Source organism: Salmo salar, chromosome 12 (assembly GCF_965601325.2).
Source record: "Salmo salar chromosome 12, fSalSal1, whole genome shotgun sequence".
Classification (NCBI taxonomy): Eukaryota; Metazoa; Chordata; class Actinopteri; order Salmoniformes; family Salmonidae; genus Salmo; species Salmo salar.
The window spans coordinates 79,859,353-80,147,710 of NC_138302.1; the positions used below are offsets into that span (position 1 = coordinate 79,859,353).

The 288,358-nt window shown below is 44.8% G+C and overlaps 1 protein-coding gene and 1 pseudogene across 15 annotated transcripts; one reads left to right on the forward strand and one right to left on the reverse strand.

Moving 5' to 3' along the window:
• Nucleotides 1–29,235: 29,235 nt before the first annotated feature.
• Nucleotides 29,236–30,688, forward strand: LOC106565932 (rhodopsin-like; annotated as a pseudogene).
• An 8,670-nt stretch (nt 30,689–39,358) lies between these two features.
• LOC106565841 (membrane-associated guanylate kinase, WW and PDZ domain-containing protein 1) lies at nt 39,359–221,759 on the reverse strand. Of its 15 annotated transcripts, XM_082959330.1 has the most exons (25): nt 220,948–221,759; nt 136,264–136,380; nt 92,189–92,308; nt 91,327–91,533; nt 90,764–90,805; nt 89,396–89,606; nt 89,026–89,108; nt 87,392–87,427; nt 83,839–83,896; nt 82,833–82,936; nt 81,859–81,978; nt 81,139–81,324; nt 80,210–80,842; nt 67,905–67,936; nt 66,609–66,846; nt 64,260–64,351; nt 60,933–61,125; nt 57,840–58,154; nt 51,565–51,768; nt 45,547–45,640; nt 45,354–45,447; nt 44,796–44,939; nt 43,883–44,021; nt 42,387–42,472; nt 41,031–41,275 (listed from the first exon to the last, which is right to left on the reverse strand). In XM_082959330.1, exons 1-25 carry the CDS (start codon nt 221,243–221,245, stop codon nt 41,219–41,221), a joined length of 3,903 nt encoding a protein of 1,300 aa, XP_082815456.1. In that variant the 5' UTR covers nt 221,246–221,759; the 3' UTR covers nt 41,031–41,218. The 15 variants fall into 15 exon arrangements, with proteins under 15 accessions (XP_082815448.1, XP_082815446.1, XP_082815447.1 ...); XM_082959322.1 differs by lacking the exon at nt 42,387–42,472 and having other exon boundaries at nt 39,359–41,275; nt 82,851–82,936; nt 220,948–221,758; XM_082959320.1 differs by lacking the exon at nt 42,387–42,472 and having other exon boundaries at nt 39,359–41,275; nt 66,609–66,843; nt 220,948–221,758.
• Between the last annotated feature and the right edge of the window lie 66,599 nt (nt 221,760–288,358).

Below are 288,358 nucleotides of genomic sequence, written 5' to 3' on the forward strand. Positions count from 1 at the left end.
TCAGGGTTTCATGTGTTTACAAGCCACAATTACTGTGGGGATCCATTCCACTGCCATCAAAGCCTTCCCTACATGCCAACGCTCAGATGTTAATTAATGAAGGATGCCACCACACAAATATATCTATAGACATTTGGGATGGTTTCTCAAAAAATGTCAATGCAAAGAATAATTTTCTCCAATATTCGCTTGGTGAGGAGATGTGTTCAAAGGCAAACTAAATGGTATGGGTACGGGTAACCAATTCATCATCAGACTGAAATGACATTTAAGAGGAAGCAGAGCCGTTAAATCAAACCAAAATGTCAACGGAAAACAAGTTATCTAACAATATATTTCCTGGATTGGTCGTTGCTGCCAACAATGGTTGTCACGGGAACAGTTGGAAGTCAGGGAAAACCTCAGCAAAGAACCCAGCCATGTTTCACCACTTTGGGACGAATGCATTTAAAAAATATATATAATTATTTCACCTTTATTTAACCAGGTAGGCCAGTTAAGAACAAGTTCTCATTTACAACTACGACCTGGACAAGATAAACAAAAGAAGTGTGAAAAAAACAACAGAGTTACACATGGGATAAACAAACGTACAGTCAAACACAATAGAAAAATCTGTATACAGTGGGTGCAAATGAAGTAAGGAGGTAAGGCAATAAATAGGCCAATAGAGAAATGCTTATTGAAATTCGCGATTATCATAGATTTATCAGTGGTGACAGTGTTTCCTATTCTCAGTGCAGTGGGCAGCTGGGAGGAGGTACTCTTATTCTCCATGGATTTGGAATTAATGCTGCAGGGTGCACATTTATGTTTGAAAAAGCTAGCCTTTGCTTTCCTAACTGACTGTGTGTATTGGTTCCTGACTTCCCTGAAAAGTTGCATATCGCAGGGACTATTCGAAGCTAGTGCAGTACGCCACTGGATGTTTTTGTGCTGGTCAAGGGCAGTCAAGTCTGGATTGAACCAAGCCAAATCTGTTCTTTGTTCTACATTTTTTGAAAGGGGCATGCTTATTTAAGATGGTGAGGAAAGCACTTTTAAATAACAACCAGGCATCCTCTATTGACGGGATGAGGTCAATATCCTTCCAGGATACCCAGGCCAGGTTGATTAGAAAGGCCTGCTCGCAGAAGTGTTTTAGGGATCGCATCAAATCAAAGTTTATTTGTCACGTGAGCTGAATACAACAGGTGTAGACCTTAGTGAAATGCTTACTTACAGGCTCTAACCAATAGTGCAAAAAAAGGTATCAGGTGAACAATAGGTAAGTAAAGAAATAAAACAACAGTAAAAAGACAGGCTATATACAGTAGCGAGGCTATAAAAGTAACGAGGCTAAATACAGACATCGGTTAGTCAGGCTGATTGAGGTAGTAAGTACATGTAGATATGGTTAAAGTGACTATGCATATATGATGAACAGAGAGTAGCAGCAGCGTAAAAGAGGGGTTGGCGGGTGGTGGGTGGCAGGACACAATGCAGATAGTCCAGGTAGCCAATGTGCGGGAGCACTGGTTGGTCGGCCCAATTGAGGTAGTATGTACATGAATGTATAGTTAAAGTGACTATGCATATATGATAAACAGAGAGTATCAGCAGCGTAAAAAGAGGGGTTGGGGGGCACACAATGCAAATAGTCCGGGTAGCCATTTGATTACCTGTTCAGGAGTCTTATGGCTTGGGTGTAAAAAACTGTTGAGAAGCCTTTTTGTCCTAGACTTGGCACTCCGGTACCCCTTGCCATGCGATAGTAGAGAGAACAGTCTATGACTGGGGTGGCTGGGGTCTTTGACAATTTTTAGGGCCTTCCTCTGACACCGCCTGGTGTAGAGGTCCTGGATGGCAAGCAGCTTAGCCCCAGTGATGTACTGGGCCTTCTGTAGTGCCTTGCGGTCAGAGGCCGAGCAATTGCCGTACCAGGCAGTGATGCAAACAGTCAGGATGCTCTCGATGTTGCAGCTGTTGAACCTTTTGAGGATCTCAGGACCCATGCCAAATCTTTTCAGTCTCCTGAGGGGGAATAGGCTTTGTCATTCGCTCTTCACAACTGTCTTGGTGTGTTTGGACCATTCTAGTTTGTTGTTAATGTGGACACCAAGGAACTTGATGCTCTCAACCTGCTCCACTACTGCCCCGTCGATGAGAATGGGGGCATGCCTGATCCTCCTTTTCCTATAGTCCACAATCATCTCCTTAGTCTTGGTTACGTTGAGGGATAGGTTGTTATTCTGGTACCACCCGGCCAGGTCTCTGACCTCCTTCCTATAGGCTGTCTTGTCGTTGTCGGTGATCAGGCCTACCTCTGTTGTCGTCTGCAAACTTAATGATGGTGTTGGAGTCGTGCCTGGTCATGCAGTCGTGGGTGAACAGGGAGTACAGGAGAGAGCTGAGCACGCACCCCTGGGGAGCTCCAGTGTTGAGGATCATTGTGCAGATGTGTTGCTACCTACCCTCACAACCTGGGGGCGGCTCGTCAGGAAGTCCAGGATCCAGTTGCAGAGGGAAGTGTTTAGTCCCAGGATCCTTCGCTTAGTGATTAGCTTTGAGGGCACTATGGTGTTGAACGCTGAGCTGTAGTCAATGAATAACATTCTCACATAAGGGTTCCTTTTGTCCAGGTGGGAAAGGGCAGTGTGGAGTGCAATAGAGATTGCATCATCTGTGGATCTGTTTGGGCGGTATGCAAATTGGAGTGGGTCTAATGTTTCTGGGATAATGGTGTTGATGTGAGCCCTTACCAACCTTTCAAAGCACTTCATGGCTACGGACGTGAGTGCTACGGGTCGGTAGTCATTTAGGCAGGTTGCCTTTGTGTTCTTGGGCATAGGGACTATGGTGGTCTGCTTGAAACAATGTGGTATTACAGACTCAATCAGGGACATGTTGAAAATGTCAGTGAAGACACCTGCCAGTTGGTCAGCACATTCCCAGAGCACACGTCCTGGTAATCCGTCTGGCCCCGCAGCCTTGTGTATCGTGACCTGTTTAAAGGTCTTACTCACGTCGGCTACGGAGAGCGTGATCACACAGTTGTCCGGAACAGCTGATACTCTCATGCATGCCTCAGTGTTGCTTGCCTCGAAGCGAGCATAGAAGTGATTTAGCTCATCTGGTAGGCTCATGTCACTGGGCAGCTTGCGGATGTGCATCCCTTTGTAGTCTGTAATAGTTTGCAAGCCCTGCCACATAAGACGAGCGTCGGAGCCGGTGTAGTATGATTCAATCTTAGCCCTGTATTGACGCTTTGCCTGTTTGATGGTTCGTCGCATGTCATAGCAGGATTTCTTGTAAGCTTCCGAGTTAGTTCCGCACCTTGAAAGCGGCAGCTCTACCCTTTAGCTCAGTGCGGATGTTGCCTGTGATTCATGGCTTCTGGTTGGGATATGTACATACAGTCACTGTGGGGACAACGTCCTCGATGCACATATTGATAAAGCCTGTGACTGATGTGGTGTACTCCTCAATGCCATCGGAAGATTCCCGGAACATGTTCCAGTCTGTGATAGCGAAACAGTCCTGTTGTTTAGCATCTGCTTCATCTGACCACTTATTTATAGACCAAGTCACTGGTGCTGCTTGCTTTAATTTTTGCTTGTAAGCAGGAATCAGGAGGATAGAGTTATGGTCGGATTTATCAAATGGAGGGCGAGGGAGAGCTTTGTATGCGTCTCTGTGTGTGGTGTACAGGTGATCTAGAATTTCTTTCCCTCTGGTTGCACATTTAACATGTTGATTGAAATTTTGTAGAACTGATTTCAGTTTCCCTGCATTATAGTCTCTGGCCACTAGGAGTGCCACCTCTGGGTGAGTGGTTTCCTGTTTGCTTATTTCCTTATTCAGCTGACTGAGTGCGGTCTTAGTGCCAGCATCTGTCTGTGGTGATAAATAAACAGCCATGAAAAGTATAGCTGAAAACTCTCTAGGCAAGTAGTGTGGCCTGCAATTTATGATAATATACTCTACTTTAGGCGAGCAAAATCTAGAGACTTCCTTAGATTTCATGCACCAGTTGTTGTTTACAAATATGCACAGACCACCCCCCCTCGTCTTACCAGAGTGTGCTGTTCTATCTTGCCGGTGCAGCGTATATCCCACTAGCTGAATAACCATGTCGTTATTCAGCCACGATTCTGTGAAACAGAGGATACTACAGTTTTTGATGTCCCATTGGTAGGATATTCATATTCGTACGTCATATAATTTATTGTCCAATGATTGCACGTTGGCGAGTAGAATTGACTGTAACGGCAGCTTCCCCCCTCGCCTTTTATGGGTCCTGACAAGGCATCCGGCTCTTTGTCCTCTGTACCTGCGTCGCTTCCTCTTGCAAATAACGGGGATGTCGGCCCTGTGTGGGTGTTCGGAGAATGTCCTCTGCGTCCTCCTTGTTGTAGAAAAAATCTTTGTCTAATCCGAGTTGAGTGATCGCTGTCCTGATATCCAGAAGCTCTTTTTTGCTGTAAGATACGGTTGCAGAAACATTATGTACAAAATAAGTTACAAATAATGCGAGAAAACCCACAGAATAGCACAATTGGTTGGGCGCCTGAAAAACTGCTGCCATTTCTTCCGGCGCCATTGACAGTGATGAGGGGTGGTCGCTTGACCACGGACCCATAACGGACGCAGGCAGTGATCGCTGAGATCCTGGTTGAAAACAGCAGAGGTGTATTTAGAGGGCAAGTTGGTCAGGATGATATCTATGAGGGTGCCCATGTTTACGGTTTTGGGGTTGTACCTGGTAGATTCCTTGATAATTTGTGTGAGATTGAGGACATCTAGCTTAGATTGTAGGATGGCTAGTGTGTTAAACATATCCCAGGACGAACTCTGACGATAGATGGGGGGGGGGGGGGGGGGGGGGGGGGGCAATCAATTCACATATGGTGTCCAGGGCACAGCTGGGAGCTGAGGGGGTCTATAACAAGGGGCAACAGTGAGGGACTTCTTTCTGGAGAGATGGATCTTTAAAAGTAGAAGCTCGAACTGTTTGGGCATAGACCTGGATAGTATGACAGAGCTCTGCAGGCTTTCTCTACAGTAGATTGCAATTCCGCCCCCTAAAGCAGTTCGGTCTTGATGGAAAATGTTGTAATTGGGAATGGAAATTTCTGAATTTTTGGTGGCCTTCTTAAACCAGGATTCAGACACGGCTAGGACATCAGTGCTGGCGGAGTGTGCTAAAGCAGTGAATAAAGCAAACTTAGAGAGGAGGCTTCTGATGTTAACATGCATGAACCCAAGGCTTTTATGGTTGCGGAAGTCAACAAATGAGAGCGCCTGGGGGGACACAGGGCCTGGGTTAACCTCTACATCACCAGAGGATCAGAGGAGGAGTAGGATGAGGGTACAGCTAAAGGCTATAAGAACTGGTTGTCTAGTGCTTTGGGAACATAGAATAAAAGGAGCAGATTTCTGGGCGTGGTAGAATAAATTCAGAGCATAGTGTACAGATAAGTGTATGGTAGGGTTCGAGTACAGTGGGGGTAAACCTAGGCATTGAGTGACGATGAGAGAGGTTTATCTCTGGAGACACCAGTTAAGCTAGGTGCGGTCTCCGCATTTTTATTTATTTTATTTATTTCACCTTTATTTAACCAGGTAGGCAAGTTGAGAACAAATTCTCATTTACAATTGCGACCTGGCCAAGATAAAGCAAAGCAGTTCGACAACATACAACGACACAGAGTTACACATGGAGTAAAACAAACATAGTCAATAATACAGTAGAAAAATACATCTATATACAATGTGAGCAAATGAGGTGAGATAAGGGGGGTAAAGGCAAAAAAAGGCCATGGTGGCAAAGTAAATACAATATAGCAAGTAAAACACTGGAATGGTAGATTTGTAGTAGAAGAAAGTGCAAAGTAGAAATAGAAATAATGGGGTGCAAAGGAGCAAAATAAATCAAATAAATAAATACAGTAGGGGAAGAGGTAGTTGTTTGGCCTATATTATAGATGGGCTATGTACAGGTGCAGTGATCTGTGAGCTGCTCTGACAGCTGGTGCTTAAAGCTAGTGAGGGAGATAAGTGTTTCCAGTTTCAGATATTTTTGTAAAATTGGAGTGTAAAATTGCATGTGTGGGGGGTGGGACAAGGGGGCTATCTGAGGCATGTTGAGCAGGACTAGGGGCTCCGCAGTAAAATAAAACAATGAGAGCTGCCCTAAACAACTGTATACAAGGCATATTGACATTAGAGAAAGACATAAAGCAATCACAGGTGTTGATTGGGAGAGCTAAGACAACAACCGGTAAGACAACAATGGGTGAGACAACAATGGGTAAGCAGCTTAGGACAACAACAATGGGTAAATGGCGATGAATGGGCAGAGAGGGTCAGTTAGCTACACACAGGGCCTGAGTTTGAGGCTGGGGTAGACAGATGAACAAAATTAAGTACCGTGTTAATGAACAGTCCAGCAGGCATCAGCTGTGTAGCTGAGTGATCACAGGGTCCAATGAGCAGCAAAGATGAAACAGGGAGCCGTTCGGTAGTCAATTACTACACAAGGCGAGCGGGAGACACGGCATTCAGGAAGCTAGCAGGCCGGGGCTAGCAGATGGATCAACACCAACATCCACGACGCAGAGGCCGGTTGAGAGCACATCGGCCGAATTACGTCAGCAGACCAGTCGTGATGGATCGGCAGGGCTCCATGTCGACAAAGGGTCCAGGGAGGTATTGCAGTTGGTGTACTTCGTTTGCTAGCCGGGAAATGGGCCTAGCTCGAGGCTAGCTGGTGCATGCTTCTGGACAAGGGCGTTAGCCACAATAGCCACTCGGTAGCAACTAGCTAGCTGTGAAGATCCGGTGTAATGGTCCAGAGCTTGTGGCAAGAATCCGGTAATGTAGTGGGAAAGAAAACAGTCCGATATGCTCAAGGCTAATATCGTGCTGTGCAGACTGGCAGGTATTATCCGGGCTATCTGGGCTTAAACGGCTGGAGTCCAAGCTAAAGGTAAAGACCGCTAGCAGTGGCTAACAGTGACTAAAAAGCTAGTAGCTAATTAGCTGCCGAGCTCTGATGGAGGTTCCAGTTAAGAATAGTAGATCCGTACCACATTGGGTGAGGCGGGTTGCCGGAAGGTATATTTAATTCGAAAATGGAAAAAAGAGATTGAAATATAATGAAATGTATACAAAAAAAATGAAAAAGACAATATTTACATGGGACGAAAATAAACACGTCTTACTGCTCCGCCATCTTGGTATGAGGGAATGTTGTTTTGTAATTAAGATGTTTAATTATGATCATCCTTTTATGTTAGGCAGCGTAACCACAGCTGTGCCCCTCTGTGAGAGCGAGGAGAAACAGGACTCCAGGAATGCCAAGACAGTCCCAGCATGTCAGCCACAGACCATCTCTGTGTTTTTATATGTCTGCCACTCTCAACAAGAACATCCTCAATGGCAGAACAACATCCAAACCGGACCGTTTGTGCGTCTGTTAGTTTTCAGTGACACAGAGAATATCGTTGGATTTCCAAATGTTTTCAGGCCCACCACTACCATTACTGTGTTGGTGGGCCATGTGAATAAACATTCCTCACTCTGGATGAGGGAGGGGAGAAAAGCATAGACATTCTGACACTGGCAATGATGAAATCTTTAATTGAAAAAAGCTTTAATTGAATAAACAGATGTCTATATGCATAAACCTGCCCTGCGTTGGTGTTTGCTACTTCTGATGCATTACATTCCTTCCTTCCTGGCCCTACTCCAGACTGGCTATAGCTCATGTTCATTGTGTTCAATAATCTCTGATCTCTTTTTACCACAGGTTAGAAAACACGTTTTCAACAAGTCCACGTATACTTTCTGAGCCCTCCTTATACACTTAGTGTACATATGCAACCTGCCATTAAAAATATTATATCCACCTCGTTTTCGACCGCTTTTAAAACACTGAAACCAAACGCAGAAACTATGGCTACTTCCTCCGCGCTCACACATTATCATCGTCTGTATGCGCGTTGCGTGCCACTAGAAATACTTGCATTAGCATGTTTCTGTTAGCTGATACATCATGACAAAACACATCATATTACTTCCCTGTTAATGTGCCTGGACTTTGTATGCTGAACTGTCGAGAAAACCCCCATAACTGATCCAAATGGGTGCCCAATTAGGATGCGGTTATTTCGAAATAAATATGCATAAAAAACGCCAGGCTTTTGGGTGCTTAATCAATTGACATAGGCTATTCACTGCAGTTTACAGCCTTGACTAGAGTTTTGTACTCACTTGAAAACAATAATAACACTCTTCAATACATTGTGTTGTTATAGCCTAGGTAGGATACATTTCTTGTCCCTAAAAAACGTTAACAATAGGGCAGCTTTTCGAGCTTCATACCCGGGGACTGGGAGGGAGCGCACTCAGCGCAGCCTCTGGAGCGTTGATAGTGTGATTTTGTTATCTGATAACACTTTTTTTCTTTCGCTGTGTAAATTTACTAGATATATTCACTGCACTATTAAGCTCAATTCTGTCACAATTGTGTGGAGAGACGGACCAAGGCGCAGCGTGCTCTGAGTTCCACATATTTTATTAAATGAAACTTTGAACAAAACAAATAAAGAAACAAAGAACTGTCAGAGGTGCTACATGCACTAACTCAAAATAAGATCCCACAAAAACCAGTGGGGAAATGACTGCCTAAACAACCTAGATAGGAACACCCCCCCCCAGTCACACCCCGACCTAACCAGAACAGAGAATAAAAAGGCTCTCTATGGTCAGTGCATGACAGTACCCCCCCCCCCCCCCCCCCCGGGTTGGACGCTGCACCCGGACTGGGCACCGGCACCGAGGAAGGCTCCGGTCATGGAGCTGAGTTGGCCGCCGTGCCTGGACTGGGCATCAGTGCAGAGGAAGGCTCCGGCCTTGGAGCTGGACTGGACACCGTGCCCGGACTGGGCCCCGACACAGAGGAAGGCTCCGGCCTTGGAGCGCAACTGGATGCCGTGCCTGGACTGAGCGCCGGCGCAGAGGGAGGCTCCGGCCTCGGAGCGGGACTAGACGCCATGCCTGGACATCGGCACAGAGGAACACTCCTGCCATGAAGCGGGACTGGATGCCATGCCTGGACTGGGCACCGGCGCAGAGGGAGGCTCCAGCCTAGGAGCGGGACTGGACTCCATGCCTGGACTGGACATCGGCACAGAGGAAGGCTCCTGCCATGGGGCGAGACTGGACGCCGTGCCTGGACTGGACATCGGCGCAGAGGAAGGCTCCAGCCTCTGGACCGTCGCAGGAGGTTCCGGACTGTTGACCGTCGCAGGAGGTTCCGGACTGTGGACCGTCGCAGGAGGTTCCGGACTGTGGACCGCCGCCGGAGGCTACGGACTGTGGACCGCCGCCGGAGGCTCCGGACTGGGGACCGCCGCCGGAGGCTCCGGACTGGGGACCACCGCCGGAGGCTCTGGACTGGGGAGGCGCACTGGAGGCCTGATGTGTGGGGCCGGTACAGGTTGCACCGGACTGGTGACACGCTCTTCAGGGCGAGTGAGAGGAGCAGGCACAGGACGTACCGGGCTGTGGAGGAGTACTGGAGGTCTGGTGCGTAGAGCCGGCACAACTTGTTCTGGACAGAAGACACACTCCGCATGGCGAGTGCGGGGAGCTGGCACAGGACATACTGGGCTGTGGAGGCGCACTGGAGACCTGGTGCATAGAACCGGCACAAATTGTACCGGAACGATGACACACTTCGCACGGTGAGTGCGGGGAGCTGGCACAGACTGTACTGGGCTGTGGAGGCGTACTGGAGACCTGGTGCGTAGAACCGGCACAACTTGTACCGGAACAATGACACACTTCAAATGGTGAGTACGGGTAGCTGGCGCAGGACGTACTGGGCTGTGGAAGCGCACTGGAGACCTGGTGCATAGAACCGGCACGAATTGTACCGGAACGGTGACACACACCTTAGGGCGTGTGCGTGGAGGAGACACAGGACGTATCGGACTGGGGAGGCACTCTGGAGGCCAGACGCGTGAAACCGGTGCAGATGACACCGGACTGGTGTCACGCTCCTCAGCACGCCCATGCTGCAGCACTCTCATCGCCACCACCTCTCTCCAGAATCTTTCATCGAGTTCCTCCTTCGACTCCCCGACGGTCTCTGGCTCATTCCTCGACTCCGCCGACCACCCCGTGTGCCCCAGTCTTTTGGGCTGTCTTTGTGGCCGCGAACCCCGGCGTCATCGCTGTCCTCCCTTCTCTCCCTGCGTCTGCCGCCAAGGAAGGCGATCAGGATTTCCTCCCAAGTCCACGATCCCTTCCCATCCAAGATCTCCTCCCAAGTCCAGGATACCTTCTACTCCTGGACACGCTGCTTGGTCCTGTTGTGGTGGGATCTTCTGTCACGATTGTGTGGAGAGACGGACCAAGGCGCAGCATGCTCTGAGTTCCACATATTTTATTAAATGAAACTTTGAACAAAACAAATAAAAAAACAACGAACCGTGACTTCAGAGGTGCTACATGCACTTACTCAAAATAAGATCCCACAAAAAACTGTGGGGAAATGGCTGCCTAAATATGATCCCCAATCAGAGACAACGATAAACAGCTGCCTCTGATTGGGAACCATACCAGGCCAACATAGACCTAGACAACCTAGATAGGAACACCCCCCTAGTCACACCCCAACCTGACCAAAATAGAGAATAAAAAAGGCTCTCTATGGTCAGGGTGTGACATATTCCTTATAAATCTTGTGGAGGGCAAGAAAAAGCCAGACTACAAAACCTTGTTGGACACTTATTTCAAATTATTTTCTGTGGCCTACTATTAGCCTGTTGGAGGAGAGATGCACACTTGCTCTTGCTTGCAGAATGTAAAATAGGCTACAGCATTAACGGTCGGGGAGTTGAAAAAGAGGAGGCCATATTTTCCTATAGTTGGCCTATCTTAATTTTTCATTAGGCCTACATGTACATTTAAGTATTATTTGCAGTTGTCACTATACCAATGAACACACCCTGAAAGCACTGAATGGTCTGAACCAGTATCTGTGTGTTAGAGTCCTCATGAATGGTCTTGTGCTACCATCTTATTACTAGTGTACAGTAAGATGAGTGGATCCGTTTGATTGACAGGTGTAGGACTGTGTCACGCCCTGACCTTAAGAGATCCTTTTATGTCTCTATTTTGGTTGGTCAGGGCGTGAGTTGGGGTGGGCATTCTATGTCATTTTTTCTATGCTTTGTGTTTCTTTGTTTTGGCCTGGTGTGGCTCTCAATCAGGGACAGCTGTACTTTGTTGTCGCTGATTGGGAGTCATACTTAGGCAGCCTGTTTTCCTTTGGGGTTTGTGGGTAGATAATTTCTGTTTAGTGTTTTGCACCTGACGGGACTGTTTGGTTGTTCTTTTGTTTTGCTTGTCGGATTTAGTGTTCCGTTTTATCATAAAAAATTACGAACACTTACCACGCTGCATTTTGGTCTGATTTCTCTTCCCCTTCATCTGAGGACGACGAAGACCGTTACAGACTGTAGAATGATACACTTTCCTCTAGTGTGGATGCTCACCAACGTTTTATAGTTATGTAACTTTATAGTTTCTCATTATAGTTAACATTATAGTTATTGGCCTTAACTCTGACACGTAATTATTATCACAACAGAACTAGCTGACTACTAGGTCTAGCTAACGTTAGCAAACTTGAATAAAATAAATATAAAATTACACTTATACACATACAATTATTTACTTTACTTTTATACTATATACATTTACTCTTTCAAATAATTTAATCTGGAAGTAAAGCGGAAGTCCTTTCCATTGTTTGTTTGTGCCCATAGCAACACTCAAAAATGAGGTGGATAGGCCTTGGTTGTTGCTGAGCACTTTACTTGGTGTTTTGACATTGTTTTTAGCTAGGGTCATTGAGACTTGGTACTCTACACTCTTAGAAAAAAGGGTTCCAAAACAGCTGTCCCAATAGGATAACCCATGTTTGGTTCTTCAAAGGGTTCTCCTATGGGGACAGGCGAAGAACCCTTTAGGATCTAGATAGCACCATTCTTTTCTAAGAGTCTAACAACAGTTGATCCCCCTCAGATGACTCCTTATTTTATTACTGTAAACAATTTTGCTCGCTCTCCAACACCTTCTTTCTGCCTCTCGATCCCTCTCCCTCTCTCTCTCTCTCCTTCTCTACCACGTGCACTTTTACCCTGCACCCTTAAGCCTTCTAAATCACATTAACTGCAAGCTTCCAGGCCACCTCAGCGGCTAACATTTAATTGCATCAGTACTGCGGTTGTTTGGAAGGTGCATGTTAACCTGTTATGGATAGGGGGCAGTATTTTCACGGGCGGATAAAAAACGTACCCGATTTAATCTGATTATTACTCCTGCCCAGAAACAAGAATATGCATATAATTATTAGCTTTGGATAGAAAACACTCCAAAGTTTCTAAAACTGTTTGAATGGTGTCTGTGAGTATAACAGAACTCATTTGGCAGGCCAAAACCTGAGAAGATTCTGTACAGGAAGTACCCTGTCTGACCATTTCTTGGCCTTCTTGATTATCTCTATCCAAAACAGGGGATCTCTGCTGTTACGTGACACTTCCTACGGCTCCCATGGGCTCTCAGAAGGCGGCAAAAAGCTGAATCGTGGCTTTGCAGGCCCTGGCTGAAAAACATTAGCGCGTTTGGATAGTGGCCGGTCAGAGTACTATGAGACTGAGGCTCGTGCACGAGTCGACTCCATGTTTACTTTCTCTCTCTTTGAACGAAAACCACCACTCCCGGTCGGAATATTATCGCTTTTTTACGAGAAAAATGGCATAAAAATTTATTTTAAACAGTGTTTGACATGCTTCGAAGTACGGTAATGGAATATTTCGAATTTTTTTGTCACGAAACGCGTCGGCGCGTAACCCTTCGTCACCCTTGGATAGTGTCTTGAACGCACGAACAAAACGCCGCTATTTGGATATAACTATGGATTATTTTGAACCAAACCAACATTTGTTATTGAAGTAGCAGTCCTGGGAGTGCATTCTGACGAAGAACACCAAAGGTAATCAAACTTTTCTAATAGTAAATCGGAGTTTGGTCAGGGCTAAACTTGGTGGGTGTCAAAATAGCTAGCCGTGATGGCTGGGCTATCTACTGAGAATATTGCAAAATGTGCTTTCACCGAAAAGCTATTTTAAAATCGGACACCTCGATTGCACAAAGGAGTTCTGTATCTATAATTCTTAAAATAACTTATGTATTTTGTCAACGTTTATCATGAGTCATTTAGTAAATTCACCGGAAGTTTGTGGGGGGTATGCTAGTTCTGAACGTCACATGCTAATGTAAAAAGCTGGTTTTTGGATATAAATATGAACTTGATTGAACAAAACATGCATGTATTGTATAACATAATGTCCTAAGATTGTCATCTGATGAAGATCATCAAAGGTTAGTGCTGCATTTAGCTGTGATTTGGGTTTATGTGACATTCTATGCTAGCTTGAAAAATGGGTGTCTGATTATTTCTGGCTGGGTACTCTGCTGACATAATCTAATGTTTTGCTTTCGCTGTAAAGCCTTTTTGAAATTGGACAGTGTGGTTAGATAAAGGAGAGTCTTGTCTTTAAAATGGTGTAAAATAGTCATATGTTTGAAAAATGGAAGTTTGGGTTTTTTTGAGGAATTTGTAATTCGCGCCACGCCCATCATTGGATATTGGAGCAGGTGTTCCGCTAGCGGAACGTCTAGATGTAAGAGGTTAATCAAAGAGTGCTGTTGTTGGGTGCCTTACATAAGGGGTGTGACCTCAGTGACCCTGACATATGAAGCATTATCACAATTACACACTCCCTGCAACCTCTCGCTTCAGCCCTGTACCCCTTTGGCTCAGCACTGAGCGACAGTGGGACAGTTACACTGAAACTCCACACACACACACTCTATACTGTAACCATGCAGGGAAATGTGCAGTCAATACACACAATATTTGAAGGCAGGACACAAATACATACTCTATCTGAATGGAAGAAGCATAGTTAGTGTGTTAATCAGTGGAGGCTGCTGAGGGGAGGATGGCTCACAATAATGGCTGGAACGGAGCAAATGGAATGGCATCAAACACATGGAAACCATTCCACTATTCTGCTCCGGTCATTACCACGAGCCCGTCCTCCCCAATTATGGTTCTACCAACCTCATGTGGTGTAAAGAGATACCACTATCCTATTGTTTACAAGTTGCCTATGAGAAATATGTGTTCCTAGAGGAAGAGCTGGATTGATAAGAGAGAGGGGGATACGGAGGAAGGGAAACAGAGTGTGAGGGGCAAGAGGGTAGTGCAGTGTACCTTTATTTACAACCTTCACAGAAGAATGAGCTCAGAGCACAGCTGCATCTCCAGGCAAAGATTAGAGGGAGAAAAAAGACAGAGTCAAACCAGAGATCATCCCTGTTCCCCAGACTCAGCATCAAAGTCCTGTAAACTCAGCAGGGAGGTAAACCACAAGCATGGCTAAAGACTCAGAGACACACACACGCACATACACAGGCCGCGTACGAAATCTGACTTACTTAAACCCCATAGTCTACATATCATTTAGCATGTACTGTTTAGTAAAAATGAATGCAGCAAGCAACAAATATCAGCATACTAGGCTCATGCTACTGAGAATGTGTCATCTAATGCACAATTGCGTTGATTCCAGCCATATGTTTATTTTGGTACAGCGTGTCCCCTCAACTGATTATCAGCTTTTGTCACACACACATGGGTCCCGAAAGACGATTCTCTTCATCAATAGTGTGCAGTGAATTCTACTAGATGGAAAGCTGAAATGAGTATGACATCCTGGCATTTAAAGCATACTACATTTTAGAAATGTCACATACTATAAAACTTTATTTTTTCGGATAACCAAAATGCCTACCATTTAGAACGCAAGTACGGGTATTGGGACATGACCACACACACATAAACAGAACAGAAGCTACGGCCAAGGTACAGATACGCAAACAAACAGGAAGATTCTGTGCTGAGTCTGTGCAAAGAGCAGCCTTGGTTAGGAGGTGAGGTGACAAAGTCCCTCAGCATGAGATTGTTAGTGTAAGAAAGTGGTACACATCCAAGCAAACAGTCATTTTCCAGCTTTTCTCAAGCTGTGAGAGAGTAGTGATGACAGGGGCTGGCATGTAAAGTAATACTCAGGTAATAACACAGTTTGTGTTTTCAGTAGCAGTGTGAAGTGGACGTTAAGGTAATAGTTGACAGTAGTGATTATGGTATCAGGGGAGAGTGGTGACAGGGACAGCCTGAAGTAGTGCTAGTTAGTGGTTGGACTCAGTGCTAGCCTTGTCCCATTAGCTACATCTCTACTACCTTTCCCCTGACTGAGGTGAGAACAGGAGCAGTCTGGAACTTAAACACACACACACTAACACACAGGGGAAAAGGATACGAGTTTGGCTAATAAATCCAAGCTCTCTCATAACGGGACCATATTTTCCTTAAAACCTAAAGGTTAATCACAGCATACTTTCAAAATGAGCAGGAAATAAAAAGAAAAGCATTCATTTCTAATGATCATTCTCCTCATGTTCCCACTGTATTATTATGATTTCCCATTGGGGATTTGTATTGTTCCGTACTACTGAGGTATGTATTTGTGGGGGGTATCCCTGGGAGTGGTGAAATGAGCTGGGGTTGACAGAGCCAACCAGGCCCCAGCCCGCAACCCAAGCCGCTCCCCCTCAGGTGGTGCGTATACTGGGGTCCCAGGCCAGGCTTCCCCATAGGGCTGGCTGACCCAGGACCCTCAACACATCCCAATGCGGCCCAGGCTGCAGTGGTAGCAGAGCAGTGCTTAGACCATGCTAACCTCAACTCCCAGAGCTGCTCAACATTAGCAAGACAAAGGAGCTGATTGTGGAGTACAGGAAACAGAGGGGTGAGCACGTCCTTAACCACATCGTTGGGGCTGTAGTGGAGCGGGTCGAGAGCTTCAAGTTCCTGGGTGTCGACATCACTAAGGAATTAGCATGGACAACACAACTCACACACTTGTGAAGAGGGCACAACAATGCCTCTTCCACCTCAGGAGGCTGAATATATTTAGCATGGGCCCTCAGATCCTCAAAAAGGTATACAGCTGCATCATTGAGAGCATCTTGACTGGCTGCATCACTGCAGGACGCTACAGAACGTGGTGAGTACGGCCCAGTACATCACTAGGGCCGAGCTCCCTGCCATCCAGGATCTCTATACCAGGTGGTGTCAGAGGAAGGCACCAACAATGGTCAAAGACTCCAGCCACCCAAGCCATAGACTGTTCTCTCTGCTACCACACGGCAAGCAGTACCAGTGGACAAAGTCGGTAACCGAAAGGACCCTTAACAGCTTCTACCCCCAAGCCATAAGTCTCCCAGTCCCTGCCGCTGAAAAACATCCCCACAGTATGATGCTCCCATCACCATGTTTCACGGTAGAGATGGTGCCAGGTTTCCTTCAGAAGTGACACTTGGCATTCAGACCAAAGAGTTCAATCTTGGTTTCATCAGACCAGAGAATCTTGTTTCTCATGGTCTGAGAGTCCTTTAGGTGCCTTTTGGCAAACTCCAAGCGGGCTGTCATGTGCCTTTTACTGAGGAGTGGCATCCGTCTGGTCACTCTACCATAAAGGTCTGATTGGTGGAGTGCTGCAGAGATGGTTGTCCTTCTGGAAGGTTCTCCCATCACCACAGAGTAACTCTGGAGCTCTTTCTGGTTCTTGGTCACCTCCCTGACCAAGGCCCTTCTCTCCCGATTGATCAGTTTGGCTGGGCGGCCAGCTCTAGGAAGAGTCTTGGTGGTTCCAAACTTCTTCCATTTAAGAATGATGGAGGCCACTATGTTCTTGGGGACCTTCAATGCTGCAGAAATGCTTTGGTACCCTTCCCCAGATCTGTGCTTTGACACAATCCTATCTCAGAGCTCTACGGACAATTCCTTCGACCTCATGGCTTGGTTTTTGCTCTGACATGCACGGTCCACTGTGGGACCTTATATAGACAGGTGTGTGCCTTTCCAAATAATATCCAATCAATTGAATTTACCACAGGTAAAGATATAGAAACATCTCAAGGATGATCAATGGAAAAAGGATGCACCTGAGCTAAATCTTTGAGTCACATAGCAAAGGGTCTGAATACTTATTTAAAAATGTTATAAAAAATTGTTTTCAATAAATGTTCAAAATGTCTAAAAACGTGTTTTCACTTTGTCATTATGCGGCATTGTGTGTAGATTGATGAGGAAAAACATTTATTGAATCCATTTTAGAATAAGGCTGTAATGTAACAATATGTGGGAAAAGTCTGGTGTCTGAATACTTTCTGAATGCGCTGTATATACATCATTGACCTTGTGCCCCTACATACCGACTCTGTACTGGTGCTCCCTGTATATAGACTTGTTATTCACTGTGTATTCATTCCTTGTGTCACTATTTCTATATTCTTTTTTTTATCTTTAACTCTACATTGTTGGTTAATGACTTGTAAGCAAGCATTTCACACCTGTTGTTTACAAAGCATGAGAGAAATAACATTTTGTTAATTTGCTTGGATTTGCTACTGCTGGTACAAACACACTGCTTCCAAATACACACCTCCTGGGAACAAGTCTCTGACTCTAAAATATAGTCTCAGTAGCACTCGTCCTGATGGTTCTCAGGTCGCCAGCCTCTAGTCCCCAGAGCCCCTCTGAAAGATAATTCCCCAAACAGCTTCATTAGAAGGGGGAAGAAAGAGAGAACCTGGTGGTATGGCTGAGGAAAGAGCTGCTAATGGACACAGCTATGTGGCTGATAAAGCCTCCGGACACCGTGCCGGTCTGTTTTACAGGATCACTGTTTATAGCTAAACACTACATGCAACGGTCCACAGCCAGGCCTGCTTGATGTGACTGGGGATACACACGAGAGAGACAGAGAGAGAGAGAGAGAGAGAGAGAGAGAGAGAGAGAGAGAGAGAGAGAGAGACTTCTTGGATCAGCCGAAGGGAATACCTGAGATGAATGGATGACCGATAGAACGCTACACGCAAACGGAGGGGAAAACATACACAAATAGGTTCTCAGCTTTATTGACAGCCTGTGACCAGACTGAGTGGAACTCATTGCTTGTGTAAACTACCTTGTTCACCTTTGGAGCAGTGGCCAGACCCTGCTGATGTAAAGTAGGGATGTGTGTATAGACTGTGAAACATAGAGAGGCAGAGACAGGAGACAGACATCTTCATCACTGTTGCTGATGCACCCAAATCTCTCAAAACACCTCAGACTCCATCTCACCCTGACTCAAATTGCTGTGTGTGTGTGTGTGTAGTGTATCTGAATGTGGGTTTTGTGTGAGTCAGTGTAGTGTGTGTGAGTGAGTGTATATATAGTTGTGAGTGCACAAAACATTATGAACAACTGCTCTTTCCAAAACATAGACTGACCAGGTAAATCCAGGGGAAAGCTATGATCCCTTATTGATGTCTCTTGTTAAATCCACTTCAATCAGTGTAGATGAAGGGGAAGAGACTGGTTAAAGAAGGATTTTTAAACCTTGAGACAATTGAGACATTGTCCGCTCCTGATATTCTAAGAATATTCTAAAAATGAATTTGTGTTGGGCTTATGATTTGCGCAACGTTATATTGTTTAAGACCAACGCATGGCTGTTGCTGTCGTGATAGAGAAGTGTTAGTGAGAGAGAGAGAGGGAGAGAGAGAAGCGTGCCTGTACCTCTCTCAGAACTAGAATTAGATTAACTTTCTATGATCTTCTCCCTCTCTCTGCTTGACATGAGCCTGCAACTCTCATCTCTCCAGCGTTGCACTTCATCATTTATTTCCTTATAGAATAATAGCCGCAGGCACGGTGCTGGAAGAGCTGAACAGAATGCAGCCAGAACAAGCTTTTCGCAATATTTCAAATACAATTGGAGGAAAACACAAGTTGGAAAGCAAATATATCCTGCTTAAAAGATAAGACTCTAATCTGACTGTAGGCAAAAAAATATTTTATTCGCTTCCAAATAGGCCTATTGAGCGAACATTGTTTTACAAAGTAAAACAAGAGAGATAGGCTTTTGGTACGAGAGTATCGGCCTTCTCTGCCGAGTGACTTGCACATCATTGGGTGAGTCAGTGAAACTGGAAAGCTTTTTAGGACTATCCTTTCCTCTTCATATTGTACAATACGTGTCTCCTCCACACACCTACAGTAGGTCTAGGTTATTAATGGCTTCAAGGTCATTTTTATTTATCTCAGATTCTCAGTTCTCAGTGTAGCAAAGTAGCCTGTCATTTCGATAATTTGTGCGATATTAAAAAAGATTTTGCTAAAGTCTCCAGTCATATAAAATTATGTAGAATTGCATGAAATGTGTTTATAAAAGGCCAAATTCTTCCCGGACCTACAGTGAGGGAAAAAAGTATTTGATCCCCTGCTGATTTTGTACGTTTGCCCACTGATAAAGAAATGATCAGTCTATAATTTTAATGGTAGGTTTATTTGAACAGTGAGAGACAGAATAACAACAACAAAAAATCCAGAAAAACGCATGTCAAAAATGTTATAAATTGATTTGCATTTTAATGAGGGAAATAAGTATTTGACCCCTCTCAATCAGAAAGATTTCTGGCTCCCAGTTGTCTTTTATACAGGTAACGAGCTGTGATTAGGAGCACACTCTTAAAGGGAGTGCTCCTAATCTCAATTTGTTACCTGTATAAAAAACACCTGTCCACAGAAGCAATCAATCAATCAGATTCCAAACTCTCCACCATGACCAAGACCAAAGAGCTCTCCAAGGATGTCAGGGACAAGATTGTAGACCTACACAAGGCTGGAATAGGTTAAAAGACCATCGCCAAGCAACTTGGTGAGAAGGTGACAACAGTTGGTGCGATTATTCGCAAATGGAAGAAACATAAAAGAACTGTCAATCTCCCTCGGCCTGGGGCTCCATGCAAGATCTCACCTCGTGGAGTTGCAATGATCATGAGAACGGTGAGGAATCAGCCCAGAACTACACGGGAGGATCTTGTCAATGATCTCAAGGCAGCTGGGACCATTGTCACCAAGAAAACAATTGGTAACACACTACGCCGTGAAGGACTGAAATCCTGCAGCGCCCGCAAGGTCCCCCTGCTCAAAAAAGCACATATACATGCCCATCTGAAGTTTGCCAATGAACATCTGAATGATTCAGAGGACAACTGGGTGAAAGTGTTGTGGTCAGATGAGACCAAAATGGAGCTCTTTGGCATCAACTCAACTCACCGTGTTTGGAGGAGGAGGAATGCTGCCTATGACCCCAAGAACACCATCTCCACCGTCAAACATGGAGGTGGAAACATTATGCTTTGGGCGAGTTTTTCTGCTAAGGGGACAGGACAACTTCACCGCATCAAAGGGAAGATGGACGGGGCCATGTACCGTCAAATCTTGGGTGAGAACCTCCTTCCCTCAGCCAGGGCATTGAAAATGGGTCGTGGATGGGTTTTCCAGCATGACAATGACCCAAAACACACGGCCAAGGCAACAAAGGAGTGACTCAAGAATAAGCACATTAAGGTCCTGGAGTGGCCTAGCCAGTCTCCAGAACTTAATCCCATAGAAAATCTGTGGAGGGAGCTGAAGGTTCGAGTTGCCAAATGTCAGCCTCGAAACCTTAATGACTTGGAGAAGATCTGCAAAGAGGAGTGGGACAAAATCCCTCCTGAGATGTGTGCAAACCTGGTGGCCAACTACAAGAAACGTCTGACCTCTGTGATAGCCAACAAGGGTTTTGCCACCAAGTACTAAGTCATGTTTTGCAGAGGGGTCAAATACGTATTTCCCTCATTAAAATGCAAATCAATTTATAACATTTTTGAAATGCGTTTTTTTTCTGGATTTCTTTGTTGTTATTCTGTCTCTCACTGTCCAAATAAACCTACCATTAAAATTATAGACTGAACATTTCTTTGTCAGTGGGCAAAAGTACAAAATCAGCAGGGGATCAAATACTTTTTTCCCTCACTGTAAGTACAAAAAACAATCCCATGTGTGAAAGTTCTGCAAGTGCCTCTACCTACTCTACTGCTCTATGCCACTACACAAATATGATGATATGCATGCAATGTTTTATTATAAAGGTGATTTTGAATGTGTTCTGGTACCTCAGGTCACCCTCCTCTCGTGCTCACTTTTTGTTCCGGCACTTCCCAATTTACAAATTAACCACTGGTTAAGTCCTTAGTGATGTGGACGCCAAGGAACTAGAAGCTCTCTATCAGCTCAACTACAGTCCCGTCAATATTGATGGGGGCGTGCTCTCCCCTCTTTCTCCTATAGTCCACGATCAACTCCTTGGTCTTACTGACATTGAGGGAGGTTTTTTTCCTGGCACCACACTGCTAAGTCTCTGACCTCCTCCCTGTAGGCTCTCTCATCACCGTCGGTGATCAAGCCTACAACCGTCGTGTCGTCAGCAACCTTGATGATAGTGTTGGAGTCGTGCGTGGCCACGTCGTCCTGGGTGAACACACACACCATCCCACTCGCCCCCGTGGTTTGTGCTCAACACTCCTTTGTAAAGAGCTGATAGCTGGAGCATCCTGGGAATGTGCCTTAATAAAAACATTCTCCCCTCTAATTAATGGCATGGCAACCAGATATAAGAAAGGGATGGGACGAGATGGGTTATGCAAGCTTTCTCTCCTCTCTTTCTTCCTCTCCTCTGGGGTGAATTACATGTTTTCAGCCAACTTAATGGGCCTAAACAGAGAGCAGGATGGGTGTGCGTCCGTCTACAGGGGTGTAGAGAGGTATGGAGGGAGCAGGATGGGTGTGTGTCCGTCTACAGGGGTGTAGAGAGGGATGGAGGGAGCAGGATGGGTGTGCGTCCGTCTACAGGGGTGTAGAGACGGATGGAGGGAGCAGGATGGGTGTGCGTCCGTCTACAGGGGTGTAGCGAAGGATGGAGGGAGCAGGATGGGTGTGCGTCCGTCTACAAGGGTGTAGAGAAGGATGGAGGGAGCAGGATGGGTGTGCGTCCATCTACAAGGGTGTAGAGAAGGATGGAGGGAGCAGGATGGGTGTGCGTCCGTCTACAAGGGTGTAGAGAGGGATGGGGGGTCAGTGGGAAGATGGAGTGGGTTGCAGGGGTAGAGGGAGGGACATAGAGGAGCAGAGGGATAGAGAGAAGGGTGAAGGGGACAGAGAGTGTGATGGAGTGGGCTTATGAACAGCAGAGCTAGCTGACTTTACACAACAGACCCTCTACAACCTACAGGCAATGACCTCTATTCTCTCTAACCACTCTACTGAGAACATACCCATCTGGCCCTGGTCTCTCCAGATGATGGCTGGCTGTAGCACAGCCCTCTGCATTAAAGCATTACTACAGCATAGAGCCCTGGAGAGCCAATTCCACCCCAGGCCCTGGTTGGGTTAAGCTCCTACCTCATTCTACCACATCCTCACAGCATATGTGGGTTTATCATGGGAGATGCTAATGGACTACATCTGAGGGCTCTTTGCACACATCCTTAATCATGTCTAGAATGCCTTCTCTAGAAGGTCCACAGAGTGTGGCACAGAGGTCAGAGGTCAAAGTGATAGCATTGGAGGGGTTTAGGATGGTAGTCTGGTAGTTTAAACTGCTATCCTGATGCTGAATTGCAGCCAGGCACTCAGTCCCCACATGAACTGATAGTAGGATGTGATAACCCTAGTTGACCTCCTTCAGACAGCCTCTGGTAGAAAGGGTCAACGAAAAGGTCAGAAGTGGATGGCCTACATACCCAGACAGTAACTCACAGCATACAGGGCTAACAGCAGGGCTAACAGCAGGGCTAACATCAGGGCTAACATCAGGGCTAACAGCAGGGCTAACAGCAGGGCTAACAGCAGAGCTAACAGCAGGGCTAACAGCAGGGCTAACAGCAGTACAACCCCAGTCTTGAGCACTGATCTGTGGGTAAGAGAGAGAGGTTAGGGAGGGGATCAGGGATCACGATGAGGTCATCACAGCCACCCAATTACAGATAAGTGTGTGTTTATTGTGTGTGTGTGTGTGTGGGTGTTGTTTATTGTGTGTATCTGTTTGTAATGTCCTCTACTGATCTGATGTTTTGTTATGTTTGCACATAATACAGAAAAAAATCTTTAATTTCTTGAATTATTTCAAGTATCAAAGGTTATCTATTTCCAATTTTTCTCAGTATTTATTACACAATGTTTTGGGAAACCCTCAAGTAACAGAGTCTATAAATACACAGTGAGACAGCTGAACAAAGTAGCTGAACAGTGGAACATTGACTAATAACAATATTAGCACAGGCAAGAACAATAACAAGGATAGTGACATCACAGTGATGCGGTTATTGTGCTGTGCATCTATCCTCTCTGAGTGGGGTGACACAGGCAGCTCTCCATAGCCCACTTGAACAGCCTTGAAATCTCCCAGGGTATGCAGACGTCACAGTATTTACAGTATGTACGCAGAGTCCTCACTGCCCTGCTACGTCAGTCCAGCCTCAGACGAGCGGGAAAACCATGCCGGAGATGGGTATGCAAGCATGCTGCAGTAAAACTAGAGGATTCACTGAGCAAAGCCCCCTGAGTCTGTGTGGTGTCACTACAGCGTGCTGACAGAAAGGTCAGCTTGAACTTTCCAGTACACAAAACAAAATTATTTTTGTGTGAGCAAATCTCAGAGACAGAGAGAGAGAGAGAGAGAGAGAGAGAGAGGTTGAGAGATGGGGAGGGGGGGAGAGATCTGTCTGTGTGTGAGAGATTCTATTTTCTCTCCCCATCAGGCGACTTCATTGTCCTATGAGGTCATTCCCTAGAGCAGTGGTATTCAAAGTCGGGGTTAAACTGCAGTGGGATCGGCAAAATAAAAATAATAATACAAAAATTGTATGGGACAATATACAAACGTTTTTGAGAAAGATCAGTTGAAAGACAACATTTTATTGAGTAAATGTTCTTATTGGTTTCTTTTCATTTTGATAAGAGATAAAAATGCAATGAATTGAAGAAAATATACAGATTTTAAGGTTGTGTCATTAGATTTGGGGTGGGGTGGGGTCGCAAGAAATTCATGGGGAAAAAATGGGGTTCCCTAGAAATTCTGGCAGAAAGAAATGGGGTCCCCGCTGAAAAGGTTTGAATACCAGTGCCCTAGAAGACGTCACTGGCCTGTGCTCAGACTGTCCAGAGGAATCATGGAGCATGCTCTGTGCTGTTTTCCCACTGAACTAGAGTCTCATCAGAGACACTGTGTGACTGTGACACACTCTTACTACCAGCTGCTGTGTCAGACCAGATAGAGAACGGTCACTTCCCTGTCACTTCCCGTCTACCATCCCTCCCTCAAGCCCAATCAGAACACCAGGTCAAGGAGGGGCGTGGTTCCACCCAGAAAGTCTGTCCCGTCCCTCCATGAGGAAGGCCACATCCAGACCCTTAGGGGTTTCACAACTCATCCCGGTGTGAGGTATGTCGTATGTCTCTGTGGTTCAGTCTCAGCCCCTGCCCCATTGTGAATTCCCCCTCAGCGGTACAGCCCTGAATTCTCAGAGGATGTAACACCTCCCAGAGTAGTTGTGTTACAGAGGCGACACACACCCCTCATTCACCTACTTACCGTAAGATCTGAGATCTGGTCATGGGCCATGCACATGTACTTCCTCGCTGGATGAGAGGTGGTGTGCCACAAATAATTAAAGGAAGGGACCAGTCCTTCTCTCCAGCCAAGAGGCAAAACTCTTGTCTCAAAGGGGTTATACTCACTACACGGTGTACCAAACAGTGTGCCGAATTGTGTGCCAAACAGTAAGTTATATGGTAACATCTTAGTCCACCATTCCAGCTCATGGAACTACAGAATGGAAGGAAGGTGGAAGCTTGCTCAGTTCCTCGCTTGTTCTTTCTTATCTTTAACAAAACCTTTCTTTCCACATCCTCTTTCCTGTCACCTTCCTGCAGGAGTTTCCAGTTATATCCCCTCCCTGCATCAATCAATCAACCCCCCCCCCCCCCAACCTGCTCCCTTCAGCAGCCCCTCCCATCATCAGCCACACCCCTTCACACTATATGGTCTATTACCGTGCAGAAAGTCCAGCAGGGTGGTTTTCATCTCAGAGCATAATCATATCATATTGATTCCACAGTACCAATCCCTGCCACTTCCACCACCTTCTTTTCTCACACATTCTTCACCCAGAGTACACATGATTTACCCTAACTCCACTTGGCCAGGCACCATTAATCCCCCATTTCCGGTAACCTCTCTTCCTGGGTGCTGTATAGCTGTGCCAATAGATTTACCACTCTATATAAGCATACAGACTGAATGCTGTACTCCAGGGAAATAAAGAAGGGCAATAATAACGTCCACACACATAATGACATCACTGGCAGACATACTGAGAGGTTTTCATTTGTTCTTGATTCACTATGGCAGGATTCCTGATGACAGTTTTATTTAGTGATGATTACAATCACATTTCTCCATTTTCCCCTCTCCTCTGCCATAGATGTCTAAAGATAATGTTTTTCAGTTGTTTTTCATTATCGTAAGACTTCATGGTAGAGTTGCTTGAAAAACATTGTCAAATGTTGTCAAACATTTTCAAAAGTCAGTGATTATAGTCCTCGACTGAGCGGAGGTCGTAGAGAATGCTGAAAGAACAGGATAGGGGAAAGCAATATCGCACTGGGCACACACTGGTTGAACCAACATACCAATGGGATGGCAGATACTGTTCACTATTTAGCTTTCACCAGTCCAGATGGATAGCGACAAACGTTATTGTCTGTATCCACACACAACCACCCAAAGGAAATTAACCTCCATGGAATCCCCCTTTTTTAACAGAGAGGCCACCGGTCAATATGGAGTCTGGACAATTACTGACCATTCTCAAAGCCCGCTCCACAGTGAAGGGTCCCCTGCAGGCTCCAGGCCCCAGAGAGCAGGAAGTTTATGGCCGATATGGTCAGCCTGAAGCCTGATGCGTGTTTGTCTTTGTTCCAGAGAGCAAAGGGGCTTTGTTCTGCAATAACAAAAATAATCCCTAAAACAGGAGAGAGGGGGAAAGTCTCAGTATTGTTTGGTAGTTGGTGATGGCTGAGGACCCTGAAGAAAACAAAGCCCTGGAGTCCATTACAGCACGGCCAGTATGCTGACAATATCAGGTCGCACAAAAAGCCATTGTCAATGTTTATTACAAATAAAGTATTTATAATTTCTATTTTGTCTACTCAGTCAGGTCAACCATCATGTGTGTTGTTCTTTGCAAACTGCAGGTTCATTTACTTACAGTGTATCTCCTGTGTAAGCCCCTCTTTTGGTCGAAAACCCCCTCACTGGATAAGACCTCGGTTCAACTGGACAATTTAGAACAGGAAAAACTACCAAATTGCGACAATATGAGAAGGTACTGTACATACACAATGTCCAGAGGCGATGAAGCTACCTTCTCATTGGGGGAGGCTACAGATCATCATTAGACTACACATTTTTCTATGTGGCTAACTTTACTGAAGCCTGTGTAATATCTAGAATATTCTGACATTAGATAAAGAGCAAAGATAAACTGCCATGAGAAAATGACAGACATAGTTAAGTTTCTCTGAAAATCAAATTGTAGCCCAAGATTCATCAGACACGTCCTGTACAGCTCATCTTCATCTCTAACACACTACTGATAAATAGGGCATTTCATCTAGTGATTTATGCGCTGGGTCTGTAACTCCCTGACACAGGAGACAGTGCCAGAGTGAGAGAGCCTTGATTTGTTCATTCAGACAGACAGAGAGAGCGGGAAAAGGGTTTTTACTGTTCCTTTGATATTGTTCACCAGTCATTTATCCGTCACCCAGGCCTCCCCAAACACCAACAACTTACATCTTCTGTCATGTGAGAGAATGTGTGGGGTTCACTTCAAAGAGGAAGTTGAGTGTAGTTTAAGACCTTCTCTCTGATAACAATCACTGGGTAACATTGAGAGAAAAATGCCTTTGCTTTTCTGTTTTCCCAGAGTGTATCTAGACTGTAGAGTGTAAACAGGTATCAAGTGAAGTAATGTGTAGCCTCAGTGAACACTCACAACTCTCATATCCTTTGGAAGCCCTCAGCATGGAGTGGCAGGAACATCTGAGGTGTAAAGTCATTTTTTTAACATTGGAAATGTTAGACGTTGTATATTATGCATGTATATTCAAGATATGTATATTAAAGGCCGAATACCTGTGGCACCATATCGCCCATTAATATTTATCAACAGCAGAGGGCGCATCATCTCCATCTCGGAGCCGTGTCCCAGGGCTGGGAAATCATGCTGGGTAAATAATACTTGTGTAGCTCTGCAGACCACAACATCAGCCTTGTCTTCTCCCAGGCAGTAAAATAACTACTCCAGATTATATTGATCTGTGTATCTATGGACACCACTCCTCCTGACAGAGACAGATGGGTCATTCCCTACCAATGGCCAAAGTTCAGCCAAACACTCTCCCACATTCTAAGGAACTACAGGGAAAACATTTAGTGTCCTCGTCTCATGTGACATATTGTTCAGTGGAGAGACATATTACAGTAATTCAATCAGCACAGCGCAAGTCCAGGCAAAATACTGGAATGGTGACGTCATGTGCAGGGTGGATGTGATTTCACATGTTGACCATAAGATGGCACTCTCTAACACCCACTTGAACATAACCAAGAAACACAGGTTTCTTGGTTTTCCTTCTGTATCATTCAGGGTACCAAAGCAACCTGAACATTTCTGTCTTGCCATTGAAACACTTTAATATCTAATTGTTATTAAGTGGGCTTATTCTGAGTGGGAAAAGACCATGACAAATGTAGTTTTTTCAAGCATGCCAGTTCAATCTTAATTATCTTGAATATAAAGGAATGGTATTTTTATTTGACACAATTAGGTAAATTGATTTCCTGTTAATCGTCCAACAAGCTCACACAGTCTCATGTCAGAATTAGACATTCATCCATGTTTCTCAAACGTCAAATTTCAAAGTGTTGAAGGTTAAGTTTAGGCATTAACTTTGAAATCTTAAGGTTAGGCATTAATTCCAAATTCTTAAGGTAAGGGTTAAGGTTTGGTATAGGCTTAAAACCAAAATCTCAAAAACAACTTTCATCCACTGGATTTAAACATGCAATCTTCTGCACCAGAGGCAGATTTTTACAGTCATCCACAACACCCTAGTCCACGACACCCTAGTCCACGACACCCTAGTCCACGACACCCTAGTCCACAACACCCTAGTCCACAACACCCTAGTCCACAACACCCTAGTCCACAATACCCTAGTCCACAACACCCTAGTCCACAATACCCTAGTCCACAACACCCTAGTCCACAATACCCTAAAAAAACGAAACCTACTTGAAGGTAACATCGCTCACTGTTGCCCCTAGTTTCTGTTTTCGACTTCATCTCCCGACGTCCACAGACATGGATGGACGTCTAATCCTGACTTGTATCACGGGTGACCTTGCTGTAATTGTCATGCTACAAAGACTGGCTGAGCTTTATTCCCTACCATGAGAAATTAGGTGCATTGTACTGTAATTAAACCTAATATTCAAACTCCCTATGGGGATTCTTAATTGATGTCGCTAACCCAGAATGTGTGGACAACAGGTGCTATTTAATTTCTCAAAATATACCATCACAAAATAAAGATTTTAGCCAGTATCCTATTCCATTACAAGCAAATGCTGTTCAACTGTTGACAATAAACATTGACAATAAAAAAAAAGCACAGTTGTGAAAAAAGTGAGTGGGATAAAGCAACATGCAGGCTTCTACTGTGTATTTGTTTGATTAACTCTCAGTGAATATTCCAAACCACACAGTAGAGATTAAGATCCACCACCCAGCTCCAGATTACGACTTCTCAATTTGGACTGATGATACTAAGGATGATTGATAGGTAGCAACTCCTAGCCATAATAATATCCCTAATGGCCATAATAATGTGAATAACCCGATGAGTAGCTAGTTCAGAGCACATTTGGATTAATGATGATGGACATTATTACCCTAATATCCTGATGAGTTGCTTGTCTCTGAATAGCAGCATTGGAATATTTATCAATTTATACATTTCTGCTGTCACATCAGTCCTGGCAATCAGGTGAGCTCCTTTATAAGGGTTACTCACATACATACACAGACTGTACACACACAGCAGCTATGGAAGGCACAGAGGGACCCAAATTCTACATCCCCATGTCCAACGCTTACAGGAGTGGTGCGGAGGCCTTATGAGTACCCTCAGAGTCATATACCTGTATATAGAGAGTTGGGCCAATGCGGTTTCGTTCTGAACATTCCGAGAGCACCACTTTCTCCTCCATAGCCATTGCTAAGTGATAATTGACACTTCTGCTTTGTGCTGTTTATTTCTGACAGTTTTCAGAACACAACCATAGAATTAGGAATTAGAATACTAATTTAACTTAATAGGATGTCTATGACCACAACACAGTACTGACTTGGATACAAATGATCCCAGTTCTAATCAATAAAAATGTCTTAAATTCACGGTTCAGATTTGCTTATTTAGAGTGGATCATTTCGTATGGAATTGTATTGTTACATCACCTACATTTAGAGTAAAAAGGCACTAACATGGCATCTGTTCTAAAACCTGGCCAAACTCTCAATATATGGCTCAGAGTACCCTCAGTACTAGCTGGCTGATCTCTGAGCCTACGCATTTATGTCCGCATACATGTTCTTCCTCATCATCACCTGCCTTACCATCAACTTCCTCACATTCTAAGTCACCATCGAGCACAAGAAGCAGCGGACGGCCCTCCACTAAATCCTGCTCAACCTGAATGTGGCTGATCTCGTCACGGCGTTCAGCGGCTTCACCACCACACTCTACACCTCCATGAACGGCTACTTCGTCTTTGGCCTCACCAGCTACATCATTGAGGGCTTCTGCGCTACCCACGGCGGTCAGACCGCCCTCTGGTTCCTGGTGGTGTTGTGTATCGAAAGGAGGTTGGTTGTCTGCAAAGCCTATTGTAAACTTGTGCTTCAGGGAGAGCCATGCCATAATGGTGGTGGCATTCACCTGGGTGATCGCTGCTGCTTGTTCCGTGCACCCTCTGTTCGGCTGGTCACGTTACATTCCAGAGGGCATGCAATGCTCATGCAGTTTTGACTATTACACTCAGACCTCAGGGATCAATAAAAATTCCTATGTCATCAACATGTTCTTCTGCCACTTCACCATTCCCCTGGTCATCTCCTTCTGCTATGGCAACCTGTTCTGCTCCATCGAAGAGGCTGCTGAAACCACCCAGAGGGCTGAGAGAGAGGTCACCAACATGGTCATCATGATGGTCAACTCCTTCCTGTTGTGCTGGGTACCCTACTCCAGTATTGCCGTGTACGCCTTCACCCATCAGGGACTCACCTTCGGACCCTTGTTCATGACAGTTCCGGCTTTTTTTGCCAAAAACTCAGCCCTGTCCAACCCCCATATCTATATTTTGATGAACAAGCAGTTCTGCCACTGCATGATCACTTCCTGTTCTGCAGAAACCTCTTTGATGAGGAGGAGGGAGCGTCCACCGCCTCCTCCAAGACAGAAGCCTCCTCTGTGTCCTCCAGCTCAGTGTTTTCTGCATAAGATGGCTGCTGCGGCCCTTCTGTCTCCTCAGGTTATGGAAAAGTTTGACCTGCATAAGACACTTTATACATTCTAGTTAGTTTCAACATATGTCTGTAGATGCACATCTCAGTATACTGTAATTTCTGTGTTTACTTCAGTGCCGTAAACATTTTTTATCTTACAAAACCAAATATTAGTTACAGTACAAGAAGCCAGTTGATACAACTTAACTTTTAAGTCAGAGGAGTAACTCATCTTTTTAAATTAAAATACTTAGGATTTTTTATTAAGTCTTTACACTATAAGAACTCTTCAGTGCTTCAATTTTAAAAGATTGGTGACCCCAATCACTTGTATCTTATCATGTAAGAGTTGATGTAGCTAACAATTGCAAGTCAGTGGTGTAAGTTATCTTTTCAAGTTGAAACAACAATTTACAGTGTACTGAAGGGATCTTACAAGTTGAAAGAGTAGAACTGTTCATTAAAACATTTATAAAAATGGCCTATATTTTACTGAAACACGCACTTACTGAAATAACAGAACAAGGATCGTTGGCTTTCAGAGAACATGTTAACATCTACATTGTTTCTACCTGTTTTTGGTGGAAGTATGTACAGTACCTTCGGAAAGTATACAGACCCCTAGACTTTTCCAGGTTTTTCGATTTTTCTTGCTAATATATTAAAAAGAAAAAACTGAAATATCACATTTACATAAGTATTCAGACCCTTTACTCAGTACTTTGTTGAAGCACCTTTGGCATCGATTACAGCCTCGAGTCTTCTTGGGTATGACGCTACAAGCTTGGCACACCAGTATTTGGGGAGATTCTCCCATTCTTCTCTGCAGATCCTCTCAAGCTCTGTCAGGTTGGATGGGGAGTGTTGCTACACAGCTATTTTCAGGTTTCTCCAGAGATGTTTGATAGGGTTCAAGCCCGGGCTCTGAATGGGCCACTCAAGGACATTCAGAGACTTGTCCTTTAGCCACTCCTGCTTTGTCTTGGCTGTGTGCTTACGGTCGTTCTCCTGTTGGAAGGCGAACCTTCGCCCCAGTCTGAGGTCCTGCGAGCTCCGGAGCAGGTTTCCATAAAGAAACTCTCTGTACTTTGCTCCGTTCATCTTTGCCTCGATCCTGACTAGTCTCCCAGTACCTGCTGCTGAAAAACATCCCCATAGTATGATGCTACCACCACCATGCTTAACCATAGGGATTGTGCCAGGTTTCCTCCAGACGTGACGCTTGGCATTCAGGCAAAATAGTTCAATCTTGGTTTCATCAGACCAGAGAATCTTGTTTTTCATGATCTGAGAGTCTTTAGGTGCCTTTTGGCAAACTCCAAGCGGGCTGTCATGTACCTTTTACTGAGGAGTGGCTTCATAAAAGTCTGATTGGTGGAGTGCTGCAGAGATGGTTGTCCTTCTGGAGGGTTCTCCCATCTCCACAGGGGAACTCTAGAGCTCTGTCAGAGTAACCATTGGGTTCTTGATCACCTCCCTGACCAAGACCCTTCTCCCCCGATTGCTAAATTTGGCTGTGCGTCCAGCTCTAGGAAGAGTCTTGTTGGTCTCAAACTTCTTCCATTTAAGAATGATGGAGGCCATTGTGTTCTTGTGGACCTTTAATTCTGCAGAAATGTTTTGGTACCCTTCCCCAGATCTGTGCCTCAACACAATCCTGTCTCAGAGCCCTATGGACAATTCCTTCGACCTCATGGCTTGGTTTTTGTTCTGACATGCACTGTGGACCTTATGTAGACAGGTGCGTGCCTTTCCAAATCATGTCCAATCAATTGAATTTACCACAGGTGGACTCCAATCAAGTTGTATTAACATCTCAAGGATGATCAATGGAAACAGGATGCACCCAAGCTCATAGCAAAGGGTCTGAATACTTATCTTAATAAGGTATTTCTGTTTATTATTATTTATACATTTGCAAAAATGTATAAAAACCTGTTTTTGCTTTGTCATTATGGGGTATTGTGTGTATATTGCTGAGGATTTTTTTTATTTATTTAATCCATTTTAGAATGAGGCTGTAATGTAACAAAATGTGGAAAAATTTAAGGGGTCTGAATACTTTTTGAAGGCAATGTACTTATATCTTATAGAATAAAAGTATTCTGCATTAAGTCCCGTCTGGCACTGTATGTATTTTGTCTGGAGAGAGTGGTAACAATAATAGTAATATTAATATAAAGCATTCTGCATTCAGTCCCGTCTAGTATGTTTTTCTCTGGACAGACTGGTGGTGAGATTACCACAGGTAAAGGATGAGGGATTTACAGAGATTGATGGAGATTTCGGTAGTTGAGTCAAGACTTTCATCTGAGGTCGCCTTGTAGGCTATCAAGTGCAAAGGTATCAGATCTGAAGAAAAATTTACACATGAAGACATGAAAGTAATGTAAACGTTAAGGTACGCAAGATATTAACCTGATAAGGCAACATTATCCCTTTTACATTTCCCCTTGCCTGCAGACTTACCTGTGCAACATGTTACAAATTACAATTGGCATGAAAATACACACACGCACGCACAGATTCTGTCAAATCTAATCAAAATAAATATAAATAAATAAATATAAATATAAACCCACACACAGGCCTACAATTGTCCAAAAATCTAGTGTATCATTTTGTCAAAACGTATATTACGTGCCGTCTTTCTTGCATGCATGTCTGCCACATACAGAACATGTCTGTCATCTTAGCTCCAGTCAGGTTTGACTCAACAGGACGGAACCGTCCGTGTGTTTCCATGGTGACGGGAGAGGCTCCAAGGTCACAGAGCCCCTCAACTGGAGCCCAGACTTTGGGCTGCTGCTGTGATAACATTATTACAGATTTCATTACCATGTCTTCCTCAGCGCACACACACAGCCATGATGAATTGTCAACAGTCATTGGTTCTCCATACTGGGTAGCAGCAGCAATACAAGACACTGGTTCAATATTTGATGAAGGCTCAGGGAGAGATAGAGGGAGGGGAGATGAGGAGAGGGGAGTGTATTGCTTCTGGAGACTTGATTGGATTCATTATTTCAACCTGGTCTTAGAGCATTTTGTATTACTCTGTATGTAAATCCAAGAAACTCCATTTAGAATGATATGTTATGTTTCGTATGGTACCGTGCCTTCGGAAAGTATTCAGACCACTTGACTTTTTCCACATTTTGTTACGTTACAGCCTTATTCTAAAATTGATTTAAAAAAATGTCCTGATGAACCTACTCTACCAATCAGGCCTTTATGGAAAAATCACATTTACATAAGTATTCAGATCCTTTACTCAGTACTTTGTTGAAGCACCTTTGGCAGCGATTACAGCCTCGAGTCCTCTTTGGTATGACGCTACAAGCTTGGCACACCTGTGTTTGCGGAGTTTCTCCCATTCTTCTCCTCGAGATCCAATCAAACTCTGTCAGGTTGAATGGGGAGAGTTGCTGCATGACCTCAAAAATAAAATTCCCTGGATGAATTGTCCTCGGGGTTACGCCTGCCAAATCAGTTCTGTTATACAGACATTATTTTAACAGTTTTCGAAACTTTAGAGTGTTTTCTATCCATTACTACCATGCATATGCATATCCTAGCTTCTGGGCCTGAGTCACAGGCAGTTTACTTTGGGCACCGCAGTCATCCAAACTTCGGAATACTGCCCCCTAGCCTTAAGACGTTTTAACCAACAATGCAGTTTTAAGAAAAATAAGTGTTAAGTAATTATTTTCATAAAAATACTAATAATTAAAGAGCAGCAGTAAAATAACAGAGTTGGTTAGTTGGGGTAATTGAGGTAATATGTCCATGTAGGTAGAGTTAAAGTGACTATGCATAGATAATAACAGAGAGTAGCAGCAGCATAAAAGAGGAGGTGGAGGGGACAATGCAAATAGTCTGGGTAGCCATTTGATTAGCTGTTCAGGAGTCTTATGGCTTTGGGGTAGAAGCTGTTAAGAAGCCTTTTGGACCTAGACTTGGCGCTCCAGTTACGCAGAGAGAACAGACTATGACTAGGGTGGCTGGAGTCTTTAACAATTTTTAGGGCCTTTCTCTGACACCGCCTAGTATAGAGGTCCTGGATGGCAGGAAGCTTGGCCCCAGTGATGTACTGGGCCGTACGCACTATCATCTGCAGTGCGTTGTGGTCGGAGGCCAAGCAGTTGCCGTACTAGGCAGTGATGCAATCAGTCAGGATGCTCTCGATGATGCAGCTGTAAAACCTTTTGAGAATCTGAAGACCAATGCCAAATCTTTTCAGTCTCCTGAGGGGGAATAGGCTTTGTCGTGCCCTCTTCACGACTGTCTTGGTGTGGTTGGACCATGACAGTTTGTTGGTGATGTGGACACCAAGGAACTTGAAACTCTCGACCTGCTCAACTACAGCCCTGTCGATGTTAATGGGGGCCTTTTTGGCCCACCTTTTCCTGTAATCCACGATCAGCTCCTTTGACTTGCTCACATTAAGGGAGAGGTTGTTGTCCTGGCATCACACTGTCAGTTCTCTGACCTCCTCCCTGTTGGCCATCTGATCATTGTCGGTGATCAGGCCTACCACTGTTGTGTCGTCGGCAAACTTAATGACGGTGTTGGAGTCGTGTTTAGCCACGCAGTCGTGGCTGAACAGGGAACACAGGAGGGGACTAAATGGGGCGCCAGATAGCCTAGTGGTTAGAGCATTGGACTTGTAATCGAAAGGTTGCAAGATTGAATCCCCGAGCTGACAAGGTAAAAATCTGTCATTCTGCCCTTGAACAAGGCAGTTAACGTTTTAAGGTATAGGGGGCAGTATTTTCATTTTCGGATGAAAAGCGTGCCCAGAGTAAACTGCCTAATACTCGGGCCCAGAGTCAAATATTTGCATATTATTAGTAGATTTGGATAGAAAACACTCTGAAGTTTCTACAACTGTTTGAATGATGTCTGTGAGTATAACAGAACTCATATGCCAGGCAAAAACCTGAGAAAAATCCAACCAGGAAGTGGGAAATCTGAGATTTGTAGTTCTTCTTTTGAATCCCTATCGAAACTACAGTGTCTGTGGGGTCACGTTGCACTTCCTAAGGCTTCCATTGGCTGTCAACAGCCTTTAGAAATGTGTTTCATCCTGCTCCTGTTACTGGGTAGAAAATAGGAGCTCAGTCAATGAGTGGACTGCCTGAGGACAAAGGACTTGGTGATGCGCGAGCCCGCACAGCCCCTCTTTCTTTTTCTTCTTGAATGAATACGCTATTGTCCGGTTGGAATATTATCGAAGTTTTATGTTAAAAAGACCCTAAGGATTGATTGTAAACAACGTTTGACATGTTTCTACGAACGGTAATGGAACTATTTGACTTTTCGTCTCTGGTACTGCGCTCGCCTTTGGATAGTGATCTGAACGCAGGAACAAAACTGAGGTATTTGGACATAAATATGGAGTATTTTAAACAAAAATAACATTTATTGTAGAAGTAGGAGTCCTGGCAGTGCATTCTGATGAAGATCAGCAAAGGTAAGAGTATATTTATACTACTAATTCTGAGTTTAGTTGACCCCAGAACTTGGCGGGAATCTGTATAGCTTGCTTTGATGGTTGAGCTATGTACTCAGAATATTGAAAAATGTGCTTTCTCCGTAAAGCTATTTTAAAATCTGACACGGCGGTTGCATTAAGGAGAAGTATATCTATAATTCTTTCAATAACTGTTGTAAATTTTATCAACGTTTATGATGAGTATTTTTGTAAATTGATGTGCACATTCACCGAAGGTTTTGGTGGGAATACATTTTCTGAACATCACACACCAATGTAAAATGTTTTTTTTTTATATAAATATGAACTTTATCGAGCAAAACATACATGTATTGTGTAACATCAAGTCCTATGAGTGTCATCTGATGAAGATCATCAAAGGTTAGTGAATATTTTAGCTGTATTTTTGGTTTTTGTGATGCATGTCCTTGCTTGGAAAATGGCTGTGTGGTTTTTCTTGTGAAGTTTATGTCCTAACATAATGTAATTTTATGCTTTCGCCGTAAAGCCTTTTTGAACGCGGACAATATGGTTAGATTAACGAGAAGTTTATTTTAAAATGGTGTAAAATAGTTGATTGTTTGAGAAAATGAAATGAGATTTTTGCTGTTTTCTATTTCCCGCCATGCTATTTCATTGGCTGTTGAATAGTGTGTCACGTCCCACCTAGCCCATAGAAGTTAACCCACTGTTCCTAGGCCATCATTGAAAATAAGAATTTGTTCTTAACTGACTTGCCTAGTTAAATAAAGGTTAATAAAATACACACCCCTGAGAGTCCCCAGTGTCAGGGATCAGTATGGCAGATGTGTTGTTACCTACGCTTACCACCTGGGGGCAGCCCATCAGGAAGTCCAGGATCCAGTTGCAGAGGGAGGTGTTTAGTCCCAGAGTCCTTAGCTTAGTGATGAGCTTTGTGGGCACTATGGTGTTGAACGCTGAGCTGTAGTCAATGACCAGCATTCGCACATAGGTGTTCCTTTTGGAGTGCGATTGCGTCATCTGTTTGGGCGGTATGCGAATTGGAGTGTGTCTACAGGAGGATGCTGTTGATGTGAGACATGACCAGCCTTTCAAAGATTTCTTGTAAGTGTCCTGATTAGTCTCCTGCTCCTTGAAAGCAGCAGCTCTAGCCTTTAGCTTGATGCAGTTGTGGCATGTAATCCATATCTTTTGGTTGGGATATGTACGTACAGTCACTGTTGGGACAACATCGTCGATGCACTTATTGATGAAGCCGATGACTGAGGTGGTGTACTCCTCAATGCCATTGGATGAATCTCGGAACATTTTCCAGTCTGTGCTAGCAAAACAGTCTTGTAGTGTAGCATCCGCGTCATCTGACCACTTCCATACCGAGCGAGTCACTGGTACTTCCTGCTTTAGTTTTTGCTTGTAAGCAGGAATCAGGAGGATAGAATTATGGTCAGGTTTGCCAAATGGAGGGCAGGGGAGAGCTTTGTATGCATCTCTGTGTGTGGAGTAAGGGTGGTCTAGGAGTTTTTTATCTCTGGTTGCACATGTGACATGCTGGTAAAAATTTGGTCAAACTGATTTAAGTTTGCCTGTATTAAAGTTCCTGGCCACTAGGAGCGCCGCTTCTGGGTGAGCATTTTCTTCTTTGCTTATGGCCTTATAGAGTTGGTTGAGAGTGGTCTTAGTGCCAGCTTTGTTCTGTGGTGGTAAATAGACTGCTATGAATAATATAGATGAGAACTCTCTTGGTAGATAGTGTGGTCTACAGCTTATCATAAGGTACTCTACCTCAGGCGAACAATACCTTGAGACTTCATTAATATTAGACATTGCGCACCAGCTGTTATTGACAAATAGGCACACATGCCCACCCCTCGTCTTACCAGAGGTAGTGTCTCTGTTCTACCGGTGCATGGAAAATCCCGCTGGCTCTATATTGTACGTATGTTAGTTCAGCCACGTCTCGGTGAAACATAAGATGTTAAAGTTTTTAGTGTCCCGTTGGTAGGATCATCTTAATTGCAGGTCATTAATTTTATTTTCCAATGATAGCAAGAAGCAATATTAGCAATGATAGCAATGTTAGCAAGAAGAACGGGTGGCAGTGGGAGTTTACTCGCTCGCCTACATATTTTCAGAAGGCTGCCCGATCTGTGGCCCCTTTTCTTGCGTCTTTTTTTCACGCAAAATGTGGGGATCTGGGCCTGTTCCAGTGAAAGCAGGATATCCTTCTCGTTGGACTCGTTAAAGGAAAAACTTTCTTCCAGTTCGTGGTGAGTTATCGCTGTTCTAATGTCCAGACGTTTTTTTTGGTCATAAGAGATGGTAGCAACAACATTATGTACACAATAAGTTAAAAAAAAAGTTACACAAAAATACTAACCAAATAGCACAATTGGTTGGGAGAACGTAAAACGTCAGCCATATTCTTTGGCGCCATCTTTATCATATATATTATGGCACCTACAGAAAATATTTTAAAAAACAACCATCAAAGTGGTACTTTCTTTTAGGAGAAAAATATTCTTAAAAGAAACTGTCATGTTCCTAAAATGTATTATAGTTAAACAGACCCATAGTTATTCAAAAGTAAGAGAATAATACTGGAAATTATTTTCAATTCAGACAATATTTTAAGGCTTATTATCCAAGCACATCTTCAAACTGTCTAGCTTCATTATGAGACAACATTATTGATCAGTCCACGACCAGATATTTAATCTGGTATGTCTAACAATTTCTTTGTCAATCTGTCCGGTCAGACGCTGACAGCTGATAGGTTTATTAGAGGAAAACCTCTTCTGAGTGGCCTCCACAGGTCACCTGACTGACTGGCCTCTGTCTGCATCTACCATCTGTCGTTCTGTCTGTCTGTGGTCTGGGAAGAAGAGAACATGACCTTGGTGTCTCCATCCACTGGCTCCTGTCATCGTCTTGACTGAGGACACAGCTTTCTTCCTCTCTCATTTGAAGAATAAAGGGAAAAGGACCACACGCGTTTATAAACAGACAGATCCAAGTAAACCATACTTTACTTTGTTTGAAATATTATTAATCTACCATTCTGCCCTATCTTCAATATTATATCTTATGAATCTCATGAGGTAGTAAGACAGACTCACATCAAAAAATGTTCACATTCCCACACTGACCAATTACAATACAAAAATACCAAAATAGGGACACTGAAGATATGTTTAATATATTATTTTTATTTTAACATTATCATCACCATCGTAGTTGAACTTTATTTTCCCTTAATTTGTTTTGATCCCATCAATGTACACATACTGCAGTCAAAAATATACAAACAAATGCAGGCTTGTGCTATAGTCTGGTCAAATGTCTAAAAAACAGTGGCACTGGGGGAGAGAAAGAAAAAAGACATGCACAGCATCTGTGTGGGTGGCACCAGTCACTGGAACTGTGTGCTGCCTGCCTCCTTGGGCTCAGTGGAAAAATACATACCAGCCATCAGACAGATGGCTGAGAAAACGGCCGTCTCATATCAAACAAAAACAAAACAAAAATACGCTCATTAATGGAACTGTTAGGCACATCATTGTTTTTTGTGGTTTTACATTTTCTGTAAAATTCTGAGACACATCTCGATGCTTAACCAAATGACAAAAAACGACCCCAAAAAAACTAAAAGGAACAAAATAAGATATCGTACTTCTGCCATTAAAAGTTTGTAGGTTTTGGAATCACTGTCTAGTAGGAACGCAGGAATGTAATATAATCAATAATTTAGGTTCATCCAGGGTCCAGGTGTGTTCTGTTGTGTGAAGAGTAGAGCTGAGTGGTGAGAAGGAACCATGGTGCCGTGGGGCGGTGAGAGGGGGGGGCTGGTTGTGTTACAGCAGACGTCCCATCAGATGCTCAGATCTTTGGGGCTGTCTTTGTAAGCCTTCCGCTTGGGCTCCGGGGGCGCTTTGGAAGCACGGCTGATGTCAGACTTGAGTGTGCTGTAAGACTCCTTCAGCCTAGGTGCTGTTGCTCCCTCCTCCTCCTCCAGCTCTATGAAGCTCCTGACAGGTGAGATGTCTCGGCCCAGACTCCGGACTCTGTAGCGGGGGTCTGGGGACTCCTCTCTGGGGGCGTAGCGTGCCTCTCTCTCCATCCTCTCAGGCGAGCGGCCCCTCAGCAGTGAGCTGTACCTCTTGTAGGCGCTGTCGGACTCGGGGGTACGGACCCTGGGCATGGTCTCTCCTCTCTGGCCACGGGCAGCAGCAGATAACAGGCCATCTCCTCTGTAGTCACGCTCCAGGGTGGAGGCCCTCAGCAGAAGGCTATCCTCCTCAAACAGGCGCTCCTCCCTGGACTCCCTCAGCAGCGTGGCCTCCCTGTTGAGCCGGTCCAGGGCTGGAGGCTCCCGCAGCACACTCTCCTCACGATAGGGGCTGGGCACAGGGCCAGGAGGCTTCCTCAGCACTGGTGCTACCCCCACGTTGGGCCTCTCTGGCTCCTGGCCCCTCAGTCTGTATGGGGAGGGCTGCCGGTAGGGGTCTGATGACTGGGTGCGGTGGTAGCGGGTGGGGGAGTGGTGGCGTGAGCGGTAGGGTGACCGGTGACCATAGGGTGACCGGTGAGCGTAGGGGGAGCGGTGGCCATAGGGTGACCGATTGCGCCGAGGGGACCTGTAGGGAGAGCGCTGGCGGTGGGTGTGGTGCCGGTCAGGGGAGCGGCCTTCCCTCTCTCTGTGCCCTTGGCTTTGTCTACTGTCCAGGGTTTTCTCTGCGCTGCGGGCCCGGCTACGACCCTTATCAGGGGAGCGGTGTCTCCGGTGGCGGTGGCCGCTACTGTTGCTGTGGTGTTGGTGAGTGCCGTGGTTATCCCCACCAGACCTCTTGCTCTTGTCGCCCTTTCTCTTGGACTGATTGGAGGAGGCCCCTGTCTCCCCAGACAACCCTCCCTTGCTCTTGCTCTTCTTGTCCGGGGAGCGGTGTCTGTGTTTGGAATGGTGGTGGCCCTTCTTGTCCTTGCTCCGTGATGGTTTGTGAGGGTCTGGTGTGTTGGTGTCCGATGGTGTGTTGTTGTGGGGCAGGGTGCTCACTTCCGAAGCGTTTTGTACCCCTGCGGCTGGGCCGGCACCGTCGATGCTGGGGTCTGGAATAGAACACGACATACAACACAGGGTGCTGGATGAAACACAATGCTCTCACAGACTCCCTGACCAATAACCAGGCATCTAACATTATTAGTAATTCTGCCAATTGTAATGTTAATGTCAGCAAACAAACACGGCTAAATTCTTCATTTGGATGCACAGCCACATCCGATGGTTAGATATTAGTATTGCTATGTATGAGCCAAAAGCAGCAATGTACTGTGCGAGGACTGGTGGAACAGCCAAAGCCCGAAGACGTTCTCCACAACAAACCTGTCCCCAGGCAAGGAGCCTAGGGTGGCGTCTGGCTTTATGGAGCTGAATGGGGCTCAGCTGATGGTTGGACCAATGGTTTGATTACGATGCTGCGTGGTGTTGATGCTGATTTCGATTGTTTGACATGACTAATTCATGCTCATTCATGCTCTCACTCATGCTCTGCCTTTGATGTGATATCAATATTTAATGCAACTAATAAAACCAAGATGAGTTTCTGAATTGAGTAATGATGTAAATAATGAATGAGCATGTTTGGTTTCAGGAAGAATGTGGTTGCTCATTATTTTCACAGATTGCCCTCTATAAAGACTGCAGGGAGTGGGCTCAACACCATGGACAGAGGGAGCACGGAATTGTTTTAGGGACTAATCAAGGAGACTACTGATCCTAATTAAAATGACTGCAGTTCTATTGGTTCTTACCTGACTAACCATCTCACCAGATCAGTGAATAAACCACATGGATGGTAATCAAAGTGTCACAAGGCAGCTTCTAAAAGTCATAGTAACTCTACTTGATTGATTGGCTGAGAAAATGTCTAGGAGAGAAAAACTTTTACCATTGTCCCACAATCACAAAACTAACGTGGCATGAATCGAACGAAAGCGTCGGCATGTCAGCAGTGAACACGCCATTCCCAGAGGTTAAATGCAAGATGTGGTATGTATGAATCCATTCCAACTAGTCAACATGACAACAGAGGCGGCGGTATTGGAAATGCATTCTGGGTGAATGGATTCTTATGCATGGAGCAGAGGCACGGCAAGAGAGAGAGACCGGAGAGAGAGAGAGAGAGAGAGAGAGAGAGAGAGAGAGAGGACAGCTACAAACCATGGTCGGATTTTGGTAGGAACTAGGATCTCCCAGCTTGTCATTAGATGATCTCATACATGCGGTGAGATGGGGAGCAACCATCGCTGAAGGAAGAAAGAGCCCAGTGAAACAAAAGGAAAGGTAGATAAAACAGAGAGAAGAGAAAGGCATAGGGTTTAGATCCTACAACAATAGGCAGAAGAATAATTATTGTCCAATGGAAAAGGTGTTTATTTGATCATTTAATCATTCGGAGAAAGAGACAGTCCAGAAAATAACACAACCCTTGAGGAGAAAATAATCAGTTACAGAGAAAGTCCTGGAACCCAGCACACACTCAGAGACCCCAACCCCATAGAGACAGCGACACGCACACACAACACCGTATGAAGTAGTTTACATTGCTAACAGAACTGAAATGTCAAATGGTGGAAACTAAAAGTACGAAAAATAGTAAAAAATATACAACCTCACAGAGATGTCATATTGGTGCAGGAAAGATATAAGATATTCTCAGCTCAAAAAATCACATGAATAGAAATCAAGAATGCATTAAGATGAATTGTGACTATCAATCAACAGATCAATACAATTAAAATGAAATATTCCATAAATATTATGGAAAATCAACAAAAAAATCTGAAAAAAACTTTTGGATTTACACTGACAACTTCATGCAGCCATATACTTTCTAGATGAATATGTGGGTTGATCATGACCATGGCTCTGTACATTTACAAACATTTCTGTAGAAGTGGAGCTGAATGGAATTGAATGGTCAGGAATGAGTGCAGTCTCCAGAATCACAGTTACAGTAGATGAGAAAAAATCTGTGGAGGATTTTTGAATATGTCAAACAAAGTATTGTGAATTTCCCATTGAAATGGTAGAAAGTATTAGAACGCTCTAATTTCTCAACTGAAGTCCTAAACTCAGAAGCTTACATTCACCATCAATAAATATTATAAATATGTTGATAATGCCATATCAAAGCATGGAGATGCAATACAACCAGAGAGCATTTCCCAGTTTTTATTTTTCTTCAACCCTAAAAATATCATTCAGCAAGGACTCTGAGAATCAATAAACATATCCACATTTAGAAACACTAAATCTTTAAGATAAGATTTTTATCCCTCTCCTCACAGATCTTTCATTGTTTTTATTTTGTCAATGGGTCCATAGACCCCTTTCATTCTTGGGGAATCCCAGAATGCCCTGCTCCCCAAGCCACGCCCCACTCAGTGACACACAGCACAAGGTTAAAAGGTGACAGCAGGTGACAGCAGTTGACCCAGACCCGAAGAGAGCACCCAGAGTAGAACCAGACGCACCCAGTGGACAGTGGCAGTCAGTGGAAGGTCCCGAGCCCGGAGCGCAGGACAGGACAGAGCAGGACAGGACAGAGCAGGACAGGAGACAGTGTTCCTCTCGCACCCCACCCTGTCCCTCTCCCCATTGTGCTCAGGGGGTGAAGACAGGGGAAAAGGGAATGTTTTCGTAGATTGACCCACCATATTCAGGCACCGAGCCGTCACCCCTCTTGAGGACCAGGTGGGCGTGGCGGCCACCATCTTTTATCAGTTCAATGGCACGGGCATGCTTCATGCCCTTGGTGCTCTCGCCGTTGATCTCCAGGATCTCATCTCCCACCTGAGGGAGAGAGGAGTGAGGGAGAGAGGAGAGGGGGAGACATTGGAGGAGGGGGAGGTGGAGACATTGTGGGGAGAGGGGGTGTCAGTGGAAGTATTGGGTAAGACACAGAAGGGGGGAGTGTGTCAGGGACGAAGAGGGAGAGGGGAGGATAAAGGAAAGAGGGTGAGGCAGAGAGAGAAAGATATTGGGTGAGGATAGGTAGGAAAGGGACAAGGAGGAGAAGAGAGGGCAGAGGGGATGCAGAGGGGAGGGGAAAAAGCAGGACAAAGGGGACAGAAGGGAACATAAGAGGTGCCAGAGAGGGAAGGTTAGATTATAGTTAAAACTGCTCTGACTGCTGTAAAGGAAACATTTCTATAAATCCACAATGTTACAAGAGGGGAAGAGGTTTTCCTCTGCGCCTTAAGTTATCTGTCAGTGTTCTCTCTGTCGAGGGAATTCCACTTCACATATTCACAAATAATAAAGGATAATCAATTAACCCTTTCATTCTGTCTACAGGACCCAGGGGAATGAGATGTTCTTAGGCTTTTAGACAATTCATCAAATTAAAGGTTAAATGACAGTTTGACAGCTACAAGAGAGCACATAGGACATCATATTTACATAATACAGACTTTAAAGAATAACAACTCACGCTTATGGGGCATTGCATACATAACAGCACTGCACATTTTGTATTAGGCATTAAGCATAATGTAACCACATCAATGAGTAGATGATGAATCAACTTGAGATTTCAAAACGCTCCTATATGGGGCTCATACATACGCTCATGTTGCCGTTGCGTACGGCCGCTCCGTCCTCGGCTAGCCTCAGCACGTACAGGTCCATGTTGTACTCGTGACCTCCTCGCAGGCTGAACCCAAAACCTTTGTTCTCCCTCTCCAAGTCCACTGAGTAGAACGCAGCATCCTGAGAAAAAAAAACACACACACACACGCAAACACCGACATGACAAGGTCAGACTGGTGATTCACCGGTGGCTGGACTTGATAATGTTTGTGTCTGGGGACGGCTCGTATTTCACTGTGGGGATGAATGCCACCTTGGGGACAGTCACACCTATTAGATCGGAGCTCCAGAGTGGTGGTGAGTGAGATGAATCATAGATGGTTTGGACTCTGGGGGCGGTTTGAGGCGGGCCGAGAGGGCACGCAGAGCCACAGACACCGACTAACACCCTCCCTCCCTGCTCTGTTCAGGATCTTATCAACATGGTATCAGAATAAAGCATCTCTCTAGCGTGACAACCACTTAAAGGAAACACATTGCTGTAGGGTGTGTAGTGGGCTGGACGGGGCTGGACGGGGCAGGTCCTGTCCTTACCTGGGCTGGAGGTTGTGTTGTTGGGGCGGGGGGAGGAGGGGCCTGGGGGGATTTGAACTCAAAAGAGGACTCCTGTTTTGGTTTGGTGTTGTTTCTGGAATGAGAGAGATGTCAAAATATAGGTTAAAAATCACTGCTCATAGATACATGTTCTTAGTCAATTAGGTACTATAAATCTCAGAATCCCTCTGACCTGGGTTCAGGTGCAGCTTGTTGCTGGGGCGTGTGAGTGGTTGTTATAGTGGCGATCTTCTCAGCGTTGGTCAGTAGTGATGCATTAGAGGAGTCTGATAGGAGAGAAAGAGAGAGCGGGGGAGTCAGGGGACTGGAGACTGAAGCATGCAGAAGACAAAGGGAGAAAAACAAGAGCAGTTTCACAAAACCTTTCGTAAGCCATTATTACACTGGTAAGATATAATTTACTCAAACAGGGACATATGGAAGCCTGGACCGAATGGAGTGGCACACTCCTGACTCATCTCATCACAGCACTCTATCTCAATGACATCATTCCCTCCGTGGCCTACTCCTAGCCCCTGTTCTCAGCCCAACTACCAACCCTAGCCTGATCCTAGCCCCTGCTCTCAGTCCAACTACCACCCCTAGCCTGATCCTAGCCCCTGCTCTCAGCCCAACTACCAACCCTAGCCTGATCCTAGCCCCTGCTCTCAGCCCAACTACCAACCCTAGCCTGATCCTAGCCCCTGCTCTCAGCCCAACTACCAACCCTAGCCTGATCCTAGCCCCTGCTCTCAGCCCAACTACCAACCCTAGCCTGATCCTAGCCCCTGCTCTCAGCCCAACTACCAACCCTAGCCTGATCCTAGCCCCTGCTCTCAGCCCAACTACCAACCCTAGCCTGATCCTAGCCCCTGCTCTCAGTCCAACTACCACCCCTAGCCTGATCCTAGCCCCTGCTCTCAGTCCAACTACCACCCCTAGCCTGATCCTAGCCCCTGCTCTCTATTCCACTCACAACCCCACAAACTGTGCTCAATTCCACTCTCATCTATCCATCACTCCCCCACTAGTCCCCTTGGATTTCATTGGCTTAACTCTCCATTCAGACCACAGCCCATGAGACGCTGGGCCGTCCAATCAAGTTGGAGGCCGAGCCGAGGACGGGCCGAGTGGGTTTAATTCCACCCTGCTGGGTAGTCATTGCTGGGGAGACCCGGGTTTGATGAGTCGTCTCTCTGCACATGAATCCCAATGTCTTAAAATAGACCTCTCTCCACACCGGTGTCAACTGCCTGCAGACCAGGCTCCATCCTTCTCTTTTCCTCCGTCAATTTCTGCTTCGCTCATCCCATCCTTCTTCTCTCCCACTGTCCTCTTTCCAATACTCTATCCCTTCTTCCCTCCCAGTCTTTCCACTTTAATGCAGTTTGCAACCTTTTCTTTTTTTGCCCCTCTTGAAACATTCAGGACACAGGATGCAGAATGCACTGAACTGTATCACTGATCAGTCTCTCCCACTGTGAGAATGGAAGGGGAAAAGGACAATCTTAACGAAGAATTGATGGGAGGAAGAATTCAGCCCTGTCTGCCTACCCAGGGGGCTGAGTAAGGGTCACCCCATCTCTCCCTTGTTGCTTTTACAATACAACACAATGCAGACTATATTAGGTGAGAGAGAAAGGCAGAGAGAGAGAAAGGGGGCGAGAGAGAGGAAGGGGAGGGAGAGAGAGTGAGAGGCAGGGGGAGAGAGAGGCAGAGAAAAAGAGAGAGAGAGAGAGAGAGAGAGAGAGAAAGGTGGACAAGAGAGCGAGAGAGGAAGGAAGGGGAGGGAGAGAGAGAGGAAGGGGAAGAGAGAGAGAGAGGAAGGGGAGAGAGAGAGGAAGGAGAGAGAGCGAGAGAGAGTGCAAGAGAGGGGAAGGGGAGAGAGAGCAAGAGTGAAAGCGAAAGGAGAGAGAGAGAAAGGGGGCAAGAGAGAGGAAGGGGAGGGACAGAGAGTGAAAGGAAGGGGAAGAGAGAGAGACAGAGAGACAGACAGACAGACAGAGAGATAGGCCAGGAGTGAGAGAAAGAAAGGGAGAGAGGCAGAGAGAGAAAAAGGCAGAGAGAGCGAGGACGGGGGTCAAGAGAGAATGGGGGAGAGAGAGGCAGAGAAACAGAGAGAGGAAGGGGGAGAGAGAGAAGAAGGGGGAGAGAGAGAGAGAGACAGAGAGAGAGAGAGAGAGAGAGAGAGAGAAAGAAAGAAAGGGGAGAGAGAAGGGGGAAGAGAGAGAGAAAGGTAGACGAGGGAGGGAGGAGAAAGAGAGCGAGACAGAGGAAGGAAGGGGAGGGAGAGAGAGAGAATGGACAGCGAGCGAGAGAACGAGAGAAAGCAAGAGAGGAAGGAAGGGGTGGGACAGAGAGAGGAAGGGGGCAGAGAGAGGGATGGGGAGAGAGAGGGAGGGGGGAGAGAGGGAGGAAAGCGAGAGAGGAAGGGGGGAGAGCGAGGAAGAGAGAGAAAGAGAGAGGAAGGGGGAGAAAGAGAGAAAGGAAGGGGAGAGAGGTAAAGAGAGCGAGAGTAAGGAGAGAGAGCGAGAGAGGGAGGGAGAGAGCGAGAGAAAGAGGGAGGGAGGGAGAGAGCAAAAGAAAGGGGTAAGAGAGCTAGAGAACTGGGGAGAGAGAGTGAGAGAAAGGGGGAGAGCAAGGCAGAGAGAGAAAGGAAAAGAGAGTGAAAGGGAAGGAGAGAAAGGGGGAAGAGGGAGAAAGGGGAGAGAGAGAGAGGAAGGGGGGAGAGAGAGGAAGGGGGGAGCGAGAGAAAGGGGGGGAGCGAGAGAAAGGGGGGAGCGCGAGAGGAAGGAGAGAGAGCGAGAGGAAGGAGAGAGTGCAAGAGAGAGAGAGGGGAAGGGGGGAGGGAGAGAAAGAGCAAGAGTGAAAGCGAAAGGAGAGAGAGAGGGCGCTGATTCTCCCTGCAGTGATTTTGGAATCAGCTTCCTTATTAAATCTCCTTCCATAACAGCCCTGTGTTTAACAGCAGGAGATAACCCTGCCCTGGATAAATCTACATATCTCACTAATACACAGGGATTCTCAATCTCTCTCACATACACACACACAACCTCTCAGCCCAAAATACAGACATCTCCCTCTCCCTCACAAACCCAAACTATGCTTTTATAAAACATCCGCCCTCTATCTGTTTTCTTGGCAGAACAATTTTGCCTAAGTGTAATCATCTATGGCTCTACAGAAAAAGGCTTTCATCCATAAAAACAGCCTAAAAAACATGGACAAATAGTTTGAAATTCTCCAACGTGCAGGTTGACACAGACTAGTGGTTACAATGACGTTCTCCCTGATTCTCCCTCACTTAATGAAACAGCATTCCAGGGTGATGTGTTAGTGCAGTGTAGCGAGAGCTTTTAGCCCTAACACACAGACAAACATACACACATTGTGACAGCCTCTGACAGTTGAATTACTCTTGCATGTTTCAGAAGTATGTGAAAGGCACGACTGCACTAGAAAGTTCCCTCACATCCCAGAGAAGCAGCTCTGTCAACATTGTGGGGGTGTTCAGACTGACTAGAGCACTTGAAATGTAAAAACAGTGTGATGGTGATGTACTGAGATAGGCTTTCCTTTAGCAAAAGGTATATATACACTGAGGGTAGAAAACATTAGGAACACCTGCTCTTTCCATGACAGACTGACCAGGTGAATCCAGGTGAAAACTATGATCCCTTATTGATGTCACTTGTTAAATCCACTTCAATCAGTGTGTAGATTAAGTTTAAAGAAGGATTTCTAAGCCTTGAGACAATTGAGGTTTTGTATGTGTACCATGCAGATGGTTAATAGGTAAGACAAAAGATTTAAGTGCCTTTGAACGGGGTATGGTAGCAGGTACCAGGTGCATCGGTTTGAGTGTGTCAAGAACACTGCTGGGTTTTTCACGCTCAACAGTTTCCTGTGTGTATCAAGAATGGTCCACCACCCAAAGGACATCCAACCAACTTGACAACTGACGGAAGCATTAGAATCAACATGGGCCAGCATCCCTGTGGAACGGTTTCGACACCTTGTAGATTCCATGTGCCAAAGAATGAATTCAGAGCGAAAGGGTGTTCCTAATGTTTTGTACACTCAGTGTATATACAGTACCAGTAAAAAGTTTGGACACACCTACTCATTCCAGTATTTTTCTTTATTTTTTACTATTTTCAACATAGAATAATACTGAAGACATCAAAACTATGAAATAACACATACGGAACCATGTAGTAACCAAAAAAGTGTTCAAATCAAAATATATTTTCGATTTTAGATTCTTCAAAGTAGCCACCCTTTGCCTTGATGACAGCTTTGCACACTCTTGGCATTCTCTCAACCAGCATCACCTGGAATGCTTTTCCAACAGTCTTCAAGGAGTTCCCATATATGCTGAGCATTGTTGGCTGCTTTTCCTTCACTATGCGGTCCAACTCATCCCAAACCATCTCAATTGGGTTGAGGTTGGGTGATTGTGGAGGCCAGGTCATCGGATGCAGCACTCCATCACTCTCCTTCTTGGTCAAATAGCCCTTGCACAGCCTGGAGGTGTGTTGAGTCATTGTCCTGTTGAAAAACAAATGATAGTCCTACTAAGTGTAAACCAGATAGGATGGCGTAATGCTGCAGAATGCTGTGGTAGCCATGCTGGTTAAGTGTGCCTTGAATTGTAAATAAATCACAGACAGTGTCACCAGCAAAGCACCCCCACAACATCACACCTCATCCTCCATGCTTCACGGTGGGAACCACACATGTGGAGATCATCCATTCACCAACTCTGCGTTGGTTGGAACCAAAAATCTCAAATTTGGCCATAGGACAGATTTCCACCGGTCTAATGTCCATTGATCATGTTTCTTGGCCCAAGCAAGTCTCTTCTTCTTTTTGGTGTCCTATAGTAGTGGTTTCTTTGCAGCAATTCGACCATGAAGGCCTGATTCAGGCAGTCTCCTCTGAACAGTTGATGTTGAGATGTGTCTGTTACTTGACCTCTGTGAAGCATTTATTTGGGCTGCAATCTGAGGTGCAGTTAACTCTACTGAACTTATCCTCTGCAGCAGAGGTAACTCTGGGTCTTCCTTTCCTGTGGAGGTCCTCATGAGAGCCAGTTTCATCATAACGCTTGATGGTTTCTGCCTCTGCACTTGAAGAAACTTCCGGATTGACTGACCTTCATGTCAGAAAGTAATGATAGACTGTCGTTTCTCTTTGCTTATTTGATGTGTTCTTGCTGTAATATGGACTTGGTATTTTACCAAATAGGGCTATCTTCTGTGTACCACCCCTACCTTGTCACAACACAACTGATTGGCTCAAACACATTAAAAAGGAAAGAAATTCCACAAATTACTTTCTAACAAGTTACACCTGTTAATTGAAATTCATTCCAGGTGACCACCTCATGACACTGGTTGAGAGAATGCCAAGAGTGTTTAAAGCTGTCATCAAGACAAAGGGTGGCTACTTTGAAAAATCTCAAATATAAAATATATTTTGATTTGTTTAACACTTTTTTGGTTACTACATTAGGTAGCCTAGTGGTTAGAGCATTGGGCCAGTAACCAAAAGGTTGCTGGATCAAATCCCTGAGCTGACAATTAAAAATCTGTCGTTCTGCCCCTGAGCAAGGCAGTTAACCCACAGTTCCCCGGGCGCCAAAGCCGTGGATGTTGATTATGGCAGCCCCCCGCACCTCTCTGATTCAGGGGGGTTGGGTTAAATGCGGAAGACACCATTCAGTTGAATGCATTCCGTTTTACAACTGACTAGGTATCCCCCATGTGTTATTTCATAGTTTTGATGTCTTCACTATTATTCTATGTAGAAAATAGTAAAAATAAATAAAAACCCTTGAATGAGTAGGTGTGTCCAAACCTTTGACTGGTACTGTATATTCCAATACAATACATGTTTGCATATCTGATGTAATGCACAAATATTCCTGACACAGGTTGATCGTAGCGGCTGAGACAGTCTTCGGTCTAGATCAGGTCAACCCTGTTCCTGGAGAGATACCCTCCTGTAGGTTTTCACTCCAACCCCAGTTCTAACTAACCTGATTCATATTATCAACCAGCTAATTATTACAATCAGGTTTGCTAGATTAGGGTTGGAGCAAAAACCTAAGGAGAGAAGCTCTCCAGGAAAAGGGTCATGCAGCCCTGGTCTAGATGGTAAATATGAGTGGAACATTAGAGATGGGAGACAGAAGAGGTCCTCTCACCGTCTCCGGGAATGATCCTTAGCGTGACAGTGTTCCCGGCCTCCTTGATCAGGTTGACGATGTCCGAATGGGACTTGTTGGTGATAGAGCAGCCATTGACAGCCAGGATACGGTCTCCCACCTTCAGCTTCCCACAGCGGTCTGCAGGGCTCCCCTCGATAATACGCCCTATTTTGTGGGGCATGGCCACACATGCATTTCCAGCTTTTTGCGTTTGTGTGATTCAGAAAGTGTGTGATGTGACATTTTGTGGTAAGGGGTGTTGTTTAAAGAGAGAGAGAGGTGAAAAGGGGCAGAGGAAGAAGAGGAAGAGAAGAGAGAGAAAGGAAGGAAGGCAGAAGGTTAAGGGTTTATTCACCAAACCCACCAAGCCAAGTGCCAACAGAGTGTGCCCGGAAATCTGCTATGAGAAATGGAAAGCGTTGGCCAAGTGAGAGAGAATGTTAAAAGAAAAATGACTTTACATACTCTAGATGTAGTACATTCAAATGAATTAGGACTAAATACTCAATGTGTCACTGACCATCTCTCTGTGGCAACATCCTGCACTAACTTCTTATATTTGCATTTGTGAATCTCTCCTAACATCCTTGTACTGCTGAAACCTAATAATGAGGAAACTATGTCAACGTTCAGCACTGATAAGACAGACACATGCAGCCTAGATTACAAATGTACAGACATAACAGCCAAATTCTCTGCTAGTGCCGGCAGGTCCTCTCCTACAGACAATCCTCAGACCACAAAAGCTTCTACCCTACTAGAGACTGCCCCTCAATAAGTGCTGTCCCTGACTAATAAAAATCTTGGTCAACCAAAAGTCGTCTGTTCTTTCAAACAATCGATTGGACTAAATTTTAAACTTGTATTCTTCCATAAATAAAATCAACTATATGCTAGTCTGAGTCTGTTTGTTGAAATAAGACACAAATGACTCAAGAGAGAGCCAGAGATCAAGATACACAGAAGAGAGGGACCTTAACCTGACCATCCTCCTCCCGCACTTCACATGTTGCGTTTGTATTTCTGTTCAGTGTATATTAACGTCTTCAAATCTCAAAATCATTGTCTTGTGGTTAATAAAAATTCTATCCAAATCTACATGAAAACGATACAAACCTACAAAATAACTTCTATTGCCAACTATGTAAAAATAGCCTACATAAAGCCAACAAATAAAAACATCAGCCTGGAGGTAGAAAATATCCCGATTAAAATAAATATCCTATGAATCACATTGACCTGTCTGCAAAAAACGTGAAACGTCGTATGGGGCTGGACTTGGGTCCAGCCCCAAACTCATGCTAGCAAACTTGCAACATTGAATAAAATATTCTGTGCCCTCAAGAGTTTCCCATGCCAGAGAGCTTGGGACAGACACAGCTGGATGCTATTTTGGGTAAGGGATAAGAGCTCATCAGGTACACGTTTCCACTGGATCAGAGCATGACATTTAGCTTCACGATGAGTGGTTGTCGAAAGGGAGAGTGCTGGAATTCTTTTTCAAATACATTGAGGAACTATTGTCATTCTCAATGGATGTAAAAACAGACTTTGTTTGCTTGTTGTTTGAGGTGAAGAAAACATTACTTTGAGAAGCTCCACAGCTCTTTAGTGGTGGTGCGTTACGCCAATCAGAAATACTATCAGATCCCCAAATGGGCACATTTATAGCCTAGGTAGCCGACAGTCCTACTTCTATGCGTAATCAGTTGCGTGTCCTTTGTCAACATTGAAAGTAGCGCTCAAAAAAAAATATATATATATAAAATGGAATAAACCAAAACTTGTTTCTCACAAGTGTAGCATAGGTTGTGTGCTCTGCAAACAACGTGTCCACTCCTACGATGAGAACGGTAAAAGACTGGAATAAAAATATATTGTATGAATTAACAGAAATTACCATAACCAAACAAATGTTGTAGATTAGAAAGGATAGGTATTAACGGTAAAAGTAGGCTACTACTGGTGATATGCCGTATGTAATGGGGAATTGATAGACTAACAATCAAGGCAAACAATCCACACAATTATGTTTTGAAACAATGAATGTGCACAAATTTGCGGGAGAGCGCGCATTGGAGAGAGAATTTTTGCCACACCTCTTCTTGGACTGTGTCATCCACGCAGCGTCCGCAATGAATTAGTTCACCGAGATGGGCAGGTGTCTCGTGTGCCATACATTTTTTTAATATATATTTGCTACTGCTCGACAAAATAAAGGTTGGTCGACAAACAGCCTAACAATCGACCAGTCGACTAATTGGGGTCAGCCCTAATCTCAATTATTACAGTGAACTATTGCACATATCATTCCCTCTCTGTCTCTATTCCTCTTCTTGATTTAACTACAAACAATAATCAAATCGAATTGTATTTGTCACATGCGCTGAATACAACAGGTGTAGACCTTACAGTGAATTGCTGTATAGTTAAGAAAATATTTACAAAATAAACTAAAGTAAAAAAAATGTTATCAAAAAGTAACAATAAAAGTAATTGGCAATAACGAGGCTATATACAGAGGGTACCGGTACCGAGTCAATGTGCGGGGTTACAGGTTAGTCGAGGTAATTTGTAAAGTGACTATTACTGCTACTCGCTGTTTATAAGTGACTACTAATAAACAGCGTGTAGCAGCAGTATAAATCCAAAACGGGGGGGGGGGGGGTCAGTCAATGTAAATAGTCCAGGTGGCCATTTGATTAATTGTTCAGCAGTTTAATGGTTTGGGGGTATAATCCCTCTCTCCACTGGGATTCTCTGCCTCTAACCCTATTACAGGGGCTGAGTCACTGGCTTACTGGTGCTCTTCCATGCCGTCCCTAGGAGGGGTGCATCACTTGAGTGGGTTGAGTCACTGACGTGATCTTCCTGTCTGGGATGGCGCCCCCCCCTTGGGTTGTGCCGTGGCGGAGATCTTTGTGGGCTATACTCGTCCTCGTCTCAGGATGGTAAGTTGGTGGATGAAGGTTTCCCTCTAGTGGTGGGGGGGCTGTGCTCTGGCAAAGTGGGTGGGGTTATATCCTGCCTGTTTGGCCCTGTCCGGGGGTATCGTTGGATCGGTCCACAGTGTCTCCCGACTCCTCCTGTCTCAGCCTCCAGTATTTATGCTGCAGTAGTTTGTGTTGGGGGCTAGGGTCAGTCTGTTATATCTGGAGTATTTCTCCTGTCTTATCCGGTGTCCTGGGTGAATTTAAGTATGCTCTCTAATTCTCTCTTTCTCTCTCTTGGAGGACTTGAGCCCTAGGACCATGCCTCAGGACTACCTGGCCTGATGACTCCTTGCTGTCTCCAGTCCACCTGGCCGTGCTGCTGCTCCAGTTTCAAATGTTCTGCCTGCGGCTATGGAACCGTGACATGTTCACCGAACGTGCTACCTGTCCCAGACCTGCTGTTTTCAACTCTCTAGAGACAGCAGGAGTGGTAGAGATACTCTGAATGATTGGCTATGAAAAGCCAACTGACATTTACTCCTGAGGTGCTGACATGTTGCACCCTGGACAACCACTGTGATTATTATTATTTGACCCTGCTGGTCATCTATGAACATTTGAACATCTTGGCCATGTTCCGTTATAATCTCCACCCGGCACAGCCAGAAGAGGACTGGCCACCCCTCACAGCCTGGTTCCTCTCTAGGTTTCTTCCTAGGTTCTGGCCTTTCTAGGGAGTTTTTCCTTGCCACCGTGCTTCTACACCTGCATTGCTTGCTGTTTGGGGTTTTAGGCTGGGTTTCTGTACAGCACTTTGTAACATCAGCTGATGTAAGAAGGGCTTTATAAATACATTTGATTGAAATTTAATTATTAAGGAGCCTTTTGGACCTAGACTTTGCGCTCCGGTAGCGCTTGCCGTGCGGTGCGGAAGCAGAGAGAACAGTCTATGACTAGGGTGACTGGAGTCTTTGACAATGTTCTGGGCCTTCCTCTGACACCGCCTGGTATTGAGGTCCTGGATGGCAGGGAGCTTGGCCCTGGTGATCAGTCTGTCTCTTTCTTCTGCGGTCAGTCACAACAGTCTAGAAGAGATCTGTGGAGCTCAAGTCATTGAGTTCTGTACTAACTAGAAGCTTTGATGGTTTCACAGCAGAAGGATGCGTTTGACTAATACACAGAGAGAGGGGATGGATGGGTCTCTGTGTCAGAGTAACTGGGATCCATGCAGATCAAAGGTAATTTCTCTACACTATTGATCAACAACCAATGTTTTTCACTTTGATATGATTAACAAATTGGCACAAACTTGCCAACTCTTTCCATTTGTGTATAGTACATGAAGCTGTGCTTTACTAGATCGTTAACCACCATAGTGGTTAAGCAGTGTAAGCCTGATCAGCACCCCTGTGCCCAGGGAGACTCCCAGAGCTGTGGTCAGGCAGGGAGAGTGGCAGCAATATCTCTAGGTAGCAATTGTAGGCAGACAACAGGGCAGACAACAGGGCACGCAGAGGGACAAAAAGAGCTGTAGGACAGTGGGAGAGGGTCTATCCATCTGCAAATATTACATTCATCTCCCCCTTAATAACTAATCCAAGTCAACCCCGTTTTCATGATTTCTGGTAGATCATGAAAATAAAACAGGAAATATTGTTAACATCACTCGATAGAGGATAACCTGCTGATTACAACCACCTAGATGGTAGTCTAACCAGTGATGTAAACAATATTTCCAGTTTCTGTGTTTTTGGAGTTACAACAAATCAATTGCAACTTGTCACAAGAACATGGCTTTTAGTGCAAATGCAGTTTATAAGGTGCTCGTTTAAAAGAAACACTATTCTGGCATGTTTCATATGGGGGTCGCCAAAACGGAAAGAGAAACGCAACACTTATTTGTCAGTCACTCATATTGATATCACGCTGAAACCAACAGAATGAGAGAGGGGAGTTGAGTTACACATCCTGTAAAAAAAAACACAGAATCTGAGAATAATATGTATATCACTGGTTAGAGGACAATTTGTACAAGACAGCAAGCTACATTTTGTATTGTTGCATTTTGTTTCAAGTAGGTCACCAACACGGAAAGATAAACGCAAAACTATTTTGTTAAAGCACTCATCGATATAAATTTGAAATCAATAGAGCAGGGGCAAACGTGTGGGGTGTATACACTATTTAAACTAACACTATTCAAAGGCCACACTGAATCTGAGAATACTTTTTATATCACTGGTTAGAAGAGAATTTGCTGAAGACGGTCATCTAAATTCTAGAATGTCGGATGGAAGTTTTGTCAGGCTGTCAAAATGGGGAAGGAAACAAATCAGATGCTTTGCTATTTAACTTCAACGAATCACGACCCACCATATATCAACAGTGACAAGGGTTGGCTGTTATTTGAGTGATAGTTGTGAGGCCAGCAACTTTTGTACAGAGAGATGAATTTTCCCTGCCATTTGAGTTTGAAAATGATAGTAGAAAACTGCCAGCGCATATGACAAAATCAGTGGTACAAAACGAATTATATTGATCTGTTTAAAGCCATCTTTTTTTGTCATTGCGATTATTATTAACGTTTATACTAACATCACTTATTTGAGGTAAAAAAGCCGTGCAATTCCACTCCATTCGAGGTGGTCAAAACGTGAGGTAATGTAGTAACACATACTGTCCACGTACAGGAAATTAGTGCAATGTAAAATAATCGAATATGTAAACATAAATCAACATTTAAATTTGGGCTTACATTTTACACATATACTTCGATAGTTTAACCATTTACAGAGAATTAAAAAAATATCTTATGCACAATTTAAGCGGGCGCTCTAGAAAGAACTCCCCGTCTCCCTGCCTACTTATTATAACCTGTCAAGCCATAGTATTGATATTATTCTATCCATTGTTATTTCAGACCACATCTGAATTATACAACATGCTTTCACTTGTGATCAATTATGAAAGACAGTATAAATATTACAGCTCTTTGGGCTGGGTTACAGTGTCTCTGCTTGACAGAATGAAAGAAAATAGAAGAGGATCACCACTCACTAGAAAATAGAATAATGAGGATGAAAGCTATTCACCAAGTAAGTGCCAGAAATATGCACTATTCAGAAACTCATTTGCATAGAAGGACAGGACCCAATAGTCAAACAGCGATTAGTTACTAAGAAAAATATGTTCTACTGTATACTGAGAGAAAGGTTGAGTGTGTGTGTGTGTGTGGGTGTGTGTGTGTGTGTGTGTGTGTGTATATATATATATATAGTGCACGCCTGTGTGTTACCTATATTTAAGTATAGTAAGGTAGAGATGACATGGGGGTCTTACCAAAGGTGGTGCCAGACTCGGGTCGGGACACGGAGGAGACGATGACGAATCCAAAGCCCTCGTTCTCCCCGCGGTGGATCTCCACGTCATAGGGCTGCAGGGCGGTGTTGACCACAGCACTCCCTGAGCCTCCGCCGCCCCCGCTGCCGATGCCGCTGGTGGAGCCGCTGCCGGAGCCGCTGCCAGAGCTGACCGTGTTGAGGGAGTTCTGACTGCCCTGGGGGGTCCGCTTCCCCTCAGTCAAGGAGGGGGCCTGGGTGCTGCTGTGGTGTGATGAGGCTGGGGATGGGGGCACCTCGCCCTCCCCTTTAGACACTGTGTAAGAAGAGGAGAGAAAAGATATTAACGCTGTCAGACTGACAAGAAGCAAACTATTACCAACACTCCACAGCAACAGCACACAGCTCATAACACCAAATGAAACACAAAATGAAAGGTTTTCCTAATCAACATGGACAACGCTGCTCCTCTCTACCCACTAATGATCACACCGATAGAAGGAAGAAGGTCAACATGGAGCATACTGCTCTAACGGTCACGCTTTGATCTATTCCTCCCCAAAACATCTATAGATATGGCTTCCGGATTGCATCACAACAGAAGGTTCCCATCTTATTTCCTGGCATTGAAGCAGTGCTTCATACTGGGCATCGCCCCTCTGACAGACCATCGTGCCCTCTGTCTGGGCACTCTCATCAATGGCTTGTAGACAGGCTAGTGTGTGGAGGGCGCGGGGAAAGGTTGGAACCCTCTTCATCACGTTTATGGACCTTTATTCATCCTGCTGAAGGGCAGGCTGGGAGCGATGTGCGCCTCTGACAAACAATTTCCCACACACCCATGGACTGTTGAAGAGCAGCGGGGATGAACCTCCAAATATTAGCCCTGTCCTCGGGCCCTTCCCTGCTCTGATGAAGACAAATGGAGCCAGGAGCAGTGAATGGCCTCAATGTTACAGCACAGACTGCTGTTGATGGTACTACTGCACAGACTGCTGTTATTGGTACTACTGCACAGACTGCTGCTGATCATTTGATGTACACAACATGCCTACCACTTTTTACTGTGAAACAAAAAAGAAATAAGAAAACTTGAACGTGCATAACTATTCACCACCCCCCCCACCCCCAAAAGTCAATACTCTGTAGAGCCACCTTTTGCAGAAATTACAGATTCAAGTCTCTTGGGGTATGTCTCTATAAGCTTGGCACATCTAGACACTGGGGTTTTGCCCATTCTTCAAGGAAAAACTGCTCCAGCTGGTGTACAGCAGTCTTTAAGTCATACCACAGATTCTCAATTGGATTGAGGTCTGGGCTTTGACTTGGCCATTCCAAGACATTTAAATGTTCCCCTTAAACCACTCGAGTGTTGCTTTAGCAGTAAGCTTAGGGTCATTGTCCTGTTGGAAGGTGAACCTCCGTCCCAGTCTCAAATCTCTGGAAGACTGAAACAGGTTTCCCTCAAGAATGTCCCTGTATTTAGCACCATCCATCATTCCTTCAATTCTGACAATGCTGCCACCACCATACTTCACTGTGGGGATGTTGTTCTCGGGGTGATGAGAGGGTGATGAGAGGTGTTGGGTTTGCGCCAGACATAGCGTTTTCCTTGATGGCCAAAAAGCTACATTTTAGTCTCATCTGACCAGAGTACCTTCTCCCACATGCTTTTTGGCGAACTCCAAGCGTGTTTACTTCTTTTTTTCTATAAGCAATGGCTTTTTTCTGTCCACTATTCCATAAAGCCCAGCTCTGTGGAGTGTTCGGCTTAAAGTGGTTCAATGGACAGATACTCCAATCTCCGCTGTGGAGCTTTGCAGCTCCTTCAGGGTTATCTTTGGTCTCTTTGTTGCCTCTGATTAATGACCTCCTTGCTGGGCCGTGAGTTTTGGTGGGCGGCGCTCTCTTGGCAGGTTTGTTGTGGTGCAATATTCTTTCAATTTTTTAATAATGGATTTAATGGTGCTCCGTGGGATGTTCAAAGTTTCTGATATTTTTTTATAACCCAACCCTGATCTGTACTTCTCCACAACTTTGTCCCTGACCTGTTTGGAGAGCTCCTTGGTCTTCATGGTGCCGCTTGTTTGGTGGTGCCCCACTGCTTAGGGGTGTTGCAGACTCTGGGGCCTTTCAGAATGGGTGCATGCATACTGAGATCATGTGACAGATCATGTGACACCTGTTGTGGATAGGGGGCAGTATTTTCACGGCCAGATAAAAAACGTACCCGATTTAATCTGGTTACTACTCTTGCCCAGAAAGTAGAATATGCATATAATTAGTAGATTTGGATAGAAAATACTCTAAAATTTTCTAAAACTGTTTGAATGGTGTCTGTGAGTATAACAGAACTCATATGGCAGGCAAAAACCTGAAGATTCCAAGCAGGAAGTGGCCTGTCTGACAATTTGTAGTCCTTCTGTTGCATCTCTATCGAAATTACAGCATCTGAGCTGTTACGTGACACTTTAAGGCTTCCATTGGCTCTCTAAAGCCTTCAGAAAGCGGATTGACGCGTCTCCTGTCTCTGGGCAGATAACAGCAGCACAGTTTGTGAGTGGTCTGCCTGGGGACAGAGAGACTGGAGATGCGCGTTCACGAGACCTCACCATTTTTTTCTTTCCCTCTTTGAATGAATACAACATTGTCCGGTTGGAATATTATCGCTATTTTACGAGAAAAATAGCATAAAAATAGATTTTAAACAGCGTTTGACATGCTTCGAAGTACGGTAATGGAACATTTTGAAAAAAAATGTCACGAATGCGCTCGCGCATTACCCTTTGGATAGTGACCTGAACGCACGAACAAAATGGAGGTATTTGGATATAACTATGGATTATTTGGAACCAAAACAACACTTGTTGTTGAAGTAGAAGTCCTGGGAGTGCATTCTGACGAAGAACAGCAGAACACAGAATTACTAGCAAAATTACTGCCAGAAAAAGTATCAAATTACGCTGAGCCAACACTTACCACAGAAGTTCACACAATCCACTCCTGATACTCATATAATTTAGCTGTTCTTTAAGGTGTTCATTGCAAATCACTCTGGAAAACATAGTGTCCATGTCTAACTAGCTGTGTTTACCTCCGTAGCCGGTCTTGCGTCGCACGGTGAGGTTGACGTGACCCTGCTTGGCGGCCTGTTGCATCAGCTGTACCACCAGCTGGTGAGACTTGCCCATCACTGCCGTGCCGTCCACACAGATGAGCTCATCCCCTGAGCGCAGGCGTCCATCCTCATCCGCCGCCCCATATTTCACTATGTGCCCTATGTAGATCTGGGGAGAGAAGAAGATGGGAGGATGGGGGAGAAAAGGAGAGAAAATAAGAGAAAAGGCAAGGACAGAAGAGGGGGATGATCGGAGAGGTTGTTGGTCAATCAACAGTAGACGGTAAAAGAACATCAAGGTGAGATATTGACAGGTGAGATCATTTTTTTCCAGCAGCACTAACATAACTCAGACTACTCCTGGCCCAGCTAGAAAGCTAGCTAGTAAGTCTTCCTCCTCTTTCTCCGCTTGGCTGTGATGGGGTCAACTTGGAGTCATGATAGGGGCTGCACCAAATGTTTGATATATTATAATAATTGATTATGCTTATGTTGTATTAATAGAAGGGGAAGGGCTATAAGACCCCTCCCCCACTACATATATAGGGTCCCAGACTACAGATTAACAGTATATAAGTATATATATTCATTATAAGGTTTAATATTGTTCCACTATTCCTTTGAAGTCTTTGCCTCTTATAAAGAAACGGTCTGAGAGATGTGCGTTATTGCAGTCAAAACAGGGGTCTGTGAGAAAGCGCCTCAAGGCTAAAAGAGATTCATAGACACAAAACCCTGCAGGGGAGTGAAAGAGATAAGAGACTAGTCAGACATACCACTATAAAGCAACTTGGGGAGTGGAAAATTACTGCTGAGCCCTTAGAAAACACTGGAACTATTGTATCTCTCTTGCAAGTTTGTAAAACTGTGTATGCATGGGCTTGGTCTCATGACTAGAAGGTAGTGACGTAGGCAGTTACATCACTAGGGGTTGACTGCAAGCATATTAAAAGCACCTTGGACTTTCCCTATTTTGCAGAACTCAGGAGAGACTTCGGTTGTATGTGTGATGTTTGATCTTTGACTTCTGTCTACAGCTGTATTTTGATTAAAATTGTTATGATTCATAAGTGCACATTTTGAGTGTTCCGTATTTGTCAAGTAAATAACGGAGCCCAGAAAAGTGGAACCAACAGCTGCACAACCGGTCTAAATCTCTTGTGTCATTATTTTCCTTCTCCAAAAGAGGTAAAGACCAGCTTACGAGAACCAACAATTTGGCCTCTTTAAAAGAAAAGAAAATTGGTCTGAGATATATTTTTCTCTCTGATTGAGGCTGCAGCAAGGAGATGAAAAACAGAGGAGCTAAGACCACCACCACTACCACACTCAGTCCAACACTGCTGCTGAAGTTGATTCAGCTGGCTCCAACAGAGGAGCTAAGACCACCGCCACACACAGACCAACACTGCTGCTGAAGTTGATTCAGCTAGCTCCAACAGAGGCGTTTATAACCATCAAATTGGAATGTAAAATATGGCATTTAAAGATGGTAAATATATAAAAACATATGCTAAATATATGTGCTAATAAACAGAGAACTCACATAATAAGTGTTCAATCCAAGATGAATAACTTACACTTAAAATAAAACCTATAGACACTGTGTATAGACACAGTTGAAGTCAGAAGTTTACATACACCGAAGCAAAATACCTTTAAACTCAGTTTTTCACAATTCCTGACATTTAATACTTGTTAAAATATCCTGTCTTAGGTCAGTTAGGATCACCACTTTATTTTAAGAACGTGAAATGTCAGAATAATAGTAGAGAGAATGATTTGTTTCAGCTTTTATTTCTTTCATTACATTCCCAGTGGGTCAGAAGTTTACATACACTCAATTAGTATTTGGTAGCATTACCTTTAAATTGTTTAACTGGGATCAAACATTTCGGGTAGCCTTCCACAAGCTTCCTAGAATAAGTTGGGTGAATTTTGGCCCATTCGTCCTGACAGGGCTGGTGTAACTGAGTCAGGTTTGTAGGCCTCCTTGCTCGCACATTCTTTTTCAGTTCTGCCCACACATTTTCTATAGGATTGAGGTCAGTGCTTTGCGATGGCCACTCCAATACCTTGACTTTGTTGTCTTTAAGCCATTTTGCCACAACTTTGGAAGTATGCTTGGGGTCATTGTCCATTTGGAAGACCCATTTGCGACCGAGCTTTAACTTCCTGACTGATGTCTTGAAATGTTGCTTCAATATATCCACATCATTTTCCTCCTCAAGATGCCATCTATTTTGTGAAGTGTACCAGTCCCTACTGCAGCAAAGCACCCCCACAACTTGATGCTGTCACCCCCGTGCTTCACGGTTGGGATGGTGTTCTTCGGTTTGCAAGCCTCCCCCTTTTTCCTCCAAACATAACGATGGTCATTATGGCCAAACAGTATTATTTTTGTTTCATCAGACCAGAGAACATTTCTCCAAAAAGTACGATCTTTGTCCCCATGTGCAGTTGCAAATCGTAGTCTGGCTTTTTTATGACGGTTTTGTAGCAGTGGCTTCTTCCTTGCTGAGCGGCCTTTCAGGTTATGTCGATATAGGACTCGTTTTACTGTGGACATAGATACTTTTGTACCTGTTTCCTCCAGCATCTTCACAAGGACTTTGCTGTTGTTCTGGGATCGATTTACATTTTTTGCACCAAAGTACATTCATCTCCAGGAGACAGAACGCGTCTCCTTCCTGAGCGGTATGACGGCTGCGTGGTCCCATGGTGTTTATACTTGCATACTATTGTTTGTACAGATGAACGTGGTACCTTCAGGTGTTTGGAAATTGCTCCAAGGATGAACCAGACTTGTGGAGGTCTACAATTCTTTTCTGATGTCTTGGCTGATTTATTTTGATTTTCCCATGATGTCAAGCAAAGAGGCACTGAGTTTGAAGGTAGGCCTTGAAATACATCCACAGGTACACCTCCAATTGACTCAAATTATGTCAATTAGCCTATCAGAAGCTTCTAAAGCCATGACATCATTTTCTGAAATTTTCCAAGCTGTTTAAAGGCACAGTCAACTTAGTGTATGTAAACTTCTGACCCACTGGAATTGTGATACAGTGAATTATAAGTGAAATAATCTGTCTGCAAACAATTGTTTGAAAAATGACTTGTGTCATGCACAAAGTAGATGTCCTAACCGACTTACCAAAACTATAGTTTGTTAACAAGAAATTTGTGAAGTGGTTGAAAAACAAGTTTTAATGACTCCAACCTAAGTGTATGTAAACTTCCGACTTCAACTGTAGATGTATACTGAGCAGTGATGTTGGTGTATGGTTGTATCCTCCATCTCACCGGTTCTCCTGGCTCGTTCCCTCCCAGGATCCTGAACCCGTAGCCCGTGTCCTTTCTCCACAGGAAGATGTCCTGCTCCTGGAAGTCAGGCACTGCAACCAGAGAACCATCCATCAGCATCGATCACTACATCCTGGATCATTAGACCAGAACCCACAGTGTAATCCCTCTCCCTGTTCCTCTCAGAGGAGAGTGGAGGCAGAGGGCTGGAGGAGATGGAGGTGAGAGCTGAAGATATCATGTCCTTAATGAGCACACAGCACACCTACGGCTCCTTGTGAATCAGGTCAGTGGTCCATGCCTCTCTCAGCCTCTTACTGTAGCCTCTACACCACTGCCTCATTCTGTCTCTTCCTCTATAGCCAGCTAATACTGAGTAAAAACATTACCCTGCGGAATGTGTAAATATCTAAAAACTTTCTATCAAAAGAAAATAGATATCTTCCAAGATACTCCCAAAATAATTTTAAACACCATTCAAAGCAAGAGTGGAGAGGGCCAAGAGAATCCCCTAAGTACCTACTTTATCAAAGATTCATAATTAGTATTTCTTTGAATACTCTCTTTTCAGATGTCTTTGAAGACAAAATCCTTCTGTACTTTGTCTCGTCAACCTAGGTAGGTAGCTAGGTGACAGGGAACTGGACTGGGAGCAACCCTCACCAGTCTCTCCATAGCAGTGCTGCTCCTCAGGCTCATACAGGAACCCCTGGCTGGCTGGAGGAGATCTGAGCAGGAGGAAAGGGGGTGCCTGGTACTGGAGCTGTCAGAGGCACCATGCTGCTATGTAGTGGTGCACTGCAGCGACTGACAGCTTATTGTTCATGTAGCACTCGAGGTGGGCAGACCACCCGGGAACAGGGTTCAAGCGACAGCCTGGAGCTGTGTGTGTGTCTGTGTATGTGTGTGTCTGTGTATGTGTGTGTCTGTGTGTGTGTGTGTGTGTGTGTCTGTGTGTGTGTGTGTGTGTGTGTCCATGCATTCAGCCCCCCAAGGGATACCCCATGTTACGGTACAGACCTCAACAGCTAAAGCCACTAAGAGCCAGCAGGGGGAGGGAGGAGGGAAAGAGACCAGCTTGGCTACAATCTGTTCCTGAGTCAACAGACGAGCTCACAGTCTTAAGCTAGCTAGCTCTCTTCCTACCCACTGGGACTCTGAGTAGGGCTGAGATGGGCAGGTCACAGGCTAACTGTCTCAATCTTGTTCATAAGGGCAGGCAGTGGGCAGCTTAACAGGTCAATACAGCAGCTCAACTTCGAAACAACTGTATAGAAACAGATCCATACTAAAGGTTAGTCATTCTACCCTAGCTCAGACTGACCATGGTGAACAAGCAGATTAACTTCAGATCAGGAAGAGGAGATGGCGGGGGGAGGTCTACTAACTGAGCAAATACTCTATCCAGAGCAGTGTATTTACACCTGGTAATACAACTCTGTCTCTCTATACTGCCTACAAATCTCCCCCTGTGCTTAATAAAGCTGATCGTTTGTTCCTTGTTCCTTTAGAATTCTACACCCATCCTCTCTCACCTGAGGATGGAGCCAACTCTGGCAGTACCGATACCCAGCTCCTCTCCCTTTAAGGCCTCTAAATAATGAAAGACCTTGATGAAAGTAGGAGCACCAGAGAAATGATTAGGCGTGGAAACCTCTGGACCCTGGAAGCCTCCACTCCTCGGAGGGCGACTGACAGGGGCTGAGTAATATTCCTGTTAATTGAGGAGGCTGGCACCCGTTAGCCTCACCAGATTACCAGGAAATATGAGAGCCACTGTCCTCTACAACCAACGCCAATTCTATGCACATTTGTCTGGAGCTGTGTTCTAAAGAGCACTGTAGCATGGAAGCGTGATAATGTAGTGGCTATAGGGAGTGTAATTGAGCCGAGGTGCCAAGCAGGCAGCATGGACAGAGAGACTGTGTCAGTGTGTAGGAAGACTTCTCTCTTCAGTGTTCCAGGGAGAGAAACACACTCTATAGTCAAGGTTTAGTAGATCAGGAGAGTGGGTAGCACCAACTCTCCTTAGACTGTTGTTATTGCTCTCACTACCATGTTTCTACCCAACTGCCACAATGCTCTGCAAACAGTCCACATCCCTAACTCACCAAGTTAACACCCACTTTAGATTAAAACACTGAAAGACAACAGGAAACCTTCAGACAATATGTTTTGGACAATGAGTATGTTGAGTTTAGGGGACTGATGCTTCTCAAAGGCTAAATGACTTCTGTGCATGCAGGTTATCTCCCGACACCAGCCCTAGATTGCAGTACCAACCCAACAGGACAGGGGGAGCCCCCAAGCAAACACCCATGCACCCTCGCACCAAAAATAAATACTTACGCCTACTTTCATACATGCTCCTGGACTGGGCCCAGATCTTGAAGGGGTCCGGTTTCCTGTGAACGGTCCCGTCTGCCTGGGGGTCCTGGGTAGGCAAGCCGGGCAGGGGCTGGGAAGGGGGTGGGGGGGCGCTACTCTTGCTGAGAGGGGGGGCCAGGGACGTGTGCACAGGGGAGTCAGTGTGGGTACTCCGGTGGCTGGACACAGAACTGTTCTGACTGTCCTTCCTCGCTAACTGCTGTATGAAGGAGAGTGAGAGAGGGGGAGAAGGAGGGCGATGGGGACAGAAAGGTAGAGAGGGAAAAGAAGGATGGTCAGAAAGAGAGATATTGAGTAAGAAGGAGAGGGATAGAAGGAGTAGGAAAGAGTGGTGAAGAGAAAGGGAAATCATTAACAACATATTACGAAGTGAGACAAAATACCACATCTTTAATCAAGGCCAACACATTCTCTAACAATACCGAAAGCATAATCAAGCAGATTTGTTCATGAGATGTATTTCTGAGAAAGCGAAAAATTCACTGTAGTTTCACATAGAGAAATAAAGTCACACTCCTAACAGAAAAAAAACTGAGCTTGGCTGACAAAGTACATAGTTTATTCCTTTTGTTCAACACAGAGCTGAATATTTTAATGGCAAGCCCTATTGCCCGATGCATGAGGAGACATTCAGAGCACATAGCAGTGAGGAGGGTGTTTCAATGAAGGAAGAATACATCATGCAGCACCCATTGCTCTACCATACAACACAGAGCGAGCACACAGGAAGCTTCCTCCCAAGAGATACATGCAGAGAGTAACACAGACTGACAGTGGTCTCTACATGGGGCACAGAAATACTAAGAAGAGCTGGGCCGTTCTCAAACATCAACCCTTCACAAGCTTGGAACATTTCTCCAATCATGGTAGGCCAAAGATTAAACAATATTTCTATTTAATTTGTGTCAATTAGGCAGGTCTAAAATGTCTACAAGAATCACCCTGCTCCAAGGCTGGCCTAATGCACTAGTCTATTTCCCTAGAATGCATTAAGCCAAGAGAACACGAGAACATGGTGTAGAGAATGAAAACAAATCCAGGAGCAGCCTTGCTCTGCCTACCAATGGATCAACATTACGAAGCATCAAAGCTCCCATCAGGACCAAAACACAGTGAGAGTCCTGACAGAGAAAATCCCTCCACCGCGCCACACCAGCCAACATTAGCACTCCACACAGGAGAGTGGCGAGAGGGACGGATGGAGGAGAATGGAAGGGATGGGTGGATGGAGGAGGTATAGATGATGTCGGTACTCACCAGCCTTGGACTCTTCTTTGCAGGTGCCACCCCTGGGAAGTAATATCCAGTTGGAGATGGAGAGAGAAAAGTGAAAGAGAAAAAATGATTAACGACACAAAAATATTTCACCTTCCCCACAGGTTAAAAATAAGAAAAAAACTGAGTTGATAAGATGGGGAACTCCAAACAGGGACTCCATTGGTGCAGCAGCGCAAGCCCGCTCGTCTACGCACAAGTTATCTTCTCCCTCTCTTTCTCTGCCTCGCTCCCTCACATCCACCCGCTGTGTTAAAAGGGGCAGCGCGATCTATCTGCATTAGCAAGCAGCTGACTGCTGCAGCGGAAGAGGGGACAACCCCAAGGGCTAACCAAGCGCTCCGCTCACTAGAACCTGCCTAACCCACTGTCAGAGAGAACGAAAGAGTGTGTGTTTATGTGTGCGTGTGAGAGAGAGAGAGACAGACAAAGGAGTAGAAAGAGAGTGAGAGAGGCAGCTCTGAGCTAACTCCACTGTCATACCCACGGAGAAGGAGTCCAAGATACTGAACATTAAATTATAGGCAACCGTCAGTTCCCCTCTTACTGAGACCATCTTCCTGAGTCCGTTCAGTACGCTGCTCTGCTGATGAAGGCTCCAGCATCTAGTTACAGTCACACAGCTCTCTCCCTCTCCCTCTCTGCTGTGCATCACTACTTCCCGCGATCTTGATTCCCCCCTCACCATCCCTCCCCTTCTCTCCCCTCCACCCACACGCTAGTAAACATGCGTGCACACACACAAACACACGCATGCGCACACACTCCGCTCTTTCCATTCCTCTCTCATCAATCCGGGTCAGGCTCTGACAGGCAGGGCCAGCATAAATGATATGCTCATATATTAATAGACACCCACACTGGCAGGAATACAATCAGGAATACCAATATCAACATGAACACAAACAGAGAGTAATGGGAGACTAAAATGGAAACAAGCCTAGATCCTCGGATCCCCCTTCTGCACAGGGTGAAAAATAGCTGCACAATGTCACAGCAACAGGGTGTGTGTGTGTGTACATGTACATAATAGTATTCAGCAGAATAAAGATGACAGTGAATAAAATAACATGTTTTCAGTGAGTAAGAGCCAGGAATGGATTGGAGGGAGCATGTAACTCTGATCCTGACAGTATTGTGTGTCAATCCTTTAAGGATATCTGGGAGATTGGGGTGGAGTAGGCAGTTCCTTATGGCTCTTATCCCCTCAACATTTGCATTCAACAGCCACTGAAATGTGGTCCACAGTCCAGCCACCTCTACAGCATGTTCCCCGATATCTCCTCTCCCATCACTAATCATATAAACAAATCCCGCTCTTCTCTTATCCCTTACCTGCTCCCCTCCCCTATACCCCTCTTCTGCCAGCGTATCACAGCCACCCCCGACTCCAATCCATGAACCCAGGAGTCAGACAGAGACAGGTTAAGGGAGTCTTATCGATGCAGCGTACAGCATAATCCCTATCCATCCTCTTAAATACACACAGGGGGACACGCATGGCTGGTTCTCACACTGATGGACTGAGCAGGAGAGAGGAAACACTGTTTATCATAAGGATTTAGGTTAATGATCATCTGAAAACAGCCTAATGCCACTTCAGTTGAAGCCCTCAGACCTCATGAAGGTTGTAGTGGTCACTATGTTTATACCCCCACAGATAGAGGCTGCTCAGTTCAGTCAGAGGACGCTGGCCACAGCAGCTACTAAACAGAGACCATCACTGAGGAGATAATTATGTCCAGAGGGTGGTGGGGTACACTGGACCCACGTCCATGCCCCCCTCCTCCATCTGAGCTCAGAGGGATGGATTCCGACAGCCCAGCCCATCCGTCAGCACATCGACAGCAACAGGCGCACAGGGGACTGACAGACGGTCTCTTGGCAACGGTTGCCTCGGAAGGCCAGCCCAGGCTGTTCCATTATGTACAGTGGAGACGGAGCCACATGTCATTCATGTACAAATAGGCTGTCATAGACCTGACTGCAATGACCAATGCAGGGATTTATTTACTCAGCAGCACCAATGTATAGGAGATGGGATTGAAAGTGACATAGGTGCAACCCCAGTCTTGTGACATGGCAAAGGTGACCAGGAAAAGGTGCAGATGTCAGCAAGGTGGTGTTTAATCACACACCCAGAGCAAAGAAAAAGCATCCTGTGCTGCAGTAATACAATGTTTCCATGTTTTGTCTGTCAGAGGCTTATGCAGTAGCTTACGATGCTGAGCAGAAATGACAATTTTGTCCTTTTGTCAGTCATGTCCCTCCTGGCATTTAGAGAGAATAGGATGAGGGGTGACCCACTCCCTACCCATCCCCCCCCCCCCCCCACACACACACACACACACACACACACCACCCACCGGTAGAGGAGCCCCACTGCACAGTGCTGCACAGTATTGTCATGGAAACAAAGGAAGGCAAGATGGCTGAGATTTACGACTCCCCCTTCAGGCATGAGGGTGTGAAGAGACAGGGAGGAGGGGGAGAAGGAGGGGGGACTCACCTTGTCCTTATTATGCCAGTATCTCTGACTCGCCCACAAACAAAGCCAGGCGCCCAAAAGCGCAATGCGTTGCCAAGCTGCTGGCATGCTATTCCTTGATCATTGCATTTCTGTAGAATTTCTCTGCAATGCTGTACGTTATCAGCGCCAAACGTGAAGTCAGCAAATTTTTATGCAAAGCGTGCAAAAAGGTGCTGCATCCAGCCCTTACATTAAATCAATTCCTTTTGTCTGTGTGACCCCATCGTTGCCATTCATCTCAGGTTGGGTGTGTTTGTGTCTTGTCAGAAGACACTGATCTGTGTTACTGTGACAGGAGCAGCGTTTACAAAGCCTGCGTTCCACTCTAAGCAGCAGAACATCTACAGCAGGGTGGAGATAAGAGATGTCTCCTTCCTAGCAGCACTCTGGCTGCTCTTCTACAACGGCCCAATGCTGAGAAGAAACAACCATCTTACACTCTGCTCTGTCGGAGAGGAACAGTCCGTCAACTCTCCACGGCGCAGGGAGAAGACACAGAGGAAAGAGTATTGGCTAGAATATTAGCCTTGTCAGACATTGGCTTATAGACCTTCGAACCCTCTTAATGAGACACAAAACATCCCACAAACAGAGACAAAGTAAAAACAGCATCTGCAGACCTGCAGGTGTGGACTACATAGGTCATTTTGCTTCAGCCCACTAGCATGAAGCAACAGCGTAGTAGTGGATATTTGGGTAATCAGGGTTCTTCTTCTTCTCTGGGATTTGGTTGGCGAATCGCCAACCGGATCGCCAAAAGTTTTCGGTGCATACACCGCCACCTACTGTACTGGTGTGTGAGGCCATTAACGTCCTACCTACAGTACATTCAATTCTTTGATACGGTAATACAACATTGGGGAAAAGGAAAATTGCCCTGCCAACTATTAGCCCTCTCTACAAAACCCACCACCCCCCCTATTCAACCCTATCTAGTCCTACTCGGTCTGAGAGGACAGAACACTGCCACTTCAACACCCCCTGCCAGCTGTTCTGCAGTAAATCCTCGCAATCCCAAGTACGTCTCTGCCGCTGCCACCACAATTTTCAAACCATTTCTGCAGTACAACTGACAACCATGGCTATAAATGCTGAAAAGCCCACCTTACTGAAGCACATATTCTTCCCATCACTCTCTCTTGATCTCCGCCTACTCACAGGAATCCTCTCAGGATCCCTCACCCTGTACCCATCATCCTCTACCATTCTCTTCACTGCTACACTTTCTGTACAACTCTAACCCTGGCGACCTCAATCTGCCTTTCTCTCACCGGACACCTCCGATCTCCAGGCCCATGGGAACCCCCACATCTAACACACATAACTTGTTCCACCGATACCACACATTCCTTCATCTCATGCCTTCCTGCACACTTCTCACATCTAGGCATTTCTCTCCTACACACTGCTGCAACATGGTAATCAGGTTTTTTTTCTGGATCACAATGCTGCTTAGGTGGGCGTGACAGTGGGTGTGGCCAATGGCTCAGTCACCAACTGATGATTTTACTCTGGGACACAGAGACAAAATATTGCTGATTTAAAGCTAATTTCCTGCAATTTTGCCATGAGGTAGACAAAAAATATCCTGTAATTCTACACATTTTGCCATGTCCTAAGGCCATCTGAGTGACTCAAACATTATAACAAAATCAATGGGGTCCACACCATGACAAAAATACGCATCCCCTTCGGAATTTTAGATTCTCCCTGACTGTCTAGTTTTTATTTTGGTGATTTTTAGTTCTCAAAGACGATCATATTTCAAAATATACACTCACCGGCCAAGTGTATTAGGTACACCACCACATTCACCAAAATGGATGGCTCCTACAGACAGCGAGTCACATGGCCGTGGCTTGCTATATAAAGCAGGCAGACAGGCATCATGACATTCAGTTACTGTTTGATTGTGCGTTACAATGGGCAAAACAAGTGACCTAAGCGACTTTAAAGTTGGTGATCGTCGGTGCCAGGTGCGCCGGATCCAGTATCTCAGAAACAGCCGCCATCCTGGGCTTTTCACACACGACAGTGTCTAGGGTTTACCAAGAATGGTGCGATAAACAACAACGTCCAGTCAGCGGCAGTCCTGTGGACGAAAACAGCTCGTTGACAAGAGGTGGAATGAGAATGACAAGAATCATGCAAGCTAACAGGCAGAACACAAACAGACAGATATCGGCGCAGTACAACAGTGATGTGCAGAAAGGAATCTTGGAACGCACAACTCCTCGATCCTTGTCATGGATGGCCTATTTCGGCTGACAACCACACCAGTTTCCACACCTTTCAGCTAAAAACAAGAAGATCATGGGCATTAATGAGAAGTTGGTCCTCCGTTTGCTGCTATAACAGCCTTCACTAGTTGTTGGAACATTGCCGTGGGAACTTGATTCCATTCAGCAAAAGAGCACTAGTGAGGTCGGGCACTGATGTTGGGCAATTAGGCCTGTCTCGCAGTCAGCGTTCTAATTCATCCCAAGGGTGTTCGATGGGGTTGAGGTCAGGGCTCTGTGCAGGCCAGTCAAGTTCTTCCATACCGATCTCGACAAACATTTCTGTATGGACCTTGCTTTGCGCACGGGGACATTGTCATGCTAAAACAGGAAAGGGCCCTCCCCCTACTGTTGCCACAAAGTTGGAAGCACAGAATGGTCTAGAATGCCATTGTATGCTGAAGCATTAAGATTTCCCTTCACTGGAACTAAGGGGCCTAGCCCAAACCATGAAAAACAGCCTCAGACCATTATTTCTCCTCCACTAAACTTTACAGTTGGCACTAAGCATTGGGGGAGGTAGCGTTCTCCTGGCATCGGAATGGTGAAGCGTTATTCATCACACCAGAGAACGCATTTCCACTGCTCTAGAGTAAAATGGTGGCGAGCTTTACACCACTCCAGCCGACGCTTGGCATTGCGCATGGTAAGCTTAGGCTTGTGTGCGGCCGCTCTGCCATGGAAACCCATTTCATGAAGCTCCCGATGAACAGTTCCTGTGCTTACGTTGCTTCCAGAGGCAGTTTGGAACTCAGTAGTGAGTGTTGCAGCCGAGGACAGATTATTTTTACACGCTGCGCACTTCAGCACCTGGCGGACCTGTTCTGTGAGCTTGTGTGGCCTACCACTTTGCGGCTGAGCCGTTGTTGCTCCTAGACCTTTCCACTTCACAATAACAGCACTGACAGTTGACTGGGGCAGCTCTAGCAGGGCAGAAATTTGACAAACTGACTTGTTGGAAAGGTACCATCCTATAACGGTGCCACGTTGAAAGTCACTGATCTCTTCAGTAAGGCCATTCTACTGCCAATGTTTATCTATGAATATTGCATGGCTGTGTGCTCAATGTTATACACCTTACAGCAACGGGTGGGGCTGAAATAGCTGAATCCACTGATTTGAAGGGGTGTCCACATAACCACATACTTTTGTATATGTTGTGCACTTTATATCTGGTTTTAGTTGTTTAAGTTTATACTGAAACTATTTCATATTCATTTTGACAAAATAAACACTTAGGCAGCCCACCCAAGACTTTTTATGCAGAAAAAAACCTGGATATTATCAGACTGGCACACATCTGCTGTACGTAGTCTTAATCCCTGCTGGTCATGTCAGTCTCTGACCCAGTCCGTCCTCCCCCTCTGATCCTCTGACATCCCTACATCCTTTATCCCCATCTGTTTTCTCCTCCTCTGATCCTCTGACATCCCTACATCCTTTATCCCCTCTCTTTCCTCTCATCTGTTTTCTCCTCCTCTGATCCTCTGACATCCCTACATCCTTTATCCCCTCTCTTTCCTCTCATCTGTTTTCTCCTCCTCTGATCCTCTGACATCCCTACATCCTTTATCCCCTCCCTTTCCTCTCATCTGTTTTCTCCTCCTCTGATCCTCTGACATCCCTACATCCTTTATCCCCTCTCTTTCCTCTCATCTGTTTTCTCCTCCTCTGATCCTCTGACATCCCTACATCCTTTCTCCCCTCTCTTTCCTCTCATCTGTTTTCTCCACCTCTGTGGTAGTTGAGATGCTAAGCCATAACAACAGCAGCAGCTTGCCTGTGGTGGTGTATTGTCCAATATTCCCAGCCTAACAAACAGGTGAATGAATGCCTTTAAAGCACCGGAATGGGACTCTGACAAGTCGACATCAATAGGTTAAATTATCTGGGCGAATAATGAGTGAGGCTATAGAGGGCTAGAGCTAGCCTAGCTCTCAGCTATTCTCCCCACAGTGGCTCTGCATGGCCTGCAAATTAATACAACAGATGCTGTCTGCACCACCTCTCCCATCCCTGCAGACTACTGACTGGTACACCCATTCACAGACTAGCTTCAAGTAAATTACCGGGAAGCGTTAGTCTTTTGGGGCTAGAATGAATTATGTCAGCAAATCAGAATGTCTCAAAAGATAGGTGAGAGAAATGAGCACATTAGACTAATGGAGGGATTGACATCATAATGGCTACTTTGATGAAAGCTAGAAATCACATTGCCTGGCCTCAAGAAGACAAAAGAAGAATCCAGTGAGAATCTAGTGTTGTGTTGCGGAGCCAGTGAGCTAACCTGCAGTGTTGAGGGACTCACTCCCAGAGATGGGAGAGGAGGTGAGCAGTGTTGCTTGCACAGGTCTTAATGTCCTGAGATCCCCGGGATTGGACCGTATACTGTACGTGTGGGCAGGGATATGTACACATTGGCAGGGGGTGTGGTGGGAAATGAGAAGGGGCCAGATTTCTGCCAATTAGAGGTTCCCTCTGGCAAAAGGTTGTAATTGGATGTTTGGCCTGGACTGGTGACAGTCTCACGCACACAGACAGACAGACATAGTGAGCAGAGGAGCACAGAGCAGAGTAATTAAGACAGACCTGCTCGATCCTGCTTTCTGCGGAAGGGGCAGCCGATGTCTAAGCTGTCTGATCCACACACACACAAACACAACCCCGGAGCAGATCTCAGAATGAGGGGTCTGTCTGGAGAGCCAGGATCACTGAGAGAGCAGTGCTCTATGACATGTCATATAGCCATAGATAATGAAAATGTCATATTTGTACTACACATACATGACAATCATATAGGTTCACCACATGTTTCGAAGCAATCCTCTGCTGAGCAGTCCTCTCCTTTCCAGAGTAGTGGCACACTGCTCTTTGTTAAAGAAACTGACAACAGCAGTAAAATGTGCCTTAATAATATCAGTCTTCCATCCATCACACAGTGAGGAATGATCCTCTCTAAACGTCCCACCCGCGCTGCTCTCCGCTTTCTGGTTCAGGGAGCCCCGGTTAAATGAACAAACATTTTGTTTTATTAACCATCCATAAAAAGCAGAGCATTAGGGCTGTAGCGCTGTATAATGGTGGTCATTATTAAAGCAACATAGGAAGAGGGGAGCAGTTTGTGAGAGCAGAATGCTCAGCCAATGTCCTGTTCCGTTTCTGAACACTTAGCTTTACACGGCTGATGTTCAGGTCTTTCAGTTCCACAAATTCAGCTGTGGAAATACTCCAATTACATGTCTCTCTCAGTGTGAGTCAGGGCTCTTTGTGAAGGTGGGTTTCTTGGTAGTGGGTACTGCCTGGAGATTGGAGTGAGAGACCAAAGTTCAATCATCCCCCTCATGCACTGCATCTTCTATTCAGATCTTTGTGAGACAGTTTTTCTAATCATACAATCTGTGTCAAAAGCCCGGCCCTAAGTTCTCATTAGAACGTTTAACTGACACACAGACAGTCTCATCCACGCATGCATGCATGAACTATGTGGGTGCCACAGGGTTCAATTCTCGGGATGACTCTTTTCTCTGTATATATCAATGATGTCGCTCTCGCCGCTGGTGATTCTCTGATCCACCTCTTCGCAGACTACAACATTCTGTACACAGTTGAAGTCGAAAGTTTACATACACCTGAGCCAAATTCATTTAAACTCAGTTTTTCAAAACTCCTGACATTTAATCTTTGTTAAAATTCCCTGTCTTAGGTCAGTTAGGATCACCACTTTATTTTAAGAACGTGAAATGTCAGAATAATAGTCGAGAGAATGATTTATTTGAGCTTTTATTTCTTTCATCACATTCCCAGTGGGTCAGAAGTTTACATACACTCAATTAGTATTTGGTAGCATTGCCTTTAAATTGTTTAACTTAGGTCAAACGTTTCAGGTAGCCTTCCACAAGCTTCCCACAATAAATTGGGTAAATGTTGGCCCATTCGTCCTGACAGAGCTGGAGTAACTGAGTCAGGTTTGTAGGCCTCCTTGCTCGCACACGCTTTTTCAGTTCTGCCCACACATTTTCTATAGGATTGAGGTCAGGGCTTTGTGATGGCCACTCCAATACCTTGACTTTGTTGTCCTTAAGCCATTTTGCCACAACTTTGGAAGTATGCTTGGGGTCATTGTCCATTTGGAAGGCCCATTTGCGACCAAGCTTTAACTTCCTGACTGATGTCTTGAGATGTTGCTTCAATATATCCACATAATTTTCCTGCCTCATGATGCCATTTATTTTGTGAAGTGCACCAGTCCCTCCTGCAGCAAAGCACCCCCACAACATGATGCTGCCACCCCCATGCTTCACGGTTGGGATGGTGTTCTTTGGCTTGCAAGCCTCCCCCTTTTTCCTCCAAACATAACGATGGTCATTATGGCCAAAGAGTTCTATTTGTGTTTCATCAGACCAGAGGACATTTCTCCAAAAAGTCAATCTTTGTCCCCATGTGCAATTGCAAACCGTAATCTGGCTTTTTTATGACGGTTTTGTAGCAGTGGCTTCTTCCTTGCTGAGCAGTCTTTCAGGTTATGTCGATATAGGACTCGTTTTACTGTGGATATAGATACTTTTGTACCTGTTTCCTCCAGCATCTTCACAAGGTCCTTTTCTGTTGTTCTGGGATTGATTTGCACTTGTCGCACTAAAGTATGTTCATCTCTAGGAGACAGAACACATTCCTGAGCGGTATGATGGCTGCGTGGTCCCATAGTGTTTATACTTGTGTACTATTGTTTGTACAGATGAACATGGTACCTTCAGGCATTTGGAAATTGCCCCCAAGGATGAACCAGACTTGTGGAGGTCTACAATTTCTTTATGAGGTCTTGGCTGATTTATTTTGATTTTTCCATGATGTCAAGCAAAGAGGCACTGAGTTTGAAGGTAGGCCTTGAAATACATCCACAGGTACACCTCCAATTGACTCAAATTATGTCAATTAGCCTATCTGAAGCTTCTAAAGCCAAGACATAATTTTCTGGAATTTTCCGAGCTTTTTAAAGGCACAGTCAACTTAGTGTATGTAAACTTCTGACCCACTGGAATTTTGATGCAGTGAATTATAAGTGAAATAATCTGTCTGTAAACAATTGTTGGAAAAATTACTTGTGTCATGTACAAAGTAGATGTCCTAACTGACTTGCCAAAACTATAGCTTGTTAACAAGAAATTTGTGGAGTGGTTGAAAAACGAGTTTCAATGACTCCAACCTAAGTGTATGTAAACTTCCGACTTCATCTGGCCCTTCTTTGGACACCATGTGTTAACAAACCTCCAAACGAGCTTCAATGCCATACAACACTCCTTCCGTGGCCTCTAACTGCTTTTAAGTGCTAGTAAAACTAAATGCATGCTCTTCAACAACTAGCATCACTACTCTGGACGGTTCTGACTTATGTGGACAACTACAAATACCTAGGTGTCTGGTTAGACTGTAAACTCTCCTTCCAGACTCACATTAAGCATCTTCAACCTGGACCTCCTGGGTGGCGCAGTGGTCTAAGGCACTGCATCGCAGTGCTAGCTGTGCCACCAGAGACTCTGGGTTCGAGCCGAGGCTCTGTTGCAGCCGGCCGCGACCGGGAGGCCCAAGGGGCGGCGAAAAATTGGCCTAGCGTCGTCCGGGCTAGGGAGGGTTTGTCTCATCGCGCACTAGCGACTCCTGTGGCGGGCCAGGCGCAGTGCACCCTGACCAGGTCGCTAGGTGTACAGTGATTCCTCTGAAACATTGGTGCGGCTAGCTTCCGGGTTGGATGCGCACTGTGTTAAGAAGCAGTGCGGCTTGGTCGGGTTTTGTTTCGGAGGACGCTTGGCTCTCGACCTTCGCCTCTCCCGAGTCCATGCGGGAGTTGTAGCGATGAGACAAGACAGTAACTACTAACAATTGGATACCACAAAATTGGGGAGAAAAAGGGGGTAAAAAAAAAAGCATCTTCACTCTAAAATGTTATCTAGAATCAGCTTCCATACGAGGGTATGCCAAACATACCCTCGTAAAACTGACTATCCTACCGATCTTTGACTTTGGCGATGTCATTTACAAAATAGCCTCCAACACTCTACTCAACAAACTGGATGTAGTCTATCACAGTGGCATCCGTTCTGTCACCAAAGCCCCATATACTACCCACCACTGCAACCTGTATGGTCTCTTTGGCTGGCCCTCGCTATATAGTCGTCGCCAAACCCACTGGCTCCAGGTCATCTATAAGTCTTTGCTGGGTAAAGCCCTGTCTTATCTCAGCTCACTGATCACCATAGCAACACTCACACGTAGCACGCGCTCCAGCAGGTATATTTCACTGGTAATCCCCAAAGCACACCGAACTACCATATCCCCATATCGTTATTATAATGTTTTTGCTCCTTTGCACCTCACTCCAGTGTTTAATTGCTAAATTGTAATTATTTTGCCACTATGGCCTATTTATTGCCTTACCTCCCTAATCTTCTACATTTGCACACACTGTACATAGATTTTTCTATTGTGTTATTGACTGTAAGTCTGTGTTGTTGTTTTTGTCGCACTGCTTTGCTTTATCTTGGCCAGGTCACAGTTGTAAATGAGAACTTGTTTTCAACTAGCTTACCTGGTTAAATAAAGGTGAAATAAAAATTAAATAAAATGAACACACGCACGCGCACACACACATACATCACATCTAGGATGGAAGAAATTTTGACACCACAATTGGATCTCAACGCAACTTTGTGTGATACCTATAAAGTAACAGACACAGACTATAGTGTAGACAGTGTATGTCAGAGAGAGAGAGAAAAATAAAGAGAGAAAGACAGAGAGAAAGAGAGAGAGACACAGATATAAAAAAGGCACAGAGAGCGAGAGAGTGAGAGAGAAAGAGAGAGACAGTGTGACAGAAATGAGACAGTAACACAGAAAGACCCACAGGAGGAACTGAGGAACCCAGCTACATATTTATGAGACTTTCTGACCTGGAACAAGATCTACGCTTTCTCTCTTTACTGCTCTGGATTTTCTCTCACTCTCCAAATGTCTCTTCCACTAACAATCTCTGCAACCATCTCTCACATTCTTTCGGTATTCATATTATCTCCATTCTCTCACTAACTTCCCTGTGTTCCTTCTATCTAGCTCTTTAGTATCTCTAGGTTTTCCACATAAACTAGATTCCCATCTCCCCCTCAACTTTCCATGCCTAGTTAAACAACGGTTAAATGCAAAAAATATATATAATAAAAATAACACAGGCCTTGTTTTAGGGCTAACCTTAACCCTACCCATTTTTTGTGTGTGAATTTTTTGCATGTTTTAGCAACTTCTGGATTCATGACAATGGTGATGGAGAGAAGAGGCGGGAGTAAGAGGCAGGCTTGCCAATTAGAACTCAGATCTCAGCATGTCGTGGGTCTATGTCTTACCTCCACCTATCAGATCTTAGCATGTTGTGGGTCTATGTCTTACCTCCACCTATCAAATCTCAGCATGTTGTGAGGCTGTCTTACCTCCGCCTCTCTGCACCAGCATGCTGACCTCACTTCCTTTGGGGCACTTGCTGAGCAGGTCCACCACTTGGTTGTGGCTCATGCTCTGGACATTCCTCTTGTTCACCTCCACGATAATGTCCCCCTCCTTCAGGCCCCTGCAGCGGGGGTAGTCCACTATCTGTTTGACCCTCTGTCCTCCCCCTGCAGGGCTGTCTGCAATGGTGAATCCAAAGCCTTTGTCTCCCTTCTCCATGTGCACTGTGATCAGCTCCGGCTGCGTCGCTATGGATGACGCCAGCGTCACAGAGTCGCTGAGGTAACCGTGCGAGCTGTTGGACGCCACCTCGGCGGAGGAGGGGCTGTGTGGTCTCGACTCCCTCATGCCATTAACGGGGCCTCCAGTATGGCTGCCATGGCTGGACGGGGAGTCGTAGCTATCCTGGCCATTGACGATGATGGGCTCCTTGTCCACGATGGCCACGGAGGTCACCATGCTGGTGTTGGGGTCGTCGGGGTCAAAAGGAAGGGGGTAGCCGCGGCACAGCTCCAGGTTGACCATGGAGCCAATATGGATGGACTGGAAGACCTTCACCACCTGGGCATGGGTGTAGCCTAGCACGCACGTGTCATTGACACTCACGATCACGTCACCTGGGGGAAGAGAAGAAGAAATGAATGTTGAATAATTAGCTCCATGTCAAAAACTAAAATCTTGGAAGTAACACAAACTGTAGAACACCTACAGTACACTATAAAACCTACACCAGTAAAGTGTCACCAATCCGGATTCTGGAGAGCACCAGATTCAGCTAATAAACCAATCAATCAACCTTGATTAGTCAATTGTTTTAGTGCGGGTTGGAACAAAAGCCGGCACACTCTGTAGCTCTTAAGGAGTTGGAGAACACCTCTTAATAATGACAGGGAACGATAGAGCGGCGGCCCACCTGTCTCCATCTTGCCGTCGAGGGCAGCAGGCCCGTCCAAAACCAGACTCTTGATCTGAAGGAACTCATCAGGCTCATCGCCTCCGACTACGGTGAAGCCGAACCCCCGGTGGCTCTTCCTCAGTTTGGTGTTGATGAAGGTTCCCTTTAGCTCTGCTGGGTTCCGCGTGAAGAAGGGCTTCCCTCCTGAGGAACACACACAAGCCTTACACACCTTTCATAAGAACACATTGATCTCATGTGCTGTGCTAGCCAAAGAAGGAGGGGCTATCCTACACAGTCTTGGCTCGGGATCAGTGAGGGCTCTGTGAGAGATATGTTGGTGTGACAAGCTCCATGAATCGTAAAGAGACTGATTATGATTGATAGATTAATTAGGCTAAGAGGGATTCAAAGAGCTAGGGGGTACCAGCCTGTCTATGCCTGAGAATGGGGGTAATCCTATGGTAAATCCCCCAGACTGTGCCCCAGCCTCAGTCTATGAGGCTGCTATCCCCTATGGAGAGCTACACTTTTGGGTAGAGAGGGAGAGGGGGAGGGGCAGAGAGAGAGGACGGGTTAGAGAGAGTGTGAGAGGCAGAGAGAGAGAAAGATAGAGAGAGAGGAGATAGGGGTTGAGGGAGTAAATTGATGAGGAACAGGAAACACATCCACGATGTTGCAGAGAGAAATGGACCAATACCCTCATAAAACTAGGATATTAACCTGGCCAGGACTTACGTTTGGGCCCGATGAGGGGTGGCAGTGGGGGTCCAGCCTGGGGATCCCTGTAGGTTTCCTGGTGGTTGGCAGTATAGCTGGCTAGCGGGGCACCAGCCAGGGTGGCGTCCTCTATCCATTCTGGAACAGCAAAGGGCATACTTCCTGTCTCTGGTGCCTGTACAGTTACACCGAGTCCTTATGGTTCCCCACAATGGGTGGCTAGGAAACTACTCTACTGCAATGAGCCACAATGGCTGCCAATGAAAGTAATACCACGTAATCCAATCTCTGACAGATCTAAATGACAGCCTCACTGTGTAATGTATCAGAGGCTTAAGTCTTCATTAATATTCTCAGTATCAAGATTCAATCAATGAAAGAGTAAAAGTCTTCACAGATATTGAGCGTAAAGAGATATTGAGCTTAAAGGAGGAAAAGGCAGCAAGTAATCAAGTCAGAAGCGTATTTAGCTGAGCCTGCAGAAAGGGGATCAATAGCCTGGTCCCTAGTGGTGTGACCTGCATGTCTAGGGAAAATCTGAGTGACATTGTACATCTAATATAGAGAGAGGTAAACAGGGCACACTCGGACTTAAACCACTTGTCCTGAAAAACCTTTCACTGGGAGAGCAAGACCCAGAAAGAATTCAAATATAGGGATACATTTACATTGCTGTAAAACACTCTTCAATGTTTAATTGTCAAACCCAAACTTACCTAGAACTGCACACTTCCAAAATTATTCACATAAGCACAAATCCTTCGGAGAGAGAATCAGTGACACTTAAAACATTGCCAAATTAAACCAAAAAGACCTCTCTTCAAGGCCATTAAAATAAATCATAGGTATGCCTTTATGGTTTCTCGACAGCAAATCATAAAGCGCCAGAAGCAGAGTAGAGCAGAGCAGAGCAGCAGGACAAAGAGACAGACAGGCACGATCACAGACATGAAGAAAGAAAAGAATGACGCCCGGCAGGGCTGGAAACGAACCTTGGATGTAGCGCTCACCTTCTGGTGGCTGCTGTTGCTCGAGCTGCTTCAGCCGCTTAGCCTCCAGTATAGGGTTCTCATACTGGGTCTTCCTGTTAATGTGACTGAGAGAGGGAGTAAGAGAGGGAGGGAAAAGCAGAGAATGAGACAGGAAGGGAGAAAGAGATAGAGAAAGATAATTGAGTCAGTGAAAAGTAGAGAGTAAGTAAGAACAAGGGGGATAATAACAGGAAAGAAATGAGACCAAAAAGAGAAAGAAAAAAGAACAGAAGAAAGCCAATGGGATCAGGCAAGGGATGGAGAAGGGATAAAGAAAGAGAAAGATTGAGTTACAGAGAGGCAGTGATGAAAGAGTGAACACAACACACAGATAGACAAAGTCTCTGGTGGCCTATGCTCCAGGAGCCAAGGGCTTAAGTCACAGAAGTCAAGTCTGGTACAGACAATGCTCTGGTGGATCAGAGGAGACAAGTCTGGTACAGACGATGCTCTGGTGGATCAGAGGAGACAGAGACGACAAGGCCTGAATATCAACAGCATCACACAATCACTGAGGAGCACTGCTTCAGGAGGTTAACACCACCACCTCATACCACAACCCGAGAAGGAATTAAAGGAGCAGTACACCGTAAGGAAATTACACTTCAAACAGTATGGAAACATTATGCAATTATGCATTAAACAGGAAACAATAGGAATAATGTATATTGAAAAATCTCAGACAACAAAACTGGGCATCTGCCTCTAAGGTATTGCTTTGAACAACATCAAAACATATGCATGTATTGCTATTAATGCACAGCTCCAAGGGTCTCGCACTAGATGAGAAACCCTGTGTCTAAATCATCATGACGGCAACAAAATGGCCTATAATCCCCAAAACAGCCTGCATTTGATGTTGTTTTGCAATGTTCCGGGGCACTGCTCAGTGTTAAATGCATTGTAAATGTACAGTACAGTGAGGCCATTTTAAATGCGACAGATGTGTGTGTGTGTCACCACTTACTCCACATAGTAAACACCATAGACTGGGTCATCTATTTTCTCCCAGCCTGTTGGCAGCTCTGGAAGAGAGGTAGAGAGAGGAGGAAACGGTACGTTGTTAGAGATGGTCATTGTTAAGACAGAAGGTCACTGAATACCTTTTCCTACCACACACAGCCTGTCAGTCACCGGGGAGTGAACAGCACTCCAGAGGCTGTCTGGACCTGGCTCTTGGCTCCTGGCAGGACACGGCTGACATTTAACACATCAGATAGACACTACGGGGGGATTTGACCGGTCATGATCAACACCAGACGCTCAGATGGAGAAGAGGAGCTGGCGGTATGTGTGTGTGGTGGTCTAAATGTCAATTTTGGTTTAAAAATGTGTGGTTTAAATACATCACGTGAAGATATATTTTCTTATTGTTCATGGCAGTAAGGGAATCTGATGTACAATGTTGACCGACGTTGTTGATGTAGACGTGGTGTGTATATAATGGTATTCAATGTTGTCCTTGATTGTTTTATCACAGTCTGTCGCATGGCATTGTAGAACTTCACGAACTCGATCATGTATTTATTCACCGCGGTCGTAAGAGGATGTTTTTATTTTTGGGTGTAACCAGGGACACTCACATGTATATCTTCCATGACATCGATGCTGAGAATGAATGCCATAAATGGCCTGACCACAATGCCATAAAAAGAGACCAAATAAATCAGGACTGATTAGATAGAGACATGCATTAGTCATCTGTGAAGCTGCTGTAAAGGCTGCTACATTGATACAGTCTCAGTATGTCTCAGTACGGCAGAGCAACTCATTATCTCTCCATACAGAGTAGTGTGATTAAAACAGCAGAGATGGAGTTAGCTAGCTACTGTACCAATGGCTATAGGGAAATGTCAGAGTGCTGTAATTGGTTACAAACAGATGTGTATAACTGAGTCCTCCGCTGTACAGTATCAGTCCTGCATCTCATTAGCCTCAGCCTATTACCTCAGCCTATATTCTGACGAGTGGTGTACACATTCCCTCCGCCAGCTTTAGAGGATTTGGAGTCAAGGTGTTAAGCCGGGAGAGTGACGGCAAGGAATTAGGGGGTTGTGTTATGGTTGGAACATCCACAATACAAGGACAAGGCTTTAATATTGTCAGATGTTCTGAAGGGGAACATTATACTTTGAGCCAGCAGCACATCACTCACTGTAAATTAGAATCACTCTGTATTTCACACCAGAGTGTCTGTATTTCTTTTTTTAATGTACTTTATTTATAGATTTTCAGATTTGAGAACAAAAAGAAAAACAGAGAACAAACCCAACCCCTCATTCACCCACCCAGCCATACAGCCATCCTACCCATCCCCCTAACCCAACCCATCCCTTCCTCCCATCCCCCCAACCCATCCCTTCCTCCCATCCCCCCAACCCATCCCTTCCTCCCATCCCCCCAACCCAACCCATCCCCCCAACCCATCCCTTCCTCCCATCCCCCCAACCCAACCCATCCCTTCCTCCAATCCCCCCAACACAACCCATCCATTCCTCCCATCCCCCCCAACCCATCCCTTCCTCCCATCCCCCCAACCCAACCCATCCCTTCCTCCCAACCCATCCCTTCCTCCCATCCCATCCCTTCCTCCCATCCCCCCAACCCAACCCATCCATTCCTCCCATCCCCCAACCCAACCCATCCCTTCCTCCCATCCCCCCAACCCAACCCATCCCTTCCTCCCATCCCATCCCTTCCTCCCATCCCATCCCTTCCTCCCATCCCCCCCAACCCAACCCATCCCTTCCTCCCATCCCCCCAACCCAACCCATCCCTTCCTCCCATCCCCCCAACCCAACCCATCCCTTCCTCCCATCCCATCCTCCCATCCCATCCCTTCCTCCCATCCCCCAACCCAACCCATCCCTTCCTCCCATCCCCCCAACCCAACCCATCCCTTCCTCCCATCCCCCCAACCCAACCCATCCCTTCCTCCCATCCCCCCAACCCAACCCATCCCTTCCTCCCATCCCCCCAACCCAACCCATCCCTTCCTCCCATCCCATCCCTTCCTCCCATCCCATCCCTACCTCCCATCCCCCCAACCCAACCCATCCCTACCTCCCATCCCCCCAACCCAACCCATCCATTCCTCCCATCCCCCAACCCAACCCATCCCTTCCTCCCATCCCCCAACCCAACCCATCCCTTCCTCCCATCCCCCCAACCCAACCCATCCCTACCTCCCATCCCCCCAACCCAACCCATCCCTTCCTCCCATCCCCCAACCCCAACCCATCCATTCCTCCCAAGACACATCCCTCCCTCCCGCTCTCACCCATCCTCCGATCCCACCCATCCATCCACCCACCCACCAGTGGCTGTATTTCTAAAGGAGATCCTGCCTGTGTGTTATTATTGCTGGGTGCCAGAGCCATCACTGCTGGCCTTGCTGATACTGAGTGGGTATAGTGGGATGAATCTGACACTTCAAAAAGAGCTCCCCCTCTCCACGGTCCCCCGACGACCCCCACGCACACTCCAGCTCAAGGGTGACTAAGGTGACAAATTGTCGATTAAACATTTTGCATCTCATTCTGTCTTCCTGACTATTTGATTTCTCCTGAGCGAGGAGCTGCACTACAGGGGCCATACGTCTGCAGTCCTATACACAACTGGTGTAATTGCCTTTCATAATCAATACGTATTGACTGTGTTCATCCAATCTGAGCTATGGTATTAACAATGGCTGCTCCTACCTTGGCTGCTGTTCACAACATGGAGGAGGCCAAACACTGGTCTAGGATCAGTTCACCCTCACTTACCTCAGACCTAACCTTAAACCAGGGGTGTTTTCATGTCTCCCTAGCAATTAATTGATATCACTGATTGACCTGGTATTGCACACTCCTGGTTTCTCAGGTCTAAATCAATCTCTGATTAATAGAAAATAACAAACATTCTCAAATACCGATGACAATGGAGGATTGTGACTATTCACCCAAGTATTCCCCTAATAGAATAGTGGGTAGTAGTTTTCTGAGCCCATCTCAGAGCCATGGCTGTTAAAAGCCCCCATCTGGCTCCAGAGACTGATGCACCAGCAGACAGTGGTGGGTAAAGTGCTCTTTGCTACCCCAGTTTGCTAGCCCAGTTATAATATGAGCTCCAGTGGATGGAATGATGGGCTTGAGAGTGAGAGGTCCATTTGACGAGAGGCCCATTAGGAAATGATCATCAGGTCAATGTGCCTCTCGTCAATGGTTCTCTCTTTAAGAGGGCATGCTGGCTCGCCGGGCGTGTGGGTTAACCCTGCAAGAACTGCCCACTCAACAGACACAAGCCCGCAAGCTCGCACACACACACGCAAGCACACACAGACAATATATTACAATATATTATTAACCATTTGATTATAATGTTTACATCCTCTAGGCAGAAAGGGAGAGATGTTATAAGCTGTAAGAAGTGACATTGTGACATTGTTGTCACTGAAGCAGTACAGGAAACATGTTATACAGTAGCCAGGTTTCCCAGAGGACACAGCATGGGGGAGGGGAGAAAAGAAAGAGGCCTACCTAGCTCACTGTCCAGCTCTTCTGTGTGTACCCCTTCTTCTCCAGGAGAAAGCCAGCAGACCAGGAGAGAGAGTGGAGGACCAAGTGTGGGGGGGGTGAAGAGACAGGGGGGAAAAGGAGAGAGAGCAGGGAAGAGAAAGAGCACCAGAGGGTTAGAGATTGATTTTGATTCCAAGCCTCAAGCAAGCTAAGAGAGCAGCAAAATTTGTCTCCATACATTGTAAAAACATAATGTGTCTGGAATGGTTTGTAAGGTCTCTGGAATGGTTTTCTCCCGAGTTGCGCAGCAGTCTAAGGAACTGCATCTCAGTGCTAGAGGTGTCACTACAGACACTGGTTAGATTCCAGGCTGTATCACAACCGGCCGTGATTGGGAGTCCCATCGGGCGGCGCACAATTGGCCCAGCGTCGTCCGGGTTAGGGTTTGGCCGGGGTAGGCCATCATTGTAAATAAGAATTTGTTCTTAACTGACTTGCCTAGTTAAATAAAAGGATAAATAAAAATCAAATAAATAAAAAGGTGTGAACCCAAGCTAAATCTATACTAAAATCACTTCATGCATCTTGCCAATATCTGTCATATTTTTATATAAGCCACGGTCTGTAACATAACGTTAAACACACTTCCTACTTTGCCATTGGGTGACACTGTTTCATATTTACTAAAGCCCTCGAAAAATCAGCTCCAGAAATCAATAGGTGCATTAAAGTGAAATAAATGTGTCATACCAGAGAAACAGACATTATAATACTGAACATTTTAGGTTGGGGCGGGTGAAAACAGCTGCCACTAAATATGAATCATAGTTCATGCACTATATGCTTGAAAATATGAATAATCTCTCCATCTATCCTGTGTCCTCATGCAGCGGCTTGAGAGGACAGAACTAATAGGAGCTATCTCATCAACACAAGTACCTCAGAACACATGTAGAGGACACATGGTGGGGGAGAGGAGGGGAGAGAAAGACAGGAGGGAGAGAGAGGAGGGAACAGAGAGGAGGGGAGATAGAGATGGGGAGATAGCGGTGGAGATATAGAGGTGGGGAGAGGAGAGGAGGGGAGGGGAGGGGAGAGAGAGGAAGGAGGAGGGGAGAGAGAGGAGGGAGTGGAGGAAGGAGAGGAGGGAGTGGAGGAAGGAGAGGAGGGAGTGGAGGGGAGAGAGAGGAGGGAGTGGAGGAAGGAGAGGAGGGAGTGGAGGAAGGAGAGGAGGGAGTAGAGGGGAGAGAGAGGAGGGAGTGGAGGAAGGAGAGGAGGGAGTGGAGGAAGGAGAGGAGGGGAGAGAGAGGAATGAGAGGAGGGAGTGGAGGAACGAGAGGAGGAAGGAGAGAGATGCAGATGAAGTGCTAGTGTTTTGAGTGGGTGGGAGGGCTTGTGTTTGCTCCTCTACAGTTCAAGGTACATATTTTATTGATGCTAGATGATTCAAATAACCCAGTCAGTCCTTCAGGCTGCTGGGGCGTCTTGCTCAGACGTTAGCGCAGGCAGGCAGTACACGAGAGATCAGAATATTACTCTGTCTCATTTCATACTATGGTGGCTCAAGTGTGCCATCTGCAGGCCACTCATGGAATCACAGATCTGACAGACAAGCATCCGATTTCACACACACACAAAGCCTGTGGTGGACGTACCATCATCTTCACATTCTTCCAGAGGTTTGGGAGGCTTGTCCAGGCAGCGTGGGTCGATCCAGGAAGTGGTTTTTGTGTTGTGGCTATAGATAGACACACATGACAGAGTCACAGACAGACACATTGTTCTGACTGGGAAGACATCAAACACTCACTGTCTGAAAAACATCCTCACTTCCATGGCTAAATATGATACACACTGTGAAGTAATCAGACTCAATGTTAAAGGCAAGTGTCAAAGGTAGAAAGTGGCACAATATTTTCTGGAGAAGATTGTAATTGAAATACTATTATGGATGTTGGGTATAGAGCCATGTAGCCTATGTTATATAGTGTGTTATGGGGCGTAACATGTACATAGGGTACGTACTCTATAAAGTAGAGCTCTCCGTTCTCAGTGTAGGCCATCTCCCAGTTGTCAGTTAGAGGTCCCAGGGGGTCCTCTTCTGTGGGAGGATGGCTGAGGTGTATGTGTGTCTGCTGAGAGTCCTCCGTGGTGGATGACAATGTGTTGTTCACACCGTAGGACGGGGCGTTCTCACGCGGGGCGTAGGGGTGTTCGTCAGGTTCACTCGAGTCTCCTGTCGGGGGAGGGTGGCGGGGAGAGGAAAACATGTGTAAACAAAATGCACAACGCACACACACATTCTGAGGCAATGACACTATAGTTTGGTGGCCTCATATCTGTCCAAACTCAGCCTGATACCTGGGGTGGCAGGTAGCCTAGTGGTTAGAGCGTTGGACTTGTAACCGAAAGGTTTCAAGAACGAATCCTCGAGCTGACAAGGTAAAAATCTGTCGTTCTGCCCCTGGACAAGGCAGTTAACCCACAGTTCCTAGGCCGTCATTGAAAATAAGAAGTTGTTCTTAACTGACTAGCCTAGTTAAATAAAGGAATAAAAAAAATTATATAATAAAACATTTAAAATACTGTCTAGTAGTTTAGAGGTAAAGGAATCTCTCCCTTTCACAAACACACACACTTGGCGAACACTTGACTACTGTTGTGGCTGACTGAGCGAGGCCCCTGATCCGACCTCTTGGGGAGAGTGATGATTAGATTAGTGCCCCCCCCCCACCCTTCCTGTTCTCTCTGAGGTCCTCAAATCTTATTCACACCCCTGGCATCTGGCTAGGCTGCCTTTACAAATACTGGTAACAAATTAACTACTCTTGGTCCAATCTGAAATCAAACCCACATCACCACAAATATGCTCAGACCTGAGTCATGCTACATTGCTGAAGAGTAAGGGTCAGTTAATATGACCCAATTACAAATAAAATACCAGTAGGTTACACCAGGAGAGTGGAGGGGAATAGATTTTTTTTTAAAGCACTGATATTCCAATACATAAGAGAAAAAAATTACAAAACTAACAACGTAGTGAAGTACTCGCATAATACTCTCATATGAAAAATATGGAACATTACCAAACACAACAGTCACCAAACAGCAATCACAACATGTAAAAAACAGCAATCACAACATGTAAAAAACAGCAATCACAACATGTAAAAAACAGCAATCACAACATGTAAAAAAACAGCAATCACAACATGTAAAAAAACAGCAATCACAACATGTAAAAAACAGCAATCACAACATGTAAAAAACAGCAATCACAACATGTAAAAAACAGCAATCACAACATGTAAAAAACAGCAATCACAACATGTAAAAAACAGCAATCACAACATGTAAAAAACAGCAATCCGTGGCTCATACATGTAGACCAACCTGTGTTCACGAGCCTAGTATTTCTAGAAAAATATTTATTATCTATTACAAATACAAAAACAAGAGAAAACAGTGAGATGTTAGATGAAAACTGATATCAAGAACACACACACACACACACACACACACACACACACAAAGAACAAAAACACTTCTACAAGTAAGAAAATGATCATGCTCCTGTTCACAAGTACATTGAGCGGATACATATTCATTCTCTCAAACAGCACATGTCAAATCATGTTGTATTAGTGACCATTAACAACTTAATTCAGACAGAAACAGACAGAAAATCACCATACTGGTTTCAAACATGAAAGGTACACATTCTGCTTCCTGCTATCGCAGCCAGGTGGCACAAAATGTTCTACTCTCAGATAGAGTGGCGGATGTAGACTGAACAACCAACTAACCACTCACCACACAAAGGACCACTTGTATCCTGCACTCTTTCTCATAGCCCAGCAGTCTCTCCCTCCCTCCCCCACCCCCTGTCTTCCTCCTACTCTCCTTTTTCCTCACCCACTCTCTAAGTCTTTCCCTCTCCCGCCTCTCTCTCTTACCTGTTAAACTACTGTTCATCTCCGGGAGTTCCTCGTCCTCCTCCAGGTCTACAGGCACTATTCCAGCATTTTGCATCTCATTGTAGGACTTGGTGCGTCGGGGAGTGGAGTGCTGGGAGCCCGGGAGGCTGTCTTGCAAAGCATCTCTGGTAATCACTTTCCCACTAGGGGGCTGCCTTGGCGGCTTGGGTGTTCCATAATAGTTACCTAGGCAACAGGAGGACATTAGCATGTTTAGAAAAAAGAAGGGAGGGGATAAAGGGGAAGGCGGGAGAAGAGGGGGGTATAATCACAGAGTCTTTGTATGTAGATGAGGGGACTAAGAAGGCATGACCACAGAGTTTCTTTTGGGATTTGTAGTCTAGTTCATTCTATTTGAGGAAGTGAGGAGGCTGTTTGTTTCCTCTGGGAGAGTGGAGCATTGTCTAGGCCCACTGACCAAGCTACAGTGACAGAACAGCCACTTCATTAAATGTGCATGTGAATGAATGGTATTTATGCATGACATGTGTAATGCTCCACAGGTGTTGATTGCGATTCTTCTCTATTTAAAATATACACAACACTGAAAGTTGCTTGCGGACAATTGCAGACACCTTCCCCTTCTCTCACGTCTTCGACCCCTTTCACACCAAACATAATGCCAGGGTAATGATGACTTTATCCTTTGGGAATGGGATTATACACACAGGGTGTGAATCCCTTGTAGTCTTGACTGTACTAAATGCAGAAGCCTGTTTAATTAAAAAACTCCTAGTACACTCACCTCCAGAGATATACAGCACACTACACCCACATACAGTAAATACCAAAGTAAACAACTGGTCCAGGATTCAACTGATGACCTGCTGCAGATAGTTACCTTCATATGCTCCTACTTCCAGAAGGGTCCCGCTCTGCTCCAAAGCCAGAAAGTCCTCCACAGGCAGGAAGTTGTAATCTATTCCAGGGACCTCGCCGTCACGTGGGGGGCGGGTTGTACCTGAGGAGCCAATAAGAGAGTGGAACCAGTCAACCAAGAAGATAAGACAATGTTAGGTGATGGTATGGCCAATATTGATGTAGCCTTCCACACAGGAAATGTGGCTAAAATTGGAGTGAGATTAACTCAGATATATGCTCCAATATAAAGCATGTTTAAATAGTTAGTAGTTAGGTTTTCATCCAATTGACAATAGATTTTCATACGAATATTCAAAAATCCGAAATAAAAATGATATGTCAATTTTTCCATCAGAGAAATGTTTCCATCATATCTCTGAATCCTGGTTTAGGAAGGCCACCAAAAATTCTGAAATTTCCATCCCCAACTACAACATTTTCCACCAAGATAGAACTGCCAAACGGGGTGGAGTTGCAATCTACTGCAGAGACAGCCTGCAGAGTTCTGTCGTGCTATCCAGGTCTGTGCCCAAACAGCAAGAGCTTCTACTTTAAAAATCAACCTTTCCAGAAATAAGTCTCTCACTGTTGCCGCTTGTTATAGACCCCCCTCAGCCCCCAGCTGTGCCCTGGACACCATATGTGAATTAATCGTCCCCATTTATCTTCAGAGTTTGTACTGTTGGCAACCCAAACTGGGATATGCTTAACACCAAGGCCGTCCGACAATCTAAGCTCGATGCCCTCAATCTCACAAATGATCATGGAACCTACCAGGTACAACCCCAAATCCGTAAACACGGGCACCCTCATAGATATCATCCTGACCAACCTGCCCTCCAAATACTCCTCTGCTGTCTTCAACCAGGATCTCAGTGATCACAGCCTCATTGCCTGCATCCATAATGGGTCCGCGGTCATACGACCACCCCTCATCACTGTCAAATGCTCCCTATAACACATCAGCGAGAAGGCCTTTCTAAATCGGCCTGGCCCGGGTATCCTGGAATGAAATTGACTTCATTCCGTCAGTAGAGGATGCCTGGTTATTCTTTAAAAGTGCTTTCCTCACCATCTTAAATAAGCATGCCCCATTCAAAAAATGTAGAACTAAGAACAGATTTAGCCCTTGGTTCACTCCAAACCTGACTGCCCTTGACCAGCACAAAAACATCCTGTGGCGTTTAGCATCGAATAGCCCCCGCGATATGCAACTTTTCAGGGAAGTTAGGAACGAATATACACAGGCAAATAGGAAAGCAAAGACTAGCTTTTTCAAACAGAAATTTGCATCCTGTAGCACAAACTCCAAAAAGTTCTAGGACACTGTAAAGTACATGAAGAATAAGAGCACCTCCTCCCAGCTGCCCACTGAACTGAGGCTAGGAAACTCTGTCACCACCGATAAATCTACGATAATCGAGAATTTCAATAAGCATCTCTCTACGGCTGGCCATGCTTTCCACCTGGCTACCCCTACCCCAGTCAACAGCTCTGCACCCCCCACAGCAACTTGCCTAAGCCTCCCCCATTTCCCCTTCACCCAAATCCAGATGGCTGATGCTGAAAGACCTACAAATCAGCCGGGCTAGACAATCTGGACCCTCTCTTTCTAAAATTATCCGCCACAATTGTTGCAACCCCTATTACTAGCCTGTTCAACCTCTCGTATCATCTGAGATCCCCAAAGATTGGAAAGCTGCCGCGGTTATCCCCCTCTTCAAGGGGGAGACACTCTAGACCCAAACTGTTACAGACCTATATCTATCCTATCCTGCCTTTCTAAGGTCTTCGAAAGCCAAGTTAATAAACAGATCACCGACCATTTTGAATCCCACCATACCTTATCCGCTATGCAATCTGGTTTCCGTGCTGGTCATGGGTGCACCTCAGCCATGCTCAAGGTCCTAAAAGATATCATAACCTCCATTGATAAAAGACAATACTGTGCAGCCGTATTCATCGACCTGGCCAAGGCTTTCGACTCTGTCAATCACCGCATTCTTATCGGCAGACTCAACAACCTTGGCTTCTCAAATGACTGCCTCGCCTGGTTCACCAACTACTTCTCAGACAGAGTTCAGTGTGTCAAATGGGACATCCTGTTGTCCGGACCTCTGACAGCCACAGGGTTCAATTCTCAGGCCGACTCTTTTCTCTGTATATATCAATGATGTCGCTCTTGCTGCTGGTGATTCTCTGATCCACCTCTACGCAGACGACACCATTCTGTATACATCTGGCCCTTCTTTGGACACTGTGTTAACTAACCTCCAGACGAGCTTCAATGCCATACAATTCTCCTTCCATGGCCTCCAACTGCTCTTAAATGCAAGTGAAACTAAATGCATGCTCTTCAACCGATCGCTGCCTGCACCTGCCCGCCCATCTAGCATCACTACTCTGGCCGGTTCTGAATTTGTGGACAACTACAAAGACCTAGGTGTCTGGTTAGACTGTACACTCTCCTTCCAGACTCACATTAAGCATCTCCAATCCAAAATGTAATCTAGAATCAGCTTCCTATTTCGCAACAAAGCATCCTTCACTCACGCTGCCAAACATACCCTCGTAAAACGGACTACCCTACCGATAATCCTACCTGGTTAAATAAAGGGGAAAAAAATATATACATTTTTTACTTGTTGCGGGAAAAAGTCTGTGCATAATGACATAGTGCACATAAAAAGAACTTTTGCGGCTAAATTCCCATGGACCGAAGAAAAAATACAAGTTAAATTGGTTTCCATTGCATTTTCAACTCTACCGATGGTTTTGTCACAAAAAAAGTGTATTTAGCTAATGTGCCTACGCTGGTACTGGTACCTGTGCTCCAGCCAACAGCTTGCAGATACAGTGTGGTTATAGCCTACATGATGAGATTATTGTGGATAAAGGTGCAAGATTATTTACATTTTTGCAAACGACAGCCAAGCATTGATCATCATGTCACCAGAATAAGAGCCTAAATATTTATTGAAAGAGCCTAAATACTTATTGAAAGGAGCATCAAGCTCATCACCATGCACTTTCACCCAGGGACGCAACTTTGGTGTTAGAAGTGGGGGGGACATAATTATATACAGTGGGGGGAAAAAGTATTTGATCCCCTGCTGATTTTGTACGTTTGCCCACTGATAAAGAAATGATCAGTCTATAATTTTAATGGTAGGTTAATTTGAACCGTGAGAGACAGAATAACAACAAAAATATTCAGAAAAATGCATGTCAAAAATGTTATAAATTGATTTGCATTTTAATGAGGGAAATAAGTATTTGACCCCCTCTCAATCAGAAAGATTTCTGGCTCCCAGGTGTCTTTTATACAGGTAACGAGCTGAGATTAGGAGCACACTCTTAAAGGGAGTGCTCCTAATCTCAATTTGTTACCTTTATAAAAGACACCTGTCCACAGAAGCAATCAATCAATCAGATTCCAAACTCTCCACCATGGCCAAGACCAAAGAGCTCTCCAAGGATATCAGGGACTAGATTGTAGACCTACACAAGGCTGGAATGGGCTACAAGACCATCGCCAAGCAGCTTGGTGAGAAGGTGACAACATTTCGTGCGATTATTCGCAAATGGAAGAAACACAAAAAAACTGTCAATATCCCTCGGCCTGGGGCTCCATGCAAGATCTCACCTCGTGGAGTTGCAATGATCATGAGAACGGTGAGGAATCAGCCCAGAACTACACAGGAGGATCTTGTCAATGATCTCAAGGCAGCTGGGACCATAGTCACCAAGAAAACAATTGGTAACACACTACACCGTGAAGGACTGAAATCCTGCAGCACTCCCACAAGGTCCCCCTGCTCAAGAATACATATACATGCCCGTCTGAAGTTTGCCAATGAACATCTGAATGATTCAGAGGACAACTGGTGAAAGTGTTGTGGTCAGATGAGACCAAAATGGAGCTCTTTGGCATCAACTCAACTCACCGTGTTTGGAGTAGGAGGAATGCTGCCTATGACCCCAACAACACCATCTCCACCGTCAAACATGGAGGTGGAAACATTATGCTTTGTGGGTGTTTTTCTGCTAAGGGGACAGGACAACTTTACCGCATCATTTGACGGGGCCATGTACTGTCAAATCTTGGGTGAGAACCTCCTTCCCTCAGCCAGGGCATTAAAAATGGGTCGTGGATGGGCATTCCAGCATGACAATGACCCAAACACACGGCTAAGGCAACAAAGGAGTGGCTCAAGAAGAAGCACATTAAGGTCCTGGAGTGGCCTAGCCAGTCTCCAGACCTTAATCCCATAGAAAATCTGTGGAGGGAGCTGAAGGTTCGAGTTGCCAAACGTCAGCCTCGAAACCTTAATGACTTGGAGAAGATCTGCAAAGAGGAGTGGGACAAAATCCCTCCTGAGATGTGTGCAAACCTGGTGGCCAACTACAAGAAACGTCTGACTTCTGTGATTGCCAACAAGGGTTTTGCCACCAAGTACTAAGTCATGTTTTGCTGAGGGGTCAAATACTTATTTCCCTCATTAAAATGCAAATCCTTTTATAACATTTTTGACATGCGTTTTTCTGGATTTTTTGTTGTTATTCTGTCTCTCACTGTTCAAATAAACCTACCATTAAAATTATAGACTGATCATTTCTTTGTCAGTGGGCAAATGTACAAAATCAGCAGGGGATCAAATACTTTTTTCCCCCACTGTATATGGAGTCTGTGAGGAGACTGAAGCAGACCATAGTAGACTAGACCCGCCACTCTCCCTGAAGCCCTTCTCTCTCTGAGTCACACAACATACTGTACCACGTCTCCTCCTGTTTTCCTGTTCACTTCATCAGGGTTCTCTCTCCTTTGTCAGTGGACAAACATACAAAATCAGCAGGAGATCAAATACTTTTTACCCCCACTGTATATATATTTTTTTTATCCAGTCGGATAAACACTCCAAACAGCCTATCAAATTCCAATGATAAAACTGGGGGAGCCAAAAATGCAATTTCAGAATGTGGGTGGGACATGTCCCCCCGGTCCCCAGTGAAAGTTGCGCCCCTGCTTTCACCACACTGAAGTTCATCATAACTTATTTCCTCTGTAGCCCAATAACCTGCATGATTTCCCGAGTCGTAGTGGAAGGACCACACAACATATCATCACCTGAGTCCAAGTTTACGTTGATATGATGGTTATTATATCAATATTTGCGAAGAAAAGCGGTTCCACTGCCATTTCTCCTATAATTAATTTTACAGACACAAAAAGATCCCACCTAAAGTTTACTGACAAATGTGCTGTTTCCATCAGGCCTGTTGTGATTTTTTTATTCGACATGTACTTTACTCACATAAAAAGGTTGGATGGAAACCACAGGAGTTTTGAGTCACCTTAATTGGGGAGAACGGGCTTGTGGTAATGACTGGAGCAGAGTCAGTGGAATAGTATCAAATACATCAAACATGGTTTCCATGTGTTTGATGTCATTCCATTTGCTCCTTTCCAGCCATTATTATGAGCTGTCATCCCCTCAGCAGCCTCCACTGATGGAAACCTGGGTAGTGTCATGATTCAAGCATGACACATAGTGTCAAAATAATTCATTTAACAGTGAGAATGACCACTTAAATTGGAGGACTACAATATTGCATACATAAACCAAAGGTTTCAAAAATAACAAGAAATTATGACATTTAACATAGAGATGTATGCGAGGGGGACTGTTTGTCAATCAAGGCTGTGAACGGCTCTCCTGTGCATGCTACTGTACATGTTATTGGATGCTGACAGGGGCCAGTTGGTGTAGTCAGTATTAAACAGCTCTATGGTGCGTTGGTGACACGATTATGTAACACTGCTATGTTAATTGACGACAGGATGGCAGAGCCAGTCAAACTCATCTCTCGCCCACTATCTCGCTCTTATATCGCTCCATCTCTCTCTGTTTCTGCCTTCTACTCTCCATTACCTAAACAATGTAGTTAAAATACTACTACTACTAAGATATTCTGCTCAACCCAATAATGATTGAGGTAATGCTTTGTCATGGTGGATTAATTAAAATACATACGTTTATGATATTTTCAAGACTTTTTTTTTTACCTACATACCATCGGTCTACTCTACATGTTGCTTAGTACACTGTGGTGTATTTACAAAGGGGTCTGTCCACGAGGCAGCAGCTGCTTCCCCTAAGCAATGGATTGGTAACCAAATCTCTCCTGTTTGTTCTCTTTCTCTTCAGTATGAGAGCAACAGCCTCCACTCCACTATCGCCCCATCACTCCAGTGAGCTGATGAGAATATGGCTGCTGGTAAAAATAGCACGGGGAGCTGGGAGAAGATGCTGGGAAATGCTCCTCACCGCAGTGGCCATTTTAATGACAGCTGTCAAATCAAACATGTGACGATAACTCACACACCCTAGCATCTCCCCTGTAGCCACCGCTACATAGGAGAAGTGACCTAATGGCATTGTGTTCTGTTTACAACATAGCTTGTGTATGACATCACTGCGATCAGCAATTTAAAATCTCAGGCTGGTCATTGTTGTTCACAACTCCTCCACGCTCAGTGCGGGGAAATATTGATGCGCAAGACAAACCCTCAAACAAAGCATGAACTTTATCAGAGAAACTTAGAAGCGTCTCCATTGCAGACACAGTGTTGACCTTGGTGGAGGCTTCCCCCAGGAGGAGTGTTCTACTGAAAAAGCAGACTCAGTAGAGTGCTGTTGACTCATCCCACCAATCACACGGCTCCCCTCGGACACAAACAGGAAGTGTGGGTTGTTATCAGTATTTCCAGGTCAGAAAAGACAGCCTCTCAGCCCTCAGCCAGATTAGGACACTGTCATTCCTATTGAGTTAATGAATTCCCTGTCCCATACAAAAGCTCAATTGATGTCTGCTATGGAAGAGAGAGTCCTTCTCAAAGCTCCTCAGAGTATCACTTTAACGGGTAGCGCCACAGCACAGGCCTCATTCGTTCCAGCCTGACCTCACAAACCCAGAGGAACACAAGAGAGAGCCCAGAAATAACCGTTACACAGTTAGCATAATCCACGCATCAACACACAATAAAGCCTTTGAGACTAGATGCAAGCGTCAGCCCAACGTTAACTCATGGCTAGCGGTACTGTTGAGATATATCGGTGCAATAAGATCATCAGTAAAACAGTAAAAGCTTGATTGATGATAAGGCTTTAAATACTGAGTAGCTGTCCACTCATAATGTACTATTTAGCATGGTAGCACAGTTATTTGTATGCTACAACATTAGAATGTTGTGTTAACCACTGCAGTGACATACATGTCCTCACAAACAATGTACATTGATGACCCTTTTGTGTATGGAGTAAGGTAGTGAAAATTACAGACCTAGGCCATCTGTACATAAAAATGTAATTGCATTGCGTGTAGTGAGACATTCTGTTCTGTTGCTAAGGACAACCCTGGAATAACAGAATCACTCAGAAGCCAGTCTCAGTCTCCTCTGACATTGAGGGCTTGATTTCCTTATAATGTAGTTGATACCATTTTCATTTAAAGGCACAGACAAATGGAAGGCTACAGAGGCACGACAGAGCAGGCCCATATAAGAAACCCTAAATCAAATCGTTATTGGTCGTTTACACATATTTAACAGATGTTACTACGGGTGTAGCAAAAATGCTTGTGTTCCTAGCTACAACAGTGCAGTAGCATCTAACAATACACAAATCTAAAAAGTAAAATAATGGAATTAAGAAACATAGAAATATTAGGACGAGCAATGTCGGACTCCAGAGTATGTATGGCAGCCTCATTAATTAGTACCCGCAAAACACCAGTCTCAATATCAACAGTGAAGAGGCCACTCCAGGATGCTGGCCTTCTAGGATCGCGTCTCCTTCCTGAGCGGTATGACGGCTGCGTGGTCCCATGGTGTTTATACTGGGTACTATTGTTTGTACAGATGAACGTGGTACCTTCAGTTGTTTGGAAATTGCTCCCAAGGATGAACCAGACTTGTGGAGGTCTACCATTTTTTTTTTTTTAGGTCTTGGCTGATTTCTTTTCATTTTCCCATGATGTCAAGCAAAGAGGCTCTGAGTTTGAAGGTAGGCCTTGAAATACATCCACAAGTACACCTCCAATTGACTCAAATGATGTCAATTAGCCTATCAGAAGCTTCTAAAGCCATGACATAATTTTATGGAATTTTCCAAGCTGTTTAAAAGCACAGTCAACTTAGTGTATGTAAACTTCTGACCCACTGGAATTGTGATACAGTGAATTATAAGTATATTTAAATAGGATAGGCCTATGAAGTGGGTAAAACAGTATGTAAACATTATTGAAAAGTGACCAGTGTTCCATGTCTATGTATACAGGAGCAGCCTGGGTTAAGTAACCGGGTGGTAGCCGGCTAGTGACAGTGACTAAAGATCAGGGTAGGTTACTGGGCAGAGGCCAAGTAGTGGTGCCTATGTCTGATGGCCTTGAGATAGAAGCTGTATTTCAGTCTCTCAGTCCCAGCTTTGACGCACCTGTACTGACCTCACCTTCTGGATGGTAGAGGGGTGAACAGGTCATGGCTCAGGTGGTTGAGGGCCTTGATGATCTTCTTGGCCTTCCTGTGACACCAGGTGCTGTAGATGTCCTGGTGGGCAGGCAGTGTACCCCCTGGTGATGTGTTGTGCAGACCGCACCACCCTCTGGAGAGCCCTGTGGGTGCGGAATGTGCAGTTGCCATACCAGGATGTGATAAAGCCCGCCAGGATGCTCTCAATGGTGCATCTGTAAAAGTTTGTGAAGGTCTTAGGTGACAAGCCAAATTTCTTCAGCCTCCTGAGTTTGAAGAGAAGCTGTTGCACCTTCTTCACCACACTGTCTGTGTGGGTGGACCATTTCAGTTTGTCAGTGAAGTGAAGCTTTTCACCTTCTCTGCGGCCCGTCAATGTGGATGTGCTCCCTCTGCTGTCTCTTGAAGTCCACGATCAGCTCCTTCGTTTTGTTGACGTTGAGGTTCTTTTCCTGGCACCACCCTGCCAGGGCCCACACCTCTTCTCTCATCAGCGTTGGTAATCAGGCCTACCACTGTTGTGTCATCTGCAAACTTGATGATTGAGTTGGAGACGTGTGTCGCCACGCAGTCATGGATGAACAGGGTGTACAGGAGGGGGCTGAGCAAGCACACTTGTGGGGCCCCTGTGTTGAGGATCAGTGTCGTAGAGGCGTTGTTGCATACCTTCACCACCCGGGGGCAGCCCGTCAGGAAGTCCAGGACCCAGTTGCACAGGGCGGGGTTCAGACGCAGGGCCCCGAGCTTAATGATGATCTTGGACGGTAGTATGGTGTTGAAGGCTGAGCTGTAGTCAATTAACAGCATTCGAAACGATTAATGTGAGAACACTGAGGAGACCCAAGCAGGCACACCACCACCACATACATACAGCAGTCCTTATGTAATAATGTGAATATGGAGACCAGGAGGAAGAGGGGTGTCTGACCTGGTGATTGTTGTGTGAGGAGGAGAGAGAACCCTGATGAAGTGAACAGGAAAACAGGAGGAGACGTGGTACAGTATGTTGTGTGACTCAGAGAGAGAAGGGCTTCAGGGAGAGTGGCGGGTCTAGTCTACTATGGTCTGCTTCAGTCTCCTCACAGACTCCATATACAGTGGGGGAAAAAAGTATTTGATCCCCTGCTGATTTTGTACATTTGCCCACTGACAAAGAAATGATCAGTCTATAATTTTAATGGTAGGTTTATTTGAACAGTGAGAGACAGAATAACAACAAAAAAATCCAGGAAAACGCATGTCAAAAATGTTATAAATTGATTTGCATTTTAATTAGGGAAATAAGTATTTGACCCCTCTGCAAAACATGACTTAGTACTTGGTGGCAAAACCCTTGTTGGCAATCACAGAGGTCAGACGTTTCTTGTAGTTGGCCACCAGGTTTGCACACATCTCAGGAGGGATTTTGTCCCACTCCTCTTTGCAGATCTTCTCCAAGTCATTAAGGTTTCGAGGCTGACGTTTGGCAACTCGAACCTTCAGCTCCCTCCACAGATTTTCTATGGGATTCATGTCTGGAGACTGGCTAGGCCACTCCAGGACCTTAATGTGCTTCTTCTTGAGCCACTCCTTTGTTGCTTTGGCCGTGTGTTTTGGGTCATTGGGTCAGTAAAATTATAGACTGATCATTTCTTTCTCAGTGGGCAAACGTACAAAATCAGCAGGGGATCAAATACTTTTTTCCCCTCACTGTACACTGCATTTGATATCCTCACAGAACTGGAAAAGAGTCTGCTGTTTTTCAGTCTATAAAACACAGACAGACAGAACCCATCAGTTTTATCCACAACTGAGGGACATGACTAGGGATGCACCATAGATATCAGCCTTCATATCTTGAGAGTGAGTTAGACAATTAGACAAAACCAAATAACTTGACACATTGGGGAAAAAAAAGAAAACAAAAGAAAACTAGAATGCCATTTGGCCCTAAACTGAGAGTACACAGTGGCAGAATACCTGATCACTATGACTTTGTCCAAACTTCAGAAAAGCTTTGACTACTAACAGACTCAGTGAGCATAGCCTTGCTATTGAGAGGCCAACGTAGGCAGACCTGGCTCTCAAGAGAAGATGGCTATGTGCACACTGCCCACAAAATGAGGTGGAAACTGAGCTGCATTTCCTAACCTCCTTCCCAAATGTATGACCATAAAGACACATATTTACCCCAGACTACACAGACCCACAAACAATTCGAAAAAACAAATCAGATTTTGATTAACTCTCATATCTATTAGGAGAAATACCATATTGTGCAATCACAGCAGCAAGATTTGTGACTTGTTGCCACAAGGGCAACCAGTGAAGAACAAACACCTTTGTATATACAACCCATATTTATGTTTCCTTTTGTACTCTAACTATTTTCACATTGTTACAACACTATACATATCCATATGACATTTGAAATGTTACCATTTCTTTGAAACTTTTGTGAGTGTAATGTTTAATGTTCATTTTTAATTGAACTTTTTTTTTAAATGATCTATTTCACTTGCTTTGGCAATGTAAAAATTATGTTTCCCATGCCAATAAAGCCCTTTTTTGTCGGTTATATTTGACAGTGCATGGCCTCTCTGTAACCCCATGCGAACCGCCCTCCCTCCTGTAATCCTTCTGTCCCAGCACATGCCCTGCTGCTCTCGGGTGACTGGGCCACCGGTTGACACAGGAGCACGACATGGTGCACAGACTGGCCTGTAATGCTTCAAAGGTTAGCAGAGGAAACACTTATCACAATCAGCAGCTACACACACACACACAAACACACACACACACACACACACACACACACACACATAAACCTGTAGCTTGGCTACTACTAAGGGGGAGGGGCTGTGGCCACCAAATGGCATTGTCCCGGGCCAAACAAGGAATAACAATCCCCTAATGGGGCTTTATAAAGCAACCTCTCCCCAGCAACACACAGACACACACACCTGGATGTGTCCTCTGTCGCTGTGAATGAGGTGTTCTCCTGCATCTCTCTTCTGTTCAGCATGAGTGTCCTGGTCTGACCTAATCAACCCCATAGCCAGGTACCTAAACCACATCCCCATGTGACTGCAGTTGAAGTTATCAACATTACAGCTAGTCCACAATCATCCCTGACCATGTCACAGCTATCATCATAAACCTGTTATCACCCCCTATACATTGGTAATGTTTCCTCTACAATCACAAACAATACATCATCCCCTGGCCTGGCATGCAACCATCACTCCTGTTGTTGTGAGCTGGATGCTATAAGGGGAGTGACATCAACGTGATAACTTAACCACAATCTATACATAACCACCACCGTTCACCAGTCATAATTACCTTTAGAGGCACTGTAACCTAAGCTAGCTACCTCGGGGACAATCAATGACCTACTGTCTACAGTCTTATCCCTGTCATCTCCAATGAAGTGCTAACCATCAAACACAACCCTGTGTCTATTCTTCTCGCCATCATTGACCATAGTTACACTCCCACCTGGTCCCTGTCTCAGATTGACACTTCTCCTCAGGGCCTCCTTCCCAATAGATTAACGTGTGGGCAGGGGTGTGGTGTGGTATGATACAGTGGGAGGGAAGGACAGAGCTGTTGATTCAGTTAGGACAGGCCTGACTGGTCTCCCCTCCTGCCTTACAATCCCATTACCAATCCACCCTGGCCCGAGAGTGTGTTCACAGGAAGCCCTTTATTTCTTTGTCCCTCTGGCTGTGTCCCTCAGTGCTGCAGGAAACACCCCAGCAGCCTCCTGTAAACAGTCCTCTTTACCTTTAAAGCACTACACCATGAATGCTTCCAGCCAACAAATCAAAAGGTGGGAATCTGTGCTGTATAGAGTGGAACAATCTCCTCCCATACTGTATATAAAATAAACAGTTTATCTTGTGCCTTGTCCAACTACATGGATCTCTTCAATGCCCTCAGTGATGGGGATTCGAGTCAACTAACCTCTGCCTTTTGGTCGTCACCGAACTGCTGCACTGGCAGACTAATCCAAGGGCCTAATGCATATTTAATTGATGACAGACTATTTTAGGGAGCCTCTGCTCTCTCTTTGGCTAGCACAATTGACTCAGATATTTTCAACACTGACATTTGTGAGGCTAGATCCTGACAGTAATATTTGATTTGAGTGCAAAATTGCAGGACAAAAAGACAGAAATGATTCTGACTCAATTACATAGCACTATACATTCCCTTGGCCGATGAAGGACTGGCAAGGAGAAGATTACATTCAGATCACCCGCTTTTGGTTCAGGACAGAGAGGACAGAAATCATAGGACCAGGGTAGAAAATAGCCCATCTCTGCACTGACAGAGATGGCACCACTGAGGCAAACACACACTGCTCTAAAATCAATCACGTTTTGAACATCACAGTTCCAAAATAGATCAGAAAGGCAAAAGGAGGTTGTGGAGGCACGTTGCTGCTCAAAATAGCTGTGTGTGAAAATCGGTTTATTTCCTCTCTACAGCTCTGTTCCCCAGAGCAGCAGAGCCCCCCAGAGCCTGTGCTTGGATTTCAGCTACGACCTACATTCAGCCCTTCCCACAAGGGCAACACATAGTTGGACTTCTTGGCCGACTTCACTGCGACAGAACGGAGACAGTGAGCCACACTCCGCCATCACATTACTGACTGCATGTCTTCCTCCTTGATAATGAGATCCAGAGATATTTCAAAGGGTGGACATGACTTTGTTGCATCTATTGCTAACAACCTAGTGCACAATGTTTATGTCCTTAAACATTCAATGTAAAATCAATGCAGAATTAGCTGCATACTGTAGCCTACATTTGAGCGGCCAAAATGATTTTGTTTTGTCTGGGCTGAATCCTACCTAGCAGACCAGCTATGGTGAGGCTACTGTGGCCCGCATTTCCATTTCCATGTAAAATGACCTATGAGCACCAACATGTGAATTTCATAGGAGCATGTCAAATTGGGTTTCAAATATAGTCTTCCCTGTGTGCAACGCCAGGGTTGTGGGTTCGATTCCCACGGGGGCCAGTACAAAAAAATATATATATATATATTTTTTTTTTAAATGCATGAAATGAAATGAAATGTATGCATTCACTACTGTAAATCGCTCTGGATAAGAGCGTCTGCTAAATGACTAAAATGTAAAAAATGTAAATGTAAATAAAATGAAGGCATATTTAAATTTTTCAACCATTTTCCATCCGAAAAAGCAAAGGCTTTGATTTCAGATGGAAAAGGGGTCTTAGAAAACATCTATCTGAAAAAGTCTTAAAATGTTGTAAAAATACATCAACACACAATAATGTTGAAGACCCCTGCCAACTAATATCATGTTTCGTTTTTAAGTTTAAGAAATATTGCCTTGAAATTCCATAACCAAAATCCCACATATCTTTATAAGATATATTCTAATTTCTCTCCCTCATGAGGAGGGAGGATAATGAAAGTTCACAGGAGTAACAAGTAAAGGTAGACCTCTCAATTAGTTCTAGTATTTTTACTGCTATAAATTTAGTTTTTTAATTATTAAAATTGGTAACGGAATTTCCAGAAAAGAAATCGCTAAACGAAATTTCTGCAATTGAATTTTCTACAATTGGCTACAATGGGAAATCATCACAAGTTTGGACAGTACAGCACAGTACATTAAAGAAGAGTATCGTACAAACGTCGCAGGTCCTAATCCAGGCACTTGTCCTCTCCTGTCTGGACTACTGCAACTCACTGTTGGCTGGACTTGCCGCTTGCGCCATCAAACCCCTGCAACTTATCCAGAATGCTACAGCCCACCTGGTTTTCAAACTTCCTAAGTTCTCTTATTGCACCCCGTTCCTCCGCACACTCCACTGGCTTCCAGTACAAGACCATAGTGCTTACCTACAGAACAGCATGATGAACTGCCCCTCCCTACCTTCAGGCTATGCTGAAACCCTTACATCACAACATGAGCACTCCGTTCGGCCACCTCAGGTCTGTTGGCCCTCCCACCCCTACAGGAAGCTAGGACAGCAGTGTCCCTGAAACCCTACCTCTTCAAACAGTATCTTAAATAATCCTCCTCCTCACCTCCACCCCAAAAAAAGCAGCACTTGCACTTGACCCCCCCTCCCCTATCTCTGACTCTACTGATAGCTACGTTATTTAGGGAAAATGTACTTTCTATGCCTGTGATATGTGATTGTCCCACCCAGCTATCTTAAGATGAAGACGCTTTGGATAAGAGCTTCTGCTAAATGACAGTACTGTAGAGTAGAGTTCAGTGCAGTACACAGTAGAGCACACTAGAGTTGAGTACACAATAATGTACTGTACTATACTCTACTGTACTCTACTGTATTAAACTATACTGTACTGCAGTGTACTCTACTGAGCTCTACCGTGCTGTAACTTGTGAAACTTAGACTGGTTGGTTCAGATTTGGTCTGATCCGGACCAACCAAATTTGGTCTTGTTTGGGGGCAGAGCTCTTTAAAATAATAGCCAGTGTGTAGAATAATATCCAAATATGCAAAGGAGGATATTGCATATTTATACCTTTAAGTACTTATTTAAGATACATCACCATGAAGATAATGACATACTGTACATATCCATAATTATGTATTTCTGTGTAGTATAGATCAGGGACCCGTGATGAAATTCCGTTACCGCAATTCCGTTACCGGGAGTAAATCTACTTCACTTACGGTTCAATAACCAAAATAGATTTCAATGTGCCATGTCATAGCTGACACCGCTTTCTTTCTGCAGTTGAATCTTCATTTGGAGCAGATATTTAAGAGTTTTTGGAAAACGTGGACACAAACTGAGGGAGATTTTACTGAAATGTTGTTACCAAACGTTGCATCTGCACAGTTCTTCCAGCAACTGTCATTTTGTAAAATGTTAAGTGTAAATTGTTAAAACTAGTTTGATTTGTTAAACTTTGAAATCAATGGTTTTTGTTTGGCATACATTTAAAGTACCGTGGAATTGCCCACAACAATTTCCGTTACAGTGGAATTGCCCACGGCTCTCTCTGTGTGCTGTGCTCCCAGAGCCCAGGTCACAGCCAGATTTACTGACTTCCAGTGTTCACAGGACAAACTAGGAGGACGACCTCCCTCTCATCCCAGGGCTGTGTAGCCCTCTGGGGGAAGATCGCGGCGAGATCTCCCTGCTACTCCCTGACAGGGAGGAGACGTGACTATTTGATTGTAGAGCTCTTTCAAGACCCAGAGGGGAGGGGAGTTACATGCTAAAATAAAATAGGTGGAAGGCAGCAGTGTGTACACACTGAAGACACCGGGCTAGTTGTAATTAATCACTAGAGTGGGAATGCTATGGGAAGGACAGTGAGAGTGTGTGTGTGTGAGTGAGAGAGAGAGTATGAGAGTGTGCGGACATCAAACATAGGTGTTACCTGTCCGCTCCATGGTGTTTGTGGTACCTCCTCTACTACCTGCAAAACAATATCCATTTACTCTACACAAATACATATGTTGTAAGGACATATCCAACTACTCTTCTGTCCTTCCCAGCAGACCTGTTTGTATTTGGGGTACATGATTTATCTTAAGAGTTTTGCACTTTTGGGACCATTGTACTGGACAAACTAAAACCAAGCAGGTGAAATATTTGACATGAGAAATCAATTTATCACCACTGACTGTTTTACTAAGTTTAAATATGTTATTTGCTTTTGTCTCCCTCTCTGTGGATTATGGTTAAACTAGGTGTAATCTTGTTCCAGACATAACATAGAGTAGCTAAAGAGATTCCTTACTTCCAGGTGACAACTCCCTACTAACTGCTAGATAGCTGTAACTACATACAGTAAAGCTTTAGTACTCATAACAGTCAAAACCCAGGCACAGCAGCCAAGGCCTGAGCAGGTGTTTCACGTCAACACGACATATACACATCTCATCATGTGTAATCCAGCCACTATGGTACAGGTATCAATACAGACTATACTACCCTTGCCAAGTTCAAGTCCTCTGTTTATCCAGCATGTGATAGTAACACTCCTGACCTGAACAGACAGGTTCGTTTTCTCCCTTTATTCAAACACACTGCCCAAATATAGCACAGATCAGTTCTCCTGTTGAAGGCCTATAGAAACAGTGCAGGCAGTGCTGCTAATCCACATTGCACTTGTTGATGGAAGATGTTATTAGACGTCACCTGCCCCTCATCTCCCTCCCAATTTCTCATAATTGGACTAAATGTATTTCAATTATATTGTTGATACACAACAAAGATCATTCACGCCCACTTTCCAGTACTCATTGCAAGATGGCGCCGACAGAGATGGTCGTCTCGCTTCAAGTTCTTAGGAAACTATGCATTATTTTTATTTTTTTTAATGTATTATTTCTTACATTATTACCCCAGGAAATCTTAAGTCTTATTACATACAGCCGGGAGGAACTATTGGATATAAGAGCGACGTCAACTTACCAACATTACGACCAGGAATACGACTTTCCCGAAGCGGATCCTCTGTTTGGACCCTTACCCAGGACAATGGATATAATCCCAGAAGCAGTCCCAAAACAACGGCACAGAAGGGGCAGACGGAGCAGCCTCCTGTTCAGGCTCCGTAGACGTGCACATCGCCCACCACTCTCGAGTATACTACTCGCCAATGTCCAGTCTCTTGACAACAAGGTAGATGAAATTCGAGACAAGGGTTGCCTTCCAGAGAGACATCAGAGATTGTAACATTCTCTGTTTCACGGAAACATGGCTCTCTCGGGATATGCTGACGGAATCATTTCAGCCACCGGGCTTCTCCATGCATCGCGCCGATAAACACCTCTCTGGGAAGAGGAAAGGCGGGGGTGTATGCTTCATGATCAATGACTCATGGTGTAATCATAACAACATACAGGAACTCAAGTCCTTCTGCTCACCCGACCTAGAATTCCTTACAATCAAATGCGGCCATTTTACCTACCAAGATAATTCTCGGCAGTTATAGTCAAAGCTGTGTACATTCCCCCTCAAGAAGACACCAAGATGGCCCTCAAGGAACTTCACTGGACATGTAAACTGGAAACCATATATCCTGAGGCTGCATTTATTGTAGCTGGGGATTTTAACAAAGCAAATTTGAGAACAAGGCTACCTAAATTCTATCAGCATATTGATTGCACTACGCGCAGGGGTAATACACTCAATCACTGCTAATCTAACTTCCGCGATTCATACAAAGCCCTTCCCGCCCTCCCTTTGGCAAATCCGACCATGACGCCATCTTGCTCCTACCGTCTTATAGGCAGTAACTCAAACAGGATGTACCAGTGACGAGAACAATTCAACGCTGGTCTGACCAATCGGAAGCCATGCTTCAAGATTGATTTGATCACGCGGACTGGAATATGTTCTGGTCAGCCTCAGAGAATAACATCAACCTATACGCTGATTCGGTGAGTGAGTTCAAAAAGATGTGCATTGGAGATGTTGTACCCACTGTGACTACTAAAACCTACCCTAACCAGAAACTGTGGATAGATGGTGGCATTCGTGCAAAACTGAAAGCACGAACCACCACATTTAAGTATGGAAAAAGGTCTGGGAATATGGCTGAATATAAACAGTGAAGTTATTCCCTCCGCAAGGCAATCAAACAAGCAAAATGCCGGTACAGGGACAAGATGGAATCGCAATTCAACGGCTCAGACATGAGACGTATGTGGCAGGGTCTACAGGAAATCACAGACTACTAAAAGAAAACCAGCCACGTCACGGACACCGACGTCACGCTTCCAGACAAACTAAACACCTTCCTTGCCCGCCTTTGAGGATAATACAGTGCCACTGTCGCGGCCCGCTAGCAAGGTCTGTGCCCACCCCCTCTCCTTCTCCATGGCTGATGTGAGTAAAACATTTAAATGTGTTAACCCTCGCAAGGCTGCTGGCCCAGACAGCATCCCTAGCCACGTCCTCAGAGCACGTGCAGACAACCTGCTTGGTGTGTTTACGGACATTTTCAATCGCTCCCTATCCCAGTCTGTCGTCCCCACATGCTTCAAGATGGCGCCCATTGTTCCTGTACCCAAGAAGGTAAAGATAACTGAACTAAATGACTACCGCCCTGTAGCACTCACTTCTGTCATCATGAAGTGCTTTGAGAGACTAGTCAAGAATAAAATCACCTCCACCTTACCGGCCACCCTAGACCCACTTCAGTTTGCATACCGCCCCAACAGGTCCACAGATGACACAATCACCTTCACACTGCACACTGCCCTATCCCATCTGGACAAAAGGAATACCTATGTAAGAATGCTGTTCATTGACTACAGCTCAGCATTCAACACCATAGCACCCTCCAAGCTCATCATCAAGCTGGAGGCCCTGGGTCTCAACGCCGCCCTGTGCAATTGGGTCCTGAACTTTCTGACGGGCCGCACCCAGGTGGTGAAGGTAGGAAACAACATCTCCACTTCGCTGACCCTCAATACTGGGGCCCCACAAGGGTGCATGCTCAGCCCCCTCTTGTAATCCCTGTTCACCCACAACTGCATGGCCATGAACACCGCCAACTGGTGTGAGGAAAATAACCTCTCCCTCAACAAAACAAAGGAGATGATCTTGGACTTCAGGAAACAGCAGACCCCCTACCCACATCGAAGGGACAGCAGTGGAGCAGGTGGAACATTTTAAGCTCCTCGGCGTACACATCACAGACAAACTGAAATGGTCCACCCACACAGACAGTGTGTTGAAGGAGGCTGAAGAAATATGGCTTGTCACTCAAAAGCCTGACAAACTTTTACAGATGCACAATCCAGAGCATCCTGTCGGGCTGTATCACAACCTGGTACGGCAACTGCACCGCCCTCAACCGCAAGGCTCTCCAGAGGGTGATGCGTTCTGCACAACGCATCACCGGGGACAAACTACCTGCCCTCCATGACACCTACAGCACCCAATGTCACAGGAAGGCCAAAAAGATTATCAAGGACAACAACCACCCGAGCCACTGCCTGTTCACCCCGTTACCATCCAGAAGGTGAGGTCAGTACAGGTGCATCAAAGCTGGGACCGAGAGACTGAAAATCAGCTTCTATCTCAAGGCCATCAGACTGCTAAACACCCATCACTAACATAGAGAGGCCGCTGCCGACATTGAGACCCGATCCCTGGCCACTTTAATAAATGAATCACTAGTCACTTTAAACAATGCCACTTTAATAATGTTTACATAACTTACATTACTCATATCACATGTATATACTGTATTTTATACCATCTATTGCACCTTGCCTATGCCGCTCGGCCATCGCTCATCCATATGCTTATATGTACATATTCTCATTCACTCCTTTAGATTTGTGTGTATTAGGTAGTTGTTGGGGAATTGTTAGATTACTTGTTAGATATTACTGCACTGTCGGAACTAGAAGCACAAGCATTTCGCTAACAAGAAGCACAAGCATTAACATCTGCCAACCATGTGTATGTGACCAATAAAATGTGATTGGATTTGATAATTCCTATTTAGACACAGGCTAGGGCTATTTCGCAGTTGTTTGGTCATTCTGCTTCTGAAACTATAGCCTGCAGCATTCAAATGGAAAACGCTAACTAGCAGACAGCCCAGGCCATGGAGCCAGGACCATGTTAGTGGACACAGAACACAGCTTGGATTACCAATATGTATATAAGGGCGGGTAAATAGCCTGCAAACAACTTCAAATCCACATTCTGTCCAAGACAGTACTACGGTCTGGTGTTAAGATACAAACAGAGCTCATTATTGCCGGTCGAGATGAAGATAGAAAATGGTCATCGTGTATAACTTATTATAAACCAGAGGTTGGAGAAAAAGACAACGTGATATCCATGATAGTGATCCAATATGTGCCATGGTGAAAAGTAGGCCATCGTAAATCTGTTTGGCAATGATTCATTATTATAATTATTCTAATAATAGGGAACGCTATTCTTATTCTGCTGGCATTCCAGTCTTTCAGGACAGACGTTATTTGAAAGAGTGTATTAAACTAGTTCTTGGCTAAAGAGGAAACAAAGACTTGTGAATGGCGAGACTCGCTAGAATTGTAGTTTATAATTATATACAGCACTCAGATTTGAAAAAGGGAGTATTTTGTTTGTTACAATGTAAAAGCCTTAGAATAGATCATTGCGTTTGAGAAAACTCATTCGTGCAGATATAGGTGTTTGTGCCGAGTTAGAAGGAAGCTGTTATCTGCAAAGCTTGATTACATTTTTCATGAGCGTGACCCAGTGGATATCACTGGAGGCTTGTGGTTCTCTCTCCCTCTCCTTCCATCTTCCCCTCTTCTTCTCTGCATCTATTTCTCTCTCAGCTTCTCTCTCCTTTCCTTCTGTGGCCATCTCTCTCTACTTTCATTCCATGTCCATCATCTATCCATTTCTTTTTCTCTAATCTCAACATCCCTCCTCTTGATGTTTTTCTAATCTTTCCTTCTTCACGTCCCTCTCCGCATTTCTGCCATTTTTCCCCTCTCATCCCTCTATTGTCCCCATCTACTCTAATAGTGGACATTGATATAATAAAGCAGGACCCTGAGTCGACTGCAGTGTAGTCCATTCTCCTGTCACACACTTTATGCTAATGTTACCTCAAATTGGACAGCGGGCAATGTGGCTGCCTGAGTCTATTGCTGTTTTTACATTTTGGTCAACACATATCCCTCTCCTGCCAAAACCCCAAACTGCATCCATGTGTCTCTAAAATGTCAAAGCCCCAAGACTACCCCAAAACATTATATAATTCATTAAGAGAGAACTTCTGAAGAAACAATGATGCAAATCACTGATGTGGAACAATTAAAATGACAAAATAGTATTGGAGCCAAGGCTAGCCTATAATTAGTGTCCTATAGTTGGGATTCAGGGAATGAGTCAGTTGCTTCTATTCAACCACTGATTACTAAGCAACTCTGTAGGACATGGTTTGTTTGTTGTGTGGTCATTCTCAATGATCATAAACAGATGACTAAGACTGTGTATGCATACATACAGTTGAGGTCGGAAGTTTACATACACCTTAGCAAAATACATTTAAACTCTGTTTCACAATTCCTGACATTTAATCCTAGTAAAAATTCCCTGTCTTAGGTCAGTTAGGATCCCCACTTTATTCTAAGAATGTGAAATGTCAGAATAATAGTAGAGAGAATGATTTATTTCAGCTTATTTTTCTTTCATCACATTCCCAGTGGTTCGGAAGTTTACATACACTCAATTAGTATTTGGTAGCATTGCCTTTAAATTGTTTAACTTAGGTCAAACGTTTTGGGTAGCCTTCCACAAGCTTCCCACAATAAGTTGGGTGAATTTTGGGCCATTCCTCCTGACAGAGCTGGTGTAACTGAGTCAGTTTTGAGGGCCTCCTTGCTAGCACACACTTTTTTAGTTCTGCCTGCAAATTTTCTATAGGATTGAGATCAGGGCTTTGTGAAGGACTTGGTTGTCCTTAAGCCAATTGGCCACAACTTTGGAAGTATGCTTGGGGTCATTGTCCATTTGGAAGACCCATTTGCAACCAAGCTTTAACTTCCTGACTATCTACATAATTTTCCATCCTCATGATGCCATCTATTTTGTGAAGTGCACCAGTCCCCTCCTGCAGCAAAGCACCCCCACAACATGATGCTGCCACCCCCGTGCTTCATGGTTGGGATGGTGTTCTTCGGCTTGCAAGCCTTCCCATTTTCCTCCAAACATAACGATGGTCATTATGGCCAAACAGTTTTATTTTTGTTTCATCAGACCAGAGGACATTTCTCCAAAAAGTACGATCTTTGTCCCCATGTGCAGTTGCAAAACGTAGTCTGGCTTTTTTATGGCGGTTTTAGAGCAGTGGCTTCTTCCTTGCTGAGCGGCCTTTCAGGTTATTTCGATATAGGACTCGTTTTACTGTGGACATAGATACTTTTGTACCTGTTTCCTCCAGCATCTTCACAAGGTCCTTTGCCGTTATTCTGGGATTGATTTGCACTTTTCGCAACAAAGTACGTTCATCTCCAGGAGACAGAACGCGTCTCCTTCCTGAGCGGTATGATGGCTGTGTGGTCCCATGGTGTTTATACTTGTGTACTATTGTTTTTACAGATGAACGTGGTACCTTCAGGCATTTGGAAATTGCTCCCAAGGATGAGCCAGACTTGTGGAGGTCTACAATTTTTTTTCTGAGGTCTTGGCTGATTTATTTCGATTTTCCCACGATGTCAAGCAAAGAGGCACTGAGTTTGAAGGTAGGCCTTGAAATACATCCACAGGTACACTTCCAATTGACTCAAATGATGTCAATTAGCCTATCAGAAGCTTCTAAAGCCATGACATCATTTTCTGGAATTTTCAGAGCTGTTTAAAGGCACAGTCAACTTAGTCTATGTAAACTTCTGGCCCACTGGAATTGTGATACAGTGAATTATAAGTGAAATAATCTGTCTATAAACAATTGTTGGAAAAATTACTTGTGCCATGCACAAAGTAGATGTCCTAACAGACTTGCCAAAACTATGGTTTGTTAACAAAAAATGTGTGGAGTGGTTGAAAAACGAGTTTTAATGACTCCAACCTAAGTGTATGTAAACTTCCGACTTCAACTGTACGTGTACAACAGGTATTTTCCTGATAAGCCATAATCAATCCTATACTATTTACAGTAGTCCTGCACTGCAGCACATTGCATCCACTAAACAGTATAAACTTGTATGGATGTTGGTCGGGGTATTCTGCCTTAAACAGCATAGTGTGGGTTAGAGTGTGTGTCTCTATTCTCAGTCTGTAGTCAGTGCACGTCTCACGTGAGAGGGGAGAGAGAGGTGAATCGGTGAGAGACTGTGTCTATGTGCTGTGCACACTAACATCTCTCTTCCAGAGATGAATGGTCCAAAATGAGAGCGAACAGACAGTACTTACCTACAGAAGACCTGTTAAGTCAACTGCATAGTGATGCTTCTGTCCATGGCAAGAAGAACATGACGGGAGACAGGAAATGAATTTAAGATTCACCATATTCCCGTCATGCCACAATTCTCAGTTTGTGTTTCAGCGCAATAGCAGCAACGCCACTTTATTTGGTACAAAGCTGCCTTGCCGATGTTGACTTCCATGAAAGAAGACGTGCCCCGTCTGAATTCCTTTTGGGTTTCCCTCTGTCTATATGTCCATCTGTCTGTCCGTCTGCCTGTCTACAGTCGAAGGTTCTGACATATTGTCTCAAACCAGCGACCTCACCCAAACATCTGCCGCTTTAACCCGTCAATGCCGAAAGAGAGGAACAGAAGTCCTCTTCTCCCCTCCACACACAGATACATAATGTAATACAATCTAATCTTCAGCAAACAAAACAAAGATATCACCCACTGACAATTGTACACTTGGCTATTCGAGTAGCATTTCTGATACCACACTAGTCTGTTTCGCATTACTGACTGAGGCATGATTTCATGCAGGTTTTCCAGACAGCAAACAAAGAGGCGGCTAGCATATTCTCAGTCTAGTAGCATAAGCATACACCTCCATCATGGCCTCCATCTTGGCCTGATCTAGCTGGCGTGTTGGTGTGTGCATGCAGGGGAAGGGGTCACCGGGACGGGTGAAGACTGGGTTCAGTGCCCGTGCTCCCAATTCCATGAGGAACACAACCATCTGCCCCGCCAATAGGTTAATCCATAGCACACAGGCTGTCCTTTCCAGTATTTTCCACACCACATATTGCAGGTCAGGGGTCGCATTCCGAGCCCAGGCACCCCTGGACTGAACAGACTCCCCCCACCCCATTTTAGGAGGAAGAGGTCGAGAGGCTTTGTTATGGCTTTTCATTGATTGGCAACATTGATTAGAGAGGTTTTATGATGGAGAGGCTGTTGTCACAATGCTGGCTGAAAGAGGCTCATGGTGAGGAGAGAGAGACAGGAACACACAGACACACACAGAATGAGATCAAAACAGGCCTTTCCCTCAACCTGTGACATGCTCCATTTTCCTCTGCAAAGCCTCTGTTTTCAGTACAAAATTATTTGAACAGAGGGGGAAGCATCAGGGAGGGGGGATTAAAATAAGAAAAACCTGAGGGCCACTGAGGGTAAATTACCCAGAAACCTGCCTAAAATACCCCAACTGAGATGGGTATTTTTTTCAGCTAGTAAAAGCTCCTTCACTGAAGGCTAGCACGACGGCAGAGGGTAAGAGAGAGAAAGGCTTTAAAACAATAAATTTACAGAGGGATGGAGAGAGAGAGCCAGGGGGTGGAGGGGAGGAGCAGACAGAGAGATGGATGGAGGGAGAGAGAAAGGAAAGAGAGAGAGGGAGACAGCGAGGGGGACAGGAGGAGAGGAGGTAAACTAGTATGCTGGAAACCCTGCTGCTAGCCAGCTCTGGTGAAGCAGGCATGTCAACAGATCACAGCTTAATAATAGAGCCCCCATCACAGAGCACTGCCGTCTCCGCCAGACACATACGCACAAGACACAGACAGCTTCCGTTTGACCAAAACACATCAGCTGACATTTCTGCCAGCGATCTGCCTCTGTCTCATATACTGATATGTTCCGCCTGATGAACAGCAATCCCCCTACACTCTCTTTATCTCTACATTCCTTCTTTCCCACCCCAACCATTAAATCCTTGAAGCCAAAGCCAAATAGTGAGAAAATACCTCTGAGCTGTGATTTCCTCAGCTAGTCCAGGGCTACACGACACACAGCAGAGAATCCAGTCAGGTAGGAAGAAAAAAACCACAAAACAGATAGCTCTTTATCCACAGGGAGCGCGTCCGACGCTCGCATCCGAGCTACTTCCTCCCCTTGTCTGTCTGTGATTCGCTGTCGATATCTGTCGGTCTGTCTCTCTGTCCGATGGGTTATCCTGTTCCTGCCAGGCTGAGAGTCCAGGCTCAGCCGATGTGAGATATACACTCACTCACACAAACACTTACAGTGCTGTGCTCCTCCGCTCTGCTCTGCTCCTGTCTGACTGAACCAAACCAACGTCTCCAGTCTCCCACATGCACCCACCCACCTCCTCTCAGTCTCTCACTCAGTCTCGCTTGCCCTCGCTCCCCCTCACTTTTTTCTCTCTCCTCCCCTCAGTAGCCTATATATCTCTCTATCACACACAGACGTTGTCACACATGCTTCCTCTGTTCTGACAAACAAGGCAGTCCCAGCAAGGGAGCCCATCCCCACGCATCATGTGACCCCCGCAATCAACACTACCAAAGGCAAGCCCGGTGCAGAGATGGACAGAGCTGGTCTACTGGGGCTGGGCTGCTCAGGCTAGAAGGATGGGGCTAGGTCTGAACAAAAGGCTGGGGATGGGGTGGAATAGGGCTTAGATTAGTGACTGAATGAGATGTGGCATATAGAGTGTGGGTGCATGAATATTCACTGAGTATACAAAACCCAGCTCCTTCCATATCATAGACCGACCAGGAGAATCCAGGTGAAAGCTATGATCCCCCTTATTAAATCCACTTCAATCAGTGTAGATGAAGTGGAGGAGACAGGTTAAAGAAGGATTTTTAAGCTTTGGATTGTGTGTGTGTGTGTACCATTCAGAGGGTGAATGGACAAGACAAAAGATTTAAGTGCCTTTGAATGGGGTATGGTAATAGGTGCCAGATGCATCAGGTTGAGTGTGTCAAGAACTGCAACACTGCTGGATTTTTCACACTCAACAGTTTCCCCTGTGCATCAAGAATGGTCCACCACCCAGCTAACTTGACAACTGTGGGAAGCATTGGAATCAACATGGGCCAGCATTCCTGTGGAACGCTTTCGACACCTTGTAGAGTCCATGCCCCGACGAATTGAGGCTGTTCTGAAGGCAAAAGGGTAGGGGGGTACAACTTAATATAAGGTAGGTGTTCCTAATGTTTGGTATACTGACTGTATGTTGACACTGTTTTGCTTCAATTTCAGGGGGCACATGTAGTCGCATGTGGGGAGTTAAGGCATCCATCTGCTTCCCAGCTGAAACAGTTCGGAACAGTTTGTGCATATATTATGATGACATTGTGACGTTTCTGTTTGTTTTGGACTTCGGCTGTTTTTTTTCGGCTGTTCGGCAAACACATTTTTTTCTCGCGAGGCAAGCCGAAGTCATTAGCTGAAGTCTACGCCCCCTCGTCTGCGACTGGTCAACAGTAGGGAGAGACAACTCGTGTGTGAGATGACTTGTCCGTATGCAAATTTTTTCACGTCAGAAATTCTGCACCAAACATCCTAGTCAGATGCAAAATTGTGCGACTAAGGTCTCCTTGGTCAAAAATGTCCAAATTAATGACAGACTTCATTTATTTTAATTCTGACTATTTTGACGAAGCGTATACGGGCTACGGTGTCTCAAAATGGACAAACAGTACTATTGACGCTTTTTTCTAGCTTTGCAAGCGAAGGTCTTTTAAGGGAGTGTGCGAGCACACTTGTTCGGTTCGGCTAGTAGAGCTAGGCTAGGCACCAGCTGAACTGAAGCATGCTGATGACTTCAGGAGGGGTGATGGGAGAAAGGGCGTGGGGTAAAGAAGCAGCAAGAGGAGCAGCCTTGAGTTCCTGTTCCTTAATTAACCCCTCGAGGCTAGTCTGAGGCATACAAGTCTGACGACACTACAACTACAGTGAGGAAAAAAGCTGCTGATTTTGTACGTTTGCCCACTGACAAAAAAATGATCAGTCTATAATTTTAATGGTAGGTTTATTTGAACAGTGAAAGACAGAATAACAACAAAAAATCCAGAAAAACGCATGTCAAAAATGTTATAAAAGGATTTGCATTTTAATGAGGGAAATAAGTATTTGACCCCTCTGCAAAAGTACTTGGTGGCAAAACCCTTGTTGGCAATCACAGAGGTCAGACGTTTCTTGTAGTTGGCCACCAGGTTTGCACACATCTCAGGAGGGATTTTGTCCCACTCCTCTTTGCAGATCTTCTCCAAGTCATTAAGGTTTCGAGGCTGACGTTTGGCAACTCGAAACTTCAGCTCCCTCCACAGATTTTCTAAGGGATTAAGGTCTGGAGACTGGCTAGGCCACTCCAGGACCTTAATGTGCTTCTTCTTGAGCCACTCCTTTGTTGCCTTGGCCGTGTGTTTTGGGTCATTGTCATGCTGGAATACCCATCTCCAATGCCCTGGCTGAGGGAAGGAGGTTCTCACCAAATATTTGACGGTACATGGCCCCGTCCATCGTCCCTTTGATGCGGTGAAGTTGTCCTGTCCCCTTAGCAGAAAAACACCCCCAAAGCATAATGGTTACACCTCCATGTTTGACATTTACATTTACATTACATTTAAGTCATTTAGCAGACGCTCTTATCCAGAGCGACTTACAAAATGGTGCATTCACCTTATGATCCAGTGGAACAACCACTTTACAATAGTGCATCTAAATCTTTTAAGGGGGGGGGGGGGGGGGGGTTAGAAGGATTACTTTATCCTATCCTAGGTATTCCTTAAAGAGGTGGGGTTTCAGGTGTCTCCGGAAGGTGGTGATTGATTCCGCTGTCCTGGCGTCGTGAGGGAGCTTGTTCCACCATTGGGGTGCCAGAGCAGCGAACAGTTTTGACTGGGCTGAGTGGGAACTGTGCTTCCTCAGAGGTAGGGGGGCCAGCAGGCAAGTGGTGGATGAACGCAGTGCCCTTGTTTGGGTGTAGGGCCTGATCAGAGCCTGAAGGTATGGAGGTGCCGTTCCCTTCACAGCTCCGTAGGCAATCACCATGGTCTTGTAGCGGATGCGAGCTTCAACTGGAAGCCAGTGGAGAGAGCGGAGGAGCGGGGTGACGTGAGAGAACTTGGGAAGGTTGAACACCAGACGGGCTGCGGCATTCTGGATGAGTTGTAGGGGTTTAATGGCACAGGCAGGGAGCCCAGCCAACAGCGAGTTGCAGTAATCCAGACGGGAAATGACAAGTGCCTGGATTAGGACCTGCGCCGCTTCCTGTGTGAGGCAGGGTCGTACTCTGCGAATGTTGTAGAGCATGAACCTACAGGATCGGGTCACCGCCTTGATGTTAGTGGAGAACGACAGGGTGTTGTCCAGGATCACGCCAAGGTTCTTAGCACTCTGGGAGGAGGACACAAGGGAGTTGTCAACCGTGATGGCGAGATCATGGAACGGGCAGTCCTTCCCCGGGAGGAAGAGCAGCTCCGTCTTGCCGAGGTTCAGCTTGAGCTGGTGATCCGTCATCCACACTGATATGTCTGACAGACATGCAGAGATGCGATTCGCCGCCTGGTTATCAGAAGGGGGAAAGGAGAAGATTAATTGTGTGTCGTCTGCATAGCAATGATAGGAGAGACCATGTGAGGATATGACAGAGCCAAGTGACTTGGTGTATAGCGAGAATAGGAGAGGGCCTATAACAGAGCCCTGGGGGACACCAGTGGTGAGAGCGCATGGTGCGGAGACAGATTCTCGCCACGCCACCTGGTAGGAGCGACCTGTCAGGTAGGACGCAATCCAAGCGTGGGCCGCGCCGGAGATGCCCAACTCGGAGAGGGTGGAGAGGAGGATCTGATGGTTCACAGTATCAAAGGCAGCAGATAGGTCTAGAAGGATGAGAGCAGAGGAGAGAGAGTTAGCTTTAGCAGTGCGGAGAGCCTCCGTGACACAGAGAAGAGCAGTCTCAGTTGAATGCCCAGTCTTGAAACCTGACTGATTAGGATCAAGAAGGTCATTCTGAGAGAGATAGCAGGAGAGCTGGCCAAGGACGGCACGTTCAAGAGTTTTGGAGAGAAAAGAAAGAAGGGATACTGGTCTGTAGTTGTTGACATCGGAGGGATCGAGTGTAGGTTTTTTCAGAAGGGGTGCAACTCTCGCTCTCTTGAAGACGGAAGTGACGTAGCCAGCGGTCAAGGATGAGTTGATGAGCGAGGTGAGGAAGAGGAGAAGGTCTCCGGAAATGGTCTGGAGAAGAGAGGAGGGGATAGGGTCAAGTGGGCAGGTTGTTGGGCGGCCGGCCGTCACAAGACGCGAGATTTCATCTGGAGAGAGAGGGGAGAAAGAGGTCAAAGCACAGGGTAGGGCAGTGTGAGCAGGACCAGCGGTGTCGTTTGACTTAGCAAACGAGGATCGGATATCGTCAACCTTCTTTTCAAAATGGTTGACGAAGTCATCCGCAGAGAGGGAGGAGGGGGGGGAGGGGGAGGAGGATTCAGGAGGGAGGAGAAGGTAGCAAAGAGCTTCCTAGGGTTAGAGGCAGATGCTTGGAATTTAGAGTGGTAGAAAGTGGCTTTAGCAGCAGAGACAGAAGAGGAGAATGTAGAGAGGAGTGAGTGAAAGGATGCCAGGTCCGCAGGGAGGCGAGTTTTCCTCCATTTCCGCTCGGCTGCCCGGAGCCTTGTTCTGTGAGCTCGTAGAGAGTCGTCGAGCCACGGAGCAGGACGGGAGGACCGAGCCGGCCTGGAGGATAGGGGACAGAGAAAATCAAAGGATGCAGAAAGGGAGGAGAGGAGGGTTGAGGAGGCAGAATCAGGAGATAGGTTGGAGAAGGTTTGAGCAGAGGGAAGAGATGATAGGATGGAAGAGGAGAGAGTAGCGGGAGAGAGAGAGCGAAGGTTGGGACGGCGCAATACCATCCGAGTAGGGGCAGAGTGAGAAGTGTTGGATGAGAGCAAGAGGGAAAAGGATACAAGGTAGTGGTCGGAGATTTGGAGGGGAGTTGCAATGAGATTAGTGGAAGAACAGCATCTAGTAAAGATGAGGTCAAGCGTATTGCCTGCCTTGTGAGTAGGGGGGGAAGGTGAGAGGGTGAGGTCAAAAGAGGAGAGGAGTGGAAAGAAGGAGGCAGAGAGGAATGAGTCAAAGGTAGACGTGGGCAGGTTAAAGTCACCCAGAACTGTGAGAGGTGAGCCATCCTCAGGAAAGGAACTTATCAAGGCGTCAAGCTCATTGATGAACTCTCCAAGGGAACCTGGAGGGCGATAAATGATAAGGATGTTAAGCTTGAAAGGGCTGGTAACTGTGACAGCATGGAATTCAAATGAGGAGATAGACAGATGGGTCAGGGGAGAAAGAGAGAATGTCCACTTGGGAGAGATGAGGATTCCAGTGCCACCACCCCGCTGGCTCGATGCTCTAGGGGTATGCGAGAAAACATGGGCAGACGAAGAGAGAGCAGTAGGAGTAGCAGTGTTATCTGTGGTAATCCATGTTTCCGTCAGCGCCAGGAAGTCTAGGGACTGGAGGGTAGCATAGGCTGAGATGAACTCAGCCTTGTTGGCTGCAGACCGGCAGTTCCAGAGGCTGCCGGAGACCTGGACCTCCACGTGGATCGTGCGCGCTGGGACCACCAGGTTAGAGTGGCAGCGGCCACGCGGTGTGAAGCGTTTGTATGGCCTGTGCAGAGAGGAGAGAACAGGGATAGACAGACACATAGTTGACAAGCTACAGAAGTGTTGTTTCTTGTATTATTGTCTCCTGTGTCTTTAGAGAACTGTTTCACTTTGATATCCTTTTTCTTCTGTCCTGATTTTCTCTTTCTTTTCTTCTGTTAACTAGATATTCTTTGTTGTTCTTCGTTAGCTAGCTAGCTTCTTCCAAAAAAGTTGGGGATGGTGTTCTTGGGGTCATAGGCAGCATTCCTCCTCCTCCAAACACGGTGAGTTGAGTTGATGCCAAAGAGATCATCTGACCACAACACTTTCACCCAGTTGTCCTCTGAATCATTCACATGTTCATTGGCAAACTTCAGACGGGCATGTATATGTGCTTTCTTGAGCAGGGGGACCTTGCGGGTCCTGCAGGATTTCAGTGCTTCACAGTGTAGTGTGTTACCAATTGTTTTCTTGGTGACTATGGTCCCAGCTGCCTTGAGATCATTGACAAGATCCTCCCGTGTAGTTCTGGGCTGATTCCTCACCGTTCTCATGATCATTGCAACTCCACGAGGTGAGATCTTGCATGGAGCCCCAGGCCGAGGGAGATTGACAGTTCTTTTGTGTTTCTTCCATTTGCGAATAATCGCACCAACTGTTGTCACCTTCTCACCAAGCTGCTTGGCGATGGTCTTGTAGCCCATTCCAGCCTTGTGTAGGTCTACAATCTTGTCCCTGACATCCTTGCAGAGATCTTTGGTCTTGGCCATGGTGGAGAGTTTGGAATCTGATTGATTGATTGCTTCTGTGGACAGGTGTCTTTTATACAGGTAACAAAGTGAGATTAGGAGCACTCCCTTTAAGAGTGTGCTCCTAATCTCAGCTCGTTACCTGTATAAAAGACTCCTGGGAGCCAGAAATCTTTCTGATTGAGAGGGGGTCAAATACTTATTTCCCTCATTAAACAGGAGGAGGGTTTATTCTCTGAGTATTTAACCATTTTCCAGAACTTCTTGGGGGTTAGACCCACAGAGCGAGAACTGCTCCTTCAAGTAACTAACTTTGGCCTTCCGGCTCAGCTCGTTACCTGTATAAAAGACACCTGGGAGCCAGAATACTTATTTCCCTCATTAAAATGCAAATCAATTTATAACATTTTTGACATGCGTTTTTCTGGATTTTTTGTTGTTGTTATTCTGTCTCTCACTGTTCAAATAAACCTACCATTAAAATTATAGACTGATCATTTCTTTGTCAGTGGGCAAACGTACAAAATCAGCAGGGGATCAAATACTTTTTTCCCTCACTGTAACCATCAATACAGCATCTCCTAATGAATGATCATTTCTGTCCAAACTGAATTTTTTTAAATAATAATAATATATTTTCTGGATGGAAAAAAGTTTACATAAATTTAAATGACTAAAACCAGATAGAAAGTATGTAGAACAGATAATGGACATGTATATTCTTTAAATTAGATTATGTTTGAGAACTAACAACCACCAAAACAAAAGGCTCAACAGTCAGAGTATCTAAAATTCTAAAAATTATTCATTCAGGAGTATTTTTGTCATGGTATGGGGCCCCCATTGATTTTGTTATAATGTTTGAGTCACTTAGATGGCATAAACCATGGAAAAATATGAATAATTGCAGGAAATTAGCTTTAAACTGCAAATGTTTCTCTCGGCCTCATGACAAAATGTGCAGAATTGCATGAAATTTGCTTTAAAAATGAAACATTTTATTTGCACCAAATGGCAAAATGTGTAGAATTGCAGGAAATTAGCTTTAAACAAATACATTTTGTCACTGCAGCCGACATGAGGGCCTCAACAATTTTCATACCCCTGGCCATGCCAATGGCCACGCCCCGGCAATACCCACCACCTAAGCCCCATTTTGATCCACAAAAAAACCCTTAATAACCAGGAATGAGGGAGATGTTTGGCTACAGAAAATCCACTTCATTTATGAAATGGCAACATCCTTGACTATATTACAATAGCCATTTATTTGTATCTTTTTGATTTTATAAACATTATAACAAGACAATATTCAAATCTCGATGTCCTCAGTCTCACCTTTCTCATCAGCCACTTTCACAGCAGAGGGATCACTTTAGGCTTACAGGAGTTCAGACAACAAACCCGTCTGACAAAGCAAACTCCTCAGAAAATAGGGCAGAAGTGTCTATGGGAGTGTGAGATATCCCCTAGGTTGCACAGAGAGACAAGAAAGCTGCTATTTCGGGGGACAGACATGAATCATGTTACCCCTGCTGGATCGGTGCTTCAAAATGAGACCTTACCCAGGGAGAAGCTGTCTTACTTTAGATCAGCCAGCAGTTTAGGTTAGTCCATCTCTTTTATCATCAAAAGAACAAGAGGTCTGAGAACACTGAAAATATGCTTCCAGGCACACAACACAGAAGCTACATAGTGAAATAATCACTAGCAGGATGAATTCACATCCTCACACACAACCTGTTAGTGTGTGTTTGCTGAAGGTGAGTGTGGAGGGGTTTGGGTATGTACCCCAGAGACTCCTCCCTTCATTGAATCCCTCTTGACAATGCCTTTCGTTGACTTAAACTAATGATGATGTCAGCTTAATGACATTTCAAAAGACATTAAAAACCCTTTGTTCACCCCCCACTCAAGATCCATCCATCCATACAAAAGCACCCCATCCCTCAAACCAGTTTCTATATATTTTTTAATAAAGTGCTTTTCAAATATATACATTTAATTTTTTTATATAAAGTGGGAAAAAAATCCAATGTTTTTATGAATATCGATAGCAACAACAGAATACAATTTGTGGAGTTTATTACACTCACTGTATCTCACATAGGCTTTGAAAAAGCACCCGCGGGTACCAGTCACGGCAAGTGGAGATGGCTGCTGGTAAGCTTCCTTGACATTCATTTTTGCCAACACATGGCTAGCCTTTGTTTAACCAGTTTAACAGCTGCTATTAGTGAAAATGTGTTTGGAGTTAGTCTATTAGCTAGAAAGGTATGTTAAGAGATTACCTCTTCCAATTATAAGGTGGAGAGGTCAAAATAATGAATCTATATATTTTAAAATGTTGATAAGGCTACTTCTCGTTGCCATTATTATTCACCTTTTTTTGCTAACATATGATGGAGGTCCCTGGGTCGCCGGTTTGCCTAGGCGGGGGACCCTGGTCAAGAAAAGGTTGAAGACCCCTGGATGACTGCTAAAAAGAGGTAATAAACCTACTTTGTGTATGACTTGGAGGACATTAACAATTGTTTTGCCCACCAGTACTATGCCGTTTGACGTTTGCCATGTTTTAGTGGGTGCCAAATAAAATTAAATGGTATTTCGCAAATGCGCCAAACACAATAGGTGTAGACTTTACTGTGAAATGCTTACTTACGATTACTTTCCCAACAATGCAGAATTGAAAAAAAAAAAAAATCAAGGAAATCGTAACACAATACAATGAAAGACGACAGTACATACAAGTAGTATGGGTACCAAGTCAATTTGCAGGGGTACAAGGTAGTTGAGGTAATATATACATGTACACTACCGTTCAAAAGTTTGGGGTCACTTAGAAATGTCCTTGTTTTTGAAAGAAAAAAATAATAATTGTCCACTAAAATAACATCCAATTTATCAGAAATACAGTGTAGACATTGTTAATGTTTTAAATGACTATTGTAGCTGGAAACGGCTGATTTTTAATGGAATATCTAAATAGGCGTATAAAGGCCCATTATAAGAAACAATCACTCCTGTGTTCCAAAGGCACATTGTGTTAGCTAATCCAAGTTCATCATTTTAAAAGGCTAATTGATCATTAGAAAACCCTTTTGCAATTATGTTAGCACAGCTGAAAACTGTTGTGCTGATTAAAGAAGCAATTAAGCAGGCCTTCTTTAGACTAGTTGAGTATCTGGAGCATCAGCCTTTGTGGGTTCGATTACAGGCTCAAAATGGCCAGAAACAAAGAACTTTCTTCTGAAACTCATCAGTCTATTTTTGTTCTGAGATTTGAAGGCTATTCCATTTGAGAAATTGTCAAGAAACTGAAGATCTTGTACACCGCTGTGTACTACTCCGTTCACAGAACAGCACAAACTGGCTCGAACCAGAATAGAAAGAGGAGTGGGAGGCCCCGGTGCACAACTGAGCAAAAGGACAAGTACATTAGAGTGTCTAGTTTGAGAAACAGACGCCTCACAAGTCCTCAACTGGCAGCTTCATTAAATAGTTCCCGCAAAACACCAGTCTCAACATAAACAAACAAAAAAATTCTCAGAACAAGAATAGACTGAAGAGTTTCAGACGAAAGAAAGGTATTCCTTTTGTCCAGGTGGGAAAGAGCAATGTGGAGTGTGATTGAGATTGTGTCATCTGTGGATCTGTTGGGGCGGTATACAAATTGGAGTGGGTCTAGGGTTTCCGGGATGATGGTGCTGATGTGAGCCATGACCAGACTTTTAAAGCACTTCATGGCTACAGATGTGAGTGCCACGGGTCGGTAGTCATTTAGGCAGGTTACCTCCGCTTTCTTGAGCACATGGACTATGGTGGTCTGCTTGAAACATGTAGGTATTAGACTTGATCAGGGAGAGGTTGAAAATGTCCGTGAAGATACTTGCCAGTTGGTCCGCGCATGCTCTAAGTACATGTCCTGGTAATCCGTCTGGCCCTGCGGCCTTGTGAATGTTGACCTGTTTCAAAGGTGTTGCTCACATCGGATACCGAGAGCGTGATCACACAGTCGTCCGGAACAGCTGGTGCTCTCATGCATGCTTCAGTGTTGCTTGCTTGAAAGCAAGCCTAAAAGGCATTTTGCCCGTCTTGTAGACTCACGTCACTGGGCATGTCATGGCTAGGTTTCCCTTTGTAGTCCGTAATAGTTTGCAAGCACTGCCACGTTTGACGAGTGTCAGAGCCGGTGTAGTAGGATTCAGTCTTAGTCCTATATTGACGCATTGCCTGTTTGATAGTTCGTCTGAGGGCATAGCAGGAATTCTTATTAGCGTCCGGATTAGTGTCCCATACCATGAAAGCGGCAGCTCGCCTTTAGCTCTGTGCGGATGTTACTTCTAATCCCTGGCTTTTGGTCGGGATATGTACGTACATATCACATATCCCAACCAGTCACTGTGGGGAGGACGTCGTCGATGCACTTATTAATGAAGCTGGTGGCTGATGTTGTAAACTCCTCAATGCCATCAGATGAATCCTGGAACATATTCCAGTCTGTGCTAGCAAAACAGTCCTGTAGCTTAGCATCCACTTCATTGGACCACTTCCATATTGAGTGTGGCATTAGTACTTTCGGTTTGAGTTTTTGCTTGTAAGCAGCAATCAGGACAGAGTTATGGTAAGATTTGCCAAATGGAGGGCGAGAGAGAACTTTGTATGCATCTGTGTGTGGAGTAAAGGTGATCTAGTTCTTTCACCTCTAGTCGCACGGTTGACATGCTGGTAGTAATGAGGTAAGATGGATTTGAGTTTTCCTGCATTAGAATCACCGGCCACTAGGAGTGCCGCCTCCGGGTGAGTATTTTCTTGTTTGCTCATGGTCCTATACAGGTCATTGAGTGCGGTCTTACTGCCAATATTGGTTTGTGGTGGTAAGTAGACAACTACAAAAAATATTGCTGACAACTCTAAATAGTATAAATAGTATGATCTACAGCTTATCATGAGGTATTCTAACTCAGGCGAGCAGAATCTCGAGACTTTCTTAATATTAGAGCTTGTGCAGCAGCGTTGTTAAGAGTTTGCCCGATGCTGCCATTCTGTCCTGCCAATGTATAGAAAAAAACTGTTTGATTTATGATTTTCCATGTCATGATTCGGAGAAACATAGGATATTACAGTTCTTCGCGTTGATAGGATAGTCTCAAACTTAGCTCATCAAGTTTAGTCTTCAGTGACTGCATGTTTGCCAAAGGAATGGAAGGTAGAGGTGGTTTATCCACTCGCCGACATAGTCCTGCCGGGCTCTATAACGGCGCCTCTTCCTTCTTCGAGTGTCGGGGATTTGGGCCTGGTCCAGGATGAACAGAATGTCTTTAACCTCCGACTCATTGAAGTACCTATCCTCATCGAAGTTAGTGATTGCTGTTCTGAAGTCCAGAAGCTCTTTTCAGTCATACAGTGGCTTGCTAAAGTATTCACCTCCATTGGCATTTTTCCTATTTTGTTGCCTTACAACCTGGAATTAAAATTGATTTTTTGGGGGGGTTGTATCATATGATTACACAACATGCCTACCACTTTGACAATGCAAAATATTTTTATTGTGAAACAAACAAAAAATAAGACAAAAGAAAACAGAAAACTTGAGCGTGCATAACTATTCACCCCCCCAAAGTCAATACTTTGTAGAGCCACCTTTTGCAGCAATTACAGCTGCAATTCTCTTGGGGTATGTCTCTATAAACTTGACACATCTAGCCACTGGGATTTTTGCCCATTCTTCAAGGCAAAACTGCTCCAGCTCCTTCAAGTTGGATGGGTTCCGCTGGTGTACTGCAGTCTTTAAGTCATACCACAGATTCTCAATTGGATTGAGTTCTGGGCTTTGACTAGGCCATTCCAGGACATTTAAATGTTTCCCCTTAAACCACTCGAGTGCTGCTTTAGCAGTATGCTTAGGGTTATTGTCCTGCTGGAAGGTGAACCTCCATCCCAGTCTCAAATCTCCTGAAGACCGAAACAGGTTTCATTCAAGAATTTCCCTCTATTTAGCGCCATCCATCATTGCTTCAATTCTGACCAGTTTCCCAGTCCCTGCCGATGTGGGGTGATGAGTGTTGCTTGCCATCCCACTGTGGGGATGTTGTTCTCAGGGTGATGAGAGGTGTTGTGTTTGCGCCATACATGGCGTTTTCCTTGATGGCCAAAAAGCTCAATTTTAGTCTCATCTGACCAGAGTACCTTCTTCCATATTTTTTGGGAGTCTCCCACATGCTTTTTGGCGAACACCAAACATGTTTGCTTATTTTTTCTTTAAGCAATGGCTTTTTTCTGGACACTCTTCCATAAAAGCCCAGCTCTGTGGAGTGTACGGGTTAAAGTGGTCCTATGGACAGATACTCCAATCTCCGTTGTGGAGCTTTGCAGCTCCTTCAGGGTTATCTTTGGTCTCTTTGTTGCCTCTCTGATTAATGCCCTCCTTGCCTGGTCCGTGAGTTTTGGTGGGCGGCCCTCTCTTGGCAGGTGGTGCTCCGTGGGATGTTCAAAGTTTCTGATATTTTTCAATAACCCAACCCTGATCTGTACTTCTCCACAACTTTGTCCCTGACCTGTTTGGAGAGCTCCTTGGTCTTCATGGTGCCGCTTGCTTGGTGGTGCCCCACTGCTTAGTGGTGTTGCAGACTCTGGGGCCTTTCAGAACAGGTGTATATATACCGAGATCATGTGACACTTAGATTGCACACAGGTGGACTTTATTTAACGAATGATGTGACTTCTGAAGGTAATTGGTTGCACCAGATGTTATTTAGGGGCTTCATAGCAAAGGGAGTGAATACATAAGCATGCACCACTTTCCGTTATACATTTTTTAGACTTCTTTTGAAACAAGTAATTTTTTTCATTTCAATTCAACCAATTTGGACTATTTTGTGTTTGTCCACTACATGAAACCCAAATAAAAATCAATTTAAATTACAGGCTGTAATGCAACAAAATAGGATAAACGATAAAGGGGGGTGAATACTTTTGCAAGGCACTGTAGGAAATGATGGCGGAAATATTATGTACAAAAAAACTTCAGATCAGTGGACACAAAATAGCACAATTGGTCAGGAGCCCTTAAAACGGCTGCTGTTCCCCCCAGCGTCATTATTAAGGTGTGTGAGGAGGACATACCTAAGCATAGAACCAGAAAAACGGGTTCACCTTTGAGTGTCCTTTGACTATACATGTGCTCTCATCTTGTCTTCTATGGGGTGGGGTAAGATGATGACGACTGGTTGAATATAACAAAAATGTTCTGTAATGAATTGTTTAAGCTCTGCTTTGACAGTGCTAAAATGCAGAAACATGAGTAGATATCAGTATGAAAAAGGTACATACAGATACAAACCACCATAAAAATCTATTAACTTGAGGACCCCTTCGAGATAAAATCCTGATAACGGGATTGGTTGGACAACAACCAGTGAGATAGCACGGCGCGAAAAAAATAAAAAAAGAATCTCAAAATTAAAATTAAAGTATTATACGCCATTTTAAAGATACTCTATTCCTTTATGCAACCACTTTGTCAGATTTCAAAATAACTTTACGGAAAAAGCACATTCTTCAATATTCTGAGTACAGAACTTAGCCTTCAATGCTAAGCTATACAGTTAGCCTACAACCACGGCGTCGACAAATCTCTAAAAATATGTTCGAAATATTTTCTTACCTTTGCTGATCTTCGGCGGAATGCACTCGGAAGGGCTCCCACTTCCACAAGAAATGTTCATTTGTTCTGCAAAGTCCATCATTTATGTCCAACTACGTCCGTTTTGTTGACCCATCCAGAACACTTTACAATGCCATGTGGCATGGACGCAAATCCATAGACGAAATGTTCAAAAGTTCCATAACCGTTTGTTGAAACATGTCAAACGATATTTACAATCAATCTTTTAGAGTATTTTTTAACGTAAAATTGCGAGAATTTTACAACCGGGCAATAGGTATTCATCCCAGAAGAATAATAACAAACAGCGAAGCCACGTGCACGCGCGTCACGAGACACCTGTCCTCAGACTGGCCAGTGATTGACTGAGCCACAATTTTCTGCCCGGTAACAGGTGACGGATGAAACCTGTTCCTAAAGATTGTTGACAGCCAATGGAAGCCTTAGGAGGTGCAACGTAAATCCTGTGTCACCGGCCCTGAAAATACTGCCCCCTAGCCCCAAGAGGTTAACATCCACACACACGCCTTGCAGCCCTTACAGGTGTCAGTCAGACTGGTGGATCAGATATACAAATACCAACTACCCAAAACCATGTACATGTAGACATGCACACACACACCATCAGCATAGCCTAGACAAAGAAACGGTCTGTAGGTTTTCAACAACGCAGCTACACATCACAAACCTGGTTGTTTTCCCTCAGCCCACCTGATGCTTGACTATGTCAGTCTGTGTCTGAGTGAGATGTAGGCTACACAGCACTGAGCGTTTCCCTGCTAACCCCCAGCTAATGCTTAGACACAGTGAACAGTACGACATGCTACAGACCGCACCATCCTCCAGCCTGAAGGAAACAACCATACAAGGGAAAGAACAGGCTAAAGATGAAACTAGAGGACACCGATAACATCTCCCTGCCTATATACCTGTCTAATGGTTTATACTGTGGAGCTCCCTTTCTGTAATCTGCAATGCAGAGAGAATACTCGCAATAACATCTGCTCAGGTGGCATCTTGAGCTGATGCTAGGAGAATCTGCAGATACACTCACTCACCACACATCTACTCTACCATCATCCAATAGCTTTCGGGCACAAACAGAAACATCAAATCAAATCAAATTTTATTGGTCACATACACATGGTTAGCAGATGTTATTGCGAGTGTAGCGAAAATATTGTACACATATGCACAGACAGACGAGCACTTATGCAAGCTGACACATTATAGACAGAGGACAGTCTTCTGCCTGTGAAAAGCACAAGACAAAGTTACGCGCCACATACAAACCATGCAGGATAAAATTAGGCAGAGAAAAAGGGCTGCTTGTGGTCCCCCATCTGTGTCTGTGTGCTAGATGTAGCTGAGCCTGCTTGTGGTCCCCCATCTGTGTCTGTGTGCTAGATGTAGCTGAGCCTGCTTGTGGTCCCCCATCTGTGTCTGTGTGGTAGATGTAGCTGAGCCTGCTTGTGGTCCCCCATCTGTGCCTGTGTGCTCGATGTAGCTGAGCCTGCTAGTGGTCCCCCATCTGTGCCTGTGTGCTAGATGTAGCTGAGCCTGCTAGTGGTCCCCCATCTGTGCCTGTGTGCTAGATGTAGCTGAGCCTGCTAGTGGTCCCCAATCTGTGCCTGTGTGCTAGATGTAGCTGAGCCTGCTAGTGGTCCCCCATCTGTGCCTGTGTGCTAGATGTAGCTGAGCCTGCTAGTGGTCCCCCATCTGTGCCTGTGTGCTAGATGTAGCTGAGCCTGCTAGTGGTCCCCCATCTGTGCCTGTGTGCTAGATGTAGCTGAGCCTGCTAGTGGTCCCCCATCTGTGCCTGTGTGCTAGATGTAGCTGAGCCTGCTAGTGGTCCCCCATCTGTGCCTGTGTGCTAGATGTAGCTGAGCCTGCTAGTGGTCCCCCATCTGTGCCTGTGTGCTAGATGTAGCTGAGCCTGCTAGTGGTCCCCCATCTGTGCCTGTGTGCTAGATGTAGCTGAGCCTGCTAGTGGTCCCCCATCTGTGCCTGTGTGCTCGATGTAGCTGAGCCTGCTAGTGGTCCCCCATCTGTGCCTGTGTGCTAGATGTAGCTGAGCCTGCTTGCGTGTCTGCCGATCTCCATCGTCCGTCTTCGCTTCTGTCCAACCCCCTCTCCAACCCCCGACCCCATCACTTTAGCCTATACACAAGCCATCCACCATGCTCCAGCATGGCAATACATCACACACACACAAAAAAAGAATAGCAGCAACAGCAGACAAATCAAAGCCCACTTGCCTTGATGCAGAGCGAGGGAGAGAGGAAGAGAGAGGTAGAGCGGTAGCCCATAGACTGCAGCAAGGATCCTGCTGATCTCTCTATGCAGGGCAGGCAGGCAGGCTGAGGCACAAACACAGAGAGAAGAGCTCTGCTGCTGCCGAGAGCATCACAGCGACGAGAGGAAAACAACGGCGGAGAAGAGGGAGCAGCAGCTACAGCAGCGAAAATAAGATTGGGAATGCAGAGCAGAATGCAGAGCGGGTGAGGTGACCGCAGGGAAATCGACCAACGCCGGAACATTGGAGAGGGAAAAGAGGGTAGCAGAGGGAGACAGAAGAGAGAGAAAAAGGGAGAGCAAGGAGAGAGAGAGAGAGTAGTGGACTGTGGTAGCTGGAGATTGAGAGGGGCTGTGGTGAGGCTAGTGTGAGAAGTCAACAGTGTGACAGGAGGAAAGGCAGGAGAAGGAGCCAGAGTCATTACGCTGCTTGTCTATACTGTAGCTGATATTCCCCATCCAGCACAACAATAGTCTATAGAATCTGTAGAAGGGCAGGCAGGGAGAGCCAGTCGGCCGGGTCACTTCCTGTCTACTATGCACTGAGGACAGGCGACAATAACATCACAGACACACTCTGATTATATGACTGATGAAAGAGTGGAGTCAAGCATAGTTTCGGAGGTGTGTGTGTGTATAAGAGAAGGGGAGTTTGAGCACCAGAGAAGGGAGGCTTGAGGAGGATTTCCCCAGTCAGGAGTAAAGCACACTCCTCCATCTGTCACCTCCAGTTGCTTTCTGTCCACAGCCTCCTCACACACGCCCTAGCTGACCCAAAGACACATCTATGGAAGGGCAAGGGGAGAAACCAAACCACGGCCGAAAACATAACCAGTCCTGGTGTCCTTTTACCTCCTCTCTCACTCCACATCTATACTGTGTCTATTTGTAAGAAATGAATCCAATTAATGCATGTATTGTTATTACTGCATATCATATTGTACAACAATACACCTTCGGTGGTATGTTTCCTTCCTTGGTTAACCATAATACCATTTATCAGGATGTCAATGGGAGTCAGGAGAGAAGAGCTAGGCCTTTGGTAATTAAAACGTCTATTATGACCAGACTAGCACAATCCAGGCCTGTCTGGCTGACATATGGCACACTGGGTAATTCCAATAAAGTCCTGAGGAAAAAGCCCCTGGAATACAGACAGCAATTTGCGTGAGAGGGTCATGAATAAACTAATTGAAAATCCAATGATGAGAATCATTAGGAAAAAGCCCTGTCTGGAGTAGGCTATAGGCCAATCAGGCCTCTCAATGCACACATTAAAGGATGTATCTGGGGCATTAGAAAACATGCTTGGATAACAAGGCATTGAAGGAGAGGAATAGAATTAACAGTGTTGAAATGCCGTACTACTCAAGGCCTTGATAATGTAGTAGACACATTGAATTGTGGGTTGGGTGAGGGGACTAAAGTAACCTAGCCAATAAATAAAATACTGTATGTTTGGTATAACAAATAAACAAGGAATGCCATCCCATCCATAAATGCCAAATGGCAGTTGCTGACCTCTACACATCTATATCCTAAAAATAACCCATTCTATTCCCCTATGTCATGTGTATGACTGCACAGTCTCCTGGTCTCACCAGTTGATCTCTCTCTCTCTGTGTCTGTCTGTCTGTCTGTCTGTCTGTCTGTCTGTCTGTCTGTCTGTCTGTCTGTCTGTCTGTCTGTCTGTCTGTCTGTCTGTCTGTCTGTCTGTCTGTCTGTCTGTCTGTCATGGCTAGCACATTAACACCAGGGAATTCCATCTCCAACATCAGAACGATGATAATCGAAGCTGCTGCACAGGGATTGGTCCACACAGCTGGATTTAGGATCCAAATGGGAATGGGGAGAACAGGGCATCCATCTATCTCTCTGGCCACAGAGAGAAGGGAATATCCACAGAAAACAGGTCCAAATCCTTGGACATCATGTAATATACTGTACATCCGGAGAAGAAATAGGAGTGAAGATGGGCGTGAGGTTCTGATCAAGATGTAGTGTGTTTAATCACTGTGTCTATTGATCGAGCGAAAGCCCCCAGGCCTATCAACCATGGAATGCGCTGGACCTTCTCACTCTAATCAAATAGTACTGGGAAAAGTAAATATCTGTCTGATTGAATGGATAAAGAGGACTGAGAGCATGGGCTTCATGGTCATCTGGTTCCAATCATCAGTGGGAGGAGGAAGCCATCTCCTCCCGTCTGTGTGTTATCCAGTGCTCAAGACTCGCATAGTATTCTGAGTATCTGTATCTCTGAGGGGCAAGAAGCTCCCTTAGAACCTGACAACCCATTTGACCATTCAGATGACACAAAGACATACAGGAACATGAGAATGAGTAGCCATAACCACTTATGTCCAGCGTGAAGCTTCACTAAACAGCACAGAGTCCTTCCAAAGCTACAAACCAAACCAGCACAGTAAACATAAGACATTAAACCAATAACACAAAGATTAGGAGGAAGAAGATGACGATGAGGAGGAGTAGAAAACAGAAGTTAAAAGGTTGTGTGCTACTCACAAGGCACAGCATGGCGGTAGAGGTTGTCTCGAATGGTCTGCTGCAGTTCGTGGTCCTGGGAGGACTTCAGGAAGCGTTGGCTCAGATAGTGCTTCAGGTCCTTATTTAGCTTGGTTCCTGTAGGCAGCCAGACAAACCGGAAGACATGTGTTAACTACATCACAACATGGACGCCCTGACTGTATATAACAGCAGCAAATCCAAACATGGCTGCCTTGCATTTCGTGTGCACACCACTCTCACAGTCCATTTCATTACATCCATAGAAAGCAGGGGAGAACGACTGCCCCTCTCATTGAAGCCACGGAGGGTCAAGGCCGACCGCGGTACTGCAGACATTGTTAGCAGAAAACAGGATCCCTCATTATAGTGAATGGAAAAACTGCAATCTTTGTGGTACATTTTTGTGGAGCAGCTCAAACTACGCAAGTTATGTCTCCATGAAACGCCATCTTAACGTACTTCATTTGGCTTCAATGCGCTATTGAGTCTTTACATAGGAATTAATGGTGTCATGTGATCTATGGCTTTGTCTATTCATATATACAGTCATTGATAGAAACACACCAGTCGGACATGAATAGGCATAATATAACAGAGACTCAGTTCTCCCTCCCTCCCTCCCTCCCTCCCTCCCTTGCAAACCTTCCATTGTCACTCGGAGGGGTACCTGGCTAGCTCTCTCTCTCCCAGACTGTAGACAGTCAGTCCTGTAGTGCCAGTGCTGCCTGGTGGCTCAGCCCCCTCCCACAGCTATGCCATCTGTCTCTCAGACACACAGTGGGAAAGGCTAACTGGTAGCCGCTAACACAGTGCTAGTGGCAGAGAGAGAGGAGCCAAACGCTTTCCTGTTGACACATCACACTGACTGGGAGAGCCCACGGTACATCAATGCCAGTCAGCACATTCTCACATGCAGGGTAATTTTCACACAACATTTACAGAGCCAGACTACTCTCTCAGAACTAAGTTTATTACATACATACTAACCTACAGTATATGCTATGATTTTATCACCATTTACATGCCAGTACCATCTGCAATGGACACACGTTTTCTAGAGTGCATTAATGTACAGGGTGGTGCAATAATGATCCATTGAGCTCAATGACCAAAAATGAACATACAGTATTATATTTCTGTGCTTCTGTAATCTGTATGATGTAACACCCCTCTGTGTGATTGACAGATACATTCCAACCACAATCTCTGAGCCAGCTTTTGGCCAACTCGGGCAAACAGTCTGCTGGCGAATTAAAAGCACCAGATTGTGTTGTCATGGAAACAGTGTGTGTGTGCACCACTGTGTAGGACTACTCTGCTGGTAAATAAAGCCAGAGGCCTCTAATAAGATGATTGAGGCAGCTAGCCTTGCTAGAGCAGGCAGACTAGTACACAGTTCTATGTGTGGTGCAATGCTCTCAGTCATTCAGTCGTGTGAGGCCCTTCCTCACTGCATCTCCACTCCCACTGTGCCAGACTAGACAGAGACCTGTCAACAGTGCTTCCTCCACAGTGGAAAGTTAATGGCCATCCCTCAAACTCATTCTGTTCCTCTCCATCCTCTGGCATTTGAGGCCATCCACTGGAATTGCTTTGAGATTTGTCTCTGCATGAATGATAACATTCTCCCCCTTTGAAAACCTCCTACAGCTGTGTGTGTGTGTGTGTGTGTGTGTGTGTGTATGTGTGTGTGTGTGTGTGTGTGTGTGTGTGTGTCATAAGCCTTCTATAGGAGTACATTCTGGCTTTGGTCCTCCCCTCTCCCATCCAGGCATATCATTGTGTCTTAGTATTTAGTATTTTATTAGGATCCCCATTAGCGACTGCTAAAGCATCAGCTACTCTTCCTGGGATTCAAACTTAATGTCTTGATCCCTAAACAGTTTGCCAGCCATTATTCAGACCAATGGAGAGTCACGCACACACTGGACAGTCCCAGCAGCAGTCTGACCTCCATGGCAGATCCCCACCATGGAGGCAAATCACCACCATCAGCCCTCCAAGATCTAACCAACAGAAGACATACCGGGGCTAGGGAGGAGAGGAGCGGAGGCTCGAGGGGTAAAGGTGGACAAGGCAGAAGGGGAGTTACTGTGAAACAGTGGGCAGATTAAAGATAGAATATTGGGTAATCCAGTAGTGCTGCAGTATGACAAGACTTAACAGAGGGATAAAAGTGGTGATCTGTCTGGTGAATCACTGCCTCCAGTAACCATTACATAACAACTCATTGAATTCTTCATCTACTGTCCTCTCGTAGGAGGGGACCGACAGTCTAATTTGATGGAAAAGATCCTTTAGAGAAAATCAAAATACATTCTTCAAAAAAATCCAATAAAAATCCAATCAAATTTATGTCACATGTGCAAAATACAACAGGTGTAGACATTACAGTAAACAGCTTGCTCACAAGCAGTTTCCCAACAATACAGTTAAATAATAATAAGAAACAAAAACACATGATAAATAAAACACACAAGAAATAAGCTATATACAAGGAGCACCAATCCCACATCAATGTGCAGGGATAAGTGGTAGTCGAGATAGATACAGTATGTACATGTAGGCATGGGTAAAGTGACTAAGCATCACGATATATAAACAAGACAGGACTGAATGCTTGTGATGACACAGGCCCTTTAGACTGAAGTTTGATTTGCTAATTGCTACCTACTGTACAAGTAAAGGAAATCACTTAAAAACATGCCAAAAGCCCACAGAAGGGTCATCCATCCATCTTACTGCAGCACTCAGTGCACTGTGGTGTGCAATCACTAAGTGCTGACTGGAAATTATATCAAACAGCAAACAGACAAACAGATACACACTCAATATACAGTGTACACGGAACACACACACACACACCTCTAGAAAGTGCTTGGTCAGCTGACTTAATGAGTCATTGACCACAGATAGCCCAGTGTGAGATGAGAGGTAGCACCATCTCCTTGAGCTAATCATTTGAAATCAGTTTTATCTCATTTCTACCAGTATGTCAACCTGTGCAAGTAAAGCCAAGAAAATCTAGATCACCTTTATTCCACACATACAAAGCTCTCCCTGGCAAATCTGACCATAACCATCTTCCTGATTCCTGCCTACAAGCAAAAACTCAAACAGGAAGTACCAGTGATGTGCTCAATACGGAAATGGTCCGATGAAGTGGATGCTAAGCTCCAGAACTGTTTTGCTACCACAGACTGGAATATGTTCCGGGATTCATCCAATGGCATTGAGGAGTACACCACCCCAGTCACCGGCTTCATCAATAAGTGCATCGACGACATCATCCCCACAGTGACCGTATGTAAGTACATATCCCAACCAGAATACATGGATTAAAGGCAACATCCGCAATGAGCTAAAGGCTAGAGCTTCCGCTATCAAGGAGCAGGACAATAATCTGGACGCTTATAAAAAAATCCCGCTATGCCCTCCGACGAACCATCAAACAGGCATAGTGTCAATACAGTACTAAGATTGAATCCTACTACACCGGTTCGGAGGCTCGTTGAATGTGGCAGGGCTTGCAAACTATCACAGATTACAAAGGGAAACCCAGCCGTGAGCCGTCCAGTGACCTAAACCTACCGGATGAGCTAAATACCTTCTATGCTCACTGCGAGGCAAGCAACACTGAATCATGCATGAAAGAACAAGGTGTTCCAGACAACTGTGTGATCACGCTCTCCATAAACGATGCGAGTAAAACCTTTAAACAGGTTAGCAGGACGCGTACATGCGCTGACCGGCTGGCAAGTGTCTTCACTGACATTCAAACTCTCCCTGACCCAGTCTGCAATACCTACATGTTTCAATCAGACCAACATAGTCCCTGTGCCCAAGAATGCCAAGGTAACCTGTCTAAATGACTACTGCCCAAAGCACTCACATCTGTATCCATTAAATACTTTGAAAGGCATGGCTCACATCAACAACATCATGACAGACACCCTGGACCCCCTCCAATTCACATACCGCCCCAACAGATCCACAGAAGACGCTATCTCTATTTCACTCCACACTGCCCTTTCCCACCTGGAACACCTACGTGAAAATGCTCAGCATTTAACACCATAGCGCCCTCCAAGCTCATCACTAAGCTAAGGACCCTGGAATTAAACAACTCTCTCTGCAACTGGATCCTGGAATTCCAGTCAAGCCACACATCCGAAACAATGACCATCATCACAGGGGCCCCTCAGGTGTGTGTGCTTTGTCCCCTCCTCTACTCCCTGTACACTCATGACAGCGTAGCTGCGCACAACACCAATACCATCATTAAGTTTGCCGACAACACCACTGTGGTAGGCCTGATCACCGACGACAATGAGACGGCCATCAGGGAGGAGATCAGAGACCTGGCAGTGTGGTGACAGGACAACAACCTATCCCTCAACGTCAGCAAGACAAAGGAGCTGATCGTGGACTACAGGAAATGGAGGGCCGGGCACGGCCCCATCCACATTGACGGGGCTGTAGTGGAACAGTCCATTGGCCTCAGTACATTATAGGAGGACAGAACAGTCTGTGCAGTAGCACGACAACAAAGGGATTGGACAGCTGCCATGGCCTGCTAGGTAAGACCAGGCCAACCTGCTGTTAGCCTCTGTCTGACACCAAGCTGCTGCTACTGTACTGAGGATTCCACAACAGGGTCACTCACTTTGCTACTAGCTAGCTATCTAGCTAGCATGCCAGTTGGCCTAGCTAGACTAGCTTCCACGTTCCACACCTTAATACTACACACCCTAACAACCCTGGCCCAGATATGGTCCTTTGAGCTGTATCTAGGAGACACTCATCATCAATAAACGGTATTCATTACAAAACACAGCTTCAGGTCAGCAGGCCACCCCTATCCTCTCCTTAACTCCATAAAGTCCCAGGCTGCCAGGCCCAACAAATCACACTGGAGAGAAATAATCCCATTAACTGGTACTGAATGGATAGGAGCTACAGTCTGACTGTACCTAAACACACAGTCACTGACTGAGACAGTAAGAGCCATGTAATCACTGTTCCCCTCTACTTCTTTGTGACTGCTGCTATTCTGACAATGACAAAACCCCAGTCACATGATCTGAATCACAAACCACATGATATGACCCATCTTAAATATCTAACTAGGCTTTTCGTAAAGCACATACTGTGGTTCTGATGGTTTCAATCTGGCCTGCAGAGAGCTGGGGGTAGAGGTGGGGGAAATGGTGAGAGGCAACCATTGGTTCCCTCAAATCCCTCCTCAAACAGATAATTAGTGAATACATTTCCTCCAAACAGAGCCCACCTGGCAGAGATTTCAGTAAGCCCCCCCCCCATCAGTAGGCAGGCTTTTAGTATGGACACACAACTACACTATCCATAGAGGGAGGGAGTGAGACAGAAACAGTCATTTTCTACAAAGCTAATACCATTGGTGAGTGGCAACAACACTATAAAGGCTGGCCAGGACACATGCAGTAGAGACAGAGCCTATAGGATCAGCCAGCCAACTCTCCACACTGTGACTGCACCCAGAGTAAAGCTCTTCAGCCAGGCACAAAAAGACATGGCACCGCCACAGCCAAGGCCCTCTGTTGGCAGGGGACTTCATCTGTATTCACACATTGCAAAAATAATACCCCCAAACACTCACTCCTCACCTGACTTTACTAGTTGAGCTGCAATGTGAAAAATAAAAGAACGTACAGATTAGTAAATTGCTGCAGTCAGAAGTTTTGTTACACTTCTTCCCAGAAACAAACAGCTTGATTATATATGTTTTATTTTTTTATTTAACCTTTAACTAGGCAAGTCAATTAAGGACAAATTCATATTTACAATGACGGGCCTACCAAAAGGCAAAAGGCCTCCTGCAGGGACGGGGCTGAGATAAAAACAAAAGTTATACATTGGACAAAACACACATCACGACAAGAGAGACAACAAAACACTACACCAAGAGAGACCTAAGACAACAACATAGCATGGCAGCAACACGTGACAACACAGCATGGTAGCAACACAACATGACAACAACATGGCAGCAGCACAACATGGTAGCGGCACAAAACATGGTACATGATTGGGCACAGACAACAGCACAAAGAGAAAGAAGGTAGAGACAACAATACATTGCGCAAAGTAGCCACAACTGTCAGTAAGAGATTCAATGTTTGAGTCTTTGAATGAAGCGATGGAGATAAAACTGTCCAGTTTGAATGTTTTTTGCAGCTCGTTCCAGTTGCAAGCTAACTGAAAAGAGGAGTGACCCAGGGATGTGTGTGCTTAAGGACACCTTTAACAGTATGTGACTGGCAGAACGGATGTTGTATGTGGAGGATGAGGGCTGCAGTAGATATCTCAGATAGGGGGGAGTGAGGACTAAGAGGGTTTTATAAATAAGTATCAACCAGTGGGTCTTGCGACGGGTATACAGAGAATACCAGTTTACAGAGGAGTATAGAGTGCAGTGATGTGTGATGTGTCCTATAAGGAGCATTGGTGGCAAATCTGATTGCCAAATGGTAAAGAACATCTACAGTGAGGGAAAAAGTATTTGATCCCCTGCTGATTTTGTACGTTTGCCCACTGACAAAGAAATGATCAGTCTATAATTTTAATGGTAGGTTTATTTGAACAGTGAGAGACAGAATAACAACAACAAAAAATCCAGAAAAACACGTCAAAAACTTTATAAAACGATTTGCATTTTAATGAGGGAAATAAGTATTTGACCCCTCTGCAAAACATGACTTAGAACTTGGTGGCAAAACCCTTGTTGGCAATCACAGAGGTCAGACGTTTCTTGTAGTTGGCCACCAGGTTTGCACACATCTCAGGAGGGATTTTGTCCCACTCCTCTTTGCAGATCTTCTCCAAGTCATTAAGGTTTCAAGGCTGACGTTTGGCAACTCGAACCTTCAGCTCCCTCCACAGATTTTCTATGTGATAAAGGTCTGGAGACTGGCTGGGCCACTCCAGGACCTTAAAAGTGCTTCTTCTTGAGCCACTCCTTTGTTGCCTTGGCCGTGTGTTTTGGGTCATTGTCATGCTGGGATACCCATCCACGACCCATTTTAAATGCCCTGGCTGAGGGAAGGAGGTTCTCACCCAAGATTTGATGGTACATGGCCCCGTCCATCGTCCCTTTGATGCGGTGAAGTTGTCCTGTCCCCTTAGCAGAAAAACTCGCCCAAAGCATAATTTTTCCACCTCCATGTTTGACGGTGGGGATGGTGTTCTTGGGGTCATAGGCAGCATTCCTCCTTCTCCAAACACGGCGAGTTTAGTTGATGCCAAAAAGCTCCATTTTGGTCTCATCTACCACAACACTTCCACCCAGTTGTCCTCTGAATCATTCAGATGTTCATTGGCAAACTTCAGACGGGCATGTATATGTGCTTTCTTGAGCAGGGGGACCTTGCGGGTGCTGCAGGATTTCAGTCCTTCACGGCGTAGTGTGTTACCAATTGTTTTCTTGGTGACTATGGTCCCAGCTGCCTTGAGATCATTGACAAGATCCTCCCATGTAGTTCTGGGCTGATTCCTCACCATTCTCATGACCATTTCAACTCCACAAGGTGAGATCTTGCATGGAGCCCCAGGCCGAGGGAGATTGACAGTTCTTTTGTGTTTCTTCCATTTCCGAATAATCGCACCAACTGTTGTCACCTTCTCACCAAGCTGCTTGGCGATGGTCTTGTAGCCCATTCCAGCCTTGTGTAGGTCTACAATTTTGTCCCTGACATCCTTGGATAGCTCTTTGGTCTTGGCCATGGTGGAGAGTTTGGAATCTGATTGATTGATTGCTTCTGTGGACAGGTGTCTTTTATACAGGTAACAAAGTGAGATTAGGAGCACTCCCTTTAAGAGTGTGCTCCTAATCTCAGCTTGTTACCTGTATAAAAGACACCTGGGTGCCAGAAATCTTCCTGATTGAGAGGGGGTCAAATACTTATTTCCCTCATTAAAATGCAAATCAATTTACAACATTTTTGAAATGCGTTTTTCTGGATTTCTTTGTTGTTATTCTGTCTCTCACTGTTCAAATAAACCTACCATTAAAATTATAGACTGATCATTTCTTTGTCAGTGGGCAAACGTACAAAATCAGCAGGGGATCAAATACTTTTTTCCCCCGCACTGTAGCCGCTCGAGAGCACCCTTACCTGCCGATCTATAAATCACGTCTCCGTAATCTAGCATGGGTAGGATGGTCATCTGAATCAGGGTTAGTTTGGCAGCTGGGGTGAAAGAGGAATAATTACGATAGGGGAAACCAAGTCTAGATTTAGCCTTAGCCTGCAGCTTTGATATGTGCTGAGAGAAGGACAGTGTACCGACTAACCATACTCCCAAGTACTTTTATGAGGTGACTACCTCAAGCTCTAAACCCTCAGAAGTAGTACTCACACCGGTGGGGAGAGGGGTATCCTTCTTACCAAACCACATGCCCTTTGTTTTGGAGGTGTTCAGAAAAAGATTAAGGCCAGAGAAAGCTTGTTGGACACTAAGAAAGCTTTGTTGTTGAGCGTTTAACACAAAATCTGGGAAGGGGCCAGCTGAGTATAAGACTATCATCTGCATATAAATGGATGAGAGAGATTCCTACTGCCTGAGCTATATTGTTGATGTAAATTGAGAAGAGCGTGGGGCCTAGGATTGAGCCTTGGGGTACTCCATTGGTGACAGGCAGTGGCTGAGACAGTAGGTGTTCTTACTTTATACACTGCACTCTTTGAGAGAGGTAGTTAGCAAACCAGGCCAAAGACCCCTCAGAGACACCAATACTCCATAGCCGGCCCACAAGAATGGAATGGTCTACCACATCAAAAGCTTTGACCAAGTCAATAAAAATAGCAGCACAACATTGCTTAGAATCAAGGGCAATGGTGACATCATTTAGGACCTTTAAGGTTGCAGTGACACATCCATAACCTGAGCGGAAACCAGATTGCACACCAGAGAGAATACTATAGACATCAAGAAAGTTTTTTCAACACTTTTGATAAACAGGGCAAAATAGAAATTGGCCTATAACAGTTAGGATCAGCTTGATCTCCCCCTTTAGATAAAGGACGCACCCTGTGGCTACCTTCCAAGCAATGGGAACCTCCCCAGAGAAGAGAGACAGGTTAAAAAGGTCAGAGATAGGCTTGGCGATGAGAGTGGCTGCAACATTAAAGAAGAAGGGGTCTAAACCATCTGACCCAGCTGCATTAGCACCTCTGACTCAGTGATCGCCTGCAGGGAGAAACTTTGTAACGGGGCAGGGGAAAAAGAGGGAAGACCATCGGGGCTAGTCGCATTAAAAGGGGTGGGAGATGAGGAAATGTTGGATGGGCAAGGAAACATGGCTGAGTCAAATAGGAATCCTGACTTAATGAAGTGGTGATTAAAGAGCTCAGCCATGTGCTCGTCAGTAACAACCACATCATCAACATTAAGGGACATGGGCAGCTGTAAGGAGGAGGGTTTATTCTCTGGGTCTTTAACCATTTTCCAGAACTTCTTGGGGGTTAGACCCACAGAGCGAGAACTGCTCCTTAACCTGTTGGGTCTAGGGGGCAGCATTTGCACGTCTGGATAAAAAAAATGTACCCGATTTAATCTGGTTACTAATCCTACCCAGTAACTAGAATATGCATATACTTATTATATATGGATAGAAAACACTCTAAAGTTTCCAAAACTGTTTGAATGGTGTCTGTGAGTATAACAGAACTCATTTGGCAGGCAAAACCCTGAGACATTTTCTGACAGGAAGTGGATACCTGATGTGTTGTATTGACTTTAAACCTATCCCATTGAAAAACACAGGGGTTTAGGAATATTTTGGCACTTCCTATTGCTTCCACTAGATGTCACCAGCCTTTACAAAGTGTTTTGAGTCTTCTGGAGGGAGATCTGACCGAACAAGAGCCATGGAACGTTGATGTCCCATTAGACACCTGGCGCGCTAGTTCATGTTGGGTACCCTCGTTCCAATACGTTATAAAAGAGTATGCATTCGTCCACCTTGAATATTATTCATGTTCTGGTTAAAAAAGGCCCTAATGATTTATGCTATACAACGTTTGACATGTTTGAACGAACGGAAATATATTTTTTCCCCTCGTTCATGACGAGAAGTCCGGCTGGCTTACATCATGTGCTAACGAGACGGAGATTTTTGGACATAAATGATGAGCTTTTTTGAACAAAACTACATTCGTTATGGACCTGTGATACCTGGAAGTGACATCTGATGAAGAGAATCAAAGGTAATGGATTATTTACATAGTATTTTCGATTTTAGATCTCCCCAACATGACGTCTAGTCTGTATCGCAACGCGTATTTTTCTGGGCGCAGTGCTCAGATTATTGCAAAGTGTGATTTCCCAGTAAGGTTATTTTTAAATCTGGCAAGTTGATTGCGTTCAAAAGATGTAAATCTATAATTCTTTAAATGACAATATAATATTTTACCAATGTTTTCTAATTTTAATTATTTAATTTGTGACGCTGACTTGACTGCCGGTTATTGGAGGGAAACGATTTCCTCAACATCAATGCCATAGTAAAACGCTGTTTTTGGATATAAATATGAACTTGATAGAACTAAAAATGCATGCATTGTCTAACATAATGTCCTAGGAGTGTCATCTGATGGAGATTGTAAAAGGTTAGTGCATCATTTTAGCTGGTTTTATGGTTTTGGTGACCCTGTCTTTGACTTGACAAAACATTACACACAACTCTTGTAAATGTACTGTCCTAACATACTCTAAATTTATGCTTTCGCCGTAAAACCTTTTTGAAATCGTAAAACGTGGTTAGATTAAGGAGATGTTTATCTTTCAAATGGTGTAACATAGTTGTATTTTTGAAAAATTTGAATTTTGACATTTATTTGGATTCAAATTTGCCGCTCTTGAAATGCACCTGCTGTTGATGGAGTGCACCACGGGTGGCACGCTAGCGTCCCACCTAGCCCCAAGAGGTTAAAGTAACTAACTTTGGCCTTCCGGATAGCCTGAGTGCACATATTTCTCATTTGCCTGAACGAGAGCCAGTCAGTCTGAGTATGCGTGTGCCGAGCCGTTCACCAAATGGAATTCTTGAGGTGGAGTAACTCTGCCAGATCACGGTCAAACCAGGGGCTGAACCTGTTTTTCATTCTCATTTTCTTAAATGGGGGCATGTTTGTTAACAATACCACTGGAAATATAAAAAAAGGTCCAAGCGTCTTCGACAGAGGGGATCAAGCTGATTCTATACCAATTTATAGAGGCCAGGTCATGAAGGAAGGCTTGCTCATTAAAAATGTTTAACAAGCGTCTATGGCAAATCAGGACAGGTCGTTTCACTGAGCAGCCATTACGAACGCAGGCTGTAAAACAGTGATCACTAAGGTCAATACAGAAAACACCAAATTGATATCAGGACTATTTGTGGGGATAACATCAAAAGAGAGTAGCCTTTTCTGGGTGTTTGGAGTCATACCTTGTGGGATTGGTAATAATCTGAGAAAGACTGAGGGAGTCCCATTGCTATATGACTTGTTCAGGTGGTTTAAGCATGTCCCAGTTTAAGTCACCTAGCAGGACAAATTCAGACTTAGTGTAATGGGCCAGGAGAGAGGTTAGGGCAGGTAGGGTACAGTCCGGTGCTGATGATGGACGATAATACCCAGCAACAGTCAACAAAGTTGAAAGTTTAATGCTTAAAACCAGCTAATCAAATTGTGAACCCACACTTTCAATTGATGAATTTTAGGTAATAAGCTTCTAGAGTGCATAAAACCCAGGCTTTTACGAGAGCAGAAATCAGTGAAGCAGATAGAGCACAAGTCAGAATTGGGTCTAGAAAATATGCTAGACATCCAGTAAACTCTGTCATTAACCTGTTAGGGCTAGGGGGCAGTATTGACATAGCCTGATAAAAAAGGTACCCGATTTAATCTGGTTACTACTCCTGCCCAGAAACTAGAATATGCATATAATTATTGGCTTTGGATAGAAAACACCCTAAAGTTTCTAAAACTGTTTGAATGGTGTCTGAGTATAACAGAACTCATATGGCAGGCCAAAACCTGAGAAGATTTCATGCAGGAAGTGGCCTGTCTGAGAAGTAGTGTTTCATCTTGGCTATTTTTATTGAAGCCTGAGGATCTTTGCAATAACGTGACACTTCCTATGGCTCCCATAAGCTCTCAGAGCCCGGGAAAAAGCTGAACGATATCGAGGCAGGCTCTGGCTGAAACACTTTATCGCTTTTGGCAAGTGGCCGCTCAGAGTACTATGGGCTTAGGCGCGTGCCCGAGTCGACCGAATGCTTTCTTTTCTTTTGTCTGTTTACCTAAACGCAGATTCCCGGTCGGAATATTATCGCTTTTTTATGAGAAAAATGGCATAAAAATTGATTTTAAACAGCGGTTGACATGCTTCGAAGTACGGTAATGGAATATTTAGAATTTTTTTGTCACGAATTGCGCCATGCTCGCCACCCTTATTTACCCTTTCGGATAGTGTCTTGAACGCACAAACAAAACAACGCTGTTTGGATATAACGATGGATTATTTTGAACCAAACCAACATTTGTTATTGAAGTAGAAGTCCTGGGAGTGCATTCTGACGAAGACAGCAAAGGTAATAACATTTTTCTTATAGTAAATCTGACTTTGATGAGTGCTAAACTTGCTGGGTGTCTAAATAGCTAGCCCTGTGATGCCGGGCTATCTACTGAGAATATTGCAAAATGTGCTTTCACCGAAAAGCTATTTTAAAATCGGACATAGAGTGCATAGAGGAGTTCTGTATCTATAATTCTTAAAATAATTGTTATGCTTTTTGTGAACGTTTATCGTGAGTAATTTAGTAAATTCACCGGCAGTGTTCGGTGGGAATGCTAGTCACATGCTAATGTAAAAAGCTGGTTTTTGATATAAATATGAACTTGATTGAACAAAACATGCATGTATTGTATAACATAATGTCCTAGGGTTGTCATCTGATGAAGATCATCAAAGGTTAGTGCTACATTTAGCTGTGGTTTGGGTTTATGTGACATATGCTAGCTTGAAAAATGGGTGTCTGATTATTTCTGGCTGGGTACTCTGCTGACATAATCTAATGTTTTGCTTTCGTTGTAAAGCCTTTTTGAAATCGGACAGTGTGGTTAGATTAACGAGAGTCTTATCTTTAAAATGGTGTAAAATAGTCATATTTTTGAAAAATTGAAGGTTTTGCATTTCTAAGGTATTTGAATAACGCGCCACGGGATTACACTGGCTGTTGAGTAGGTGGGACGCAAGCGTCCCACCTAGCCCATAGAGGTTAACACATTGAGTTACTGACAAAGCCAAGACAGAACATTCCTCTGTCTCGTCTGGCTGAGCAGCCATGTACTGTTGTTAAAAGCAAAAATGGCTAACTATATCATGAACTGTTCAGCATGTTGATCTCAGAATGTGTTCTGCTAAGGGTGTCCTCTGGACAGCCTATTAAAGCAGGGTTATTAATAAACAGGAGGAGCAGTGGGATGGAGCTACCGGATATCTTTTACTGCCATTGATTGTTACGGTTAGGATAAGGGGTAGGATAATCTGATCCTAGATCTGTGCTTAGGGGGCGAGCATGTTAAATACTGTCCAGCTCAGCCTTCATTACCTGCAGCCGAAATCCCCCGTCGGCATTAGTCTCTGCTGGGACCCCAAAGTATTTACTGCTATCTAATGAGAGAGAGGAGTTCTCATTACTTTAAAGGCATGGCCATCAGGGCTCCCAGTCAATAAACACTCTCCTGCTACTAACTAACCTCATAACTGCCTGTCAGTCACCACTCTGTCTCTGACAGAAAGAACATATGGTCTCAACTCTGACTGGCAAAACATGCATCAGACTTATTGAATTATTGACAGTGATAAACACATTGTAAATAAGTGTACTACTTGCTTATTTTCTTTCTCCCCCTTCCTCTCTGCCTGTCTCTGTCTCCCTCCCTCCAGGCTCAACACTGCCCTCTGCGTTCCTCTACATTAGGCCTCACTTGCGTTACTGCCGGGCCCAGTCACCATGGCAACACCAGTGGTATTAGCATGGATACTGCAGTGGTGACAGACAGTGAGCTGGGTCTGCTGCCCCCAACTGGACCAGTGGTGAACTACACAAACACTTCAGGCCACATCAGGACTGCTGCAGCATTCCTGACACAAACAGTTCATCTAATGAGTTTATGATACAATTCTCAGTTGCGCACTGCTACCACCACTGAAAATCAATAATTGTATAGCTGACCTAAAGCAACACACGAATGGACAATAACATACAGAGTGTACAAAACATCCTATTTATTTATTTTTTGTCATTTTTAGCAGACACTCTTATCCAGAGCGACTTACAGTAGTGAATGCATAGATTTCATACATACATTTTTTCTTTGTACTGGCCCCCCGTGGGAATCGAACCCACAACCCTGGTGTTGCAAACACCATGCTCTACCAACTGAGCCACAACTGAGCCACAGTTGCAACCCTTTTGCCTTCAGAACAGCCTCAATTCGTCAGGGCATGGACTCTACGAGGTGTCAAAAGCGTTCCACAGGGATGCTGGCCCATGTTGACTCAAATGCCTTCCACAGTTGTGCCAAGTTAGCTGGATGTCCTTTGGGTAGTGGATCATTCTTGATACACACAGGAAACTGTTGAGCATGAATAACCCAGCAGCGTTGCAGTTCTTGACACAATCAAAATGGTGAGCTTGGCACCTACTACCATACCCCGTTCAAACGCACTTCAATCATTTGTCTTGCCTATTCACCCTCTGAATGGCACACACACAGAATTCATGTTTCAATTGCCTAAAGGCTTACAAATCCGTATTTAACTTGTCTCCTCCCCTTCATCTACACTGCTTGAAGTGGATTTAACAAGTGACATCAATAATGGATTATAGTTTTCTCCTGGATTCACCTGGTCAGTCTCATGGAAATAGCAGGCGTTCCTAATGTTTTGTACACTCAGTGTAATATCATTGTCTATTCCACTAAATGTGTGTTCACAACCACACACCTCCTTCCACCAAGGGTCATTAACCCACTACAGTCGATTGACGCACTTGTGTGGCAGAGCTAGAGTGATGTTTGTCAGACCAAGAGACATCCCGAAAAGTAGTCTGTGTTTTTCAACGTGTTTCTATGGGCTATTGTAGTAAAGGCCACATTTTTTTTAATACCTAAAGGGGTCCTAAAATTCAAAATCAAATAGCCCTATACTCATGCATTATATAAGGATCTAATGGATTCAGCTACAGAAACAATGTATTTTTATATACTACTTTATATTTTATCTGCAAATTGTTTTGTTCAACCAGGAAATACCATTGAGATAAGCCATCTCTTTTTTCCAGAAAGACCTAATGGCCTGCCACTGAGGTATTCAAGGCAAAATATATAGCAAACAGAATAGCAGTCCACCCAGGAGCCAGAAGTCATGGTATACACTGAAACACACAACAAATGACTGTTGATATACACAGCTGTATTATTGATAGGATTTGTTTAGTCTGTTGGGGGAAACGTAGTTATAGAATTTCACCTCAAATCCAAGACCTGGGGTGGAGGTGGAGAGAGAACGTTTCCATCGTTTCTAGTTTAGATTACTTATTGTTTAACTGAGGATATTGGCACACAACACAAGCCTTGGGTCGGCAGATGAGGAATGTTAAACATTACAGACTAGGCCATTGAAGAACGAACCAACTGAACGAAAAACGAACACAAGCACTCAGAAAATAGAAGTGTGTGCCTGTGCATGGCTGTGTGTCCAGATTGCTTTATCGATCTCAGTCCTCCACACAGAAATATGTTTCCCAGGACTCATTTCAGCTATACGCCAAAGCTGCTCCCACAGATGTGTCAATTTCCTGCTCTGATCCATAACTGGAGAGAGCAGCACTTGCTGAAGTGTGCTTCTCAGATTCATTTGCTTTGTATGTCTATGCATGTATCTGTGCTTTCTGTGTGTATGTGGAAGAGAGATAAATTAATCTGCATGATTCTAAATCATTTAGTAAATTATTTATAATGAAAAACTATTTCATCCCCCCACAACATTGCATAGATTAGTAGTACTAGAGCACCCAGCACTGTGGCCAGCCTGGTCATCAATTGTCTAGAGAGCTGTAGCAGCCATTCCATGCCAGCATGGCCTGAAAATATTTTGGGTATCTCAGATAGTTCTGTCAATTCTCACACAGAAACTTCATTGGGAGTAAGGATGTTTGATATGCTTTAAACAACAAAAAATCATCATAATGATAATGGCCATTTTAGACATATACTGTACATGCCTCATGTAAGACCCTATGATCTGTGAACCATACAGGATACCGACTACATCTTGGTGTAATTATAGTCCTTATAATATGCTCTAAAATATAGAGTATGTCTAGATTCTGAAATCATTTGTTTACATGAATATATTCAACATTCAAAATATGAACATTAAAATTAGCATACCCCATGAAGCTGGTTGAGAGAATGCCAAGAGAGTGCAAAGCTGTCATCAAGGCAAAGGGTGGCTACTTTGAAGAATCTGAATTTGATTTGTTTAACACTTTTTTGGTTACTACATGATTACATATGTGAAATTTCATAGTTTTGGGTTAATGGGTTAATGACCTATAATGTCAATTTCTATATATAAAATGGGTCATACATTCAAAAGTAGCAGAGAGACAGTCTGAGAACTAGACATGTTTGAAGAGTATATTGTTCCAAACTATTTCTAAAAACAAGCTCAATCAAAATGGACACTTTTGAGATATTCATATTTTAAATGTTGAATAAATCAATGTGAAAATACAAATATAATGACAAGATGTCTGTATCATGTACAGTACAGTTCACGGATCATAGGGTCTCTACAGGAGGCCTGTATATGTCTAAAATGGCCACTTTCATCATTATTTTCTCCAAAATGGTTTGGGACACAAATGTAAAAAGCATGTCAAACTTTCTTCCTCCCAATGAAGTTTTGTGAGAATTGACAGAAAAACCTGATATACCCAAAATATTTTCAGAACATGCTGGAATGGTATCGCCACATAAGCCTTGGCTTCTCAAATCGCCTCACCTGGTTCACCAACTACTTCTCAGACAGAGTTTAGTGTGTCAAATCGTGTGTCAAATCGGAGGGCCTGTTGTCCGGACCTCTGGCAGTCTCTATGGGGGTACCACAGGGTTCAATTCTCGGGCCGACTATTTTCTCTGTATATATCAATGATGTCGCTCTTGCTGCTGGTGATTCTCTGATCCACCTCTACACAGACGACACCATTCTGTATACATCTGGCTTTTCATTGGACACTGTGCTAACAAACCTCCAAACGAGCTTCAATGCCATACAACACTCCTTCCATGGCCTCCAACTGCTTTTAAATGCTAGTAAAACTAAGTGCATGCTCTTCAACCGATTGCTGCCCGCACCCTCCCACCCGACTAGCATCACTACTCTGGACGGTTCTGACTTAGAATATGTGGACAACTACAAATACCTAGGTGTCTGGTTAGACTGTCAACTCTCGTTCCAGACTCACATTAAGCATCTCCAATCCAAAATGTAATCTAGAATCGGCTTCCTATTTCGGAAAACAAAGGCTCCTTCACTCATGCTGCCAAACACACCCTCGTAAAACTGACTATCCTACCGATCCTTGATTTCGGCGATGTCATTTACAAAATAGCCTCCAACACTCTACTCAACAAACTGAACGTAGTCTATCACAGTGCCATCCGTTTTGATACCAAAGCCCCATATACCACCCACCACTGCGACCTGTATGCTCTCGTTGGCTGGCCCTCACTACATATTCGTCACCAAACCCACTGGCTCCAGGTCTTCTATAAATCTTTGCTAGGTAAAGCCCCGCCTTATCTCAGCTCACTGGTCACCATAGCAACACCCACCCGCGTGCTCCAGCAGGTATATTTCATTGGTCATCCCCAAAGCCAACACTTCATTTGGCCGCCTTTCCTTCCAGTTCTCTGCTGCCAATGACTGGAACGAACTACAAAAATCTCTGAAGCTGGAGACTCTTACCTCCCTCACTAGCTTTAAGCACCAGCTGAATGATAACTTGTTCTCAACTAGCCTACCTGGTTAAAAAAGGTGAAATAAACATTTTAAAAAGAAGCCATAACTGCTAAGTAATACATAGCCTAATGCACATCAAGCACACTCTAAAAGCAGGCCATGTCATAACAGAGTTTAACTTCAATACAAACACGTATACTTTTCTTCAGTGGGACAGAAAGGATGAATGGAAGGAATTGGTTGGCTGGAACTGTACTGTGTTAACAAGGTGGATGTGAGAGACCAATGTCTTAGGTACATTATAGAATGATCAGTGGGTGGGGTTTTCTGGAGGTAATCAACTCTCCATCATCGAGCCCTCCTTATTGATAGGTCCCATTATGACCTAGTGGGGGAATTCTGCTCCTCTGACTGGCTCCCAGATTTAAACCATGTCCCCAGGCTACAGGAAGCACAGCCAAGTCACAGACTCTCAGCACTTTACACTGAGACCGAGATGGATGGAAAGAGAGGGAGGCAGAGAGAGAGAGAGAGACGGGGAGGAGGGAGAAAGAGAGAGAGAGAGAGACAGAGAGGGGGGAGAAAGAGAGGGGGGAGAAAGAGAGATAGAGAGAGAGGGGGAGAAAGAGAGGGAGAGAGAGAGTTAAAGGGTGGAGAAAGAGGGGGGAGAGAGAGAGAGGGGGGAGAAAGAGTGGGGGAGAGAGAGAGACAGAGAGGGAGGAGAAGGGAGAAAGAGAGGGGAGAGAGAGAGACAGGGGGAGAGAGAAAGGAAGAAAGAGGGGGAGAGAGAGGAAGAATAAAGAGAAACAAGGACACAGGGGATGGGGAAGAGGAGGACATAACTTCAAAGAGAGATAGAGAGAGATGGGGGAGAAAGAGACAGGGGGAGAGAGAGGAAGAGAGAGAGAGGGGGAGAGAGAGAGACAGGGGAGAGAGGTAGAGAGAGAGAGAGAGGTAGCGAGAGTAGGAAAGAGAGAGTGAGAGCATTGTGCATGCTCAGAATGTACAGCCATGGCCTGTCTGAGGTGAGAAATGAAGACATTGAAAATGGTCAGAAAATTCTCTCAGTTCATGGGCACACACACACCCACCCACCCACCCACCCAATCAACCAATCAAACACCATCCCACTTTAATGTCTATAGGATTCTTTGAGATAGTTGTCTTTGATACCGTATCACACTAACTTACTCACACAATTTACTGAATGCAGACAAACCAGTGTATAGCCTTGTTTGTGCTTTTTGATTAATGACAGGTGTGGTGTGATACCTTGATTTCTCCTGTTTAGCATCTCCCTGGATTCAATTACCTACTATGTATTGTCTCCTGGCACGTCTCTCCCTCCCTCTCAACCTTTTCCACTCCTGAAATCCCTCCCTCCCTCCCACTCGCTCTCTGTTCCATCTCTCTCTATGGGGTAAATGGGTGACTGCTGAGGTTGAATTAGAGGATGTAATAATGTTGGAGCAAAAACGGCCTAATATTGCTCTCTGTGGTCCATACAAAGGAGGCACACATGGACAGATAGACAAACAGACAAAGACAGAGACAGATAGAGAGATAGAGAGACTAAGTTACACAGTTAGTACCAGTGGCGAGTGGAAAAAAGTATCCCTCTACTGATGTTTTGAACTGAGCTTCATCATACAGACTTCTCATTGGTCAGTAGAGATGACTTATTTGACGAATCAAATTACAGTCTCCCAAGTTGTGTGCAGTCATTGGAGTTGAGTTAGTAGTACCAGTTTTTAGCAATGCCACCAGGGGGCAGATGTCACTCAATGTCACCTGTAAAGTCTGATAAAGACATCAAAGCCCTGCAGTAATCAGTTGGCTGCTACTTTAGTTAATGATGATTATCAGCAGAGAGGTTATGTTGGTCACATCAGACACATAGATCAAATAGCGAGGTCAGCTTTCAACATGATCTAATGCACAACACAGAAGACAGATTGAAGGACCAGTCCTGAGACCGCTACGTTACGGGTTTGATCTCAAGGTTTAGCAAAACAGGACATCGGTTCATGTTGATAATATCAACGACTTTCTACAATAATTTCACAATCATCCTTCCCCTCTTCCCATTTGAACCTTACCCAAGCTTTATACTGGTCCTACCTCTCTTTCCCTGCTATCCTTTCTAACCCTCCACTTCTCCCCTCCTTACGCAATACCTTACTAATCCCAAATCCCTCCTCTTTCCCTTTCCTCAAGCATACCGCTCACATCAACCATCCCTCCAACCATACTTCTCTTCCGTGGTAATTTCCCTCCCTTCCCTGCCCTCTCTCTCTGACCCTTGGAGCAGGCACAACTGACCCACTTTCCTGCCCCTATGAAGCTGCTGCTGAGTCAGACGGCCAGAATGCAGGCACACACATCTGCTCTACAGTCTAATTTTAGTAACACACACAGCACACACACACACTTTCCAAGCTGTAAAGCATCATAGGCTAAGGGAATTGTGGCACGATGAGAAGACACATGGAATGACAGAGAGGGAGAGATCCTGTACCACACCTATAGTGTAAAACACATAGTCCCCATCAACCCAAAGCTACTGCAGTCATTTGGCCTGCTCCCGTGGAGACAGAACAATGATCCTTATCAGAACAGTACTGCAGATGCTCCATCAAGAAGTCCTCCATCACCACACAGACTGCTGGAGCCACAATGCAGCTCAGCCCCGCTATTCATCAGACTCATCAAGATGGCGCCGAAGCGTAAGGTTGACACATTGACGACACTAACTGGGAATGTATGCATGTGTGTGTGCGTGTGTGTGTCCGGTCTGTTACCCTCTCTCTCCCAGAGCAGTGTTTTCTCCTGCCAACTGGGTCCTGGGGGACAGATTTACAGACAGTGACAAGACAGAGAGGACAGTTAGGAATGGAATAGTGGAGTTACAGCCAGAAGCCTTGTTTTAGAGCTGCTTTACTGAGCTTTACTGCTCTGACGCTATGACTCGGCATGCACGCACACACACAGTTGAATGTGGAGCTGTCAGACCCAGGTCTGTGTGACATGGCTGTGGGTAGGGGAAGAGTCAGAGTTAGTTAGTTACAGGCTGATTCTGGGTCAGTGCCAGAGATCAGCCGTGCGGCATGGCCAACAACGGGCTCCACTCTCACACAGCCTGCTGTAGGACTGATGTCAGACCATCAGGGAAGTCTAAGACATCACAGCAATTGAAGGTGTATTGTGTGTTTTAAAACTTAAATCCTGTGAGCCTCCACAAGGCAGTTTATAACATAGCAGGACTCCTTTCCTCATCTCCATCATACAGCCATGTTTTCCCACCGTGACTAAATGCTTTCTCTCTACTCCTCCATACCAGAGATCAAGACTGTAACCCTCAAGTGATGAACAAGTAGATGGTTCTCTACCAGAAAATGCATATCTGGACAAAAAAATGGGATGAATAATTTAAAGGCCCAGTGCAGTCAAAATTCATGTTGTCTTGTATCATATTGTACAACAGCTGATGAAACAAACACTGTAAAAGTGTGAAAAAAAAATGTATCAGTGTTATTTCCTGATAGTTGCTGGTTGAAAATAGCAGCCTGTTTGCTCGGGCTGGAGTTTCTCCTTGCCTGGTAACATCACCAGGAGGTTAATCAGTTAATAGACCAATAACAAAGAGTTCCAGACCTCTCTGCCAATAACTCCTGAGTGGCGCAGCGGTTCTCCCGAGTGGCGCAGTGGTCTAAGGCACTGCATCTCAGTGCTAGAGGCGTCACTACAGACCCTGGTTCGATTCCAGGCTGTATCACAACCAGCTGAGATTGGGAGTCCCACAGGGCGGCGCACAATTGGCCCAGTGTTGTCCGGTTTAGGGTTTGGCCGGGGTAGGCCGTCATTGTAAATACGAATTTGTTCTTAACTCACTTGCCTAGTTAAATAAAGGTAAAATAAAAACAGCTAATTTTAGGTTTTCCCCTCCCCACTCAGACCACTCCCAGACAGTCCTAGCAACATTTTTGTTTGAGAAATAGTTTGTAAATTTTAAAGGAAAACTTTTACAGTAAGGTTGTTACTGTAAGGTTGTTATAATTGTTACGCAGAAATGATTTGATATTGATATAAAAACAGCTGCATTGGGCCTTTAAAGTATGTGTCCTATTTTCTCCATCACGTGACTTATGATCTTTAGATTGCAAAGAGCATCACACAGATACACACAAGCCGGGCTGAGAGCTTCCAATTTGTCTATGTGTGTGTGTCAGTGGTAGGGAGCACACAGCACTAAATATAAACAGTGAAACATCAGGAATTATCCTGCTAGCATGATGAGCGTGCTAAAGCGCATCGACCGAGAGCAACTGAATTTAGTCAAATGTAGCAGAAGAAAATAGGGTGGTTTTATAACGGCTTTATCATCATAACAAGAACAATTTAAGTAAGACTCATGCATCTAGATAACACTGCCATCATGCCACTGCTCAAACTGGCTTTGATCCAGCCCACTGACCTAGTAGGACTATGCCCTCAGGTCTATTCTGCTATATTTCCTCTCACAACCCACTGGCATCAGACTCAGTTAACATTAAACAGAAGTGTTCACAGGTGAAACAACACACTGCATTAAGATATGACTCTAAAAATCCCATTTGTCCTTAGCACTTCAGCAAAATGAGGTGGTTGTTTGCATACCACATGTATCCAGTAACACTAGCCAGATATAGCAGGAAGGTAGTTACTGAGGTCTCTCCACACGGCTGCTCTCGCCCAGGCAGAGACACCAGCCTCCCCTCTCTGCTCTCCGCTCTGCAACTGAGCTATGTGAAGTTTACACAAACCGGGCCAGAGCAAATTCCAGATGAGGGATAAGCGCACTGGAAATGAGAGCTGTGTAAATACTTCGATCTCCACTGGTCTTGCTGAAATGAGGGAGAAGGAGAGGAAGAGGGTAGGGGAGAGAGAGAGCAATGATGATGGCCTGGGTGAGGTGGAGAGACATGGCCACACAAGCACATGAACACACACAACCACATACTGTACACACATAAACTAGCATCACAGCCATTCACTGCTTCTGGTAGTAGGGGAGGGGAAGGGAGGGAAGGATATGACAGCAGAGGGTTAAGAGATGACAGCAGAGGGGAATAGAAGGGAGCAGGGGGAGGCAGAGTTGTCTGGCAGGGCTCCCGGTCTGATCTCTGGGGCTGGGACTCACTGGGACTGTACCACCGATTTGCCCCCACTGGAGAATGTGCTGAGTGGCCAGGAATACCCACAACAACCCAGTTTCCCCTGGCCTGGCTGACTCAGTCATCATACAGTAGGCTGTCTGTCTTTCACAGAACTGAATACTGCTCATGAAACAATTGGCCATGAATTGAGGAAATGTATCTCTTGAAAAGATGTAGATGGGGGCTGAGACCACAGTCCCACAGCCAGTCCATTAACCAGGGCTAAAAGCAGGGGTTCATTACCACTGCTACAGTCCCACTGCTACAGTCCCACAGCCAGTCTATTAACCAGGGCTAAAAGCAGGGGTTCATTACCACTGCTCCAGTCCCACAGCCAGTCCATTAACCAGGGCTAAAAGCAGGGGTTCATTACCACTGCTACAGTCCCACTGCTTCAGTCCCACAGCCAGTCCCACAGCCAGTCCATTAACCAGGGCTAAAAGCAGGGGTTCATTACCACTGCTACAGTCCCACAGCCAGTCCCACAGCCAGTCTATTAACCAGGGCTAAAAGCAGGGGTTCATTACCACTGCTCCAGTCCCACAGCCAGTCCATTAACCAGGGCTAAAAGCAGGGGTTCATTACCACTGCTACAGTCCCACTGCTCCAGTCCCACAGCCAGTCCATTAACCAGGGCTAAAAGCAGGGGTTCATTACCACTGCTACAGTCCCACTGCTCCAGTCCCACAGCCAGTCCATTAACCAGGGCTAAAAGCAGGGGTTCATTACCACTGCTACAGTCCCACAGCCAGTCTATTAACCAGGGCTAAAAGCAGGGGTTCATTACCACTGCTACAGTCCCACAGCCAGTCCCACAGCCAGTCTATTAACCAGGGCTAAAAGCAGGGGTTCATTACCACTGCTACAGTCCCACAGCCAGTCCCACAGCCAGTCCATTAACCAGGGATAAAAGCAGGGGTTCATTACCACTGCTACAGTCCCACAGCCAGTCCCACAGCCAGTCTATTAACCAGGGCTAAAAGCAGGGGTTCATTACCACTGCTCCAGTCCCACTGCTCCAGTCCCACAGCCAGTCCATTAACCAGGGCTAAAAGCAGGGGTTCATTACCACTGCTACAGTCCCACTGCTCCAGTCCCACAGCCAGTCTATTAACCAGGGCTAAAAGCAGGGGTTCATTAAAATTGCATCTCTCCAACTCTTTGCTTTTAGAGGCCACTCTCCACAACTTAGCATTCTGTCATTTTCTGTAAGTTCCTCCATTAGTGTGTGCCGCGTGTGGTTGTCTGCTAGACGTGGATTAGGTGATCCCGTCGAGGGAAGGGAAAGCACCTTGATCCGACACGTAAACATCAGTGTGACATGTGAAGCGCTGCTCTGGGGGATAGGGCTGTTAAACGGATGAGGTCTTCTTCACTGGAAAAGATGTCATCATCTTTACGACGTCATCACAGCTGGTTTTCGGCTCAAGGAGCTACTGCCTCTCTCTCTCTCTTCCTTTCTTTCTCCTATTACTCCTCTCATCCTCCGGTCATCCCTCCATTCTCCTCATTCCTCCCCGTCAGTGGTCTGGTATGCAGACAGACACAAGTAGACTCTTCCTCTGTTAAAATAATATTCTACATGGATTTACATTCTTCCTTCCATTTATTTTCCACTTGAGGTATGATGGAAATGTCTTATTATCGTGCCATGACAGGTGGGGATGAGAAATGCAAAATCAAATGTGTTATGGCTTTACATCCTCTGCCATATCGTGGACTGAGACCCACCTATCTAATGGAAGCCTCTCTAATGTAAACCAGGTAGAGTGGGATATACCTCAAGGCAGCCGTCTTGGCCCATTACTGTTTTCTGTTTTTACTAATGACCTACCACTAGCCTTGAAGACTGTGTGTCTATGACTCAACATTAAACACACCAGCTACCACAGCAAGTCAAATCACTCTTAACAAAGAGTTGCAGTCAGTTTTAGAATGGGTGGCTAGTAATAAACTAGTCCTAAATATATACCACCTGTATATATACCACCTGCTTGTCGAACATCAAATACCAAAATCATGGGCATTAATATGGAGTTGGTCCCCCCTTTGCTGCTATAACAGCCTCCACTTTTCTAGGAAGGCTTTCCACTAGATGTTGGAACGTTGCTGCGGGTACTTGCTTCCATTCAGCCACAAGACCATTAGGGAGGTTGGGCACTGATGTGGGGTGATTAGGCCTGGCTCGCAGTCTGCGTTCCAATTCATCCCAAAGGATCTCGATAGGGTTGAGGTCAGGACTCTGTGCAGGCCAGTCAAGTTCTTCCACACTAATCTCGACAAACCATTTCTGTAACGGGAGCATTGTCATGCTGAAACAGGAAAGGGCCTTCCCCAAACTGTTGCCACAAAGTTGGAAGCACAGAATCATCTAGAATGTGATTGTATGCTGTGGAGTTGTATGCTGGAACTAAGGGGCCTAGCCTGAACCATGAAAAACAACCCCAGACCATTATTCCTGCTTCACCAAACTTTACAGTTGGCACTATGCATTCGGACAGGTGGCATTCTCCTAGCATCCACCAAACCCATGATTGATCACACCAGAGAATGAGTTTCCACTGCTCCAGAGTCCAATGGCGGTGAGATTTACACCACTCCAGCTGGCACTTGGCATTGTGCATGGTGATCTCAGGCTTGTGTGCGGCTGCTCAGCCATGGAAACCCATTTTATGAAGCTTCAGACGAACAGTTATTATGCTAATGTTGCTTCCAGAGGCAGTTTGGAATTCAGTAGTGAGTGTTGCAACTGAGGACAGATGATTTTTACGCGCTACCCATTTCAATACTTGGCGGTCCCGTTCTGTGAGCTTGTGTGGCCTAGCACTTCACGGCTGAGCCATTTTTGTTCCTAGACTGTCCCACTTCACAATAACAACACTTACAGTTGACCGGGGCAGCTCAAGCAGGGCAGAAATTAGACGAACTGAGTCGTTTGAAAGGTGGCATCCTATGATAGTGCCACATTGAAAGTCACTAAACGCTTCAGTAAGGCCATTCTACTGCCAACTTTTGTCTATGGCGATTGCATGGCTATGTGCTCGATTTTACACACCTGTCAGCAACGGGTCTGGCTGAAATAGCCAAATCCACTCATTTGAAGTTGTGTCCACCTACCTTTGTATATATACTACCGGTTAAAAGTTTTAGAACACCTACTCATTCATGGGTTTTTCGTTATTTTGACTATTTTCTACAATGTAGATGCCAGCACTCCATGACTCTCCTTCTTGGTTAAATAGCCCTTGCACAGCCTGGAGGTGTTGGGTCATTTTCCTGTTGAAAAACAAATGATACCACATCCGATCTGGTTTGGGCTTGGTGGGACTATCACTGCAGAATGCTGTGGTAGCCATGCTTGTTATTAAGTGTGCCTTGAATTCTAAATAAATCACAGTGTCACCAGCAAAGCACCCCCACACCCTAACACCTTCACCTCCATGCTTAACGGTGGGAAATACACATGCGGAGTTGATCTGTTCACGCACACAGCGTCTCACAAAGAAACGGCGGTTGGAACCAAAAATCTCAAATTTGGACTCTTCAGACCAAAGGACAAATTTCCACTGGTCTAATGTCCATTGCTCGTGTTTCTTATCCCAAGCAAGTCTCTTCTTCTTATTGGTGTCCCTTAATAGTGGTTTCTTCGCACACAGTCTCTTCTGAACAGTTGATGTTGAGATGTGTCTGTTACTTGAACTCTGTGAAGCATTTATTTGGCCTACAATTTCTGAGACTGGTAAAATCTAATGTCTTTATCCTCTGCAGCAGAGGTAATTCTGGGTCTTCTATTCCTGTGGCGGTCCTCATGAGAGCCAGTTTCATCATAACGCTTGATGGTTTTGTGACTGCACTTGAAGAAACTTTCAAAGTTATTGAAATGTTCCATATTGACTGACCGTCATGTCTTAAAGTAATGATGGACTGTAATTTCTCTTTGCTTATTTGAGCTGTTCTTGCCATAATATGGACTTGGTATTTTACCAAACAGGGCTATCTTCTGTATACCCTCCTGCCTTGTCATAGCACAACTGATTGGCTCAAATGCATTAAGAAGGAAAGATATTCCACAAATTAAGTTTTAACAAGGCACACCTGTTAATTGAATGTATTCTCAGTGACTACCTCATGAAGCTGGTTGAGAGAATGCCAAGAGTGTGCAAAGCTGTCATCAAGGCAAAGGGTGGCTAAATTTTGATTTGTGTAACACTTTTTTAGTTACTACATGATTACATAAGTGTTATTTCATAGTTTTGATGTCTTCACTATTATTCTACAATGTAGAAAATAGTAAAAATAAAGAAAAATCCTTGAATGAGTAGGTGTTCTAAAACTTTTCAACAGAAGTGTATAGTGTATCAAAACTAAAAGCCTTGTATTTGGGACAAATCATTTTCTAAACTCTAAACCTTATCTAAATCTAGTAATGAATAATGTGCGAATTTAAAACACTTGGTGTAACCCTAGATTAGGGATCATCAACTAGATTCAGGCGCGGGCCGATTTTCTCTTGAGTGGATGGGAGCCGGGACATAATTACAAATAATTTGTAGACTACAAATTGATCACAAGAAGCCCAAACATAAATAAAATTTGACTAAAACATAATAATTTCACACCTTATATACAATCACAACAAATTCTTATTTACAATGACGATTTACCCTGGCCAAACCCTAACCCAGACGACGCTGGGTCAATTGTGCTCCACGCTATAGGAAGCCCAATCACGGCCGATAGTGATACAGCCTGGAATCGAACCAGGGTCTGTGGTGACGCCTCTAGCACTGAGATGCAGTGCTTTAGACCGCTGCGCCACATGGTCAAAACATATCGATTCAACTGTTGCTAAGATGGGGAGAAGTCTGTCCATGGTAAAGCGCTGCTCTGCTTTCTTCACAAATCGACCAAACAAGTCCTACAGGCCTTTGTTTAATCACGCCTAGACTCCTGCCCAGTTCTATGGTCAAGTGCCGCAAAAGACAAAAGCAAATTACAGTTGGCCCAGAACAAAGCAGCATGTCTGGCCCTTAAAAGTACCTGGAGGGCTAACATCAAGATGGCGCTGGGACGCATTGCTGCCGTTTTATGGTCTCCTGACCAATTATGCTATTTTGTGTGTTTTTTTGCGCTGAACTTTTGTACATAATGTTTCCTCCATTGTTTCCTATTACCGATAAAAGATTCTGGTCATCAGAACAGCAATTACTCAGCTCGATCTGGACAAAGACTTCGGCACAGGACAAAATGCTCACCTTGGACCAGGCCCTAATCCCAGACACTTGGAAGAGGAAAAAATTTCGCTATAGAGACTTCAGTGATGAGTGAATAAACCGCCCCTACTCTCTGCCCTATTGGCGAATGTGCAATCGCTGGAAAACAAATTGGATGAGGTCCGTTTGAGACTCTTATCACAACGAGACATTAAGAAGCTTACCGATCTTTGCACCTGTACGTAGCCCATCTGTAAATAGCCCAGTCAACTACCTCATCCCCATATTGTTATTTATTTTGCTCCTTTGCACGCCAGTATCTCTACTTGCACATTCATCTTCTGCACATCTATGATTCCAGTGTATAATTGTAATTATTTTGCCACTATGGCCTATTTATTGCCTTACCTCCCTAATCTTTTTTTTTGCACACACTGTATATAGACTTTCTATTGTGTTATTGACTGTATGTTTGTTTATTCCATGTGTAACTCTGCGTTGTTTGTGTCACACTGCTTTGCTCTATCTTGGCCAGGTCGCAGTTGTAAATGAGAACTTGTTCTCAACTAGCCTACCTGGTTAAATAAAGGTGAAATAAATAAATAAAAGGGTAAAAAGGTAATTTAGTGAGTTACTCTGGGTGTCATAACCATGAGTTTGGTCTTGCTGTCTTGCTATATTTTAGATAAAGTTCTATTGGCAGTTGGGTGCTAAGATGTACTATCTGGGAGTTGGGTGTGTCCATCCAAGACCAATGTGTCATGTCAACTTCTCCAATGTGTCATACCTCTCCTCTCTCTCCATTTTTATCAAAAGTTTGTGTTTCTCTGGTTAAATAAAGGTGAATACATTTTTTGTAAAGAACTGTAATGTACTATGCTTTCGGAGTCATGGCTGAACAAGGACATGGATAACATACCGTTAGCTGGGTTTTCCATGCATCAGCAGGACAAAACAGCAGCGTCCGGTAAGATCCGTGAGGTGGGTCTTTTTATCAACAAAGACTGGTGCGCCATCTCGAATATGAAGGAGGTCTCGAGGTCCTGCTCAACTGAGTTAGAATACCTCATGATAAGATGTAGACCATACTATTTACTGAGAGTTTTCATCAATGGCAATATACCCCCACACCTTTGCTGGCACTAAGTCCAGACTCAATGAGCTGTATAAGGCCATAAGGAAACAAGAAAATGCTTATCCTAGTGGCCTGTGATTTTAATGTAGGAAAATTGTAATTTTTACCTCATTTTTACCAGCATGTCAACTACGCAACTAGATGCGAAAAAAACTCTAGATCACCTTTACTCCACACACAGAGATGGTTACAAAGCTCTCCCTCCATTTGGCAAATCTTACCATAACTCTGTCCTGATTCCTGCTTACAAGCAAAAACTCAACCGGAAGTACTAATGCCACGCTCAATATGGAAGTGGTCCAATGAAGTGGATGCTAAGCTACGGACTGTTTTGCTAGCACAGACTGGAATATGTTCCAGGATTCATCCGATGGCATTGAGGAGTTTACCACATCAGTCATCGGCTTCATTAATAAGGGCATCGACGACGTCATCCCCACAGTGACATTGCAACATCCGCACTGAGCTAAAGGCTAGAGCTGCCGTTTTCAAGAACTGGGACACTAAGCCGGATGTTATAAGAAATCCCGCTATGCCCTCCGACGAACCATCAAACAGGCAAAGCGTGAATACAATACTAAGATTGAATCCTACTACACCTGCTCTGATGCCCATCGAATGTGGCAGGACTTGCAAATGATCACGGAATAATACAAAAGGAAAATGCAGCCGATAACTGCCCAGCATTGTGAGCCTACCAGATGAGCTAAAAGCCTTCAATGCTCGCTTCGAGGCAACACTGAACCATGTGTGAGAGCACCAGCTGTTCCAGGCGACTGGGTGATCACACTCTCCATAGACAATGTGAGTAAGACTTCCCATTCACAAGGCCGCGGGGCAGATGGATTACCAGGACGACAACTGGAAAGTGTCTTCACTGACATTTTCAACCTCTCCCTGACCCAGTCTGTAATTAGTATGTTTCAATCAGACCACCATATTCCCTGTGCCCAAGAATGCCAAGGTAACCTGTCTATATGACTACTGCCCCATTGCACGTTTGAAAGGCTGGTTATGGCTCACATCAACACCACCATCCCAGACACCCTGGAATCACTCAAATTCGCATACCACCCAAAAAGATCCACAGATGATGCAATCTCTATTGCACTCCACACTGCACTTTCCCACCTGGACAAAAAGAACACCTACGTGAGAATGCTGTTCATAGACTACAGCTCAGCGTTCAACACCCTAGTGCCCTCCAAGCTCATCACTAAGCTAAGGATCCTGGGACTGAACACCTCCCTCTGCAACTGGATCCTGGACTACCTGATGGGCCGCCCCCAGGTGGCGAGGGAAGGTAACAATACATCTGCAATGCTTAACCTCATCTCGGGGGCCCCTCAGGGGTGCGTGCTTAGTCACCCATGACTGCATGGCCGCACACGACTCCAACACCATCATCAAGTTTGTCGATGTGTAACCTTTATTTAACCTGTCTGGGCTAGGGGGCAGTATTTTCACAGCCGGATAAAAAAACGTACCCGATGTAAACTGGTTACTACTCTTGCTCAGAAATGAGAATATGCATAGTATTAGTAGATTTGGATAGAAAACACTCTGACGTTTCTAAAACTGTTTGAATGGTGTCTGTGAGTATAACAGAACTCATATGGCAGGCAAAAACCTGAGAAAATTCTACAGGAAGTGCCCTGTGAGAATTTGTAGTTCTTCTTTTGATTCTCTATCGAAACTACAGTATCTGTGGGGTTACGTTGCACTTTCTAAGGCTTCCATTGGCTCTCTAAAGCCTTCAGAAAGCGGATTGAAGCGTCTTCTGTCTCTGGGCAGAGTATAGTAGCTCAGTTTCTCAGTGGTCTGCCTGGTGACAAAGAGATTGGATATGCGCCTTCACGCGAGCACGCTGTTTTTTCTTTTCCTCTTTGAATGAATACACTATTATCCGGTTGGAATATTATCGCTATTTTACGAGAAAAATACCATAAAAATTGATTTTAAACAGCGTTTGACATGCTTCTAAGTACGGTAATGGAACATTTTGAATTTTTTTGTCTCGAAATGCCTTCGCGCATTACCCTTTGGATAGTGACCTGAACGCAGGAAACAAAACGGAGGTATTTGGACATAACTATGGATTATTTGGAACAAAAACAACATTTTTTGTGGAAGTAGCAGTCCTGGGAGTGCATTCTGACGAAGATCAGCAAAGGTAATACAATATTTCTAATACTAACTCTGAGTTTAGTCAAAATAGCTAGCCGTGATGGCTGAGCTATGTACTCAGAATATTGAAAAATGTGCTTTCGCCGAAAAGCTATTTTAAAATCTGACATAGCGATTGCATAAAGAAGTTCTGTATCTATAATTCTTAAAATAATTGATCTGTATTTTGTCAACGTTTATGATGAGTAATTTAGTAAATTCACCGGAAGTTTTTGGTGGGAATGCATGTTCTGAACATCACACACCAATGTAAAAAGCTGTTTTTGGATATAAATATGAACTTGATTGAACAAAACATACATGTATTGTATAACATAATGTCCTAGGAGTGTCATCTGATGAAGATCAAAGGTTAGTGCTTCATTTAGCTGTGTTTTGGGTTTTTGTGACATATATGCTTGCTTGGAAAATGGCTGTGTGATTATTTTTGGCTATGTACTCTCCTAACATAATCTAATGTTTTGCTTTAGCTGTAAAGCCTTTTTGAAATCGGACAATGTGGTTAGATTAACGAGAGTCTTATCTTTAAAATGGTGTAAAATAGTCGTATGTTTGAAAAATTGAAATTATTGCATTTTTTAGGTTTTTGTATTTCGCGCCACGCTGTTCCACTGGCTGTTGAATAGAGTGGGACGGTCACGTCCCACCTAGCCCAGAGAGGTTAACTAGGCAAGTCAGTTAAGAACAAATTCTTATTTACAATGACGGCCTACCGGGGAACAGTGGATTAACTGCCTTGTTCAGATGCAGAACGACAGATTTTTACCTTGTCAGCTCAGGGATTCGATCTAGCAACCTTTCGGCTACTGGCCCAACAATCTAACCACTAGGCTACCTACCGATGACATGATTGTGGTGGGCCTGATCACCAACAATGATGAGGCAGTGTGGTGCCAGGACAACAACCTCTCCCTCAACATGGGCAAGACAAATTAGCGTATTGTGGACTACAGGAAACTGAGGGCAGAACACGCCCCCATTCACACTGATCGGCTGTAGTGGAGTGGGTCGAAAGCGTCAAGTTCCTCGCTCTCCACATCGCTAAGGACCTATCATGTTCCAAACACACCAATACAGTCATGAAGAGGGCACGACAATGCCTCTTCCCCCCCAGGAGGCTGACAAGATTTGGTTCCTCAAAAAGTTATTCAGCTGCACCATTGCGAGCATCTTGACTGGCTGCATCTTGGTATGGCACCTGCTAGGCATCCAACAGCAAGGCGCTACAGAGGGTAGCGTGTACGGCCCAGTACATCACTAGGGTAGAACTCATTGCCATCCAGGACCTCTATACCAGGCTGTGTCAGAAGAAGGCATTACTCCAGCCACCCAAGTCAAAGACTGTACTCTCTGCTACCGCATGGCAAACAGTACCGGAGCGCTAAGTCTGGGACCAAAAGGCTCCTGAATAGCTTCATCTCCCCCAAGCCATAAAACTGTCAAATAGCTAGCCGGACTATCTGCATTGACCCTTTTTGCACTAACTCTTTTTGACTTTATGCATGTACACTGGACTCTTCCCACACACTCACATTCGTCACACACACACACATCACATACGCCGCTGCTACTGTCTATTATCTATTCTGTTGCCCAGTCACTTTACCCCTACCTATATGTACATACAGTATCTACCTCAATTTTCTCGTACCCCATCACATCGACTTGTTACCCGATGTATATAGCCAAGCTATCATTGCTCATTGTGTATTTATTCCTCATGTTACTATTAAAATGTGTGTGTGTGTGTGTGTGTGTGTGTGTGTGTGTGTGTGTGTGTGTGTGTGTGTGTGTGTGTGTGTGTGTGTGTGTGTGTGTGTGTGTATATATATATACACACAATGTATTCTGCACAATGTATTCTGCATTGTTGGGAAGGGCCCATAAGTAAGCCTTTCATTGTTAATCTACACCTATTGTCTACAAAGCATGTGGCAATTAAAATTTGATTTGAACAACATGCATGTAAATCTCTCCTGGCTCAAAGTAGAGGAGAGATTGACTGCATCACTACCTGTCTTTTTAAGAGGTATTGACATATTGAAAGTATCAAACTGTTTGTTCAATCAGTTAACACACAGCTCAGACACTTATACAAGACATGCCACCAGGGGTCTCTTCACAGTCCCCAGGTCCAGAACAGAGGCTAGGAAACACACAGTACTATATAGAGCCATGACTACATGGAACTCTTGCCCACCTCAGGTAACTCAAGCTAGCAAAAAAATTATATATTTTAAAACAGATAAAACAACACAGACTGTGAAGAGATACACACCCACACATTATTCTTAGTAATGTAATATTATAAAACGGGTTGTTTGGATCCTGGATGCTGATTGGTTGATAGTGACAACAACTCCAGCAAAATACCACAATGTGTTAATGTCATAATTCTACTGCCCACAGCCCAGGCAGGAAATTCATAAACTTCATCTCTCTCGGGAAAGAAGTGTCTACACATGATCTTTCCATGCTACTATTTGGTTTGCAACAGTTGGAGGTGGTATAACCTACCTGTCTGCCTCTATGACCTGTGTGACAATGTATAATTTTACAAATGCGATCTCTCCAGTCCTAGCAAAGAAGAGGAAAGCACTGGCTGTCACCAACCAGCACCAGGACCATGGACAGTTCTTCAACTCCTGTGCCATCAACGGAAACGTCACTATTAACATCAACTAGCTTGGTTAGCTCGGACTCGCCAACCATAATAGTTGTTGCCTAATTAGGCCTATTGGATATTTATTAAATCATTATTTAATGAGCTTCTTGACCCTCATCATCATTGAATCGCTGCTAGGTAGCTACTGTACATGCCAATGATTTGTTTAGCATAGCAACATCAAATGAATAAAACAATTAGAATGAACGACTGGGTTAAAATATGAGAAAATAACTAACAACGCTTGGGTAGCAACTTCAAAATGCAAAAACAATTTACCACCGTAAATTCCGGACTATAAGCCGCAACTTTTTTCCCAGGCTTTGAACCTCGCGGCTTAAACAACGACGCGGCTAATATATGGATTTTTCCCGCTTTCAATTTTTACAAAAAAAAAAAAAAACATTCTGTGACGTGCTCAGTTTTTTGGCGGCATGAAGCTTTCATTAGACCAATGAAATTGCCGAACAGGTTAAGGTCAAACAACTTTTTTGTTTACTGTTTAGATTAAATCGAGCGCTCTCAAACTTCCCATCATTCTGATTACGGTAGTCATTTTGTCACCCTCATGGCAAAGACACGGAGAAATGCATATGATTCAGCTTTCAAGTTGAAGGCGATTGATCTGGCTGTTGGAAAAGGAAATAGAGCTGCTGCACGGGAGCTTGGTCTTAATGAGTCGATGATAAGACGTTGGAAACATGAGCGTGAGGAATTGACTCAGTGCAAAAAGACAACTAAAGCTTACTGCTAATTTATTTTTATTTTTATAAGCCGTGTTTCGTTAAAGCCTATTTATTTTTGTTACAAGCTGTGTTTCATTAAAGCCTGTGTAAAGTTCATTTGTTTCAATGTATTGGTAGGCACCTGCGGCTTATTTATGTTCAAAATAATATATATTTTTTTTATTCAGTGGGTGCAGCTTATATTCAGGTGTGCTTAATAGTCCGGAAATTACGGTAGTTAAAATATTTTTATGAAAAAATTGAATTAACATTTGTATAAATAAATTGGAAACCATTTTATGAAAGCAATAATGCCCTCGAACCCGGGAATTATCGTGTCCCAACTCCCTCCAAGGGCTGTATCCCGGCTTTTGGCTTTGCCTCAGAACAACCTTTGTCGTGAGTTGTCACACGATAATTCCAGAGTTCTCAGGCACTATTGCTTAATTGTAAAATTGTAAATGTAATAATGGAGCAATGTACATTTGTATGATGTAATGTTTTATTTCTGTATAAATTCTCCTATATAAATTCAACATACTGAACGGTAATCAAACACTCCTTACAGTAGGTGTCAAGATGACCCTATATGAAACTTTAATCTACTGTATACACAACACAGTGATTAAGTGGAAAATATATCTTACCTGAGAGGAGGAGCAGAGGACAAGTCACATTGTCATGAAGGGAGGAAATTGAGAAGATGAAAGGAAGAGAAAAAAAAATTTGTTACTTCGTTTCGCATTTCGAGGTCATGAAAGCTCATGAAAATTGCAATTTCAGCACTAACTTTTTTGTGAGCAAAAGCAGTGTTGGAAAGTGATAAAGTGTGATTGGACACATGGACATTACATGTATTTGCTGATAGCTTTTTCTCCAGCTAAAACAAGGTTTAGCAATAATCCAGTTCAGTACTGTAAGTAACAGTAAAGATGGCTTCTTGCAGATATAATAGGCGAACAAAATCAAGCCAAGATAAAAATCTGTCATTCTGCCCATGAGCAAGGCAATTAACCCACTGTTCCCCGGGCTCAGAAGACGTGGATGTCGATAAAGGCAGCCCCCTGCACCTCTCTGATTCAGAGGTTGGGTTAAATGCGGAAGACACATTTCAGTTGAATACATTCAGTTGGACAACTGACTATCCCCCCTTTCCCCCATAGAGCCTGCACTGGCCTGCACACACACACACACACACACTCTCTCTCTCTGTCTTTCTCTCTCTCTGACACATACACACGACTCAAGTCCTCTTCTACTGCTACTTACAGTGACAGCACAACATATTCTGATTCAGAAAATTCCTCAAAATTGATTTATTCTAATTTTGTTTAGAGTTTTGCCTAAGTGATCCCCTGCCGTGCCGACTGTGTGCGCTGTGTGTGTGCATAGTGTGTGTTCTGCTCTCTGAGAGGGTGATGGATCATAGAGACGTGAGCGAGCGCCTGGAGATCACCGTGGTGACAGCAAGTCTCGGTGGAGACAGGGAAATTAACCTGTCACATAAATCTGGAGGGGGCCTGGACAGCTGACAGCACTCCACTACTCCCAAATCAGACAGAACAAGACCCCGTAACACAGAGGAGAGGAGGACATGAGGAGAGGAGGAAGATATATGGGGCCTTATCAAGGGCCCTGTACAAAGAGAAGGAAGAAAAATACATGTGGTTTAACATAAGGAAAACACTAAAGGAGAGTGACAGGGAGCCAATGAAAAGCAGAGAGAGGGAGATTGAGAGAGACAGAAAGATAGAGGTTGACTCAGTCCAAGCCCCAGACTGAAGGTGTCTGAGCTGAGATGCAGTGTTCCACCAGGTCAGTCCAGGGAGAGTCATGTCAGAGTGAATGAAAGTATATGACCTCACATTAACCTGTCTAGCGGCTAGACAACAGTATCAATTTCACTACTCAGCAGTCTAGTGTAGCCCTCTCAGTCAGGTAGATCAACATCACCCTCTCACCTTTCACACCACAGGGTATCCCTTGCACAACAGACAGATTCATCTTAAAAAGTTGCTGATGTAGTGTGTGTGTGTGCACTTGTTTTCAAACCTTTTTTTCAGGTCCTGAATTTCTTTTTTTGTTTGAATGTTATTTTAAGGTTAAGAGTTAGGTTTAGGGTTAGGGAAAATAAAATTGTTAATGGCAAAAAAATGTACACTTCAAAAAGTCCTGACATTTCATGAAAACACAGCTGTGTGTGTGTGTGTGTGTGTGTGTGTGTGTGTGTGTGTGTGTGTGTGTGTGTGTATGGGCTGTAGTCATAATCTCTGTTTTCTCTGCTAGCTGAGAGGACCTGGCAGGGCTCCGGAGGGTGGGCAGAGTGTGTTTATGTAACCCCACCTCACTCACTCTACCCCTCCTCCTCCACTCTCATCCCCTCCTCACTCACTCTACCCCTCCTCCTCGACTCTCATCCCCTCCTCCTCGACTCTCTACCCCTCCTCCTCGACTCTCTACCCCTCCTCCTCGACTCTCTACCCCTCCTCCTCGACTCTCTACCCCTCCTCCTCGACTCTCAACCCCTCCTCCTCGACTCTCTACCCCTCCTCCTCGACTCTCTACCCCTCCTCCTCGACTCTCATCCCCACCTCACTCACTCTGCCCCTCCTCCTCGACTCTCTACCCCTCCTCCTCGACTCTCAACCCCACCTCACTCACTCTACCCCTCCTCCTCGACTCTCATCCCCACCTCACTCACTCTACCCCTCCTCCTCGACTCTCATCCCCACCTCACTCACTCTACCCCTCCTCCTCGACTCTCATCCCCACCTCACTCACTCTACCCCTCCTCCTCGACTCTCATCCCCTCCTCCTCGACTCTCATCCCCTCCTCCTCGACTCTCTACCCCTCCTCCTCGACTCTCTACCCCTCCTCCTCGACTCTCTACCCCTCCTCCTCGACTCTCAACCCCTCCTCCTCGACTCTCAACCCCTCCTCCTCGACTCTCAACCCCCCCTCCTCGACTCTCTACCCCTCCTCCTCGACTCTCTACCCCTCCTCCTCGACTCTCTACCCCTCCTCCTCGACTCTCATCCCCTCCTCCTCGACTCTCAACCCCACCTCACTCACTCTGCCCCTCCTCCTCGACTCTCATCCCCACCTCACTCACTCTACCCCTCCTCTTCGACTCTCATCCCCTCCTCCTCGACTCTCATCCCCTCCTCCTCGACTCTCATCCCCTCCTCCTCGACTCTCTACCCCTCCTCCTCGACTCTCTACCCCTCCTCCTCGACTCTCATCCCCTCCTCCTCGACTCTCTACCCCTCCTCCTCGACTCTCATCCCCTCCTCCTCGACTCTCATCCCCTCCTCCTCGACTCTCATCCCCTCCTCACACACTCTGCCCCTCCTCCTCGACTCTCTACCCCTCCTCCTCGACTCTCATCCCCACCTCACTCACTCTACCCCTCCTCCTCGACTCTCATCCCCACCTCACTCACTCTACCCCTCCTCCTCGACTCTCATCCCCTCCTCACTCACTCTACCCCTCCTCCTCGACTCTCATCCCCTCCTCGACTCTCATCCCCTTCTCCTCGACTCTCTACCCCTCCTCCTCGACTCTCTACCCCTCCTCCTCGACTCTCATCCCCTCCTCCTCGACTCTCATCCCCTCCTCCTCGACTCTCATCCCCACCTCACTCACTCTACCCCTCCTCCTCGACTCTCATCCCCACCTCACTCACTCTACCCCTCCTCCTCGACTCTCATCCCCACCTCACTCACTCTACCCCTCCTCCTCGACTCTCATCCCCACCTCACTCACTCTACCCCTCCTCCTCGACTCTCATCCCCACCTCACTCACTCTACCCCTCCTCCTCAACTCTCTACCCCTCCTCCTCGACTCTCAAGGAGGCGGGGATGAGAGTCAAGGAGGCGGGGATGACTCTCATCCCCGCCTCCTCGACTCTCATCCCCGCCTCCTCGACTCTCATCCCCGCCTCCTCGACTCTCATCCCCGCCTTCCTCGACTCTCATCCCCGCCTCCTCGCCTCCCATCCCCGCCTCCTCGACTCTCATCCCCGCCTCCTCGACTCTCATCCCCGCCTCCTCGACTCTCATCCCCGCCTCCTCGACTCTCCCCTGCCTCCATGTCCTCATCCCTCAGTCCCTGCAGCCAAGTCTTTACAGATGTATGCCTCACGCGCCAACCTCTAATCTCACCACACTAAGGAGAGGAGAGGAGGAAAGAGGAATGTGCTGGAGCAGAGTAGATGAGAGTGGGAAGGGATGGGATAGGATGGGAGGAGAGTGGAGGAAATGTCAGTTTATCTTGTTGACTCGACTCCTGACTGATAGCTGTAGGAGATAAGAGGACTAGAGAGAGACCAGTCTGAAGAGTATCTCTGTCTGATCTGATGAGATCTACTCTGCCCTCCAGGCCCGAGAGGACAACAGACGAATGGTCACATTCATATCAATGTGATATAAGCTGCCCTTAAGGGGGACTACAAGCATTTCTTAAAGTCCTTGGTTTGTACAAATACTAGACACAAATGGAGATCCAATTCTTAAAGCTTGAGGATTTGAGGTCGGGCAATTCAAGTACCTTCAGCTTCGTAGTACTGGGTTGTTTTTTTTACTTCAGTGACAAAGCTGTTTAACCAAGCAGTAAAAGAAGAGAATGACTGAGCCATTTATATGTGTTAAACCCAACTCAAAACAGAAGAGGACCTAGAGGCTGTGACAAACAGACACACCACAGACATTTGTGCTTCAGCTCTTCCTGTGACAGTGCCTCTGGGGGCAACACAATTAAGACCCATTTTTAACCCTCCTACACACCATGAACAACATTGAAGCCCGTCTTGTGGCTCCACATTCGTGTCAAAATCATCTCAATGCTAAACAAAAGTCCTATTGCGCACTCATGTGTTCCACAGTCAAATTATGTTTGTAGCCCTGTGGGTTTGACATTGGTTTACATTTTTTGTATCTTCTTTGCAAATGACTGCACCAAATGCCTCTTAAGATACTAGGGAAATAAAAAAAAATGTTCTTGTTCATTTTCCCCTTGTGGATTCTACCATTCTGGCCTGAACTCTGAACTGCAGTGTAAGAAAGCCATTAAGCTTACATCACTTGGGTCTTTTTTACACTAAAACTTTCATTGACTTTTTATGGCAGCACTACTTCCACTAAGTGCTGAGATGGCAGCCCTGCTTTTTAAATTATATTAATCTAACATTAGATATTAGCCCCAATCTTGTTCCCTGTCCAACCCAAATTAAAACGTTTTGTCCGCATTAAAAAGGCAGGGAACACTTTTAATCCCATACTCACAGTTCTCAGCATCGATAGAGAGGATCAACAATAGGGCTGCATCAATCATGTTCTCATTTGTTTTACCCTGTCAGTGTGCATCTGCATATATACGCTGGCAGTCAGATCATCCGGAAATAAATGAAATATGGAGAATGGAATTTGTGATTCTATCGAGATCATAATCATTGAAGAGAGATTTGTCTGAACATTCATCTTATGACAGCTGACCAGTAATCACACAGTCAAGTACAAATGTAGAGCTCCTATAATGATTTCTTTAGAGGTTGACCAGGTCAAGCCCAGAGCTTCTGACAATAAAACATGGCTTTATGGTAGAGCGCCATAGGGAAGGAACCCTACTGTCTAAAATAGTGCTCCTGGGTGGTAGCAGCAAGGCAGGCAAAACAAATAGGGAGAAGGAGTGGATCAACTTGAGATGAGAGTGTTCACTGGGCAGTGACCAATGTGTGTGTTAAATGTTTTTGTGTCTTCCAGTAAGTGTTTGAGAGAGGGAGGAGGTAAAGAAACAGAGTGAGATATCTGAACTTTATCACACATTACAGCAATTAGTTAACTACATGTAGTGTAACCCCTCCTCTCCCCATGGTAATCTGTACACACGACCAGTGAACTAGAAACAGCTCTCCAAACAAGCCACTGGCAAGCCCACCACCTTAACCCCTCACCTGCTGACACACTGCCAACACAGAACACATCCACATAGATCTAACTCCACGGCAGTCAAGGCAAAACAAGATAGCTGAGACCAAACTGACATTCACATTAACTATGTTCTACTATACATTGACAGTATTGCTGGGCGTTTGAACTATGCGGAGTGTGCATACGTGAAGGGGTTAAATTAAAAACAGTATACGGAAGTTTCCATGAGCTGTTCCTTGAAGTACCTAGAAACAGAGCGGTTTAAGAAAAATCAGGGTGTTTTTCTTGGCTCAGGAAAATGTAATAACAGTCCCAACTAAAACAAAAGAACCAGTCTGTCTGTTGGTGTGATAATAAAACAAATCATTACAGACAGACAGACTGAATGGGAGAAGCACATCTAAGGGCTCTATTGTTATACAGTGTGTGTGTCTGTGTGTGTGTGTGTGTGTGTGTGTGTGTGTGTGTGTGTGTGTGTGTGTGTGTGTGTGTGTGTGTGTGTGTGTGTGTGTGTGTGTGTGTGTGTGTGTGTGTGTGTGTGTGTGTGTGTGTGTGTGTGTGCTTGCGAAAAACAATGTAAAACACATCGTGTTGATTTCCATCCAGTCCCTCCCACTGTGGAATCCACTCAAATCAAAGTTAGCCCTTCACACCCACAAAGACACCTCTCTAATTGTACCTATTTATCGTTTATGGAGTGTTAATGGCACTCTGCATAAAATGCCTGATTCCGATTGTGTGTTGAGGGTGTCATGGCCACAGAGGTATAATGCTGTTAAGTGCCAGTAATGGTCTGACTATGTTATTCAACTGGCAGCTCAGCTGCTGCATAACTGCCTGCAGCACAATAACATACAGTAGATAAATTAGTCAACAAGTCACAATGGACAAGGTGAATGTTGTGGGTATTCTGGCTGATTTATGGTGCCGAGTTAGCTAACCATCAGGATATTGCCTCTCCTGTTTCTCCCGAGGAAACTCCAGACTTCTACAAAACAGCAGTCACTTATTTTCATTTTATTTATCAGAACATCCAATCCAATTATGAGCGACAGTAAAGTGAGCGATTGTGCAGAAGTTAGAGGAGAGGGAGGGCGTACAGGGGAGTTTAGCTGGCCAGATAGATAGGCAGAACCGCACTAGGCAAGCCAGAGGAAGATTCTTGCTCCACTCCTCTCAGGCCGTGGAGCACATTACCCCTGTGACAAATGGAGCAGGCAGGTAGCAGTCGTCCCATAGTCCTGAGACAGAACCCAGAGACCCAGAGGACAGAGCCCATTAAGCCCGCAGAACAGCACTGCAGTAATACTCAACTACTACTGTGGGTCTCAGACCGGCCTCAGAGGACTGGTTAACGACACTAAACTATGGGACTGATAGAGTGGAGGTAGGTAAGTAGTTACACATGTACTGTAGTAATTGTACAGTTTCAGTAATCTGTATGGTACACATGCTACTGGTGATGACATCACTGCAGCCACACCTTGAACATTAAGATGGAACACAATACTGGCAGGGCTGTTGGAAGTAGTCAGTCAGGTTTCTCTTCTGCAACTGCCACAACTGCCGCCATCCTCACTCGTGTACTCAAGGCCCTGAAACTGTACTGCAGAGTGACTGACGACCTGCAGAACCAACTGAAGCCAGAAATATGTGATGCTGTCATTTGCATGTTTCAGGCTTTTGGATTTTGATAATAAAGACGAGCAGGTTTTTATCCGGACCAGATGCAGGCAACTTCATGGAAACTTTGGCACAAGAGCCATTGTTAATGTGGTGTGTATTGATCCATGACACGGGCACCTTGGACCACTTAGACTGCTGAATGGAAACATTTAATGGTTTAATAGAAATACAAAAAGAGATGTTTTTTAAATATGCTCTCTCTAATTCTCTCTTTCTCTCTTTCTGTCTTTCTCTCGGAGGACCTGAGCCCTAGGACCATGCCTCAGGACTACCTGGTATGATGACTCCTTGCTGTCCCCAGTCCACCTGGCCGTGCTGCTGCTCCAGCTTCAACTGTTCTGCCTGCGGCTATGGAACCCTGACCTGTTCACCGGACGTGCTTGTTGCACCCTCGACAACTACTATGATTATTATTATTTGACCATGCTGGTCATTTATGAACATTTTAACATTTTAACATTTTGACCATGTTCTGTTATAATATCCACCCTGCACAGCCAGAAGAGGACTGGCCACCCCTCATAGCCTGGTTCCTCTCTAGGTTTCTTCCTAGGTTTTTGGCCTTTCTAGGGAGTTTTTCCTAGGGAGTTTTTCCTAGCCACCGTGCTTCTTTCACATGCTTTGCTTGCTGTTTGGGGTTTTAGGCTGGGTTTCTGTACAGCACTTTGAGATATCAGCTGATGTACGAAGGGCTATATAAATACATTTGATTTGATTTGATGTTTTGAAATGTTCCAGATTACAAAAACAAAAAGGGATTTGTCGTCATATCCTGGCTATAAAAACTAAGCCTAGTTTCACTAGAACGTCACAGAGGAGTTTTGCAGAAGGTGGTCCATACAGAACAGAAGCTAAATAAACTATGTAATCATCATAACGGCGCCCCTGAAAAAGGCCACTCTCAGAAACGTAAATAAAATATTTCACATAAAAATGTGTTCTAGTTTAAGTTTTCTTCATCAGAGACTGAGAGCATGGGTATTTATGCCATCACATCAAGACATATGGCCTCAATTTCAGGCTACATTCAAAAGGCAAAGCGTAGCTATGCATGCCAATGCAATAATGACATGTTCTCTGCTTTCCAAAAATACAACTACAATGACCAATGATTCCCCCCTCCTCCCCATCTTAATTTAGTGCAGTGAGAATAAGGCCTAGTCCCAGACCAGTAGAACATTACCATGCAGTTTCAGCACAGCCTGCAGTGGCCCATCAGCACTACTCACAAACAGATCTATGCTAACAATGTTGCCTGGGGGCAGCACTGGGGTAAAGAGGTCATCTGAAAACATAAATGATGATATGGCTAACTTCACTGTCGCAAATGTAGTTCATGTTCTCTCTATTGTACTGTAGAATGGTTCTTTTAATTAGTATGTCTGACTCAATGGCAACACAATACTATCTCTATCAAAGTCTATTATCATAAAGTGTCTCTGGGTAGACCAGGAAACCTGGCGGTGTGAACAACGGCATCATTTGCAATTAAGGCGACAGTAATAACGGTGTTGGCGATAACATTCTCCATTACAGCGAGGCCAGAGGAATCTGTCACCAGATAACCTCACTGTGATTGGTAGCTTTAATCAAGGGACCAAATGTCTGTGTTCCAATCTCATTATGAACAAGGACGGAAGGGAACAGGCTATTGTATTAGCTTCAAAGTCTCACTCTGCCTGGGGCGCGCTCTGCTAGCATAGCGCAGTCTGCCGTCTGTGCTTAGTGTCTGTCTGCAGTGGTCTGCTCAGAGCCAGCCTGTTTGTAAATACTGCAGAAGGAAAACAACATGCAGTAGTAGACAATAACAAATAGCTCTCTTTCTCCTCATCATCATACCCCACTGCCCAGAGTTAGGGATAGTGGTTTTATGCTAGGCCAATATAAAATCTCTCAGCATATTGCTAGCAGAGGCCTATAGCAGTTTGTTGACGCAAGCATTAAACCTGTTTCTGCCAGCCCATAGAAGCTAGATGATTCAGGTCCCTGCCTGTGTAACAGTGTAGGTTCCGTCCCTCTCTTCGCCCCAACCTGGGCTCGAACCAGGGACCCTTGCACACATCAACAACTGACGCCCACGAAGCATCGTTACCCATCGTTCCCCTTGCAACGCACCACCGCTAACTAACTAGCCATTTCACATCGGTTACACCTGGCATTATAACAACACCCAGCTGCCTCTCCACTCCTCACTGACTCCCTCATAAAACAACCGACCAGCCACAGACACCAGTCTCCACTGTCCTAATACACCCTATATACAGCACTGATGGAGCACTTCGAAGAAAAATTGTAAGATTCAGTGAGATAAGAAAAGTGTTAGGGTTGATATCGAAGGTAATAAAAAATGTAACTATCTGCAAAAAATATTGTTGTGGCCCACAGGTACAGTAGGGCCCGAGTTACATTGACTGCCTCAGAGAGAGAGAATTAAGCGCGAAGAAGAACATTTCAGAATCGATAGAGGGGGAGCTCTTAACTCAGAGCACGAAGTTTAAATAGCTGATTGAGCGGAGATAAAAGATTCAGCATTCTGCGATGTTTCTTTAGAGCATTGATTTCTCACTGTTTGTGTCCGCCCTGCCCTCTGGCTCAGTAATCCCGCTACCCCTCTCTAGGTCTGTCCCTGTGCTGCTTTATGTTGATGAACTGATTCTCCCCTGCCTCAGACGCCCTTATAGAGCTCACAATGCCCCTATTGACTACAGCGTTACTACTGTTCAAATTGTGGTCAACATACCATCATGTGATCCTCATATTGTACAATACCCATCAAGATGTTTACAGACAATATAGCCTAGTTTATCTGGGAGTTTTTCTCTGTGCATATAGGGATCTCCTGAATGACAAAAAGCACTGTTAAAAAAAACTGACCAACATGAACATCACATGATGTTGATTCACACACCATCATTGGTGAGGACAGCCAGCCTGCCTTTCAACCAACCTCGGGACTTGGCACAAGCTCACAACAACATGGCTGGCCAGTGATTTCCACCATGCTCTCCTGACCTCTGGTGAGGCATTAAATCTAAAACAAAGTATTACTTTATCCACCGGCCCAACACAGTGTTATTACTGGCTCTCAAACAAGACTTTATCCACCGGCCCAACACAGTGTTATTACTGGCTCTCAAACAAGACTTTATCCACCGGCCCAACACAGTGTTATTACTGGCCCTCAAACAAGACTGTCTCCCGTCCCAGAAGACTGAAGGTGTTTTTAATCTGACCCAATGAACAAAGCTCAATAAAAAGGAACAATACACCATTTGGATCAAGTTGCAACTCTGATATCAAAGTTCACATCATTGCGTAGAAAAAAGGAAAACACACAGAACATCTACCTAAATGCATACATGGATAGATAGATACATGGATAGATAGATACATCGATAGATGGATCGATAGATCGATGGATCGATAGATCGATAGGTCTAATACAGCTATGTGAGCAGTAGATGAGGCCTAACAAACATGTCATTACACTAATGGCCCCAAAAGATGAAGGAGGAAGTGGCTTCCTGACCATTCCCAGCAGAGATAAACAAGGAAACCTAAATATCCTATTGGAGGAGGGCACTGCAGGAAAGGACAGGAGAAAACAGGGCAGGACTACCAAACAGACTGGTAGCAGCTGGGAATAAGAAGAATGTTCATCAAGTCTTAAACAGATAATTCAATAATATTGGGTCAGTTACAAACCTACAGTGAGTAAAAACAGATATGCTATTAAATAATAGCAGTGTAAATTGTTCCGGTTTGAATGCACAATTTCAGTTTGGTTCACAACCACAACCCTTCCTCAAACACATGTTGATTTCCCTTAGGACTTCCAGACACACCAGCAGTAGAGACGAGTGAAGTTCCAGAACACTGCACATACAGTAACATAACCTACTGTTAACCGCAGCCCGAAGAGAGAGCAACGCACTCTGCTGTTCATTAGCAATCTGTAAATGACTGTAAACGCATGCAGGCCAGGGCAGAGGAGATGACTGTACTGAGCACTCTCTGTCTCTACCCTGAAGACAACTGTCCATGCCTCTAATGAGCCTCTTTAATGAGTCATTAAACAAGGGGGACTGGCCTGTAGGCTGATTGCTCCAACTCTCTGATCAATAAGCATGACATTTGCACTCTCAACCAGCTTCTAATTTCAACCAGGGAGATGAACAGTTGAACAGCAGTCCAATGTGGTCTTGTTCTAGTGTAAATACCCCTCTGTGCACCTCGGGGGAGAGATGGAGAGAGCCTGGAGAGATGGAGAGAGCCTGGAGAGAGCTTGGAGAGATGGAGAGAGCTTGGAATAGATGGAGAGAGCTTAGAGAGATGGAGAGAGCTTGGAATAGATGGAGAGAGCTTAGAGAGATGGAGAGAGCTTAGAGAGATGGAGAGAGCTTAGAGAGATGGAGAGAGCTTAGAGAGATGGAGAGAGCTTAGAGAGATGGAGAGAGCTTAGAGAGATTGAGAGTTTGGAATAGACGGAGTGAGTTTGGAATAGACGGAGTGAGTTTGGAATAGACGGAGTGAGTTTGGAATAGACGTCGTGAGCTTGGAGAGAGCTTGGAGAGAGCTTGGAGAGAGCTTGGAAAGACGGAGAGAGCTTGGAGAGACGGAGAGAGCTTGGAGAGACGGAGAGAGCTTGGAGAGACGGAGAGAGCTTGGAGAGACGGAGAGAGCTTGGAGAGACGGAGAGAGCTTGGAGAGACGGAGAGAGCTTGGAGAGACGGAGAGAGCTAGGAGAGACGGAGAGAGCTAGGAATAGATGGAGAGAGCTTGGAATAGATGGAGAGAGCTTGGAATAGATGGAGAGAGCTTGGAGAGCTGGAGAGAGCTTGGAGAGAGCTTGGAGAGATGGAGAGAGCTTGGAGAGATAGAGAGAGCTTGGAATAGATGGAGAGAGCTTGGAGAGATGGAGAGAGCTTGGAGAGATGGAGAGAGCTTGGAGAGATGGAGAGAGCTTGGAGAGATGGAGAGAGCTTGGAATAGATGGAGAGAGCTTGGAATAGATGGAGAGAGCTTGGAATAGATGGAGAGAGCTTGGAGAGAGAGAGCGTGGAGAGATGGAGAGAGCTTGGAGAGATAGAGAGAGCGTGGAGAGATGCAGAGAGCTTGGGGAGATGCAGAGAGCTTGGAGAGATGCAGAGAGCTTGGAGAGATGCAGAGAGCTTGGAGAGATGCAGAGAGCTTGGGGAGATGCAGAGAGCTTGGAGAGATGCAGAGAGCTTGGGGAGATGCAGAGAGCTTGGGGAGATGCAGAGAGCTTGGGGAGATGCAGAGAGCTTGGGGAGATGCAGAGAGCTTGGGGAGATGCAGAGAGCTTGGAGAGATGGAGAGAGCTTGGAGAGATGTCTATTGATTCATGTTTGTGCTGTGACATCCTGTGGTGACAGCGTCATTGCCAAACTTGTGGCTGGCTTTCCTCAGCCATCAATTAAGCCGCGTGACACCTTTAACAATGTTAACATCAATCCTGCCCCTCTCTCAAGAGTATCATAGCAACCATTGCACTGGGGGCAGTGACAGTAGGTGGGTCTCCTGGCCTCCAGAGAGACCCTGATGTATTGAGAAACGGCCCATCCAACCCGCTTCTTTTTCACACACAAATGCACACTTCATACTGTCCATTGTGTACATGCAGCTGGATATATCCATTACTAAATGCTAATTCTACCCCTCATGTTACTGCTTTGAACAGACATCTTGACACACTTAAAGAAAATAATGATCTTAGCTTTTCTATCCTCCAGTCCATCACTCTGCTGGGCTCCTCTGCTGTGTAATGGCCCATTTTCTCCCTGTCTGATAATATGTCTCCATAAAGTGGGATCAATTACACACGCAATTACTGCAGCAGGACACACTACATTTCAAGATTACACCACTGACCCCGCTCTGACCCCAATGAGATAATACAGTGAGTGTATACAAACGGCTGATCATGCTGAGGTTATCCAACACTGATATCACTGTACAAACACAATCCAGCACACAAACCAAGGCATATAACAGATGTTGTTGGTGCTCATGTTTGCGTATGACATGTACTATACTCTGGAGGTGGACAACCCCCGTCCTGTGCATTAATAAACACAATCCTGACAGGATTCTAACACACCCCACCCGTTTCAGAAAGCTTCCTGGCCTGAATGAATACCAAGAAGAAACAGAGCCTTTCTTATCAGTTGTATACTTCCTCTCCAGATCTGGCTGGCTGTCCACTTATACTCCTGCACAGCATCACATTCTCCTGTTCCACTGACTGCACAGCACCATCCAGGACTCTATTAGGACCACCACGATGGTTCACGCAAGACAGAGAGAAGAGAGGGGGTGGAGAGGAGATGAGAGGAGAGGAGGGAACAGCTAGATGAAAAGAGGAAGGAGAATACTGAAGAAATATAAGTATAAGCTCTCATTTTCTCTCTCCAGCATGGGAGGCAGGATGAAATGGCCGCTGCAGTCGTCATCACAATCTTTCATATTCCTGTGACAAAAACAACTGGTGAAGCCACACCTGACTCCAAACTCCCCTAGAAACTGAAGGTAGAGAGCATACCTTTACCAGTCCAATTCAAACACAGTAATTAGCCTATGGAATTAACCAGGGTATATGAGTAGCAGTAAAGCTCCTTATACACATTACAGTCTACAATTTACTTGTATAATACAAATACTAGCGTACTGTACTTGAGGCATGAAACTGCAAGAACTACTTAAATTGTTCTTGTTCAGTTGAGACCATTCTTCAGGCTTACCTTCAGGAGCTCTTTGGTTTGTGTATGTTGGTGGGAATTGAGAGATGTGATTCCCTCGTCCTCTCGGCTTCCTAATCTAGCATGACTGAACCTGTATGTGACTACTTCAGTTTCTGCCTGAGAACATGAACACACCTGACACTGTCACAATGGGAAGGGCAGGTGCTTGCATGATATTATCACCTCCTTAAAAGAGTCACAACAAAGTGCAAAAAGCTCCCATTGGCTGCATGATTCAACACATTTCTGACACTTCATGGTGGTCCACTGCAGAACTGAGAACAATTCTTTCAACATTTTCACTGATCTAAGTTTGTCAATAACTCTATGAAATGTACTGCTGCAGAATTGATAAATATTGCTAGTGACAGAGGATACTTTCTATCCTGTCTGTCAGTACATCCTTTAAAAGTCATGCAGAGTTTTTTGACTAGCTATTTGTAAAGTACTATGAAAGAGCGGGCACATAAACACACACCCAGCTGAACAGAAACCAAAGCTGTGTGGCTGCCCAGACGAGGCTGAAACTGGCTGCATTGGTGGATGATGACATCAGACCACCCACATTCCTGTAGAGCAGGTTCAAGCACATTTGTTCTCTCTCCCCCTCTCTCATTGGCTAGATCAAAGATCATTCTCAGACCTCACAGCCTGCTTCCCATTTAGGCTTGGACATGTCTCATAGACAAAATTCAGTTATGGTTTGTTTGATGCCGTTTCCAATATTGACAGAGTATAGTACAGCATGACGTAAACAAAGCATAGCTTACAGAACAGTTTTCTATGGAGCCTGAATACCAAGAGTTTGCATTCTTCGAATGGGGATTAAAATCAATTATCTGTAATGAAGGCAAAGCTTTTAGTCAAGTCAGAGCCAGAAGAAAATGGCAGAAAGAAATGTCAGTCTTGCATTGTCAGCAGTAATCAGAGAGAGACAGAGACGAAGGGAGGAGAGAGAGAGAGAAGGGAGGAGAGAGACGAAGGGAGGAGAGAGACGAAGGGAGGAGAGAGACGAAGGGAGGAGACAGAGAGAGAAGGGAGGAGAGAGACGAAGGGATGAGACAGAGAGAGAAGGGAGGAGAGAGACGAAGGGATGAGAGAGACGAAGGGAGGAGAGAGATGAAGGGAGGAGAGAGACGAAGGGAGGAGAGAGAAGGGAGGAGAGAGACGAAGGGAGGAGCGAGAAGGGAGGAGAGAGACGAAGGGAGGAGCGAGACGAAGGGAGGAGAGAGACGAAGGGAGGAGAGAGACGAAGGGAGGAGAGAGAGAGAGAGAGAGAGAGAGAGAGAGAGAGAGAGAGAGAGAGGGAGGAGAGAGAGAAGGAAGGGAGGGAGGAAGGAGAGAGAGGAGAGCGAGGGAGAGAGGAAAGCGAGAGGAGAGAGAGGAGAGAGAGGTAGGAGAGCGAGAGGGAGGGAGGAGAGAGAGAAGGGAGGAGAGAGAGAGAGAAGGAGGGAGGAGAGAGAAGGAGGGAGAGAGGGAGGGAGGCGAGAGAGAGGAGGGAGGAGAGAGAGAAGGGAGGAGAGAGAGGAGGGAGGAGAGAGAGAGTTACTAGCCACAGACCTTCTAGTCAGATCCTACACTACATACTCCTCAGTAGAGGTCTTCACGGGCCCAGCCAAACCCAAATAACTGAGACGCGATCCCTGAGCAGGTCCGGATCCAGAATTCTAATCCGTCCCTCAGCTCTCAGTCAGCTCCTGTTTGATTGTCATTGGGTCTCGGGTCTATGTAATTACAGCTGATAGACCCAAGTGGACCTGACCATGGCTATAGCCTAGAACATATTTATGTTACGGTAATAAGGTGTATTTATTATCTTATAGACAGCCTAGCCAACATATAAAGACCTATTTGTTAACCAGAAGAGCAACTTGGCTGATGAACATAACGTTTTTGTCACCCTGTTCAAAACGGGTCTTGTCTAGACCCGGGCCTGTTAGGGTACGGGTCGGATCAAGGTTGGCTTGTCCTCGGGTATATTCGGGTTCGGCTGAGATTGTTGTTGGGTCCGGGTGCCCATTTTCTTTTTTAAATGACCGGTCCATTCGGGCACGGGTCTGACTGTCATCTGTCCATTCAGGTCCAGGTTGAGCGGGAAAAACTCTACTTCTCAGCACACTTCTCTGCTCCCTCACACACTGCATACTGTCCCGTTGTCAAGTCACGGTCTTCCGCAGTGGTGCATCACACAAACAACACCTTTCACAAAGAAAGCAGAGTCAGAGCAGGTCTAGGTCCAGGGGCAAGAATGTAAATGTAAAGCACATGTTGTGATTAAGGCAGCGAGGGCACAACGTTTTCATTAACATGCTTTTACATGAACATGCTAGTGAGGCTGAGGGGATCCAGGAAGCTGCTGCTATGCCAGTTACAGTAAAGAATCCATCCAGGTCTGAGATGGGAGCTGAAAGTAAACTGTATGAACTAAGCTATGAAAAATATACCCAAAAACAGACAGCGCCAGAAATGGAAGTCACTCACCCAAAACTTTGCCCAACAACAGGCACTATCGCTTTGCCCCAAAACAAACAATCACCACCAAGACTTCACTATTCATGACTACTCTGCTAAACCTGAACTGGCAGCAGAAATGAATCGTCCATGGAAACATCACTGAAAACTAGATTGTCTGTAAAACCTCACTCCCACTCTGGTTCTCTGCAATGCAGGCCTAATAAACAGTGTCAGAGCTGGGCATTAAAACTAACTCTGAAAATGAGAGTGTTCTGAACTGCTAACATCAAGTTGTTGATGTTGCTGTTCAGCTCTAGACATTGGCCTGCGGGTAGAAACATATTTCAACGTTATTTTATCAAACAAGAGAAGTTAACTTCATCGGGGTAGGGGGCAGTATTTTGAGGTCCGGATGAAAAGCGTGCCCGTAGTAAACTGCCTGCTTCTCAGGCCCAGAAGGTAGGATATGCATATTATTATTTGATTTGGATAGAAAACACTCTGAAGTTTCTAAAACTGTTTGAATGATGTCTGTGAGTATAACAGAACTCATATGGCAGGCAAAAACCTGAGAAAAAAATCCAACCAGGAAGTGGGAAATCTGAGGTTTGCAGTTTTTCAAGTGATTGCCTATCCAGTATACAGTGTCTGTGGGGTTATTTTGCACTTCCTAAGGCTTCCACTAGATGTCAACAGTCTTTAGAACGTTGTTTCATGCTTCTACTGTGAATGGGGAGAGAATAAGAGCCATTGGAATCAGATGACTGAGAAAATGACATGAGCTCAGACAGGCACGCGCCCGTGAGAGTTAGGTGTGTTCCTTTTCATTTCTGAAGACAATGGAATTGTCCGGTTAGAATATTATTGAAGATTTATCGTTTGACATGTTTCTACGAACTGTAATATAACTTTTTTGACTTTTCGTCTGAACTTACTGCGCGAGCACAGTGCATTTGGAATGCTGGACTGAACGCGCAAACAAAAAGGAGGTATTTCGACATAAATATGGACTTTATCGAAACAAAACAAACATTTATTGTGGAACTGGGATTCCTGGGAGGGCATTCCGATGAAGATCATCAAAAGTAAGTGAATATTTATAATGTTATTTGTGACTTCTGTTGACTCCAAAATGGCGGGTATCTGTATGGCTTTTTTTATGTCTGAGCGCTGTACTCAGATTATTGCAAAGTGTGCTTTCGCCGTAAAACTTTTTTGAAATCTGACACAGCGGTTGCATTAAGGAGAAGTGTATCTATAATTCTTTGAATAACAGTTGTATATTTTATCAACGTTTATGATGAGTATTTCTGTAAATTGATGTGCTCATTCCCCGGAAGTTTTGGGAGGCAAAACATTTCTGAACATTACACGCCAATGTAAAATGGTTTTTTTGGATATAAATGTTTACTTTATCGAGCAAAACATACGTGTATTGTGTAACATGAAGTCCTATGAGTGCCATCTGATGAAGATCAAAGGTTAGTGATTAATTTTAGCTGTATTTCTGGTTTTTGTGACACCTCTCCTTGCTTGGAAAATGGCTGTGTGGGTTATCTTGTCTAGGCGCTGTCCTAACATAATCTAATGTTATGCTTTCGCCGTTAAGCCTTTTTGAAGTCGGACACTGTGGTTGGATTAACGAGAAGTGTATCTTTAAAATGGGATATAATAGTTGTATGTTTGAGAAATTTGAATTATGAGATTTTTGTTGTTTTGAATTTGGCGCCCTGCTATTTCATTGGCTGTTGGCGAGTGTGTCCCGCAGGTGGCGTCCCACATACCCCAGAGAGGTTTTAAGTTATTGATTCTCTTTTGCTGTTAAATAATTTTAAAAAAAAGCTCTCACTGCTCTATCCAAACAAAAAGGATGTACAAAAATATTTGCTCGCTGGTTTTAAAACAAGGAAAACAGATCAGACACGATGAACTTAAAAAGCCTAAAATTTATTAGGATGCAGAGGAAAGTAAGAGTTGGGTATGGTGGTTCTAAAGGAGAGCGATATGTAAAGGCGTCAGCATGCTTCAGTTGAACGAATGAGTGTGCTCACATACTCCCTTAATTTGCAGATTTTGCCAAGGAGATCTTAGTTGTGCAATTTTAAATCTGACTCGGATGTTTGGTGCAGTATTTCTCATGTGAAGGATGTGTCAACTCTTGTTAAATGACAACAGGCACGTAATTGTAGAATCCCTACTGTTGACCAATAGCCGACGCAGGGGGCATAGACATCGGCTACAGACTTAGGCGTGCCTCACAACAGCCCAAAAAAAAGTCTTGCTGAAGTCCAAAACGTACAAAAACGTCACAAAATGTTGTTATAATATATGCACGAACTGTTCCGGCTGGGAAGCATGTGGACGCCCTAGTAAGTAAGGAGCAGAGAGGAGGGAGATGGAGGAGTACTGTGGCCTTCTGTCGTTAATGTCAGTGCTTTTTCTGCTCCTTGCCAAACGGTGGGAGGGAACAATTATGCAGATGAGGTGCTGCAGCCGAGGATGCAGTGCATCAATCACACTGCACAGCAAGCCAGCAGGACCGCAAACACACACGCACATGCGCACCAGTGCTGGGGTCAATTCGAATTGAAGAAAAAAGGGCATCTATTTTCAATGACCTCTCAATAAACTGAGAATTAGAAAGTTTATCATTTCCTTAAAAATGTTTTTATCACTTCCTGACTTGACTGCCTTCAATTTGATTTGACTCCAGCCCTGACACACATATGTTGGACATACATATTGTTGGATACGACATTTTGAACATTGAGATATTAAATAAATTATAGAGAAGAAGCATAGAATATCTGTAGAAAGACAGCAGTGGAATGTGTTGGAATGTGTTGGGGACGGGAGCAGAGCAACATGTTGATACAAGAAAGACAGATGGACATCTGTGGATTAGATGAAGGAGGGGTTGAGGTCAGGAGGTGAGGACAGGTCACATGAAAGGAGTAATAAGGGTTTGGTATCTTGTTACTCTTTTCCTGTTAAACCATAAGATATAAGGATTGCAGAGAAGGAGGAGTGTATATATATATATACTGCTCAAAATAATAAAGGGAACACTTAAAAAACACATCCTAGATCTGAATGAAAGAAATAATCTTATTAAATACTTTTTTCTTTAAATAGTTGAATGTGCTGACAACAAAATCACACAAAAATAATCAATGGAAATCCAATTTATCAACCCATGGAGGTCTGGATTTGGAGTCACACTCAAAATTAAAGTGGAAAACCACACTACAGGCTGATCCAACATTGATGTAATGTCCTTAAAACAAGTCAAGATGAGGCTCAGTAGTGTGTGTGGCCTCCACGTGCCTGTATGACCTCCCTACAACGCCTGGGCATGCTCCTGATGAGGTGGCGGATGGTCTCCTGAGGGATCTCCTCCCAGACCTGGACTAAAGCATCCGCCAACTCCTGGACAGTCTGTGGTGCAACGTGGCATTGGTGGATGGAGCTAGACATGATGTCCCAGATGTGCTCAATTGGATTCAGGTCTGGGGAACGGGCGGGCCAGTCCATAGCATCAATGCCTTCCTCTTGCAGGAACTGCTGACACACTCCAGCCACATGAGGTCTAGCATTGTCTTGCATTAGGAGGAATCTAGGGCCAACCGCACCAGCATATGGTCTCACAAGGGGTCTGAGGATCTCATCTCGGTACCTAATGGCAGTCAGGCTACCTCTGGCGAGCACATGGAGGGCTGTGCGGCCCCCCAAAGAAATGCCACCACACACCATGACTGACCCACCGCCAAACCGGTCATGCTGGAGGATGTTGCAGGCAGCAGAACATTCTCCACGGCGTCTCCAGACTCTGTCACGTCTGTCACGTGCTCAGTGTGAACCTGCTTTCATCTGTGAAGAGCACAGGGCGCCAGTGGCGAATTTTCCATCTTGGTGTTCTCTGGCAAATGCCAAACGTCCTGCACGGTGTTGGGCTGTAAGCACAACCCCCACCTGTGGACGTCGGGCCCTCATACCACTCTCATGGAGTCTGTTTCTGACCGTTTGAGCAGACACATGCACATTTGTGGCCTGCTGGAGGTCATCCCCTGCGGATTTTGTACGTTTGCCCACTGATAAAGAAAGGATCAGTCTATAATTTTAATGGTAGGTTTATTTGAACAGTGAGAGACAGAATAACAACAAAAATATCCAGAAAAACGCATGTCAAAAATGTTATGAATTGATTTGCATTTTAATGAGGGAAATAAGTATTTGACCCCCTCTCAATCAGAAAGATTTCTGGCTCCCAGGTGTCTTTTATACAGGTAACGAGCTGAGATTAGGAGCACACTCTTAAAGGCAGTGCTCCTAATCTCAGTTTGTTACCTGAATAAAAGACACCTGTCCACAGAAGCAATCAATCAATCAGATTCCAAACTCTCCACCATGGCCAAGACCAAAGAGCTCTCCAAGGATGTCAAGGACAAGATTGTAGACCTACACAAGGCTGGAATGTGCTACAAGACCATCGCCAAGCAGCTTGGTGAGAAGGTGACAACATTTGGTGCGATTATTCGCAAATGGAAGAAACACAAAAGAACTGTCAATATCCCTCGGCCTGGGGCTCCATGCAAGATCTCACCTCGTGGGGTTGCAATGATCATGAGAATGGTGAGGAATCAGCCCAGAACTACACAGGAGGATCTTGTCAATGATCTCAAGGCAGCTGGGACCATAGTCACCAAGAAAATAATTCGTAACACACTACGCCGTGAAGGACTGAAAGCACATTAAGGTCCTGGAGTGGCCTAGCCAGTCTCCAGACCTTAATCCCATAGAAAATCTGTGGAGGGAGCTGAACGTTCGTGAGCCTCGAAACCTTAATGACTTGGAGAAGATCTGCAAAGCGGAGTGGGACAAAATCCCTCCTGAGATGTGTGCAAACCTGGTGGCCAACTACAAGAAATGTCTGACTTCTGTGATTGCCAACAAGGATTTTGCCACCAAGTACTAAGTCATGTTTTGCAGAGGGGTCAAATACTTATTTCCCTCATTTAAATGCAAATCCTTTTATAACATTTTTTACATGCATTTTTCTGGATTTTTTTGTTATTCTGTCTCTCACTGTTCATATAAACCTACCATTAAAATGATAGACTGATCATTTCTTTGTAAGTGGGCAAACGTACAAAATCAGCAGGGGATCAAATACTTTTTTCCCCCACTGTATATACTGTACACTGAGTATATCATGTACAATTATAATTAATTAGCTTTGTTTAACTGATTTAAACTTTTTTTGGTTCTTATATTTGTGGTGTGGTTTTCATATCAGCGCTTTTGGGCTTCCAACCTCACCTGAACACCGTTTTTAGTAGCATTTTTTTTATCTGTACTGTTTTGTCTTTCACTTCTTTTCTTTGGTGTGAATAAATATAACCTAAAAGAACTAACACACACACAATAAACCTCCCTCAATGGCTTTTCCAATACCACCACCACCACAGAGACCCAGGCCAGGAATTATTTAGTCCTACAGAGGTTGGAGTAGGATGTTGTGGTGTCACTACTAACTGAACCAACAGGGACCCAAGCAGGGTGAACAGGGGACATGTTTGGTGTTGGAATACCTGGGCAGCAGCCAGCCTGCCCTATGGGGTGACTGACCAAGGAGAGGTCAACAGGTTCTGGGACACACATGGACACATGGCCCTAAACCCTTGGGCAACGCCTCCTCACCCACAGACAAGGAGGGGCAGAGAGGGGGAACGATAGACAGGAAGATAGCAATGATGTGCCCCTCTCTCATGAAGCCTTCCCCAGACAGCATCACGTGATAGATTGCTAGTAATATGAGTCTCGGGGTGGATGAGCGGTGAAAAGGTAGATGGGTAGGGTGCCTGCCTGCATTTGGCTCTCCGAATGTGTTCCATTTGAGTGTGAATGCTGGAATGAATCTCCCAGGAGGCAGCTACAGTATCAGCCTCCACAGGAACACAGAGATTATGGAGTCACGTCATCTAAAGATAATTCATATTGATAAATCATCAGTCAAATGTACCACTCAAATTTCAAATAGAGATAAAGAGAGAAAAAGAGAGTAAATGTCGAGTGTAAGTAAACGTCTACCCTATCCATACCCACATGTCCTTCCTGTGTCTCAGCAGCTCACACGTCCTACCCTGTCCTTCCTTTCTCCCACAGCCAGCCAGAGAGGGGAAAATGAAGCAGACATAATAATAATAATAATAATAATAATAATAATAATAATAATAGGGGTGCTTATATTTGTGTGTAAAGGTTAAACATTTTTTTTGCATATCCCAATTCCCCGAGACACTCGCAGGGAGTGGGGTAACGGCCGGGGTCACCATTGTACAGCACCCCTGGAACAATTAGGCTTAAGTGCCTTGCACAAGGGCACAGTGCCATTTTTTACAATGTCAGTTCCGGTATTTGAACCAGCGACCTTTTGATTACCGGCACAACGCTCTAACCTGGAGGCTACCTGCCGCCCTTCATATGAGGGAGCAGCATTCTGTAGCGCTCACAACACAATCCCTTCACAGATCAACGGAGTGCTGACAGAAGAGGAGGATTGGAGAGGGGTACATACATTGCACTGCCCAGCAGAGCTGCTGTAACAAACAAATAAAATACAATTTTATTGGTACCGTACACATATTTGCAGATGTTATCGCGGTTCAGCGAAATGCTTATGTTTCTAGCTCCAACAGAGCAGTAGTACCTAGCAATATTTTTCTTATTAATATGCAGCCTAGGTCTCCTAAATCTGCACAACCAAGTTATAACCTATACATAGTCTGAACAAGGCCTAGCTGTTTATCTCTCAGTCAGTATACGCAGGTATCCAGAAATATCCCTGAGTACAGCTGGAGTTTAGCTAGGTGACAACATCTCAGCTCGTTACCTGTATAAAAGACACCTGGGAGTCAGAAATATTTCTGATTGAGAGGGGGTCAAATACTTATTTCCCTCATTATAATGCAAATCTTTTTATAACATTTTTGACATGCATTTTTCTGGATTATTTTGTTGTTATTCTGTCTCTCACTGTTCAAATAAACCTACCATTAAAATTATAGACTGATCATTTCTGGGTCATGAGGATGCTCATGTCCACTCTCTTTAGACTACTCCATCCAAGGTGCTCTGTGACTGAACCATCTGAAGCTACATCCAGAGGTGGGGGAAATGGAGAACAGGTAGCAGAGCTTAGAAATAAATAAGCAAAAATACAAATCATCAGAAAAGTCAGACGAAGCACAACACTTGCCAGTTGACAATACATAATATATTGTAAAATAGAAACACATGAAAACAGAGCAGAACGTTTTTATGACCTTGTTTGAGCCCGTAGGCTTGTTTGGGCAGCCAGTCACACAGCCAGGACAAGATTTGCATGCAAAGCCCACTTAGTTAGCCCACACACACACAGCAGGCAGCCTGTGGTCGGACATGAGACAGGAAGAACAAAGCAGTACATTTCTTCCACTCCTTTGGTTAACATGCAAATCTCATGCACCTCCCTCATCCATGTTCATAGATTAGTGAATGTGGGCTGCCATCTCTGGTTTAAGATGAACCTGGCCTGCTTATCTCTACCTACTAAGTACAGAGGTACTTAGTAGGCAGAGGCAGGAACTAATCAATCTGTAAATCCTACTGTATAGTTCACATCATATTCTGTATTTCATGTGGTACAGCCCTGATGGAGGTATTTCTCCATTTACAGAGAGATTTCTTTATTTCGCCTCTCTGAATCGATTTGTAGAAGGCGAGTGCATACATGCACCTGGGAATTTAACTAAATCCATATCAAAATAGGTTTACATGTACTTGCTGGAAGTTTTACAAATAAGAAACTTCTAAATAAATACTCATGTTGCTAAAGCCAATGTCACATGAAGCAATCTGGATGCAACAAAGTTGCATCTGGATTGCTCCCTGTGTCACCTCTCCAAAATTGGCTGCAATTTAGTTGCATTGCATTGCAAGAGATGGATATCGATCCCATTTCACACAACTAACTGTATGCAATCTTACAATAACATGAAAATGTTTTGATCAGTCATGGAAATAAAAGTGCTGAATACATGTTGGCTCGCTATTTAAAAAGATGGAGGACAAGCTATAGGATGAAAAATACAGAATTTAGGCACAGGTACAGCAGACTAGCGCAAGATATCACTACCAATTATATACAGTGGCAAGAAAAAGTATGTGAACCCTTTGGAATTACCTGGATTTCTGCATAAATTGGTAATATAATGTGATCTTATCTTCATCTAAGTCACAACAATAGACAAAGACAGTCTGCTTAAACTAATAACACTCAAACAATTCTACATTTTCATGTCTATACTGAACACACCGTGTAAACATTCCCAGTGCAGGGTGCAAAAAGTATATGAACCCTTGGATTTAATAACTGGTTGACCATCCTTTGGCAGCAATAACCTCAATCAAACATTTTCTGTAGTTGCGAATCAGACCTACACAACAGTCAGGAGGAATTTTGGACCATTCCTCTTTACAAATCTGTTTCAGTTCAGCAATATTCTTGGGATGTCTGGTGTGAACCACTCGAGGTCATGCCACAGCATCTCAATCGGGTTGAGGTCAGGACTCTGACTGAACCACTCCAGAAGGCGTATTATCTTCTGTTGAGCTTCAATTCACAGACAGATTGCCTTACATTCTCCTGCAAAATGTTTTGATAAACTTGGGAATTAATTTTCCCGTCGATGATAGCAAGTTATCCAAGCCCTGAGGCATCAAAGCAGCCCAAAACCATGATGCTCCCTCCACCATACTTTACAGTTGGGATGAAGTTTTGATGTTGGTGTGCTGTGACTTTTTTTCTCCACACACAGTGTTGTGTGTTCCTTCCAAACAACCCAATTTAAATTTAATCTGTCCACAGAATATTTTTCCAGTAGCGCTGTGGAACATCCAGGTGCTCTTTTGCGAACTTCAGAGGTGCAGCAAAGTTTTTTTTGGACAGCAGTGGCTTCTTCCGTGGTGTCCTCCCATGAACACCATTATTGTTCAGTGTTTCACGTAACGTAGACTTGAGCTGACACTCTAGGATTCTTCTTAACCTCATTGAGCATTCTGCACTGTGCTCTTGCCGTCATCTTTTTATTTTATTTTACATTTATTTAACTAGGCAAGTCAGTTAAGAATTTGTTCTTATCTTCAATGATGGCCTAGGAACAGTGGGTTAACTGCCGTGTTCAGGAGCACAACGACAGATTTGTACCTTGTCAGCTCGGGGATTCGATCTTGCAACCTTTTGGTTACTAGTCCAACACTCTAACCACTAGGCTACGCTGCTGATTTTCTACATTTACCCACTGACAAAGAAATGATCATTCTATTATTTTAATGATAGGTTTATTTGAACAGTGAGAGACAGAATAACAACAACAAAAAAACAGAAAAACACATGTCAAAAATGTTATAAAATGATTTGCATTTTAATGAGGGAAATAGGTATTTGACCCCCTCTCAATCAGAAAGATTTGTCTCCCAGGTGTCTTTTATACAGGTAACGAGCTGAGATTAGGAGCACACTCTTAAAGGGAGTGTTCCTAATCTCAGTTTGGACTACAGGAAAAGGAGGACCGAGCACGCCCCCATTCTCATCGACGGGGCTGTAGTGGAGCAGGTTGAGAGCTTCAAGTTCCTTGGTGTCCACATCAACAACAAACTAGAATGGTCCAAACACACCAACACAGTCGTGAAGAGGGCACGACAAAGCCTATTCCCCCTCAGGAAACTAAAAAGATTTGGCATGGGTCCTGAGATCCTCAAAATGTTCTACAGCTGCAACATCAAGAGATGCTTCAGGTATGGTGTTAGGGATAGTGCCAGGTGTCCTCCAGACGTGACGCTTGGCATTTAGGCCAAAGAGTTCAATCTTGGTTTCATCAGATCAGAAAATCTTGTTTCTCATGGTCTGAGAGTCTTTTAGGTGCCTTTTGGGAAATTCCAAGTGGGCTGTCGTGCCTTCTACGACTGGCCACTCTACCACCTGATTGGTAGAGCGCTGCAGAGATGGTTGTCCTTTTGGAAGGTTCTTGCATCTCCAAAGAGGAACTCTGGAGCAAAGTCAGAGTGGCCATTGGGTTCTTGGTCACCTCCCTGACCAAGGACCTTCACCTTCGGTTGCTCAGTTTGGCCGGGGGGCCAGCTCTAGGAAGAGTCTTGGTGGTTTCAAACTTCTTCCATTTAAGAATGATGGCGGCTACTGTGTTCTTGGGGAACTTCAATGCTGCAGAAATGTTTTGGTATCCTTCCCCAGATTTGTGCCTCGACACAATCCTGTCTTGGAGCTCTACGGACAATTCCTTCAACCTCATAGTTTGGTTTTTGCTCTGACATGCACTGTCAACTGTGGGACCTTACATAAACAGGTGTGTGCCTTTCCAAATCATGTACAACCAATTTAATTTACATTTTAATTTTAGTCATTTAGCAGACGCTCTTATCCAGAGCGACTTACAGTAGTGAATGCCTACATTTAATACATTTTTTTCTCCGTACTGGTCCCCCGTGAGAATCGAACCCACAACCCTGGCGTTGCAAACACCATGCTCTACCAACTGAGCCACACGGGACCACAGGTGGACTCCACTCAAGTTGTAGAAACATCTCAAGGATGATCAATGGAAACAGGATGCACCTGAGCTCAATTTCAAGTCTCATAGCAAAGGGTCTGAATACTTACGTAAATTAGGTATTTCATTTATTTTAGTATATTTTTTTCTCCGCCCCCTCCAAAAAACATTTTTTTGCTTTGTCTTTATGGGGTATTGTGTGTAGATTTTTGTGGATAATAAAATATAAAAAAATATTGAATATGGTGGAAAATGTCAAGGGGTCTGAATACTTTCCTAATGCACTGTATATATACTGCTCAAAAAAATAAAGGGAACACTAAAATAACACATCCTAGATCTAAATGAATGAAATAATCTTATTAAATACTTTTTTCTTTACATAGTTGAATGTGCTGACAACAAAATCACACAAAATAATCAATGGAAATCCAATTTATCAACCCATGGAGGTCTGGATTTGGAGTCACACTCAAAATAAAAGTGGAAAACCACACTACAGGCTGATCCAACTTTGATTTAATGTCCTTAAAACAAGTCAAAATGAGGCTCAGTAGTGTGTGTGGCCTCCACGTGCCTGTATGACCTCCCTACAATGCCTGGGCATGCTCCTAATGAGGTGGCGGATGGTCTCCTGAATGATCTCCTCCCAGACCTGGACTAAAGCATCCGCCAACTCCTGGACAGTCTGTGGTGCAACGTGGCGTTGGTGGATGGAGCGAGCCATGATGTCCCAGATGTGCTCAATTGGATTCAGGTCTGGGGAACGGGCGGGCCAGTCCATAGCATCAATGCCTTCCTCTTGCAGGAACTGCTGACACACTCCAGCCACATGAGGTCTAGCATTGTCTTGCATTAGGAGGAATCTAGGGCCAACCGCACCAGCATATGGTCTCACAAGGGGTCTGAGGATCTCATCTCGGTACCTAATGGCAGTCAGGCTACCTCTGGCGAGCACATGGAGGGCTGTGCGGCCCCCCAAAGAAATGCCACCCCACACCATGACTGACCCACCGCCAAACCGGTCATGCTGGAGGATGTTGCAGGCAGCAGAACATTCTCCACGGCGTCTCCAGACTCTGTCACGTCTGTCACGTGCTCAGTGTGAACCTGCTTTCATATGTGAAGAGCACAGGGCGCCAGTGGCGAATTTGCCAATCTTGGTGTTCTCTGGCAAATGCCAAACGTCCTGCACGGTGTTGGGCTGTAAGCACAACCCCCACCTGTGGACGTCGGGCCCTCATACCACCCTCATGGAGTCTGTTTCTGACCGTTTGAGCAGACACATGCACATTTGTGGCCTGCTGGAGGTCATTTTGGAAGGCTCTGGCAGTTCTCCTCCTGCACCTCCTTGCACAAGGTGGAGGTAGCGGTCCTGCTGCTGGGTTGTTGCTCTCCTACAGCCTCCTCCATGTCTCCTGATGTACTGGCCTGTCTCCTGGTAGCGCCTCCATGCTCTGGACACTACGCTGACAGACACAGCAAACCTTCTTGCCACAGCTCGCATTGATGTGCCATCCTGGATGAACTGCACTACCTGAGCCACTTGTGTGGGTTGTAGACTCCGTCTCATGCTACCACTAGAGTGAAAGATCCGCCAGCATTCAAAAGTGACCAAAACATCAGCCAGGAAGCATAGGAACTGAGAAGTGGTCATTAGCATGCTGGAGAAGTGTGCTCTTCACAGATGAATCCCGGTTTGAACTGTACCGGCCAGATGGCGTAGTGTGGGCGAGCGGTTTGCTGATGTCAACGTTATGAAAAGAGTGCCCCATGGTGGCGGTGGGTTAATGGTACGGGCAGGCATAAGCTACAGACAATGAACACAACTGCATTTTAATCGATGGCAATTTATATGTACAGAGATCCCGTGATGAGATCCTGAGGCCCATTGTAGTGCCATTCATCTGCCGCCATCATCTCTGAAAATGTCCCAGTTCTTCCATGTCACCCATTGAGCATGTTCGGGATGCTCTGGATTGACGTGTTTGATAGCGTGTTCCAGTTCGCACCAACATCCAGAAACTTCGCACAGCCATTGAAGAGAAGTGGGACAACATTTCACAGGCTACAATCAACAGCCTGATCAACTCTATGCGAAGGAGATGTGGTCCCACCAAATACTGACTGGTTTTCTGATCCACACCCCTAACTTTTTTAAGGTATCTGTGACCAACAGATGTGTATCTGTACTCCCAGTCATTTACACTCTACACGGAGAGGAGAGTGGAGGGGGGTAGAGGGAAGGAGAGGAGGGGATGGAGGGAGGGAAGGAGACGAGGGTTAGGGAGAAAGTGGGAACAACTCGAGGGAATGTCTCAGTACTCTATTTAACAAGGCTATAGTAAACAGCATGCTGAGGTAAAGTAGATACTTCATGCCTTTAATAAATTAGAGTTAGGGACTGCTATTCATTGTTAAGTTTGTGATGCTTATAGTTAGGGGTGGAGATGGGAGAGCTGATCCTGGATAAGAAATAACTGATGACAAACACAGTGGTTAAAGGCGAATGTACATTCAAAAGGGAGGCAACATTTACAAAAGACAGAAAAACGTAGGCGGAGTCGTAACACTTCCTCAACCGCTGTGCCTCAGAGTTCCAAACCCTGCCCACCTGTCAGCTGGCACTCCGCTGAGAGCCACATCCCTTCACCTGTTGACAGACGCAACGATGGTATGCAGCAGTTTCGCCCTAACCTGACTGACTGGCTCTGCTATACCTGGGAACAGGTGCATCTGTGTCAGCACACACACAAACACAACACAGAGGTGACAGTTGGAGCATCGCTATGTCAGGCATTCCCATGCTGGCGCCAGTACAGGTCAGCCATTCAGGCAGGAGACTCCATACTGTCACTCAGACCTTCACACTACAGGCGGAGACGGTGAACATATGAAATAAGACTAAAGGAATGCTGCAATAGCCAAAATTACAATATTATTTAAAAATAAAAATAAATAAAAAAACAAGCTGTTATATGATCCAGATCCACATTCTTCGAAATCAACCAACAGCATTCTTCAAAACAAACTGGCAAGACGGGTTCTTTCAAACACTCTGCTTGGAGAGCACCGCAAAGGCTTCAGGAAATGACACACAGGACGTGGTGCTCAACCTTGAAAGGGCCTGAGTGACAGAGGTGGGGGGTAGACAATGAGAGGAAGGAGAAAGAGAGAGAGGGTCTGTGAAGAGCAGTGAGAGACAGACATAAGGAAATTGATTTTCATTCTCTTACTCAGTCACATTATATGGAGAGGAGGTTGTTTCAGGTTCGCCATAGCTTGAAGACCTACAGCGTAACCTTAAACACACCCCAATGGGAGATCTGAAAACGCAATGCTTGGTATGTGAGTAATGGAGCTAGAGAAAGACATGCCTCCATCAAAACAGCCCAGCATATGTCCTCCTTCACCATCACTGCAGAGTCAGTGTGGCAGTGACAGTGCAGTATGTCTACAGTGAGTCAGCACACAAGTAGGACAGAGGCAAAATGGGGTTTAGACGAGACCAAACCGCACCACATCTCTCCTTATCAAATGCTGTAGCGCGATTCCACACCAGTATGGCCTGATTTTTTGGGGTGTATCACAGATTGTTCTGGAAATTCTCACATAAAAACATAGTTGTGAGGAAGGAATGTTTAACATGCTTTTTACATTTGTATAACAAACCCTTTCTGAGAAAAGCATGACCTATACCCGTATGCCTCCTGTAAAATCTTATGATCCGTGAACCGTACATGATACCGACAACATCTTGGTGTCATACTCATTAGAGTGTGCTCTAAAATATGGAGTATGTCTATATTTAGAAGGAAAAAAATAACATTAATATATTCAACATAAAACATATTATTCATATCTCAAAAGTAACCTTTTTGATTTCCCTTTTTTTTATTTTTGACATTACATTTAAGTCATTTAGCATTTAAGTCTTATCCAGAGCGACTTACAAATTGGTGCATTCACCTTATGATATCCAGTGGAACAACCACTTTACAATAGTGCATCTAAATCTTTTAAGGGGGGGGTTAGAAGGATTACTTTATCCTATCCTAGGTATTCCTTAAAGAGGTGGGGTTTCAGGTGTCTCCGGAAGGTGGTGATTGACTCCGCTGTCCTGGCGTCGTGAGGGAGTTTGTTCCACCATTGGGGTGCCAGAGCAGCGAACAGTTTTGACTGGGCTGAGCGGGAACTGTACATATTGTTTGGAACAACATATTCTTCAAACACATCACATTTTCAGAGTGGGCTGTCTGCTACTTTTGACGAAATAATACATTTAATACATAGACATTGAAATTATAGGTCATCAACCAATCACAGCCCTCCTGTAGGATTGCACATTCAGCAAATCACCAGATGAGGGAGTACGCTTTGAATCAATTTTCCCATTCACTGAGTTGGTGGTGCTCATATCAAATCAAATGTATTTATATTGCCCTTCTTACATCAGCTGATATGTCAAAGTTTACAAAATCAAATAAGGTACTTTTGAGATATTAATAGTTTGAATGTTGAATAAATGAATAGGTAAAATTGTATTTGTGAATGTTGCGATACTCCATATTTTAGAGCACACCATTAGAAGCATACTGACACCAAGTTGGTGTCTGTATGTACAGTTCACAGATCATTGTTTGTGTTATAAATGTAAAAAGCATATCAAACATCCTTCACTCAATGAAGTTTCTATGTGAGAATTGCAAGAACAATCTGAGATACCCAAAATATTTCCAGCCATGTTGGCATGGAACCTCTATGTAAAAAATAAAAAGAATAAGAGACTGCCAGTACCACTACAGCTCTAAGAGACTGGGGCAGAAATGAGATTTCATCCTTTATTGATTAGAAGCCAGTTTGCAGCCTGAGGACAGGGAGTACCGGACAGGGAGTACCATACAGGGAGTACCGTCCGTCCGCCTGGATTCACTAGCAATCTCCCTCTTATTACCAATGGCTCTTCAGCATATCAGAGAGCCTATTTTCTATGTAGTATTACACAAATTGGGGCAATATATCACAGGTATAGGAGCGGTCACCTGTTGCGTAGGTGCATTGTGGGGACTTCATTCGAGCGAGAGAGAGGTCCATATGAAAAAGCTTGCTGATCCTACACATCGCTGCTCAGATGATGCGCTTGGCTAAGAGATCCAATTCTAGACCCGGACATCTAGATTCTATGACGTTTAACAATCAGTGAACGCTTCAGTATTAGTCTAAACAAATGTCAAATGTGGGAACTACTAGCAGAGCGCTCCTTACAGATGTAGAGCGCTTCCACCGTATCTGCTCAGAGCTTAGGGATGGGAAGGGGCTGGTAAGCTATTGTAAGAAAGTTTTGTCAAGAAAAAAAACAACTAACATTTTCAGGGGGGGTGAAAATGTGGGCTACTCAATGCATGTCCATGTAAAAGGACCCAAGAGCACAAACATGTGAAGTTCATAGGAGCATTACACATTTAGTGTCAAATTAAAGCTAAAAGAGTCTATTTTTTATATTAGGGCATGTATAGATTTTTCAAACATTTCCCATCCTAAAAATTTGGAAAAAGCAAAGTCTTTTATTTCAAATCAAATCAATTTTATTTTGATATAGCCCTTCGTACATCAGCTGATATTCTCAAAGTGCTGTACAGAAACCCAGCCTAAAACCCCAAACAGCAAGCAAAGCATGTGAAAGAAGCACGGTGGCTATGAAAAACTCCCTAGGAAAAACTCCCTAGAAAGGCCAAAAACCTAGGAAGAAACCTAGAGAGGAACCAGGCTATGAGGGGTGGCCAGTCCTCTTCTGGCTGTGCAGGGTGGATATTATAACAGAACATGGTCAAGATGTTAAAATGTTAAAATGTTCATAAATGACCAGCATGGTCTAATAATAATAATCATAGTAGTTGTCGAGGGTGCAACAAGCACGTCCGGTGAACAGGTCAGGGTTCCATAGCCGCAGGCAGAACAGTTGAAACTGGAGCAGCAGCACGGTCAAACAGATGGAATATGGGTCTTAGAAAACAGAAAAAGGCTTAAAAAGGTATTAGAAATACAGTAACAGTCAAAAATTGACATACCTACTCATTCAAGGGTTTGTCTTTATTTTTACTATTTTCTACATTGTAGAATAATAGTGAAGACATCAAAACTATGAAATAACACAGAATCATGTAGTAACCCAAAAAGTGTTAAACAAATCAAAATATATTTGAGCTTTTGGATTCTTCAAAGTAGCCAGCCTTTGCGTTGATGACAGCTTTGGTATACAGAAGATAGCCCTATTTGGTAAAATACCAAGTCCATATTATGGAAAGAAAAGCGCAAATAAGCAAAAAGAAATGACATTCCATCATTACTTTAAGACATGAAGATCAGTCAATCTGGAAAATTTCAAGAAATTTGAACGTTTCTTCAAGTGCAGTCGCAAAAGTCATCAAGCGCTATGATGAAACTGGCTCTCATGAGGACCGCTGCAGAGGATACGTTCATTAGAGTTTCCAGCCCAAATAAATGCTTCACAAAGTTCAAATAAGAGACATCTCAACATCAACTGTTCAGAGGAGACTGCGTGAATCAGGCCTTCATGGTCGAATTGCTGCAAAGAAACCACTACTAAAGAACACCAATAAGAAGAAGACTTGCTTGGGCCAAGAAACACGAGCAATGGACATTAGACCGGTGGAAATCTGTCCTTTGGTCTGATGAGTCCAAATTTTAGATTTTTGGTTCCAACTGCCGTGTCTTTGTGAGACACAGAGTAGGTGAATGGATGATCTCTGCATGTGTGGTTCCCACCATGAAGCAAGGAGGAGGAGGTGTAATGGTGTGGGGGTGCTTTGCTGGTGACACTGTCAGTGATTTATTTAGAATTCAAGGCACACTTAACCAGCATGGCTACCATAGCATTCTGCAGCGATACACCATCCCATCTGGTTTGAGCTTAGTGGGACTATCATTTGTTTTTCAACAGGACAATGACCCAACACACCTCCAGGCTTTGTAACACCATACCCAAACCGGCCTCGAGCGTGCCCCATCGTGTGCAAATTGATTTTGTCCCCCCACACCAAACGCGATCATGACACGTAGGTTCAAATATCAAAACAAACTCTGAACCAATTATATTCATTTGGGGACAGGTCGAAAAGCATTAAACATTTATGGCAATTTAGCTAAGTAGCTTGCAGTTGCTAGCTAATGTGTCCTATTTAGCTAGCTTGCTGTTGCTAGCTAATTTGTCCTGGGATATAAACGTTGAGTTGTTATTTTATCTGAAATGCACAAGGTCCTCACTCCGGCAATTCATCCACACATAAAACGGTCAACCGAATCGTTTCTAGTCATCTAACGTTCATAGTTACCATGACGACCGACCAAATTCAGTTCATCTTTCAATCACCCACATGGAGTGAGTGGATCTCTGCTTCTATAAACCAATGAGGAGATGGGAGAGGCAGGACTTGCACCGCGTTCAGCATCACAAATAGAACTGACTTCTATTTTAGCGCTTGGCAACGAAGACACTCGTTGGTGCACGCAAGCAGTGTGGGTGCAATAATTGAATAACATGTATGTTTAAATTTATTTTGCAACGGTGTGGACAGCATATAAGGGCTATTTGACCAAGAAGGAGAGTGATGGAGTGCTGCATCAGATGACTTGGCCTCGACAATCACCCGACCTTAACTCAATTGAGATGATTTGGGATGAGTTGGACTGCAGCGTGAAGGAAAAGCAGCCAACAATTGCTCAGCATGTGTGTGTGTGTTTGTTTTTTGGGGTGGGGCGAGGGAGACCCCCTGCGGGCCCCACTGTTTGGGAACCACTGCTTTACTGTACCATACTCTACTGAACTCTACTGTTCTGTACCGCGCAGTACTCTGTGTACCTATTTAGGATACATCACCATTAAGGGAATGACATTCATATTCATAATTATGCATTTCTATGTAGTACAGATCAGGGAACCATGATGAAATTCCATTACCACAATTGCGTTACCAGGTGTAAATCCACTTCACTTACTGTAGTATGCAAATAACCAAAACAGATTTTTTTCAGAGTCAATGCGTCATGTCATAGATGACACCCAATTCTTTCTGCAGACATTGTTAAATATCTACTCTGAATTAAGATTCAACGGGAGTTCTTGGAAAACATGGACACAAACTGAGGTAACAAAAATTCTGTTAACTAACTTTGCACCTAGACAGTTCCTCCAGTAAATGTGATTTTGTAAAATTATCCAAATTTTTTTTTGGAAGTAGTCCTTGTGCATGGAGTTGTATGGTTTGTTAATCTTTAAAAAAAAATCTGTTTTTTTTAAGCCTCAGCTGGGGAGTTTATCAAACTGAAAGTTAATTGAGACGGACAACCCAAAGATGTGGAGAATCAGTTTGGGATGCCTTCTCCATCACAATCACTGTTAGCAGACACAGTATAGTAGTAGTGTCATCACTAATCCACACTATGAGAAGCAAAACCAAAACTAAAGACAACATTTTACAGTCCCTGTTAAAACCTTCGGCTAACAGACAGCTGAAACCTGCAGGGACAGAAATACAGCCATGTTCTGAGCAGGCAACTCCAGATCTCCTCTTCCCATACACAAATAAAGCCTTCCACTGCAGAGTGATAGAGATAATGAGTAGCGCTGTGTGTGTATGTGCGTATGTGTGTGGGTCTGTGTGCGCGCGTGTGAGTGTGTGTGGATTTGAACACTCAAAGAGAGGCCTGCTATAGGAGTGGCAGTGTGGCAAATGTTTAAGTGATGATGGAATTCCAGAGCCAGCCAACAGATCGCCACTCTGTGCATGATCATTTTAACTAACACATAGCTAAAAACAAATCCCCACATTAAAGCGTTCAGAATAGCGTGCGATTGGTCACAAGCCTCAGCTTCACACAGTTTGTTAAATTCAGCTTGTCAGTCTCTCTGCTGGTTAGTCAGGGAGAAACTAAGAACACAAATAAATGCATGCGAATGTGAACTCCTGTCATGGTCATAACATCATTGTTTCCATAGGGCTTTTAAAAGGGGTGTGTGTAGGGGTCCATAGGGGTATGTGTAGGGTGAGGTATTGTACTGTGAGGGAGGGAGAGGGCTATTGCTCTCTTAGAGAGCACAGCAGAGAGACTACAAGTAAGGCAATGTTTCACCTAATTGTATGTTTTTTTAGGAAGTGGGAAAAGAACCTTGAGAAAAACATTCATAGCCAAAGGCACCAAATATTCCCTTAGAAAGGAGGTGGCTGGTGTGTGTGGGGACACTGGCAGGGGAGCTGTTTCCTGGCGTGTCTGGCTGAGGGAGGAGAAGAGCAATTGATTGAAAGGGACAGAGTGAACAGCACATGTCACATCGGGGACGCCTTCAGCCCTGACCCATGGCATCTGCACCGTTCCTCCACTCCTATCGGGATTCGTCACGGAAGCAGACGTCCATCATCACTGCCAATCAGATCACAGCACTATCTGAGCTGCTGCTAACTATCTGGCCATGCTAGACAGGACAGAAAAACACGGCTTTCTAAAAAGTAGACCCAGATTGCTGCCGTTGGGAGGACCGTGAACAGCATGCACACACAGACAGACACACACAAATCAAATTGTATTGGTCACATGCACCGAATACAACAGGTTTCCCGTGAAATGCTTACTTACAAGCCTTTTCCCAACAATGCAGAGTTAAAAAGTAAGAAAAAAATTGCTAAAGAAAAACAAAAATTGTAACAACAAAAGCACCGTAACGAGGCTATATACAAGGAGTACCGGTACCGAGTCAATGTTCAGGAGTGCGAGATAGTTGAGGTAATATGTACATGTAGTTAGCGGTAAAAGTGACTAGGCAATCAGGATAGATAGTGTGATTATGTGTTAGAGTGTCTGTGACATCAATATGCATGTGTGTGTTTTGAGTGTGTGTGTGTGTGTGTGTGTGTGTGTGTGTGTGTGTGTGTGTGTGTGTGTGTGTGTGTGTGTGTGTGTGTCAGTGTAGTATGTGTGTGTGAGTCCAGTGAGTGTGCATAGAGAGAGCGTATGAAAGTCAGTGCAAAACAAAAAGCGGGGTCAATGCAAAGTCTGGGTAACCATTTGATTAACTGTTCAGCAATCTTATGGATTGGAGGTAGAAGCTGTTCAGTAACCTTTTGGTCCCAGACTTGGTGCTCCGGTATCGCTTGCCGTGTGGTAGCAGAGAGATTTTTAGGGACCTGACACCGCCTGGTATAGAGGTCCTGGATGCCAGGTCTCTGACCTCCACCCTATAGGTTTTCTCATCGTCGTCGGTGATCAGGCCTACCACCATTGTGTTGTCGGTAAACTTAATGACGGTGTTGGAGTCGTACGCGTCCACGCAGTCGTGGGTGAACAGGGAATACAGGATGGGATTAAGCACACACCCCTGAGGGGTCCCCTGCGTTGCCTACCCTCACCACCTGGGGCCTGTCAGTCAGGAAATCCATGATCCAGTTGCGGAAGGAGCTGTTCAGTCCCAGTGTCCTTAGCTTTGTGATTACTTGGAGGGCATTATGGTGTTGAACACTGAGGTGTACTCAATGAACAGCATTCTCACATAGGTGTTCATTTTGTCCAGGTGAGAAAGGGCAGTGTGAAGTACAATAGAGATTGCATCATCTGTGGATCTGTTGGGGTGGTATGCAAACTGAAATGGGTCTAGGGTGTCTGGGATGATGGTGTTGATGTGAGCCATGACCAGCCTTTCAAAGCATTTCATGGCTACAGACATGAGTGCTACAGAGTGATAGTCATGTAGACAGGTTACATTGGCATTCTTGCGCACAGGGACTATGGTGGTCTGCTTGAAACATAGTCCCACTCAAACTGAGCATTGTGCCAACGAGCTACAGGGTACCATGGTGATTACGTTAAAGAGCAGACCAGTGTGTGTCTACAGGGGTCCACCAGTACAACACCAGTGTGTGTAGTCCCCCCCAAAAAAATTGCACATATTTAACCCCTTGTTTTCTTGGGCCTAAAACTACCTCCATCGTTAGTATGGGTTAAATTTAACAGAGTCCTGTGACACTTGTGGGAGTCGTAGAGCAAAAGGAGAACACCATCGTGTTCATGAGAGTTTCCCCCTTTCCATAGAGTGGTCATAATAGTTTGTACACCACAGACGTTTGAGAGAAGATTTTCGGGATGTCTCATGGTCTGACAAACACCGCTGTAGCTCGGCCACCTTCCACCGCAGATACGGAAGGCCGACATAGGCGGATGCAGCGGATTGAGACGCTGCCAACGCAAAAAAAGATCTCTAGCTTAAACTGATGGATTTTGGAGATTGATGCACGTGTGGATCAATATACTTGAGGATTATTATTGAATTACATTTGGGTGGCGAGTAAATGTCAAATATGCTCTGAGAGTGTGCCAATACTTGATTTTGATAAACATATTAATGATCAAAACATTTCCTAGTCAAATGAATTATGCAGAGACTCAGATTTTTCACTTTAAAATGAATACCAAATACAATTCATTGATTTAAAACTTTAACAAGCCATACAACTCTATGCACACACTACTTTTTACAATTTACACTGAACATTCTCCAAAACACACTTACAGGAAGAACTGTGCAGATATAACGTTTGGTAAGAGAATAAAACTGATGGAGATTTCACCATAATTCTGTTATCAAACTTTATATCTGTATAGTTTTTCCAGTAAATGTTTTTTTGTAAAATTATCAGTGGAACTTGTTAAAAGTAGTCCTTGTGCATAGAGTTGTATGGTTTGTTAAACTTCGGAATCAATGTTTTTTGTTTGGCATACATTTTAAAGTGAAAAATCGGAGTCTCAGCGTAATTCCGTTATTGTGGAATTACCTTCCACTTCTTCTGTAAAACACGTTTGCATTCGATCGGTTTCCTTTTGTCAACCCCCGTCCCGTCCAGTGCCCAGGTGATTCCTCTGGTGTGTGTCCCATGCCAGACCAAACACACAAACACAGGACCCCAGAGGGTGTGCAGACTGCTGGCTATTGTGGAAAACACAACCATGTCTATATAATCCTCTTAAATCAGGACAGTCCTCAAATCCCCAAGAAACTTGTGTGTGTGTGTGTGTGTGTGTGTGTGTGTGTGTGTGTGTGTGTGTGTGTGTGTGTGTGTGTGTGTGTGTGTGTGTGTGTGTGTGTGTGTGTGTGTGTGTGTGTGTGTGTGTGTGTGTGTGAGAGAGAGAGATGGGAGGGCGACAAGTGGAATCTAATGAGATTTGTGTAATCAGACGCCAGAGCGTTGGGCTGGTCTAAGCGTAATTAAAGGTAAAGAAAACAAAAAGGTGAGAGCGCTCATGACCTCAGACTGGGGCAAAGGTTCACCTTCCAACAGGACAACAACCCTAAGCACACAGCAAAGACAACGCTGGAGTGGCTTCGGGACAAGTCTCTAAATGTCCTTGAGTGGCCCAGCCAGAGCCCGGACTTAAACCGATCTAACATCTATGGAGAGACCTGCAGCAACGATCCCCATCCAACCTGACAGAGCTTGAGAAGAATGGAAGAAACTTCCCAAATACAGGTGTGCCAAGCTTGTAGCGTCATACCCAAGAAAACTCAAGGCTTTAATCGCTGCCAAAGCTGCTTCGACAAGGTACTGAGTCAAGGGTCTGAATACCTGTTTTTGCTTTGTCATTATGGGTTACTGTGTGTAGACTGATGAGGGAAAAAAACGATTTAATCAATTTCAGAATAAGGCTGTAAGCTAACAAAATGTGGAAAAAGTCTTGGGGTCTGAACACGTTCTGAAAGCACTGTACACAATCCATGTCTCAACTGTCTCTTAAAGCCTTCAAATAATTATTTAACCTGTCTACACCCCTTCATCTACTCTGATTGAAGTTGATTTAACAGGTGCCATCAATAAGGTATCATAGCTTTCACCTGGTCAGTCTGTCACGGAAAGGTGTTTTGTACATTAAGTGAATTTCCCTATTCTTTGCTCAAAAAACAGTTCTCTTATTCCACCACTTGGCACTGTGCACACGTATGGTCATGGCTGTGCGTACATTTACCCACACTCTCTAGCAAACTTTCATACTGAAAAATCTCACACCTTGCATTGAAATGATCAAACGCATGGTTTACGGAGAGATTTGTGCCAATGCATGATTGATTTTACGCCGATTAAGATAAACAGATTAAGGTGTTTATATGACTATTGCATAATCTGCCTACTGCCATAATCAGTTTAATATCAAATTATTACTGTGCATGTAAACGTACTCATTGCTGACGTCCATGCTGCCAGGACTAGAGAATGACCGATATGGATTTTTTTAAGGAAAGGGGATACCTAGTCAGTTGCACAACTGAATGCAGGGCTGATGCCGATACTGATTTTTGGAGGGAAAGGAGGCCGATGGCTGACATTTTAGGCCGATATTCAATATCATTACATTTGAAAATGTGGATTACTAAATTTCCCAGAGACAGCCATGTATGGATTAATGCATCAATCTAAATAATAAAGCCAATCCAACTACATAACATAATGGTAATACTTGTATTTGATTGGTAAATCTCTTGATAAACTGTGTAAATTAAGATGGCATAGGCCTACTCACAATACGGTTGAATGCACATTCAATAGGAGCGTGTGCATTGAGTGATTGAGCTTATTTTGGCTGATCAGTGGAATCTATGGTGCTACAGATAACAATCTGTTTTCCTTCCATTTGGGACTTATATTAGCTTACTGATCAACATTTGCATAGAAGCATCACTCCAGCATGTCACACCTGTATGGAAGGTCATCATAAAATAATATCTATTCAATGCAAATGGGTCCAAAGTAACATGATTTGTGATCAAGGATGCTTATGAAACAAGTATTTTTTCTGTGATCGGGTAAACATAGTTTTTTTCTGCTGTCAGGACTCATCTCTGAACAACTCAGCTGCCAGGATGAAATTCAAAACAACTCAATTGGCTACTTCAGCTATCTGTCAAGAAATGGGCGGGTTGTAACTTGATCCTAGTACTACGAGTGAATAGAGCAAGGCTGTAACTCGCTCCCTTTCACATCTCTCTGCATCGCTCATATCACTTGGAGCTGTTTACTGCTACTATGAGAACTAGCTCAAATGGCGATGACATGTGCTACCAAGCCATAAATGTGCATAATATCTAACAAGGAGAGCAAGGGTAGGAAAAAAGATTAAACGATGATGCACATTTTGTCTGAATGACTAAAATCTGCCCATAGTTTGAGAAGTGAGAACGCACACGCACGCACGCACGCACGCCCTGATCTACAGCTTTCTTGGTCCATAAACTTGCAGGAAGATTCTTAGGTAGCTAAACCTATTGCCAACCTTCATTTAGCCTCAGATGGCTTGTTGCTGAAAATGGTGCATGTTCAAAAAAACAACATTAGCTAGCTACATCGGCTATTAGCTCCTATCTAATATCTTAGCATCATGTTATGAGTGGTGGCTGAGTGGTGGCTGGCATAGGAGCAGCTTTGCTATGTAGAGAGAAGGCCCAATAGCTGATAGACTACACAAGGCCAATAACGGCTGGATATCGTTCTCTAGTCAAGACTATTAACATCTACCTCAGTTGACTTCCTGGTAACAGAATGCCTGTTGGAGAGATGCTGTTGCTGCATCTCATAAGCGTAAACAAAAGCAGAACTGACAGAGGTCTTTACCATGTCAGCATGCGTCACCCTCTGCTCCGCTCGGCTCTAGGCATGAACATTATCAGATTTCTGCATGCGTTGGATGTGAAGAACACAACTTTAGTATGGTCAAATGAACTGTCTGACGAACATTGTGTGCGATTGTAGAATGACTATGGAATACAAGTCCCTTCTGATGTCACTGCTCAGTGGACAAATTTAATCAAATATACCATAGAGGTCAAAGGCTTCACAGTAAGCTCACACCCAAACTCCTCAGCCATTAGACGCAATATACAATGTGGAACTGCAAACGACTGTGAAATACCTCCCAGATATAGGATTATGCTGATATGACAGCCACATTGACAATGTGGGAATAAGCAGAGGCCTTATGAGTAGATTTGTCAAGTGATCCTATGCCTGGGATGTGGTGAAGAGAAGCTAAGAAGAACTGGGAATAATATCTCAGAGCTCAAAATCTAAATCTCAGCCGCTCAACAAGAAGTGTGTGACTTTGTCTTCAGACAGGAAATAAAGAGGAAAGGGGATGAGGATTGGAGGAATGCCATCGTCTGTATCCTCCATAAGGAATGACCATGGTGACAAAGAGGCTGTTGACAGGAGTTCTCAACATCATGTGTTCAGAATTAGAATGGATCTAAATGGTTCTCAAGGGCACAATACGTTCCATCCAGGCAGGCAGAAAGAGTCTGGAGCACCGCTGAGAGCCCATTCACAATACGTTCCATCCAGGCAAGCAGAAAGAGTCTGGAGCACCGCTGAGAGCCCATTCACAATACATTCCATCCAGGCAGGCAGAAAGAGTCTGAAGCACCGCTGAGAGCCCATTCACAATACGTTCCATCCAGGCAGGCAGAAAGAGTCTGAAGCACCGCTGAGAGCCCATTCACAATACATTCCATCACTCAGGCAAAAAGAGTCTGGAGCACAGTTGAGAGCCCATTCACAATACGTTCCATCCAGGCAGGCAGAAAGAGTCTGGAGCACAGTTGAGAGCCCATTCACAATACGTTCCATCCAGGCAGGCAAAAAGAGGCTGGAGCACAGTTGAGAGCCCATTCACAATACGTTCCATCCAGGCAGGCAGAAAGAGTCTGGAGAACAGCTGAGAGCCCATTCACTGTTTTCCCACTTCCTTGGTAACTAACCTGGATCATTGATGAATGAGAACAATCGCCATAGAAACCCAAGTATATGTTGACTACGTCACACTTTGTTATAGGCCTACACTCATACACCCACAATGAATCATACAGAAACTGAGCTGAATACATGTCTGAGCTGAATGCTGAATACACTCCTTGGCCCTGATCATTGACATTTCTGCCTTCCGCCAAGGCCAGCAGTACCTGGAAAAATGGAACCTCCTCAGCGCCCTGAGAACCACAGGGCCAGGGCCGGAGCCCACTGCCATCCACTACAGTCTGCAGGGCTAATTAACAAGCCCTTCTCTCAGTCTGACAGCCAGGGTGTGTAAGGAGGACAACCTCCAGGGTAGCCATTCACATTCAACATAAGAGGCTCCAGTTGAGCTAATCAGTAGGAGAAAAGGACAACCAGCAACTTGAGAGACAGGAGAAAGAGTGTGTTCCATTTAGTGGATTAATGAGGGTCGGTAGTACATTTGTAGAGAACAGTAGGGGTGGGTACTGAAACCCGGTATTAAACAGGCCCTGGGGCTAAATTATGAAAGACAGTAGTATCGATAAGCTCCAATGTTATCGGTTCTGCTTTCGGTACTGGAGAAATTAAGAAAATACATTTCCTATTTATTATTGCGACATAAACGTTATCTTGCACATTTTATCTCACCAACCGTTTCTAACTTGCAATAAGATGAAGACATTCGTCTATGATGCATTTTCGCTATTCCCAATGCAGAAGAGAGATCTCTCTCTCGCGCGCGCGTGCGCACGCGCACACACACACACACACACACACACCACACACACACACACACACCTCTTAATTAGTGACGATGGTGGAGAGAACTAAACATTCAAAAGTGTGGTTACACTTCACCAGAGTCGATGCTGAAAATGCTCGTTGCCACAAGTGCAACAAGACTTTTGCTTGTAAGGACGGAAACACGAGCAATCTGTCCAAACATCTATGGAAAGTGCATAATGTACAGGCAGAGAAACAGTTTGACTGCCAAGCTCGTAGTTCATTTGTCGTTGTCTGGTCTACGTTAGGTATGTATGCTAGCAGCCTGGAGCCCACACACGGAGTTAACTCAATTATGAGAACATGGGTTCATGATCAAAAGGAACCATTAGCAAGCTGATTGTTTAGCTGTGGGTGCGTTCAGAAATTCAATCACCCATTTAAAGATTTTGCACAATTTTTGTTGAAGTTGCAACTACAATGACCCAACCCACTCCTTCCTCTAATACCGCTGGTCCAAGCCAAAGACAAGCCCAAAGCCCCTTCACACTGGCAGCTAGTGGGAGGATGACTGAGGAGAGAGTGAATGAGTGACACCTAGCCATGACCAAGTTCATAGTGAAAGGCCTACACCCCTTTGCACCTGTGAAGTCCAAGGGCTTTAGGTAACAGTCTGTCAGTATATATTGAGTTGTATTCATGTTTAGGATATAGTAGTATAAAAGGGTTGTATGTTAGTCCCATCACCCCACAATACAATAATTCAATAATGACAGTTTTCATGTGTTGAATTATCTTTTTTTTACTGTAGGGAGATGAGCAAGGCACTCAAGCCCAAATATACCCCTCCCTCTAGGAGTTACCTCAATGACACATTCATTCCTACCTGGTATGGTGTAGAAAAGGCCAATGTGATCACTGAGCTGAAGGACGTGGCAAAGCTGGCCATCCCATCAGACGGGTGGACCTGCCTCTGTCAGGACCACTATCTCACTGTTACAGTGCAGTAAACAAGCCAAAACAGAAGATGCTCCACACCAGGGCAGTGTACAAATCACAAACCGGCAAAGTAGTGGCAGAGGAGATCTCAGACATTCTGGAAGAGTTTGAGATAGAGCCGAGCAAGATTGTAGCTGTGACTGTTGATAATGCTGGCAATATGGATGTTGCCATCAAGTGACTGCACATCCTAAAAATAGGATGCTTCACACACACATTGAATCTGGCAGAGCAGAAAACCTACCAAATGTCAGAATCAGAGCAGTGGTCGTGTGGTTCAAGAGATCCTCGATGTCCAAAACCGTCTTGAAGGAAAAGCAGCAGCTCCTTGGTAAGAAGCCAGTTCAATCTATTAAAATATTATTTTGAAATCCCCATATTTAACAATTTAATTCAATATTCAAGTGTGCGGTAATTAAATGTATGTTTTTTTTGTTTGTTTCAGGCCTTCCGCAACACTCACTCATCCTTGATGTGAAGACCAGATGGAACTCGCTCTATCTAATGATAGAGATTGATGGAGCAGTATCCAGCGATCCAAGCAGCAGCCTTGGACCCACGACTGTGAAAAGCAACCTGGACCGTCTGAAGGACGGGGACTTCAATAAGGCTGAGGAGTTTGTCCAGCTCATGAGAATCCTCTATACATCCACACTGTGTGTGTCATGTGAAAAGAATGCCACCTATGGACAGATCATACCCATCCTCCACAAACTGGAAGAGCACTTCACTGTGAAGCATGAAGATACAACATTTGTGGCAACCATCAAAGAGAAGGAGTGGGATTACCTCTCCGAGCGTTATCAGGATGAGGACATTCAAGCCTGCCTGCATGAGGCCACAGCAATGTACCCCAGATTTAAAGGGAGGCCGGTGAGTGACGCCACCTGGGACAGGCTGAGGAAGACAACTGTTGAGGCCAATGTGACAGGAGCAACACCAGGGCTGCCAGAGGAGCCGGAGCAGACAGACACACAGAGCACCAGCAACAGGAGGAGGAGTCTGAAGGAGAGGAAATGGAGGAGACAGTCCCTCCATTGAACAAAACAAGGAGTGCCTTGGAGGAAATGTTCTCAGAGGAGGAGTTGAGGTTGACGATCCAACAGGACACCTCATCCCTCACCCTCAGCGAGCGTGTTGACCTAGAGGTCGAGCTCTACAAAGGCCTGCCTCCCATCCCCATGGCTGAAGATCCTGTGATGTGGTGGTGGGAGAAGAGAGCTACTCTGCCCCTCCTCACAAACATTGCAAAAAGCTACCTCTGTGCTCAAGCCTCCACCCTTAGCGAGAGGGTATTTTCGACTGCAGGGAACACAATAAGCCAGGAGAGGTCCCGACTTCTGCCAGAGAAGGCAAATATGCTGGGGTGGCAGGTAGCCTAGTGGTTAGAGCGTTGGACTTGTAACCGAAAGGTTGCAAGATCGAATCCCTGAACTGACAAGGTAAAATCTGTTGTTCTGCCCCTGAACAAGGCATTTAACCCACTGTTCCTAGGCCGTCGTTGAAAATAAGAATTTGTTCTTCGCTGACTTGCCTAATTAAATAAAGGTAAAATAAAAATGTTGATCTTTATCCAGAAGAACTGCTAAGAACTGTTAAATACCTGCATGCCCCACTTGTGTTGCTCTATACCACTGTATATTCTTTTGCAGGAAAATATTGTTTATTTCATTTGTTTTACATTTCCATCACCACAACATTATAGTCTATAATAGTGATTTGTTCAAAACATTGCTGTTTTTTTTGCTGTAAATAATTGTTTATTTATTTATTTTACATTTCAGAAAATAAAGCAATGTTAATTCTGTTCTAATTTGTTTCATTTTCTTTCGTAAAAAAATAACAAAAAGAATCGATAAGAATACCGTTAAAGTACCGGATTGATAAGCAGTATCGGTAAGAGTAGAAATACCGTTAAAATCTTAACGATACCCATCCCCAGACAATAGCATTTCACGGACCATTCACTCCACTACTAAACGCTTCCACATGCAAAGACATTCTCCACCTACCACCTACAGTTAATTCACTGCTATAAATCTAAACCACAGGATCAGCTAGCTATACTCACATCACATTTTAAAAAGGAAAACTTCTGCCTTCTGGATTTACAACCGAGTTCAAATCTGCTGAGCCAGCTTCGTTCATCAGGCGAGCCACCCATCATGTTGATGAAGCTTAAAAAGCTTCAATGTAAATGAACTGAGTTTAGCTTTGCCTTTCCTTCTGACTGATCACAGGCTGTATAGCCCACTGACTGACTGACTGACTGACTGCAAGCTAAGTCTGGGTGTCTGAGACTGGGTCAGCCAGCCCAGCGTAGTGATTAAACAGCATCACATGGAGTTACCCTGCACTGTGCTGTGCTCTGACATGATCCAGACACTAGATACCTCCTTCCTGACCCCTGAGCCCGTTTTTCATGCTGCATGGTCAGGTTTGCCTGGTCTGCCCAGTCCAAGCCCCATGGGGCGCCACACACTGATCATACAGCAAACACACACAAGGACATGCTCAATAACACATGCATTCACTCTGGGAGCCTTGGCACAGTAATCCACTCCCATGCTAGCCTGTGTGTGTATGTGTTCATGGGAAGTCGGGGGGTGTACAGGAAATGTTGATAACTGTGTCATATGTAGACCAGAGTAGAGCCACCCGCACATACAACTCATTTTTATCAAAACCTTGGACATAATAATAATAATCTAATCTGCAACCTATTTCCCTCAAATACAGTTTAGTGTTCAGACTGGATACCTCACAGCCTCAGACAAATTATTACATAGGAAATGTCAATCAAAGACATGTCTCTCTTTGTGATATACAGCGGGAGTCCTGTAAAATATACACTGTATAGAGTGTGGGAATGCATTTTGAAACGCTGACCAATTACATAATCAAGTTAATGATTTTCTCTGAACTACTGACTGTGTCAATACAGCAGCATGGCCACATAATGGCAGGTTGTACACAGCGGCAGCTCAGTGTCATGTGTGTGTACTGTAATCACTCCCACAACAGTAGCACACATAAACTGCTGGTTGTTACTAAAATGCCTCAATCAGCACTCAAACATGCTATGCCCGGCCTGTCCCCTGAACTCAAGTGATGATGCAGAAACCTTCACGACCTGTTGGACAATAGCCTAATCAGCAGTCTTTTGCTTTTTCATTCCGTAAACGGTGTGAAAATGACAGACGCTTTGAACAAACTGAATATTGGCTAGATGGCCCTTTTGCCAAAAATATTTTTCCAATTAAGCCTGATTAGGGAGGAACATTCCCAGACAACGTAAATTATTAAAACCTGAAATGGAATATGGTCATGTGAGTGTACGCCATGGCATCCCCTCCTTTCCTCCAGACAGGATCTGGAAATGGGCCAGGTGGAGCACTGGGACTGGAGTGAGAGCTGATTGGCCAGATTCCTGATAATTGCCTCAAGTAATTTATGAACATGGGCAGGATTGTAAGTCTTCCGAATAGACAGAGGAGACTCACCATAACTAGAACCATGTGTTGAACTGGGATTTTGAGGTATGAAACTGCCATGCTAATGTACAGGTTTCCCATCAAGAGGCTCTTAATCTGTGCCAACAAAGTAGGCATATGTGCTCAGGATGTATAGAGCAAATAGAAGTGAAAAAAGAGAGTATGGTTTTGCTATTTTTGTTTTATTTCTCTTTATGTGTTTTTTCTCTCTCTTTGGACAAACTTTTGAAATCAGTCAGATCCCAGAGTAGCACTCCATCTCTGTGGCTCTGAGCATCCCTACAAGCCTGCAAGACACACTGGGTTCCAGTCACACTGGCTTAGTGTCAAACTATATGGCCAGGCTGAGTCAAGTTGACCATGAACGGTTCCCACTGGCCAGAGCTGCTGTTTGTCTGCTGATATTATAAAATTCCACCCCAAAACTATTTTGGTAGTAATTTCATTAGACCATTGTTGATATAGTCTCAAAATGTGTTGCATGTCAGCAATCAAGTTTAAGCTCTTTCAAATGACGTATGATGCAAATTAATGCTGTTGTCATCTTACTGCTGAGGAATGAGCAGAGAGGTTGGGATGTAGTCAACGAACAGTAAGTGCCTTAGGCCTAACGGGTAGTCTACAGACCAAATATTATTTGACCCACAACATCTGAACTCTCCAATCATATAGAAGTAAAACGCTGAAAGCAAGGCTTGTGGGTGTTGCTAACATACATAATGATAGATACATAATTGAGTTTATTAGTCACATGCACAGGGATGCAGATGTAATCGCAGGGTACAGTGAAAAATAACAATAATATATACACATTTGTTACATGTCCATTCGTGGGTGGGGACAACAGGGTCATACATTTATGAGGATGTACATCTGACAGAACTAAAACTTTAAATGGGATTCTGAAAAGTTGAAAATGAATCAGGACATAATTATTGGATAACCTATGTGTGCCTCATCCACTTTTAATACATCACTTCATATGGATGAATGAATGAAGCGCTGCTTCTGTCTCATCTCTTACCTTGTCTGACTGTTTTCAATCTGATGGGACCTTTGCAATTATTTATCACTGTCTGTACATCATACAGAGGCAATCCAGAGATCGATAGGTTCTCTACTTCCAATATCAACTCCCCCTCTGTTAATTTTCCATTTTTGTAAATAACGATATCCTCGTTAACTTGTCCGATGTAGGCGAACTCTCCGTTCTCTGCACCACCCAGCAATGGCACATTCAAGTCACCCAGAGCGTCTTTGAGAACCGCGCACTCGTTAACTTTGGTGGTCCAGTGATTCTTCTTTTGGATCACTTTGGCCATGGTGAATATGCCAAACCAAACAGGTGGTCTTGCCGACTAATAACAATATAGACGAGTCTCAGAATACAATATCCAAATCAGACGCAGCAAACTTTATTTTTCTTTCCCTGAAGCATGAGTGCTGCTGTCAAAAGCTGGCCATTGTTCACACAAAAAAAAATCAAGCCATTCTCGTCTGATGGACCACTTCTATAGACGTCTTGAGCAGCTGGTCTTAATTTGCAGGTATTGTTTTTCTCATCTTGTTAACCTCTTATAGCATCTTTGCCGAGTAAACGCTGCCAGAGTCCCACAAACGTACAGTCTTCACTTGTCAAACCCTTTCTCAGTTCCTTTTTTATGAAACCACTTTAAATATTTCCCGTTCAAGATCAAAGCGATGAAGGTTTTACTTTGAATAATAGGTGAGTTGGTTGGTGGCACCACAACGGCTCCTTTAAACAGGTACAACGTTGTCGTGTGTTTGGTTACATTTCGTCCCACTCTGCGAGCTGTAGCGATCTGGATGTGCTGATAGTAAAATGAGCGCATGCGTCCTGTTTCCCTCCGGAGTCCAGAGGGATAACCTCATGGCTACACCTATTACAAGGTCCTAATGCTCCCAAACGAAAAAACAACATTGAAAACATATATTGTGGATGCATTTTAGGATATACAGTATTTTAAATATAACAATTTGGCCAAATAATGTATTATTTATGCATTTTTAAATGTATTTTTGATGCGTGACATACATTTGTAAATGTATTTATTTTTAATACGTACATTTGTATAGACATATATTATTTGGCCAATTATTTATATATTGAACAAAAATGTAAATGCAACATGCAACAATTTCAAAGATTTTACTTAGTTACAGTTCAAATAAGGAAATTAGTAAATTTAAATATATTTATTAGGCCCTAATCTATGGCTTTCACATGACTGGGCAGGGGTGCAGCCATGGGTGGTCCTTTGAGGAAAAAGGCCCACCCATTTGGCAGCCAGGGCCAACCAATCAGAATGAGTTTTTCCCCACAAAAGGGATTCATTGCAGACAGAAATACTCCTCAGCACGCCTCCCCCACCCACTCAGATGATCCCGCAGGTGAAGAAGTCGAATGTGGAGGTCCTGAGCTGCGTGGTTACATGTGGTCTGTGGTTGTGAGGCCGGTTGGATGTACTGACAAATTCTCTAAAACAACGTTGGAGGCAGCTTATGGTAGAGAAATGAACATTAAATTCTCTGGAACATTCTTGCAGTCAGCATACCAATTGCGTGCTCACTCAAAACTTGAGACATCTGTGGCATTGTGTTGTGTGAAAAAACTGCACATTTTAGAGTGGCCTTTTATTGTCCCCAGCACAAGTTAATGATCCTGTGTAATGATCATGCTGTTTAATCAGCTTCCTGTTAGGTGGATGGATTGTCTTGGCAAAGGAGAAATGCTCACTAACAGGAATGTAAACAAATTTGTCTACAAAAATTGAGAGAAATAAGCTTTTTGTGCATTTGGAAAATTTCTGGGATCTTTAATTTCAGCTCATGAAACATGGAACCAACACTTTACATGTCGTTTTCTATTTTTGTTCAGTGTATGCTCGGAAAGTATTCAGACCCCTTCCCTTTTTTCCACATTTTTTACGTTACATTTTTTCTGCATCAATCTACACACAATACCCCATAATGACAAAGAAAAAACAGGTTTTTAGAAATGTTATCAAATTTATATAAAAATGTAAAACAGAAATACCTTATTTACATAAGTATTCAGACACTTTTCTATGAGACTCGACATTAGCTTAGGTGCATCCTGTTTCCATTGGTCATCCTTGAGATGTTTCTACAACTTGATTGGAGTCCACCTGTGGTAAATTCAATTGATTGGACATGATTCGGAAAGGCACACACCTGTCTATATAAGGTTCCACAGTTGACAGTGCATGTCAGAGCAAAAACCAAGCCATGAGGTTGAAGGAATGGTCTGTAGAGCTCTGAGGCAGGATTGAGTTGAGGCACAGATCTGGGGAAGGGTACCAAAACATTTCTGCAGCATTGAAGGTCCCCAAGAACACAGTGGCCTCCATCATTCTTAAATGTAAATAGTTTGGAACCAACAAGACTTCCTAGAGCTGGCCGCCCAGCCAAACTGAGCAATCGGGGGTGAAGGGCCTTGGTCAGGGAGGTTACCAAGAACCCGATGGTCACTCTGACAGAGCTCCAGAGTTCCTCTGTGGAGATGGGAGAACCTTCCAGAAGGACAACCATCTCTGCAGCACTCCACCAATCAGGCCTTTATGGTAGAGTGGCCAGACGGAAGCCACTCGTCAGTAAAAGGCACATGACAGCCCGCTTGGAGTTTGCCAAAAGGCACCTAAAGGACTCTGAGCATGAGAAACAAGATTATATTGTCTGATGAAACCAAGATTGAACTCTTTGGCCTGAATGCCAAGCGTCACGTTTCTGGATCAAACATGGCAGGGTCGAGGGAAAGATAAACGGAGCAAAGTACAGAGAGATCCTTGATGAAAACCTGCTCCAGAGTGCTCAAGACCTCAGACTGGGGCGAAGGTTCACCTTCCAACAGGACAATGAACCTAAGCACACAGCCAAGACAATGTAGGAGTGGCTTCAGAAAAAGTCTCTGAATGTCCTTGAGTGGCCTAGCCAGAGCCCGGACTTAAACCCGATCGAACATCTCTGCAGAGATCTGAAAATAGCTGTGTAGCGACGCTCCCCATCCAGCCTGACAGAGCTTGAGAGGATCTGCAGAGAAGAATGGGAGAAACTCTCCATATACAGGTGTGCCAAGTTTGTAGTGTCATACCCAAGAAAACTCAAGTCTGTAATTGTTGCCAAAGGTGCTTCAACAAAGTACTGAGTAAAGGGTCTGAATACTTATGTAAATGTCATATTTCATTTTTGCTTTTTTTAAAAAAGAAATTTGCTAAAAACCTGTTTTTGCTTTGTCATTAAGGTGTATTATGTGTAGATTGATGAGGGGGGAAGGATTTAATCAATTTTAGAATAAGGCTGTAACGTAACAAAACGTGCAAGAAGTCAAGGGTTCTGAATACTTTCCGAATACACTGTAGCCTACTACAATACCCACCCCCCATCCTACTAACTAGCCCAACCAGCCGGCGCTATTATTCCTTTTACATTGTTTGCGTCTAACTGGAATCTTTGCAGCCAGCTATACACTCGTATCCGGCTCATGCATAAAACATCCTCCATTCATGCTGCAAGGGTGTCGATATTCTCCTTAACTAGCCTTAATGACGAGCCGCCCCCCCAATAAAATGAAGAATAGGTCTACTTAATAAAACACATTTTCCCACCACCATGCTAGAGTGGCTAATGCTACCGATCAGGTTTCAGCAGTCTGGTGTTTACCCTAGCTGAACGGCGGGTGCAACGTCAGGAAAATTGTGTTTTATTAAGATAGTACCCATATTTTTCCAGTTTTTTGGGGTGGGGCTGGGGGAGGGGAGGCTAACCATTAAGGCTAGTTAAGGGGGAAATCAACACCCTTGCAACCTGAATGGAGGATGTTTTATCCGATAAACGCTGAAAATAAGGTCTGAGGTTATTAACAGAGGCTTAGAATATCTTATACATTATGAGATAACATCAGTCAGTTAACATGACCTTTATGAATTATGAAGCTTTTGTGTGCTTGTTTAGATTACATAAATGGTTCAAAATTCACAAACATTGACATAAGCTGATGAAGATTATATCATTGAACAAAATGTATTAGATCTTCTAAGCAGGTGTTTACGACAGACCTTATTTTTAGCATTTATCCAACCCCCCCCCCAAAAAAATGTTTTTATTCCCCATAGGCTTTCGCCAACGAGCATGGCGGCGTTAGTGCCTTCCATTAATCACATCAGATTTTTTCACGTCAGCTATTTTTCAGAGCTGATCTGATTGGTCAAAATACCAATTAATGAAATAAAGATCAGAATTGGGCTGCCTGTGTGAACGCAGCCTTTTACTGGTTTGGAATGGAATGCAGATCACTTGGCCAGGTGAAATAAATGTGTTCTTCTCTTTGGAGTCCAGTAAATCAGGTTCTTCTTGTGGTACATTCTTACATCTCTCACTGGAACTTCCCCTGAAACCAATGGACAGACATACACACCCCTCTGTGCCCTACTAATATGGAGCTCTGGTATGTGTATTCTTTCATGTGAGTTAAACACAAAACAGGTTTAAAATAGTGTTCACCATTATAGGACCTACAAGTATAGAATTTTACAATAGGCTATATTAAACATAATTGTGATAACTGTCAACGTCATCAGTTTTATCATCAGCACACCATCATCATCATGAGATAGACAGCAAAAGAGAGACACAGTGAGAGAGAGAGGGTGTGAGAGACAGTGAGAGAGAGAGGGTGTGAGAGACTGCGAGAGAGAGAGAGAAAGAGAGCGAGAGAGCAGGCATTAGACAGCTGGGCTGAGGCGCAGGAACAGGAAATGTTGTTTGATGGAATCAGATGGGCTGTGCCTCTCACCTAGGGAAAAGCAGATGAGCTTTTCCAAACCTAAAAATAACATTCAAAGTACTCTCTATCCCACGGGAGGGAAGCCATTGGCCTGGATGGGACGGGAAACGTAGTGAGTGCTTTTAAGCCTAAACTGTGTAGCTTCTTCTCAGATCAGTTAATAAGACACAGGAACAGTTTATCAAGCCCAGGGCTATAGAGTTAAATCATACATTCCCACTCTGAATGTATGTAAATAGTGTTAACCATAGTGTCAACCAGATGTTGTCAGATGCAGCATCGCTTAATTTACCTCTAGTCAGATTGTACAGCCTACCAATACATTCAGAGTGATGATCACATAGAGGTAAGCAGAATAATAATAAGTGTCCCATTACACATCGTCCTCGCTGCCTCTCCTTGGACCCCTGATCTGGTGAAGCTGGATAGGTGAGAGTCATCATTATATGCTGTAAGTGATATTGTTATCACTTCTCTAGTGCTTGTCAGTTCCAGGGTCATTAGGGAGAGGGAGCCCTTTAAAAGAGTGACATGGTGTGCCAGTGCTAGTCAGATGTACTTTAACCTTCATTCGGGGTCGAGCAGAGCCAGTGCCAGCTTCCTGTCACACTGTGTCAGCCAAATCAGACAGACGCGTACAGCCAGGCCATTCTCCCATGGCCACTAATTTTTCCTTTCTCCTCTATATGTCTCTGACTCTTCTCTTTCTCGATTGCTCTCTCTCTCGCTCTCTCTCTCTCCCCCTCTCACACTCTCTTTCTCAGCAATATGTCTGCAATTTGGTCTAAGATGTTGTTTTTCCTGACAATAATGTATCAGTTTATGTTCATACATGGACACAATGATATATGGCATCAAAGATCTACATAAGCTGCACATATACAGTGCATTCAGGAAGCATTCAGACCCCTTGACCTTTTCCACATGTTATGTAACAGCCTTATTCTAAAAATAAAAAACAGAAATACCTTATTTACATAAGCAGTGGTGGAAAAAGCACCCAACTATTGTACAGTACTTGAGTAAAAGTAAAGATACCTTAATAGAAAATGACTCAAGTAAAAGTAAGTCACCCAGTAAAATTCTACTTGAGTAAAAGTATAAAAGCATTTTCTTTAAAATATAGTTAAGTATCAAAAGTAAAAGTATAAATAATTTCAAATTCCTTATATTAAGCAAACCAGATGGCACCATTTGTTTTTTATTTATTTACGGAAAGCCACAGGCATACTCCAACATCATTTACAAACGAAGCATGTGTTTAGTGAGTCCGAAAGAAATCAGAGGCAGTAGGGATGACCAGGGATTTTTGGTTGATAAGTGTGTGAATTTGACCATTTTCCTGTCCTGCTAAGCATTCGAAATGTAACGAGTACATTTGGGTGTCAAAGAAAATGTATGGAGTAAAAAGTACAATATTTTCTTAAGGAATGCAGTCAAAAATATAAATAGTAAAGTACAGATACCCCAAAAAACAACTTAAGTAATAATTTAAAGTATTTTTACTTAAGTACTTTAGACCACTGTACATAAGTATTCAGACCATTTGCTATGAGACTCAAAATTGAGCTCAGGTGCATCCTGTTTCCATTGATCGTCCTTGAGATGTTTATAGAAGTTGATAAGAGTCCACCTGTGGTGAATTCAATTGATTGGACATGATTTGGAAAGGCACATACTTGTCTATATAAGGTCCCAGAGTTGACAATGCATGTCAGAGCAAAAACCAAGCCATGAGGTCAAAGGAGTTTGTCACGGATGTCTAAAGGAGCGGACCAATCCGTGAAACTTTGCAATACACAAACAACTGAAAATGACAAAACAAACCATGACGCAGAGAGAAACAAACACTATTCAAAATATAATCACCCACAAAACCCAGGAAGAACAACCCCTGCTTGTTGGAAGGTGAACCTTCACTCCAGTCTGAGGTCCTGAGCGCTCTGGAGCAGGTTTTCATCAAGCATCTCTATGTACTTTGCTCCGTTCATCATTCTGCATTTGAGCCGCCAAAACAATTGTCACGCCCCCAAAGGTGCAGACTCCGAATGCACCTACAACAAAAGAAACCACAAAACAAAAGGGAGGGTGACAATTGTTTATGGCGGCTCAAATGCAGTCCACATAACTTTAACCTCCAGCAGAGGAGGCGGCTCCGGTTCGGGGCGTACTCCCCGCTCCACCCGCTGATCCTTCTGCTTTATTATCACCTGACCGTGGATCGTCGTCGAAAGAACCGGACTGTAGATCAATGCTGGAGGTTCTGGGCTGCAGGCCGTCGCTGGAGACTCTGGGCTGCAGACCGCCGCTGGAGGCTCTGGGCTGCAGGTCGTCGCTGGAGGTTTCGTACTAGGGAGCGTCGCTGCAGGCTCCGTGCCATGGATCATCACTACAGGTTCCGCGCCATGGATCATCATTGGAGGCTTTGTGCCATGGATCATCACTGGAGGCTCTGGGCCATGGATTATCACTGGAGGCTTCATGCCAAATAATTTAAAAAAAAAATTTTATTTCACCTTTATTTAACCAGGTAGGCAAGTTGAGAACAAGTTCTCATTTACAATTGCGACCTGGCCAAGATAAAGCAAAGCAGTTCGACAACATACAAAAACACAGAGTTACACATGGAGTAAAACAACATACAATCAATGATGCAGTAGAAGAAAAAAAATAAGACTATATACAATGTGAGCAAATGATGTGAGATAAAGGAGGTAAAGGCAAAAAAAATGCCATGGTGGCAAAGTAAATAAAGTATAGCAAGAAAAACACTGGAATGGTAGATTTGTAGTTTGAAGAAAGTTCAAAGATAAAATATAAATAATATGGTGCAAAGGAGCAAAATAAATAAAATAAATAAATACAGTAGGGGAAGAGGTAGTAGTTTGGGCTAAATTATAGATGGGCTATGTACAGGTGCAGTGATCTGTGAGCTGCTCTGACAGCTGGTGCTTAAAGCTAGTGAGGGAGATAAGTGTTTCCAGTTTCAGAGATTTTTGTAGTTCGTTCCAGTCATTGGCAGCAGAGAACTGGAAGGAGAGACGACCAAAGGAGGAGTTGGCTTTAGGGGTGACCAGAGAGATATACCTGCTGGAGCGCGTGCTACAGGTGGGTGCTGCTATGGTGACCAGTGAGCGGAGATAAGGGGGGACTTTACCTAGCAGGGTCTTGTAGATGACCTGGAGCCAATGTGTTTGGCGACGATTATGAAGCGAAGGCCAGCCAACGAGAGCGTACAGGTCGCAGTGGTGGGTAGTATATGGGGCTTTGGTGACAAAACTGATGGCCCTGTGATAGACTGCATCCAGCTTGTTGAGTAGGGTATTGGAAGCTATTTTGTAAATGACATCGCCGAAGTCGAGGATTGGTAGGATGGTCAGTTTTACGAGGGTATGTTTGGCAGCATGAGTGAAGGATGCTTTGTTGCGAGATAGGAAGCCAATTCGAGATTTCACTTTGGATTGGAGATGATTGATGTGAGTCTGGAAGGAGAGTTTACAGTCTAACCAGACACCTAGGTATTTGTAGTTGTCCACAAATTCTAAGTTAGAACCGTCCAGAGAAGTGATGCTGGACAGGCGGGCAGGTGCAGGCAGCGATCGGTTGAAGAGCATGCATTTAGTTTTACTTGTGTTTAGGAGCAGTTGGAGACCACGGAAGGAGAGTTGAATGGCATTGAAGCTCGTCTGGAGGGTTGTTAACACAGTGTCCAAAGAAGGGCCAGAATTGTACAGAATGGTGTCGTCTGCGTAGAGGTGGATCAGAAATTCACCAGCAGCAAGAGCGACATCATTTATGTATACAGAGAAAAGAGTTGGCCCAAGAATTGAACCCTGTGGTACCCCCATAGAGACTGCCAGAGGTCCAGACAGTAGGCCCTCCGATTTGACACACTGAACTCTGTCAGAGAAGTAGTTGGTGAACCAGGCGACGCAATCGTTTGAGAAACCAAGGCTACTGAGTCTGCCGATGAGGATGTGGTGATTAACAGAGTCAAAAGCTTTGGCCAGATCAATGAATACGGCAGCACAGTATTGTTTCTTATCGATGGCGGTTACGATGTCGTTTAGGACCTTGAGCGTGGCTGAGGTGCACCCATGACCAGCTCTGAAACCAGATTGCATAGCGGAGAGGGTGCGGTGGGATTCGAAATGGTCGGTAATCTGTTTGTTGACTTGGCTTTCGAAGACCTTAGAAAGGCAGGGTAGGATGGATATAGGTCTGTAGCAATTAGGGTCAAGAGTGTCACCTCCTTTGAAGAGGGGGATGACAGCAGCTGCTTTCCAATCTATGGGAATCTCAGACGACACGAAAGAGAGGTTGAACAGGCTAGTAATAGGGGTTGCAATAATTTCGGCAGATAATTTTAGAAAGAAAGGGTCCAGATTGTCAAGCCCAGCTGATTTGTAGGGGTCCAGATTTTGCAGCTCTTTCAGAACATCAGCTGAATGGATTTGGGAGAAGGAGAAATGGGGGAGGCTTGGGCGAGTAGCTGTGGGGGGTGCAGTGCTGTTGAATGCAGTAGGGGTAGTTAGGTGGAAAGCATGGCCAGCCGTAGAAAAATGCTTATTGAAATTCTCAATTATAGTGGGCTTATCGGTGGTGACAGAGTTTCCTATCCTCAGTGCAGTGGACAGTTGGGAGGAGGTGTTCTTATTCTCCATGGACTTTACAATGTCCCAGAACTTTTTAGAGTTGGAGTTGCACGAAGCGAATTTCTGTTTGAAAAAGCTAGCCTTGGCGTTTCTAACTGCCTGTGTGTATTGGTTTCTAACTTCCCTAAAAAGTTGCATATCGCGGGGGCAGTTCGATGCTAATGCAGAACGCCACAGGATATTTTTGTGTTGGTTAAGGGCAGTCAGGTCTGGGGAGAACCAAGGGCTATATCTGTTCCTGGTTCTAAATTTCTTGAAAGGGGCATGCTTATTTAAGATGGAGAGGAAGGCATTTAAAAAAAATAACCAGGCATCCTCTACTGACGGGATGAGGTCAATATCCTTCCAGGATACCAGGGCCAGGTCAATTAGAAAGGCTTGCTCGTTGAAATGTTTCAGGGAGCGTTTGACAGTGATGAGTGGAGGTCGTTTGACCGCTGACCCATTACGGGTGCAGGCAATGAGGCAGTGATCGCTGAGATCTTGGTTGAAACAGCAGAGGTGTATTTAGAGGGCACGTTGGTTAGGATGATATCTATGAAGGTGCCAGTGTTTGCGGCTTTGGGGTTGTACCTGGTGGGTTCATTAATAATTTGTGTGAGATTGAGGGCATCAAGCTTGGATTGTAGGATGGCTGGGGTGTTAAGCATGTCCCAGTTTAGGTCACCTAGTAGCACGAGCTCTGAAGATAGATGGGGGGCAATCAGTTCACATATGGTGTCCAGAGCACAACTAGGGGCCGAGGGGGGTCTATAGCAGGCGGCAACGGTGAGAGACTTGTTTTTGGAGAGGTGGATTTTTAAAAGTAGAAGTTCAAATTGTTTGGGTACAGACCTGGATAGCAGGACAGAACTCTGCAGGCTATCTCTGCAGTAGATTGCAACACCGCCCCCTTTGGTCGTTCTGTCTTGTCTGAAAACGTTGTAGTTAGGGATGAAGATTTCAGAGTTTTTGGTGGACTTCCTAAGCCAAGATTCAGACACAGCTAGGACATCCGGGTTGACGGAGTGTGCTAAAGCAGTGAATAAAACAAACTTAGGGAGGAGGCTTCTAATGTTAACATGCATGAAACCAAGGTTATTACGGTTACAGAAGTCATCAAAAGAGAGCGCCTGGGGAGTAGGAGTGGAGCCAGGCACTGCAGGGCCTGGATTCACCTCTACATCCCCAGAGGAGCAGAGAAGAATAAGTATGAGGGTACGGCTAAAAGCTATAAGAATTGGTCATCTGTGACGTCCAGAATAGAGAGAAAAAGGAGCAGGTTTCTGGGGGCGATAAAATAGCTTCAAGGTATAATGTACAGACAAAGGTATGGTGGGATGTGAGTACAGAGGAGGTAAACCTAGGCATTTAGTGATTGTGAGAGAGATATTGTCTCTAGAAACATCATTGAAACCAGAAGATGTCATAGCATGTGTGGGTGGAGGAACTGAGAGGTTGGATAAGGTATAATGAGCAGGGCTAGAGGCTCCACAGTGAAATAAGCCAATAAACACTAACCAGAACAGCAATGGAGAAGGCATATTGACATTAAGGAGAGGCATGCTTAGCCGAGTGATCAAAGGGTCCAGTGAGATTCAGACAGCTAGCCGGGCCATAGGTAGCAAGCTGGTGGAAGATGGGAGGGAGGTCTGTTTTTAGCCAGCTCGTGCGTTTCCGTCTGTGGGTTAGTGGGGTTCCGTGTGGAAGGGGGGACCTGTCCAAGTTGGCAAAATAGTTAGTTATAGTGGCCCAAGAAAAGTGTCCGATAGACCTATTCAGATCGCAGCCGAAAAGACAGCTAACGATTAGCGGGCCGCAGATGGGCGATCAGGTTACGTCGCGACGGAGGGGCCAGTTGGATAACTCCCTCGGGCAGATAACGTCGGTGGTCCAGTTGTGAAGACCCGATGGGGCTCCGGATCGGCAGTAAAACGGGTCAGGATAGGTGAGTTGTAGCCCAGGAGACACTTCAGCTGGCTAGCTCAGGAATAGCCCAGGAGTGGCTGACGGAACTCTTCAGCTGGCTAGCTGGCTAGCTCCGTAATAATGTGTGTTAATTCCGTGACCGACGTTGCCAATAGTCACTCAGGTAGCAGCTAGTTAGCTGCAAGATCCAGGTGTAAATGTCCAGAGCCTGCGGTAGAAATCGGGGAAAGGAGAGAGAATAGGTCCGGTATGCTCTGGTCTGAGTCGCGCTGTACAAAAACTGGCGATAGCTTTTCGAGCTAATGGATAGCTGAGGACAGCTAACCGTGGCTAGCTGAACTTCAACGTTAGCCAGTGAAAATGGCTAACCTCTTGCTAGCTTCTGTTGTGGAATTCAGATGAGGTAAATAATACTTTCTTTTTTTAAATTGGTGAGGCGGGTTGCAGGAGAGTGCTTTGAGGTTGAGTTTTTAGAATTAAAAAAGAATATATATATATAAAAAGATAAGTGAAGAAAAAAAATATGTAAATATATATATACACGGGACACGACAAGAGGAGGGTAGAGGACGTCTGAACTGCTACGCCATCTTGGAAGACCTATAATATGATCTCCAATCAGAGGTAACGAGGACCAGCTGCCTCCAATTGGAGATCAACCCCAAAAAACAACACCATAGAAATAGAAAAACTAGAACTTAAACATAGAAATAGAAAACATAGAAAAACACAAAACATCCCCTGTCACGCCCTGACCTACTCTACCATAGAAATTCACATCTTACTATGGTCAGGATGTGACAGAGTTGCCCATAGAGCTTCAAGACAGGATTGTGTCGAGGCACAGATCTGGGGAAGGGTACCAACAAAGTCTTCAGCATTGAAGGTCTCCAAGAACACAGTGGCCTCCATCATTCTTAAATGGAAGAAGTTTGGAACATCCAAGACTCTTCCTAGAGCACTCCACCAATCAGGCCTTTATGGTAGAGCGGCCAGACGGAAGCCACTCGTCAGTAAAAGGCACATGACAGCCCGCATACAGTTTGCCAAAAGGCATCTAATGGACTCGGACAATGAGAAACAAGATTCTCTGGTCTGATGAAACCAAGACTGAACTCTTTGGCCTGTATGCCAAGTGTCACGTCTGGAGGAAACCTGGCACCATCCATACGGTGAAGCATGGTGGTGGCAGCATCATGCTGTGGGGATGTTTTGCTGCGGCAGAGACTGGGAGACTAGTCAGGATCGAGGGAATGATGAACGGAGCAAAGTACAGAGAGATGCTTGATGAAAACCTGCTCCAGAGCGCTCAGGACCTCAGACTGGAGTGAAGGTTCACCTTCCAACAGGACAATGACACTAAGCACACAGCCAAGACAATGCAGGAGTGGCTTCAGGAAAAGTCACTGAATGTCCTTGAGTGCCTAGCCAGAGCCCGGACTTGAACCCGATCGAACATCTCTAGAGAGACAATGAAAGCAGCAACACTCCCTCTCCAACCTGACAGAGCTTGAGAAGATCTGCAGAGAAGAATGGGAGAAACTCTATTTTTGTGTAGTTTGATGAGGAAAAAAACCTATTTAATCCATTTTAGAATAAGGCTGTCACAACAAAATGTGGAAAAAGTCAAACGGTCAAAACACTTACTGAATGCATACATGTTGTTTCTGTTCTGGAGGGGTCTAATCATAGAAATGTCAGGACCCCATCCTGAGACACGTATCAAATCAATGGTCTTTTATATCTCATCATATCCAAGGCACCACTTGCATTTATGATTCAGTGATGCCAGTGGAAGCCTAACTGTTTGATTGACCATGTGCACTGGTTTCCATACACTGTAGTTAATGCTGAGTGGCTTCGTAGACAAATGACCACCGGTCACCATGGTAACTAAACGTCAGGTCAATCCAAAACACTTTATGCTTCAATTGCGACAACTTACTTTTTTGAGTGCTTGAGATGTCTGTATTGGCAAGAATCCACAATCAATAGCAAGTGGATTTAGATATTCACTGTAGACGGTAACAGCCCCATCCATCATTAAGACATCATACTCAGTAAATTAAATCACCACCAGCTCGTCTTCAAAGTGCCCAGTGGGGACAACTATCATTGCAGCACAATTTTAGTGAGTTATCAACAGCATACCGTAGGGCTTTACCTGGGTGTAAACAGTAGTGGAGGTGCATTGTTCCTCCATCTCTCTCTGTGTCACGCCCTGACCATAGAGAGCCTTTTTTATTCTCTATTTGGTTAGGTCAGGGTGTGACTTGGGTGGGCATATCTATGTTTCTATTTCTTTGTTGGCCTAGTATGGTTCCCAATCAGAGGCAGCTGTTTATCGTTGGGGGATGGTGACAGTATGTGTGATATGCCACTACAGCAGAGAGATGGGTCTGAAAAACACAATCTTTAAAACCATAAGAAAATGTTTCCCTCTGCGGCCAGATTGTCTGTTATTCTGTATAATAGTGTCACTATACCCATTAACCCCCTGTATTGTAACACACTCCCAACAAGTCTGCCAGATATTCACTGACCTACTGTAACCAACATGTTTCTGTGTTAAACACTCTGTAAAAGAGGGTTCTGTAAAAGAGGTCAATTTTATGCTTAGATGTCTTTTTAATCTTTTCCTCTATGACCCAATAAAGACTTACTCATCATAATATCCACAGAAAGAGAGAGACAGAGAGGAAGGGAGGGGGAGAGAAATCCCTATTTTTATGTAAAGCAGAGCAGAAAAGCCCAGTGTTACCCTGTCAGATTACAAATGAGTGGTTCTCACAAAAAGGCCATCAGATTATCTGACACTATTTAGGATTGCTGTCATACCACCGGCAATGAGAGGCTATGTCATTGGTGGCTTGTAAATCATAATTTTTCTTACCAATACCATTCTGTAGTTCAGTATGTAGGTTATGTTTTGGTCTGAATTGTATCAAACAATATCCAGAGCAACAGAGTGATGAGCACTCTCACAAGTTAAAACAGTGCCAGAGGTCTAGATTTGAAACGCAGAAAAATAAACGCCTTATACAGGATATTGAACCATCTCAAATCATGTCATCACAATTCTGGCTCATCTCCAAAGCAATATATTCCTTCTCTAGAATTACAGATTCTGCGAATGCTTGATGTGATTTGGTGATAAGGTTGAACAACCGGTTATGCAGAGCCTCTCTCTCTTGGCACATGGGTCATTTAGCTGGTAAATGCTCTCAGAGAACTTGACATTTCTACAAAAGCATTGTCAAACTATGTCACGGTTGTCGTAGGAAGAAGGAGCGGACCAAAGCGCAGCGTGTGTATCGTTCCACATTTTCTTTATTAAACTGTGAAACTACGCAATACATACAAATAAACTGAATGACCAAAAACAACAAACCGTGACGAAGAGTTACAACATACACTTACTCAAAAACAATCTCCCACGAACCCAGGTGGGAAAAACACCTACTTAAGTATGATCTCCAATTAGAGACAAAGATGACCCGCTGCCTCTAATTGGAGATCATCCCAAACAAAGCCCAACATAGAAATACAAAACTAGAACATAACATAGAAAATCTAAATTAGAAAAAAAAACTGTCCCGCCCTGACCTACTCTACCATAGAAAATAACAGCTTTCTATGGTCAGGACGTGACACTATACAGTATCTTAATGTAATAGTGAGATATTTTATATAAAAACACACATTAAAAGGGACATTTTTGGACTTAAAATTATAAATTAATGAAACAGAATGTACCAATTGATTCTTGAAGAATATAACTTATAAATGCCTCATGAACTTAGTTCAACTGTCGTACCCCATCAGAACCCAAAACATACGCTTGATTTACTCTGTTTGTGTAAACAAAGTAAATGTGAACAAACACTATATAGCCTCAAAACATGGTTATTAAAACTATAATTGTATATAATGGATGGTCAGTCTTTGCATCCATAGCTCTGTCTATGAGTTTGAGATTGTTTACATTTCTCCAGCCCCATCCCTCAGCTTTTTAACCTAAACAGGGTTGGGGAGTTGTCACGACCGTCGTAAGGAGTGGACCAAAACGCAGCAGGAAAATGTATACTCATCTTCTTTTTATTTTGAAGAAGGAAAAACAAAATAAATACATATACAAAAACAAACGACTCCAAACAGTCCCGTCAGATGCAACAAACACTAAACCAGGAAATAACTACACACAAACCCCCATAGAACAAACACCACTATAAAAATGACCTTCAATCAGAGGCAACGAGAAGCAGCTGCCTCCAACTGAAGGTCAACCCAATAAACACCACATAGAAATAGACCAACTAGAAATAACATAGAAATACACTAACATAGAACATAACCCAAACAATCCCGAAACACCCTAAACAAACACCCCCTGCCACGCCATTATCATTCTACAATGTAGAAAATATTTTTTTTAAATAAGAAAAACCCTGGAATGAGTAGGTGTGTCCAAAATGTTGTATGTCATGCATATTGATGAAATAATGCTTTGGCATCATAAATGATCATTTCAACAAATAACAGTTTTTTGTTGAGATGGTATTAGGAGTGGTTCCTCTCATTAAGAAATTGAGAGAGAGAGAGAAGAAGAATGGGGAGAAAAATAGGGAATAGAGGGAAGAGAGAACATGACTTGCTGGTTCTGACTGGTTAGTCATGTGGTCCATGTTAAAGCACAATTCAATGCAACACACAACAGGTCTACAGAGCAGAACATGATCCTGAGTGCTCAACTCACCCACTCAGCCAGCCTTAGTACACTATGACACATTGCCGCCAACTTATTGTATCGAAGATCGGGGATGAAGTCATCTAATGGTGGAATCTTAATGAGATTTTTTATACGGCTATCCTTAACTTTTGTGCAAATCATGTACTCATGTCGATGGGAATATTTCTGTGTTTATTAAAATCCTAATTTGCTGTTGCTTTGGGTCCCCAAAAACTCCAAACATAAAGACAATGCAAAGCAAAACACAAAGAGTGAGACAGTGGGCAGATTGTGTTAAAACTGATTGTTTGTGTCAGACTCTGGGCCATATGAGTTGTTTCAGTCTCAGTCACAGCCTGCTCAGCATTGCCTTGCGCTACCTGACCATTTTCAATCTCCCTCAGGTTTCTGATCTGAGTATGTAAAGATGCTTTCCCTGACCACATGGAAGACAGGCCGCTGTCCCGGTTCTGAGCAAGTTTCCAACCCTGACAGTGGGACAGTTGCACCAAACAGCTTACAGAAGAATGGCAGAGAATAGAGAGTGGCCTGACATGCAAAATGTATACATTTAATGATTCAAGTATTGTTCCATTAAATTATGGTAGAATGGTAATTGTTTCATTCTGTAGAATGCCAAATGTATAGGCCTACTGTATGGAAGTGACGCTGTTTTGGACTACAGGAAAAGGCGGGCCTAGCAGGCCCCCATTAACAGCAACGGGTCTGTAGTGGAGCAGGTTTAGAGTTAAGTTCCTTGGTGTCCACATCACCAACGAACTATCATGGTCCAAACACACCAAGACAGTTGTGAAGAGGACACAACAACACCCTTTCCCCCTCAGGAGACTGGCATTCGAGAGCATCTTGACCGGTTGCGTCACCTCCTGGTATGGCAACTGCTCGGCATCTGACCGTAAGGCACAACAGAAGCTAGTCCCTACGGCCCAGTACATCACTGGGGCCAAGCTTTCTGCCATCCAGGACCTATATACTTGGCGGTGTCAACGGAAGGCCCAAAAAAATTGTCCGACTCCAGTCAGCCAAGTCATAGACTGTTCTAGGACCAAAAGGCTGCTTAACAGCTTCCCCCACGCCATAAGACTGCTGAAGAATTAATCAAATGGTCACCCGGACTATTTACATTGCTGCTACTCGTTTATCATCAATGCATAGTCACTTTACACCTACCTACTGTAATGAATACTCAGGGGAAAAAAGGTGTAGATTCACACGCAGAGTGCGGCAGGTGTTTATTTTGCCTTCGCAGAAGGTCACCATTGCCTGGTCACAGCCAGGCAATGGTCATACACCGGCAGGTAGCCTAGTGGTAAGAGTGTTGGACTAGTAACCAAAAGGTTGCAAGATCAAATCTCCATGGTGACAAGGTAAAAAATCTGTCATTCTGAACAAGGCAGTTAATCCACTGTTCCTAAGCCGTCATTGAAAATAAGAATTTGATCTTAACTGACTTGCCTGTTAAATAAAGGTAAAAATAAATAAATACACATATAGGAAAACAGGCAGGTGAATCAAAACTAGGACTGAAGGCTGTAACTGGTTCTCACAAACGAGCTAGGAAAAGGCTTAGTAGAGTCAAAATGAACAATACCTCACAAAGGCACGAACAGAATGAACTGAACTAAATAAGGAGCTGATGAGACCAGGTGAGTAACTAACACAGGTGAAATCAATGAACAAAAATGAAAGACAGGGCTATGTTCAAGAACACAACGAAACAGAACACAAGGTTGACTAAGAAAATAGATACAGAACCTTACACCTACATGTGCAAATTACCTCGAATAACGTGTACCCCTCCACATTGACTCGGTACCGGTACCCCCTGTATATAGCCTCCTTATTTTATTGTGTTATTTTTATTTTTTTACTTTTGGTTATTTATTAAATATTTTCTTAACTCTATTTCTTGAATTGCATTGTTGGTTAAGGGCTTGTAACAGCATTTCACAGTAAGTTCTACACCTGTTGTATTTGGCGCATGTGACAAATTTGATTTGATTTTGATGTCAGAGACATGCTTAATGTAGCTACACTTATAAAAAAATGTGTTATCAGGAACGTAAGAGGCTGTCTCCATAGGAGAACCCTTCGAATGATACTTGTTGGTTTCACGTAGAACCCTTTTGGTTCCAGGTAGAACCCTTTTGGGTTCTATGTAAAACCATTTTCACAGAGGGTGGCTATTCAGCAGCCTGATGGTCTGAGGGTAGAAACTATTGGCCAGTTTTCCAGTTTTTGCCATTATGCTCCTGTACTGCCCACGTCTGAGTGATTAAAGCAAGAAGAACAGGGCATGGCTTTGGTGGCTGGGGTCCCTGATGATCTTCTTGGCCTTCCTGCGACGCCTGGTGTTGTAGGTGTCCTGTAGGGCAGGTAGTGTGCACCCAATGGTGCGTTCGGCTGCACGTATCACCCTCTGAAGAGCCTTGTGGTCCGCGGCGGTGGAGTTGCAGTACCAGGCTGTGATGAAGCCCAACAGTATGCTCTTGATGGTGCTCCTGTATAACACTGTGAGGGCCCTCAGGGACAGGCCAAATGTCTTCAGCATCCTGAGGTTGAAGAGTTGCTGTGTGCCTTCTTCACCACGGTGTTTGTGTGGTTAGACCATTTAAACTTCTCTGAGATTTGTACGCAGAGGAATTTGAAGTTATTGATCATCTCCAAATCCAAATGAGATTTTGTTTTACTACAATGTAAAAACAATTTAAACTGAGCCATGTTGGTTTAAAAAGCTGACTCTTCCAAATGAAAAATTGATCAGCCTGGTTCCTCCTAAAGTCCACATTCAGCCCTTTGTTTTGCTAACGTTGAGGGAGAGGTTGTTTACCTGGCACCACGCCTGTCGTGGGTATACAGGAAATATTGTCTTTGACTAGCTTCGGGAAGCACATCATGATGGAAGTGAGTGCTCCTGGTCGGTAGTCATTCAGTTCAGTTACTTTCCCTTTCTTGGGCACGGGGATGATGGTAAACATCTTGAAGCAGGTGAGTATAGCGTCCTGAGCTAGGAACAGATATGAAAATGTCAGAGAACACAACAGCCAGCTGGTCTGCACATGGTCTGAGGGCACGGTTTGGGATCCTGTCCTGAATCGTAAGAAAAAGGTGTTTATTTAGGTCCTCCAGTAGGGTGGCGTTGGTGACGAAGCTGTGTCTGTCTTTCTTTTTGTAATCCGTAATCGTTAGGAGCCCCTGCCAAATACATCTTGTGTCCAACCGACTGATTTGCTCCTCCACTTTGTCCCTATACTTGTGTTTTGCCATCTTGATCCATCTGCGTAGGTCGTATTTGTACTGTTTGACCAAACTATTGTCCCTGGTCACCTTGCCCTGTTTATAAGCAGCATCTCTCTCTTTCAGTTTCCCTACAAGGCTGGTATCAATCCATGTTTTTTTCTTCTGGAAGGTTTTGAAAGACTCTATCAGTATCACGTCATCTATGCATTTTTCTATGAATAGGGTGACTGAGTCGGCGTATTCATTGATGTTATCTCCAGAGGCGACCCGGAACATATTCCAGTCCATGTAATCAAAACAGTCTTGGAGAGTGAATTCTGATTGGTTGGACTAATGCAGTGTAACGCTTGACGTTGTGGGTGTGGAGTCAGGCGCAGGAAACAATAACGTTTACTATAGTGCTTTTATTAAACGCACCATCAAAAAGAGTATACACCCAAAATACAACAGGGCGTAATAAAAATACAATGACCCAAAACACGTTCCACGACACAACACACAGTGAAAGAACGAAAATAAGCCCGCACACAGAACAGGTGGGGAAACGGGCTTAAATACCCAACTAATCACTAATAGAACACAGGTGCAAATAATAAAGACAAAACCAACAGAAAAGGAAAAAGCGATCGGTGGCAGCTAGTAGGCCGGTGACGACGACCGCTGAGCTCCCCCCGAACAGGGAGAGGAGTCACCCTCGGCAGGAGTCGTGACAGTACCCCCCCCTGACGCGCGGCTCCCGCAGCGCGCCGACACCGGCCTCGGGGACGACCCGGAGGGCGAGGCGCAGGGTGATCCGGGTGGAGGCGATGGAAATCCCTCAACAGTGATGGATCCAGTATGTCCCCCACCGGCACCCAGCATCTCTCCTCCGGACCGTACCCCTCCCAGTCCACGAGGTACTGCAGGCCCCTCACCCGACATCTAGAGCCCAGAATGGAACGTACTGTATATGCCGGGGACCCCTCGATGTCCAGAGGGGGCGGAGGGACCTCTGGCACCTCACCGTCTTGTAAGGGACCAGCAGCCACCGGCCTGAGGAGAGACACATGAAACGAGGGGTTAATACGATAATAAGAAGGGAGTTTTAATCTGTAACACACCTTGTATATTCTCCTCAGGACTTTGAAGGGCCCTACACGCTGCGGACCCAACTTCCGGCAGTGCAGGCGAAGGGGCAGGTTTCGGGTCGAGAGCCAGACCCTGTCCCTGGTTGGAATACGGGGGCCTCACTGCGGTGGCGGTCAGCACTCCTCTTCTGCCATCCCCCTGCTTGTTTAAGGGCCTCCTGGACAGCCCTCCAGGTCTCCTTGGAGTGCTGCACCCAATCCTCCACCGCAGGCGCCTCGGTCTGGCTCTGATGCCACGGTGCAAGGACCGGCTGGTAGCCTAACACACACTGAAATGGCGAAATGTTAGTGGATGAGTGGCGGAGTGAGTTTTGTGCCAGTTCGGCCCAAGGTATGTACCTGGACCACTCCCCTGGCTGGTCCTGGCAGTATGACCGCAGAAACCTACCCACCTCCTGGTTCACTCTCTCCACCTGCCCATTGCTCTCGAGGTGATAACCGGAGGTCAAGCTGACCGAGACCCCCAGGCGCTCCATAAATGCCCTCCATACACGGGACGTGAACTGGGGACCCCGATCAGAAACGATGTCCTCCGGCACCCCGTAGTGCCGGAAGACATGGGTGAATAGAGCTTCCGCAGTCTGTAGGGCCATAGGGAGACCGGGCAACGGGAGGAGACGGCAGGACTTAGAGAACCGATCCACCACCACCAGAACCTTGGTATTCCCCTGAGACGAGGGAAGATCGATAAGAAAGTCCACCGACAGGTGAGACCACGGCCTTTGTTGAAGGGGGAGGGGTTGTAACTTCCCTCTAGGAAGGTGCCTAGGAGCCTTACTCTGAGCGCATACCGAACAGGAAGAGACATAAAACCTCACGTCCTTAGCCAAGGTGGGCCACCAGTACTTCCCCCTAAGGCCTAGCACTGTCCTCGCCACCCAGGATGACCCGACGAGGGTAGCGTATGAGCCCATCGAATCAATTGATCACGAACACCAAGCGGGACGTACTTACGGCCTGCTGGACAGTTAGCAGGCGCAGGCTCTACCTGTAGCGCCCGCTCGATGTCCGCGGCCACCTCCCATACCACCGGAGCGACCAGCTTAGAGGCTGGAAGGATGGGGGGAGGATCGATGGGCCGATCCTAAGTGTCATAAAGACGGGACAGCGCGTCGGCCTTAGTGTTCATGGAACCTGGTCTATATGAAATAGTGAACTGGAACCGGGTGAAGAACATGGCCCACCGTGCCTGACGCGGGTTCAGTCTCCTAGCTGCCCGGATATACTCCAGGTTCCGGTGGTCAGTCCAGATGAGAAAAGGGTGTCTAGCCCCCTCAAGACAGTGTCTCCACATGGTCAGAGCCCTGACCACAGCCAACAGCTTCCTGTCCCCCACATCATAGTTGCGCTCCGCCGGACTGAGCTTCCTAGAAAAGAAAGCACAGGGGCGGAGTTTCGGTGGCATACCCGAGCGCTGAGATAGCACGGTACCCACCCCAGCCTCGGACGCGTCCACCTCCACTATGAATGGTAAGGAGGGGTCCGGGTGCGCCCACACAGGCGCATCAGTGAACAGTTCCTTCAACTGGGTGAAAGCTCTGTCCGCCTCTGTCGACCATTGCAAACGCACCGGCCCCCCCTTCAGCAGTGAGGTAATGGGAGCCGCTACTTGGCCAAAACCCCAGATAAACCTCCGGTAGTAATTGGCAAATCCCAAGAACCGCTGCACTTCCTTCACCGTGACTGGAGTCGGCCAATTACGCACGGCCTTAACGCGGTCACACTCCATCACCACCCCCGAGGTGGAAATGCGATAACCCAGGAAGGAGACGGCTCGTTTGGAGAACTCACACTTCTCAGCCTTGACGTATAGGTCATGCTCCAGCAATCTCCCAAGCACCCTGCGCACCAGGGACACATGCTCGGCGCGGGTGGCGGAGTAAATTAGGATATCGTCGATATACACTATCACGCCCTGCCCATGCAGGTCCCTGAGAATCTCGTCCACAAAGGATTGAAAGACGGCTGGAGCATTCTTCAACTCATACGGCATGACGAGGTACTCATAGTGGCCCGATGTGGTACTAAATGCGGTTTTCCACTCGTCTCCTCCCCGAATACACACCAGATTATACGCGCTCCTGAGATCCAGTTTCATGAAAAAACGCGCTCCGTGAAATGATTCCACCGCCGTAGCGATGAGAGGTAGTGGGTAACTGAACCCCACTGTAAAGGAATTGAGACCTCTATAATCAATGCACGGACGCAGACCTCCCCCTTTTTCTTCACAAAAAAGAAACTCGAGGAGACGGGTGAGATGGAGGGCCGAATGAACCCCTGTCTCAGAGATTCCGTGACATATGTCTCCATAGCCAACGTTTCCTCCTGGGACAATGGGTACACGTGACTCTTGGGAAGCGCAGCGTTTACCTGGAGGTTTATCGCACAATCCCCCTGTCGATGAGGTGGTAATTTAGTCGCCTTCTTCTTACAGAAGGCGAGAGCCAAATCGGCATACTCAGAGGGAATGCGCACAGTGGAAACCTGGTCTGGACTCTCCATCGACGTAGCACCGAAGGAAACTCCCAGACACCTACCTTAACACTCCTCTGACCACCCCTGGAGAACCCCTTGTTTCCACAAAATCTTGGGATTGTGACTGGCCAGCCAAGGCACCCCCAGTACCACTGGAAATGCAGGCGAATCGATAAGGAAGAAACTAATTCGCTCCTTATGATTCCCCTGCGTTACCATGTCCATTGGCACCGTGGTCTCCCTGACCAGCCCTGACCCTAATGGCCGGCTATCTAAGGAGTGCACGGGGAAGGGGGAATCTAACGGCACCAGTGTAACTCCCAGCTTGAGGGCGAGTCCGCGATCCATAAAGTTCCCCGCTGCGCCTGAATCGACTAGCGCCTTATGCTGGGGAAAAAAAGGGAAAAAAATAAAGAAAAAAAAATAAAACAAACATGTGACCAACAGAGGGTTCTGGGTGAGTTTGGTGCTGACTCACCTGGGGTGAACGAGGAGTGTTCTGCCTGTCCTCTCGACTCCCAGAGGGACCCCCCCAGCACCGGTTGACCGTGTGTCCTCGGCGACCACAATTGGTGCAGGAGGAGCGCCCTCCTCCGGTTCCCCTAGATGCGGCCCCTCCTAGCTCCATGGGAATGGGCGCGGGAGGGCTAGGAGGTGGAACTGACAGGACCCTTTCTGAACGGCCATGGGCAGCCAGCAGATTGTCCAGTCGGATGGACATGTTAATCAGTTCATCCAGGGAGAGTGTAGTGTCCCGACACGCTAGCTCCCTGCGGACGTCCTCCCGGAGGCTGCACCGGTAATGATCCATTAGGGCCCTGTCGTTCCACCCGGCCCCCGCAGCCAAGGTCCGGAACTCCAGAGCGAAGTCTTTTGCGCTCCTCATCTCCTGCCTAAGATGAAACAGTCGCTCACCCGCCGCCCGGCCTTCTGGAGGGTGATCGAATACGACCCAGAAACGGCGGGTGAACTCAGGGTAGTTCTCCCTCGCTGAGTTGGGGCTATTCCAGACAGCGTTGGCCCATTCCAATGCTCAGCCCGTCAGGCAGGAGACTCCCGAGGGAGTCGGCCTCACGGTAGCCAGGTATAAGTCAATCTGAAGCAGAAACCCCTGGTACCCCGCTGCTGCTCCATCGTACTCCCTCGGGAGCACAAGACGAAGTGCGCCAGAACCAGACATAGGAGGGGGCGGAGTAGGTGAACTCATCGGGTGAGTCGGAGGTGAAGAGAGGAGACCACTCCTCTCCCATCGGTCCATCCTCTCCATCATTTGGTCCATCGCTGACCGTATTCGATGGAGTACGGTGGTGGGGTGGAGTACCCGTTCTTCCATCGAGGGGAGAGGGGTGGCGGCTGATCCTGCTGACTCCATATTCTGGGTGCGGGCTTCTGTAACGCTTGACGTTGTGGGTGTGGAGTCAGGCACAGGAAACAATAGCGTTTACTATAGTGCTTTTATTAAACGCACCATCAAAAAGAGTATACACCCAAAATACAACAGGGCGTAATAAAAATACAACGACCCAAAACACGTTCCACGACACAACACACAGTGAAAGAACGAAAATAAGCCCGCACACAGAACAGTTGGGGAAACGGGCTTAAATACCCAACTAATCACTAATAGAACACAGGTGCAAATAATAAAGACAAAACCAACAGAAAAGGAAAAAGCGATCGGTGGCAGCTAGTAGGCCGGTGACGACGACCGCCGAGTGCCACCCAAACAGGGAGAGGAGTCACCCTCGGCAGGAGTCGTGACATGCAGTAGAGACCTGACCATCGTAACTTCCCTCTTGAGTTTTTGTTTGTAAGCGGGGAGAAGCAAGATGGAGTCATGGTCGGATTTCCTGAAAGGAGGACGGGGGAGGGCCTTATACCCGTGTTGAAAATGCGTGCAGCAGTGGTCAGCAGTAGAATTTCTGCGAGTTAGACAGCCGTTGTGTTGGGAATAATTTGGGAGCACGGTTTTCAAATTACTTTTGTTAAAGTCCCCCGCAACAATGAACGCCAGAATGTGGTCTCCAAGTGTGACATTTGATGACCAAGTATTCCAAGTTCCTGCACGTTTCCTCCGTCGCACCATGTGTTGTTGGTCATAAAGCAGAACCCACCACCTTTTGCTCTTGCCAGAGAGATTTTGCTTCCTATCCGCTCTAAAAACTTGTTGTATATAATTCGTTTGGATGTCGGAGGACAGCCAAGTCTCAGAAAAACATAGTATGTTGCAGGATCTGATGTCCCTCTGGAATGAGATCCTCACTCTGAGTTTGTCAAGTTTGTTCTTTAATAACTGAACATTGGAGAGTAGTATGCTCAGGTAATGGAGGACGGGTCACCCGGCGTCTTAATCTCACTAAGACCCTGCCATGTCTGCCAAGCAGCTTGGCGCCTCGCCGAAGAAGCTAGTCAATTGTTTTTCAGTCTCAGGGAATTTGGGGAGGTCGGGTGGACAGTGAGCACCCAGCGATTCGTATTCCAATAGTTCTACCTGGGTATATGTAGTAATGCATGAAATAAACTGATTAAGAAAATTTGAGAAAACACACAAAAACAAGTAGAAACCTGCAATGTTTTATCAGAGCTCGAAGCGAGGTGTCCTCTGTCGACGCCATCTTAACCAGATAAGACTGCTAAATACACTGCTCAAAAAAATAAAGGGAACACTTAAACAACACAATGTAACTCCAAGTCAATCACACTTCTGTGAAATCAAACTGTCCACTTAGGAAGCAACACTGATTGACAATACATTTCACATGCTGTTGTGCAAATGGAATAGACAACAGGTGGAAATTATAGGCAATTAGCAAGACACCCCCAATAAAGGAGTGGTTCGGCAGGTGGTGACCACAGACCACTTCTCAGTTCCTATGCTTCCTGGCTGATGTTTTGGTCACTTTTCAATGCTGGCGGTGCTTTCACTCTAGTGGTAACATGAGACGGAGTCTACAACCCACACAAGTGGCTCAGGTAGTGCAGCTCATCCAGGATGGCACATCAATGCGAGCTGTGGCAAGAAGGTTTGCTGTGTCTGTCAGCGTAGTGTCCAGAGCATGGAGGCGCTACCAGGAGACAGGCCAGTACATCAGGAGACGTGGAGGAGGCCGTAGGAGGGCAACAACCCAGCAGCAGGACCGCTACCTCCGCCTTTGTGCAAGGAGGAGCAGGAGGAGCACTGCCAGAGCCCTGCAAAATGACCTCCAGCAGGCCACAAATGTGCATGTGTCTGCTCAAACGGTCAGAAACAGACTCCATGAGGGTGGTATGAGGGCCCGACATCCACAGGTGGGGGTTGTGCTTACAGCCCAACACCGTGCAGGACGTTTGGCATTTGCCAGAGAACACCAAGATTGGCAAATTCGCCACTGGCGCCCTGTGCTCTTCACAGATGAAGCAAGTTCACACTGAGCACATGTGACAGACGTGACAGAGTCTGGAGACGCCGTGGAGAACGTTCTGCTGCCTGCAACATCCTCCAGCATGACCGGTTTGGCGGTGGGTAAGTCATGGTGTGGGGTGGCATTTCTTTGGGGGGCCGTACAGCCCTCCATGTGCTCTCCAGAGGTAGCCTGACTGCCATTAGGTACCGAGATGAGATCCTCAGACCGCTTGTGAGACCATATGCTGGTGCGGTTGGCCCTGGGTTCCTCCTAATGCAAGACAATGCTAGACCTCATGTGGCTGGAGTGTGTCAGCAGTTCCTGCAAGAGGAAGGCATTGATGCTATGGACTGGCCCGCCCGTTCCCCAGACCTGAATCCAATTGAGCACATCTGGGACATCATGTCTCGCTCCATCCACCAATGCCACGTTGCACCACAGACTGTCCAGGAGTTGGCGGATGCTTTAGTCCAGGTCTGGGAGGAGATCCCTCAGGAGACCATCCGCCACCTCATCAGGAGCATGCCCAGGCATTGTAGGGAGGTCATACAGGCACGTGGAGGCCACACACACTACAGAGCCTCATTTTGACTTGTTTTAAGGACATTACATCAAAGTTGGATCAGCCTGTAGTGTGGTTTTCCACTTTAATTTTGAGTGTTACTCCATCCAGACCTCCATGAGTTGATAAATTGGATTTCCATTGATTATTTTTGTGTGATTTTGTTGTCAGCACATTCAACTATGTAAAGAAAAAAGGATTTAATAAGATTATTTCATTCATTCAGATCTAGGATGTGTTATTTTAGTGTTCCCTTTATTTTTTTAGCAGTATAGTTAGTCCAGGTAGCTATTTGGTTAACTATTCATCTATCAGCATTGACCCTTTTTTTCACAAACTTTTTTGACTCATCACATACGCTGCTGCTACTGTTTATTATCTGTCACTTTTTTCCTAGATATATGTACATATCTACCTCAATGACCTCGTACCCCTGCACATCAACTCGGTACTGGTACCCCTTGTGTATAGTTAGGCAAGTTATGACGTGTTTTACTTCTCTCTGCATTGTTGGGAAGGGCCTGTAAGTAAGCATTTCACTATTAGTCCACACCTGTTGTCTACAAAGCCTCTCTCTCTCTCTCTCTCTCTCTCTCTCTCTCTGTCTCTCTCTCTCTCTCTCTCTCTCTCTCTCTCTCTCTCTCTCTCGCTCTCTCTCTCTCTCTCTCTCCCTCTCTCTCCCTCCCTTGAAATAACCCACAGGGGACACACTGGTTGAATCAACATCATTTCAAGGAAATTACATTGAACTAATTATGGAATAGACATTGAATTGGTGTCTGTGCCAAGTAGGACCTGATGCACAGTGGATTTGAAAAGGAAACCATTGTTTGACTCTGTCCAGGTGCTCTTTTGTTTGCTTGACCTTGCTGGTTGGAGTGGCATGACGACTGCCAAAGTACACAATGAGTAGAGACGCAGTGACCTTGGTGCATTCTTTACCCTACCAAGCATGACCTCACCCCCCAGACCCCCACCACAACCCTGTTCTGATTTGTCTACAATTCACAGCAGTGTGCCAGCATTTTCTTGTTTGTTTGGATCATTTGATTTTGGAGAGGCATGGGGGTGGGGGAAACACAACTTATTGTAAGTGTTGGCTATTCTGTTGATTGCTGGGCCACATAACTCATTGTACATTCACTCTGTGTTTGTTGCTAGTGTTTGTTTTGATCTGCAACACTTAAAATGTTAGGTAAAAGTATACTACTGTTTCTACTAAAATGGCCTGTTCCTCCATTCTAAATGTCTCTCTCTCTCTCCTGTTCCATGTTCAGTCAAGCAGAGAAGGCACACATACTGCTCCTCCACCTCCCCCTTGACCGCATGAGCAAACCAGCAGAGTCTGGACGTGGTCCAAAACACACCAAACAGAGTGGTCCCAATATTTCTTTATATGGCACTAATGGCCGTTTCCTCTGAGTCAGACCGCGGGGCCTTGGATGGGGGTTTAAAGTGATCCCCGTATGAAATCCCAACACTAATATGATCCATCTAAAAGACAACATGGCTAAAATCATTCTGTTTTCATAATCCTACACCACCCCTCCATTAATATACCAGCCAGCGAGGGAATTGTGAGTATGGGCCTCTGGCATGGGCAGTGGAAGTCCTTAGATCATAGAGAGTGAGTGTGAGTGGGCTGTGCGGAGGGAGGAGGAGAGGAACACTAATGAAACACATTTGCCCTGTTATATGGAAACCTGAGCTTGCATTATTCCAGTCTGGCACATGCTAGACTTCCCAATGTATAAATCTCAGTCCAGGACAGGCAGCATATGGTCCTTTCTCTCTCGGCGAGGTGCAGGTGGTTCTCCTCTCTGTTTCTCAGAGCCCACTCTGCTTTGGTGAGAATGGATTCCTTCAGTCATGGAGGAGAACAAAGGGCATTGCTGCAACGCTGGTGAAACCGATACAGTGCTACATCTGTTCTGCACTCCATTCTAAAGCCCAATAGATTTATAGCAATCAAGGGGCTAGTGGGCTTGATGTGGTAGAGACTGATAATGACCTGTGAATTACAATATAATACTAGGTGTATACAATGTGTATAATGGTGAAAGCAGTCATGCCTCAAAAGGCACACCCAAAAGGGGAGGGGAGGAGAGAAAAAATGATAGGTGCAGTGAAATGTGTTGTTTTACAAGGTCAACCATAGTAGTACGGCTCCCTTGGAGCAAACTAGAGTTAAGTGCTTTTCCCATCTGAACAACCAACAGATTTTCACCTTTCTGGCTCGGGTATTCAAACCAGCAACCTTTTGGTCCCGATGCTGTTACCGCTAGGCTACCTGAGAGGAGAGGAGAGGAGAGGAGAGGAGAGGAGAGGAGAGGAGAGGAGAGGAGAGGAGAGGAGAGGAGAGGAGAGGAGAGGAGAGGAGAGGAGAGGAGAGGAGAGGAGAGGAGAGGAGAGGAGAAAGGAAAAAAGGAAAAAGGAAAAAGGAGAGAACAGGCGTGAACCCAGATTCTCTCTAAAACAACTAATCTGACTAAACACTTTGGCATTCCAGTTATTCAAAGACTGCAACGCTGCACAGAGGCTGTCATTGTGTTCTGCAATGTGGACTGATTAGAGGAAGATCTGGTTGCCATCGAAAGGGAATGCTTGTCATGCGCTCTCTGTCTGGGCAGTTGTTGTGTGGCCTTTTTGTTGTTGTTGTTGTAGTTTCACTAAAGCATGTAGAACTAATCATATAAGGGGGTTCTTTCATTTGGACAGGCCATTATTGTAATGAATCATTTGTTCTTAATTGACTCGCCTGGATAAATAAAGTTTTAAAAAAAATATATATATATATATATATATATATATTATTATGTCGGAATCCAAGTAGCAGTAAAGATAGCCGTGATAATTCTCAATTCCATTTTGAGAAATGGAGCATATTCCATTTCCATTTTTCAGTTCATAATACAGCAAACCAGTCATTTTCAATAATCTCCACCAGTATCAACTCAGTCTGAGGCCCATCTTAGATCTACATCAGCCCTCACACACAGTTAAAATGACACACACTGGCACTTTAATTTATGCTAATATATATTGTTTGCGTTAATGTGGTCTTCGAGATTCTCTAAGGCAGGTCCCTTTTCTGGAGTAGTGTTGAATGAGGCCTCTGGCTGTGCTCCAGGAGGGCCAGAGTGAGAGTGAGGGTCTCTCAGCAGGAAGGGTGAAGGCCACAGCCCAGGGATGGCCTGTCTGTTTGTATTTGTATTTATTAAGGATCCCCATTAGTTCCTGCCAAGGCAGCAGCTACTCTTCCTGGGGTCCAGTAAAAATTAAGGCACTAATATACATTATAATACAATTTTTAAACATTAAAATACATTTTACAACCAATTTCACAATACATTAAATGTGTGCCTGTCACGTGTGTGTGTAGAAACGGACCAAGGCGCAGCGTATGTATCATTCCACATCTTTATTTTTTATGTGAAACTTAGCAAAACAAACAATAAACTATAAACAAAACACAAACCGTGACGACAGAGGAGCAACATGCACTAACTCAAAATAATCTCCCACAAACACAGGTGGGAAAAACAACTACTTAAATATGATCCCCAATTAGAGACAACGATGACCAGCTGCCTCTAATTGGGGATCATCCAAAAAAAACAACATAGAACTAAATAAACTAGATAAACCCCCCAAGTCACAAGTGACCTACTCTACCATAGAAAATAAGAGCTCTCTATGGTCAGGACATGACAGTACCCCCCCCCCCCCCCCAAAGGTGCGGACTCCAGCCGCAAAACCTGAAACCAAAAGGGAGGGTTAGGGGGGGTGTCTAGTGTTGGTGGCGGTTCTGGTGCAGGACGAAGGACCCTCTCATCCTGCGAACCCGCCAGCATCGGTGGAGGCTCTGGACTGCCGACCGTCGCTGGAGGCTCCGGACCGCGGACCGTCGCTGGAGGCTCCGGGCCGTGGGCCGTCTCAGGAGTCTGTGGGCCATCTCAGGAGGTTCCGGGCTGTGGGCTGTCTCAGGAGGTCCCGGACTGTAGGCCGTCTCAGGAGGTCCCGGACTGTAGGCCGTCTCAGGAGGTCCCGGACTGTAGGCCGTCTCAGCAGGTTCCGGACTGTAGGCCGTCTCAGGAGGTTCCAGACTGGGAACTGTCGCCGGAAGCTCTGCACTGGGAACTGTCGCCGGAAGCTGTGGACTGGGAACTGTCGCCGGAAGCTCTGGACTGGAAAATGTCGCTGGAAGCTCTGGACTGGGAAGGCGCACTGGAGGCCTGGCGCGTGGAGCCGGGACAGGTGGCACCAGACTGGTGACACGCACTTCAGGGCGAGTGCGAGGAGCAGGCACAGGACGTACTGGGCTGTGGAGGCGCACTGGAGGGAGAGTGTGAGGAGCAGGCACATGACGTACTGGGCTATGGAGGCGCACTGGAGGCCCGGTGCGTGGAGCCGGAACAGGATATACTGGACCGTGGAGGCGCACTGGAGGTCTGGAGCGTAGAGCTGGCACAACCCGTCCTGGCTGAACGCTCACTTTAGCCCGGCAAGTGCGGGGCGCTGGCACAGGACGAACTGGGCTGTGAATGCGCACTGGAGATACAGTGCGCATCACTGCATAACACAGTGCCAGACTATTCACACGCTCCCCACGGGGAGTTGGCTCAGGTCTAAACCCTGACTCTGCCAATCTCCCCATGTGCCGGAGCTGCCTCTCAGGCTTCCGTCGTTGCCGTGACTCCCGATCTCGTCGCCGTTCCCCCCTCGCTGCTAGCACCTGTTCCCATGGGAGGCGATCCCATCCGGCCTGGATCTCCTCCCACGTCCAGGATCCTTTGCCGTCCAAGATGTCCTCCCATGTCCACTCCTGGGCACGCTGCTTGGTCCTTTGGGGGTGGGAGATTCTGTCACGTGTGTGTGTAGAAACGGACCAAGGCATGTAGAAACGATGACCAGCTGCCTCTAATTGGGGATCATCCAAAAAACCCAACATAGAAAAACAGAAACTAGATCCAAACATCATAGAACTAAATAAACTAGATAAACCCCCCCAGTCACGACCTGACCTACTCTACCATAGAAAATAAGAGATCTCTATGGTCAGGACGTGACAGTGCCCTCCGGCCACTACTCAAATTACTGTTACTGGATAGAGTTTCACATAGGACCTAGTGTAGTGAGCAGAGGCCCTAAGCAAGAGGGTGAGTCAAGAAGTGAACAATAATTCAGAACAGATCTTAACAAAAGGCCTTCAAATGATTTGACTTTTAGAACGTATCATACTGTATATCCACTACGGATTCTATTTGTAAAATGTGCAGGAGCATGGCTGGTGGTGACTATGCATCAGACACCTACTCTTCATGCAGTGTGCACTACAGTATATGTATAATGTAAATATTCTCGACTACACTCCCCCGGCATATCTGTTTTAATGATGTTCAAATACAGAATGCTGATGCGAATAGTGACTAAGGGTGACATTTTGACAGCAAATGTGCTAACATGCCCACTTCTTCATATTACAGGGAGTGAGATTTAGTTGCTCTTGAAACTTGTGTTATACAGTACGTAAACTCAGCAAAAAAAGCCATACTGCTCGTGCTGTGCGTGATTTCCTGCAAGACAGGAATGTCAGTGTTCTGCCATGGCCAGTGAAGAGCCTGGATCTCAATCCAATTGAGCACGTCTGGGACCTGTTGGATCGGAGGGTGCGGGCTTATTTATCTTGCTCCTTTTCACCCCAGTATCTCTACTTACACGTTCATCTTCTGCAGATCTATCACTCCGGTGTTTAATTGCTATATTGTAATTACTTCGCCACCATGGCCTATTTATTGCCTAACTTCCCTTATCTTATCTAATTTGCACACACTATATAGACTTTATATAGACTTTTTCTACTGTATTATTGACTGTATGTTTGTTTATTCCATGTGTAACTCTGTGTTGTTGTATGTGTCGAACTGATTTTATTTATCTTGGCCAGGTCGCAGTTGTAAATGAGAACTTGTTTCCAACTAGCCTACCTGGTTAAATAAAGGTGAAAAAAAATCAAATCAAGTAAATAGAAATCCACATAATAATTCACATTTCATGTTGCTGCAAGATTATGTTCCTGCTGCATGTCACGTCCTGACCATAGTAAGTTGTTATTTTCTATGGTATAGGTCAGGGTGTGACAGGGGGTGTTTGTCTATGTTTTGTATTTCTATGTTCAGTTTATAGTTTTGTATTTCTATGTTGGTTTTGTTTGGTATGATCTCCAATTAGAGGCAGCTGGTTGTCGTTGTCTCTAATTGGAGGTCATATTTAAGCTGATGTTTGTCCCACCTGTTTTTGTGGGTGATTATCTTTTGAGTAGTGTCTGTTTTTCTTTGTGTCACGGTTTGTTGTTTTTTGTAAATTCTGTTATTTTGTGTATTGCAAAAGTTTCACGGATTTAATAAAATGTGGAACTACAACCATGCTGCACTTTGGTCTGATCCTTTCGACAGCCGTGACACTGCAGCAAACTGGCTCAAATTAAGATTGTACATCTGCATACAGTAACGTTATATATCAGGGGTATTCATATGGGGGTCTGCGGACGTACTGCAGGAGGTCCGCTTTTTAATATTGGATATACAATTATTTATTTTTTATCTTAATGTTTTTATGAATATCGCTATCAACAACAGAATTAACACATTTTAAATGACATACCTACAGTAGAAAAGAGGAGAATATCTTTGTTCTAATGATGTCAACTTTATTTCTCAACTCCTAATATTGAGCAAATTACTCTCAATGCAGTATCTGACACAGGCTTTGAAAAAGCACCTGTGAATGAGCTACCAGCAAGTTCCGCTGGCTTCTGGTAAGCTTTCTTTACTTGGACATTACTTTTTGCTAACACATGGCAGTCCTTTGTTTAATCAACTAAACAGCTGCTCTTAACCAAAATGTGTTTGATGGTACCTTTCTAGCTAATAGGCTATGTTAGAGTTTACACTCCTCTTCCCATTATAATGTGGGGTGGTCAAAATAATGAAAAACTATCTACCAAATCTATTCATTTTAAAATGTTGATTACTTCTCCTTGCCGTTATTATTCACCTGATGATGAGACAAGACGTGAACATTTCTTTTTTTGCTAACATCCGATGGGGTCCCTGGGTTGTCGGTTTTCCTGGGAGGGGGTCCCTGGGTTGTCGGTTTTCCTGGGAGGGGGTCCCTGGGTTGCCGGTTTTCCTGGGAGGGGGTCCCTGGGTTGTCGGTTTTCCTGGGAGGGGGTCCCTGGGTTGTCGGTTTTCCTGGGAGGGGGTGCCTGGGTTGTCGGTTTTCCTGGGAGGGGGTCCCTGGGTTGCCGGTTTTCCTGGGAGGGGGTCCCTGGGCAAGAAAAAGTTGAAGACCCCTGTTGTATATCATCATCCTTGTAAAAAGTTAACTTGGGGTCAGAGAGACTATTGTATGACTTGAGAAATGTCTTGGCATAGTGTCTTGGCATAAAATAGTGTTAATCCACTGTGGCAAAGCTGTGGATAAATATTTCATGCTGGAGTATTTTTTTTTACATTAAAGTTTATGGTGCTCCGACAACCTTCCTCACCAGAAAGACGTACATGCACACATACTGTAGTCTATGCGCACACACACACACACACACACACACACACACACACACACACACACACACACACACACACACACACACACACACACACACACACACACACACACACACACACACACACACACACACACACACACACACACTCCTGCCATTCCACCTTTACATAACTCCAGAAACAAAATGATCTAACTCAGTGAGCAGTCAGTAAAGCGTGAACGCCGAATGAGCTATGCCTCTGTGGGTTGGGAAATCTCTGTATTTTTCTGAAGAGTGGCATACTCCGTTCTAGTAGGTCTCTGTCACTATGCAGTACCCTACTGTGCTGACTCTGAGCTATGATGTGTCATGCTGTGCCGGGGTCTTCTGTGTTATGCTGTCTGGCTCACACTGTATTGCCAATGGCACACTTGCTCCGTCTGACTCCGGCTTATTCATGAAGTGTGTGTGTGTGTGTGTGTGTGTGTGTGTGTGTGTGTGTGTGTGTGTGTGTGTGTGTGTGTGTGTGTGTGTGTGTGTGTGTGTGTGTGTGTGTGTGCGTGCGTGCGTGTGTGGATTGGTTGGAAAGTGGAGAGTAAAGTTAAGAAGCTGAGCCCACTGGGATACGTCTGAGGGATGACTTGGTCAGGGCTTGTCACCATGGCAATATGAAATACTGTTTTTCCACATCCTGCAGGGACACTAAGTTTATGTTTTTATGCCGACAGCTTCCTAATCTTCCCCCCAAACATCACTTTCACTGAGACTCTCTGGGAAGCCATCTAGTCAGGAATTTTGTCTGGCAGTCATACAAAGATGCAGGAAGACTACACTGTGTGCAGAGATTGAAGTTCTGACTTCAATGCTTTCACGGAATCTTTGAGTACGGAATTATAGATAATTATACATAACTTTTCACAGAAGGTATTTTCTAAACAAACAGCACACCGCCATGACGTCTTTGTCCTCAGTCTTGCACATCGCCACAGCTGAGAACCATTCCACTTAAGTGTTCTCATAAACTGACTTTAACACTGTTCGGCATGATTGTTCGATAATACATTTTTCGCTCCCTCTTTCTTTCATTCTCTCCTCCTCCCTCTCTCTTTTTTTCCTCCCCTCTCTTTCCTCAGCTGTCATTAGCCACTCTCAGAGTGCCTCTTTACACTTTTACTGTCTCCCTCTTCCTCTTTCCCTCTCCCTCTCTCACTCCATCACACTCAAAGTGCCTCCTGGTTGGATGGGTACACTTTCTCTGTCACCATCATTTTCCTTTGCCCTTCGCCAGTGGAAGAACAAGAGCATGAGTACAGTGAGTGGAGTGTCTTAGCGTCGATGATATCACCTTTAGCTTGGCCACTGGATGAGTAATGGAAGGGCCTTTTATGTGGAAGACTGAGAGCATTTACATGGTATCCATGTTGGCCAGGGGGATTGTTAACACACACTGTGAGGTCATTGATCGCCACTGCAGGGTGAGGTGACCTGCAGCAGAGCCGCTCATAAGGAGAACCCACTGATAACAAGGAGCATCCTCATTACCACGTGCCAAGAACAGAGGCCAAGAAAGCAGACAAGTGCAAAGCATATGTATGTTTTTTGTTACTGGTGATTGTGGAGTGTTATTATGAATATATAAGTGTTGATGGACTAGATTCACCTAGCCACATAATAATACACACAGGCACAAATGACCTGAGAGCCCAACAGGAAAGGGTGGCAACAGCACTCAAGGGAGTGATTGAAAAAGCTTCTTCTACTTTCCCCAATGCACAAGTGTACAGGTGGTTATATCCACCCTGCTACCACGAAAAGACTTCCACCCTGCTACCATACAGCGGGTAAACGCAAGTATTTCCTGTGACTGTGCCTCAAAAATAAATGTTTACCTGGTCCACCACTCCACCCTGGACGTGAACAGCCTTTACGACCAGGTCCACCTATACAAGGCAGCAGTGCCCATCTTCGCCCGGACCCTAAAGGACATCGCTCTCAAACGCAGCCCCAACACACAGCAACAGATCAATAGACACCCCGCCAAGACCAGAAGCGAGACACTCTCCCAGACCTGCGGGACCCCCCGGACCTACACATAGAGGACCCACGCCGAGAGGACCTAAACTCAGTAAAAAAAGAAACGTCCCTTTTTCAGGACTCTTGTCTTTCAAAGATAATTCGTAAAAATCCAAATAACTTCATAGATCTTCATTGTGAAGGGTTTAAACATGCATGTTTCCCATGCTTGTTCAATGAACCATAAACAATTAATGGTCGTTAAGACACTAACAGCTTACAGACGGTAGGCAATTAAAACCTCTTCGGGCTAGAGGGCGGTATTTTCACGTCCGGATGAAAAGCGTGCCCAAAATAAACTGCCTGCTACTCAGGCCCAGAAGCTAGGGTATGCATATAATTGGTAGATTTAGATAGAAAACACTCTAAAGTTTCTAAAACTGTTAGAATTATGTCTATGAGTATAACAGAACGTATTTGGCAGGTGAAACCCTGAGGACAAACCATCCAGGAATATTCTTTTTGAGGTGACTGTGTTTTCAATTCGGTTTCTATGTGAATCTGGATTTCTGAGGCATCTGTTTGCAGTTCCTAGGGCTTCCACTAGATGTCAACAGTCTTTAGAAATTGGTTGATGTTTTTCCTTTGAGAAATGAAGAAGTAGCCCTTTCCTTTCTGGGTATATAGCAAAGTGGACTGTTTTGTTTGGGGCGCGTGACCTGGAGCTCGCTCCACTTTCATTTTCACACAGTTTATCCCGTCTTAAATTGTATCGATTATTTACGTTTTAAAATACCTAAAGTTGGATTAGGAAAGTTGTTTGAAATGTTTGGACAAAGTTTACAGGTAACTTATTAGATTTTTTGTAGTCATGCTGGGCGAGTTGGAACCGGTGTTTTTCTGAATCAAACGCGCCAAATAAATGGACATTTTGGAGATATAACGACGGAATTTATCGAACAAAATGACCATTTGTGATGTTTATGGAACATTTTGGAGTGCCAACAGAAGAAGATCTTCAAAGGTAAGGCATGAATTATATCGTTATTTCTGAGTTTTGTGTTGTGCCTGGCAGATTGAAATATGATTGTCATGTGTTTGAATGATGGGGTGATGTCCTCAGATAATTGCATGATTTGCTTTTGCTGTAAAGCCTTTTTAAAATCTGACACGGTGGCTGGATTAACAAGAAGTTAAGCTTTAATTTGGTGTATTTCACTTGTGATTGTATGAAAGTTAAATATTTCTAATCATTTTTTGGGAGATTTCCCGCTCTGCAATTTCACCGGATGTTGTTGAAACGTTCCGCTAGCGGAACCCCTAGCCATAACAGGTATTAAGGTCACAGTTATGAAAGCTTAGGACACTAAAGAGGCCTTTCTACTGACTCTGAAAAACACCAAAAGAAAGATGCCCAGGGCCCCTGCTCATCTGCGTGAACGTGCCTTAGGCATGTTGCAAGGAGGCATGAGGACTGCAGATGTGGCCAGGGCAATAAATTGCAATGTCCGTACTGTGAGACGCCTAAGACAGTCTACAGGGAGACAGGACGGACAGCTGATCGTCCTTGCAGTAGCAGACCACGTGTAACAACACCTGCACAGGATCGGTACATCCGAACATCACACCTGCGGGACAGGATGGCAACAACAACTGCCCGAGTTACACCAGGAACACACAATCCCTCCATCAGTGCTCAGACTGTCCACAATAGGCTGAGAGAGGCTGAACTGAGGGCTTGTAGGCCTGTTGTAAGGCAGGTCCTCACCAGACATCACCGGCAACAACGTCACCTATGGGCACAAACCCATCGTCGCTGGACCAGACAGGACTGGCAAAATGTGTTCTTCACTGACGAGTCGTGGTAGGATTCGCGTTTATCGTCAAAGGAATGAGCGTTACACCGAAGTCTGTACTCTGGAGCAGGATCGATTTGGAGGTGGAGGGTCCGTCATGGTCTGGGGCGGTGTGTCACAGCGACATCGGACTGAGCTTATTGTCATTGCAGGAAATCTCAACGCTGTGCGTTACAGGGAAGACATCCTCCTCCCTCATGTGGTATCCCTCCTGCAGGCTCATCCTGACATGACCCTCCAGCATGACAATGCCACCAGCCATACTGCTCGTTCTGTGTGTGATTTCCTGCAAGACAGGAATGTCAGTGTTCTGCCATGCCCAGTGAAGAGCCCGGATCTCAATCCCATTGAGCACATCTGGGACCTGTTGGATCGGAGGGTGAGGGCTAGGGTCATTCCTCCCAGAAATGCCCGGGAACTTGCAGGTGTCTTGGTGAAAGAGTGGGGTAACATCTCACAGCAAGAAATGGCAAATCTGGTGCAGTCCATGAGGAGGAGATGCACTGCAGTACTTAATGCAGTTGGTGGCCACACCAAATACTGACTATTACTTTTGATTTTGATCCCCCCTTTGTTCAGAAACACATTATTACATTATTCACATGTCTGTGGAACTTGTTCAGTTTATGTCTCAGTTGTTGAATCTTGAATCTTGTTATGTTCATACAAATATTTACACATGATAAGTTTGCTGAAAATAAATGCAGTTGACAGTGAGAAGACGTTTCTTTTTTTACTGAGTTTACATCCAGACCACAACACCACCAGCCACATCCACACCCCCACCCCAACTAATCAACAAGTTAAACATGCCCACAACCTATTCAGGCCCCCTCAGATAAGACCTATACCCCTCCTGCCCAGCCCATGCACCCTACCCCAGCAAAGAGGTATTCAACATGGAAGTCACACCTACGCCCAGGCCGAGAGCAGTCAAACAGCCCCAACCCCCACTCTTACACTAGCCCAAGCCAATGGCATGTACCAGATGCTCAGCAGGCTCTGCTCACACTTACTGGCCTGAGGCCAAACCACATGACCAACAACATTGGACACTTTATGGAACACGAAGCCTTCACTATCTCATCCTGGAATATCCAAGGCCTGAGGTCATCTGCCTTTGGCCTGAAGAGCAGGAACCTGGACTTCATCAAAGAAATCAGAAATACAGACATTGTCATCCTACAAGAAACATGGTATAGAGGAGGGAGGACCCACTGGTTGCCCTCTAGGTTACAGAGAGCTGGTAGCCCCATTTACCAAACTACCAGGTGTGAAACAGGGAAGGGACTCATGGGGTATGCTTATTTGTTATAGAGCAGACCTAACTCACTCCATGAAATTAATCAAAACAGAAACATTTTACATTTGGCTAGAAATTCAAAAGGAAATGATCTTAACAGAGAAAAATGTCCTGTGTGCTACCTATATCCCCCAACTAGAATCCCCATACTTTAATGAAGACAGCTTCTCCATCCTGGAGGGGGAAATCAATCATTTCCAGGCTTAGGGACATGTACTAGTCTGTGGCGACCTAAATGCCAGATCGGACAAGAACCTGACACCCTCAGCACACAGGGGGACAAACAACTACCTGGAGGTAACAGCATTCCCTCCCCCATATGCTCCCCTAGGCACAACTATGACAACATAACCAACAAAAACAGGTCACAACTCCTGCAGCTCTGTCGCACGCTGGGTATGTACATAGTCAATGGTAGGCTTTGACGGGATTCCTATGGTAGGTAGACCTATAGCTCATCTCTTGGCAGTAGTACTGTAGACTACTATTTCACTGACCTCAACCCAGAGTCTCTCAGAGCGTTCAGTCAGCCCACTGACACCCCCACTGACACCCCTATCAGATCACAGCAAAATCACAGTCTACTTGAACAGAGCAATACTCAATCATGAGGCATCAAAGCCAAAGGAACTGAGTAATATTAAGAAATGCTATAGATGGAAGGAATGTAGTGTGGAAACAGACAACAACAAATTCAATCCCTTCTAGACAATTTCCACTGTAATAGTGAAGGTGTAAATTTGGCAGTAGAAAAAAATAACAGTATATTTGACCTGAGCTTCCCTATCTAATCTAAAAATGTCAAACAGATAACCGAAGAAAACGAACAACAATGACAAATGGTTTGATGAAGAATGCAAAAATCTAAGAAAGAAATTGAGAAACCTGTCCAACCAAAAACATAGAGACCCAGAAAACCTGTCTACGCCTTCACTGTGGTGAATCACTAAAACAATACAGAAATACACTACGGAAAAAGAAGGAACATTACGTCAGAAATCAGCTCAATGTAATTGAGGAATCCATAGACTCTAACCACTTCTGGGAAAATTGGAAAACACTAAACAAACAACAACACAAATAATTATCTATCCAAAATGGAGATGTATGGGTAAACCACTTCTCCAATCTTTTTGGCTCTATAACAAAGAACAAACAGCAAAACATGTACATGATCAAATACAAATCTTAGAATCAACTATTAAAAACTACCAGAACCCACTGGATTCTCCAATTACCTTGAATGAAATGCAGGGCAAATTAAAAACCCTCCAACCCAAAAAGGCTTGTGGTGTTGATGGTATCCTCAATGAAATGATAAAATATACAGACAACAAATTCCAATTGGCTATACTAAAACTCTTTAACATCATCCTTAGCTCTGGCATCTTCCCCAATATTTGGAAACAAGGACTTTTCACCCCAATCCACAAAGTGGAGACAAATGTGACCCCAATAACTAACGTGGGAAATGCGAAAACAGAAACCTTGGGAAAATCCTCTGCCTTATCATTAACAGTAGGATCGTACATTTCCTCAGTGAAAACAATGTACTGAGCATTTGTCAAAATTGGCTTTTTACCAAATTGTCTTACAACAGACCACGTATTCACCCTGCACACTCTAATTGACAAACAAATCAAAACAAAGGCAATGTCTTCTCATGCTTTGTTGATTTCAAAAAAGCCTTCACCTTTATTTAACCAGGTAGGCTAGTTGAGAACAAGTTCTCATTTACAACTGCGACATGGCCAAGATAAAGCAAAGCAGTGCGACACAAACAACAGCACAGAGTTACACATGGAATAAACAAGCGTACAGTCAATAACACAATAGAAAAAAAGAAAGTCTATATACAGTGTGTGCAAATGGTGTGAGGAGGTAAGGAAATAAATAGGTAATAGTAACGAAGTAATTACAATTTAGCAGATTACCACTGGAGTGATAGATGAGCAGATGATGATGTGCAAGTCTGCTATACAAATTGATGTAAAGTGGTGTTGAGGGAAAACACACGACATTATAAAATCCATGTACACAAACAACAAGTGTGCGGTTAAAATAGGCAAAAAACACACATTTCTTCCCACAGGGCCGTGGGGTGAGACAGGAATACAGCTTAAGCCTCTTCAACATATACACTGCTCAAAAAAATAAAGGGAACACTTAAACAACACAATGTAACTCCAAGTCAATCACACTTCTGTGAAATCAAACTGTCCACTTAGGAAGCAACACTGATTGACAATACATTTCACATGCTGTTGTGCAAATGGAATAGACAACAGGTGGAAATTATAGGCATTTAGCAAGACACCCCCAATAAAGGAGTGGTTCTGCAGGTGGGGACCACAGACCACTTCTCAGTTCCTATGCTTCCTGGCTGATGTTTTGGTCACTTTTGAATGCTGGCGGTGCTTTCACTCTAGTGGTAGCATGAGACGGAGTCTACAACCCACACAAGTGGCTCAGGTAGTGCAGCTCATCCAGGATGGCACATCAATGCGAGCTGTGGCAAGAAGGTTTGCTGTGTCTGTCAGCGTAGTATCCAGAGCATGGAGGCGCTACCAGGAGACAGGCCAGTACATCAGTGACAATGTACAGACACAGTGAGCATAGCCTTGCTATTGAGAAAGGCCGCCGTAGGCAGACCTGGCTCTCAAGAGAAGACAGGCTATGTGCACACTGCCCACAAAATGTGGTGGAAACTGAGCTGCACTTCCAAACCTCCTGCCAAATGTATGACCATATAAGAGACACATATTTCCCCCAGATTACACAGATCCACAAAGAATTCAAAAACAAACCCAATTTTGATAAACTTCCATATCTACTGGATGAAATACCACAGTTTGCCATCACTGCAGCAAGATTTGTGACCTGTTGCCAGAAGAAAAGGGCAACCAGTGAAGAACAAACACCATTGTAAATACAACCCTTTTGTACTTTAACCATTTGCACATTGTTACAACACAGTATATATACATAATATCCCATTTGTAATGTCATTATTATATTGGAACTTCTGTTAGTGTACATTTTTTACAGTTAATTTGTATTGTTTATGTAACTTTTGTATAGTATCTACTTCACATGCTTTGGCAATGTTAACATATGATTCCCATGCCAATAAAGCCCCTTGAATGTTTACACGGTTGACACTCTAATTATCCCTATCATTGAGAGAAACAGAACTAGTATTAGTGTGCCCATCCCCCCCCCCCCCCCCCCCCCCACACACACACACACCACACACACACACACACACACACACACACACACACACACACACACACACACACACACACACACACACACACACACACACACACACACACACAATAGATGCATCTTAAAATGTCCATCAAACAATCAGCAAAGTATCCATTTACTGGGGGGCTTAAGGGGAGAACAATTTGCTGCAAAATAGCAAGCATTAATTAATTTTCTCATATATAGGAATAATACAGAAGCTATGCCAGTATGCAATCAAAATGCTGCCATCTGCTGACTATAATACAGATATACTGGGTCTCCATAACCGTAGATTAGAAAAATGGCTCCTGATAAACATTGCTGTTATATTTTCTGTCATAGAATTAATATGTGCCTGGCTGGCCTTTAAAAACCTTTTTTAAGACAACATTGCACATAAGACAGTGAAGGAGACCAACATGTGACAAGGGAATGATGCCATTGCATTTACACTATGAAGTTAGTTCAATAAGATCAGCTGCATTGTACCTCGCTGGGTTTGATGTAAAGCTGGGCCTGCCCATTCTCAGAGATGGCTAACGGCCCAGTGATGCAGACTTAACATGCCACCTCCTGGGTCTATGTGTGTGTGTCTGAAACTAAGGAAATGAGATGAACCATATACCAACAGAGCATGACAAAGTCTTGGGATCATGCAAATGAGATGGAACACCAGGGTCCAGGGGACACCAGATCCCCTTGGGATATTCAGATACTGTAGATTGAGTGGGAAACATGTTTTCACTTTTCAGAGTGCTGCTGGGTAAACAATCTCATCTCAGATCAATATAAACTAATTTTATAGAGCAGAGAAGGAGCTGATGCAGCGTAACATTCATTTCACATAGGGAACAAATCCCATTGGCAAGTAATATTCTCCCTCACTGGCACTTTTATTTACTGGACAATATAAAAAAAAAATGTCACTTGAAGCAATGTTTTGAGCATGAGAACTTCATTAGAAACTGATGCTTCCCTGGATCTGCCGTTGCAACCTGGTCTCATAGACTAGACCTAACATAGTAAGTGTAAATCCAGGAGACTAAGTTAGTATGATATGCTACGTGTGGCATGGTTACAGTACAAAAGACAGATGGTTACTTAAGGCAAAAACGAAAGTTGGGTGGTTGGTCAGGGGTGGATGGGTAGGCATAAAGCGTGAATGTCTATCAACCCAAAGGTTGCGAGTATGAATCTTATCACGGACAATTTTAGCATTTTAGCTAATTAGCAACTTTTCAACTACTTACTACTTTGTAGCTACTTTGCAACTACTTAGAATGTTAGCTAACCTTTCCCCTAACTCTAATCTTAACCCTTTTAGCTAACCTTTCCCCTAACTCTAATCTTAACCCTTTTAGTTAACCTTTCCCCTAACTCTAATCTTAACCCTTTTAGCTAACCTTTCCCCTAACTCTAATCTTAACCCTTTTAGCTTACCCTTCCCCTAACCCTAACTTTAACCCTTTTAGCTAACCCTTCCCCTACCCTTCCCCTAACCCTTCCCCTACCCTTTCTCGTAAACTTAACCTTAACCCTAACTCCACCTAGATAGAATTCTTTTTATTTTTTTGCCTTTCTTTGTTTACTCAATTTATCAGTCAGTGTTACTTGAACAAAAAAAAGTTGGCCTTTTTTATTATCTTTTTTTAAATGTAATATTAAAACAGACAATCTAGCTGCAGTGAAGCCACTCAACATTTACATTACATTTAGTCATCTAATCGTCTCCCATCCAGAGCAACCCGCAGCATCAACTAGGGTCAAACCCTTCGCCCAAGGGCACATCAACAGACCTCCCACCAACTCAAAACGGGACCCAAACCAGCGACCTATCGGCCACCGGCCCAAGCTCCCAACCGCCAGGTCCCCAACCATCCAAGATCCTCCACGACAGGAGGTTGGTGGCACCTTAATTGGGGAGAACAGGCTCGTGGTAATAGCTGGAGCGGAACAGGTGGAATGGCATCAAAAACATCAAACACATGGTTTGATGCCATTCCAATTGCTCCGTTCCAGACATTATTATGAGCCGTTCTCCCCTCAGCAGCCTCCACTGCTGCCACTGCAAATTCGTAACATATAATACGAATTGTGATTCATAACATATCATATGAAATGTGTGATGGACATCCATAAATTACCACATACTATATGAAGCGTAACATATCATACTAAATGGAAAGTCTTGGATTTACATACAGAATAATATTAAATGCTCTGAGACCAGGTTGGCCATCTTAACTTTACATGTAAGATGGAAGACTTAAGGAAGTTCCCGAACCGGGCGATTCCATGCCAGTATGGCCTGGAAATATTTTAGGTATCTCCTATTGTTCTGGCAATTCTCACATTAAAAACTTAATTGGGAGGAATGATGTTAGGGCTAGGCCCCTTTTTTCTCCACTTCCTGTCTGAATGATGTGCCCAAAGTAAACTGCCTGTAGCTCAGGCCCTGAAGCCAGGATATGCATATAATTGGTGCCATTGGAAAGAAAACACTTTGAAGTTTGTAGAAATGTAAAAATTATATAGGAGAATATAACACAATAGATATGGTAGGAGAAAATCCAAAGAAAAACCAACCAGTATAGGGGCATACTGAATTCTAGCTCTCAGAATGCAATTCCTATGGCTTCCACAGGGTGTCAGCAGTCTATGTTCAAGGTTTCAGGCTTGTAACTTCCAGAACGAATAAGAAATATGAGTTTTAGTACAGGGACACAGTCTTGGAAATTTGTGTATGCACGCGCGATGAAGACAGAACACACCTGCTAAAATCGGTTTCCTATTGAACATACTTCTTTCCATAAGGAATATTATAGCTTGATTACATTTTAGGGTATCTGAGGACTAAATAGAAAGGTATTTTACCTTGTTGAAACAAAGTTTAGGGGTAGATTTTCCGATTCCTTTCTCTGCATGTTGAATGAGTGGATTACTCAAATCGATGGCGCCAACTAAACTGAGTTTTTGGGATATAAAGAAGGATTTTATCTAACAAAACGACACTACATGTTATAGCTGGGACCCTTTGGATGACAAATCAGTGGAAGATTTTCAAAAATGTAAGTGAATATTTAATCGTTATTTGTGAATGTATGAAACCTGTGCCGGTGGAAAAATATTTTGATGTGGGGCGCTGTCCTCAAACAATCGCATTGCATGTTTTTGCTGTAATAGCTACTGTAAATCAGACAGTGCAGTTGGATTAACAAGAATTTAAGCTTTCAGCCGATATAAGACACTTATACGTACATAAATGTTTAATATCCATATTTTTTATGATTATTTATTTAAATTGCACCCCCTCCAGTTTCACCGGAAGTTGTCCCGCTAGCGGGACCCCTAGCCCTTAATAAATCTTCTTAGGGCTAGGCATCCCGCTAGTGGGACAAAGAATCAATGTGCATCAATATTAAAATGACAATTGAACAGGTAAAGAGCTTTGTTTTGATAACCTATGCAGATGTTTAGATAACCTATGTTTAGATAACCCCCCCCCCCCCCTTACACTGCTGCTACTCACTGTTTTTATCTATGCATAGTCACTTTACCTCTACCTACATGTACAAATCTCAAAGATGGCGCCAAAGAACATGGCTGCCGTTTTATATTCTTCTAACCAATTGTGCTATTTTGTGAATTTTTCTGCGTTTTGTGTAACTTATTTTTTATCTTGTGTACATAATGTTGCTGCTACCGTCTCTTATGACCGAAAATAACTTCTGGACATCAGAACAGCGAATATTCATCACGGACTGGAAGAAACTTTTTCCTATAACGAGTCCGATGAGAAGGATATCCTGCTTCACTGGAACAGGCCCAGATCCCCGCCTTTTGTGTGAAGAAAAGAACCAGGAAAAGGGGCCGAGGATTGGGCAGCCTTCTGAGAATCCGTAGGCTAGCAAGTGAACTTCCACTTCAATTCATTCTTCTTGCTAATGTGCAATCGTTGGAAAATAAAATTGATGACCTACGATTAAGATTATCCTACCAACGGGGCATTAAAAACTGTTACATCTAATGTATCACTGAGGCGTGGCTGAATAACGATACGGATAATATAGAGCCAGTGGGATTTTCCATGCTCCGGCAGAACAGAGACGCTACCTCTGGTAAGACAAGGGGTGGGTGTGTGTGTCTATTTGTCAATAACAGCTGGTGCGCGATGTCTAATATTAAAGAAGTCTCGAGGTATTGCTCGCCTGACGTAGTGTACCTTATGATAAGCTGTAGACCACACAATCTACCAAGAGAGTTCTCATCTATATTATTCGTAGCCATCTATTTACCACCACAGAACGAAGCTGGCACTAAGACCGCTCTCAACCAACTCTATAAGGCCATAAGCAAAGACAAAAATACCCACCCAGAAGTGGTGCTCCTAGTGACCGGGGACTTTAATGCAGGCAAACTTATCACAGTTTTACCAAATTTTTACCAGCATGTCACATGTGCAACTTCAGTAAAAAAAATCATAGACCACCTTTACTCCACACACAGAGGTGCATACAAAGCTCTCCCCCGCCCTCCATTTTCGGGGGTTGACTTTTGGGATTGTACGCTCCCCTATCAGACTACGTTCAATGCTCCTCTCCCAGTTTCATGAATTAGTCCCTCAATTGCAAATATGGAACAAACTACAGTTAACAACCATTCTGCAATTCCTAGATTATTGTCCAATCACCGTATTGCGAATACTACTCACATGCAGAGAGGTATTGTTAGTAGTAATCTTGTCCCCGTAAAATTGAGCTCTGTCAATAGCTCGAAAATGGTTTATTGCTCATCCAATGCAGCTTCAGATGCTACCTTGGATACTCCATCTGATATGAATTCCCGTAGCAATGGCATTGGAATAATTCATCTGAATGCTAGAAGCCTGATCCAAAAATCAAATCAAATCAAATTTATTTATATAGCCCTTCTTACATCAGCTGATATCTCAAAGTGCTGTACAGAAACCCAGCCTAAAACCCCAAACAGCAAGCAATGCAGGTGTAGAAGCACGGTGGCTAGGAAAAACTCCCTAGAAAGGCCAAAACCTAGGAAGAAACCTAGAGAGGAACCAGGCTATGAGGGGTGGCAAGTCCTCTTCTGGCTGTGCCGGGTGGAGATTATAACAGCACATGGCCTAGATGTTCAAATGTTCATAAATGACCAGCATTGTCAAATAATAATAATCATAGTAGTTGTCGAGGGTGCAACAAGTCAGTAACACAAGAGTTGGCTTGTCAGTTGGCTTTTTCGTAGCCGATCTTTGAGAGTATCTCTACCGCTCCTGCTGTCTCTAGAGAGTTGAAAACAGCAGGTCTGGGACAGGTAGCACGTCCGGTGAATAGGTCAGGGTTCCAGCAGGTCTGGGACAACAGGTCTGGGACAGGTAGCCCGTCCGGTGAACAGGTCAGGGTTCCATAGCTGCAGGCAGAACAGTTGGAACTGGAGCAGCAGCATGGCCAGGTGAACTGGGGACAGCAAGGAGTCATCAAGCCAGGTAGTCCTGAGGCATGGTCCTAGGGCTCAGGTCCTCCGAGAGAGAGAAAGAAAGAAAGAAAGAGAAAGAGAGAATTAGAGAGAGCATGTTTAAATTCACACAGGACACCGGAAAAGACAAGAGAAATACTCCAGATGTGACAGACTGACCCTAGCCCCCCGACACATAAACTACTGCAGCATAAATACTGGAGGCTGAGACAGGAGGGGTCAGGAGACACTGTGGCCCCATCCGATGAAACCCCCAGACAGGGCCAAACAGGTAGGATATAACCCCACCCACTTTGCCAAAGCACAGCCTCCACACCACTGGAGGGATATCTCCAACCACCAACATACCATACCGGGACAAGGCCGAGTATAGCCCACAAAGATCTCCGCCACGGCACAGCCAAAGGGGGGGCACCAACCCAGACAGGAAGACCATGTCAGTGACTCGACCCACTCAAGTGACGCACCCCTCCCAGGGACGGCATGGAAGAACACCAGTAAGCCAGTGACTCAGCCCCCGTAATAGGGGTAGAGGCAGAGAATCCCAGTGGAAAGAGGGGAAACCGGCCAGGCAGAGACAGCAAGGGCGGTTCGTTGCTCCAGCCTTTCCGTTCACCTTCACACCCCTGGGCCAGACTACACTTAATCATAGGACCTACTGAAGAGATGTGTCTTCAGTAAAGACTATTCCATAAAAATGGAGCTCTATAGGAGAAAGCCCTGCCTCCAGCTGTTTGCTTAGAAATTCTAGGAACAATTAGGAGGCCCGCGTCTTGTGACCGTAGCGTACGTGTAGGTATGTACGGCAGGACCAAATCGGAAAGATAGGTAGGAGCAAGCACATGTAATGCTTTCTAGGTTAGCAGTAAAACCTTGAAATCAGCCCTTGCCTTAACAGGAAGCCAGTGTAGGGAGGCTAGCACTGGAGTAATATGATCACATTTTTTGGTTCTAGTCTGGATTCTAAAGTTGGACTTTATTGAAATTTTGGTCTCACAATCAAATGTTGACGTACTGATTGTATCTGAATCGTGGCTGTGTGATTCTGTGCCTGATTCAGACGTTCAGTTGATTGGGTACAATATTTATAGAGCTGATAGAGTTGGTAGAGGTGGTGGTATTGCGATTTATGTAAAATGCTGCTTAAATGTTTCTGTCTCCATACCAACCTCTGTCCCAAAGCAATATGAATGTCTAGTTTTAAATTTGGTACTTGGTAATAATGCTCATTTAACTCTAGCAGGGGTATATCGCCCCCCCCCCCCTCAGCTCCTCCTTGTACGCAAATTATCTGATATACTGTCTAATTATGCAAACTCTGAATTACTGATTTTGGGAGATTTTAACCTGGATGTGCTCTTACCAGTATCCGATAAATTAAAAGACATTTGTACTGAGCTAAATCTAACTCAGCTGATAACTAAACCAACACGTCCCAACTATAAGAACCCAGTAAAATCTACTCTACTAGACATTATTCTAACAAATACCCCCCATAAATACACAGCCAGTGGGGTTTTTGCAAATGATATCAGTGACCACTGCCCTATAGCTTGTATTAAAGATACCAGGCTGAAACACTCTGATCCCTGTATAATCTCTAAGAGAAATTATAAACATTTCTCACAGCAAGCTTTTATCTTAGACTGTCACGCCCTGACCTTAGAGATTCTTTTATGTCACTATTTTGTTGGGGTGGGCATTCTATGTCCTTTTTTCTATGTTTGGTATTTCTTTGTATCGGCCGGGTATGTCTCTCAATCAGGGACAGCTGTATTTTGTTGTTGCTGATTGGGAGCCATATTTAGGCAGCCTGTTTTCCTTTGGGTTTTGTGGGTGGTTATTTTCTGTTTAGTAATTTGTTACCTGACAGAACTGTTTGGCTGTCATTTTCTTATTTTGTAAAGTGTTCTCTTTTTCCATTAAATTTCAAAGATGAGCACTAACCACACTGCGCCTTGGTCTACTTCTTCAGACAGGCGTTACAGAACCACCCACCACAAGCGGACCAAGCAGCGTGGAGAGGAGGACTGGACATGGGAGGACATCCTGGATGGCAAGGGATCCTACACTTGGGAAAAGATCCTGGTCGGAAGGGATCGCCTCCCATGGGAACAGGTAGAGGCACTCAGAAGAGTGGAGGCAGCAGGAGAAAAGAACCAACGGCAATGGTATGAGGGAACACGGCTGGCAAGGAAGCCAGAGAGTCACACGGGGCACACGGGGAGTGTGGCAGAGTCAGTTTGGGGACCTGAGCCAGCTCCCCGTGCTTACCGGAAGCAGTGTGGTACTGGTCAGGCACCGTGTTATGCTGTGAAGCGCACGGTGTCTCCAGGGCGCGCTCATAGCCCGGTGCGCTATAGGCCAGCCCCCCGCAAGTGCCATGCTAGAGTGGGTATCGAGCCAGGACGGGTTGTACAAGCCGTGCATTCCAGACCTCCAGTGCGTCTCCAGGACCCGGTCTATCCTGTGCCTGCTCCCAGAGCCAGGCCTCCTGCAAGTCTCCCCAGCCTGGTGCGTACTGTGCCTGCTCCCAGAGCCAGGCCTCCTGCAAGTCTCCCCAGCCTGGTGCGTCCTGTGCCTGCTCCCAGAGCCAGGCCTCCTGCATGTCTCCCCAGCCTGATGAGTCCTGTGCCTGCGCCCAGAGCCAGGCCTCCTGCAAGTCTCCCTAGCCTGGTGAGTCCTGTGCCTGCTCCCAGAGCCAGGCCTCCTGCATGTCTTCCCAGCCTGGTGAGTCCTGTGCCTGCGCCCAGAGCCAGGCCAACGGAAAGTCCCCTTCCAGAGCTTCCGGCGACAGTTCCCCATCCAGAGCCTCCGGCGACAGTGCCCCGTCCAGAGCTTCCAGCGACAGTGCCCCGTCCAGAGCTTCCGGCAACAGTGCCCCGTCGGAGCCTGCAGAGACGGCCCACAGTCCGGAGCCTCCTGAGACGGCCTGCAGCCCAGAGTCTTCAGCGACAGTCTGCAGCCCAGAGTCTTCAGCGGCAGTCCAGATATAACGGACTGACCCTAGCCCCCCGACACATAAACTACTGCATAAATACTGGAGGCTGAGACAGGAGGGCTCGGGAGACACTGTGGCCCCATCCACCCAGACAGACAGAGCCAAACAGGCAGGATATAACCCCACCCACTTTGCTTTAGCACAGCCCCCACACCACTAGAGGGATATCTTTAACCACCAACTTACCATCCTGAGACAAGGCCGAGTATAGCCCACAAAGATCTCCACCACGGCACCCTGATTTTTCCTAGTCACGGTTCTACACCTGCATTGCTTGCTGTTTGGGGTTTTAGGCTGGGTTTCTGTACAGCACTTTGATATATCAGCTGATGTAAGAAGGGCTTTATAAATTCATTTGATTTGATTTGAGTTAGGAAAGCTAATGTTAGCTTTTTCAAACAGAAATTTGCATCCTGTAACACAATCTCAAAAAAGTTCTGGGACACTGTAAAGTATATGGGGAATAAGAGCACCTCCTCTCAGCTGCCCACTGCACTGAGGCTAGGAAACACTGTCACCACCAATAAATACACAAAAATTGAGAATTTCAATAAGCATTTTTCTATGGCTGGCCATGCTTTCCACCTGGCTATCCCTACCCCGGTCAACTGCCCGGCACCCCCCACAGCAACTCGCCCAAGCCTCCCTCATTTCTCCTTCACCCAAATCCAGATTGATGATGTTCTGAAAGAGCTGCAAAATCTGGATCCCTACAAATCAGCCGGGCAAGACAATCTGGACCCTCTTTCTAAAAGTATCTGCCGAAAATGTTGCAACCCCTATTACTAGCCTGTTTAACCTCTCTTTCGTGTCATCTGAGGTTCCCAAAGATTGGAAAGCAGCTGCAGTCGTCCCCCTCTTTAAAGAGGGGGACACTCTTGACCCAAACTGCTACAGACCTCTATCTATCCTACCCTGCCTTTCTAAGGTCTTCGAAAGCCAAGTTAACAAACAGATTACTGACCATTTCGAATCCCACCGTACCTTCTCCGCTATGCAGTCTGGTTCCAGAGCTGATCATGGGTGCACCTCAGCCACGCTCAAGGTCCTAAACGATATCTTAACCGCCATCGAAAAGAGACATTACTGTGCCATATTCATCAACCTGGCCAAGGCTTTCGACTCTGTCAATCACCACATTGTTATCGGCAGACTAAACAGCCTTGGTTTCTCAAATGACTACCTCGCCTGGTTCACCAACTACTTCTCTGATAGAGTTCAGTGTGTCAAATCGGAGGGCCTGTTGTCTGGACCTCTGGCATTCTCTATGGGGGTGCCACAGGGTTCAATTCTCGGGCCGACTCTCTTCTCTGTATACATCAATGATGTCGCTCTTGCTGCTGGTGATTCTCTGATCCACCTCTACGCAGATGACACCATTCTGTATACATCTGGCCCTTCTTTGGACACTGTGTTAACTAACCTCCAGACAAGCTTCAATGCCATACAACTCTCCTTCCGTTGCCTCCAACTGCTCTTAAATGGAAATAAAACTAAATGCATGCTCTTCAACCGATCGCTGCCCGCACCTGCCCGCCCGTCCAGCACCACTACTCTGGGCAGTTCTGACTTAAAATATGTGGACAACTACAAATACCTAGGTGTCTGGTTAGAGTGTAAACTCTCCTTCCAGACTCACATTAAGCATCTCTAATCCAAAATTCTATCTAGAATTGGCCTCCTATTTTGCAACAAAGCATCCTTCACTCATGCTGCCAAACATACCCTCATAAAACTGACCATCCTACCGATCCTCGACTTCGGCGATGTCATTTACAAAATAGCCTCCAACATTCTACTCAACAAATTGGATGCAGTCTATCACAGTGCCATCCGTTTTGTCACCAAAGCCCCATATACTACCCACCACTGCGACCTGTATGCTCTTGTTGGCTGGCACTCGCTTCATACTCGTCGCCAAACTCACTGGCTCCAGGTCATCTACAAGTCTCTGCTAGGTAAAGCCTCAGCTCACTGGTCACCATAGCTGCACCCATCCATAGCACGCGCTCCAGCAGGTATATCTCACTAGTCACCCCCAAAGCCAATTCCTACTTTGGCCACCTTTCCTTCGAGTTCTCTGCTGCCAATGACTGGAACGAACTGCAAAAATCACTGAAGCTGGAGACTCATATGTCCCTCACGAGCTTTAAGCACCAGCTGTCAGAGCAGCTGACATATCACTGCACCTGTACATAGCCCGTCTGTCATGCCCTGACCTGAGAGAGACGGTTTATTTCTCTATTTTGTTAGGTCAGGGTGTGGGGTGGGCATTCTATATTTTGTATTTCTTTGTGTTGGGCCGAGTATGGTTCCTAATCAGAGGCAGCTGTCTATCTTTCGGTTTGTTTTCTTTGTTCTAGTGTTTTCATTGTTAAATAAAGATAATGAACACTTACCACGCTGCACTTTGGTCCCCTCTCTACGACGGCCGTAACAGAACTACCCACCACCAAAGAACCAAGCAGTGTGGGCAGGATGACTGGACCTGGGAGGAAATCCTGGATGGGGCAGGACCCTGGACAAGGCCTGGGGAGTATCACCGTCTGCAAGAGGAGATAGAGACAGCGAAAGCGGAACGGCGATACTGGGAGGAACAAGCACGGCAACAACAGAAGTCCGAGAGGCAGCGCCCCAAACATTCTTTGGGGGGGGCACACGGGGAGATTGGCGAAGTCGGGGTTGAGACCTGAGCCAACTCCCCGTGCTTACCGTGGGGAGCGAGTGACCGAGCAAGGACTGTGTTATGCGGTGATGCGCACTGTGTCGCCAGTGCGCACTCACAACCCGGTGCGCTCGGTGCAATCTCCTCACCGTTGCCGTGCTATAGTTGGCCGTCAGCTAGGAAGAAGTGTGCCGGCTCAGCGTTCCTAGTCTCCAGTGCGTCTCTTCGGCCCAGGTTATCCTTTGCCAGCTCTACGCACGGTACCCCCCGTTCACCAGCACAAACCAGTTCGTCCTGTGCCAGCGCTCCGCCCTTGCCGGGTTAAATTAAACATCCAGCCAGGACGGGTTGTGCCAGCCCTAAGCTCCAGACCTCCAGTGCGCCTCCATGGCCCAGTATACACTGTGCCTCCTCTGCGCATCCAGTCTCCTGTGCGTCTCCCCAGACCGGTGAGACAGGTGCCAGCTCCACATAGGAAGCCTCCAGTGATGATCCATGGCACGAAGCCTCCAGTGATAATCCATGGTCCGGAGCCTCCAGTGATAATCCATGGCACGAAGCCTCCAGTGATGATCCATGGCCCGAAGCCTGTAGGGATGATCCATGGCACGAAGCCTCCAGTGATAATCCATGGCCCGGAGCCTAAAGGGATAATCCATGGCAAGAAGCCTGTAGGGATGATCCATGGGCCGGAGCCTGTAGAGATGATCCATAGCACGAAGCCTGCAGCGGCGGTCCCCTGTCCGGAGCCTCCAGCGACGCTCCCCAGTCCGGAGCCTCCAGCGACGCTCCCCAGTCCGGAGCCTCCAGCGACGCTCCCCAGTCCGGAGCCTCCAGCGACGCTCCCCAGTACGGAGCCTCCTGAGACGACCTGCAGCCCAAAGTCTTCAGCGACAGTCTGCAGCCCAGAGTCTTCAGCGGCGGTCGGCAGTTCAGAGCCTCCGGCGATGATCCACGGTCTGGTTCCTCTGGTGACACAGAAGCGGGGGGATCTGCGGGCGGTGTGGGGTCTATGCCCCGATCCAGAGCCGCCGCCGAGTATAGATGCCCACCTGGACCCTCCCCTATAGGTTCAGGTTTGCGGCCGGGAGTCCGCACCTTTGGGGAGGGTACTGTCACGCCCTGACCTGAGAGAGACGGTTTATTTCTCTATTTTGTTAGGTCAGGGTGTGGGGTGGGCATTCTATGTTTTGTATTTCTTTGTGTTGGGCCGAGTATGGTTCCTAATCAGAGGCAGCTGTCTATCGTTGTCTCTGATTAGGAATCATACTTAGGCAGCCTTTTCCCACCTGTGTTTTGTGGGTAGTTATTTTCTGTTTTGTCTTTCGTTACCTGACGGAACTGTTTGGCTATTCGGTTTGTTTTCTTTGTTCTAGTGTTTTCATTGTTAAATAAAGATAATGAACACTTACCACGCTGCGCTTTGGTCCCCTCTCTACGACGGCCGTAACACCATCTGTAAAAAGCCCATCCAACTACCTCATCCCAATACTGTATTTATTTATTTATCTTGCTCCTTTGCACCCCAGTATCTCTACTTGCACATTCATCTTTTGCACATCTATCACTCCAGTGTTTAATTGCTATATTGTAATTACTTCGCCACCATGGCCTATTTATTGCCTTACCTCACTTATCTTACCTCATTTGCACACACTGTATATTGACTTCTTCTACTGTATTATTGACTGTATGTTTGTTTATTCCATGTGTAACTCTGTGTTGTTGTATGTGTCAAACTGCTTTGCTTTATTCTTGGCCAGGACGCAGTTGTAAATGAAAACTTGTTCTCAACTAGCCTGCCTGGTTAAATATAGGTGAAATAAAAAAATACAAAAAATAATTTGATTACCTCGACGAACCTGTACCTCTGCACATTGACTTGGTACCGGTATCCCCTGTATATAGCCTCGTTATCGTTATTTTATTGTGTTACTTTTTTAACCCTTGTGTTGTCTTAAGGGTAAAAAATTACCCGCCACTATGTTTAACAGCAGAGAAAACCCCCTAAATGATATTTTTTCAACTTGAAATTTGACTTGTCCTGAAGTGACCCCAACATTAGAAAAAGTGAAACATCGCCTTTGTTCATATTTCCATGAAAACTGTACACCACCAGGGTACAAAGATTGTCTTAGGGTCATTTTTTACCCGACAGTTATAAAATAATTTACACACCACACACACACACACACACACACACACACACACACCACACACACACACACACACACACACACACACACACACACACACACACACACACACACACACACACACACACACACACACACACACACACAATGAGAAATTGAGATTATGTTTGCTACTGATTGAACTCAGACAAAAATAAAACTTTCTTGTGCATGTGCAGCATCTCTCCTCCACGACCCCACACATGACTCAAGTTCACAGACAAAATAAAAACAATTTCAGACAGAATAAACATATTTTCAGACAAAATAAACATTTCTTGAAAGCATTGTTTACTAACGGGGAATGCAGTCAGAGGCTATAAAGGTGCTGCAGATGACAGTCCCCCCAGTTCTCTCTTTGCTGAAGCCATGAGTGCATGTTTCAGTGCCCAACAGGTCGTAGATCAGATTTTTTCAGATCTCCAGGAGGAAAGAGATAACAATGATTTAGAAGAGGAGGAGGTATCTGAAGAAGAAGATGGGGAAGAATACAACCCAGAGCACAATGCATCATCTTCAGATGAAGAAGAAATCCCCCAAACTGAAAGAGAGACATTTTTGTCAAAGAACAGCAAAATAACATGATCCTTGTCACCATATGACCACCAGGGCAGGATGGCAGCACAAAATGTCATAAGGATGACCCCAGGGCCCACAAGACATGCAGTTGCCCATGCCCAGGACATCGCTTCAACAATCTACATGTTCATCACACCAGCCATCGAAAAAAAATCATCCTGGAGATGTCAAATTTGGAGGGTTTCCCCCCAAAATATGGAGACAACTGGAAAAGGATGGATGAGATTGACCTGCGTACCTACATAGGGCTGCTAATCTTAGAGGGTGTGTACAGGTCCTGAGGTGAGGCTACATGTAGTCTCTGGAATGTAGAGAGTGGAAGAGCGATTTTCCGTGCAACGATGCCACTGAAAGTCTTTCACACTTTCTCAAACTGGCGGCCAGAAGAGAGGTCTGGGAGAAGTGGGTGGAGCGTCTGCCATACCTCTACAACCCTGGGACTGATGTAACAGCGGATGAGAAACTGGTTCCATTCAGAGGTACATTTTTATTTTCATATCTGTAATGTAAGTGATTTTCACTGTTAATTGTATTATGTATTGCTGTAATATCATTGACTTATGTGATTGTTTTCTGTGACACTGATACTAACTATTGAAAGTAATTGTTTTTGTCAAAAGGTCACTGTCCTTTCTGGCAGTACATGCCCAGCAAGCCAGCAAAGTATGGCATCAAGATATGGGTGGCCTGTGACGCACAATCCAGCTACGCTTGGAAGATGCAAGTCTACATAGGGAAGCTGACCAGTGGAGGCCTGGAGAAGAACCAGGGGATGTGGGTTGTGCTTGATGTGACAGATGGACTGAGGGGGCACAATGTCACGTGTGACAATTTATTCACCTCTTATGAACTCAGCCAGCAGCTCCTTAAGAGGGAGGTCACCATGGTTGGCACAGTCAGAAAGAAGAAGCCTGAGCTCCCCCCTGCACTCCTCGCAACAAGGGGGATGAGGCCTTCTCATTAAAGTTTGCCTTCACCCCCACCGACACTCTAGTTTCTTACCTCCCAAAGAGGAACAAGAATGTGGTCCTCCTGAGCACACTGCACAAAACGGCTGAGATCAGTGATCGTGAGGACAGGAAACCAGCCATCATCCGGGACTACAACAACAAAGGAGGTGTGGACAACCTGGACAAGATGATTGGAACTTACAGCTGCAGGAAGATGACTGCCCACTGGCTCCTGGTCATCTTCCATAACATCATTGATGTGTCCTCATACAATGCCTTTGTGATATGGAACAAGATCAACCCTACCTGGATGCCTGATAAGCAGAACAAGAGGAGGGTGTTCCTGGAGCAGCTGGGAAAGGCACTTGTAACCCCACACATTCAAAGAAGGGAGCGCCTCCCGCACACAGCAGCCTCTGCAGCGCGTGTGTTCGGGGGGCTGAATCTTGCCCTGATCCACCTGAGGCTGCAGCTGGGGCAGGCAAGAGGAGGAGATGCCAATTCTGCCCCCCAAAGAAGGACTGTAAAACAAATATGTGCTGCACATGTGAGAAATACATCTGCAAAGTCCATGCACACACACTTGCATACTGTCCTAGATGTGCTAATTAGAGTTGATTGATTTATGTTCTTCATGTTTTTGTTTTGTATCCATTATCTTATTCTTATTTATTGTTGTTGTTGATACACCTTGTGGGTGGGGGCAATGGTTAAATAAATGTGAGAAGACTAGTATTTTGTAGTTGAATTCCTCATTGTACAGTATATAGGAATATATCACTATGTTGCCAAAAAGGTTCAAGACTTATTGTTTCCCTTCAATAAAATGCATTCAAAACAAATTTCTGCACATTTCTGCTACTTTTTTAGATTATAAAAGTGCTATCTCTTGCTAAAAGAATGTATGTTTACACCTATGCAGTACCTTTAGCAATAATAATATAATAATAAACCTCTGGTTTAGTAAAGAAAACAATTATGACAGGTGTGTTGTGTCCACTGATTTAATGCAGTTTTCTGCATTGTGAAGAGGGAAAACCCAGATATTCACCAAGTTTGAGATGAATGACAGGTTGTTTCTTCATGCAAAATAGATTTGGTGTTTAAAATTAAATTAAGCTGCTTTATTTTAGGGGTTTAGTGAAGGCAGGTCATTTTTGACCCTTTGGACAAGGGGAGTATACAGAATGTTAAGACTACTCAAGTGTTAAATCTTTTTTTATTTTTACTTTAGTTTATTTAGTAAATATTTTCTTAACTCTATTTTCTTAAAACTGCATTGTTGGTTAAGGGCTTGTAAGTAACTTGCTGACCACACCACTCGCGTTATGTGCGCGAGTGTTGCAAAATAAATGTACACATTCATGTTATTCAATCATTGCATCCAAACTGCTCGCGCACGTCAACGAGCATCTGCGTAGCCAGGCGCTAAAATAGAACTTGGTTCTATTTGTGACGCTTGTTGTGCTACATGTCCCGCCTCTCGCATCTCCTCATTGGTTTTAGGAGCATATACCCATGTGGTGATTGAAAGATGAACTGACCTCCACACTCCAGTCCAGTTGATGGTGATAATGCACCTTAAAGTTGGTTGCAACCGTCATATAAAGTCCAAAGAAGAAGCAGACTGAAGGCGGAGATATTACTAGAAACTAACTCGGTTTACCCTTTTGTCTGTGGATTCACTGTCGGAGTAGAGGACCTTGTGCATCGCAGGTAAAAAAACAATCCAATGTTTATATCCCAGGACAAATTAGCTAGCAACAGCAAGCTAGCTATCTAAATTGCCATGAAAGTTTAATGCTTTCGACCTGTCCTCAAATTAATATAGTTGGTTCAGGGTTTGTTTTCATATTTCAACCTGTGTGGTGTGGATGGACAAAATCAATATGCGCGCGATGGTGCACGTGGACGCTAGTCAGCATGTAAGCGTTTCACGGTAAGGTCTACACCTGTTGTGCGTGTGACAAATAACATTTGATTAGATTTTTTCTATCCATAGAATTATGGCTCTAGATTGCAGGGAAAAGTTAACACTTAGTGCAAAATGGTTAACACTTCGTGCCCCTTCTAAAATAACGGGTTCATGACACCAGTGGAAACCACTGCTGTTAGACTGAGACTTTAAAACACACGCTGACTTTGGAAACCAAGCAATGCTCATGAGGACTGAGGAGACAGAATAGAGATCATCAGCAGAAGCTGATTTCAAAGTAAAGAGTCATTTATCAGCCGTTAATCTAATTAAACAACCCACTGATGAAACCAGAGACGCGACGACCCATTATCTGCCTCCATTATCCCCACTGTCTCGGGATGAGAAATCACTCCTCCGGATCAGCCAGCCCCATCTCTTCTCTCTCTCTCTCTCTCTCTCTCTCTCTCTCTCTCTCTCTCTCTCTCTCTCTCTCTCACCCTCTCAAACAGTAGACTTTTAGACGGAAAGATGGTGGGAGAAAACCGCTCTCCTCTTTTTGTTTTAGTTCAACCTTTCATTTCATACTTGTTGCTTCCCTGATGCTCCATGGCTGTGACATTCCCTCTCTTCTCCCTCTCAGGGCTAAACTTTGATTCTGACAGGAGGCTGAATTTTCTCCTACTCTCCTCTCACTATAGAACATCCCTGCCAACTGTAATGGTAAAAAGCTGAGGGATGAGGCTGGAGAAATGTAATCACTCTCAAATGTATAGACAGAGCTATGGATGCAAGGACTGACCACCCATGATATTAACACTTAGGACCATGCCTCAGGACAACCTGGCCGTCCCCAGTACTCCTGGTCGTGCTGATGCTCCAGTTTCAAATGTTCTGCCTGCGGCTATGAAACCCTGACCTGTTAACGCGACGTGCTACCTCGTCCCAGACCTGCTGTTTTCAACTCTCTAGACACAGCAAGAGCGGTAGAGATACTCTGAATGATCAGCTATGAAAGCCAACTGACATTTACTCCTGAGGTGCTGACCTGTTGCACCCTTTACAACCACTGTGATTATTATTATTTGACCCTGCTGGTCATCTATGAACATTTGAACATCTTGGCCATGTTCTGTTAAAATCTCCACCCGGCACAGCCAGAAGAGGACTGGCCACCCCTCATAGCCTGGTTCCTCTCTAGGTTTCTTCCTAGGTTTTGGCCTTTCTAGGGAGTTTTTCCTAGCCACCGTGGTTCTACACCTGCATTGTTTTCTGTTTGGGGTTTTAGGCTGGGTTTCCGTACAGCACTTTGTGACATCAGCTGATGTAAGAAGGGCTTTATAAATACATTTGATTGATGATATCACAATTATAGTTTTAACTGGGTTTTTAGGCTATATAGAGTTTATTTACATTTACATTGTTTACAAACATTATAGTAAAACAAGCTTATATTTTGGGTTCTGATGGGATATGACAGGTAAACTAAGCTCATGAGGCAATTATTACATTTACATTACATTTAAGTCATTTAGCAGACGCTCTTATCCAGAGCGACTTACAAATTGGTGCATTCACCTTATGATATCCAGTGGAACAACCACTTTACAATAGTGCATCTAAATCTTTTAAGGGGGGGGGGGGGGGGGGGGGTTAGAAGGATTACTTTATCCTATCCCAGGTATTCCTTGAAGAGGTGGGGTTTCAGGTGTCTCCGGAAGGTGGTGATTGACTCCGCTGTCCTGGCGTCGTGAGGGAGCTTGTTCCACCATTGGGGTGCCAGAGCAGCGAACAGTTTTGACTGGGCTGAGCGGGAACTGTGCTTCCTCAGAGGTAGGGGGGCCAGCAGGCCGGAGGTGGATGAACGCAGTGCCCTTGTTTGGGTGTAGGGCCTGATCAGAGCCTGAAGGTATGGAGGTGCCGTTCCCTTCACAGCTCCGTAGGCAATCACCATGGTCTTGTAGCAGATGCGAGCTTCAACTGGAAGCCAGTGGAGAGAGCGGAGGAGCGTTAGTTATATCTTCAAAAATATGAATTCATAAGTCCAAAAATGTATGTAGCAATGGCTGATTGCCCCTTTAAGCTTTGGTGGCCATGTCTAATTGTTTGCTTTTGTGAGAGGTTTAGCAGTACTAACAGATGACATGCACTATCTCTGCTGATAGGGAGAGGTACTGCAATCTGGCTAAGAAAACTGAGAGGGCTTACTTTTTTTTAATCGCTTTGGTGCAATTTTCACAGGTATGTGGTCACTTTTCACAACTGTTAGCACAAAACTCAAACCAGATCATTAACAGGGTAGTTGTTTCAAAACTCTAAGCACATTTTCACTCAACTAAGTACAACACACAAATAATACGATCACTTTTTCACCAAACTTAATCAGGTTTTCATCTAGAAATACATTCACATTGCAATATATGTTCATATAATGTTTAAGTTACATTGTGAAAGCTGTCTTCAATGAGCGCACCTTTAATCACACATGGGATAGAAATTATGGAAATCTGATGTTCATTCAATTTGAATGGATAGTGCAAGTGTATTGCCTAATGAGAAAACAATGTAATGTACTGTAATTTACAGTACCGTAGCATACTGCATTCAAAGGGCTATTTTGAAATGTGTATCTTCAATGTTTTGCTAATGGATTAACTGGTTGTTTAAATAACTCAATTGAGAGGATGTCATTATGTTGTGTTTTGGTGATTAGACCAATGTACTCATATTTCACAGTAAACACATTTTGGATCAATGGTTGTGTGGTGAAAGATGTCTACAAACAAAATGCACAATGAAAGGTTTTGAATGTAAGACTGGCTGTTACCAGTTTGGAGTTTTATACTAAGAGTTTTAAAAATGTTCCACATACTTGTGAAAAGAATAATACCTTTATAAAAAAGATAATTGGTTTGAATTCTTAAAGTTTGATAAAATACTGCCTCTTGAATAAGATGGCTGTGATATTCACTGCTTGGAAGTGTATTATCTGGATACCATCCCACTTTAAACACTACTAATATCAGCATGCAGTTGGCACCACAACTGTTTGGGAAACTTGAGATCTTACTCAAATCCCTTGTCAGCAGTATTATCATATTACAGAAGGGAGTAATCTTCAAATATACACTCCTTTATAACGAAAGGACGGAAGGCTTGGATCAATGGGCTGTATATCCAATCCCTTAGATATACAGAATCACTGACTGAAGTACAAAGCTAACTATAGAGCTTTTGAAGCTTCTATGTCATCATAGAACATTCCCCTCCTATAATGACTGCAACATTGGTTAGATGTCCGCTACTGTTGCATGCCTGTGTCTACATTTCAATTGAGATACTGCTCACTGTCAGGTAATGAAAGATTTCTGCAAAAGGTCAGGTTACGGTCCTTTCACATGAGGAATGTGAGGAATATTGTCAACAATGTCATAAGATACAGACAAAATGTCATAAGAATTAGTATTACATTTTTGTCATTTAGTAGATGTTCTTATCCGGAACGACTCCATGAGCAATTAGGGTTAAATGCCTTGCTCAAGGGCACATCGAGAGCAACATTTTGGTTACTGGCCCAACGCTCTTAACCACTAGGCTACCTGACGCCCAGGAGTATCTCTGGCTGACATACATGACAGTGATACATCACTCATTAGTAAGCCATAAGGAGCTGGGAGAGCTGTACTAAGGTGTTTTGGAAATGAGAGCTGTGATGTTGGCATTTATATTGATGGAGGCAATTATCGGAAAAAGTGAACTTGTACAATTAGCACACAAATTGGAAATTATTGCAAAGAACGAACATGAGTCTCCTCGGGTTTCAAAGACACATTATCACCAAAGCAGTTTTATCTGTCTCTTTTGTTGAAGGTCAACAGGCAATTTGTTAATTTGTGACAGTTGATATATGGGATGATAGATTTTTTATTATGTTATAACACACATATATACACACACCACACACACACACACACACACACACACACACACACACACCACACACACACACCACACACACACACACACACACACACACACACACACACACACACACACACACACACACACACACACACACTTATTTCCATTGTATCCGATGATGACTTGCACTCCTTGAATCACACTGTTTATTGAAGACCACTTCATCTGTTCTCGCTCTCTCTCTGTGGGGAAATGCAATGTTATTAGTAATAGTTTAAAATAACATAGTTTCCATATATATAACAATGTCTGATTGAGATCACCTGTAAGTTGATTGGGGTTCCTAACGTCATGATGGGAAATGCTTTATTACTGTACTATTTCCCTGCGTGTTTCATGCCACTAGATGGCAATATAAGATCATGAATGGTTCAAATATGTTCTCAGCTTTTTTAAATCTGAAAGTCGATTTCTCCTTTAGCTCTGCTCTGAGTCTTTGCTATCTGCAAGGTCATTATTTCCACATAAGCCAAGCAAATTAAGATACTTAGCATGATGTCACTCAAAGTTTTTAATCAAAGTCACTTAAATCTTCAACATTAAGGCTTAGATAACTAATTCTCCTGTCCAGAAATTGAAACATTAAACCCTTTTAGTTGTAAAATATTGACAATAATGCATGCTGAGATTTGGTAACTGTATAAATCTGACGATCAAATCCTTGTAGCTCTGCATCCACATGGTGGCAGTGTTATGGTATCTTGAGTTTATCATGTACAGTAACACTGTCTCACCAAAGACTGTACTCTAATATCATATCTGCATAATCCATCTTGGAAAAAGGGCAGGTTTACGCAGTACTGAATAGTATGTTTTGACAGGTTAAATCAACATCTAATCAAATAGAAAGAATTGGCTACTATGTTATTGTTATACCTGTACTATATACAGACCTCTCTTGACTAATTTGGGATTTCTTGTGTTGTAGCTGAGACGCGTGTTATAGAGGGCTATGTCACATGACACTGTGAAAGGATTCCTCCCATAGATAATCCATGTTCCCATTACGGCTGACACATACAGTACCACAAATAGGATTGTATTGCAAGGCATGTTTGTGCATATTTCACAGAAATACCTGGTTTTCCTTTATTGACCCATACAGTCGATGACAATCAGTGATGTTCCCCCGGGCAAGCAGCAGGGACTCTCCTCTCTTTCCCCCTGCCTGAGGAGTGTCTGTAGCAGAGACACATCAATCTGTACAGCATTGCCATGAGAACCACTCAAAGACATTTCATTCCCACCAAGACAGGCACTCCTGCTATTGATCTATGTGCAGGGACTGACTGGGGGGGATTGACAGGAGGGTAGATGCAATCTCCTTTTACACATGTGATCCCTTGCTGCAGGCTGTGGCCATTGTCAGGATAGACCATTGACTTGCCATTATGCTGCATCCAGGTCCGTGTATGAATGCCGTAAGCTGTAAGCCTGGCGAGCAAGGCTAGTTATTGATTGACTCCTGTCCCGTGATATAGAAGATAATGTCTGTGGATAGTAGCCAGGCTGTAGCTCGATGTGGTCCATTGATAAACCACACCAGGCTGCAGTGCTGAAGATAGGTCAGTCACCTTAGCCCTGCACAGTGCTGACTGTGAGAACATTTGAGATATCTATTGAGGTATTGCTATTGAGTCATAGAACACTTATCCTTCCATCCACATCTCTGACTGACTGGCAGCTGGGGTGAGATTCTGAGAGATGATGTGGCACAACAGGAACTGTGTCTAGCCTTCCCTGTAGCTCAGTTGGTGGAGCATGGTGTTTGCAACGCCAGGGTTGTGGGTTCGATTCCCACGGGGGGCCAGCAAAAAAAAAATGTATGAAATTGTATGAAATGTATGCATTCACTACTGTAAGTCGCTCTGGATAAGAGCGTCTGCTAAATGACTAAAATGTAAATGTGTAAATGTGTCTGGTGCCATGAGGTTTTACACAGCATACACAGAGGTTTTTACATGTGGAGGAGGGAAGTACCTGATATCAGGCCTGAGGTATGCAAGAGCAGGAAAAACTTCCCTGACACATTAAAGAGATTCTCCAGTACCTTTGTCCCCAAAAATGTTGTACTACAGTTCGTAGTACGTCACATCATTGCTCTCTCGCCCTGCTGTGCGTGTATCTTAGCTGTCACTCAAATGGCGAGGGGCTGAAGCTCATTGAGTAGAAATGGAATTGCTAGGGGGCTGGCCCACGTAGCGGAAAATCTAGGGAAAATGGCGTAACACAGATTCCAGAAAAACTGTCGGATTTCATGTTATTACAGTTAAGACAGCAATTCTGCTCATAGACGATGCATGTATGAACTACACATTGACACATCAAGCCCAAAGCGGGAGGTTTAAAAAAATACTAGTCGCCAACATTCCCGAGCATGTGTTTTAAATATAGAACTTGTCTTTTCAGTTGTGTTGTAAAAACTAAAAGCATTTTTCATACAAACCATACATGGTAATATGGTGGGATTTCCCCCAAAGTTCCCAATGGCTTATTTGGGTATAAACAGGAGTCCGTGAGGTGATTTGATTGGCTGAGTTCAGTTCTGTGCTTGCCCAACACTTACTATTGGGTGGAAATCTATCTTCATCACTAGCAATTATGCCTAATTAAGTAATTTACATGTTTACATGTTGTATACACACGGCCAATTCATTACTGAAGCGCTGTAACGAACCAGAGCCAAGCATGATATTACATTCAACATACGGCTACTGGAGTGGACTTAGAACTGAGGTCTTCACAAGCCCAAACAGTAAAATGGTTGAATGTTGTAGGCTATATCAAGGATATGCTCTGTTGTCCTTTGTTTAGAATGATACATAGAGCAACAGAATGTTGCCTATTTGTGTGAGAGCCTTGGTGGAATGATTTATCAGTATGTACGGAATGTAGCAGCAGTGTTTTTATGATTTATTCACAGGAATTTTGTGAGGAGGCATTGTATTCAGGGCTCTCACCCCCTCTTCTTGAGGAGTTAGGGCATGACAAATGCAACTGTCATCTCCCAATGTTAGGCAATGAAAGAAAAAAGTGACTAAGTTAAATACTGCAGGAGAGGGAAGTCACACAGGCTAGTTGTGATGAATAGATACTGCGTCTCCTTTGTGATAAACAATTTGTGTAAGTCACTCCCACTCAGGAGACGGTGACTGTGTATTTGTGCTCCTATTACACCGGTCATCCTCTCTCCTCTGGCCAGTCATAATCTGTTGGGTTTATTCCTGGTTTGGATCACTGTTATTCATACTCACACTGTTATTCATACTCACACTGTTATTCATACTCACACTGTTATTCACACTCACACTGTTATTCATACTCACACTGTTATTCATACTCACACTGTTATTCATACTCACACTGTTATTCACACTCACACTGTTATTCACACTCACACTGTTATTCATACTCACACTGTTATTCATACTCACATTGTTATTCATACTCACACTGTTATTCATACTCACACTGTTATTCATACTCACACCGTTATTCATACTCACACTGTTATTCATACTCACACCGTTATTCATACTCACACTGTTATTCATACTCACACTGTTATTCATACTCACATGGACACTTGTTCATTTCTTCTAAATACTCAAGTATCAAAGATTAATACATAAACACCATGCAATGTCTATGAAATGCATGTCATTTACAATTTTTCCTCTGTATGCACCAAGCAAGCCAAAATAAAGGATCATACTACTTTCACGGTAGTGACTTCCATTATTAACATAATGTGCATATTCA

Excerpts from the sequence above, each read along its gene's own strand:
- LOC106565841 (XM_082959319.1), bottom strand. The coding sequence starts at position 221,245 with ATGGCCAAAGTGATCCAAAAGAAGAATCACTGGACCACCAAAGTTAAC. Across the intron at positions 83,897-87,391 it reads AGAGCTGGACAGTGAGCTAG|AGCTGCCAACAGGCTGGGAG; the intron begins GTAGGCCTCTTT and ends CCTCTCTTCCAG. Across the intron at positions 44,940-45,353 it reads CAACACAACCTCCAGCCCAG|GATGCTGCGTTCTACTCAGT; the intron begins GTAAGGACAGGA and ends TTTTTTTCTCAG.